Below are 248297 nucleotides of genomic sequence, written 5' to 3'. Positions count from 1 at the left end.
TGAATAAAGAAGGCTCTTCAGTGATCATCTAGCTGGACCCGCATTACCTACATTAGTACAAGAGGCTGATTAGGCCACACCCACCATGGCCACGCCCACCTAGCAACCGGGCAGAGAACCCCTTGCTAAAATTTATGAAGCCCACCCCTGGACTGGACAGCCATCTGTCTGAAATGGTATAGGGCAAGTGTGTCATGGGCTGGATCCAGCCCGCGGGGTGCTTAGAACTGGCCCGCGGAGCCGCCCTGGAAATAGCAAAGGACCGGCTTGTGGTGCCTCTGCCAGTGAAAACGGAGCTCGGGAGGGCCACGTGTGGACCTTTGTGTTTGCTGGCAGAGGGCTGCAGGAGGCTGTCATAGCTGAAAACAGCCCAGGAGGGCCACGCGCGGGCTGCAGGAGGTCGAGCTGGCTACGCCCATGCCCACCCCAGCTACGGACCCCAAAGAACGCAGCACACACAAAGTCCATTCAAACCTTAACTTACTGAATAAACCAGTCTTTTTTCAAACAAAGGCGGTTAATTAATTGCATTAACAGCCGCCAACAATTCAAAGAATAATAATAATTTTACTATGGTTGGCAGAAAGCCCAGAAGCAATTTGCAGAGAATCCAGACGTGAAGGAGAATGAACTAAAGTTGTTCCCTACAAATTGCTTCAGTCGGTGTTCCTCCTTAAATAGGCTAAGGGAGTGGCCAATTAGCCCCAAGCCTTACTCTCGAGGAGAACTCCTCCTGAGGAACCACTCCTGCCTTTTGGCAGCTCTGCGTGCCCGTGCATCGAGAAGAGGCTCCTCCTCTTCGTCCTCTTCACTTAAAGGAGCTTTTGGAGGTTCTGAAGGCCCTGGCTGAATCCCCGCCTCTGGCACCACATCTTCTCCAGCCTCCTCACTGTCCGACTCGAGTGCCAGCTTCACAGGCTGCTGGCACAGCACCACACCATCCTCCTTGCTGTCGGAATCAGCTATTAGCTGCACAGGCCGCGTACGGGCCACAGCACCTGGCCATGCCCACACTGAGGTAAAACCCAACCCTAATGCGGCCCCCAATGAAATCGAGTTTGACACCCCTGGTATACGGTGTCCTGCTGGAGCAGGGGGATGGACTAGAAGGCCTCCAAGGTCCCTTCCAGTTCTATTCTAGTCTGATTCTGAAAATGGATGAGTTTTCAATTTCTTTTTCCTCCAAAAAATGATTAATGGATGGGTTCCTTGAATAGCTGCATAAGGTACGCCTCGAGTTTTGAATGCAGCCAGAAACAGAAAGGCACAGCAGAGGAGACGAGATGGTTAGATGGTTAGTGTCATTGACCCAACGAACATGGATTTTGGCAAGTTTCGGGAAAAAATGAAGGACAAAGGGATCTGGCATTCTGAGGCCCACGAGATCGCAGAGACTCAGACATGACTTAGTGACTGAACAACAAAGGGTTATGTCTATTTGCGTAGGACCTCTGGTGCTAAATAAGCTTTTATAGATAGTCCTTGAGTTACAACAGTTCATTTAGTGACCGTTCAAAGTTACAACGTCACTGATAAAAGTAACTTATAACTGCTTTTCACATGCCCATTTCAGCATCCCAATTATTTATTTATTTATTTATATATTTATTTATTTATTGGTTCAATTTATATGCCGCCCTTCTCCAGAGACTCAGGGCGGCTTACAATGCGTTAAGCAATAGCCTTCATACTTTTGTAGATGCCTGTTTTAGTAGGGCTTTCGGGGGCCCCTAAGTGGTGTTCTTTTTTATACAAAGTCAGCTCATTGCCCCCACAATCCGGGTCCTCATTTTACCTACCTTGGAAGGCTGGAAGGCTGAGTCAACCTTGAGCCTGGTGAGATTTGAACTCGCAGTAATTGCAGGCAGCTGGTGCTAGTTAACAGCACTTTAATCTGCTGTGCCACCAAGGCTCTTTATGTCTAATGTCTAATTAAATCTTAGACATCCCCCCTCCCTTAGTGTCACAGGTCACATTGTCCAATTAGATGTCCTAGCGTCTCCTTGGGAACCGGATCCAGCCTCTGGTAACCACCAGTTGGGATGACCTTGGTTCTCATGAGATAGCACTCTGTTTTGACTAGGCTACATTCCATTGCTCTCCCCTCCTCCCCAAACTGTGTGGCGACTTGGGAAACGGAAAACGGATGCTGCAGGCTTGATCCGTTTCAAAGTTGACGCCCGGTTTTACTCGACCAGAGTTGTGTTCTGTAAAACCTAACTTCTGTGGGATCCTATCTCCTTGGGTGAAGGTCTTGTACATTGCGTGGAAGAGAGCAAGATTCATTTACAAAAGCGTTTGTGAGGCACTTACAGAGAGTACGATGGGGAGAGTCTGGCTCAACCCAAAACTTCCTTTATTACCTGTGTTGAAACAGGCAGAGTCCAAAGCAGCACCCTCCAGACAAATGGTTTGATGCTGACTGAGTGAAATTGCCCAGACCAGATCTACCATGTTTCCCCGAAAATAAGACTGGGTCTTACATGAAGTTCTGCTTCAAAAGACACAGTAGGGTTTATTTTCCGGTTAGGTCTTATTTTGGGGAAAACATGGTACTACAGTAAATGCATCCGTCTAGCTGACAGTCTTAACCGGGGCTTATTTTTGGGATAGGGCTTATATTACGAGCATCCTGAAAAATCATGCTAGGGCTTATTTATGGTTGGCTCTTTTCGGGGAAACACGGTATCATTCAGATTAGACTTGGTGTCCCTACGTGGTTGCCAAATCATTAGAAGAAAATTCTGGCTCATTCTGAGCAGGGTTTCAAAGAGCACAGGACAATTGCTTGAAGCGGAAATAGAGTTTATTCAACAGCAAAACAGAGAAGCACTTTGGCTCAGTAGCTTAATGACACTGGAGATGGTCTTTGCTCCAGTGGTTCGAGCCCTAGCGCTGCATGGTGGGGTGAGCTCCCATACTTGTCTCAGCTTCTGCCTACCTAGCAGCTCAAAAGCATGTTCTGTGTGAGTAGACAAATAGGTACCACTTCAATGGGGAGATGAGTTGGTGCTCTGTGCAGGCAGTCAGATTTCTGCTGGCTTTGAACCTTCCTGGTTGTGATGCCTATTTCTGAAGTGGTTCCAGTGGAGGGAGGGAAGGCCTTGGAAGGGCTGCTTGGGTTTTTTTTTTTTTTCTGTTGCAAAGCTAGCTCGCTCTCCTGTGGTGCATCTTGGGAAGTGCGTGAGCATGTACCATAACAGAGCTAGCAGATTTGCAGGCAAAGTACTATTCTTCAATAGCAGTGCAGTCACGTGGCTAATGTAACAGCGCCCGACGCTAATAATAATAGTAACAGTGAAAAAGACAGCTCTGAGAAGCACTAGGGGTGGCATGATAGTACTCTTCCAGTATTTGAGAGGCTGCAACAAAGAGGAGGGGAGGTCAAAGCACTTGAAGGCAGGACAAGAAAGAACGGATGGAAACTAAACAAGGAGAGAAGCAACCTGGAACTAAGGAGAAACTTCCTAACAGTGAGGATAATTAATTAGTGGAATAGCTTGCCTCCAGAGGTTGTAGTTGTTTCATCACTGGAGGTTTTTAAGAAGAGACTGGGCAGCTTGCAATTTTCGGGCCTTTCGGGCCCACCGGAAATCGGGAAACGGGTCGTCTTGGCCTCCAAGGAGGGTGGGGAAGGCTATTTTGGCCCTCCCCAGGCTCCTAGAAAGCCTCTGGGTCCTGGGGAGGGCAAAAAAACAGGCCTACTGGGCCCACCGTGCCATCATGGGCCAAAAGCGGTGGGAGCGCGGGTGTGTGTGTGTCGTGCATCCATGCACGGGGGCGGGGCACATTGAATTATGGGGGTGGCCACGCGCACACTCAACCCCCTGCACCCCCCCGCTTTTGGCACGCAACGGCAAAAAGGTTAGCCGTCACTGACCTATACTGTCGGGTTTTTTGAGCATCTCTTTCTGAGCAGCTTTTTCTCCCTAAAATTTATTTATTAGTTTGATTTATATGCCGCCCTTCTCCGGAGACTCAGGGCGGCTTACAATGCTTTTAAGCAATAGCCTTCATACTTTTTGTATATACCTGCTTAGTAGGGCTTTCGGGGCCCCCCTAAACGGTGTTCTTTTTTATACAAAGTCAGCTTATTGCCCCCACAAACCAGGTCCTCATTTTACCTACCTCGGGAGGATGGAAGGCTGAGTCAACCTTGAGCCTGGTGAGATTTGAACTCGCAGTAATTGCAGGCAGCTGGCAGCTAAATACTACTGTAACAGTAGTTTAGTCCACTGCACCACCAGGCTCCAGGCTCCTATTTCCCTATTCCCCCCCACCACCCCAATCATGTTCTGGCTCCTCTCCTTTAAATCCAGCTATGTGGACTTCAACTCCCAGAATTCCCCAGGCAGCATGGCCATTGCTGAGAATCCTGGGAGTTGAGGTCCATTCAACTGGAAATGGCCTCCAAACTGGGAAATCCTGCTGTTTAGGAATCGGGTGGGGAAAGGATCCAGTTTGAAGGTTTAGCAGGGACAAATTTGGGATCTATGAAGCGAGGTTGCCACTTCACCCTTGAAACTCTTGGGGAAAGCACAGACAATTTCCTGCTTGGAATATAAATGGATTTTGTGTTCCTTGACCCAGGTTAGAAGTTTGTCCATGCGGCAGTCACACGCCCAGGGGTTTCCTGTAAGATCGAGGCTGAGATTTGCAGACGGGATGGTGACCGGAGGATCCAGCATGGTGAGCTCGTTGTCGGAGAGATCTAGCAGCACCAGATGGTCCAATGGCTGAAAGACTCCAATTATGATGTCGGTCAGGCTGCAGTTCTTCAGGGAGAGGATGCTCAGCTTGGGTCTCCAATGGAAGGATCTCGGAGCAATACATCGGATTGGGTTGTTTTCCAGGCTCAGCCTCTCCAAATTGTCTAGGCCGCTGAACATGTCTGGAGAGAGGCGATGGAGGCGGTTGGAGGAGAGATCTAGAAAAGTCAACTTCTCCAGCTTATCGAAACAAGAAATTGGGACCTCCTTCAGCTGATTGTTGTCAAGGCTCAGGATCCTTAGCTCCTTCAGGGTTTCGAACCAGGATAGGCGCAGTTCAGCCAATCGGTTTTCACTGATGGATAAAAGCGTCAGGTTCGTTGCGCTGGTGAAGATCTCTGGAGGTAGATCTTCCAGGAGGTTGGTGGACAGATCCAGGGTGTGCAATTCTGGGAGGTTACGGAAGAGGCCACTCAGAAGGGTCTTCAGCCTGTTGTTGGACAGATGAAGTTCTTGGAGGTTTGGAAGACCTTGGAGGGCTTCCACGCCAAGGCTGGAGACCTGGGTGAACTCAACGGAGATTATTTTGGCTCGTACAGGGAAACCGGTGGGAAATTCATGGAGAGATGGGGAGTTGCAGACAAACTCCGTGATATTTTCTGGAGCAGGATCAGGTGGGCAGTAAAGAACCTGTTGGGTATAGCTGTTGAGGGACATCACAAGGGAGACGATCAGAAGAGATGGAACCGAAGACTTCATCCTGTGGAGAAGCCGGGAGAGGAAGATAAGTTAGACAAACATATTGATTTATCTACCTGGCTGAGGCCATCTTTGTGGTTTCAGGGTTGCCACAAGGCAGAAGAAGGGACAGAGAGCGGGAATAGTTAGCTGGGGTTTTGCAGTCAAAACAAAAAAAATTTCTTTTGGGAACCAAGGTCATTCCAACAGGTGGCTGGGAGAGGAGGAGCGAAGTAACCAAGCAACCGGCCAGCACCTCTATTGGGCAATGTGACTGATGACTTGGGGGAAGGGGAAAACTTTCATTTTTTAATCAGGTGAAAACCGCGGAAACTTTCAGAGTCGGTTTTCACCAGCCGTGCCAAAATGATGTACCCAATAAACTGTTCTTTCAGGAATCTACCTGCCTTGGAGTTGTACTTTCAATGGGGTGCATTACTTGGAATGCTGACAACTACCTCCATTACGTCATTGAAGACAGATTACACGTAGTCCTCGCTTAACGACTGGCTGCTTAGCAAACATTTGGAAGCATGACAGACCACCCCAAAAGGTACTTACGACATGAGTCCAAAGTTCTGATGGCCACATGCAATTGCATTTATAATACATAGAATGCATACGTAGAATAATGGAGTTATTATTAAGCATAATAACAAATTAAGCATAATGTGGAAAAGGGGAGAAGGGAGAAAAGAGAAGTAAAACGAAGTAGTTGTCCATAAGATTCCCTAGAAGAAAATCAAAATAATAGAGTGGGAAGGGACCTTGGAGGTCTTCTAGTCCAACCCCGTGCTTAAGCAGAAGATAAATGGCTGTCCAATCTCTTTTTCAAAGCCTCCCGTGATGGAGCACTCACAATTTCTGAAGGCAAGTAGTTGCACTGATTCATTGTCCTCACAGTTAGGAGGTTTCTCCTTAATTCCAGGTTGCTTCTCTCCTTGATTAGTTTCCATCCATTGTTTCTTGTCCTGCCCTCAGGTGCTTTGGAGAATAAATTGACCCCCCCCCTCTTCTCTGTGACAGCCCCTCAAATACTGGAATGCTGCTATCATGTCACTCCTAGTCAGTGGTGAAATGTAAAATTTGTTACTACCGGTTCTGTGGGTGTGGCGTGGCGTTGGGGGGGGGGGTTAATTTTTTTTTAATTTTTAAAACCATTTTTTCTACAACCTCTTCAGCTGAAGAGGTTGTAGAAAAAAGGCTTTTAAAAGCCTCTGACGATCCCAGCTGAGCCGCGCGATCATCAGAGGCTTTTTTTTTTTACTTTTAAAAGCATTTTTTCTACAACTTTAAGAGGTTGCAAAAAACAATGCTTTTAAAAGCCTCTGATGATCCCAGCTGAGCCGCACGATCATCAGAGGCGCTTTTTTTTTAACTTTTAAAAGCATTTTTTTGGTTGAAGAGGTTGTAGAAAAAATGCTTTTAAAAGTTTTTTTTAAAAAAAGTCTCTGATGAGGTGGGTGGGTAAGTGAGCCGTGACCGGGCCGGGGACTGATTCGGGGGCGTGGCCAGCCAATGTTATTACCGGTTCTCGGAACTACTACAAATTTTTACTACCGGTTCTTGCGAACCGGTGCAAACCAGGAGCAACCCACCACTGCTACCATCCCTCTCCTACTATCCCCATTTATCCGTATCCATTTCATGTATTTTGTCAGGGTGCTGATTAATCCCATTCTGCCTTTGGGATAATCGCACCTTGATTAAGAGGGGCGGATCGAGACCTTTCCTTGCCAGCATACTTTTAAGAAAACAAAACCCGAAGATATATCTTCTAAGAAAACTCATTTATTTGTTATAAAGAAAATAAAACATCTTACTAATCTAATAGTTACATTTTTGATAGAGTTCGTGCCGGCCACCTCTCTGTGGTCGGACTTCTTGGCAAAAGAAGAAAGAAAAGAGGGAGAAGAAGGAATGTGGGTGGAGGACATGCGCAGTTTAGCTTATTGATAAGGATTCTTGGCAAGCTACGGAAAGTCTGATAGTCCAGAAATGAGAGCTCAGCTGGTAAATAAAAAAAACGCAGTGACATATTTATAATTATGTTTACACTTGTATCTGTCATAAAACGCATGCTTGATGAAATATATATATATATTTTTAATTTGATTTATATGCCACCCTTCTCCGGAGACTCAGGGCGGCTTACAATGCGTTAAGCAATAGCCTTCATTCTTTTGTACATTTTATACAAAGTCAGCTTATTGCCCCCACAAACTGGGTCCTCATTTCACCTACCTTAGAAAGGATGGAAGGCTGAGTCAACCTTGAGCCTTGGAGAGATTCGAACCAGCAGAAATTGCAGGCAGCTGTGTTAATAACAGGGTGCACTAAACCACTGTACTATCAAGGCTCTCAATTAAAAATAAGAATAAAAATAAATGTTTAACTTGGTTAAACATTTGAGCCTGGTGGCTCAGCAGAATGATAGCATTGTGATTAACACCAGCTGTCTGCAATTACTGTAAGTTCGAATCTCACCAGGCTCAAGGTTGACTCAGCCTTCCATCCTTTCTAAGGTAGGTAAATTGAGGACCCAGATTGTGGGGGCAATAAGCTGACTTGGTATAAATATACAAAAGGATGAAGGCTATTGCTTAACGCATTGTAAGCCGCCCTGAGTCTCCGGAGAAGGGTGGCATATAAATCAAATTAAAAAACAAACAAACAAACAAACTTCTGGATGAAAAGGGCCAGTTTTTCGTTTCGTGGGTTGTGAAAATGCAGCTTTGAAAGAGAGACAGCAGGAAGTGCCTTGCCCTACCCATCAGTTTGGTGAGAGCACTCCGAGTCCAAAGGAGGAACTTGGGTGGAGAAAGCATCTCCGAAGAGACAGGCTGTACTTCTGTGGACAGTAAAGGGAGGGAGGGAGGGAGGGATGCGCTGTCAATCATGCAAGTTTTTCTTACTTTAACAAAGATTTCCCGATTGCATCACAGTGAGGGGGGAAAAAAACTGTACACAGCTCAACCTTTGTTCAAAGGCAAAGACAAATGTTGACATTCTCTTTACCTGAAGTGATTTCCCAAAAAGAACATTTCTCTGGATTTTTTGAGGGGAGGAGAAACAATTTCCTCATCTCTCTTGGGACAGTACCTAAATTACAGAGGCCTTCAAACTTGGCAGCTTGAAGACTTGGGGACTTCAACTCCCAGAAGTCCCCAAGTCTTCAAGCTGCCAAGTTTGAAGGCCTCTGGCCTAAAACAGGTGAAAAAAAAAACAACACCTGGGCTTCAGGTTGCTCCCATTTCCACATGACCCTGAAAAAAAGCATCTCATGAACAAAAGGAAAAAGTGCAGAGAAGAGCAACAAAGATGATTAAAGGCCTGGAGACTAAAACATATGAAGAACGGTTGCAGGATTCGGGTTTGGGCAGTCTAGAGAAAAGAAGGACTTGTGGGGGGGGGGGCACACATGATAGTGGCCTAAATCATCTCCTCTTTTAAATTTAAATTTTAAACATAAATTTTTAATCTGTTTAATTATGGGGTATTTTAAAATTCAGCCTAAATTATTTAATTTGTTTTAATTTATTTTAGATTTTGTATTTCCTGTGTTTTATCTTCTGGCTGTTCACCGCCGTGAGTCCTTCAGGAGAAGGGCGGTATAGAAATTTAATAATAATAATAAAATAAATAGTAATATTCCAGTATTTGAGGGGCTGCCCCAAAGAAGAGGGGGGGGGGGTCAAGCTATTCTCCAAAGCACCTGAAGGCAGGACAAGAAACAATGGATGGAATCTCATCAAGGAGAGAAGCAACCTGGAATTGAGGAGAAACTTCCTGACAGTGAGAATGATTAACCGGTGGAACAGCTTGCCACCAGAAGTTGTAGGAGCTTCATCACTGGAGGTTTTAAAGAAGAGACTAGACCAGGGGTGGGATGTTGAGGGTTCACAGGAGTTCGGGAGAACCGCTAGCTAAGATGACTTTAAGGTTATCTACAAACTTGATGAGGGGTACATAATGGAAGAAGGTCAGATTAGGTTGCGGCTGGGGAAGTGTTATCTAACTCCTTCCCTTCTCCCTCCCTCCCTCTCTCTCTCTCTCTCTCTTTCTCCCTCCCTCCCTTCCTCTTTCTTTCCCTTCTTTCTCTTCTTTCTTTCTTTCCTTTCCTCCTCCCTCCCACTCCTTCCTCCCTTCCTCCCTCCCTCCCTCCCTTTATTTATTTATTCTTTCTCTATTTCTTTCATTCCTTCCTTCTTTCCTTCCTTCCTCTCTCTTTCTTTTTCCTTCCTTCCTTCCTTATTCCCAAATTTATTTCTTTTCTTCCTCCTTCCTTCCTTCCTTCCTTCCTTCCTTCCTTCCTTCCTTCCTTCCTTCCTTCCTTCCCTTCCTTCCTTCCTTCTATCCTTCCTTCCACCTTTCCTTTCCTTTCCTTTCCTTTTTTCCTTCCCTTTCCTCCCTTCCCTTCCCTTTCTTTCTTTTCTCTTTTCTGTGTCTTTCTCTCTCCCTTTCTCTCTCTCTCTCTCTCTCTCTCTCAAAGATCCTTTTCCAAAAGGCAACTGGACTTTCTTGGTTTTTATTTTTGAAAACATTTATTTATTTTATTTATTTAAATGTATATACCGCCCTTCTCCCAAAGGACTCAGGGCGGTGAACAGCCAAAGGGAAACACATAGAGTTCACTTCTCATCCAAGAAATTTCTTCAGAACTGAACCGGAGAAGCTTCTTGAAGAAGAAATGAAAAGGTTTTAAAGAAAAAAAATATATAAGAAAGTCCAACTGCCTCCTGAAAAAAATCACCTTTGGGACAATCATGATCTCTCTCTCTCCCTCTCCCTCTCCCTCCCTCTCTCCCTCCCTAGGTTTCTTCATTAGGGAATCTTAAGGACTAGACATTTTGCAGAATCAGAATCAAACCTGCCTTTGGGAGACAGGATTCAACCCCCCTGGCTACGATTCCCACCCTCCCCTTTGCCATTTTCCCTTTCTTTCCAAAGGCACCCAAACTCAGGTTGTGCAATTTTCTTTTTTTTAAAAAATAAATCCCGAAGTGTACCATGGCTTCCAGGACTTACCTGGAACTCTCTCCAACTCTCTCTCCTCTCTGCCAGACTCTGGAACGCTGCGTCCAGCAGGAAGTCTCTTGCAATATATACCAAAAGGAGGAAGGTTCTGTTCTCAAAAACCTTCCCGGAAAGAATATAGAAAAAAAGAGTTCCCCTTGATTACATAATATTGAGAAACAAATTTGGTTAAACTTCTGCGTGGAGCTCAGCCTCGGTTCAAAGGCCACCCAGATGTTGAAAATCAAATGCCTCCCCCCTCCCCAAAATGAACATTTGCCTGAATTCTGAGTGGAGAAATTTCCCTTATGTCTATTTGGAAAAGGGGAAAAAAAACAAGGCTGGAGTTTTTGCCAGGTTTCCACATCTCCCTGAAACAAACAAACAAACAAAAACAGTATTTAGAATAGAATATGGCTCCAACTGGTCCAGAATGCGGCCGCGCGGGTGGTTATGGGTGCAACTCGTTGTGCCCAAGTGACACCCCTCCTGCGCGAGCTGCACTGGCTCCCAGTGGTCTTCTGGGTGCGATTCAAGGTGTTGGTTACCACCTTTAAAGCGCTCCATGGCATAGGACCCGGGTACCTCCGAGACCGTCTTCTGCCACCAGTAGCCTCCCAGCGGCCAGTCCGCTCCCACAGAGAGGGTCTCCTCAGGGTGCCATCGGCCAAGTTATGTCGGCTGGCGACACCCAGGGGGAGGGCCTTCTCTGTGGGAGCCCCAGCCCTGTGGAATGAACTGCCCCCGGACATACGCAAGATCTCCGACCTCCGTGTATTTCGCTGTGCCCGCAAAACCTTGTTGTTCCGCCAGGCTGGGCTATCAATGTAAAGATTTTAATTGGTTTTTAAATATGGGATTTTAAATTTGGGGGTTTTATAATTGAGCCTATCATTTAATAATTTTAATTATTTTTAAATTTTGTCTGTCTTTGTGCTTTTAATCAGGCTGTACACCGTCCTGAGTCCTTCAGGAGAAGGGCGGTATAGAAATAAAATTAATAAATAAATAAAATAAATAAATAAATAGAAGAACTGAGTTGGAAGGGACCTTGGAAGTCTTCTAGTCCAACCCCTGGCTTAGGCAGGGGAATTTAATGAGATGCATAATTTTTCATTCCCCCCCCCAAAAAAAGATTCATGAGTGGATTCTTTGTATAACTGTGTACAGGTAGTCCTCAACGTACGACCACAATTGGGAACAGAGTTTCCGTTGTTGCTAAGCAAGGTGGTTGCTACATGAGTCATGAGGCCTGATTTGATCACCTTGTTAAACAAATCCCTGCAAGTTGCTAAGGGAATCAATACAGTTGATAAGTGAATTCCTGCAGTTGTTAAGTGAATTCATGCAGTTGTTAAGTGAAACATGCAGTTGTTAAGTGAATTCATGCAGTTGTTAAGTGAATTGTGCAGTTGTTAAGTGAATTCATGCAGTTGTTAAGTGAATTCATGCAGTTAAGTGAATCATGCAGTTGTTAAGTGAATTGTGCAGTTAAGTGAATCGTGCAGTTGTTAAGTGAATTCATGCAGTGTTAAGTGAATCATGCAGTTGTTAAGTGAATCATGCAGTTGTTAAGTGAATTCATTCAATTCATTTATTTATCTTATCTTATCTTATCTTATCTTATCTTATCTTATTTTATTTTATTTTATTTTATTTTATTTTATTTTATTTTATTTATATACAGCCCTTCTCCCGAAGGACTGGTGAACAGCCATAATAAAACAGTGTACAAAATAGAATTTAAAAGCAGATTAAAATAATTAAATCAGAGGCCGAATTTAAAATTCTCATTTAAAACCAATTTTAAAACCCCATTAAAACCAAATTAAAACCTTTTATCCCATCAGAGCGGCTTGCTGGAATAACAGGGTCTTCACTGCACGATGGAAGGTGCGGAGGTCGGGGATCCTTCGTATGTCTGGGGGCAATTCATTCCAGAGGGCAGGGGCCCCCACAGAGAAGGCTCTCCCCCCTGGGGGTCGCCGTTTGGCTGACGGCACCCTGAGGAGGCCCTCTCTGTGTGAGAGTACCGGTCGGTGGGAGGTTATCGGTGGCAGAATGCGGTCTTGTAGATAGCCAGGTCCTAAGCCATGGAGCGCTTTAAAGGTGGTAACCAACACCTTGAAGCGCACCCGGAAGACCACCGGGAGCCAGTGTATCTCGCGCAAGAGAGGTGTTACATGGGAGCGACGGGTCGCCCCCATTTTTACTTGCGCGGCCACATTCTGGACCACTTGGAGCCTCCGGGTGCTCCTCAAGGGGAGCCCCATGTAGAGAGTGTTACAATAGTCCAGACGGGAAGTGACGAGAGTGTGAGTGACTGTGCGCAAGGCACAGTCTTGTGCGTAATTTATGTTATTATTCATATTTCTATGCCACCCACTCTCCGAGGACTCTGGGCGGCTTACACCAAAGACAGTATACTAAAGAGCATATTGCCCCCCAACAATCTGGGTCCTCATTTTACCCACCTCGGAAGGATGGAAGGCTGAGTCAACCTTGAGCCGGTGAGATTTGATCTGCTGATCTGCTGAACTAGCAGTCAGCTGAAGTAGCTGCAGTACTGCACTCTAACCACTGCGCCACCTTGCCTCCCTAGGTGGCACCTCGGCTCCCTAGGTGGCACAATTGTTAAGTGAATCCAGATTCCCCCCCCCCATTGACTTTGCTCATCAGGTCACAAAAGGGGATCACGTGACCCTGGGACGCTGCAACTGTCATAAATGTCATTCGGTTGCCAAGCGTCCGAAGTTTGGGGACGCTGCCATGGTCGTAAGTGTGAAAAAGGGCCACTTTTTCCAGTGCCTTTGTAACTTTGGTCACTGAACGAAAGGCTAAAGTCGAGGACTACCTGTATTTGAAATGAAATCAAATAAAGAACTTTGAAATCTGTCCCCTGCTTCGTTCTTAGAGAAGGATCTGATTTTATCCAGAGTTGGCCACCAGGGGGTGCTGTTGCCAAGTCCTCAAAAGAAGTTGCATCCACTAGGGGGCTCATCAGTCTAAGCTTTGCATAAAACAGGAAAGAAACTACATTACATCTCGGAGCAATAGATTCCGACCTTTTGCAGAGTAAAATTGCCAAATACAGACATTTTGAGTTTTAAGGTGCATTTTTCTTCACTTTCCCCCCATGGTTCAGTGGTCTTGATTGACAACTGGGGGTGATGGGTTTTGTCGGGGATGTGCACGGGTGAAAAATGCCAGGGTAGTCTGACACACCTTGGTACCTTATGAAAGAGTGTTTCTCAACCTTGGGTGCTTGAAGATTGGTGGACTTCAAGTCCCAGAAGGCCCCAGGCAGCTGTGGGAATTTGACAGCTGTCCATGCTGACTGAGGTATTGTGGGAATTGAAGTCTGCTCATGATGGCTGGGGAATTCTGGGAGTTGAAGTCCACGCATGCTGGCTGGGGAATTCTGGGACTTGAAGTCCACGCATGCTGGCTGGGGAATTCTGGGACTTGAAGTCCACGCATGCTGGCTGTGGAATTCTGGGACTTGAAGTCCATGCGTTCTGGCTCAGGAATTCTGGAAACTGAAGTCCAGTTATGCTGGCTGGGGAATTCTGGGAGTTGAAGTCCACGCATACTGGCTAGGGAATTCTGGGAGTTGAAGTCCACACATGCTGGCTGGGGAATTCTGGGAGTTGTCCACACATGCTGGCTGGGGAATTCTGGGAGTTGAAGTCCACTCATGCTGGCTGGGGAATTCTGGGACTTGAAGTCCACGCATGCTGGCTGGGGAATTCTGATTGAAAAATTTCAGCAACTGGTTCGCTGCCCAGTTGCTGGGTATAGGCATGGCCATGGGGGCGTGACCTACTCGGCCTCTTGCAAAATGGTGTGGGGAGAGTGTTTTTGCCCTCCCCAGGCTCCGGAGGCTTTCCTGGAGCCTCTGGGAAAGTGAAAACGGCCTCCCCCGACTTCCGGAGGCCGGAAACAGGCCTGTTTTTGGACTTCCGGTAGGCCCGTTTTTAACCCTCCCAGAGCCTCTGCGTGCACTCTGCACTTATCTGGCATCCAAAATGGGCCGCGTGGAGACTCCTGGGAGCAACAGGGCAGGTCAGGGTGGGCGGGGGTGAGCCAGTCCTTGGAACAACCGGTTCGGCGAACCAGATTAAAATTAACATTGTTCGAACCGGCTGAATCCCACCTCTGGCCTGGGGACTTTCTTGACGTGGTTGTGGCAGCCAGTGTTATTTTATTTGACCCCTTTCCCACCTAAATTGACCCTCACTGACTGTCCTGGCCTTTGAAAAATGGGGTGGTGGTGGTGGAAACCCAGTGATTTGCTGAGTGTTTGAGGTGGAATTGTGCAGACGGCCGAAGCGAGTTGTGCTGTGAGTCTGAATTTGCATTCTCCGTCTCCTTCTCAGCTGTCTCAACTACCGCCCAGGAAGTGGCAGGACATAAAACTTGTCAATGAGAAAATAATAAAAATGGAGAGCAGCTGGAAGCTTGTGGCTTGCTGCCTCCTGTCCCCCATTTTGCGGGAGGCGGTGGAAGGAGCTGGCAAACGGCCCTGCTTGTTGCCCTCTGCCCAGCAACCTCGGCTCTGGTGAAGCCGGCTGCTTGCGCCCCTGAGGCTTTGGTGGGTGTGCGAGTGTGCACGGCAGAGAGGGGTGCCAAAAGGAGATGCTGGAGGGGGCTTTGGCGGGGAGGGAGGGGAAGGGAAGGGAAAAGAAGAAGAAAAGATGGTTGTATTTCAGGGAGGGAGGAGAGGGAGGGAGGGAGGAAAGAAGGAAAAAGTGGGAGAAGGAAGGGAGGGAAAGGAAGGAAGGAAGGAAGGGGAAGAATGATGAATAGGAAAGGAAGGGAATGGAAGACAGAGAGAGAGAAGGGGAGAAAGGAAAGGATGAAGGGAGGAAAGAGGGAAGGAGAGATGGATAAGAGAAATAGGAAGGAAGGAAAAGGAAGGAAGGAGAAAAATGATGGATCAAAAAGGGAGAGGAAAAGAGAGATAGAGAAAGGAAGGAAGGAAGGAGAAGAGTGATGGATAGAAAAGGAAGTGATAGGGGAAGAGAGAGAAAGGAAGGAATGGATGGATAGATAAAGGAAGGAAAAAGAGATGGATGAAGGAAGAAGAAATAAGGGATAAGAGAGAGGTACAGAGGGAGGGAGGGAGGAGAAGAATGATAGATAGAAAAGTAAGGGAGAGGGAGATAGAGAAAGGGAGAAAGGAATGGATGAAGGAAGGAAATAGGGAAGGAGAGATGGATAAGAGAGATAGGAAGGAAGGGAAGGAAGGAAGGAGAAAAATGATGGATAGAAAAGGGAGAGGAAGAGAGATAGACAAAGGAAGGAAGGAATGGATAAAGGAAGGAAGGAAGGAAGAAGAGATGCGGGATAAGAGAGCTGGAAGGAAGGAAGGAAGGAAGGAAGGAAGGAAGGAAGGGCAAAAAGATGATCAGTGGCTAGAAAAAGAAGGGGTGATAAAAGGAAAAAGACTTGCCAGCTGATCTGAAGGGAGACCAGGCCCAACCTCCCTCTGACGCCACCCTCAAAGACCCCCAGACCAGATCTCCTTTCTACCTGCTGAGCTGTCCCCCCCTCCCACATTCTCCAAGAGGGACTCAGGCTCCTCTTCACCTGTCACCCCCCCCACCTTCTCCTCTCTACCCCCCCCATTTCCCCTCCCTCCCTCCCTTCCCCGCCCAGCCAGGCGCCGCTACCCAGCATCTTGCCGGGCAGACAATATTGCTTCTCTCTTTGCAGGCTCCGAGGGAGCCATCGGGCCGAAGATTTATTGCAGGCCGACAACTCTCCTTCCTTTCTCCAGAGAGCTCTCTGGAAACCCGGGATTGGAAGCTGAGCCCCCTCCCCTTTTGCCTCCCACCCACCCAGAAAGGAAAATTCAGTCTCGGCCAGCGAGGAGAAAATCCATTTCACGCCTGCGAAGGAGGCGGAGGGGCGTTTCGGTCCCCGATTCCTTGACTTTGATGGGGCACATGGGAAGATGCCCAAGGACCTGGCTTGCCCAGAAAGGCCGTGCCAGCCTCTCCTGACCTTAGCCAGCACGGGGCATCCACACAGGGCGTAGAACAAAAATAACAGAGCGGGAAGGGACCTTAGAGGTCCTCTAGACAAGAGGTCACCAACCTTTCGGACCTGAAGGACCACTAAATTCATAATTTTAAATCCCGTGGACCACTAATATGTTTTTTTAAAAAGATAAATAGTATTTAGTGCAATATAATTTTTCCGCAGACCACCAACATTTTCTCTCTCTCTCTTTTTTTTATTTGATTTTTGTACTGTACAAAACCTGTACTGTACAGACCACTGACCTTGGTAGTACAGTGGTCTAAGGCACCCTGTTATTAAGCTGGTTATTAAGACCAGCTGCCTGCAATTACTGCAGGTTCGAATCTCGCCAAGGCTCAAGGTTGACTCAGCCTTCCATCCTTTCTAAGGTAGGTAAATTGAGGCCCCAGATTGTGGGGGCAATAAGCTGACTTTGTATAAATATACAAAAGGATGAAGGCTATTGCTGAGCACATTGTAAGCCGCCCTGAGTCTCCGGAGAAGGGCGGCATATAAATCAAATAAAAAAAAAAAATTATAACACATAGTAATACACTCAAAACATTTTCGGTTCCGTGGTGCAAATACATACATACCTATATATATATACATACTTTTTTACTTGTCTTTTATTTGATTTTGTTTCTTAAAGTTAAGTTTAATTTTAAGACAATTAAGGATAATAGTGCTCTAATCTCTAAAAATACATGTCATACTGTTCATTTCTCTATAGTCTTTGTTGATTAATTCATACTTAACCTCTATGCTCTATTTCCTTCTTTATTTCTTTTCTCCATCCATTCGTACCACATGTCCCACACGCTATAAAATCCCGAATCTTCTCTGTCATTAATTTCTAAGGTCAATTTGTTCATTTCGGCGCACTCCAGCATTTTCCGGATAACATGTTCTTGAGGTGGTATTTGTTTTTCTTTCCAATACTGGGCAAAGGAAATTCTAGCGGCTGTCATTATATTATTTATTTATTTATTTATTTATTTATTTATTTATTTATTTATTTATTTATTTATTTATTTATTATTCAAACTTCTATACCGCCCTTCTCCTTTCGGACTCAGGGCGGTGAACAGCCAAAATAAAAACATATACATAAAGTTACAGTTAAAAATAGATTTAAAATAATTAAATAGATTTGGCCCGTAATTTAAAACTTATCAATTTAAAATCTGTATCAAATTTTAAAACCAACCATAAAATCAAGACAGACCGGCTAACTGAAAAAAATAAGTTTTTAGGGCCCGACGAAAAGTCCGGAGGTCGGAGATCACTCGTATCTCTGGGGGTAGATTGTTCCAAAGGGTAGGTGCCACCACAGAGAAGGCTCTCCTCCTGGGGGTCGCCGGCCGACATCGTCTGGCCGACGGCACCCTGAGGAGGCCCTCTCTGTGGGAGCGAACTGGCCGGTGGGAGACAATTGGTGGCAGAAGGCGGTCCCGTAAGTAACCCGGCCCTAAGCCATGGAGCGCTTTAAAGTGGTAACCAACACCTTGAAGCGCACCCGGAAGTCCACCGGAAGCCAATGTAGCTCGCGCAGGAGAGGAGTCACATGGGAGCGCCCCGTCGCTCCCATAATCCCCCGCGCGGCCCCATTCTGTACCAGTTGGAGCCTCTGGGTGCACCCCAAGGGGAGCCCCATGTAGAGAGCGTTACAATATACAATATGTATAATTAAGTACTTTTTCTTTTTTGCATATTCAATTTTCAGGATTCCCAGGACCACCAACATTTTCTCATAGACCACTAGTGGTCCACCAGTGCTCTAGACCAGGTTTATCAAACTTGGTTTCATTGAAGGTCACATCAGGGTTGTGTTTGACCTCGGGGCACCGGGCGGGCGTGGCCGGGATGGGAACGGCCAGCTTTGTCAGGGTGGCAATTAATCCCATTCTGCTTTTGGGTAATTGCACCTTGATTTAGAGAAGTGGATCGTGACCGTCCCTTGAAGTATGATGTCAGCGTTCCAAATACTGATCTCCTTCAGCGCTGACATGAATGAATGAAAGAGGGAGAAGCTTTGCTTTAATGCTGAGATGAACTTTTACCTAGTTCCCTGCTCTTCAGTAGATAGTGTTACCTGGGTGACAGAGGGAGGGGGGAAATTCCTGTGAAAAGAAAGTGCTTGGGACGAAGAGATGGATCTGCACGATGGCCAATGAGACATTGGGGTTGAAGAACGGAAAGGGAGGGGTTTGGAAGGAAGTGCCAGTCTTGGCTGCACCCAGAGTTCAGGGATGTCGTTCTCCTATTCTTAAATAAAAAAAAAGATTCATTAGAGACCTTGCGTTTGAGAATGAAGTTTATTTAAGATAGCAACGAAACTTGACATATACATTAAGAAAATAAACCCAAAGATATGTTTTCTAAGAAAAACTCATTTATTTGTTATAAAGAAAATAAAACATCTCACTGATCTAATTAGTTACATCTTGGCAAAGCTTTCCCGGCCACCTGTTCTTGGCCGGAGAACTAAAGAAAATTAGAAGAAAGTGAAGGAATGTGGACATGCGCAGTTAGCTTAAAGATAAGAACTTGGCAAGCTACGGTAAGTCTGAAAGTCCAAAAATAAGAGCTCAGCTGGTAAATACAAAAACGCAGAGACAAGCTTGACGCCACTCGTGTCGGGGGCACTCGTGGGGGCCTGGGTGAGGCTGAGAGGATCCATTGCTGTCCCTCTCAGGCCACGCAAAGGACCCCTGGATGGTGGCGCAGGCTGTCCAGAGCCCTAGGCAGCGGAGGGCAAGCACCCATCCCGGCCCTCAAGCTGCCAGGGCACATCCGGGACCCCACAGCCCAGCCCCACTTCCCCCGAGAGGGGGTCCAGCTGCGCTTATTTCCTCCTTGAGGCTGCTGCTGCTGTGCTCCTTTTCCTTGGCCAGGTTGCTGTGCGGCAGGGCGAAGGATGTGGGCCACTCCCTCTCCACGCGAGGAGACCCGGCTTTGTAAGCAAACCACCTTCAGTGGTAGGATGGGAGGCCACCAGGAGAGGTCAGGAGAAGACAAGGGGATGACCAAAGGGCAGCAAGGCTGCTGGTGGCCAAGTCTAAGGCAGGACTTCCCTCAGGCCCTCCCTCCTTCTCATTATAACCTTCCTTTCTTCCTTCCTTAACTCCCTCCCTCCTTCCTTCCTTCCATCTTTATTTCATTCTTTCTTTCATTCTTTCCTTCCTTCCATCTTTCTTTCCTTTCTTCTTTCCTTCCTTCCTTCCATCTTTATTTCCTTCCCCTCTTCCTTCCTTCCTTCCTTCCCCCTCCCTCCCTTCCCTTCCTTCCTTCCATCTTTATTTCATTCTTTCCTTCCTTCCTTCCTTCCCTCCATCTTTATTTCCTTCCTTCCTTCCTCCCTTCCTTCCATTTTTATTTCCTTCCTTCCTTCCTTCCTTCCTTCCTTCCTTCCTTCCTTCCTCCCTCCCTCCCTCCCTCCCTCCCTCCTCCCTCCCTCCCTTCCATCTTTATTTCATTCTTTCCTTCCTTCCTTCCATCTTTATTTCCTTCCTTCCTTCCTCCCTTCCTTTCTCCCTTCCTCCCTTCCTTTTCGGCTGCAACAGCCTTCTCCAGCACTCTGCCAACGTAAATGGTTGCCACCAGGTTGTAGATTAGTGCGCGCTTGCCCTGGGCCAAGACAAGACACCTGTCAACTTGCAAAGCTTTCAAGTTGCCATGAGCAGGAGGGAGGGAGAACTGAAGTGAATTCCATACATTCTTTCTGACCGCAGTCAGAAGGAGGGTTTTAGGTTTCACAGCCAGCCAAAGTGGTTAATTGGAGAATGTGATTTATGACATGGCCAGAGAGGAGGGCAGAGACAGGGTCATAGGGGAACGTAAATCTACGTAGGGTCAGTCCTAACTACATCCGAGTATTGCCGGAATGTTGCTCCTAATAAATGACTATATTTCCTTTGAAGTTTGGATCATGGCTCATGAATTAATTAGGGCATCTTTCGGAAACTTGACAACACCAAGGGCCGGTCCTTCGCCATTTCCAGGGTGGCCCCTCAGGCGAGATTTAACGGGGGCCAGATCCAGCCCGTGAGGCTTGAGTTTGATACCACTGCTCTAGAACAGCTCCCTGGCTCAAGCAGGAAAACCCTATCTCGGCAGCCCTCGACATACGACCACGGTGGAGCCCGACCTTTTTGTTCTTAAGTGAGACATTTGCCAAGTGAGTTTTGCCCTGTTTTACGACCTTTCTCGCCAACATTGTTAAGCGGATCACTGCAGTTGGTGAGTTGGTCCTGCGGTCGTTCAGTGAATCTGGCTTCCCCGTTGATTTTGCTCATCAGAAGTTTGGGAAAAGGGGGTGATGTGATCTCAGAACACAACAACGGTCATAAGGATGAACCCGTTGCCGAACGTGCTGTTTTTCCAGTGTTGTTATAACTTCGAACGGTTGATAAACAAATCATTGTAAGTCAAGGACTACCTTTATCAGAATAATAACAGAGTTGGAAGGAACCTTGGAGATCTTCTAGTCCAATCCCCTACTCAGGCTGAAGACCCTATACCTGTGATGGCGAACCTATGGCACGCGTGCCACAGGTGGCACATGGAACCATATCAGTGGGCTCGCGAGCTCAGCTCCGGTGGGACCGGAAGTTGGCAAACGGGTCATTTCCGGCCTCCAGAGGGCCTCTTGGGGGTGGGGAAGGCCGTTTTCGCCCTCCCCAGGCTCCTAAAGAGGCTCTGGAGCCTGGGGAGAGCAAAAAATGGGCCTACTGTGCCCACCGTGTGCCAAAAGTGGGGGGAGCACGGGGGTTCACAGGCACATGCGTGGGAGGCATAGAATTATGGGTGTGGGCACACGCATACACACACAGCCCATGCTTCCCCCGCTTTTGGCACGCAATGGCAAAAAGGTTAGCCATCACTGCCCTATACATTCCAGACTGTCCAACCTCTTCTTAAAAACTTCCAGTGTTGGAGCACCCACAACTTCTGGTGGCAAGCTGTTCCACTGGTTAATGGTCTTCACTGTTAGGACATTTCTTCTTAATTCCAGGTTGCTTCTCTCCTTGATTAGTTACTACCTGTTGCTTCTTATCTTGCCCTCAGGTGCTTTGGAGAATAAGTTGACCTCCCCTCTCCTTTGGGGCAGCCCTTCAAATATTACCGTAAAACTCTACTATCATGTTACTCCTGCTCCTTCTTTTCATTAAATTAGACATACCCAATTCCTGCAATCGTTCTTTGTATGTTTTAGCCTCCATTCCCCCGAATGGTGGCTATGTTTGCTTTGCAATCGTGGTCAGTGGGAACCAGGCCCAGGCACATCGAAGGAGAAAAGGGGGGGGGCGTCACCCCAAATAGGCACATTTGCTTCCGACACAGTCAATTTCCCTTCTATTAAATCCTATCAGCTTTATTGGCACACGATGACCAGCGAACGCTGCCAAGCTACGGCTGAAGCCAAAACGATGATTTCTTCCAAACAGCAGGACATCTGCGGAACGCAAGGGCTTTGTCAGCTGTTGTGAGGGCTCCCGTCGCATTGTGTGTGTGTGAGTCTCTGTGTGTTTGTGTCTTCACATCTTCATGGGTTCCAACACGAGTCGCGTCATCGTTAAAGACAACCGGGTTTTTTCACAGACGGATTTGCGAGAGCTCTTTGTTTTTTCCTTCCATCCAATTACAGGTAATCCTCAATTTACGATCAGGAGTGAGGGCAAACCTTCCGTGGCTAAGCGAGACCGTCGCTAAGTGAAATTTTGCCCCGTTTTACGAATTTCCTAGGCCTCAGCGGTTATGGCAGTGATGGTTAATTTTTTTGGTGCCGAGTGCCCAAAGCGTGTGGGCACGCAAATGCACGGGTGCGTGCCCGAAGCCCCCAAATGCAATGCAAGCACCCCACCATCCATGCACCCCACCCTGTTCTGCCCCAGCTACGGACCCCAAAGAACGCAGCACACACAAAGTCTGTACAAACCTTAGTTTACTAAATTAAATAAGGTTTTTTTCCAAACAATTAACTTTCTTAACAGCCTACAAGAATCCAAAGAATAAATAATCGTAATCTTACTATGGTTCACAGAAAGCCCAGAAGCAATTTGCAGAGAACTAAGATCAAGGCACGAAGGAGAGTGAACGAAGTTGTTCCCTGCAAATTGCTTCAGTCAGCGTTCCTCCTTAAATAGGCTAAGGGAGTGGCCAATTAGCCCCAAGCCTTACTCTCGATGAGACCTTCTCCTGAGGAGCCACTCCTGTCTTTTGGCAGCTCTACGCGCCCGTGCATCGAGAAGAGGCTCCTCCTCTTCATCCTCTTCACTTATGGGAGCTTCTGGAGGTTCTGAAGGCCCTGGCTGAATCCCCGCCTCTGGCACCACATCTTCTCCAGCCTCCTCATTGTCTGACTCAAGTGCCAGCTGCACAGGCTGCTGGCGTAGCACCACAACAGCCTCCTCGCTGTCGGAATCAGCCACCAGTCGCACAGGCCGTGTACAGGCCACAACAACCCCCCCACACATGTGCGTGCATCCCCTGTGCATGCGGCCCCTGCTGCGCATGTGTCCCAGTCCCCCGTGCCCCGTTTTGGGCTTCCAGGTTGTTGCGGGCGGTAGAAATGGAGTAGAAAGGTAGGGGGCACGGGGGGGGGAATGTGCGGAGATCGGGGAAGGCCCCACTGCCTGTGCATGCGCGGTGGAGCTGGGCTGGGGCGATGGCTGGCGTGCTCGCAGAGAAGGCTCTGCATGCCACCTGTGGCACGTGTGCCATAAGTTCGCCATCACAGGGATTAAGGGAATCTGTGCGGTCGTTAAGTTAGGAACTTGGTCGTTAAGTGAATCTGGCTTCCCCATGGACTTTGCTTGTCGGAAGGTCGCAAAAGAGGATCGCGTGACCCCCGGGTCACTGCGACTGTCGTAAACATGAGTCAGTTGCCAAGCATTTGAATTTTGATCATGTTACCGTGGGGATGCTGCGATGGTCGTAAGTGTGAAAAATGGCTATATGTCCCCTTTTTCGGTGCCTTTGTAACGTCAAATGGTCACTAAATGAACGGTTGTAAGTCGAGGACTACCTGAGGTCTTGTCCGTTGTAACTTCAAACGGTCATTAAGCATCCAGTCTTAAGTCCTGTACAGGTAGTCCTCAGACTTACGACCGCAATTGAGCCCAAGCTTTCTGTTTCTAAGTGGAACATTTCATAAGTGAATTTTGTTCCATTGTACCTCCTTTCTTGCCGCAGTTGTTAAGTGAGTCACATGGTTGTTAAGCGAATCTGGCTTCCCCATGGACTTTGCTTGTCAGAAGGTCCCAAAAAGAGATCACGTGACCCCCTCCCCCCGGGGACATTGCAAGCGTCGTAAATATGAGTCAATTGCCGAGCATCCAAATTTTTGATCACGAGACCCCGGGAGCGCTGCAGCGGTCGTAAGGGCGAAAACCACCCTGAGTCACTTTTTAAAGTGCTGTTGTCCCTTTGAACGGTCACTAAACGAACGGTTGTAAGTCGAGGACTACCCTGTTTCCCCGAAAATAAGACATCCCCTGATAATAAGCCCAATCGGGCTTTTGAGCGCATGCGCTAAAATAAACTTCCTCCCCAAAAATATTTAAACACAGAACTGGAAATCAGGTAAGACGGCAAGAGGAGCCCCATCTTGCTTCACACGCCCCAAAATAATAAGACCTCCCCGAAAATAAGGCCAAGCGCTTATTTCGGGATTCAAAAAAAAAATAAGACAGAGTCTTATTTTCGGGGAAACACGGTACCTGTATCTTGAGGGGGGGGGGCGTTGTAAGTTCAAACGGTCGCTTAGCATCTGGTTGTAAGTCGAGGACTACCTGTATTAAACCCGCCCCCTCAAAAAAACTGAGCATTACCTTTAGCTGTGAGCTTTGGTGCAAGGCCCTCGTCACTTCCCACCTGGACTACTGCAATGCTCTCTACGTGGGGCTCCCCTTGAGGAGCACCCGGAGGCTCCAACTGGTGCAGAATGCGGCCGCGCGGGTAGTTATGGGGGCGACATGGCGCTCCCATGTAACACCTCTCCTGCGCGAGCTGCATTGGCTTCCAGTGGTCTTCCGGGTGCGCTTCAAGGTATTGGTTCTCATCTTCAAAGCGCTCCATGGCTTAGGGCCCGGTTATTTACGAGACCACCTTCTGCCACCCATAACCTCCCACCGGCCAATCCGCTACCACAGAGAGGGCTTCCTCAGGGTGCCGTCGGTCAGGCAATGTCGACTGGTGACCCCCCGGGGAAGAGCCTTCTTTGGGGGGGCACCCGCCCTCTGGAATGAGCTACCCCCAGGGATACGACTGATTCCCGGACCTCCGAACCTTTCGCCGGGCTCTGAAAACGTTTCTATTTCGGCAAGCCGGGCTGGCTTAAAATTTTTATTGGTGAATTTTATGGGTAAGGGGTTTTAAATTGGGAAAGCCATTAGGGATTTAATTTTGTTTTAAATGTATTTTAATGTTTATATTGTTTGTTTTTTAATCTTGGCTGTTCACCGCCCCGAGTCCTTCGGGAGAAGGGGCGGTATAAAAATTTAAAAAATAAAATAAATAAAAAAAAGGCCGAATCTTCTCGCAGTACATCAGAGAGGCTTCCAATGTCAGATTCATTCATCGGAAAGGCTTCGGGCGGGACGACGCAATGAGAATCCACAACCGTGTGCTGTTGGACAGCTGGTTAAACAAGTGTGTGCACGCGAACCCCTTATTAATAGCTCTGCGTCCGACTGCAGACGCTGCTCGCGGGAAACGCAATGCAATCTGTCCCGGGTGCTGCATCCTTCCGCATTTTTTCCATGAGATGGATGAGGTCAGGGAGGCAGTGGGTGGGCTGGCTCGTACCCACGGGTGGGCTTCAAAAATTTTAGCAAGGGGTTTTCTGCCTGGTTGCTGGGTGGATGTGGCCATGGTGGGTGTGGCCTAGTCAGCCTCCTGCACCATGGTAGGGTGGGAGGGCGTTTATGCCCTCTCCAGGCTCTGGAGGCTTTCTTTGAGCCTCCGGGAGGGCAAAAATGGCCTCTGCGGGCTTTGGAGGCCCTCTGGAAGCCATAAATTGGCCTGTTTCCAGGCTTCCTGAAATTCCGGTAGGCCCAGTGGTGGGTTCCTCCCGGTTCGGTCCGGTTTGGCTGAGCCGGTAGCGGTGACAATATGACGTCACCGAACCGGTTCTCCCCCCCCACCCTACCCCCCCCCACCCACGTTATTCTTACCTTTTATTTGCACTTACCTGCATCCAAAACAGGCCACGTGGGGACTCTTGGGAGGGGCAGGGCAGGGTGGGCGGGGCCAGCCAGGAGTGGGATTAGCTAGAGGTTCTCCCGAACCCCTACGAACCCCCAGCAACCCACCCCTGGCCGTACCTCAAAAATGCTGTGTTTCTGCATTTGGAGGGATTTCACGCGGCTCCGATCGCCGGATTGCGACCAAAACGCCAGATTTTGCCTATTACCTTTTGGTCTATGGAGATTCTCAGTTATCCCGATCGTGGTTGTCCCAGCGTTGGTTTTTTTTTTCCCAAGAGGCAACTGGACTTTCTGGTTTTTTTTCTTTGAAGATGTTTCACTTCTCATCCAAGAAGCTTCTTCAGCTCTGACTGGATAGTGGGAAACGGAAGGATTGATACTCCTTGCAGACAGCTGGTCATTTGCATCCTTTCAGAGAGTCGTTGAGGCCACTTGGAGGTTTGTCTGTGTCCTCAGGGTCACCTGAGTGGTGCAAATGGGGGTGGAGCCTTCTTGGAACTGCTGAAAGGACTGTGGTGTAGACTGGAGATAGATGATCCCTCCCCCTCTGTTGAACCCCCCTCTTCTTCTGACCCCCCTTCTTCTTAGTGACTGACTTAATGGCCACTAAATCAATCGGAATAGAGCTGGAAGGGACCTTGGAGGTCTTCTAGTCCAACTCCCCGCCCCCACTGCTCAGGCAGAAAATCCGATACCTGGGGTGTCAAACTTTCGACGGCACATTGTCGTCACGTGACGCATCACAACTTTCCCCTCCTTCGCTAAGATGGGGGTGGGCGTGGACAGGGTGTGACACATCTGGCCCACGGGCCGCAAGTTTGACACCCCTGCCCTGTACCATTTTGGACAAATGGATGTCCAATCTCTTCTTGAAAACCTCCAGTAATGGAACATCCTGTTGTGGTCCGCCAGCAGCCTGTGGAGGTGGTAGCGGAGTCAAACAGTGAGGAGGCTGAGGAAGAACATGGGCCAGTCCTGGAGGCTGGGGAAGGCCCGGACGAGGGCTCTGCGTCGGAGGCAGAGATGGGGCCAGGGCCATTGGGGAGTGAGGTGCAGACTCCAGAGCCTCCAGAGGCTGACAGCAGAGAGGCAGAGGAACAGGAGGAGCCTGTTCCTAATGCACGCATGAGAAGAGCTGCCAGAAGGCAAGAGCAGCTCAAGCAAAGAGGACAACTCGGGAGTAGGGCCAAGAGATGATAGGCCCCTCCCCTAAGGCTTAAAACAGACCAGCAATGGCGTTTGGGCTTTGCTGGAAAACAACGTTGGTAGCTTCGTCTTCTTCTTCGTCTACGTCTTGTATTTATTTTTGTATCTGTGACTTCTGAACGTTTGCCAAGAAAGGCCTTTGGCAGTTTGCCTAATTGGACCAAGGTTTGAGATAGGACTGAGGAATTTGTGTTGGGAGGAATTTGCTTTAATTTAGTTGAACGACGCTGGGAATGAAATAATTCTCAGCTGTTCTAATAAAGTTTGTTTGTTTTTTCACTGACTGATTTTCCTACTACTTACTTGGGCCTGGGTCACAACACACCCCAACTTCTGGAGGCGAGCTGTCCCACTGGTTAATTATCCTGTTAGGAAGTTTCTCCTTAATTCCAGGTTGCTTCTCTCCGTGATTAGTTTCCACCAATTGCTTCTGATGTTTTGGAAAATATGTTGACCCTCTCTTCTTTGGGGCAGCCCCTCAAATACTGGAAGACTGCTATCATGTCCCTCCTAGTTCTTTTCATTAAACTAGACATACCCAGTTCCTGCAGCCATTCTTCATATGTTTTAGCCTCCAGTCCCCTAATCATCTTTGTTGCTCTTCTCTGCACTCTTCCCAGAGTCTCAACATTTCTTTGCATTGTGGGGAGTCCCAGTGGTGGGATTCAAATTTTTTTACTACTAGTCCTGTGGGCGTGGCTTGGTGGTGGTGGTGGTCATGTGATTGAGTGGGTGTGGCCAACTCAACGTCACTCACGGAAAGGTGGGGTTCCACCGTGTAACCAGGGGCTGGGGCCAGCTAGAGGTGTATTTGGCAGTTCTCTGAACTGGTTAAAATTTCCTGCTACCAGTTCGCTCGAACCGGTCTGAACCGGCTGAATACCACCTCTGGTGGGGACCGAAAGCGGACGCAGAAATGACACTGCCAGACCGACTGTTGTAAACAAGGTTTTTATTGGAAGGGAAATTTCGTTCTCTTGAGTGATACAGAGAATCCGTTACTGCTATTGCATGCAGGAACACAAAGATGAAAAAATGACCAGGTTGGTTGGGGGGGAATGGGGGTGGGTGGGTAGGAGAACTTGCATTCTACGAGACCCCCTTCCCCCAAGGCCACATGCGCCCCACACTTTATATATACAGTGTGCTTTCTCGTCTCCATGGGGAAGGGGTGTTGCCCGGGGAGGGGGGAAGAAATCTGGGGTCGACAACAACCTCTGAGCCCACGATAGAGCTGCCATCACCCCCTCCCATCAAACATGAAATCCTGGGGAGGGGGTGTTCATCCCTGCCCAAATTCCACCAGGTTAATCTGCTCCCCGCACCCCCAAAAAACAACTTCCTTCTGTTTTACCCAAAACTCAAGGTATTAAAATAGATCGGATCAATCTCGTTCCTACAGTGGCCCATCGGATGTCCTTGGTGGGAAGCTCACCAAGGATGGGCGGGAAGGTAAAAGGTTAAAAACCCACCCACCCACACACCTGCTGTCCCCAGCGGAGATACACTGCCCTGAGACATGGAGGTTTCACGCAGCCCCAATGCGCACGGTGGTGGAAGCACAGTCCTGCCAAATTGGTTCGAATCCCTTCCGTCTGTTTTTATTGCAGGGGTCTCCAAAACCTTGGCAACTTTAAGACTTGTGGACCTCAACTCCCAGAATTCCTCAGCCAGTTTGACAAAACAAAGAATTCTGGGAGTTGAAGTCCACAAGTCTTAAAGTTGCCAAGGTTTTGGAGACCCCTGGTTTAGAGCAATGTTGCTTCACCTTTAGCGACTTTAAAGGTGTCGAAGTCCACACGTCTTTAAAGTTGGTGAGGTAGGAGAAACTTCGGTTGACAGCCGAGCGTGGAGAGGGCCTGCTTTCCGCTGTGCCAGTTCCCAGGACGATTGTCAGAAATGACAAGCAGATAAAGTTGTGGGGAAACAACTTTGCATCCACCAAAACTGTGAAGTTGTGTTAGCGAAGGTGGGGGGGTGGGGTGGGGGGCAGTTGAGGAGGGAACGGCCAAATTCGCACAATCTCCCAAATCCTAACGGGGTTAAACCAGCCTCAATGGAGATTCCGGTAGTCCTCAACGTACGACCAAAATTTAGGTTCGCTCGGTGAGAAATCTGCCCCATTTTGACAACTTTCCTTGCCACTTGGTTAAGCGAATCACGGCAGCGGTTAAGCTAGTAAGACGGTCGTTAAGCGGAACCGGGTTTCCCACCTTGACCTTGCTCATCAGAAGGGGATTGCGTGACTCCCGCCAAGCACACTGCAACCGTCGTAAATGTGGGTCCGTGCTCAAGCATGTCAATCAGGGGACTGCAATGGTCGTACGCGTGAAAAATGGCTGTAAGTCACTTTTTTTTAGTGCCGTTGTAACTTCGAACGGTCACTAAGTGAACTGTTGTAAGTCGAGGACTTACCTGTATAAGGGCCGCTCCTTTAATTCTCTATGGTTGTTTCAAGGCATGCTGGCTGGGGAATTCTGGGAGTTGAAGTCCACCCGTTTTAAAGTCACTAAAATTGAGAAATTCTGACTTTAAGGCTCTATCAACTGTGACTGAAAGCAGATACAACCTGCGATTTGGGTACAGTGATGTTTGAACGACTCTTGTACAGGTGGTCCTCGACTTACAACAGTTCGTTTAGTGACCGTTCCAAGTTACAATATCACTGAAAAAAGTGACTTATGACCACTTTTCACGGTTTCAGCGGTGGCTACATCCCCGTGGTCACGTGATCAAAATTTCTGACTCATAGACATGACGTTCGCGAAGTCGTGGGGTGTGTGTGTGTGTGTCACGCGATCCCCCTTTTGCGACCTTCTGACAGCCAAAGTCAATGGGGGAAACCAGATTCATTGAACAACCACGATATAATAACTTATCAGCGGCAGCGTTTCGCTCCACAACGGTGGCAAGGAAGATCGTAAAATGGAGCAAAACCTCACGGAACGAATGTCTCGCGTTTACCTCAGACATTTTGGGCTCAATGGCGGTCATACACCGAGTTTCTTTCTTGTACCAGATGTATACAGGGGTGGGCTGTTGGGGATTCGGGAGAACCTCTAGCTAAGATTCTGGGCAGTTCGGAGAACCCCCAAATCTGACTCCTGGCTGGCCCCGCCCACCCTACCCCTCCCAAGAATCCCCACATGGCCCATTTTGGATGCAGGTAAGTGCAAGGCACATGCGGAAGCTTAGGGAGGGTGAAAAACGGGCCTACCAGAGGTTCGTGAAGAACAGAGGGCCTCTGGAGCCTGGGGAGGCCATTTTCACCTTCCCGGAGGCTCGAGGAAAGCCTCCAGAGCCCGGGAGGACAAAAATGACCCCCCTCTGGTGCAGGAGGCCGACTAGGCCACGCCCACCCAGCAACCGGGCAGAGAAAACCTTGCTAAAATGTTTGAAGTCCACCCTTGGATGTATACAACTGCAAATGAGAAAGAAACGGGGCGTGCACGTCAAGAATTATGGCGGGGGCTTAGCTATCGGAGGTTTGGGAATGTACTGAGGCGGGTGGGGGTTCCCGCCCTTGTCCAACCACATCATGTGAAGTCCACGCCTCCGTGTTTCCTTTTGGAGATTCAGATGTGTTAAGCCCCGTGAATGATTAAAGAAGTTGTGTGAATGACCAAAGTGGCCTTCCAGGAAGGAAGGAAGGAAGGAAGGAAGGAAGGAAGGAAGGAAGGAAGGAAGGAAGGAAGGAAGGACACAGTCTGCACTCCTGTACAGGACGCAAGACCTCGTGACTGTCAAAGAGAAGATGGTGGATCTTCTTCTGCCTTGGTTCTGCGCATCGCTTCTTCCGCGTGTATGCAGCTGCCAAGGTCTCCTTTAAAAATAAATAAATCTCAGAATGAAGATGGAAGAACTGGAAAGAAGACAATGCTGTCTGCCCAAGGAACTCCATGGAAGCCAGTTCTGGCATGGTTCCATGGGACTTCCATGGAGTGCATGCAACTTCCACAGAGCTCATGGAGCTTCCACGGAGTGTATGGAATTGCCATGGACTCTATGGAACATCCACGGAGTGTATGGAATTGCCATGGACTGTATGGAACGTCCACGGAGTGTATGGAATTGCCATGGACTGTATGGAACGTCCACGGAGTATATGGAATTTCCATGGACTGTATGGAACGTCCACGGAGTATATGGAATTTCCATGGAGTGCAGGCATCTTCCACAGAGCTCATGGAGCTTCCACGGAGTGTATGGAATTGCCATGGAGTATATGGAACATCCACGGAGTGTATGGAATTGCCATGGACTGTATGGAACGTCCACGGAGTGTATGGAATTGCCATGGACTGTATGGAACGTCCACGGAGTATATGGAATTTCCATGGAGTGCAGGCATCTTCCACAGAGCTCATGGAGCTTCCACGGAGTGTATGGAATTGCCATGGAGTATATGGAACGTCCACGGAGTGTATGGAATTGCCATGGAGTGTATGGAACATCCATGGAGTGTATGGGACGTCCATGGAGTGTATGGAATTGCCATGGAGTGTATGGGACATACATGGAGTGTATGGGATGTCCATGGAGTGTATGGAACTGCCATGGAGTGTATGGAACTGCCATGGAGTGTATGGAACTGCCCTGGAGTGTATGGAACATCCACAGATTGTATGGAATTGCCATGGAGTGTATGGAATTGCCATGGAGTGTATGGGACATCCATGGAGTGTACGGGATGTCCATGGAGTGTATGGAATTGCCATGGAGTGTATGGAATTGCCATGGAGTGTATGGGACGTCCATGGAGTGTATGGAACATCCACGGAGTGTATGGAATTGCCATGGAGTGTATGGAACATCCATGGAGTGTATGGAATTGCCATGGAGTGTATGGGACGTCCACAGAGTGTATGGAACTGCCATGGGGTATATGGAACGTCCACGGAGTGTATGGAATTGCCATGGAGAGCATGGAACTTCCATGGAGTGTATGGAATTGCCATGGAGTGTATGGAACTTTCACGGAGTGTATGAAACTTCCACGGAATGCATGGAATTGCCATGGGGTGCATGGAACTTCCACGGAGTGTGTGTGACTTCCACAGAATGCACAGAACTCTCACACAGTTTATAAAACATCCCCAAATAACTCCATCCATGTCACAGTTCTGGAGCTTTCACAAAGGGCACAGAACTTCCACGGAGTGCGTGGAACTTCCATGAAGCACACAGAACTTTCGGGGAGTGCATAGAACGTTCTTTCGCAGAGTGCGCAGAACTTCCACAGGTTGCATGGAACTTTTATGAAGTGCACGGCACGTCCATGCATGCACTTCCATGGAGTCCGTGCAGAACTTCCAAGGAACGCATGGAACTTTCATGGAGTGCAGAGACAGGACAAGGAGCTGCAGGCTCCGACACCCCAAGGCTCAGGAAAGGGCTTGCCAAAGTGTCACGGTCCTTTGGAAACCCAGAATGAAACCAGCGTACCTCCGCCGCCTCACTTTGTCGTTTGATAAAACCCGTCCAACAAACAGCTTGTTCGAATCAGAGCAAGTGGTCAGCGCACCCTCCGGCTTCCAAAAGGTTTACATAACACAGTTATGCTGTGCTAGTTTATTTTCTGTCTGTGGGGCAAACCCAGAATTTCGTTCTCTAAAGCACAGTTCAGGAATTGGCAGCTTTAGCATGTTGTGCGAACTCAACCCAAGTGACTCGGTAAGAAACGGCATTTTAAAAAACCTGGAAACCCACTCAAGGTGGGCTTCCAGCCGGGACTGCTGAAAGCTAGGGTGAATTTTCCAGCCTGACCCACTTCTCTCCCATCACAATCAGCCTTTTCGCCGACCGTAGAATGCCCAGGACTTCTGTGCTCAGAGCTGGTGTGACTGGAGTCGAACTTTTGCAGTGGTGGGACCCACATGTAGCACCAAGGAAAAGGGGAGTCGGGGGGGTCTCTTCTCCCCATAAAGTTCTTGTTCCTAGAGAGGAACAGCAGCCCTGCAGGAGCTCAGGAAGTGGGGTTCACTTCTGTGCGTGTTGGCATGTGTGGGACCCGCTGGGACCACGTCAAAAAGAGGAAGAGGAAAAAACAAAACGGACAATGGTAATTTTCGGAGAACTCTTTCACAGTCTGAAACAGAACCCCCCCCACCCTTCCAGAGCCAAAAATAAAAATAAAAGGCGGGTGGGGAAGAGAGAATGAGTAAAGAAACCAGGAGGGCCACCCCCAATGCGTTGTGCAGCCGTCCTGTTCCTTTTTTCCTTAGCAGCAGATAATCGTTGCAACTCGTTTCACGATCGCTGTTCCTTCCTGACTTACCGACAGTACCTTTGCCCACACGCGGGTGGGTGGGGGCAGTGCCCGGGCCTGCCCCTGCCTGCCCACCCCCTCAGGGAGGAGGAGGAGTTTTGCAAAGGCAAGGAAGAATCCAATGAGGAAGCGCCAGGATGAAGAGAACCCCAAAAACACACATACACACACGAAGAAAAGAACCTCCTTTTTTTTTGTATCTCGCGCAGATCTGGAACGCTTGGGAAGTGGGGCATTCCGGTCCCTCCAGACCACTTACGGGGGAATCAAGCATCTCTCACTGTCGTTTTCCTGCTTTGCTCTTCCTCCTCCTCCTCCTCCTCTTCCTCTTCCTCTCTGCAGCAAAACCCCACCCCTCGTGTGAGGAAGAAGGTTACCAAGCCAAGCCACACAACCCTGACCAGCCCTATTTGACCGAAGACGGAGTCCTCTCTGCGCCACTGTATTTCAAGAGATGACTGTAGTCTGTGAGGGTGTGATGAGGTCCCGGCGTCGATGTCCGCTGGGCTCGGGCGTGGGTGGTCTGACCTTCCCCGCTGTTGAACGTGTGGGTGCGCCTGAGGTGAGCGCTTCCTTTGCTGCCCGTGCTGTTACTATTGAAGTTCAGCTTCTCGGGATTCCACTGATTGCCTGTGTCCCCGGTTGGAGCGGATACAACCCGCCGCCGATCCGGGCTGTCGTGCGGCGTGATCGGCAGCTCGCTGCCGTACGAGCTCCGAGTCCCGCAAGGTCGATGGGTCAGCGGGCCTGGATGTGATTGGATACTTCTCGGTCCCTCGCCACCGCTAACCGGGAGATAACGCATGTCTAGCGAGAGGTCTGCTCCTTCGCTGTCCAGTTCTTGGTCCATCAACACGGACTGGCAGGAAATGGGGATGACTCGTCCGGAACTCAGGTGCGACGGCACCGGGGTATGTCCCGCGTGGAGAAGGATAACCGAGGATGGCGGTTCTCCTCCGCGCAGGGAAGCGTTGATGAGATTGTGACTGTATTCCCAGCTGCACGGCTTGGGGTACCGCTTTTGTTGCAAGGGGGTCTGCTCCGGAGTGGGGAGTACCCCTGAATCGAGGTCATGCTGGCCCATCTTAATCAGTCCTTTGGGCCACCCGTTCTGCATGAGTGGAGCCAACAAGTTCTCCGGTTGGCCACCAGGTCCCCGGGAGCGCCGATCTCCCAGCCGGCTGACGCTGACCACGGATTCGCCATGCGCGAGGATGTTTTCCTTGTCTCTGCGGCGGGCCAGTTCCTTACGGTCTCGATGTCCGATGAACCAGCACACGCTAAAGCCCGAGATCACCGCTCCGATGACAAAGGCCGCCACAGAAGAGATGACCAGCAAGTTGACAGACACCAGCCCGTTAGGTTCATCCACAAAGCTTTCCGTCACCAGGCCTGTAGGAATAACATAGAATAACAGGGTTGGAAGGGGCCTTGGAGGTCTTCTAGTCCAACCCTCTGCTCGAGCAGGAGACCCTGCATCATTCTGGACAAATGGTTGTCCAATCTCTTCTTAAAAACCTCCAGTGTTTTTAACCAACTTCTGGTGGCAAGCTGTTCCACTGATTAATTGTTCTCACTGTCAGGAAATTTTTTCTAAGTTCTAGGTTTGACCTCTCTTCTTGTCCTGCCCTCAGGTGCTTTGGAGAATAGGTCAACCCTCTCTTCTTTGTGACAGCCCCTCCAATATTGGAAGACGGTTATCGCATCACCCCTAGTCCTCCTCTTCAGTAAAATAAATTGAATCAACATATAACAAATAGAAATAAAATAAAATAAAATTGACCGAGGTATGACTGACAAACATAGCCTAAGAATTTTGCGGAATAAATACTACTTTGCTAGTATTTTATTTACATACAGATGGTCCTCAGTGTATGACCAGAATCGAGCCCAAAATTTAGGTTGCTAATTGAGACATTTAAGTGAATTTTGCCTCATTTTACGACCTTTTTTTTTTTGCAACATTTGTTAAGTGAATCACTTCAGTTGTTAATTTAGTCACAGGGTCGTTAAGCGAAGCTGGCTTCCCTGTTGACTTTGCTCGTCCTCAGTGTATGACCAGAATCGAGCCCAAAATTTAGGTTGCTAAGTGAGACATTTAAGTGAATTTTGCCTCATTTTACGACCTTTTTTTTTTTTGCAACATTTGTTAAGTGAATTACTTCAGTTGTTAATTTAGTCACAGGGTCTTTAAGCGAAGCTGGCTTCCCCATTGACTTTGCTCGTCAGAAGGTCACAAAAGGGGATCACGTGACATCCCCCCCTCCCCCGGGACACTGCGACCGTCATAAATACGAGTCCATTGCCAAGCCTCTGAATTTTGAGCCTGCGACCATGCTCCAGCGGTCGTAAGTGTGAAAAATGGGTGTAAGTCAATTCTTAGTGCCGTTCTAACTTTGAATGGTCACTAAACAAACGGTTGGAACTCAAGGACTATCTGCAGTTCTATTTTTTTTTAATATTGTACGCCGCCCAGCGTTATCCTGAGGTAAGATGGTCGGGCCAATAAATTGGATAAACAAACAAAATTAAAATGAAATGGATGATTTATAGTCTCTAGCTGAAGATGGCTTGTTTGTCAGTCAGTCTGGCTTTCTATCAGGGTTAGGCAGTTAATCTCAGATCTCCAGGAACTGAACTAAAAAAAAAAAAAAAAATCCGAAACAGGCTGACTCAGCAAAAACTGGTAGACTTGACTTGTAGAGTGGTGCTCACCTTCACAGTCACCGAGGTAAGAGGTCTTGATGCCACCGATATCTTGTTCAAACGCCAGCCTGTAAATTCACGGAGAGGGAATTGGAAATGTTTAATGACATTTATTTATTTTTTAATTTTACTTATTTATCGTATTTCTATGCCACCCCTCTGGTTATGGAATGATGGGACCAAACAACATTCCTGGGTCAGCCAGAGACAGTTTATTGCGCAGTTTCAGAACCAGATTTGTATCTGCAATTCTGAACCCAGAAGAGCTCTGATGCAACTGCTTTTATACATCTCCAAGGCAAAGGATTTTGTGAGCACAGCAGTTTTCCATATATGGTTAACGTACATTTGTTACATTATAATTGACACTTTCTAATTACTAAATTCCTTCGTTATTTTCTAGTTCATAAGATTATCTTAGCTAAACAACCTTCCTCAGTTCTGTGATTGCTGATGCGTAGATTCATGGCTGCTTTGGATAATAAGTAACTTTTTTGTTTCAGATGGATGTCCTTGCATCCTTGACAGCTAGGCCCCTCAGAAGATATATATTACCAAGAATGGAATTTAGCTGACTTAGTGTAATCTCTAAACAAGCACATTTCTTTCTTATAATAATGTGAATAAAGAGGGTCCTCCAGTGTTCATATAGCTGACCCTGTACTATTCCTACATCATTCACATTACTCTCAGCTGCATTGCCTCTGAACAGTTTACAACGGAAACCGTAGAATTGTATAAAAGCTCTTAATATATCAATAAAGGAGAATATTTGTAGCTCGGGGTTGACATGAGGGGGTCCTTGGTGCTCTCTGAGCTTGGTTGTTTTCGGGGAGACGTTTCATGACCCAACTAGGGAACATCATCAGTCTAGGAGGGAGTGGGGTTTGTTGGGAGGAGGAGGAGGAGGAGGAGGAGGAGGAGGAGGAGGAGGAGGACCGTGGGGTCCTTGGTGCTCTCTGAACTTGGTTGTTTTCTGACAGACGTTTCACGGCTCAGCTAGGAAACATCTTCAGTGCTAGAAGGGGGTGGGGTTTGTTGGGAGGAGGAGGAGGAGGAGGAGGAGGAGGAGGAGGAGGACTGCCCCATAGCAAGGCCCTCCAAATCCTCAGATTACCTGGTGTTGCGTTCCACAAAAATACAAGACCCTTCAGGCGTCCAGCCACAGTACGGATCGTTGCTGGCCAAACAATTCCTGAACGACAGAAGACAAACGAGACGTAATGAGGAGGTGACTGGAACCCAGATGGAGGAAGAGATCAAACTCGAACGTCTGTCAAAGCCCCTCTTCCCCACAACCCCTCTCCCCGACCTCCCCCCACCCCCCACCCCGCTTGGGCAAGGATCCTCTCAAACAGACTTTGAGGCTTTGCAACTTTGCAAGATGGCCTTCGGTTCCGGTCTGTGAGGGCAGAATGCCAGGCTTCTCCATCAAATATCACCCTGGCAGCGTTGATGGAAGACCTTGTAATGAGCTGCGGATGGCTCAACTGTTTTATTTCATTATTTCACTTCATTTTTATGTTATGCTATTTATCATTATTCGTTTGATTTTGTTGGTTTGTTTTATTTCATATTTTATTTTATTTATTTGTTGTTTTGTTTATTTTATTTATCTATCATCTAGCTGTCTATCATCTAGCTGTCTATCTTATTATCCATTATCTCTCTCTATCATCTGTCATCTCTCTCTCTCTCTCTCTCTATATATATATATATATATATATATCATCTATCTACCATTCTCTTTATTATCTATCTATTATCTATCTATCTATCTGTCTATCTATCTATCTCTACATTATCTATCATCGATCTATATATCCTAGCTATTTATCTCTCTATCATCTATCTATCTATCTATCTATCTATCTATCTATCTATCTATCTATCTATCATTTTTCTATTATCTCTATCATCTCTCTCTACATTATCTATCATCAATCTATATCCATCCTAGCTATCTCTACCTCTCTAGCATCTATCTATCTATCTATCTATCTATCTATCTATCTATCTATCTATCTATCTATCTATCTATTATCTCTCTCTCTATTATCTCTCTCATCTCTCATCTATCTATCATCTATCAAACATGTCTATCTATTTCTCTTTATCTCTCTCTATATATCCTATCTATCTATCTATCTATCTATCTATCTATCTATCTATCTATCTATCTATCTACCTACCTACCTACCTACCTACCTACCTACCTACCTACCTATCATCTATTATTTATTATTTCTCTCTCTCTTCTCTCTCTCTCTCTCTCATCTATCTATTATCTATCTATCATCTATCAAACATGTCTATCTCTTATCTCTTTGTTATCTCTCCTGTACAGATAGTCCTTGGACTTATGACCACAATTGAGTCCAAATTTCTGTTTCTAAGTGAAACATTTCACAAGTGAATTTTGTTCCATTTTACATCCTTTTTTGCCGCAGTTGTTGAGTGAATCACCGCAGTGATCACCATCACTAAATGAACTGTTGTAAGCTAAGGACTATTTTTACTCTCAAAACTCCGATTCTGCAAACATCCTATGCTCAAGAGATGCAAATCGGAATCCGTGACTTTCTGGGTGGAGTGACATTTTCTGGTTATTTTCCTCAAATCTGCAGGGAAAGAAAAATCCCTTTTGGGTTTAAATGGAGTTTATGGCTTTGAGAGAATTCAATACAGGAATGGCGTGCATGTCCCAAAAAGCATTCCCCTTTTTTTCCCTCCCAATTTCCAAACGCAACGTCCAACATTCATGGCAAGAATCCGAGGAACTCCGTCCGGATTCTGCTCCATCTGCTAATCCAAAAAAAGCCGCAACCCTGGGATCTTTGACCTTCTGCTCTGCAGCATTTGCATTTTATGTTTATTTCGGATTTTGAAGAGCCTGCCTTTTGGCTGTATCCTTGATTTTATTGCCAGTCCTTGTCCAGGGATCAGGCATTTCAGCCGAGAGAACCGGTGAATAACAGGATTTTCATAGCTGGTAATTAAGTGCAGAAACGTTGCCAGGACAGCCGAGGGAGGGAAAAGGCTGCCGTGGTGAGTGATGAACGAAGCAAAGGTGCCTTCGCGGTCGCCAGAGCCGGCAGCGTTCCCCGATAATTGGTCCAAGAACGTCAGAGACGGATGTGCGAGGCCGCTGACCGCCTCCCTGAAATGTGGCATTGAGGGAACGTGGCCAAGGAGCATCAGTTGGCGAGAAGGGCTGTGAAACTGAGCCAAAAATGTTCTTTGTGGGAGGACAGCGGTAGTACAGGGGATCCTCGACTTTACGACGTCGAATCTTGTGAGGGTCAAAAAGCGGGTCGTCCTGTGAGCGATTTTATGAGGTTTAGGAGGGGTGGTTGTTAGATGAAGCCATTGGGGTGGTTTTGCCAAGAAGCGGAAGTAAAGGCCAGGTGTTGGCAAAGATGCCGTCAATCAGGGTCATGTGACCAAAGGACCAAAGGCTGGAAATGCAACGGTGGGGTAGGATAGTGGTTAGGGAGGGGGTGAGGGACAGAGGTAGGAAGGAAGGGAGGATGGGAGGGAGGAAGGAAAGAAGGAAGGGAGGAGGTGAGGGACAGAAGGAGAAAGGAAGGTAGGAAGGAAAGAAAGAAGGAGGGGAAGGGGAAGAAGGGAGGGAGGGAGGAAAGGAAGGAAAGAAGGAAGGGAGGGTGAGGCATGAAGGAAGGAAGGAAAGAAGGAAGGGAGGAGGTGAGGGACAGAAGGAGAAAGGAAGGTAGGAAGGAAAGAAAGAAGGAGGGGAAGGGGAAGAAGGGAGGGAGGGAGGAAAGGAAGGAAAGAAGGAAGGGAGGGTGAGGCATGAAGGAAGGAAGGAAAGAAGGAAGGAAAGGAGGAGGGTGAGGGAGGGAGGAAGGAAAGAAGGAAGGAAGGAAGGAAAGAAAGAAAGGAGGAGGAGGGTGAGGGAGGAAGGAAGGAAGGAACGATAAGGAGGGACAGAAGTGAGAAAGGAAAGAAAGGAGAGAGGAAAGGAAGAGAAAGGAAAGAAAGGGAGGGAGGAGAAAGAAAAGGAAGGGAAGGAAGTAAGGAAAAAAGGAAGGAATGAAGAAGAAAGGGAGGCAAGAAGGATAGGGAAGGAAGGAAAAGGAAACAAGGGATAGGATGGAAGGGAGGAGGAAAGGAAGGGAGGGATGATGGAGGGAGGAAGAAGAAGAGAAATTGAGGAAGGGAGAAAGAAGGAAGGAGGGAAGGAACGATAAGGAGGGAGGGAAGCGAGAAAGGAAAGAAGGGAGGGAGGAAAGGAAGAGAAAGGAAAGAAAGGGAGGGAGGGAGGAGAAAGAAAAGGAAGGGAAGGAAAGAAGGGAGGAATGAAGAAAGGAAGGGAGGGGAGAAGGATAGGGAAGGAAGGAAAAAGAAACAAGGGATAGGAAGAAGGGAGGAGGAAAGGAAGGGAAGGGAAGGGAAGGGAAGGGAAGGGAAGGAAAGGGAGGAAGGAAGGAAGGAAGGAAGGAAGGAAGGAAGGAAGGAAGGAGAGAGGAAGGAACTAAAATACCAAATATACAGAACTGGTGTTGTTTATATTAATGGCTGCAAGGATTTTACGTGCCTTTTATTGGAAAAGTCTTTTGACCTTTCTCTGGCTAACTAAATGTGGATGTTCAGAATAGAATAACCTTCTATTTAAAAAATGAGATTTGACCTGGCATTTTAATTGGAAACCCTTCTAGGGCTACAATTTTATACCCGCAATTTGTGCCGCATCGAAAATTGGAGCTTCAAAGTCCTTTTATTTATTTATTTATTTATTTTTTTAAAATTTGATGTATAATTTATGGTACAGTATTGACTTCATGCATTATTTATTACCTACAGTTTCCTTTTAATGATTCGAAGAGTGCTAACCAAGCATTTCTTTCTTTCCTTTTCTTTTTTTTTTTTGCTCGAAACCAAACAGGTTTATGGATGTTGCTTAGGAAAAGGAGATAAAATATCTCATCATATGGAGAACTTCTAATGACGTAACAGAATATCTTAATTTTAGGATCGTTCAGATTTGTGGTTTATGTGCCTGTGTTACTTTCCCAGTACATCAGTGTTTCTCCACGTGGACGACTTGAAGATGGGTGGGCTTAAGGCAGAACTAGAACTCACTGTCTCCCGGTGATTGGCCCAAAGTCACCGTGCTGGCTTTCATACCTAAGATGGAACTAGAACTCACCATCTCCTAATGATTGGCCCAAACTCACCAGCCGACTTTCATACCTAAGAACGAACTAGAACTCACCGTCTCCTAGTTACTGGCTGAAAGTCACCATGCTGGCTTTCATACGTAAGATGGAACTAGAACTCACCGTCTCCTAGTGATTGGCCCAAAGTCACTGTGCTGGCTTTTATACCTAAGATGGAACTAGAACTCACCATCTCCTAGTGACTGGCTGAAAGTCACCATGCTGGCTTTCATACCTAAGAATGAACTAGAGCTCACCGTCTCCTAGTGATTGGCCCAAAGTCACCGTGCTGGCTTTTATATCAAAAATGGAACTAGAACTCACCATCTCCTAATGATTGGCCCAAACTCACCAGCCCGCTTTCATACCTAAGAATGAACTAGAACTCACCATCTTCTAGCAACTGGCTGAAAGTCACCATGCTGGCTTTCATAAGTAAGATGGAACTAGAACTCACCGTCTCCTAGTGATTGGCCCAAAGTCATACCAGCCCGCTTTCATACATAAGAATGAACTAAAACTCACAATCTCCTAGTGACTGGCTGAAAATTACCCAGCCGGCTTTCATATCTAAGGTGGAACTAGAACTCACAGTCTCCTAGTGACTGGTCAAAAGTCACCCAGCCAACTATCATACCTATGATGGAACTAGAACTCACAATCTCCTAGCAATTGGCTGGAAGTCACTGTGCCAGCTTTCATGCCTAGAACTCACCGTCTCCCAGTGATGAGCCTAAAGTCAACCAGCTGATTTTCATGCCTAAAGCAGGACACGGATTGAGTGATACCCCCAGTTCAGCAGAAGCAAAAGTGCGGACTCACTTCATACACGTGGAATGCTGGTGGCACCTGGCCACGGGGGCCCGCACGACGCAGGGGGGGAAGGCCAGCAGCAGTGATCCCGTAGCCTTATCCAGCTCCATGCTCAGCAGTTTCCGTTCACCTGTTGCGTCCTTCCCGCACCTGGGAAAAGAGGAAGGGGAGGATGAGTACGGCGGGTTGCAGAATCAGCCGGATGTTTAGTCGGCACTCGGCATGTGTATCCATCCTTCCATTGAGTCCTTCCCAAAGACCTAGGGGATTATTATTGTTGTTGTTATTTGTATAATGTATATGCCACCCAATGCCTAACAACTCCGGGAATGGGGAGGGGGAGGAACAATGGCGGCGGATTTACAAATAAAAATGTGAAAAACAAGGGGGGAAAAAATGGTAGACAAACATGAAAAATGTTTTTGGGAAACTCCCTGACTTCTGTTTTAAGATGGACAGCTCTAAAAATCAAAATCAAAATCAAAAATAAAATAATAAAATAATAAATAAAATAATAAACAAAACAAAACAAAACAAAATAAAATAAAACAATAAAATATAAACCAAAGCAAAACAAAATAATAAATAAAATAAAATATAAAACAAAACAAAATTTAAAAATTTCCAGAATTCCTCAGTCATCATAGGTGGATTTCAACTCCCAGAATTCTCCAGCTGGGATGAGTGGACTTCAACTCCCAGAATTCCCCAGCTGGAATGAAGCCTTCTTGCTTTTCAACTTTGAAAAACGAAGGGGTGTGTATCAGAGGTGGGTTTCAGCAGGTTCTGACCAGTTCTGGCGAACCAGTAGCGGAAATTTTGAGTCGTTCGGAGAACCGGTAGTAAAAATTCTGACTGGCCCCGCCCCCATCTTATTCTCTGCCTCCCGAGTCCCAGCTGATCGGGAGGAAATGGGGATTTTGCAGTGTTCTTCCCCTGGAGTGGGGTAGGAATGGAGATTTTGCAGTATCTTTCTGCTGCCACGCCCACCAAGCCATGCCACGCCCATCAAGCCACACCCACAGAACCGGTAGTTAAAAAAATTTGAAACCCACCACTGGTGTGTATGTCTCTGTGGTTTGTTTGCACAAGTGTGTTTGTCGGTTTCGACTCACTTGTCACTGGGGTAGGTCTCAAATTCCTCCAGCAGCAAGCTGTGGCTACTGGCTCGGGCGGGAGACGAGCTGGCGCTGAGGTTGGCGCGGATGAGGAATTTCAGGACGGTTCCCGAATCGGAGCCCAGAAAGACGACGGTGTAATTCCGACCCGGTCCGGCTGCGTTGTCCACCACAATCTTCCGGAGTTGGTACCTTTTCCGGGAAAGGATGGAAGGTTAATCGGCCGGATTCAGAACTGACGCACTTATGATTTAAAATAATAATAATTTTAAATAATGTCCATTTATTTTTAGCATGCCAGATTATTTTAAAACATTTTTGATCCCACCTTAATTCTTGTTTAGAAATAAAAGTAGTCCTCGACTTACAACCATTCGTTTAGTGACCAAAGTCACCACGGCATGGAAAAAAGTGACTTAGGACCATTTTTCGCACTTACGACCGCGGCTGCATCCCAGGGGCACAGGATCAAAATTCAGACGCTTGGCAACTGGCTCGTATTTGTGACCTTAATAGCGTCCTGGGGGTCACTTGGTTCCCTTTTGCAACCTTTGGGACAAGGAAAGTCCACGGAGTAGCTGGATTCACTTAATAACCGTGTTAGGAGCAGTGATTCATTCAGCAACGCTGGTGAGAAAGGTCGTAAAACAGGGCAAAACTCACTTAAGAAATTTGCATGTGAAGACAGTGGAGACAATTGTGGGCGGGGCCCAGATGTTGGAGGGAGGAGCCACATCGACACCCCTGTAAGGTACAGGTAGTCCTCGACATACAACCACAACGGAGCCCCCAAATCTCTGTGGTTAAGCGAGAAGTTGGTTAAGTGGGTTTTGCCGCCCATGTTACGACTTTCCTCGCCACGCCGGTTAAGTGAACATGGTTGTTAAACGAATCTGGTCTCCCTTTTGACTTTACCGATTAGAAGGTCGCAAAAGGGGATCGCGTGACACCCCTCCCCCAGGACACCGCAACCGTCGTAAATGTGAGTCGGTGGTCAAGCATCTGAATGTCCACCACGTGACCACGGGGATGTTGCCACGGTTGAAACCATGAAAAGTGGTCGTAAGTCACTTTTTTCAGCGATGTAACTTGGAACGGTCACTAAACGAACTGTCGCAAGTTGAGGACCACCTGTACTAGAGTTGTTCAAGCATCACTATACCCGAATCGCAGCCCACCCCTGTATACATCTGGTACAAGAAAGAAACTCGGTGTATGACCGCCAGTGAGCCCAAAATGTCTGAGGTAAACGCGAGACATTCGTTCCGTGAGATTTTGCTCCATTTTACGATCTTCCTTGCCACCGTTGTGGAGCGAAACGCTGCCGCTGATAAGTTAGTAATCGTGGCCATTCAATGAATCTGGTTTCCCCCATTGACTTTGGCTGTCAGAAGGTCGCAAAAGGGGGATCGCGTGACACACACACACACACACACACACACACACACACACACACCCAGGACTTCGCGAACGTCATGCCTATGAGTCAGAAATTTTGATCACGTGACCACGGGGATGTAGCCTCCGTTGAAACCGTGAAAAGTGGTCATAAGTCACTTTTTTCAGTGATATTGTAACTTGGAACGGTCACTAAACGAACTGTCGTAAGTCGAGGACCACCTGTACTAGAGTCGTTCAAACATCACTGTACCCAAATCGCAGGTTGTATCTGCTTTCAGTCACGGTTGGTAGAGCCCTAAAGTCAGAATTTCTCAATTTTAGTGACTTTAAAACGGATGGACTTCAACTCCCAGAATTCCCCAGCCAGCATGCCTTGAAACAACCAGAATTAAAGGAGCGGCCCTTAAACAGGTAAGTCCTCGACTTACAACAGTTCACTTTTGTGACCATTCAAAGCTACAACGGCACTGAAAAAAAAAGTGACTTACGTCCATTTTTCACGCGTACGACCGTTGCAGTCACCTGATTTACATTCGGATGCTTGAGCACGGACTCACATTTACGACGGTTGCAGTGTCTCGTGAGGGGGGTGTCACGCAATCCCGTTTTGCGACCTTCTGACGAGCAAAATCAAGGGGGGGGAACCACGATTCACTTAACGACCGTCTTACTAACTTAACCGCTGCCGTGATTCGCTTGACCAAGGGGGCAAGAAAAGTCGGCAAACGGGGCAAAGCTTCATAAATTTCTCACTGAGCTACCTAAATTTTGGGCTCCGTGGCGGTCGTAAGCCGAGGACTACCTGTTCCTCCGTTGAGGCCGGTTTAATCCCATTAGGACTTGGGAGTTTGTGTGAATTCCACCATTGGCTTCTCAACTGTCCCTGGCCTTTGCTCCCATTTACGACGGTTGCAGTGTCCCGGGTGTGTGTGTGTGTGTGTCTCACAAAATCCCCTTTTGCGACCTTCTGACAAGTCAAGGCAAGGGGGAGAAGCCCGATTCGCTTAACGACTGTCGAGAACTAACTGTGTACAGCTGCAAAATGAGGTAAGTTTTTTTTTTTTTTGGCAAGGGCCACAGGTTGTTGTTACACACGCACAGGGACAACACACACAAATTGTCCTACGCGCCGTTGTAAAACAGCCAACTCGCGTGCATGGAACAATTCAACCCCCCCGTCTCTCCCCTCCCCCCCCAATCATGCCATCTCCTGGTGTGCAATTTTTGCAAGACGACAGAAATAATGCTTGATTAATTTCACATAAAACAGCAATTAAGACAGATTTAATTAGATCCAGACGGTCTTGGCTGAGACGGGGAGGAAATTAACAGAAGCGAGCATTTCCCCGGTCTCCTCCACCTGCCTGGGAAGAGAATTGTGCCGAGATCTGCGTACAGGTAAATCCTCGACTTACAACCGTTCGTTTAGTGACGGAACCAGGGGTGGGCTTCAAAAATTTTAGCAAGGGGGTTCTCTGCCCGGTTGCTGGGTAGGCGTGGCCATGGTGGGCGTGAGCTAGTCAGCCTCCTGCACCACGGCGGGGGTGGGTGGGGTGTTTTAGCCCTCCCCAGGCTCCGGAGGCTTTTCCTGAGCCTCCGAGAGGGCGAAAACAACCTCCCCAGGGTCTGGATGACCTCTGAACTTCCAGTACGCCCATTTTTTGCCCTCCCCGAGCTTCCGTGCGTGCCCTGCAATTACTTGCATCTAAAACAGGCCGCGTGGGGACTCCTGGGAGGAGTGGGGGCAGGGTGGGCGGGGTGGGGCCAGCCACAAGTGGGATTAGGTCGTTCTCCGAACTGCACAGAATCTTAGCTAGAGGTTCTCCCGAACCCCTACGAACCTCCAGCAGCCTGCTCCTGGATGGAATTGAAAAAAAGGAACCGAGGACTGTTTTTCACACTTAACAACCGTCGCAGCATTCCCCAGGGTCCCCTGATCAAAAATTCAAACGCTTGGCAACTGGCTCACGCTTATGAGAGTTTTGCAACAGACTCGTTGTAAAAGGGGGGTCACGCGATCCCCTTCTGCGACCTTCCGACAAGCCAAGTCGACGGAAAAACCTGATTCGCTTAACAACCGTGTTCCTAACTGAACGACGGCAGTGGATTCGGTTACCAACTGTGGCGAGAGACGGACGTGAACGCGGCGTGAAACGGGGCACAATTCGCTTCGCCGCCGTCTCGCTTACAATGAAAATTTGGGGCTCCGTCACGGTCTTAAATTGAGGACGACGTGAGGCCTTGCCGAGGGGACGGCCTCTGGATTTCCAGATGTTGCTACATGTCCTACAGAAAGGAGCCGAAGCCTTTGTAGGCAGACATCTGGGAAGCCCCCTAATGAAACCCCTGCCGGGTGTGAGGAAAGGTCGTTGCGGTAAACCGAGATTAACCTGGTTAATCAGGAAGGCTCATTTTGGAAACGTCAGAGGCGCCTTTCGGAAGAGGCCTCCTTCGGTTTCCGTGCAAACTTAATCCTGCTTCAAACGGTTTCGATGCCCTCCGGCCGCCTCGTCTCCCTCGCTTGCAAATCGGAGCAGATGCCACGGCTTAATTGGCTGAAACTTACACCGCGAAGCCCCCTGAAGGGAGAGAGCTCGCTCCCATGAAAAGCAGGGGAGGAGGGGGTTTATTCATTTGCATTTCGTGCTTTATTTACAGGGAGTCCTCGATTTACGACCGTGATTTGTCCTTCCTTCCTTCCTTTCTTACTTTCCTTCCCTTCTTCCTCCCTCTCTCCTTTCCTCCTTTCCTTCCTTTTTTCCTTCCTCCCTCCCTCCTTCCCACTCCCTCCTTCCTTCCTCCCTTCTTCCCTCCCTCCTTCCATCCTTTGTTTCTTCCTTCCTTTCCTCCCTCTCTCCCCGTCCCATCTCTTTCTCCTTCCCTTCCTTCTTTCCTTCCTACCTTCCTTCTGCCTCCCTTCCTCCCTCCCTGCCTCCCTCCCCTTTCTTTCTTTCTTTCTTTCTTTCTTTCTTTCTTTCTTTCTTTCTTTCTTTCTTTCTTTCTTTCTTTCCTTCCTTCCTTCCTTCCTTCCTTCCTTCCTTCTACCCTTCTTCCCTCCCTCCTTCCTTTGTTCCTTCCTTTCCTCCCTCCCCCTCCCCCTCTCCCCTGTCCCATCTCTTTCTCCTTCCCTTCCTTCTTTCCTTCCTACTGTCCTTCTGTCTCCCTTCCTCCCGCCCTTCCTCCCCTCCTTCTTTCTTTCTTTCTTTCTTTCTTTCTTTCTTTCTTTCTTTCTTTCTTTCTTTCTCTCTCTCTCTCTCTCTCTCTCTCTCTCTCTCTCTTTTTTTCTTTCCTTCTACCCTTCTTCCCTCCCTCCTTCCTTTGTTCCTTCCTTTCCTCCCTCCCCCCTCCTCCTCTCCTCTCCCCTATCCCATCTCTTTCTCCTTCCCTTCCTTCTTCCCTTCCTACCTTCTGCCTCCCTCCCTCCCTCCCTTCCTCCCCTCCCTCTTTCTTTCTTTCCCTTCTTATACTCTGGTTTCTCTTCAGATCATATAAATCTTTCCCTTCTTTCCTTCCTTCCTTCTTTCCTTCCTTCCATCCTCCTTCCATCCTTCCTTCCTTTGTTTCTTCCTTCCTTCCTTCCCCGATGGTCGCCTCCCCTGTGGTCATGTGACCGAATTTCAGGTGCATGGCAACTGTGTCGCATTTATGGCCGTTTGAAAAATCTCCCTGTTAGGTGACTGTGTTTTACGATGGTTTTTAGGTTTTCGGCAAATAGCATGGCCATAGCTAACTACTGGTTTGCTTAAGGAGGAAGCAGGAGGGAGGAGAAGAAAAAGAAGAGAAAGGGGGAAAAGAAGGAGGAGGAGGTGGGAGAGATGAAGAGGAAGAAGAGGACAGGAAGGAGAGGAAGAAGAGAAAAAACAAGAAGAAGGAATAGAAGGCAAAGGAGAAGGGGAAGATAAACAAGACAAGAAGAAGAAGAGAAAGGAGAAGATAAAAGAGGAGGAGGAATAGAAGGAGAAGGAGAAAAAGATGAAGAAGAAAAGAAGAAAAAGAACAGGAAGAGGAAGAAGATGAAGAAGAAGAGGAGGAGGAGGAAGAGAAAGGAGAAGAGAAAGGAGGAGGAATAGAAGGAAAAGGAGAAAAAGAGGAAGAAGAAAAGAAGGAGCAGGAGGAGGAAGAAATGGAAGAAGAAGAAGATAAAGGAGAAGATAAAGGAGGAGGAGGAATAGAAGGAGGAGAAAAAGAAGAGGAAGAAAAGAAGGAGAAGAACAGGAGGAGGAGGAGGAGAAGGAGAGGAAGAGGAAGAGGAAGAAGAAGGAGGAGAAGAAGAAGAAGGAAAAGGAAAAGGAGAAGGAGGAGGAAGAAATGGAAGAAGAAGAAGAAGAAGAAGAGGAAGAAGAAGAAGGAGAAGGAGAAGAAGAAGAGGAAGAAGAAGAAGGAGGAGAAGAAGAAGGAAAAGGAGAAGGAGAAGGAGGAGGAAGAAATGGAAGAAGAAGAAGAAGAAGAAGAAGAAGAGGAAGAAGAAGGAGAAGGAGAAGGAGAAGAGGAGAAGGAGAAGGAGAAGAAGGAGAAGAGGAAGGAGAAGGAAAAGGAGAAGAAGGAGAAGAAGAAGAAGAGGAGGAGGAGGAGGAGGAGGAGGAGGAGGAGGAGGAGGAGGAGGAGGAGGAGGAGGAGGAGGATTATTCTTCATTTCTCACCGAGCCACACTCCGGATGATCCAAGGGGCGTTGCCCAATGATGGGACCGACTCGTCCATCAGGGGATGCGTCTTGACAAAGTTCAGGATCTCGTCGGGAAAAAGACTGGAGGAATTGTGCTGCATTCCAGGCGCCGCACAACAACCTGGTCTGGGGAACCAAAGAGGAGAGCGTGAATCGAACCGAAGACGGGCGACGGACGTTTTGGGAGACTCTTTGCCCGACCCCTATCTTCCTTCTGTCGTCACCCATCCCTGCAACCTCCTTCACTGTTGTCCCATCTTCGTGCAGGTAGTCCTCGACTTACAACCGTCCGTCGACTGACTGTTCAAAGTTACGACGGCACTGTGACTTAGGACTGTTTTTCACACTTACGGCCGTCGCAATTCGGGGACGTTATTTTGTGACCTTCCAACAAGCGAAGTCAATGGGGAAAACCGGAAGGTCGCAAAAGGGGAGCCTGTGACCTTGGGATGCTGCAACCGTCATAAATACGAGTTGCCAAGCCTTCTGAATTTTGATCACGTGACCGTGGGGATGCCAAAACGGTCGTAAGTGTGAAAAACGATCGTAAGTCACTTTTTTCCAGGGCCGTCGTAAATTAAAGGTCACTAAATCAATCAGAATAGACCTGGAAAGGGACCTCGGAGGTCTTCTACTCCAACCCCCTGCTCAAGCAGGAGATCCTATACCAGTGATGGCAAACCTAGGGCACATGTGCCACAGATGGCACACGGAGCCATATCTATGGGCACGCGAGCGTTGCCCTAGCTCAGCTCCAGCGTGCATGCATGCGCTGGCCAGCTGATTTTCGGGCCTTCTGGGCCCACCGGAAGTCGGGATACAGGTTGTTTCTGGCCTCTGGAGGGTCTCTGGGGATGGGGTGGGGAAGGCTGTTTTTTCCCTCCCCAGGCGCCTAGAAAGCCACTGGAGCCTGGGGAGGGCGAAAAACGGGCCTACTAGGCCCACCGTGCCATCGCGTGTCAAAAACTGGGGGAGTACCGGGGGTGCGTGCGGGCGCGGGCATTGAATTATGGGTGTGGGCATACGTGCGCACGACCCCCTGAGCTCTCCTCGCTTTTGGCACGTGACGGCAAAAAGGTTAAGTATCACTGCCCTATCCCATTCCAGACAATTAGCTGTCCAATCTCTTCTTAAAAACCAATTTATTCTCCAAAGTACCTGAGGGCAGGACAAGAAGCAATGGGTGGAAACTAATCAAGGAGAGAAGCAACCTGGAATTAAGGAGAATTAAGGAGACACTTCCTAACAGTGAGGACAATTAACCAGTGGAACAGCTTGCCACCAGTTGTGAAGGCGCCAATACTGCAGGTTTTTAAGAAGAGATTGGACAGCCAGTTGTCCTTAATTCCAGGTTGCTTCTCTCCTTGATTAGTTTCCACCCATTGCTTCTTGTCCTGCTCTCAGGTACTTTGGAGAATAAATTGACCCCCCCCTCTTCTTTGGGGCAGCCCCTCAAATCCTGGAATACTGCTATCATGTCCCCCCCTAGTCCTTCTTTTCTCTAAACTAGCCAAACCCAAATCCTACAACCATTCTTCAGATGTTTTAGTCTCCAAGCCAGTGGTGAAATCTAAAATTTGTTACTACCGGTTCTGTGGGCATGGCTTGGTGAGGGTGGGGGTAAAGTGACTGGGTGGGCATGGCCAATTTTTAAAATCCTTTTAAAACCATTTTTTCTACAACCTGTTCGGCAAAGAGGTTGTAAAAAAATGCTTTCAAAAGGCTCTGACGATCCCAGCTGAGTTGCCTGATCGTCAGAGGCTTTTTTTTCTTTTAAATGCCTCTGACGATCAGGCAACTCAGCTTGGATGGGTTTTTTTCTTTTAAATGCCTCTGACGATCCAAGCTGAGTTGCCTGATCGTCAGAGGCATTTAAAAGAAAAAAAGTCTCTGCCGATCAGGCAACTCAACTTGGATCGTCAGAGGCATTTAAAAGAAAAAAAAGGTTTTTTTTCTTTTAAAAGCCTTTGATGATCCCAGCTGAGCCGTGCGATCATCAGAGGCTTTTTTTTTTTTTTACTTTTAAAAGCATTTTTTCGGCCGAAGAAGTTGTAGAAAAAATGCTTTTAAAAGTTAAAAAAAAAAAGCCTCTGATGATCGTGCGGCTCAGCTGTGATCCTAAAATGCTTTTAAAAGCCTTTAGAGGATCCCAGCTGAGTTGCCTGATCGGCAGAGGCTTTTTTTCTTTTAAATGCCTCTGACGATCCAAGCTGAGTTGCCTGATCATTAGAGGCATTTAAAAGAAAAAAAGTCTCTGCTGATCAGGCAACTCAGCTTGGACCGTCAGAGGCATTTAAAAGAAAAAAAGGGTTATTTCTTTTAAAAGCCTTTGATGATCCCAGCTGAGCCGTGCGATCATCAGAGGCTTTTTTTTTTTTTTTACTTTTAAAAGCATTTTTTCGGCCGAAGAAGTTGTAGAAAAAATGCTTTTAAAAGTTAAAAAAAAAAAGCCTCTGATGATTGTGCGGCTCAGCTGGGGGGGGGGGCAGGGATTTTTGCTACCGGTTCTCCGAACCACCTGCCTCCATCGCTACCGGATCGGGCGATCCGGTCCGAACCGGGAGCATTTCACCCCTGCTCCAAGCCTTTGATCATCTTAGTTGCTCTTCTTTGCGCTTTTCCCAAAGTCTCAACGAATGAATGGTTGTAAATTGAGCACCATTCTGTATGATTCAAAACAGGTGGGCAGTCGCAGAAGTCATTGGCCCCTGAGCTCATGGAAATCAGAACGGGATTGCTTGAGGTAGTGGGGGGGGGAGCATCAGGAGGAATTCCTTGAGGACTAGAAACATTTCCATAGTGGCTTTTGTCTAGCTGGTTTCCAGGCGGCTTGTGGTTTATTCTCTTACCGTGGTTTGGGAACCAGCTCTTCCGGGACCGGAGTCCAAATGGATTCGGGAGATTTTTGTTCTCGGAAGCGACCTTCGAAAACGGATGCAATTTGGGCCATGTCGTACGCGCAGACGGCTGAGCCAGGAATGCTGCAAAGAGAGAGAGAGAGACACACGCACAAAAAATGGATTGAAGGAAAACTATATAGCTACAGTTCACTAGATTCCAGTTGCGTTCCGGAACTTTCTAAGTTACTTAGATTGAACCCGAGATAGGACATGCAGCATTGAATGTGAGGGTTGGAAGGGACCTTGGAAGGTCTTCTAGTCCAACCCCAAGCTTGAGCAGGAAACCCTAAAAAACCATTTCAGACAGATGGCAATAGCATTTATATACCGCTTCACAGTGCTTTACAGCCCTCTCTAAGCGGTTTACAGAGTCACCATATGGTCCACAACAATCTTGGGTTCGTACAAATGGTTGTACCACCTCTTCTTAAGAACGTTGAGTGTTGGAGCACTCACAACTTCTGGAGGCAAGCAGTTCCACTGATTAATTGTCCTCACTGTCAGGAAATTTCTCCTTAGTTCTAGGTTGCTTCTCTATGTGATTAGTTTCCACCCGTTGCTTCATCTCAATATTCTATTCTATTCTATTTATTTAATTTTATTAGTCATATTTCTATGCCGCCCACTCTCCGAGGACTCTGGGTGGCTTACACCAAAGACAGTATACTAAATATCATATTGCCCCCAACAATCTGGGTCCTCATTTTACCCACCTCGGAAGGATGGAAGGCTGAGTCAACCTTGAGCCGGTGAGATTTGATCCGCTGATCTCCTGAACTAGCAGTCAGCTGAAGTAGCTGCAGTACTGCACCCTAACCACTGCGCCACCTCGGCTCTACTCTCTTCTCTTCTCTTCTCTTCTCTTCTCTTCTCTTCTCTTCTCTTCTCTCTTCTATTCTTCATTCCAGTATTGTATGCTATGCTATGCTATGCTATGCTATGCTATGCTATGCTATGCTATGCTATGCTATGCTATGCTATGCGATTCTATTCTATTCTATTCTATTCTATTCTATTCTATTCTATTCTATTCTATTCTATTCTATTCTATTCTATTCTTCATTCCAGTATTGTATACTATGCTATGCTATGCTATTCTATCCTTATTCTCTATTCTATTCTATTCTATTCTATTCTATTCTATTCTATTCTATTCTATTCTATTCTATTCTATTCTATTCTATTCTATTCTATTCTATTCTATTCTATTCTTCATTCCAGTATTGTATACTATGCTATGCTATGCTATTCTATCCTTATTCTCTATTCTATTCTATTCTATTCTATTCTATTCTATTCTATTCTATTCTATTCTATTCTATTCTATTCTATTCTATTCTCTATTCTATTCTTTTATTCTCTATTCTATTCTTCATTCCAGTATCGTATGCTATGCTATGCTATGCTATGCTATGTTATGCTATGCTATGCTATGCTATGCTATGCTATCCTATCCTATCCTATCCTATCCTATCCTTTCTATTTATCCTTATTCTCTATTCGATTCTTCATTCCAATATTGTATTCTATTTTCTGTCCAATCTCTTGTAAAAAGCCTCCAGTGATGAAGCACCCACAGCTTCTGGAGGCCAGCCGTTCCACTGATTAACTGTCCTCACTGTCAGGAAGTTTCTCCTTAATTCCAGGTTGCTTCTCTCCTTGATGAGTTTCCATCCATTGCTTCTTGTCCTGCCCTCGGGGGCTTTGGAGAATAGCCCCTGAGATATTGGAAGACTGCTTTCATGTCACCCTTAGTCCTTCTTTTCACTAGATTAGTTTACATATAAATAGCGGGACTCTCTGGGGAATTCTGGGAGTTAAAGTCCACAAGTCTTAAAGTTGCCAATTTGGAGACCCCTCGTTTTATGCATGCCCACCTTTAATCATCCCAGCTCACCTGTTGGTGGGTGTGGAGAAGACGGCCAGCACCATTGGCCTCCCCTCGATCTCCAAAATGTCCGTGACCGACTGGATGACGTTGAAGTAGAAGTGAGAGTCTCCTGGGACGGAGCAATTCAGACGAGCCTTGAGGAAGGACGTCCACTGTTTCTCCAAGACCCGCTGAGATCCCCCCATGTCGTTCTTGCAAACTCGAGCCACTCTGGAAACCACCATCTACGTGGAGGAGAAGGAGGAGGAGAGAAGCTGAATTTCTCTGGGATTCTGTCTCATTTGGGCAAAGAACAGGAGGGAATAATATCTTCTTCGCATCTGCCCTGGGCTTTGCTTGGTCGGATGGATAGAGAGATAGATAGATAGATAGATAGATAGACAGACAGACAGATAGATAGATAGATAGATAGATAGATAGATAGATAGATAGATAGACAGATAGACAGTCATGATAGATAGATATTATAGATAGACAGAAAGGCATATAGATACAGATAGACAGATGATAAATAGATGAATAGATATAGATAGATAGATAGATAGATGATAGATAGACAGAAAGACAGAGAGAGATAGGCAGATGATAAACAGATGATGGATATACTGTAGATGATAGAGAGTGAGAGACAGACAGACAGATGATAGATGGATGGATAGATAGATAGACAGGTACAGGTAGAAAGACAGATGAGAAATAGAGAGATGATGGATATATATTAACTATACACACACACACACACACACACACACACACACACATATATATATGATAGATAGATAGACAGACAGAGACGGCAGATAGATGATAAATAGATGAATAGATATAGATAGATAGATGATAGATAGATGATAGACAGACAGACAGACATGATAGATAGATATTTTAATTTAATTTAATTTAATTTAATTTAATTTAATTTAATTTAATTTAATTTAATTTAATTTAATTTAATTTAATTTCCAATTTATATACCGCCCTTCTCCCTGAGGACTCAGGGCGGTATACAGCCAAGATAAAAAACATAGAATACAAATATTAAAGCATTTAAAAATATATATAAATTTTGGCCCAAAAGTTAAGAATCACAAACTAATTAAAAGAATTTAAAAATTTCTTCTAAGCCAACCCGGCTTGCTGAAAAAGATAGGTTTTCAGGGAACGACGGAAGGCATTGAGGTCATGGATTCTTCTCATCTGATTCCAGAGGGCAGCTGATTCCAGAGGGTGGGAGCCCCCACAGAGAAGGCCCTCCCCCTGGGGGCCACCAGCCTACATTGTCTGGCTGATGGCACCCCGAGGAGGCCCTCTCTGTGGGAGCGCACGGGTCGATGGGAGGTCGTCAGTAGCAGCAGGCGGTCTCGGAGATAGCTAGGCCCTATGCCATGGAGCGCTTTAAAGGTGATAACCAACACCTTGAAGCGCACCCGGAAGACCACCAGGAGCCAGTGCAGCTCGCGCAGGAGCGGTGTTACATGGGAGCGCCATGTTGCTCCCATCACTACCCGCGCTGCTGCATTCTGGACCAGCTGGAGCCTCCGGGTGCTCTTCAAGGGGAGCCCCATGTAGAGAGCGTTGCAGTAGTCAAGGCGAGAGGTGACGAGGGCGTGAGTGACTGTGCACAAGTGAGTGACTGTGCATATTATAGATAGACAGAAAGGCATATAGATACAGATAGACAGATGATAAATAGATGAATAGATATAGAGAGACAGACAGACAGACAGATAGATGATAGATAGACAGAAAGACAGAGAGAGATAGGCAGATGATAAACAGAGAGATGATGGATATACTGTAGATGATAGAGAGAGAGTGAGAGACAGACAGATGATAGATGGATGGATAGATAGACAGGTACAGATAGAAAGACAGATGAGAAATAGAGAGATTATATATATATATATATATATATATATATATATATATATATATATATATATATATATATATATATAAATGATAGTTAGATAGATAGACAGACAGATAGACGCACACTTACAGACAGACAGACACGATGGATAGATAAACATAGATAGATAGACAGAAAGACATACAGATAGACAGATGAGAAATAGATGATGAATAGATATAGATAGATAGATATAGATAGACAGACAGACAGACACAGATAAGCAGATGATAAACAGATTGTAGACAGACAGACAGACAGACAGACAGACAGACAGACAGACAGACAGACAGAGATGGACAGACAGACAATACAAATACAGAATAACAGAGTTGGAAGGGGCCTTGGATGTCTTACAGTCTAACCCTCTACTCAAACAGCAAACCCTATAGCTGTGATGGCGAACCTATGGCACGTGTGCCACAGTTGGCACATGGAGCCATATCTGTGGGCACGCGAGCATTGCCCTAGCTCAGCATGTGCATGCCAGCCAGCTGATTTTTGGGCGTTCTGGGCCCACCAGAAGTTGGGAAATGGGACATTTCCGGCCTCCGGAGGGCCTCCGGGGGGCTGGGGAAGGCTGTTTTCGTCCTCCCCAGGCTCCTAGAAAGGCTCTGGAGCCTGGGGAAGAGTGAAAAACAGGCCTACTGGGCCTACTTTGCCATTGCATGCAAAAAACAGCGTGGGGGGTAGCACACGCATGTGCAGGGGTGGGGTACATAGAATTATGGGTGTGGGCACACACGCATGTGACCCCGTCACACTCCCCCCACTTTTGGCACACGATGGCAAAAAGGTTAGCCATCACTGCCCTATAGCATTCCGGACAAATGGTTGTCCCATCTCTCCTTAAAAACCTCCAGGGATGGGGCACCCACAACTTCTGGAGGTAAGCCGGTCCACAGGTTAATTATTTTCACTCGCAGGAAATTTCTCCTTAAATTCTAAGGTTCCTCCTTAGAATTAATGAAGGTTTCCCCTTATATTCTATAGGTACTCTTCCTTAAGTTCCAGGTTGCTTGTCTCCTTGATTAATTTACATCCATTGTTTCTTGTCCTGCCTTCAGGTGCTTTGGAGAACAGGTTGACCCCCTCTTCTTTGGGGCAGCCCCTCAAATATTGGAAGATTGCTATCATGTCCCCCCTAGTCCTTCTCTTTGTTAAACCAGGTATACATAATTGCCTTAACTGTTCATCCTATGTTTCAGCCTCCAGTCCCCTAATCCACTTGGTTGCTCTTCTCTGCATGTTTTCTAGAGTCTCCACATCTTTTTGTATTGTGGTGACTAAAACTGGATGCAGGATTCCAGATGTGATCCAGGGGTGAAATCTAATTTTTTTGCTACTGGTTCTGTGGGCGTGGCTTAATTAGTGGGCGTGGCTTGTTGGTCAGGTGACTGGGAGGGCGTGGCTTGTTGGTCAGGTGGGCGTGGCCAAGTCAATGTCACTTCTTTGCCGTTTTTTAACCTACACAACACAACACAACACAACACAACTGGCTCACCCACAATATAAAAGCAGCTGTGCTAGACCCAAAATGGCCCCTGCAACAAGCAGGAACCTCACACAGCCACAAAAAGCCCCCCCCAAAAACAACTTTCACATTTTACACACACACAACACAACACAACACAACACAACTGGCTCACCCACAATGTAAAAGCAGCTGTGCTAGACCCAAAATGGCCCCTGCAACAAGCAGGGACCTCACACAGCCACAAAAAGCCCAAAAAAACAACTTTCACACTTTACACACACAAAATTCCACATACAGCTTTGTGAGATTTTAGATTTTGTGTGTTTGTGTAGTTAGAGTGAAACACTACAGAAACACACAAAATCTCAGAAAGCTGCACAAATATTATTTTATTTTAATTTATTTTAATTTTTATATAAAAGCAGCTAAATTTAAAACTTCCTAAACTTTAAATGGCTAGGTCTAAAAAAAGAACAACTAAAAAAAACCCCAATTAACTATTTTTTTAAAGCTCCCAAAGGAGGAAAAAAAAACTTACCCAATAGAACAGGGGTCTCCAACCTTGGCAACTTTAAGACTTGTAGACTTCAACTCCCAGAATTCCTCAACCAGCTTTTGCTGGCTGAGGAATTCTGGGAGTTGAAGTCCACAACTCCCTGCCTGCTTGATTGCAGGCAGGGAGATTCAGTTGCTTGCTGATGCAATGGATTGCAGGATTAAAGCAAGGCGTTGCGATCAGCAGCTAAGGTAAGCAAGCTGAGGGGGGGCGGGGGCAAGGATTTTTGCTACCGGTTCTCTGAACTGCCCGCTGCCATCGCTACCTACTCGCCCGAGCCGGTCCGAACCGGGAGCATTTCACCCCTGGTGTGGTCCCAGGTGTGCTGTATATGGCGATGCTAACGCTTCTGGTGATGTTGATACTATCTCTCTGCTGCTGCAACCTAGGACTGCATTGGCTTTTTTTTTTTTTTTTTTGGCAGCTGCATTAACTTTGAGCAGATGAAGGCATGAAGTGGCATAAAAGCGGCTGTCACTCAAAATGTTTATTTGATGTTATTATTAGAATAAAAATGCAGCACGGCTGAACCCCTGGCACCTTCTCAGAAACGATTTTTCATCATTCGCGAGTGGCTTAAGTTTGGAAAACTGCGGGTTCTTTGGCCCAACGGTTAAAGGAATCGGGTTAGAACCAAGGAGGGTCTGAGTTCTAATTCTACCTTGGGCACCAAATCGAGGGAACCTGGGCCGATCACTCTCTCTCTCAGCCCTAGGAAGGGAGCAATGGCAAATTATTTTTGAAAATTTGCCAAGAAAATTGCAGGGACATATTCAGGCAATCACCAGGCGACCAGGATGAGTGTGACACTTTTATAAACCACTGGTTAGTGTATAGCAGGGGTATTAAACTCAAGGCCTGTGGGCCAAAGCTGGCCCATGCGACCATCCTGGAAATGATAAGGGGCCAGCCCACGTCCCTTCGGCCAGTCTCGGTGTCGGCAACCTGTGGCTCTGGTGCAGCTCCCTGTCCCATCAATCTTCACCTAGCCTGAGAAGGTAAGGGCGACAGCAGGGGATGGAGAAGTGGCCGGGGATGATTTTCTGGCGTCTCACTCTTTGGAGCTTCTTCTGGCCCTTGCTGGTGCTGGGCGTGCCTCGGTTGCTTGAGGAGACGCGCAACCAGTGGTGAAATCCAATTTTTTTTACTACTGGTTCTGTGGGCGTGGTTTGGTGGGCATGGTGTGGCTTGGTGGGCATGGCAGGGGAAGGATAGTGCAAAATCTCCATTTCCTCCCCACTCTGGGGCCAGCCGGAGGTGGTATTTGCCGGTTCTCCGAACTACTCAAAATTTCTGCTACCAGTTTGCCAGAACCTGTCAGAACCTGCTGGATTTCACCCCTGTGTGCAACCTGCTCTCCGCCCTGAGACACAGGCCTGACCCGGCTGCGACCGCAGCCGCATCAGGCCAATGTCATCCCTGAAGGCACAGGAGGAAGGCGCACTCGCACACACCAGGATAGCCTGGGCTGGGCCTGTGTGGGCGTGCGCTGACCACCTCCAGTGCGCATGTGTGCCTGTTGCCTCATCTGCGCATGCGGGCACACCAAATTGGATGGGCCTGGCCGAAGTGGTAGTGGAAATTTTGAGTAGTTCGGAGAACCGGTAAATACCACCTCTGCCTGGCCCCGCCCCCAATCTATTTGCTGCCTCCCGAGTCCCAGCTGATTGGCTAGAAGGAAAAAATCAGGGCTCACTTGAGAAAGAAGAGAAAAAAAAAAAGACACCGTCGCTTTAAATTGAGAAGCCAAGAAGCCTCCCAACTGATTGGCTAGAACCAATCCGCTCCTTGTAAACCGCTCGGTGATGGTAGATTGGCAATTGAGGCCAAGCTGCCTGAAAGCGGTTTCCGATGCTCTCGGTGGTGGCAGAGTGGCAAAAAACTGTTTAAACTCTTGCCGTGGTGCTTCAAAGGGCTGCCCTACAGCTGATCAATGGTAAAAGGCAGTGTGGTGGTAGACCAGCGTGCTCCAAAAACAAATGGGTAGACCAGTATGGCTCTGCAAGCAGTTAAAAGCCTGGTAGACCAGTACCTCTGCTAAATCCTAAAGAATTGTTTGGTCAAAAAACTCACAGTGACTCTGAGATAATCGAACAGACAATGGCTGAAAGCCAGATCTGCTAGAGTTGTTTCTCTCAGGCCGACTGAGTCAAAACTGGGCCTGAGAGGAAGGAACAAGGGGCGTGGTCAAAACACTATGACTCCCCTTGACGTGAGTAAAATTGAGTTGACCACGCCTACTCAGTCACATGACCATCAAGCCACACCCACTGTCACATGACCATCAAACCCACGCCCACAAAATAAGCCACACCCACAGAACCGGTAGTAAAAAATGTTAGAACCCACCCTTGAAAGAGACGCTCGGTTTTTAGATACATGTAATATTTGTGTTAGATTCCCTGCTGATTTACGAGTTTGGATAAGATTTGCAATGCATGAAATCAAACATTTCGTTTTTAGTTTCATTACCCCATTGCTATAATAGGGAACATGATAGAATGACATAATATAGAACACGATGCAATGAAATCTTTGATACGACAGAATAACATATTGCTTTATATTATAATATACTCTGTTGCAATCTAAAGTGATGCCTCCCCAGCGAATAAGCTACCTTCTTCTGAAATGGTTTATTTATTAAAACGTTTGAAGAAACGGAATAAATACAGCTACAATAAAAAGACAAAGAGGTATAGTCGACAAAGAACCAAAGATCGGTAAATAAAAGATTTGACAATGATCGTAAAGATGGAAATTCAGTTTTTTTCGGTACAGAGCAAATTCCCTCATATGCTGTCGAGAAATAATTTGAAAGCTGTACAAAATTGTAATCAGTACGCTGATGACACCCAGCTGTACATCTCCACCCCAGATCACCCCAACGATGCCCTTGAAGTGATGTCCCGGTGCCTGGAGGCCGTTCGGATCTGGATGGGGAGGAACAGGCTCAGGCTCAACCCATCCAAGACCGAGTGGCTGTGGTTTCCGACGTCCCGATATAGCCAGTTGACGCCATCACTGACTATTGGGGGCGAATCATTGGCCCCCACGGAGAGGGCTCGCAACTTGGGCGTCCTCCTGGATTCACGGCTGTCTTTAGAAGAGCACTTGACGGCCGTGACCGGGAGGATTTTTTATCAGGTCCGCCTGATTCGCCAGTTGGCGAATTGGCGATTGGCCAGTCGCCACAATTGGCGATTCGCCTTTCTGGATCGGGACTCGTTACGCACGGTCACTCATGCCCTCGTCACCTCCCGCCTGGACTATTGTAATGCTCTCTACATGGGGCTCCCCTTGAGGAGCACCCGGAGGCTCCAACTGGCGCAGAGTGCGGCCGCGCGGGTGGTAATGGGAGCGACATGGCGCTCCCATGTAACACCTCTCCTGCGCGAGCTGCACTGGCTCCCGGTGGTCTTCCGGGTGCGCTTCAAGGTTCTGGTTACCACCTTTAGAGCGCTCCATGGCTTAGGACCTGGTTATCTACGGGACCGCCTACTACCACCAATAGCCTCCCACCGGCCAGTACGCTCTCATAGAGAGGGACTCCTCCGGGTGCCGTCAGCCAAACAGTATCGACTGGCGGTCCCTAGGGGGAGAGCCTTCTCTGTGGGGGCACCTACCATCTGGAATGAGCTCCCCCCGGAGATACGGAGGATCCCGGATCTGCGCTCCTTCCGCCGTGCTGTGAAGACCTTTTTATTCCATCAAGCGGGCTTGGCCTGATCTCTTCCCTTTTTAAAATATGTAAATTTTAATCTGTTTTTAAATTATTGGGGTATTTTAATTTGTCTGGGCCAAAAAGTTTAATTTGATTTTATCGGGTTTTTAAATTTTGTGTATTTATGTATTTTATTGTTGGCTGTTCACCGCCCTGAGTCCTTCGGGAGTAGGGCGGTATACAAATCAAATAAAATCAAAATCAAATCAAATAAACGTGGCATTACTATCTCCAATTGCTTCTTTTTATGTCCTCACAAAGTCCAGGAGCATCACAGTAATCAATCAATCAATCAATCAATCAATCAATCAATCAATCAATCAGAATAGAGCAGGAAGGGACCTTGGAGGTCTTCTAGTCCAACCCCCTGCTCAAGTAGGAGACCCTATATCAGGAATGTCAAACTAGATTTCATTGAGGGTCGCATCAGGGTAGTATTTGACCTCGGGGGTGGTGCCAGGGTGGTTGTGGTCAGTTCGATGTCACGCCAGTGGTGGGTTTCAAATTTTTTTACTACTGGTGCTGTGGGTGTGGCTTGGTGGGCATGGTGTGGCTTGGTGGGCGTGGCTTGGCTTGGTGGGTATGGCTTGGTGGGCGTGGCAGGGGGAGGATACTGTAAAATCTCCATTCCCACCACACTCCAGGGAAAGGTTACTGCAAAATCCCCATTTCCTCCCGATCAGCTGGGACTGGGGAGGCAGAGAATAGATGGAGCGGGGCCAGTCAGAGGTGGTATTTACCGGTTCTCCGAACTACTCAAAATTTCCACTATCGGTTCTCCAGAACTGGTCAGAACCTGCTGAAACCCACCTCTGCGTCACACCTGTTGGGGGCACCTGTGGTGACCAAGTGCTAAGGCAGGACTTCCCTCAGGCCCACCCTCCCTCTCATTATAACCTTCCTTCCTTCCTTCCTTCCTTCCTTCCTTCCTTCCTTCCTTCCTTCCTTCCTTCCTTCCTTCCTTCCTTCCTTCCTTCCTTCCTTCCTTCCTCTTCTTTTTTCCTTCCCTCTTCATTCTCCTTTCTTCTTCCTTCCCCTTTTTCCTTATTTTTTCCTTCCTTGCTCTCTTTCCATCTTTCCTTCTTTTTCTTGGTCTTTCCTCTTTCCCTTTCTCCTTTCCTGTCCCTTCTTGCATGCTCAAATGTAAAAGGGGAAACGTTTCTCCTTTTCTTTTGTTTTTAGTTTGTTTTACTAGCCCCTCTGCCAGGGAAAACGGAGCCCCGGGCCCCGTTTTCAGCTGTGACGGCCTCCTGCAGTCCTCTGCTCTGTTTTTGCTGGCAGAGGGCTGCAGGAGGCTGTCGCGCCCAAAAATGGTTTCCCAACTTTGCTCATTTTAAGTCATGTGGACTTCAACTCCCAGAATTCCCCAGCCAGACAATTGAAGTCCATGTGTCTTAAAGTTGTCAAGATGGGAAACCCTGAGTCTATGGTGACTCAGAGGCTCAGCCACCCATTAGTTCTTGAGGACAACACGAAGTTAGGTCTGGTCTGATGGACCATGCGGCTGGACTCACCTTCTCCAAGTAGTTGAATTCCATCGCGATCTCTCTGAAGAAGAAGTAGACGTGGTTCTTCCACTCCACAGTGTGGACAAAGTAGGGTTCTAGACAGGGTGAGGGAAGAAAGAGAGAAGACGTCAAGGAGCAGGATCTTGAGTCTCTTCCAAAATCTGTTATTCCATGTCCTACTTAGAACAGGAGTGTCAAACTCAATTTCATTGAGGGCCGCATCAGGGTTGCGTTTGACCTTGGGGCGGTGGACAGGGCCAGGGTGGGAGTGGCCAACTCGTCGTCACTCATCTCAGGGGTGCCTGTGGCAGCCCGAGCGCTCTGCCAGAGAAAACGGGCTCCCCAGTTTCGTTTTTTTGGCTGCGACGGCCTCCTGCAACCCTCTGCCAACAAAAACGAAGCTCGGGAGAGCCGCAGGTGGCCCTCGCAAGCTCCGTTTTTGGCTGCAATGGCCTCCTGCAACCCTCTGCCAGTGAAAATGGAGCTCGCAGGCAGAGGGACCGTGGGCGGGTCCTCCGCGGTTTCCAGGGTGGCTCTGCAGGCCAGATTTAAGCACCCCATGGGTCTGATCCGGCCTCCGGGCCTTGACTTCGATAGCCCTAATTTAGAATAACTTGATTGTCACTTTGAATCTACACTAATTGGCATCGGGGTGGTATGTGCTTACCTTCCCTACCGGTTCGCAAATGCTCGCATGGTTGCATCGCTCACACGCACCTCGTCCATTCAGTAACAGAGTGGTCAATGCCTGGAATGCACTACCTGACTCTGTAGTTTCTTCCCCAAACCCCCAAAACTTTAACCTTAAACTGTCTACTGTTGACCTCACCCAGGGGTGAAATGTAAAATTTGTTACTACCGGTTCTGTGGGCGTGGCTTGGTGGGGGAGGGGGGTAATGTGACTGGGTGGGTGTGGCCATTTTTTTTTTTACTTTTAAAAGCATTTTTTCTACAACCTTAAGAGGTTGCAGAAAACAATGTGTCAGCGTCTCAGCGCTGACATAGAAAAGGGAGGATGAAGCCTGAACTTTTGCCTGCTAAATCCCTTTGAAGTTTCGGTCTCCTTGGAGATGAAGAGAGGGGAAACATTCCTGTGAACTGACGGGAAAAGAAATCAGGAGAGTGACTTGGAAGATAGCCAATGAGAAGCAGAGAATTGGGGATCGGAAAGGGAGGGATTGGGGGGCAAAGGTCAGTGCTGACCGCGAAAGAGCCAGGATCCGGTTGCTGTACTCGAATAAAGAGAAAATTTCCTTAAAGATTGGCAGTTTGGAAGTTCATTTATTTTGAGATAGCATCGAAGCCTGACACAATGCTTTTAAAAGCCTCTGACGATCCCAGCTGAGCCGCACGATCATCAGAGGCTTTTTTTTTTTAACTTTTAAAAGCATTTTTTTCAGCTGATGAGGTTGTAGAAAAAATGCTTTTAAAAGTTAAAAAAAAAAGTCTTTTGATGATCGCGCGGTTCAGCTGGGCATGGGGTGGGGACAGGGATTTTTGCTACCGGTTCTCTGAACCACCCGCTGTCATCGCTACCGGATCGGGCGATCCGGTCCAAACCGGGAGCATTTCACCCCTGACCTCACCCCATTCCTAAGAAGTCTGTAAGGGGCGTGCATTATGTACCAGCTGCCTACCGTCCCTGTCCTAATATTCCTTTTTACTCTTACTCTTTTCATTTATTCAAATTATGTTTATACTTTTATCTGTTATATATGCTCGACAAATAAACTTATGATTATGATTAATACCACCTCTGATCCGCGTACATTAAAATGCAATTTTGTTGTATACAGCTCTCAAGGGCTCCCCCTGGAATAAGATTCTGGAATAATAATGGGGAATAACAGACTTGGGTTTTTTTTTTTTTTGAAGGGTCTCCTCCCTTGTCTTTTCTCAAGGCTAAAAGTCCGCAAATCCTTCCTGGGACCTGCTGTTTGCTCTTTTGATTCTCCCTCTGGTCCTTGACTATAATTCTCACGAACGAGACCCGATCTGCGGGGTCTCATCAACATGAAAACACGACTACCCTCCGGTTAAAAAACATCTTCCGATGTCAAATCAAACATTGCTTCCTCTCTTGTTTCCCTTTTATTCCCCCGCTTGCAACCACGTCGCCCAGCTGACTCATCCGCCGCCTGAGCTTGACAATATTTCCAAGGTCTTTTTTCTCTCTCGCATATGATCATGAAGGCATTAAAAAAAAAAAAAAACTTAATTGATAGGACGGGAGTCGGTGACCGAGGGCATCAATTAGCACATGAATGTACCCAATTGTGCAGAAACGAATGGGCATGCACGAGTCGCCTGCTTTGTGAAGGCGGCGTGCCCATTTACGGACAATCTTGCAAAAAAAAAAAACCCCAACCAGCTAGCGATTCCTGCGGCTGTGATTAAGTTCAGATGCTGTTTATCTCCTAAATAAATGAGAGCGAATAGCCGCCAGTCTTAGGGCCCGCTACGAAGGAAGGGAGGAAGCTGGGAGAATTTGATAGATAGATGGACTTCGGGAAAAGTGCAGATGATTAAAGGCCTGAAGACTAAAACATACGAAGGACGGTTGCAGGGATTGGGTTTGGCGAGGCTAGAGAAAAGGAGGACTAGGGGGGACATGAGAGCAGTCTTCCAATATTTGAGGGGCTGCCCCAAAGAAGAGGGGGGGGGGTCAATTTATTCTCCAAAGCGCCTGAAGGCAGGACAAGAAGCAATGGATGGAAAACTAATCAAGGAGAGAAACAACCTGGAATTAAGGAGGAACTTCCTGACAGTGAGGACAATTCACCAGTGGGACAGCTTGCCACCAGAAATTGTGGGTGCGCAAATCCCAGCAAAGAATGGGTTAATTACTCCCCACCTAAGTGGAATTTCAGAATGAGGAAGAATGTTCCAGGTTGTAATCCAGGCTGAATTAATTTTATTTCGATCAAGAGTGAATTATTTTTTATTTAGACTCTTTAGTTACAGAGCTTTGCAGAAGGAATATTAAAATTATATATCATTGAATTATTGCAGCTCAGTGTTTATTATCAGTTTGATTTTTTTTTTTTGTGATAGAGTGGCTCGATTGGCCTTAAAATAATAACCAGAAATTGTGGGTGCGCCATCACTGGAGGTTTTTAAGAAGAGACTAGACAGCTGCTTGTCTGAAAAGGTATAGGGCCATGATACCTATGGCAGCTATGATACTCATTTCCGGCCTCCGGAGGGCCAGGGGAGGCCGTTTTCATCCTCCTGGAGGTTCCAGGAAAGCCTCCGGAGCATCGGGTGGGGGAAAAATGGGCCTACCGGAAGTCTGGAAACAGACCATTTCCACCTCTGGAGGCTTCAGGGAGGCCTGCTAGGCCCAAAATGGGGTGCGGGGGGATTGCGCGTGCATGCGTAGGGCGGTGTGGGAATGAGGGGTGTGTGTGTTTGTGCAGGGGGTCAGTGCAGTGTGTGTGTGTGGGGGGGGTTGCGTGCGCAGGGGGGAGGTGGGGCATGCATGGGGGGCATTGCATTATGGGTGTGGGCACGTGCACGCATGCGATAGCACCCGAGGAAAAAAAGGGTCTCCTCCTTTGCAGAGGGTTAGACTAGAAGATCTCCAAGATCCCTTCCAGCTCTACTCTACTCCACTGCACTGCACTCCATTCTATATTCTATTCTATTCTATTCTATTCTATTCTATTCTATTCTATTCTATTCTATTCTATTCTATTCTATTCCATTCCATTCCATTCCATGTTTTCTATTCTATTCTATTCTATTCTATTCTATTCTATTCTATTCTATTCTATTCTATTCCATTCCATTCCATTCCATTCCATTCTATTCCATTTTTTTCGCTCATGACTCCCGGCCTCCACAATTTGTCCCTGATATTTATTTTGTCAGTTTTATAATTTTAAACACGCATAGGCACGCAAATGTGCACAAACACACACACATACACATACACACTCCAAGGCAACCTTTAAAATTATTCCAGAATCTTTTAATTGACTGACTGGAAGGAATAGTAGCTAAGGCTCCAATTAGCTTCGTACATGTATATTTACTGAATGGTGCAAGACTGGGAATAAATTAATAAAATATTAATCTCTGTACTTCTTGCCTCTAGTTTTATGACATTTTCCAGGGTTTCCTAATAAAAAAAAATATCTTGCCTTCTCAAGGATGCTCACATTCTGTTCTGGGATCATAAATATCGCAATAGAGAGCAAAAACTCCAAAGATTATTTATTTATTTTTTTAAACTTCGACAGTTAAAAAACTCATCTTTTTATTCATTCAGGCACTTGAAATCCGGCTCGTAAAGTTTTAGATTATCTTTTCCCGCTTTTAGTTTATATGCCATTTTATTTTGCAGCCCTGGCATGGCGTATTTCATTCTTTTAACCGGTTTGCGAACTCTCCACGAAGCTGTGGTGCAGAAATATACGAGATGAAATAATTCCCTGCTCAAATTTAAGTGCCTTGAAGTCTCCTCTATCGATTAAGTCACTTTATTAGGGAAGTGATTTTTTATTTTTGGAGGTGGGGAGTTAATTTGCCAGCTCCCTCATTGCAGTTTTTATCAACCTGATGCCTTCCAGAGGCAGAACAATAGAGAATAACAGTAGAAGGGACCTTTGAGGTCTTCTAGTCCAACCCCCTGCTCAGGCAGGAGACCTTATGCCTGTGATGGCGAACCTATGGCATGCGTGCCACAGGTGGCACGCGGAACCATATCAGTGGGCACGCGAGCTCAGCTCCTGTGGGACCGGAAGTCGGCAAACAGGCCGTTTCCGGCCTCCAGAGGGCCTCTGGGGGGGTGGGGAAGGCTGTTTTTGCCCTCCCCAGGCTCCTAGAGAGGCTCTGTGGGGGTGGAGAAGGCCGTTTTTGCCCTCCCCAGGCTCCTAGAGAGGCTCTGGAGCTTGGGGAGAGCAAAAAACGAGCCTTCCGGTCCCACCAGAAGTTGGCAAATGGGCCATTTCTGGCCTCCAGAGGGCCTCTGGCAGGGTGGGGAAGGGTGTTTTTGCCCTCCCCAGGCTCCTAGAGAGGCTCTGGAGCCTGGGGAGAGCAAAAAATGGGCCTACCGTGTGCCAAAAGTGGGGGGAACACAGGGGGTCACGGGCACATGGGTGGGAAGCATAGAATTATGGGTTTGGGGACACACATACACACACACCCCATGCTTCTCCCGCTTTTCGCACCCAATAGCAAAAAGGTTAGCCATCACTGCCCTATGCCATTCTGGATAATGGTTGTGTATATAGAATAGAACAGAACAGAACAGAATACTGGAATGAAGAATAGAATAGAATAGAATAGAATAGAATAGAATAGAATAGAATAGAATGGAATGGAATGGAATGGAATGGAATGGAATAGAATAGAATAGAATAGAATAGAATAGAATAGAATTGGAATATTGGAATATAGAATAGAATAGAACAGAATAGAATAGAATACTGGAATGAAGAATAGAATAGAATAGAATAGAATAGAATAGAATAGAATAGAATAGAATAGAATAGAATAGAATAGAATAGCATAGCATAGCATAGCATAGCATAGCACAGCATAGCATAGCATACAATACTGGAATGAAGAATAGAATAGAATAGAATAGAATAGAATAGAATAGAATAGAATAGAATAGAATAGAATAGAATAGAATAGAATTGGAATATTGGAATATAGAATAGAATAGAATAGAATAGAATAGAACAGAATAGAATAGAATACTGGAATAAAGAATAGAATAGAATAGAATAGAATAGAATAGAATAGAATAGAATAGAATAGAATAGAATAGAATAGAATAGAATAGCATAGCATAGCATAGCATAGCATAGCATAGCATACAATACTGGAATGAAGAATAGAATAGAATAGAATAGAATAGGAATATTGGAATATTGGAATATAGAATAGAATAGAATAGAATAGAATAGAATAGAATAGAATAGAATAGAATAGAATAGAATAGAATATTATCCAAAGGTTTCCAGCACTATCTTTTTCTCTTTTTCTTTTTTCAAGGGATGCCAATTACGGAAGGAAATTCTTGGGAAAGAGTTTGTGCCTCTCCATTTTCATACTCCACAACCGCAAAACCATTTGGGTCCCACGTTCCTTACCTTTAAACCACTTGGAGTCATGCTTCACCGTGCGCAGGGTCGGGCTGTCTCCCAGGCTGCGGTAAATCACAGCGTCAATGGCCAGGAAGTCTGTCACCGTGGCTGTGAACAGCATCCCTCCTACCCAGACGAAAAGAAAAGTGGTGAAGAGGTTACAACAGTCAAAAATGGAAAAGAGTTGGAAGACAATGCTTGTGGCTCAGGGTTGAACGGTGGGGTCCTTGGTGCTCTCTGAGCTTGCTGGTTTTCTTGCAGACGTTTCATGACCCAGCTAGGTAACATCATCAGTGCTAGAAGGAAGTGGAGTTTGTGGAAAGGAGGAGGAGGAGGAGGAGGAAGAAGAGGAGGAGGTGGAAGAGGACAGGAGGAGGAGGAAGAGAGAAGGAGGAAGAGGAAGAAGAAAAAGAAGAGGAAGGAGAAGGAGAAGGAGAGGAAGAGGAAGAGGAAGAGGAAGAGGAAGAGGAAGAAGAAGAAGAAGAAGAAGAAGAAGAAGAAGAAGAAGAAGAAGAAGAAGAAGAAGAAGAAGAAGAAGAAGAAGAAGAAGAAGAAGAAGAAGAAGAAAACTGTGGGGTCCTTGGTGCTCTCTGAGCTTGCTGGTTTTCTTGCAGACGTTTCATGACCCAGCTAAGTAACATCATCAGTGCTAGAAGGAAGTGGAGTTTGTGGAAAGGAGGAGGAGGAGGAAGAAGAAGAGGAGGAAGAGGAAGAAGAAGAAGAAGAAGAAGAAGAAGAAGAAGAAGAAGAAGAAGAGGAAGGAGAAGGAGAAGGAGAAGGAGAAGGAGAAGGAGAGGAAGAGGAAGAGGAAGAGGAAGAAGAAGAAGAAGAAGAAGAAGAAGAAGAAGAAGAAGAAGAAGAAGAAGAAGAAGAAGAAGAAGAAGAAGAAGAAGAAGAAGAAGAAGAAGAAGAAGAAGAAAACTGTGGGATTCTTGGTGCTCTCTGAGCTTGCTGGTTTTCTTGCAGACGTTTCGTGACCCAACTAGGTAACATCATCAGTGCTAAAAGGAAGTGGAGTTTGTGGAAAGGAGGAGGAGGAGGAAGAAGAGGAGGAGGAGGACAGGAGGAGGAGGAGGAGGAAGAAGAAGGAGAAGGAGAAGGAGAAGAAGAAAACTGTGGGGTCCTTGGTGCTCTCTGAGCTTGCTGGTTTTCTTGCAGATGTTTCATGACCCAACTAGGGAACATCATCAATGCTCGAAGAGAGTGGGGTTTGTGGAGAGGAGGAGGAGGAGGGCAGGAGCAGGAGGAAAAGGACTGTGCAGTGCTTGATGCTCTCTGAGCTTGGTTGTTTTCTTGCAAACATTTTATGATGCAACTAGGGAACATCCTCAGTGCTAGAAGGGGGTGGGGTTTGTGGAGAGGAAGAGGAGGAGGAGGAAGACTGAGGGGTCTTTGGTGCACTCTGAGCTTGCTTGTTTTCTTGCAGACGTCTCATTACCAAACTAGGTAACACATCTTGAGGGAGTGGGGTTTTTCTAGAGGAGGAGGAGGAGGAGGAGGAGGGGTTTTGGGACCATCAAGGAGTAGAATCAGGAATTTGGTGGCATCATTCCCAACTTAACCAGCGTTATTAAAGGCAAACAAAAGAAATATCCACCAGGCTTCCTAAGCCATTTCAGAAAGATTTCCTGGGGGAAAGTGCACCACTTGGAGATCTTAGGAATAGAGGTGAGGGTAGGAAGAATTTTCATTTTCAACGCAATGAAAACGAAACAAAACCCAGCAGCCCCTCCCTCCCACCGCACTGACCTGTAAAGAGGCCAACGTTGGCGTGCTTGGGATCGTAAGGGCACCTGGCCATGCCGCTGATATTGTCCCCCATTGGTTCCAGATAGTCCATCTGTTGGGAAGAGAATGGGTTAGAACCGACACAGAACCCCAACCCAGGAGAAACCAGGACTGGCTTAGCTCCGGGGTACAAGACCCTAGGCTTAAAAACCTCTAAAGAGCGGGCTCAGGAGGCACGGATAGGTCAAAAAAGTCAAGATGGCGGCCACAGTAAACAGCTGAAGTCAAGATGGCGGCCACAGTAAACGGCTGAAGTCAAGATGGCAGCCACAGTAAACGGCTGAAGTCAAGATGGCTGCCACAGTGAAGTCAAGATGGCGGCCACAGTGAAGTCAAGATGGCGGCCACTAGCCTGAAGTTCTCCCTGCTGATTATTTGCCCCCATGCTTTGCAAACACCCCTGGCTAGAGTTCCCCCATTCAGGGAAGAATTTAAGACCCCGCCCAACCTCTACAGGCAGTCCTCGACTTACAACTATCTGTTTAGTGACCGTTCGAAGTCACAACGGTGCTTGAAAAGGCGACTTGCAACCGGTTTTCACCCTTGCGACCGTCGTAGCTTCAAACAGTCCCTAAATGGATGGTGGTTGTAAATCCAGGACGTGCCGGTGCCACACCTGGAATACAGCATCCAGTTTTGGTTACCACGTTTACAAAAAAGATGCTGAGACTTTGGAAAAAGGGCAAAGAAGAGCAAACTAAGATGATTTAAAGGTCTGGAGACAAAAAAACATGCGAAGGACGGTTGAAGGGTTTGGGTTAGGCGAGTCTAGAGAAAAGGAGGACTAGTGGGGGACATGATAGCAGTATTCCAATATTTGGGGGGCTGCCACAAAGAAGAGGGGGTCAAATTATTCTCCAAAGCACCCGAAGGCAGGACAAGAAGCAACGGGTGGAAACTAACCAAGGAGAGAAGCAATTTGGAATTAAGGAGCAATTTCCTGACAGTGAGAACAATTAACCAGTGGAACAGCTTGCCACTAGAAGTTGTGGGTGCTCCATCACTGGGAGTTTTTAAGAAGAGGTTGAACAACCATTTCTGTGGAATGGGATAGGGTCTCCTGCCTGAGCAGGGGGATGGACTAGAAGACCTCCAAGGTCTCTTCCAGCAATATTCTGATTGATTAAGTCTCTTTCTCCAGCTTGGGGCTATGTCCTCTTTTATCGGACTGTTCCCAAGCAGTTTCTCTCTATCCCTCTTTTACCCTCTGAGAAACTAGGGAGGGTCTCTTCTCTTTCTCCATCTGTTAAGCAGCTTCGGGCTATGCCTTCTCTTATCTGATTGTTCCCAAGGTAGCATCTCTCCACCCCACCCCACCCCACTTGAGAAACTAGGGAAGGTTTCATCTGAGTCTCTTGCCGTGTCCACTGTTGTGGCTCCGTTACCTGAGCCTGTGTCATCGGCAGGAGAGGACTCCGAGAGTGAAGGAGAGGAGTTGGCAAGGCCTCCCTCTCCAGGACCCTCCTCTTTGGCAAGGCCTTCGGTGTCCGCCAAAGGGCAAGAGATAGGGCCGGGGCCAAGCACGTCCACGCAGCCACAGATGGACAGTGATGAGGGTAATGAGTCTTGGCTGGATCCACGCCAGCGTCGCAGAGATAAGCGCACGCAACAGAAGAAAAGGCGTGCCCGAGATTAGGCTGAGTCACTGGACCACACCCCACAGGATATAAAAGGGAGCATGGTGGCCAGTCCAACCTTGTGACGAACAAAGCTGAAAGCTTCCACGCCATTCTGCATTGCCGGACTTTTGCTTTAAGATTTTGCTGGAGTATCTCTGGACTTGATTTAATTCCGTAATTATTGAGCTGCTTTCCTTTGATGTACCAGAAGTGGGGAGAAGTTATCTCTCCTCTTTGTAAATAATAAACTTTTGGCAGGCAGCCACTAGGTTGTTGCCAAGTTCCGTTATCATAAGGAAAAGGATTTTGTCGGCTGGTTTGGTCTTTAACTCCTGAACGTCTGTTGGTGTGTGTGCGTGTGGTGGGGGACAGAACAGTCCACTATTACCATTCCAGACAAATGGCTTCTCCAGACTTGTCTTAAAAAAACTCCAGTGATGGAGCCATCCACAACTTCTGGAGGCAAGCAGCTCCACTGGTTAATTGTTTGTCACTGTTAGGATGTTGCAGAGAACAATTAACCAGTGGAATGACTTGCCACCGGAAGTTTGGGGTGCTCCATCACTGGAGGTTTTCAAGAAAAGTCTGGACATGGGGGAGGGTCTCCTGCTTGAGTAGAAGGTTGGATTAGAAGACCTCCAAGGCTGTTATTCAAACAGACAGACAGACAGAGATAGGGATGGACAGAAGGAAAGAGGGAGGGAAGAAAGAAAAATCGAAGGAAGGAAGGAAGGAAGGAAAAAGTGGGAGGAGGGAGGGAGGGAGGGAGGAAGGAAGATGGTTTGGATTGGGAGTTGGACCAGAAGATCTACAGCAGTGATGGCTAACCTTTTTGCCGTCACGTGCCAAAAACGGGGGGAGGGAGGAGGGGGGGTCACGCATGTGTGTGCCCACACCCATACTTCAATACGTCCCCACGTGCATGCCTGTGTGACCCCTCCTGCGGTCCCCCCACTTTTGGCCCGCGATGGCTTGTTGGGCCTGGTAGGCCCATTTTTCACCCTCCCCAGGCTCCAGGGATTTTCTAGGAGCCTGGAGGAGGCAAAAATGGCCTTCCCCAACCCCCGGAGGCCCTTTGGAGGCCGGAAACAGCCCGTTTGCCGACTTCCGGTGGGCCCGGAAGACCCGAAAATCAGCTGGCCGGCGCACGTATATGAACTGGAGGTGAGCTAGGGCAATGCTTGCGTGCCCACATATATGGCTCAGGTGGCACGCGTGCCATAAGTTCGCCATCACGGATCTACAGGATCTCTTCCAACTCTATTCTGATTGCTTGCTTGTACTTATCAGTTGGGAAGTCCTGCAGAGGAAGCTCAGAGAAGGGGATCAGGTACTCACACTGTAATCGGAGCAAACGGGGTTGAAGGCATTCGTCCCGCACACAAAGAGCACGTTGTCGTTGCGTAGAAGCAGCACTTTGATAAAATTCCGGCATTCTGCCTGAGGAGGGAAATATATATATAGATATAGATATATAATTCAGTGAAATTTCCCACAAGCATCTTTGCCTGCTCAGCACCTCCAGCATGAATGGAAGCTGGTTCCTTTTGGGGGCGTACGTTTTTATCAGTTTATCAAAAGTACAAAGAAAAAGGAAAAGAAGGGGGAAATGAGGGAGGAAAAGGGGAAGGGGAAAAAGCAAATAAAAAAAAAGCATTGACTTCTGACTCCTTTTGGGCACAGGTAATACCACACCACCTCAACTTTTTACTTTTACGTAATAATATATGACTAGTCCTCGGCTTACGACCGCGACGGAGGCCCCAAATTTCTGTTGCTTAAGTGAGACATCTGTTAAGTGAATTCTGCCCCGTTTTATTACCTTTCTTGCGACCGTTGTTAAGCGAATCGCTGCGACTGTTCAGTTAATAACACGGTTGTTAAGTGAATCTGGCTTCCCCGTGGACTTTGCTAGTCAGGGGGGTCACAAAAGGGGAATCGTGTGACCCTGGGTCACTGCAAACTGTCATAAATGAGGGGCCAGCTGCCGAGGGTCTGAATTTCGATCACGTGACCACAGGGATGCTGCAATGGTCATAAGTCTGAAACACGGTCATAAGCCACTTTTTTCAGGGCAGTTGTAACTCGGAACGGTCACTAAATGAACCGTAAGTTGGGGACTCCCTGTATGCTAGTGTTTCTGTAACAACAAACCTATCAAATCGGTAAACCCAAAATCAAAGTTTCACTTTTTTTCTCCCCACCTCAAGCAAAAAGTCCAGAAATGGTTTCCGAGCGAAAACAAAATTAATTCCATTCTTTTCTTTAAGAAAAGAGTCAATTTTGCCATCTCTGCTAACTCCGTCAATGTTTCAAGCCATTCGTCCATTGTGGGAATCAAAGTCTCCTTCCATTTTGGTGCATATAATACAGCAAGTCCTCGACGTACGACCACAATGGAGCCCAACATTTCTGTTGCTGTAAGCCAGACAGCTGTTAAGTGCATTTCTCCCCATTTTACCACCTGTCTTGCCAAAGCTGTTAAGTGAATCGCTGCAGCCGTTAAGGGAAGGAATAAGGTTGCTAAGCTGAATCTGGCTTCCCTGTTGACTTGGCTAGTCAGAAGGTCGCAGAAGGGGATCGCGTGATTCCAAGACACTGCGACCGTCATAAATACGAGCCAGTTTGCCAAGTGCCTGAATTTTAATCACGTGATCATGGGGATGCTGCCAACGGTCGTAGGTGTGAAAAACGGTCCTAAATCCCTTTTTTCCCGGTGCCTTTGTAATTTTGGTCGCTAAATGAACCGTTGTAAGTCGGTTGTGCTTGAGTGTTTTTTAAGCCTAGAATAATTATTCAGCCTGGTGCCAAGGCTGTTGTTACATGATGTCCTTCAAAAATCACATTTTTTTTCCTCCTCCTGTTAGAAACATGCCCGTTGTTTTCCAAGTCAGTTTGTTCTTCTGTCGTTGCCGAGGGCGGAAACGATCTTATTTTGGATTTGCAGCTTCTCATCTTCACCCAAGGAAGCTTTTCTGCTTTTTCTGGAGATAATATTCATTGTTCTTTAGCTTTTGTAACCCAGCACCTTTTCCCCCTTTCTCCCCGGTTTCTATGGTTGCAGAACAGGCCGGAGAAAAAGAGAGAGAGAGAGAAAAAAAGACATTCTTTGGAGAAAAAAATAATAATAGACACACACACACACACAGAGAGACACAACCGGGTGTGTGACTTCCACTATTCCATCCTTCTCAATGTTGGTTTTTTCGCCGTTGTTTTTTTATAGAAAGCTTCGTGTTTCGGCCAATGGAGGAGATTGAAAAGGGACCATTTAACTCACCGACGTCTCCTGAAACCAGAAAAAGGAGCTGGAAATGGATTCAAATCAGTGGTAGGTTGCTCCCGGTTCGCACCGGTTCGTAAGAACCGGTAGTAAAAATTTGTAGTAGTTCGGAGAACCTGTAATAACATTGGCTGGCCACGCCCCCGAACCGGTCCCCGGCCCGGTCGCCGCTCGCTTACCCCGCCCACCTCATCAGAGGCTTTTTTTTTTTTTACTTTTGAAAGCATTTTTTCTACAAACTCTTTGGCCAAAAAAATGCTTTTAAAAGTTAAAAAAAAAAAAAAAAGTCTCTGGCGATCCCAGCTGAGTTGCCTGATCATCAGAGGCTTTTAAAAGCATTTTTTTCTGCAAAAAAAAAAAAAAGCTTTTAAAAGCCTCTGACGATCCCAGCTGACTTGCCTGATCATCAGAGGCTTTTAAAAGCATTTTTTTCTGCAAAAAAAAAAAAAAAGCTTTTAAAAGCCTCTGACGATCCCAGCTGACTTGCCTGATCGTCAGAGGCTCCTAAAAGCATTTTTTTTTTTGCAACCTCTTAAGGTTGTAGGAAAAATGCTTTTAAAAGTTTTTTTTAAAAAAAGTTTCCCCCCCACCAAGCCACGCCCACAAAATAAGCCACGCCCACAGAATCGGTAGTAAAAAGTTTTAGAACCCACCCCTGATTCAAATTTATCCAAAATGAATATCCGGAGGTTGGAGGCTGTCTGCCAAAGGAGAATCCATTTCGGACATAGAATATAGAATGATAGAGCTGAAAGAGCCTGTAGTACAGTGGACTAAAGCACTGTTATTAACATCAGTTGCCTGCAATTACTGCAAGTTCAAATCTCACCAGGCTCAAGGTTGACTCAGCCTTCCATTCTTTCTAAGGTAGGTAAAATGAGGACCCGGATTGTGGGGGCAATAAGCTGACTTTGTAGAAATATACAAAAGTATGAAGGCTCTTGCTTAACGCATTGTAAGCCGCCCTGAGTCTCCGGAGAAGGGCGGCATATAAATTAAAGCAAAAAAAAAAAAAAAAAGGGACCTTGGAGGTCTTCTAGTCCAACCCCCCACTGCTTAAGCAGAAGATCCTATCCCATTTCAGAGAAGTGGCTGTCCAATCTCTTCTTAAAAACCTCCAGTATTGGACCACCCACAACTTCTGGTGGCAAGCAGTTCCACTGGTTCATTGTCCTCCTTATTTCCCCTTAATTCCAGGTTGCTTCTCTCCTTGGTTAGTTTCCATCCATTGCTTCTTGTCCTGCCTTCAGGTGCTTTGGAGAATAAGTTGATTCCCTCCTCTTCATGGCAGCCCCTCAAATATTAAAACACTGCTATCATGTCACCCCTAGTCTTTCTAGGGTCATTGAAGTAGACATGCCCAGTTCCTGCAACCGTTCTTCATATGTTTTAGCCTCCAGTCCCCTAATCGCCTTTGTTGCTTTTCCCTGCACTCTTTCTACAGTCTCCACATCTTTTTTGTATTCTAGTGACTGGAATTCAGAATTGGCTCAGAAAAATAGAATTGGAAGGAACCTTGGAGGTCTTCTAGTCCAACTCCCTGCTCAAACAGGAGACCCTGTTCCATTTCAGAAAGATGGCTGTCCAGTCTCTTAAAAACCTCCAGTGATGGAGCACCCACAACTTCTGGTGGCAAGCAGTTCTACTGGCTAATTGTTCTCCCTGTAAGGAAATTTCTCCTTTATTCCAGGTTGCTTCTTTCCTTGATTAGTTTCCATCGTGTCTTCTCCTGCCTTCAGGTGCTTTGGAGAAATGATTGACCCCCTCTTCCTTGTGGCAGCCCCTCAAATATTGGAAGACTGCTCTCATGTCCTCTCTTGTCCATCTTTCCACTGGACTAGACATACTCAATTCCTGCAACCGTTCTTCATATGTTTTAGCCACCAGCCCTCTAAATTCACCTGTCTGATTTTGATGAATATAAATCACCGGGATTTGACGGTTTACATCCCAGTCTCCTGCTTGAGCAAGGGGTTGGACTAGATGACCTAAAAGGTCCCTTCCAACTCTGTTATTCTATTCTAAATTGGACACGGTATCCCAAGTATGATCTCACTAGTGCAACGTTAAGTGCCATTTTTTTTGGTAATCTTGATTCAGTGGTGGGTTCCTCCCAGTTCAGTCCGGTTCGCGAGAGCCGGTAGCGGTGACGATATGACGTCACCGAACCGGTTCTCTGTCTTCGGGAACTGGGCCCTCCCGCCCGCCCCGGCATTATGCCGACCTTATATGTCGGTCTTTTCGCCCAGGTGAGAGGTGCGGCAGAGCGGATTGCCGCACCTCAGCTGGGCAGATTCCCAACGCACTTGCGCAAAGCGCAAGTTTGGTGTCCTGCGAGCGAACCGAGCATGCGCGTGGCGATTGCGCGCAGAGCGCACGACCGAAGAGGCGATCGCGCACGAAGAGAACCGGTAATAAAGGTAAGTAGAACCCACCCCTGTCTTGATTGCTATCCTTCCATTGACTGCATTAGCCAGAGTGGATCTCTTGTGCTACACAAGGTCCCCGTGAAGAGATCTGCCCCGGCTGAATCCCCAATCCAGGATGCTCACGATCTTTGTTCGAAGGCATGTCTGCTTTTGTCTCTAAGATGGAGTCCCAACTCCCTGTCCCAACCCATCACCTCTCCAGGGATGCGGAGACAGTGGTGGGTTTCAATTTTTTTTACTACCGGTTCTGTGGGTGTGGCTTGGTGGGCATGGCATGGCTTGGTGGGCGTGGCTTGGTGGGTGTGGCAGGGGAAGGATAAAATCTCCATTCCCTCCCCAATCCAGGGGAAGGTTACTGCAAAATCCCCATTTCCTCCCGATCAGCTGGGACTCAGGAGGCAGAGAATAGATGGGGGCGGGGACAGTGAGAATTTTTACTATTGGTTCTCCGAACTACTCAAAATTTCCGCTACCGGTTCTCCAGAACTGGTCAGAACCTGCTGAAACCCACCTCTGCGCGGAAATTCTAATTCTTTTTAACTTTTAATTTTTAATTCTTGAGGTTTAAAAATGGGTTTTTAATTAGTTACGGGCCATATTGTTTAATATATATTTTAAATTGTTATTGAATTTTCTATTTGTGTGTTCTTATTCTGGCTGTACACTGCCCTGAGTCCTTCGGGAGAAGGGCGGTATATAAATTCAAATAAATAAATAAATAAATAAATATTAGTCATCCTGCCGGTCACCTCCCTGCGTGAATGTCATTTCTGGCTTCCGTTCCTTCCGAACACAACTTTCATGCTCTACAAATCACCTTTACTCCAGGTACGGGAAGCAACCGCACACGAGCTGTGATAACAGCTCTGGTTTTTCCCAATGCAAATTGAATTATGAACCACCAATGCCCATTTCTGCAACAAAACCTCTAATCCCCAGCCTTTTCTCCTCTTGGGGGGAGGGGACGACCCTTCTCTGTTGGTGCCAAGCGTGGTGGTCTCCGAGAGTCACCCCTGGGCCCTCCGCATAGTCTCCTCCAGGGCAAACATTTTACATCCAATGTGATTTATTAACAGCCTGGCTTAATTGCTTTTGTAATTAATTATTTCTGGTCTGTTGATCGGAACAGACACATCGCGTAATCAGTGCGAAATCCAATTTCCAGATTCTATTAACACCTCGCCGGGTTGCAGAGATGACAGAAGCGTCTGGTCCCAGAGGAGGGTGGGATGGCAGATCTCAAGGGGTCTCGAGGAGGGGTGGGGTGCTGTTTGCGGGGAGATGGCGCGTGTGTCTCCTGGCTCCAATGCGGCAAAGTGAAGGGAGCCCTGTGGGCTCGCTTGCCAAAATCCCTTTCTCTCTTGATTTAAGTGGCAGACGGGAGAGAAATTCAGCCGAGGGACGCGATCTTCTGTGAATTGGGAAAGAAATTTAAGGGTGTGGGTGTAGGGAGAATTGGGATGCCATCATAGTTCCAAATTTGGCACAGAGAGCATTTTTAGACAGGTTGCGTGTTTCCTGATTGGCTGGATAATTGATTGGGTCCAATGCATCTGGAATAAAATCTGGGGAGAGGGGGTGATTATGGGAGGGTAGCTGGGGAAACTTATTTTAGGGGAAGATTTAATGCTGTGTTTTTTCCAAGATTGGCAATTTTAAGATGGATGGACTTTGACTCCCATAATTCTCCAGTCAACAAGCTTTAAAATGGGTAGACTTCAACTCCTAGAATTCCCAAAAGCTAGCATCCTTTAAGATGGATGGACTTCAAGTCCCAGAATTCCCTAGCCAGCATGCTTTAAGATGGGTGGACTTTGATTCCCATAATTCTCCAGTCAACAAGCTTTAAAATGGATAGACTTCAACTCATAGAATTCCCCAGCTAGCATCCTTTAAAACGGATGGACTTCAAGTCCCAGAATTCCCCAGCCAGCATGTTTTAAGATGGATGAATTTTAACTCCCATAATTCTCCAGTCAGCATGCTTTAAGATGGGTGGACTTCGACTCCCAGAATTCTCCAGTCAGCATGCTTTAAGATGGGTGGACTTCAACTCCCAGAATTCCCCAGGCCGCCATGCTTTAAGATGGATGCATTTCAACTCCAGCATGCTGCCCAAGGAATCCTGGGAGTTGAAGTCCACACCTCACAAAATTGCCCATTTTGAAAAAACACAGCACTAAATTCTTACGGACTTTCCTTTCCTACTCTAGTTTTACATTAAAGGATTTCATTTTCTTGGACAAAAGCCACCCTTTGAGTGCATTGAATTGAAAAAAAAAAACACACCATATTGGCCATCGGCCATCCCTGTTCTCCGGTGTTTCGGCTTCCTCTTTTTTTTTCTCATCTACAAAATGGTCGTAATAAGATGGAAAAAAAGGGGGAAAAAGAGAGACGAGGGATGATTTGAAGTGATGGAGCTGGTTCCTTGCAGATTTGCCAGGAAAAACAATTAATATAGTTAGTCTTGGATCACAAAGGCAATTAGCTCTTTGAAGGTGCAAAATATAGAAGTTTAACCAAATTAAAATAACGACAATTTCCATATTTTCTACATATTACCCAAGCAAGGTATTTAAATATTTAGCATATGGTTTTTAAAAGACAAAAAGAAGTAACGAAAGACCTCAGATCCATTCAAGTGCAACAGAGACGTGAGAAATTAAATACAGATAGTCCTCGACTTATGACCCCAATGGAGGCCAACAGGTCTGGTTGCTAAGCGAGACAGTTATTAAGTGAGTTTTGCCCCATTTGATGACCTTTCTTGCCGCGTTACTAAGGGAAAATCGCCGCAGTTGTTAAGTCAGTCACACGGTTGTTAAGCGAATCGGGCTTCCCCATGGACGTTGCTCGTCGGAAGGTCGTAAAAGGGGGTCACGTGACCCTTTTTATGACGTGGCAACCATGTCATAAATACGAACCAGCTGCCTAGAGTCTGAATTTTGATCACGTGACCAAGGGGAAGCTGCAACGGTCATAAATGTGAAAAGCTATCATAAATCATTGTTTTCAGTGCCACTGTTACTTGGAACGGTCACTAAACAAACTGTTGTAAGTCAAGGTCTTATTTATAGTGTCTCTAAACCCTTCCTTCCTTCCTTCCTTCCTTCCTTCCTTCCTTCCTTCCTTCCTTCCTTCCTTCCTTCCTTTCCTTCCTTCCTTCCTTCCTTCCTTCCTTCCTTCCTTCCTTCCCTCCTTCTTCCTTCCTCCCTCCCTCTCTCTTTCTATCTTAAAAATATAACTGTAGTGACCTAGGCCCAAGTAGTTATTACCAGACACAATCAGTCCTAAACAAACGTATTTTATTAGAATTACTTCATTCTCAGTTTAGTCCAAATTAAGTCCAAAACAAATCCTTCATAAACAGTCCTTCGGCCTTATCACCAACCTTTGTCTTCTTTGGCACCCTGCCAAAGGCTTTTCTTGGCAAAACCCCACTAAACAGACAAGAAACAAATGTAGCAACGTTGTTTTGAAGATCCCAAGAGCCCTTGCTGCTCTTTGAAGCCTTCTGGGAGGGGCCAATCATCTCCTGGCCTTACTCCCGAGTCGTCCTTTTTGCTTTAACTGATCTTGCCTTCTGGCAGCTCTTCGCATGCGTGCACTAGGAACAGGCTCCTCCTCTTCCTCTGCCCCTCTGTTGTCCGACTCTAAGGGCTCCGGAGTCCGTGCATCGCTCCCAGTTGGCCCTTGCCCCATCTCTGCCTCGGACCCAGAGCCCTCGTCCAGGCCTTCCCCAGACTCCAGGACTGGCCCATGGTCGTCCCCAGCCTCCTCACTGTCCGATTCCACTGCCAGCTCCGCAGGCTGCTGGCGGACCACAACAATAACTGAGATAACTTTTCGCTTCCTTTCAGACATTCAAGCTGTAAACTCAGGTTTTTCCCCAAGCGACAAGCGCAAAGGAACCTTGCTGCAGGCTTCAGAGACTGTCCGAGATGCAAAATTTTGGAATTATGGCCAGACAGGTTTTGCAATTTCCTTCAGATTTGCCGGTAATTTTTCCAAGACAAAGCAAGCAGGTCGCTTTAAAAGAGCTTAGCACAACTTCCATTCTCTGTGGCTGGTGTGAAACACACCTTATTTCCTTCCCTGGAGCAGTTTGCACATATTATGTTGCTCCAACTGGTTGGATTTTTTTTTTTGGTACTTCCATGAGCAGCAAACAAATTTTCTTGTTTATCAGCTTTGCCGAGCCAGCGTGGGAACTGAGCTTTCCCCAAAATGACAATTGCTAGCAAATTTGCCAGAAACGCATCATTTATTCCAGCTGCAGAGGTGGACTTTCCTTGAAAACAGGATCTCCAGTTTCATGACTCCGAAATCCAGATTAAAAAATGTAACATAACAAATACAAGTAGTCCTTGATTTGTGACCCATAACGTAACTTGGAATTTCCATTTGGATTGTTGCGACGGTCATAATTTGAGACACCTACATGACCCACCTGATTTTTACCAACATTTTTGCGGGGCTCGTAAAGCGAACACCGCCGTTGCAAAGTGAACAGCACGGTCGTAAAAAGAAAAAAAATGCCGCGGTCGTTAAATGAACCCATTGTGCTCAATGAGCATTTACCCCCCCCCCGAAACCAAAAGTAAATATCAGTTTCTAGCAAAAATATATATATATAAATCATGGTCATTTGACCACGGGATACTACAAATGGCCATAAATGTAGGCTGGTTGCCAAGCAACCGAAATATGATCACGTGACTGTGATGGAGGGCAGGGCCAGCTGTCAGAACTTTAAATCTCAATTGCATCTGTTTTGGGTGTCCGTCGTAACTTTGGATGTTCTCTAAGCAATCGGTCATAAATTGAGGAACACATGGACATGTAGCCAAGGAAGACGGCATCCCCAAGCTGCAGTTTCAGGGTTTTACCCCTTTCCTGACCCGCTTCAAAAAGGCTGTGTTAGCATAAACCAGGTTTGTCAAAAACCCAGCACTGCTCATCTCCACCGGCTAATCGTGGTTAGTTGTTGTGGCCTGTTGGCTGCTGGCCCCTCCAGCAGCCGAATAAGAGGAGGAGGAGGAGGTGTGGGAGTCAGGGTCAGCATCAGGGCAACCTGGAAGCTCCGAGGGGGAAGAGGGAATGGAGAGAGAGAGACAGAGGCAGAGCCTGGGCCGTCTGTCAGCCCTCAAAAAAGAGGGACTTCCGGTTGATGATTCGTGGCGACATGGCGTGGTAAGAGCGATCGCTCCTTCCTAACGCCACTTATCGCCGCGTTTTGGGGACCCTTCGAGGCGTTGAAGCTTGGAGAGCTTCGCGGACAATAGTGGGGTTTCGGCAGGCAGAGGGAATGGAGAGAGAGAGACAGAGGCAGAGCCTGGGCCGTCTGTCAGCCCTCAGATGGAGAGTCAAGAGCCCCCAGGTCTGGAGGTGGCTGATGAGGAAGAGGAGGAACAGCTGGGTCCAGTGCCTGATGCACAGATATACAAAAGGCAGAGGAGAGGAAAGCAGTGGAAATCTATGGGCTGGTCCTTGGGACGGAAGAGCCACTGCTGCTAGCGAGGCCCCACCCTAGCTCTGGGGATAAAAGGCAGGGGGTGGAGATGAACAGGTGTGGCAGACAACTATTCAACATCCGGTCAAACAGACTTGTTAGCCTGCAAGAGAAACTTTTTGCCGGGGTTGCCGGCATTCCTAATAAAGGAATCATTTGAGTTCACGCCAGAGGGTTTGTTGTGTTTGGGGAGCTGGGTCAGAACATTAGTTCAATCCCGATTAGGTGTTGCATCCTGTTAGGATATGGTTTGAGCCTAACAAGTTGTCCAGGCAATGTATGTGTTCTGTGATTTTAATATGAATATGTATTGTGTGACTTTAAAGTTTTACTGCTGATTCATTGTAATGCTGAGTCATGCTGTAATTAGTTGTGAACGTATTTAAGAAAGGTACTGTAACGTATTCAGTTGATGATAAGCTACCATTGTGTGTGGAGTTGCTACCATTGTGCTATCATCGTTGGATGGATCTGCTACCATCGTGGTTGGTGAACCAGAGTGAGTTTGTTATTCTAACCAACTACTGTTTGTGTGGTAAGAAGAGATTTTTGTATCACTGGACTGATTTAACTGGCAAAGACTTGGATTGATTTAAAAGACTATGAGATTGTTTTTTCACTATAAAGTAAACTTTTGATAAACCAGTTTGCACATCTCTTATTCATTGCTCTCAGCAACGTTTCTCTGTGCTCTACACTCTGCTGGTTGGTAACACAACAACAATATCCTTAACACATCCAATGTCGGCTTATGGTTCCCAAGAGGAAAAGCAGGATGTAACAGAATAACAGAAGAGTGGGAAGGGACATTGGAGGTCTTCTAGACCAACCCCCCTCCCCCCCGGCTCAAACAGGAAATGCCACACCATGTCAATTGAAATGGAAATTATTTACTTACTTCGTGTTTTCCCTTCATGTGACAGATGTTGATGTCGTGTTTATTCGATCGCCAGGTCATTTTCTGTGTCAAGAGCAGAAAGGACAAAAAAACCCCCATCAATTAAAAAAAAAAAGGCACCGTGGATAGCTTAGAAAAATACATGCCCCTCCCTCGATATACACCCTTGTCCCCAAACCCCCTTCCCCCCCCCCCCGACAAAACCACTGATACTGCAAACCCCAATTGTGGCTGGCTGGGATATCTTTAAAGGTGAATCTGCCACTTTAAAATGCAATTTTTTAAAAAACAGTTTATTTATATATTTTTCCTTAACATACACCACCCATAGAAGAAGACGTAATTTTAAAAAAATACTAGATTGTGCAGAAATGGATAGGTTGACATTAAGATAAAAGATAAAAGAAGAATACAGAATATTTTCAAACATGCGGGCGGGGGCTGCTGGGGGTTCGCAGCGGTTCGGAAGAACTCCTAGCTAAGATTCTGTGCAGTTCGGAGAACCCCCAAATCCTACTCTTGGCTGGCCCCACCCATCCTGCCCGCCCCTCACAGGAGTCCCCATGCAGCCCATTTTGGATGCAGGTAAGAGCAGGGCGCATGCAGAGGCTGAGGGAGGGCATAAAACCGGGCCTACCGGAAGTTCAGGAAGGCCGGAAACGGGCCCATTTCCAGCTCCAGAGGGCCTCCGGAGCCTGTGGAGGCTGTTTTCGCCCTCATGGAGGCTCGAGAAAAGCCTCCGGAGCCCAGGGAGGCCAAAAATGCCCCCTCCAGCTGTGGTGCAAGAGGCTGACTAGGCCACGCCCACCATGGCCACGCCCACCCAACAACCGGGCAGAGAACCCCTTGCTAAAATTTTTGAAGCCCACCCCTGCAAACATGAGACTTATTTTAGCAATGATTGGCCAATAGGAGTAAAAAGTAGAAATTGGAAAAATACTATTATGTTTAATATATTATATATTTACTATTCTGTAAGCAAACTGACCCAGATGATACGCTGTTCATAAAACACGTATGTATGTTAACGAAAAATATATAAATAAACTGTTTAAAATGCAAATTTTAAACCCCCTCGAATGCATCTCAAGGCTGCAAAAAAAAAAAAAAAGGAACAATTCCATCGCACCGCCGAGAATTAGGGCACCTTTTTTTGGGGAATTGTTCTCGGTTTCTGTTGTTTGCAATCTTCCAACCTGTCTTAGCTGGTTCTGTTTTAGCTTGCACTGCTCATGTCTGCAATTTGGTGATTAACAGTTTTACAAACACAGGCATTTCAATTTGGAAACCTGTTGCCGGAGACATGCATACTGTGTCTGCAATTTTCCATCAAGAATATTTACCATGTTTTTCAGACTATAAGACGCTCTGAAGTATAAGACGCCCCTAGTTTTTGGGGAGGAAAACAAAGGGGGAAAAAATCTGCCTCTGCCTCCCAGCAATTTACCTCCTTGCAGCAAACAGCCTGGTCAGCTTCAGCACAACCTGATTTATCACAAGCAGCTGATTGGCGGTTGGATCGGCCTCCGGAATACTGTCTATCAGCTGTTCCAGGCTGCGGGGATTGCCACCACCTGTCGCTGCTGCTGCCTATTGCCACCTATGCGTGCCCCATTTTTGGCCTCTGCGCATCCCATTTTTGGCCTCAGCGCACCCCATTTTCGGCCTCCGCATGTCCCGTTTTTGGCCCGTTCCAGGCGGCAGGGATCGCTGCCCCTGGAACGGGCCAAAAATGGGACACGCGGAGGCCGAAAATGGGGCGCACTGAGGTGGCAATAGGTGGCAGCAGCAATGAGCGGCAATGGGGGTGATGGGTGGCGGCGATCCCCGCATCCTGGAACAGCTGATAGGCGGGATTCTGGGAGGCCGATCCAACCGCCAATCAGCTGAGGTAAATTGCTGGGAGACAGAGGCCGAAGGATGGGGACTGTGGGTTGGTGGGGCTTCGGAAACATTTGCTGTGTAAGACACAGACATTTCCACCCACTTTTTTTGTGGGGGGGGAAGTATGTTTTATACACCGAAAAATACAGTATTTTTGTAGACACACCAAGATGCCTGGGTGGATAGCTATAATCTACGCAGGTGTCTGTATGCGTATAATAGTGTTCAACTTACAACCATTCGTTTAGTGACTGTTGAAAGTTACAACGGGCACTGAAATGACCATTTTCACCCTTGGGACCGTTGCAGCGTCCCCATGGTCACGTGATCAAAATTCGGATGCTTGGTAACTGACTCGTATTTATGACGGTCGCAGTGACCCAGGTGATTCCCCTTTGGACCAGCAAACTCAATGGGGGAGCCAGATTCAATTAAGAACCGTGTTAATAACTGTAACAACTGCACTGATTCCCTTAACAAGCATGGCAAGGAAGGTCGTAAAATGGGGCAAGACTCACTTAATGAATGTCTCACTTAGCAACAGAAATTTGGGGCTCAATTGGGGCTGTAAGTCAAGGACTCCCTGTACATACATACATAGATAGATATACATATACACATGTGTATTTGTATGTTTGTGTGTGTGTGTGTATTATATTGTATTACTATAACAATATAATTACTATAATGCATTATATATATATATATATATACATATATATATATATATATTCATTCTTACTTTTTTGTAGGATTTATGTGTGTTTTTCCTCTAGCCAGGTTTTTCCTACGTAACCAAGGTTTTTCTGCAGCCCTAGCTCAGTAGAATCACATCCACTCGATTCTGGGCTTTTTTTCTTTCTGGCAGCCGAGTGGATGTGATTCTACTGAGCTAGGGCTGCAGAAAAACCTTGGTTACGTAGGAAAAACCTGGCTAGAGGAAAACACACACACACACACACACACACACACACACACACACATTATACATACATGCATCCACATGCATGCATTCACATATACATATGAGTATGTATGTATGTGCATGCATGTATTGTATATAGTACAATATATATTAATTATATTGTATTGTATTGTATTATATTAATTATATTATCATATATTATATATAAATATTTTTGAATATGTACGTATTTGTTTCTAATGTTTGCCAATCCAGTCTTGCAAAACATTTATTGAATTGTTCTAAAAATGCAAAACAAGGTAAGTTAATATTCAAATGCAGGTAGCAAATATATGTCTCCAAATTCCCTTTGAGAGCGTGCAAAAATGCTTTTTCTTTTCATGAGATTTTCCTGTTAGCTCCCTCTCTTTGATAAATAAGAAAAAAAGAAGGAACGGACAATTTCTTTTTAAAACAGACGCACGTGAATGTTTCAACATGACGAAGTGACTGGAAAATTAAATTACTGGCGGTAAGCGACAGGAGAATTAAAACAGCCCAAACAATCTTGAAAAATAGCAATAAAAAGGCAGTTATTCCTCTCTAATGCCACCTGGACATGCGCTTTAGAGAATATACAGGAAAAAAAGAATTTCTTTGAGTGGTGGTAGGCTGCAATTGATTCACAACAATAATAATAATAATAATTTATAGCAAGTGGAGCACCACTTGAACAGAATCGGCACTGAGAAGATCTCCAACTGTCAATTGCAAAAGGTAGTTTTACTCGGAATAGCTTACGTATTGCAACCCTCTCTTTAATATTATTAAACACCCACACTTACGTATCCCAGGTTCTTCGGAAGGACTCGAGAGATAGAGAATAATGCTAGGTAAAGGTAAAGGTAAAGGTTCCCCTCGCAAATATGTGCTAGTCGTTCCCGACTCTAGGGGGCGGTGCTCATCTCCGTTTCAAAGCCCAAGAGCCAGCGCTGTCCGAAGACGTCTCCGTGGTCCTGTGGCCGGCATGACTCAATGCCGAAGGCGCACGGAACGCTGTTACCTTCCCACCAAAGGTGGTCCCTATTTTTCTACTTGCATTTTTTACCTGCTTTCGAACTGCTAGGTTGGCAGAAGCTGGGACAAGTCATGGGAGCTCACCCCGTTACGCGGCACTAGGGATTCGAACCGCCAAACTGCTGACCTTTCGATCGACAAGCTTAGCGTCTCAGCCACTGGGCCACCGCCTCCCTTGAATAATGCTAAATTCAGGTTAAACATCTGGCGGCGAAATGCTGATTTATTGACCGTTCAGAGTTAAAACGGCCCTGAAAGAAAATAATAACTAAGGAATGTTTTGCTAAGGAAGTCATTTGTTAAGTGAATTTTGCTGCTTTTTACCACCTTCCTTGCCACCGTTGTTAAGTGAATCGCTTCAGCTCTTAAGTTAATCACACGGTTGTTAAGTGAATATGGCCTCCCCGTTGATTTTGCTCGTCCGAAGGTTGCAAAAAGGGATCAGGTAACCCCGGGATGCTGCAACTGTCATAAATGCAAGACAGCTGCCCAGCGTCTGAATTTTGATCATGTGACTGTGTTGGATGCTGCAAGTGTGAAAAATGGTCATAGGTCGCTTTTTTTCCAGGGGCTTTGCAACTTCGAATGGTCACTAAATGTACTGTTGTAAGCTGAGGACTGCCTGTAAGAAAATAATATTAATAAATAACCATATCAAGGTAATGCCTCACTGGGGGTTAATTACAGCCGTATATGGAGGGCAGCCTGTATTTATTGAGAATTTGTCTGTTAAACTTACTGTAATTGTAACACAACACAATTCTTCATTTTATCTGCCTAAAGCGGGACTAGAACTCACCGTCTCTTGGTGATTGGTCCAAAGTCACTCAGACAGCTTTCATGCCTAAGGCGGGACTAGAACTCACCGTCTCCTGGTGATTGGCCCCAAGTCACTCAGACAGCTTTCATGCCTAAGGCGGGACTAGAACTCACCGTCTCCTGGTGATTGGTCCAAAGTCACTCAGACAGCTTTCATGCCTAAGGCGGGACTAGAACTCACCATCTCCTGGTGATTGGCCAAAGTCAGTCAGACAGCTTTCATGCCTAAGGCGGGACTAGAACTCACTGTCTCCTGGTGATTGGCCCAAAGTCACTCAGACAGCTTTCATGCCTAAGGCGGGACTAGAACTCACCGTCTCCTGGTGATTGGTCCAAAGTCACTCAGACAGCTTTCATGCCTAAAGCGGGACTAGAACTCACAGTCTCCTGGTGATTGGTCCAAAGTCACTCAGCCAGCTTTCATGCCTAAGGCGGGACTAGAACTCACCGTCTCCTGGTGATTGGTCCAAAGTCACTCAGACAGCTTTCATGCCTAAGGCGGGACTAGAACTCACCGTCTCCTGGTGATTGGCCCAAAGTCACTCAGACAGCTTTCATGCCTAAAGTGGGACTAGAACTCACAGTCTCCTGGTGATTGGTCCAAAGTCACTCAGCCAGCTTTCATGCCTAAGGCGGGACTAGAACTCACCGTCTCCTGGTGATTGGTCCAAAGTCACTCAGACAGCTTTCATGCCTAAGGCGGGACTAGAACTCACTGTCTCCTGGTGATTGGCCCAAAGTCACTCAGACAGCTTTCATGCCTAAGGCGGGACTAGAACTCACCGTCTCCTGGTGATTGGTCCAAAGTCACTCAGACAGCTTTCATGCCTAAAGCGGGACTAGAACTCACAGTCTCCTGGTGATTGGTCCAAAGTCACTCAGACAGCTTTCATGCCTAAGGCGGGACTAAAACTCACCGTCTCCTGGTGATTGGCCCAAAGTCACTCAGACAGCTTTCATGCCTAAAGCGGGACTAGAACTCACCGTCTCCTGGTGATTGGCCCAAAGTCACTCAGACAGCTTTCATGCCTAAAGCGGGACTAGAACTCACCGTCTCCTGGTGATTGGCCCAAAGTCACTTAGCCAGCTTTCATGCCTAAGGCGGGACTAAAACTCACCATCTCCTGGTGATTGGTCCAAAGTCACTCAGACAGCTTTCATGCCTAAGGCGGGGCTAAAACTCACCGTCTCCTGATGATTGGCCCAAAGTCACTCAGACAGCTTTCATGCCTACGGCGGGACTAGAACTCACCGTCTCCTGGCGATTAACTCAGTCAGCAAAGCCAGCGGTAGCCAATAGACCAAAATGCAATCATAATATTCTTTACAATTGTTGTCTTTCTAATCTCCAATTTACCAGCAGGAAGGAAAGCTCCAGAACTCACCCGATGGTACCGCATCTCTCCGGCCGTAGCAGATTCCAAGCTGATCCGGTATAAATTATCCCTGCGGAGAAAGACAAGAGGGAGAAGGGGGGGAGAAAATGAAACTCATTGAGAGAAATAGCTTTGCATTTCCCCTCAATGTTTGGAGATCTCCCCAAATACAGCCAGGCCACATTTAATAGAATAACAAGAGTTGGACGGGTCTTTGGAGGTCTTCTAGTCCAACCCCCTGCTCAGGCAGGAGACCTTATACCATTTCAGACAAATGGTTGTCCTAAAAACCTCCAGTATTGGAGCACCCACAATTGATGAAATCCAGCAGGTTCTGACAGGTTCTGGCGAACTGGTAGCGGAAATTTTGAGCAGTTCAGAGAACCGGTAGCGGAAATTTTGAGTAGTTTAGAGAACCGGCAAATACCACCTCTGGCTGGCTCCAGAGTGGGGTGGGATTGGAGATTTTGCAATATCCTTCCCTTGCCACGCCCACCAAGCCATACCACGCCCACCAAGCCACACCCACAGAACCGGTAGTAAAAAAAATTTGGATTTCACCACTGTTCTGAAGGCAAGTTGTTCCACTATTAATTGTTCTCACTGTTAGGAAGTTCCTCCTTAGTTCTAAGTTGCTTCTCTCCTTGATGAGTTTCCACCCGTTGCTTCTTGCCCTGCCCTCAGGTGCTTTGGAGAATAGCTTGACTCCCTCTTCTTTGTGGCCGCCCCTGAGATATTGGAAGACTGCTATCATGTCACCCCGAGTCCTTCTTTTCATTAAAACAATAGTAAAGAAACAAAGACCGAAGCAGTCTGCAATTTTTAAAGAATGTTTGCAAAGCGAGAACATCCCACTCTTTTAAAACCTGAAGTCGGAACTTAAAGGGTGCGTGGATATCCTTGTCTCCTTGCCCTGTTTTGAGATTTTAAATTCACGCAAAAGGTTTGTTCCCTCTCCCGGCTTGCCAGGTGCTTGATGGATGCATAGAAAATCTGAGTTCTTGGATTGCACGCCCTTAGGGGATAGCGGGCCTCTCCAGGTTAATCCTTTGAATGTGGCACCAGCTGGCAGGCCTCTCTTTCGGCAAAGAGACCAGTGGTGGGTTTCACATATTCGTACCACTAGTTCGCGGTGCGCATGCGCCACCCACGCATGTGCCCAGCCTTCCGCGCACATGCTCGACCTCAAAAATATGGCTAAATAGGATGTCTTTACGCCAGGTTGGGTGGCTGGGTGGCTGGGTGGCTGGGTGGCCGGTTGGGCGGGCCCACCCACGATCTCCACTACTAGTTTGCCCAAACTAGTACAAATCGGCTGCATACCGCCCCTGAAACAGACCCATTGAAACCTCAATTAATTGAGTTAATCCCCCCCCAAAAGGCAACACAATCCTAGGCTGTATGAATAATAATAATAATAATTTTATTTATATACCGTCCATTCTCCCGAAGGACTAAGGGCAGTATACAGCCAAAATTAAAATACAAATATACAAATATACAATATCTAGTTAAAATTAATTAAAATCGTTTTGGCCGAATTTTAAAACCCCAAATTAAAACCCAATTTAAAATCAATCAATTTGATAGCCCCGCCTGTCAGAACAGTAGGGTCTTGAGGGCGCAGCGAAAAACCCGGAGGTCAGAAATGTTACGAATATCCGGGGGCAATTCATTCCAGAGGGCAGGAGCTCCCACAGAGAAGGCTCTCCTCCTGGGTGTCGCCAGCCGACATAACTTGGCTGACGGCACCCTGAGGAGTCTCTCTCTGTGGGAGCGAACTGGTCGGTGGGAGGCTGTTGGTGGCAGAAGGTCCCAATCCAGGAAAAAGAAATAAAATGGAGACTCATTGGAAAGAAGGATTCTTTTTATGGATGAGCAGAACCAACAACAGCATGTCGTTCTGGGACAGCTGAGCAATTGGTTTGACGAGTACAAGGATTTTGAGAAGCTCCAGGGGTGTTGCGCAATGTAGTGGGCCTTGTGCCTTTTCCTATTCTAATGGTGGCGGGTTAATCCTATTACAGTGATGGCTAACCTTTTCCGGACTGAGTGTCCAAAGTGCGTGTGCATGCGAATGCGCATGTGTGCGCATGTCCAAACCCCCAAGACGCAATGCGCACGGGCCCCCCACGCAGGCACCCCCTGCGTATGTGTGAGTGGGCCCCCGCATGCACTCTGCCCCACTGCAGAGAGACCTGAAGACTAGCTGCCTGGCGGGAGGCGTGTGCGCATGTGCAACGGAGTTGAACTGGGGCGATGGCTCGCATGCCATCAGAGAGGGCGCTGCGTGCCACCTCTGGCACACGGGCCATAGGTTCGCCATCGCAGTCCTATTATGTCCTAAAGTTCATGTCCTGTTCTTAGAATTTGGGTGGTGTGGCGGGGGTGGGGAGGTAAACTCTTAATCCCATCAACTGGAGCCGACGGTGTTTTGTTTGTGAATAGGCTGGCCTGGATTTCTTAACAGGCGCCAAATATGCCATCTCTAAAGACTTCAAGCATCTGCTGGAGGTTGTTGGGACTGCTTTCTGCCTTTGTTAAGATTTTTTCTCCATTTCTCCTTTTTCGGGAAATATAATATTCTGCCTCTTTTAATATCCCCCAAAATATTTCATTCTCTGGGAGGGGGGCGTCCTACAATATCAAGATCACAAGAAGTGATAAGGAATACTTGGAATATTTTTTTTTTAATATTTTTTTTTTAATTTTGATTTATACGTCGCCCTTCCCTGGAGACTCAGGGCGGCTTACAATGCGCTAAGCAATAGTCTTCATCCTTTCGTATATTTATACAAAGTCAGTTTATTGCCCCCACAAACTGGGTCCTCATTTCACCTACCTTAGAAAGGATGGAAGGCTGAGTCAACCTTGAGCCTGGTAAGATTCGAACCTGCAGTAATTGCAGGCAGCTGGTCTTAATAACAGGGTGCTTTAGACCACTGTACTACCCAGGCTCTTTTGCACCCAGTTTTTGGTCACCGCGATACAAAAAAGATGTTGAGACTCTAGAACGGGTGCAACAAAGAGGATGAGGGAGCCGGAGGCTAAAACATACGACGAATGATTGAAAGAACAGCGCTGGTGTACCATTTAATGCCCATCATTTTTATCTGGCCAGACAATTATAGCACCAGGCTGGTGTCTTTCGGCTTCACCTCCAAAGCGGCTGTTGCCGTTGCAATTTGCGGGCCACGCACGCTCCAGGGAATCGGCTCCATCTTGCGCACATCTGTCCTTCTTTAAACTTTTATCCGTCCCCATTAAAACGAGACCGAGCGGCTTGAAGGAGAAGTTGGCCGAGCTGCATTTGCCAGGCCTCCCCTTTGGAGTCAGCGGAATGAGACACCGGAGAGCATCCAGATACTAATCAAGGAGAGAAGCGACCCAGAACTACGGAGGAATTTCCTGACTGTGGGACCAATTAGTCCGTGGAATGGCTTGCCTCCAGAGGTTGTGAATGCTCCGTCATGGGAAGTTTTTAAGATGATATTAGATAACCGTTTGTCTGAAGTGGTGCAGGGTTTCCTGCCTAAGCAGGGGGTTGGACTAGAAGACCTCCAAGGTCCCTTCCGACTCTGCTATTCTGTTCTATTCTATTCTATTCTATTCTATTCTATTCTATTCTATTCTATTCTATTCTATTCTATTCCATATTTTCTATGCTATGCTATGCTATGCTACGCTATGCTATTCCATTCCATTCCATATTTTCTATTCTATTCTATTCTATTCTATTCTATTCTATTCTATACTATTCTATTCTATTCTATTCTATTCTCTCTTCTCTTCTCTTCTCTTCTCTTCTCTTCTCTTCTCTTCTCTTCTCTCTTCTCCTCTCCTCTCCCCTTCCCTTCCCTTCCCTTCCCTTCCCTTCCCTTCCCTTCCCTTCCGTATTTTCTATTCTATGCTATTCTATTCTATTCTATTCTATTCTATTCTATTCTATTCTATTCTATTCTATTCCATATTTTCTATGCTATGCTATGCTATGCTACGCTATGCTATTCCATTCCATTCCATTCCATATTTTCTATTCTATTCTATTCTATTCTATTCTATTCTATTCTATTCTATTCTATTCTATTCTATTCTATTCTATTCTATTCTATTCTCTCTTCTCTTCTCTTCTCTTCTCTTCTCTTCTCTTCTCTCTTCTCCTCTCCTCTCCCCTTCCCTTCCCTTCCCTTCCGTATTTTCTATTCTATGCTATTCTATTCCATTCCATATTTTCTATTCTATTCTATTCTATTCTATTCTATTCTATTCTATTCTATTCCATTCCATTCCATTCCATTCCATTCCATTCCATATTTTCTCTTCTCTTCTCTTCTCTTCTCTTCTCTTCTCTTCTCTTCTCTTCTCTTCTCCTCTCCTCTCCTCTCCTCTCCTCTCCTCTCCCCTCCCCTCCCCTCCCCTCCCCTTCCCTTCCATATATTCTATTCTATTCTATTCTATTCTATTCTATTCTATTCTATTCTATTCTATTCTATTCCATTCCATTCCATTCCATATTTTCTCTTCTCTTCTCTTCTCTTCTCTTCTCTTCTCTTCTCTTCTCTTCTCTTCTCTTCTCTTCTCTTCTCTTCTCTTCTCTTCTCTTCTCTTCTCCTCTCCTCTCCTCTCCTCTCCTCTCCCCTCCCCTCCCCTCCCCTTCCATATATTCTATTCTATTCTATTCTATTCTATTCTATTCTATTCTATTCTATTCTATTCTATTCTATTCTATTCTGTAGTGGGTTTCAATTTTGGCCACTACTGGTTTGGTCATGGGTGCGCTCACGCTATGCTTCTGCGCAGAAGCTTTTGCGCGTGTGCAGAGACGTCCAGGCGGGTGGGTGGAGCCTCTCACCACCGCCGCCGCTACCTGTTCGGCTGATCTGGGGCGAACAGGTAGCCACCCACCATTGATTCCATCCCATCCCATCCCATCCCATCCCATCCCATCCCATCCCAGCCCAGCCCAGCCCAGCCCACCCTATCCTATCCTACAAATTTACATACCATCCATCTAATGAATACGACCCTTGGCTAAGCGAAGAGTATTTTTTAATGATTCTTCACCAGCTGTGTATTTTCATGCTCTTATTTTTTTTGTACTGTATGTGTGTCGGGGTGTGTGTGGGTGTATATATATATATTTGTTTTTAATGATGTGAGTTGCTCAGAGTCATGTATTTCCTCCCGCGATCTTGTTTAGATTTGGGTTTAATGGCTTTTAATGGTTATTTAAGATGGTTTGAATTGTTGGTTTTATTGTACACTGCCCAGAGTCACATTTGTGAGATGGGTGGCTGTATAAATTTGACAAAGAGATAAATTAAGTGTATTTGAGATGCGTGGCCATAGAAATCAACTAGAATAAGGGGTGGAAGAAAGAGAGGAGGCAAGAAAGAAGAGAAGAAAGAGAGAAGGGAGGAAAGAAGGAAGGGAGAGAGGGAGGGAGGGACGACGGAGGGAGGGAAAGAAGGAAGGAAGGAAAAACAGAGGAGAGAGAACGGGAGGGATGAAGGAAGGCAAGAATGTAGGAAGATAGGAAGGCAGGCAGGCAGGCAGGCAGGAAGGAAGGAAGGAAGGAAAAAGAGAAGGGAGGGAAGAAGGGATGAAAGCAGGCAGGCAGGAAGAAAAAGAGATAAGGTAGAAGGTGGAAGGTAGAGAGGGAGGAAGGAAGGAAAAAGAGAAGGGAGGGAAGAAGGGATGAAAGCAGACAGGCAGGAAGGAAGAGAGATAAGGTGGAAGGAGGGAGAGAGGAAGGAAGGAAGGAAAAAGAGAAGGGAGGGAAGAAGGGATGAAAGCAGACAGGCAGGAAGAAAAAAGATAAGGTGGAAGGAGGGAGAGGGGAAGGAAGGAAGGAAGGAAGGAAAAAGAGAAGGGAGGGAAGGGGGAATGAAGGCAGGCAGGCAGGCAGGAAGGAAAAGAGATAAGGTGGAAGGATGGAGGAAGGAAGGAAGGAAAGAAGGAAAAAGAGAAGGGAGGGAAGGGGGAATGAAGGCAGGCAGGCAGGAAGGAAAAAAGATAAGGTGGAAGGAGGGAGAGAGGAAGGAAGGGAGGAAGGAAAAAGAGAAGGGAGGAAAGGGAGGATAAAGGCAGGCAGGCAGGAAGGGTGGAAGGAGGGAGAGAGGAAGGAAGGAAGGAAGAAGGTAAATGGAAGGAGGGAGGAAGGGGGGAAAGAAAGAGAAAAAGGAAGGGGAGGTAGGAAGTCGATGGAAGAAGAAAAAGGAAGGGCGGGAGGAAGGAGGGAAGGAAGGATAAACGAAGCAGCAAGTATACTTCTCTCTAAAGAAAAACTCCAAGGAATTGTTCCCGAGAAGGACTATTTTTAAAAACAAAATTTTTACGGCTGAACTAAAATCTTCTCTTCTGACATGTTCACTTTTGGGACCTAATTTCCAAACTACAGAATCTTTGGGGGGAGAAAAAAAAATCCCCTCTCAGCCAATTTCTAGGATTCTGCGTGATTTGATTTCTCGCATCGCCGACGGCAATACGTTAACCTAATTGAACTGGAGAAAGACAAGAATTTGCCCCCGAGCAGACCTCCCCCCCGCCGGTCCTTATTTCCTACGTTGCGAGACGGCAAAATCTCTCGCATGCGCACCGATCGATCGGCACCTGGGACTCGAACAATGGCGACTGAAGAAAACCTCCAGGTCTCTGAGGCGCTTGGGGCGCCATTAACTCGACTTGCAAAAAGATACCCTCTAAACCTAAATTAATTAATTCCCAGATTTTGGCAAGGGGGTTGTTTCAAAGATTGTGGGGCCAGGACAGCCCCGTTGTAAGATAAAATGATTTTGCACCACAAAAAAATAAAAATAAAAATAAAAAATTACCTACAATCCTTTCTCCTTTTCTTTTCTCCACCACAACAACCTTGTGAGGTGGGCTGGGCTTAGAGAGATTCATTCATTGGCTTAGCTGGCTTTCTGGCCTAAAGTAGGACTAGAGATCACAGTCTCCTGGCAATTAGCCCTGAAGTCACCTAGCTAGTTTTTATGCCTAAAATAGAACTAGAACTCACAGTCTCCCAGTGTTTGGGCCAAAATCAACCAGCTAGCTTTCAGGTCTATGGCAAGACCAGAACTCACCGTCTCCTAGTGGTTGGATGAAAGTCAACCAGCTAGTTCTCATGCCTAAAACAGAACTAGAATTCACACTCTCCTGGTGATTGGCTAAAGTCTTGCAGTTAGCTTTCATGCCTAAATTGGGACTAGAACTCACTGTCTCCTGGTGATTGGCCCAAAGTCATCCAGCCAGCTTTCATGCCTAAGGCAGGACTAGAACTCACCGTCTCCTAGTGATTGGTGCAAAGTCAACCAGCTAGTTCTCATGCCTAAAACAGAACTAGAACTCACACTCTCCTGGTGATTGGCCTAAAGTCTCGCAGCCAGCTTTCCTTCCTAAATCGGGACTAGAACTCACTGTCTCCTGGTGATTGGCCCAAAGTCATCCAGCCAGCTTTCATGTCTAAGGCAGTACTAGAACTCACCGTCTCCTAGTGATTGGCGCAAAGTCAACCAGCCGGCTTCATGCGCAATATGGAACTAGAACTCGCTGCCTCCTGTTTTCTTCCCCGATGCCTTAACCACTAGGCTTAACCCTTCCTACTGCCTCCCTGTGATGTCATAGCGGGTGCATTAATTAATTAAATTCATACTCCCCCCCCAGCTCTTGCCTTCGTCCGCCTTTTTAAACCCCCGCCCCCCCAAGACCATGATCCCATGCTTTGCTGGGCACGATGGGTAGTAGAAAAAGCATGCCTGATGGCAACCCCAGCGAGATCGTGCCATCGTTGCTCAACGTCTCTTTGGCTCAGCCAAGGTGCTAGTCCTCATGCAGTTGCCTGAGAGACCTGCAATTCTGTTGAGTTGTCAGAGCAATGAAAGGGGCGGGAGGCGGGACCCGGTAACCTTGTCAGGAGACGCCGCAAGTCGCTAGACCTCACTCCAGGAGGGGTGGTGTGGCAATCCGAGAGGGGCATTATGGGGGAAAGCGCCAACTTTTCCCATAATGCCCATCTCCTTTGGGCAGCCTCTTTTCTGCAACCTGTTCCGAAAACCTCTCGCTTCTTCCTCCTGCTGCAACCTGACCACCATTGCTCATTTGTCTCGCTTTCCTGGTTCTCCATTTCAGGCGCTTCCCGTGGTCTGTAGGTTGCCATGGCAACGCAGCAGGCCGCTGGCTCCATCCTCCGGCCTGCTTACTCCGGTATCAGGCCGCTATGCCATCGCCTCGGATTACAGAAACCTTTCTTTTTCTCTCCACCCCATGGGGAGCCAGCTGAAGACAGGGCCTCCTTTAACCAGGATTTAAAGCTATCATAATAAAAACAAAGCCTCCTCGGAAGCTAACGAGAGGGAACCGGTGCATGGACAGAGTGCTTTTTTTCCTGCCTTTTAAACATCCTGCATTTGCAGACTGGAAGAATCCAGACTTGCAAATCTGGGGTGTGAACCCCATTCCAGGGGTTCATTTGAACCTGGGGCAGGGTCCCCGGAAGCTGCCTGCCTCAGCCTGCTCCCGAAACCCACTAGCCTCTGAGCATGTGAAGAGAACCTTTCTGAGCAATACGCATCTAGCTCTGTAGAGAAAGGTTGAATGGTAGAACCTCTGAATTAACACAATAATGTTAATTTCTTTTTCTACCAATAATGGCTTAATTCCAGTTTGTAGAAGGAGAGGATCGTAGTTTCTAAAAACTGTGGCTCTTATAATCTGGGGTCTATTAAACCAGGGGTCTCCAACCTTGGCAACTGTAAGACTTGTGGATTCCAGCTCCCAGAAACTCTGGTTGCCAAGGTTGGAGACCCCTGTTTCCTATTTATATCAGGGGTCTCCAACCTTGGCAATTTTAAGACTTGTGGACTTCAACTCCCAGCAAAGCTGCTTGAGGAATTCTGGGAGTTGAAGACCACAAGTCTTAAAGTTGCTAAATTTGGAGACCCCTGGTTTATATTCTGTCAGGTTACATATTTGTTTCTCTGTGTCATGTAATATATGTGGGCCGATGCATAATGTTGTATTTCTTTATTTTGCCATGTTTATGTTGTGTATACTGGAGGGGGTGACCCTTTGAGAGCTGTATGCAATAAAATTTCATTTTAATGCATGCCGATGAGTTGTACATTCGAAGTGACAATAAAGTTATTCTAATTCTAAGGCTGGTGCTGATCCTTAACAACTCCATAAAACAAACAATAACGTAATGAAACAAAATGTAACACAACATAACACAACATAACACAACAAACATAACATAGCATACATAACAACACAAGAGCCTTGGTAGTACAGTGGTCTAAGGCACCCTGTTATTAAGCTGTTTATTAAGACCAGCTGCCTGCAATTACTGCAGATTTGAATCTCGCCAAGGCTCAAGGTTGACTCAGCCTTCCATCCTTTCTAAGGTAGGTAAATTGAGGACCCAATTTGTGGGGGCAATAAGCTGACTTTGTAGAAATATACAAAAGTATGAAGGCTATTGCTTAACGCATTGTAAGCCGCCCTGAGTCTCCGGAGAAGGGCGGCATATAAATCAAATTAAAAAAAACAACAAAAAAAAAACACAACACAACATAACACCACAACACACCACCACACAACAAACATAGCATAGCATACATAACAACCTAACGTAACAACACTACACCACTCCAGACACAACACAACACAAAAAGCCTTCCGCCGTGCCCTTAAAACCTTCTTTTTCCAGCAAGCCGGGCTGGCCTAACACTTTTTAAAATGTTTTTAATTGTTTGTTATTGTTTTTAATCATGGGGCCAAATTTATATATATCTTTTTAATTGTATTTTAATGTTTGTAGTTTATGCTTTTACTTGGCTGTTCACCGCCCTGAGTCCTCAGGGAGAAGGGCGGTATACAAATTTTAAAATAAATAAATAAATAAATAAATAAATAAATAAATAAATAAATAAATAAATAAATAAATAAATAAATAAATAAATAAATAAATAAATAAATAAATAAATAAATAAATACACAACAGAACACAATACATAACCAATATATTAATATTCTAGAACAGTATTTCTCAATCTGTGTCACTTTAAGAGGAGTGGACTTCAACTCCCAGAATTCCCCAGTCAGCATGGCTGGCTAGGGAATTCTGGGAGTTGAAGTCCAGGCCTCAGACTGAGAAACATTGCTCTGGACTGCTCTGTAAAACGACATTGGATTCAAGGGGGCTATTGTAGTCATATTGACAACTTTGCAATCAATTCTAGCCAATCTCGTGTTGCAAGCTTCCCGACCTCTCCCAGACCCGCTGAAATATTCACCAGCGCCCCGGCCCCCATATCATGTAGCTACCACCCCCACCCCCTGTTATAACTAACAGCGTAGAATGGATAGAACCTCCACTGCCAGAGGCAGTCTGTCTTAGATCGTACCAGCCGATCGCTAGGAAATGTCAGATGCCACAGAAAAGTCACTAAAATGGGCAGCATCAAATTACCTCTCTCCAATAAACAGAGTCCGGTTGATGGTCAGCATCCGTTGAATATGGAGGCGCTCGGCCCCGCCATCTTGGCCGGCGAACCGGCCGAGTCCGTTGCCCACGAACACCGCATATTGCTTCACATCTGCAGGAAATCAAAGGAACGACGGGTGAGAAGTCACAGGTAGTTCTTAACTTACGACCACAACAGAGCCCAGCATTTCTGAGACCGTTGTTAAGTGAGCTTTTTGCCCCATTTTACGGCCTTTCCCACAGCAGTTGCTAAGTGAATCACTGTAGTTGTTAAATTAGTAATCCAGTTGTTAAGCGAACCTGGCTTTCCCCTGGACTTTGTCAGAAGGCCGCAAAAGGGGTTCATGTGAGCCCCGAGACACGGCAACCATCGTAAGTATGAGTCACTTGCCGAGCATCTGAATTTTGATTATGTGATCATGGGGATGCTGCAACGGTCGTAAATCTGAAAACCAGTCGCTGTTTTTAGTGCGGTTGTAACTCCAAAGAGTCACTAAACGAACTGTTGTAAGTCAAGGACTACTGGTATTGGGCACTTCCCAAAGGAATCCTGGTCTAGTTATCCAACCTCAGGATGAGGAAAATCCAAGGTGCTTTTTGATGAGTGTAGGATCAAGGTCTGGATTGAAATCACTGCTTCCCCTCCATGCAAAGTTGTAATAGTCTGTGCGAATGGCCTTGGGAGACAGGAGGAAGAGCTGGAGATAAGGCAACAATTGGATAAGAGGCTGCTGGGACTGAATGGAGGGGTGGATAATGTCTTGGGGGCAGGGGTGGGCTTCAACAATTTTAGCAAGGGGTTCTCTGCCAGGTTGCTGGGTGGGCATGGCCATGGTGGGCATGGCCTAGACGGCCTCCTGTACCATGGTGCGGGGGGGGGGTGTCTTTCTGCCCTCCCCGGGCTCCAGAGCCTTTTCTCGAGGCTCCGGGAGGGCAAAAATGGCGTCCCCAGGCTCCGGAGGCCCTCTAGAGGCCAGAAACGGGCCATTTCCAGTCTTCCCGAACTTCCAGTATGCCTGTTTTTCGCTCTCCCCGAGCCTCCGCACATGCCCTGCACTTACCTGCATCCAAAACGGGCCGCATGGGGACTCCTGGGAGGGGTGGGATGGGAGGGACCAGCCAGGAGTCGGATTTGGGGGTTTTCCGAACTGCCCAGAATCTTAGCTAGAGGTTCTCCTGCAAAGTCCCAACAGCCACCCCTGCTTGGGGGGGACGGGACTCTCCCTAGTTTCTTGGGGTGCATAAGTGATGGGGGGGGTACTTTCAGATTTGCAAGATTCCCAGTTGGAAAACCTCCCAGATGGCAAAACCTCTCCCGCGGGGCACTTACAGTCGTCCAGAGCAATGCTGATGGGCCCAGATTCTTCGGGGAAGTGGGCACGAGACGTCCTCTCTAGCAGCAGTAGGAAGACGAGAGGCAGGCAGGCGGGGCTCATGGCGTCCGTGCGGCGTGCCCTTCGCACCCCTGAAAAATTTCATAGATATTAAGAATATTAAGCCGTTAGGCCAAAGAAACTCAACATTACACCACCGTATCGCTTGGGGAAGAAAACCCAAACCCAAATAAAGACAGCTAGCATCCGAATAGCTTGAACCCCGGGCCGCACCGCGCACCTACGCTTGTCTTGCCTCCCCCTTCCTCTTTCCCTTAGCGCTTGGTTGCGAGAATGAAGATGCCAGTTGCCAAGATAGATCTCCCCTCGGATGACCCCCTGTGTCCGACCAATTTATCATCCGATTTCTACTTGCCTTCCGGTTTTCCGTTGAATTCCACTGGGAAAGTTTTTAAGCTCACTTGGTTTGATGGAAGTGAAGAATAGGGGTCAATCCTTTTTATATCTATCTATCCATCCATCCATCCATCCATCCATCCATCCATCCATCCATCCATCCACCCACCCACCCACCCACCCACCCACCCACCTACCTACCTACCTACCTACCTACCTACCTACCTTACCTACCAGGGGTGGGTTCTAATTTTTTTTACTACCGGTTCTGTGGGCGTGGCTTATTTTGCGGGCGTGGCTTAATGGTCATGTGACAATTCTTTAGGATTTAGCAGAGGTACTGGTCTACCAGGCTTTTAATTGCTTGTAAAGCTGTACCAATCTACCTATTTGTTCTTGGAGCGTCCTGGTCTACCCATTTGTACACTGCCTTTTAACACTGATCAGCTGTAGGGCGGCCCTTTGAAGCCCTAGCGGCAAGAGTTTAAACAGTTTTTTTCCTTCCAGCCGATCAGCTGGGACTCAGGAGGCAGCGAAAAATTGGGGGCGGGGCCAAGTAAAAGGTAAGAATAATGCGGGTGGGGGGGGAGGCGGGAGGGCCCAGCTCCCAAACAAAGAGAACCGATTCGGTGATGGCCTATCGTCACCACTACCGGCTCAGCGGAACCGGGAGGAACCCACCACTGCTACTTACCTACCTACCAGTGGTGGGTTCCTCCCGGTTCGGTCCGGTTCAGCCGAGCCGGTAGCGGTGACGATATGACGTCACCGAACCGGTTCTCCCCCCCCCGCCCTCCCACCCCCCACCCACCCCCTTATTCTTACCTTTTATTTGGTCCCACCCCCAATCTATTGCTGCCTCCTGAGTCCCAGCTGATGACTAGAGGGAAAAAAACTGTTTAAACTCTTGCCTGGGGGCTTCAAAGGGCCGCCCTACAGCTGATCAGTGTTAAAAGAAAACAAATGAGTCGGGTCGTAAGTGCGAGGACTGGTCGTTAAGTGCGAGGACCTTCCAGAAATGACTCTGACCAGCTAGCCACGCCCACCTAGTCACATGACCTCCAAGCCACACCCACAAAATAAGCCACGCCCACAGAATCGGTAGTAAAAAAAATTTAGAACCCACCCCTGCTACCTACCTACCTAATTAATTTTCTATTGTTTACATTTGTTAGTGCTTTATAGACATCGTGTTGTCTGGATATTTAATTTGCTTAACAATAGAGATTACATTCTTAATCTCCACCCCTTTTTCCCAACCACTAGTAAAATAAGTTCCACGTCTGAGAATATTCTTTCTGTTTAATTTTCAGTATAAGTCTATCCATTTCCGCACAATCTAGTATCTTCCCAATTATCTCTTCGTCTTGTGGCGTTTCTTTATTTTTCCAATATTGGGCGCATTTATATGGAATATAGAATAACAGAGTTGGAAGTCTTCTAGTCCAACCGCCAGCTCAGGCAGGAAACCATACACCACTCCAGATAAATGGTTATCTAATATTTTAATAACTTCCAGTGTTGGAGCATTCACAACTTCTGGAGGCAAGTTGTTCCACTGGTTAATTTTTCTAACTGTCAGGAAATTTCTCCTTAGTTCTAAGCTGCTTCTCTCCATGATTAGTTTCCATCCATTGCTTCTTGTCCTGCGTTCAGGTGCTTTGGAGGATATAATCCTCGCTTCTGTTAAGACATGCAATATTAAATATCTACTTCGTTTATCAAGTTTTTCTGGTATTACGCATTATAAAAACAGTTCAGGTTTAAAATCTATATGTTTCCCTATCATCATTTCTATCCACCTATGTACTTTTGCCCATTTTTATTTATTTTTTTTGCTTTTACACAAGTCCCACCACATATGATAAAATGTGCCAGTTTTTCGGGTTACATTTCCAATTCCGATATTGCTGTTTTCTAGGAGTTAGCCTTGTTGGCCGTAAATCATGATTTTCAGCTTGGTGTACCCCGGGGCCAAACTAGCATCTATCCGGAAAGGTGTATAAATACCCTTTTCATTTATGCATAAGTAAGAAGTAAGTTTCCCACAGGTACAAGGTGGAGAAATCCTTAGAAATGGGAGAAATAACTTTATTCTACTCTGTTGTGGCTCCGTTGCCTGAGCCTGGGCTATCAACAGATGCAGACTCTGAGAATGAGGCAAGGCCTCCCTCTCCAGGACCCTCCTCTCTGGCAATGCCTCTGGAGGACACCGAAGGCCAAAAGATAGGCTCAGAGCCAAGCACGTCCCCGCAGCCACAGGTGGACAGCGACAAAGGAGATAAGTGCTGGCTGGACCCTCGGCAGAGGTGCAGGGAAAAGCATGCACAGCAGAGGGGAAGGCGTGCCAGAGATTAGCTGAGTCACTGGACCACACCCCACAGGGTATAAATGTGGGTGTGGTGGCTGGTTCAGTTTGTGACGAGCAAAAACTAGAAATAATTCATGATCTCTGCGTTACTGGACTTTGCCTGCTTTATCGAACTGCATTTGGATTAATCCTTATACTGTTGACACACTGCCTGTTTTATTGGAATGCTGGCAGTCTAATCTTTGTTTTGTGTGAGTAAAGTCTGAATTGGCAGCTAGCCACTGGGTTGCTGCCAGCTTTATTTTCAAAGAACTTTGTTCATGTGGCTTATTAACTCCGGGCCGTCTGTGGGGGTGCGTGAGTGGAACGGGGACAGAACATACTCCTGCTGGCCGAGGAATTCTGGAAGTTGAAGTCCACGCACTTTAAAATTGCTAAGGTCAAGAAACACTACCCTATAGGTAGCCCTTGACTTACAACAGTCCGTTTAGGGACCGTTCAAAGTTACGACGGTCCTGAAAAAAGTGATTTATGACCATTTTTCACACTTACGACTGTCGCAGCATAGAGTGGTGCGGTGGCCTAGACGTGGCGCTCTCGCCTCACAATCAGGAGGCTGTGAGTTCGATCCTAGGTGGAGGCAGATATTTCTCTCTCTGGGCACAATGAGAATATATCTGCTGGATATAACTCCGCACTGGCAACAGGAAGGGCATCTGGCCAGTAAACGCTCTGCTCCATTCAGTTGCCCTGGCTCCACCCCGCAAGGGATTATGGGGTCATTAAAAGGAGATGATAATGATGATGATGATGATGATGATGACCGTCGCAGCATCTCCGTGGTCACATGATCAAAATTCAGGTGCTTGGCCACTGACTCATATTTATGACGGTCGCAGCATCCCGGGGTCATGCAATCCCCTTTTGCGTCCTTCTGACAAGCAAAGCCCATGGAGAAGCCAGATTCACTTAACATCCATGTAACTTAAAAACGGTAATGATTCACTTAACAACAGGTCGTAAAATGGGGCAAAAGTTGCTTAACTGTCTCATTTAACAATGAAAATTTTGGGCTCAAATGTGGTCGTAAGTCGAGGACCAGCTAATGCCACTTATGCGGGGATGCCAACACACATGTGCCTCGTGTCCCCGCATGTAACTCGGTTTGGATGAAAAAAAGGGTCTATTTTTAAGAACACCAGCAGAAGCCCTGCCTGGAAATATATTTTAAGATATCAATTTAGAAGTTAGCCCCATTAAATTCGTTGGGACCTATTTTCCTCCAAATGAATAATTAGCGGTTTGCAAATTCCTCCTTTGCAAAATCACTGGCAAGTCATCTGTCAGTCAAAAGCAGGAGTGGGAGACACGGAGGGCCATCTGTTATTGCAGTGATGGATGGATGGATTGCATGCCGTCACGTTTTTTTAAAAAGATTTTTTGTTATCCCGCCTTTATTCTTGTCAGGAAATAATTATAGGTGGTGAACATCTCTAATGCGCCTTCTGCCTCCCAGCTTCCCCACAACAGTCCTGTGAGGTGGGTTGGGCTGAAAGAGAGCGACTGGCCCAAAGTCACCCAGCTGGCTTTCATGCCTAAGGCAGGACTAGAACTCACCGTCTCCTGGTGATTGGACCAAAGCCACCCAACCAGTTTTCATGCCTAAAGTGGGATTAGAACTCAGTCTCCTTAAAGTCACCCAGCTGGCTTTCATGCCTAGGGCAGGACTAGAACTCACCGTCTCCTGGTGATTGGCCCAAAGTCACCCAGCTGGCTTTGATGCCTATACTGGGACTAGAACTCACACACTCCTGGTGACTGGTCCAGAGTCACCCAGTTGGCTTCCATGCCTAAGCTGAGACTAGAATTCATCATCTCCTGGCAACTGGCTCAAAGTCACCCGACTGGCTTTCATGCCTAAGGCAGAACTAGAACTCACACTCTCCTGGTGATTGGCCCAAAGTCATCCAGCCAGCTTTCATGCCTAAGGCAGGACTAGAATTCACAGTCTCCTAGTGATCGGAGCAAAGTCACCCAGTTGGCTTCCATGCCTAAACTGAGACTAGAACTCACTGTCTCCTGGCAACTGGCCCAAAGTCACCCAGCTGGCTTTCATGCCTAAGGCAGGACTAGGACTCCCTGTCTCCTAGTGATTGTCCCAAGGTCACCCAGCTGGCTTTCATGCCTAAGGCAGGACTAGAACTCATCATCTCCTGGTGATTGGTCCAGAGTCACCCAGTTGGCTTCCATGCCTAAATTGAGATTAGAACTCACCATCTCCTGGCAACTGGTCCAAAGTCACCCAGCTGGCTTTCATGCCTAAGGTAGGACTAGAACTCCACGTCTCCTGGTGATTGTCCTGGTGTCCAACCACTGAACCAAACAAGCCTTCGATTGCATTGAGTAGGGGGAGATGGAAATGAGAAGGATGTGAATAACACTGATTTTCTTCCCCCAGATACCAAAATGTGTGCCGAGAAGAGCGAAGGAAGAGAGAAACCGTCGTTTCCCCCCCCTCTCTCCCCCCCATGGTGCAACCACCTGACGGCGGATTGCCGCGAGAACTAATGAAATCAGCAAATTGAGGACAAACAAAAGGAAAATATTTCATCAAGCATCACATAATCTACTTAGGGAGTTCCATCGCCTTGAGAGGTGTGCAAAAGATACTTTCCAAACGAGCTTCGTAAGTGATCGGATTACGTTTGATGGGCACCACCTGGCTAGTTGAGATTTGGTCCTTGCTGCTTGCTCTCCATCGCAAAGCAGAATAACAGAGCTGAAAAAGGACCTTAGAGATCTTCTAGTCCAACCCCCTATTCGAGCAGGAGACACTATATCATTCCAGACGAATGGCTGTCCAATCTCTTCTTAAAAACCTCCAGTGATGAGAGGACCCACAACTTCTGGTGGCAAGCTGTTCCACTGGTTAATTTTTTTAAAAGAATTTGATTTATATGCCACCCTTCTCCGGAGACTCAGGGCGGCTTACAATGCGTTAAGCAATAGCCTTCATCCTTTTGTATATTTTATACAAAGTCAGCTTATTGCCCCCACAAACTGGGTCCTCATTTCACCTACCTTAGAAAGGATGGAAGGCTGAGTCAACCATGAGCCTTGGAGAGATTCGAACCAGCAGAAATTGCAGGCAGCTGTGTTAATAACAGGGTGCACTAAACCACTGTACTATCAAGGCTCTATTGCTTCTCTCCTTGATTCGTTTCCATCCGTTGCTTCTTATCCTGCCTTTTAGGTGCTTTGGAGAATACGTTGATCCCCCCCCCTTTTTGTGGCAACCCCTCGAATATTGGAAGAGTGCTATTGGGTCACCCCTAATCAAAACAAAAAAGACTTTGAGACTTTGGAAAAAGCGCAGAGAAGAGCAAGTGAGATGAATAAAGGCCTGGAAATTAAAACATACGAAGGACGGTTGCAGGATTTGGGTTTGGCCAGTCTAGAGAAAAGGAGGACTAGGAGGTGACATGAGAGCAGAATTCCAGTATTTGAGGAGCTGCCACAAAAAGGGTCAACTTATTTTCCAAAGCACCAGAGGGCAGGACAGGAAACATTGGATGCGACCAATTGCAGGAACTGGGCATGGCTAGTCTAGTGAAGAGAAGGACCAGGATAGCAGTCTTCCGATATATTTTTTTTTAATTTGATTTATATGCCGCCCTTCTCCGGAGACTCAAGGCGGCTTACAGTGCATTAAGCAATAGCCTTCATACTTTTGTATATTTTATACAAAGTCAGCTTATTGCCCCCACAAACTGGGTCCTCAATTTACCTACCTTAGAAAGGATGGAAGGCTGAGTCAACCTTGAGCCTGGCAAGATTCGAACTTACTTTAATTGCAGACAGCTGGTGTTAAATTACAATGCTTAGTCTGCAGAGCTATCCAGGTTCCCTATTTGAGAGGCTGCCACAGGGAGGAAGGGATCAAGCTATTTTCCAAAGCACCCGAAGACCAGACAAGGAATAATGGATGGAAACTGACCAAGGAGAGATTCAACCTAGAAATCAGGAGGAACTTTCTGACAATGAGAACAATCAACCCATGGAACAGAAGTTGCCTTCGGAAGTTGTGGGAGCTTCATCATTGAAAGCTTTCAAGAAGAGACTGGACTGCCTCTGTCAGAATGAAGGGTCTCATGCTTGAGCAGGGGGTTGGACTAGAAGACCTCCAAAGCCCCCTTCCAGCTCTGCTCTATTCTATTGTGTTTCTAGTCCTTCTCTTTGTTAGACCAGCCATCAAGTAAGACATCCTTTGTCTGTGATTTGGGACCTTTCCGACCAACTCAAGTCTCAAATGGCAAAAATTCATAGAGTTATATGCTTTTTGTATTCCGTGTTCTCCGTCTCTTATGGAAGCTTGGGGACACCGGTCCTGTTTCCAAGCCGTGTTTTGATGTTCTTTTGACTGCAGGTCACAATGTCCTGATCAATAAAACTTGTCTAAACTCCTTTGAGGGACCTGACCAGATGTGGGCTTCTGCATACTGTAGCGACTGGTTCGTCCAGGACCGGAAATGTGAACGAGTACATGCACGCGGCGTCACAAAACACGGCAATTCACTCTCGCACGCCGTCCACACGTGCGTGCGACATCAAACAACAGGGCAATTCGCTCGCGTGCCTCGTCCGTGCAGGCGTGCGTCGTCAAAAAAGCAGCGATATAGGACGGGATTGCGCCCGGGCAGGTAAATCGCCACTACCAATTCGCCCGAACCGGCTGAATACCACCTCTGGACCTGACAAAAGATACCAGAAATCAAAGCCGAAAATGCCTGGTTTTGCACCGCACGTCCATGCACCGAAACACGGCGAGGCTGGGTCACTCGCACGCCGCTTCCCGAATAAATTGATATTTCAATAATTTATTCCCCACACCCCTGCAAATCCTTCTCTCCTCTCCTTTAAGGCAGGAAGGTGCCATTAAATCCTAATTTTCACTTTCCCTTCACAGGTATAAGCGATGGGAGGTGACAGCTAAAGAGAGAAAGAGGGAGAGAGAAAATAAAGGTCCAGGAGGACTTTTAACTAGATAAAGAACTAGAAAAGGAGATATAATTTATTTTTAATTTGCTCATTGAATTTACATGCAGCCCATCTCACCCTTAGGCGATTCCGTAGGTCTAAAGAATATTGGATGTGGGGAAATTCTGTGTAAGTCTGGAGGTGGGGAAAGTATAGTTTGGTCAAGTGGTGAAGGCACCAGGCAAGAAACTGGGCGATGAGGAGTTCTAGTTCTGCCTTAGGAATGAAAGCAGGCTGGGGGGCTTTGGACTAATCACTAGGAGACAGTAAGTTCTAGTTCCACTTTAGGCATGAAAGATGGCTTGGTGGCTTTGGGACAATCACTAGGAGACAGTGAGTTCTAGTTTCACCTTAAGCATGAAAAACAGCTTGGTTGCTTTGGGCCAATCACCAGGAGATAGTGAGTTCTAGTTCCACCTTAGGCAGGAAAGCGGGCTGGGTGTCTTTGGGACAATCACTAGGAGACAGTGAGTTCTAGTTCCACCTTAAGCATGAAAAACAGCTTGGTTGCTTTGGGCCAATCACCAGGAGACAGTGAGTTCTAGTTCCACCTTAAGCATGAAAAACGGCTTGGTGGCTTTGGGCCAATCACCAGGAGATGGTGAGTTCTAGTTCCACCTTAGGCAGGAAAGCGGGCTGGGTGTCTTTGGGACAATCACTAGGAGACAGTGAGTTCTAGTTCCACCTTAGGCAGGAAAGATGGCTTGGTGGCTTTGGGCCAATCACCAGGAGATGGTGAGTTTTAGTTCCACCTTAGGCAGGAAAGCGGGCTGGGTGTCTTTGGGACAATCACTAGGAGACAGTGAGTTCTAGTTCCAATTTAGGCATGAAAAACGGCTTGGTGGCTTTGGGCCAATCACCAGGAGATAGTGAGTTCTAGTTCCACCTTAGACAGGAAAGCCGGCTGGGTGTCTTTGGGACAATCACTAGGAGACAGTGAGTTCTAGTCCCGCCTAAGGCATGAAAATCAAATGGGAGACTTTGGGCTAATCACCAGGGGACGATGAATTCTAGTCCTGCCTTAGGCACGAAAGCCGGTTGGGTGACTTTGGGCTAGTCCATCTCTCTCAGCCCAACCCACCTCACAGGGTCGTTTTGGAGAGAATAGGAAGAAGGAGCATTAGATAAGTTCAGCACCTTGAGCTGTTTGCAAAAAAAATATAATAAAGGTGGGATATAAATAATAAAATCAAATCTCAAAAATCGAATCAAATTTCCATTAACCGCATTTCACAAGACGGAGCAGGGGGGAGATCAGCCTTTCCAAATGGGAAGTTAAGAAGCACGATGCTTACAAAAGGTGACATCCACTTTCAGCCCAAAATTATACCCCTGATGATTTCCTGAAATTCCACGGAAACGGTTTTCGTATCCTTCTAAGGCCGTGATGGCGAACCTATGGCATGCGTGCCACAGATGGCACACGGAGCCATGTCGCTTGGCACGCCAACTTAGCTCCGGGAGTCTCTGGAGGCTGGGGACAGCAAAAAACATCACTTCCTGTCCAACTGGAAGTAGGGAAATGGGCCGTTTCGAGCCTACGGAGGGCCTCCGAGGGGGTGGGGAAGGCTGTTTTCGCCCTCCCCAGATGCATAGAGAGGATCTGGAGCCAGGTGAGAAAGAAAAACAGGCCATCACGTGCCAAGAGCGGGGGGGGGGGGGGTGTCACGCGCATATGCGTGGGGCGGGGCACATAGAATTATGGGTGTGGGCACGCGTGCGTGTGAACCTCCCCGGCCTCCCCTTCCTGGCACGTGATGGCAAAAAAGTTAGCCATCACTGTTCTAAGGGATGCTGTCCCCCTCCACCTAACCTAGAGATTTTCTATTGGCCTCCCATCAGAAGTGGTATTCACTTACTTTCCCTAGAAAGGTAAAGGTAAAGGTTCCCCTTGCACATATGTGCTAGTCGTTCCCGACTTTAGGGGGCGGTGCTCATCTCCGTTTCAAAGCCCAAGAGCCAGCGCTGTCCGAGAACGTTTCCGTGGTCACGTGGCCGGCATGACTAAACGCCAAAGGTGCACGGAATGCTGTTACCTTCCCACCAAAGGTGGTCCCTATTTTTTCTACTTGCATTTTTTACCTGCTTTCGAACGGCTAGGTTGGCAGAAGGTGGGACAAGTCACGGGAGCTCACCCCATTACGCGGCACTAGGGATTCGAACCGCCGAACTGCCGACCTTTCGATCGACAAGCTCAGCGTCTTAGCTACTGAGCCACCGCGTCCCTATACTTTCCCTTCCGTGTATGTGCTTTGCTGGCGCACCTGCCTTCTGTGCATGCGCCCGGCCTCAAAAATGTGCCTAAATAGGATTGCATAAAGCCGATTTCTGCTACCGGTTCGGGAAAACCGATCCGAACCGGCTGAATACCACCTCTGCCTCCCATCCCTGATCAAGAAAGATCATGGATTGTCAAATATGTATGGACTCTTAACAACCACATAGGTGGATTTTCTCCAGGAAGATCTCTTCCCCCAACCTGGTCCTTCAGACCTTCGATGGTCCATTTACCACCTGTGTAACTAAGTCCACTCCTCCTTCTTGTTGGTTGTCCTCTTCTTCCCTTCCCTTCCCTCTCTCTCAGCATTGGGGACTTCTCTTGAAAGACAAGACCTTCACATAATGCGTCCAACAAGTGAAAGTTAGCGCTTGGTCAATGTTGTCTCCAGGGAGGCCTTGGGGTTGACGCGTTCGATGATCTATTGACTTGCTTCTTCAGCTCTTCAGGAAATTCCCAGGCGCCTTCTCCAAACCCAACACTGATTTAACAAGCTTCTTCTGCCAACAACGAAGTCCACCGGGGACCTTCGTCTGCCAGGAAGACCTGGGACCTCTCCGTGGCTCCCTTTTCAAGAGGTTGTCTACTTTGCACACCCAACCACAAACACACATCGGGTTTTGTTCGTGGTGGTTGGTCAAGAACCAGAAGGACAGAGGAGCGAGTGGAACCATCTTCTCTTCCTGATGGGTTGGCCCAGTTGAAGACATTGGGACTTCAACTCCCAGAATTCCCCAGCCAGCCATGCTGGCAGGGGAATTCTGGGAGTTGAAGTCCACATATCTTAAAGTTGAAAAACACTGCATTGGACTATCTGCCCAAATAATTTAATGTGACCCTTGTGGCTTTCGTTTAGTGACCGTCTGAAGAAAAGTGACCGTTTTTCACACTTACGACCGTTTCAGCATCCCCAGGGTCACGTCATCCAAATTCACACGCTTGGCAACTGACTCGGATTTGTGACGGTTTCAGTGTCCCGGGGGTCACGGGATTCCCCTTTCAACAAACAAAGCCAGTGTGGGGGGGGGAAGGTGGATTCGTTTAACGGCTGTGTAATTCGCTTAACAACGGCAGCGATTCGCTGAACCACCGTGGGGTAAAAAAGGGTCATAAAACAGGAGAAAACTTCTCAACTGTCTTGGAAATGTAGGGCTCAATCTTGGTCGTAAGGCGAGGACCACCTGAACCAGAGGTGGGTTTCAGCAGGTTCTGACCAGTTCTGGAGAACCGGTAGCAAAAATGTTGAGTAGTTCGAAGAACCGGTAGTAAAAATTCTGACTGGCCTCGCCCCCATCTATTCTCTGCCTCCTGAGTCCCAACTGATTGGGAGGAAATGGGGATTTTGCAGTAACCTTCCCCTGGAGTGGGGAGGGAATGGAGATTTTACAGTATCCTTCCCCTGCCACGCCCATCAAGTCACGCCCACCAAGCCACACCCACAGAACCAGTAATATAAATTCTGACTGGCCCCTCCCCCATCTATTCTCTGCCTCCCGAGTCCCAACTGATTGGGAGGAAATGGGGATTTTGCAGTATCCTTCCCCTGGAGTGGGGAGGGAATGGAGATTTTACAGTATCCTTCCCCTGCCACGCCCATCAAGTCATGCCCACCAAGCCACACCCACAGAACCAGTAATATAAATTCTGACTGGCCCCTCCCCCATCTATTCTCTGCCTCCCGAGTCCCAGCTGATCAGGAGGGAATGGGGATTTTGCAGTAACCTTCCCCTGGAGTGGAGAGGGAATGGAGATTTTACAGTATCCTTCCCCTGCCACGCCCATCAAGTCACGCCCACCAAGCCACACCCACAGAACCAGTAATAAAAATTCTGACTGGCCCTGCCCCCATCTATTCTCTGCCTCCCGAGTCCCAGCCGATCGGGAGGGAATGGGGATTTTGTAGTATCCTTCCCCTGGAGTGAGGAGGGAATGGAGATTTTACAGTATCCTTCCCCTGCCACGCCCATCAAGTCACGCCCACCAAGCCACACCCACAGAACCAGTAATAAAAATTCTGACTGGCCCTGCCCCCATCTATTCTCTGCCTCCCGAGTCCCAGCCGATCGGGAGGGAATGGGGATTTTGTAGTATCCTTCCCCTGGAGTGGGGAGGGAATGGAGATTTTACATTATCCTTCCCCTGCCACGCCCATCAAGTCACGCCCACCAAGCCACACCCACAGAACCAGTAATAAAAATTCTGACTGGCCCCACCCCCATCTATTCTCTGCCTCCCGAGTCCCAGCTGATTGGGAGGGAATGGGGACTTTGCAGTATCCTTCCCCTGGAGTGGGGAGGGAATGGAGATTTTACATTATCCTTCCCCTGTCACGCCCACCAAGCCATGCCACGCCCACCAAGCCACACCCATAGAACCTGTAATAAAAATTCTGATTGGCCCCACCCCCATCTATTCTCTGCCTCCCGAGTCCCAGCTGATCGGGAGGGAATGGGGATTTTGCAGTAACCTTCCCCTGCCACGCCCACCAAGCCATGCCATGCCCACCAAGCCACGCCCACAGAACCGGTAACAAAAAAATTTGAAACCCACCACTGACCTGAACACGCTTTTGATTGGTTAAAAAAAAAAATAGCTGTTTGCTTCGGTTATTAATATTGGTAGATTTTTGGCCTTAGAGGCCTCCATCACTGCCGAAAGAAATCTCCCTAATTCTTTTCCTTCTCGCTCAACCAAAACAGCTTTGAAGCCAATGATGCCTGAGACATCCCACATCCAAACAATACCAGATAATTAAATTTGGATTCTGTATCTTGTCCAAAACCGACATCTGTGCCGTCAAAGGACAAACGGAGAGTGAGAATTTTTTTTTCTCTCTTTTTCTAGCTATTTCTGCAGGCTTCTCTCATTTTTTTTATTTTTTATTTTAATATAAGAACGGGTACATTTCAAATTCTTGGTTACCCTCTGGAAGATTGTTCTTCAAAGTGTGCCCGCCTCCAGAATAGACAAGCTGGCTGGGGAATTCTGGGAGCTGAAGTCCACAAATCTTAAAGTTGCTAAGAATCGGGTGGAAACAGAAAAACAGAATTGGAAGGGTCCTTGGAGGTCTTCTAGTCCAACCCCCTGCTCAAGCAGGAAACTCTATACAATTTCAGACAAATGGTTGTCCAGTCTCTTCTTAAAAACATCCCGTGTTGGAGCATGTACAATTTCTGGTGGCAAGTTGTTCCACCAGAACGTTCCACCGTGTATTTTTGCAGGCACTGGTCTACCCATTTATTTTTGCAGGCACTGATCTACTCATGTATTTTTGCAGGCACTGATCTACTCATGTATTTTTGCAGGCACTGGTCTACCCATTTATTTTTGCAGGCACTGATCTACTCATGTATTTTTGCAGGCACTGATCTACTCATGTATTTTTGCAGGCACTGGTCTACCCATTTATTTTTGCAGGCACTGATCTACTCATGTATTTTTGCAGGCACTGGTCTACCCATTTATTTTTGCAGGCACTGATCTACTCATGTATTTTTGCAGGCACTGGTCTACTCATGTATTTTTGCAGGCACTGATCTACTCATGTATTTTTGCAGGCACTGTTCTACCCATTTATTTTTGCAGGCACTGATCTACTCATGTATTTTTGCAGGCACTGGTCTACTCATGTATTTTTGCAGGCACTGATCTACTCATGTATTTTTGCAGGCACTGGTCTACCCATTTATTTTTGCAGGCACTGATCTACTCATGTATTTTTGCAGGCACTGGTCTACCCATTTATTTTTGCAGGCACTGATCTACTCATGTATTTTTGCAGGCACTGATCTACTCATGTATTTTTGCAGGCACTGGTCTACCCATTTATTTTTGCAGGCACTGATCTACTCATGTATTTTTGCAGGTATTGATCTACTCATGTATTTTTGCAGGCACTGGTCTACTCATTTGTTTTCTTTTAACACTGATCAGCTGTAGGGTGGCCCTTTGAAGCCCCTTGGCAAGAGTTTAAGCAGTTTTTTTCCCTCTAGCCATCAGCTGGGACTCAGGAGGCAGCAATAGATTGGGGGTGGGGCCAAATAAAAAGTAAGAATAATGCGGGGGGGGGTGCAGGGGCTGGGGGGAGTGGGGGGCGGGCAGAACCAGTTTGGTGACGTCATATCGTCACCACTACCGGCTCGGGAGAACCGGGCCAAACCGGGAGGAACCCACCACTGGTTCCCCCCCACCCCTTCTTCGTGTTTCAATATTGGAACACTACTATCACATCAGCCCTAGTCCTTCTCTTCATCAAATTAGGCATACCCAGTACCAACAACCGTTCTTCATATGTTTTAGCCTCCAGTCCCCTAATCATCTTTGTGGCTCTTCTCTGCACTCTTCCCAGAGTCTCCACATCTTTTTTACATCGTGGTGACCAAAACTGGATGCAGCATTCCAAGTGTGGCCTTACCAAGGCCTTATAAAGTGGTATTAACACTTGCCGTGATCTTGATTCTATCTCTCTATTAATGCATTTTAGGATTGTGTTGGCTTTTTTTGGCAGCTGCAGCACACGGCTGGCTCATATTCAAGAGATCATCCAGTAGGACTAGGCAGTGGTGGGATTCAAATAATTTAACAACCGGTTCTCTGCCCTAATGATTTCTTCCGACAACCAGTTCACCAAACTGCTCAGAAAGTTAACAACCGGTTCTCCCGAAGTGGTGCGAACCGGCTGAATCCCACTTCTGGTGAAGGTCCAATTAAAAGTGATGTATTGCACCTGATACCTCCACAGGGGAAACTTCTTAACGAATGACTAGAACCTGCTAGGAGTTAGATGAGGGTCAAGGGAATTCAAGGGCGATTGGACATATTTTGCTTGTGGCTACGTAGGGATTCTAGATTGATACCTCTCTTGACTCCGACCGCTGTTTCTGCCATTCTTTCTCCTCCTTTAAGGTTAAAAAACAGTGATCTAACTGGAAGCCTTCCATCAGCATTACTAGCTGGTAAGCCGGCACCAAAAAAAGTGACTTATGACTGTGTTTCACACTTAACAACCATTGCCACATCCCCGTGGTCACGTGATCAAAATTTAGACGCTTGGCAACTGACTTATATTTATGACGGTTGCAGCCTCGCAGGGTCAGGTGATCTCACCTTGTGTGATCTTCTGACATGGGGAAGCCCGATTTGTTTAATAACCGTGTTATTAATTTAACAACTGCAGGGATTCACTTAACAACGGTGGCGAGCAAAGTCGTAAAAATGGGACAAAGCTCACTTCGCAACTGTCTGGCTTCGCAATAGACGTGGGGCTTCATTGTCGTAAGTCAAGTGGTACAGTGGGCTTGAGGTGGAGCGCTCGCCTCACAATCAGGAGGCTATGAGTTCGATCCTAGGTAGAGGTAGATATTTCTCTCTCTGGGCACAATGAGAATGTGTCTGCTGAACAAAACTCCACATTGGCGACTGGAAGGGCATCTGGCCAGTAAACACTCAGCTGCATTCAATTGCCCTGACTCCACCCCACAAGGGATTACGGGGTCATTAAACAACAACAACAAAAATTGTGGTTCTAAATTGAGGATTACTTGTAGCTTGTTGGGACATTAACAAAACCGGCTCACAGACAGTTTTGGTTGCAATGGTGCTGTCGGCGACAAAATTTCTCCCCATTGTCAGGAAGCATCCAAATGAGACATCCCCGTTTTCTGGAATGGCAGGCTAGGGGCGTTCAGAAACATCTGGTGGGGATGGCAGCCGCCGTGGTGCCTTCCCCCTGGGGGAGAGGGCGGAGGAGGTGGGAGAAACAACTTGGGACTGTCTCCCAAAATGGTTCCAATGCAAACAATGGAGAAGCAGGTGGTGATGAGTCAGAGATGCTGGTGGGGAGGACGAAGGAGGGAGGAAAAATTTGGAGCGACGTAGTATGTTCTCTTTGGACCTTCTGGTGGATTTGTGTGTCTTATTTGTTGCTGCCGGAGCCCTCTGAGCATCTTCTGCCCCCCCCCGCAACATGAGGGAGGTTGGGCAGAGAGGGAGGGGCAAGTCCAAATTCAGCCAATGAGCTTCAACAGAGGAGGCAAGATTAGAACCCGGATCTCATCATCTCTAGTCCGACATCTTCTCCACCGCCAGACAGCCTTCCATAGTGCTTATCCAGAAGATGCTGAGGAGACAGCAAAGTGGGGCTGACCCGTCCGATCCGGAGTATCCATCGGAGGTCAAAAAAAATCAACATGGCAGATATGAGAGCATGTGTCAGCTCTGAAGTCTCAAAATGGCCTCAGTCAGGCCAGGGTATGTTACTTGGGGTCCTGACAGCATGGCTGGCACCCCTGCCCTGTTTTTACCTGCTCTGCGTGTGGGACACAAATAACAACAGAGGTACAGATTTTGTCGTGCAGGAATGATCCCGATCTCGACTTTTTGGACTGCTTTTGGGAATCGTATTCTTGCAGTAAGGTAGACTGCCTTTGAATGTGGAAGAAATTGGGCTTTGAGCCACCCTGCCTTTTTTGCTTTGTGGAAAGGCACCTGGCTGCAGTGAATGCCATACTTTAGGTACACTTTTACCTCTTCTATGCTCCACCTAAGGTCCCGCTGAATCAATTCCACCTGAAATCTCACATTTAGGGACGGGAATACTGGAATATTGCTATCATGTCATCTCTAGCCCAGTGGTGGGTTGCCCCCCGGTTCGCACCGGTTCTATAGAACCAGTAGTAAAACTGACGGGAGGCTCCGCCCACTGACCCCGATGTCATCAAAAGACTTCTGCACATGCGCAGAAGCTTCTGCACTTGTGCAGAAGAGCGCCCCCCCGCTGCAAACTGATAGTAAAGGTAAGTAGAACCCACCCCTGCTCTAGTCCTTCTTTTCTCTAGACTAGATATACCCAATTCCGGCAACCGTTCTTTATATGTTTTACTCTCCACGCCTTTAAACATCTTAGTTGCTCTTATCTGCACTTTTTCCAAAGTCTCAACATCTTTTTTGTCATGTGGTGGATGAAAAACTGGATGCAGTATTCCAGGTGTGGCCTTACTAAGGCTTTATAAAGCGGTACTAAGATTTTGGTGATTTTGATTCTATGCCTCGGTTTATACAAGGCAGTGGTGGGATTCAGCCGGTTCGGGCCAGTTCGGGCGAACTGGTAGTTAAATTGCTGGGTGGCCACTTCCTACCCCTTCCCGCCCCTTCCAGGAGTCCCCATGTGCCCCATTTTTTTTTAAAAAAAATTGATTTATATGCCGTCCTTCTCCGGAGACTCAGGGCGGCTTACAATGCGCTAAGCAATAGCCTTCATACTTTTGTATATTTTATACAAAGTCAGCTTATTGCCCCCACAAACTGGGTCCTCATTTCACCTACCTTAGAAAGGATGGAAGGCTGAGTCAACCTTGAGCCTGGCAGGATTCGATCTTACTTTAATTGCAGACAGCTGGTGTTAAATTACAGAGCTCTATCTGTTGAGCTATCCAGGCTCCTAAGGTAAGTGCAGGGAGGACTCCTAGGCCCAAAATCGGGTGCAAGGGGGTGATGCGGTGCCCCCCAGCCCATTTTCACTCCCAGAAGGCTTCAGGGAGGCCTACTAGGCCCAAAATGGGGCACGATAGGCAGCACGTCCCCCCCCACCCCATGGGCCATTTTTGCTCCCGGGTGTGTGTGCTGCCTGTCAGTGGTGGGATCCTGCCGGTTTAACAACCAGTTCGGTGATCGTATGTTTCACACGCTGCGCGCGTGTACATAGTTTTAACAAAACTAAACTTTCATGTTACTTCTGGGGACTAACACAGCTGAGGCGCGGCAATTCTGCTGCGCGAATCAGTTGAGAGGATAAAGGTAAGTAAAGCACGCAGGGCGGGCGGGCCCACCTGATCGTCGGAGCGAACCGGTTCGCTCCCAGCTGATCGTCGGAGCTAGCGATATGCCCGAAACAGTCCAAACTGCCTGAATCACACACCCCTGGCCACGCCCACGCCCACGGTTGTTAAATTATTTGAATCCCACCACTGACACCAAGGACTGTTCGAAGAAGGGACTCTACAGTACCTAGTTTCTTGCGATGTAAAGGAGACAGGGAAAGAAATCCCGCCTAGGGAACGGTCAGATAAGAGACAGCCCAGCCCTCTGCTGCATAACGAGCGGAGAAAGAGACTCAGACGGGACCTTCCCTAATTTCTTGCGACGTAAAGGAGACGGCAGGGAGATTTGGACTTGCAAAACTCTGCCAACGAAGGTTTTACAACAAAGTGGATTTAGCTCATCCGGTCGTGATCCCTGTCTGGTTTACCTGGAGAAGCTGCCGCCCCCGTTGAAGGTGCCGTCCCCGAAATCCGAATTGCAGCTTGCTAAACCCGCTCCTCCGTTCTTTCCCCTCGTTTTATATTTAAACTGGGGGAGAAAAAAAACACAGAACCCTTAAAATTTGCCAGCCTATCCTCCAAGGGAAAGCGCTGCAACCCTGCTCATTTATTTCTGTCTGAAATCTTTTCCTCGATACCACCTCCCCCCTCCCCCTCCCCCCCTTTTTTTTCTCCCCCTTGAAATGCGGTGGCTGGAATGCTGCATTGCATTGGAAATTGTGCTGTGTGGAGGATTTATATAATGCCATTATGATCCTTGCTCCAGATTTATGTAATAGCCTTATAACCAACCTGACATGGCAGCTCATTGTATTAGTCCCCTTTGAACATACCTAATTTATCTGAGACGGGAACTTACTTAACGGTTGGGGGAAAAAAAGAAGAAGAAGAACTTCGGAGGACGAATAATCCAGACAGAATTCAAATCCTGCTTAACGGGAAGAAGAAACTGGGTCAGAGAAAATCAGTTTGGAGGTATCAAGAGATGCTGGGGGGCCTTCTGTGTCCAAAGGAGAGGTCAGGGCAGGGCGGCTCAACATTCTAGTCCTCATCGGTTTAAACGCAGAGATAATTGAAACGGAATCAATAGTGATGATAATCCAGTTCATTCAGTCCAACCGTCTTTTAAAGCATGTTAACTGGAGAATTCTGGGAAAACACATATCTTAAAGCATGCTGGCTGGGGAATTCTGGGAGTTGAAGTCCAATTGGTTTAAAGCTTGTTGGCTGGGGAATTCTGGGAGTTAAAGCATGCTGGCTGGGGAATTCTGGGAGTTGAAGTCCAATTATCTTAAAGCTTGTTGGTTGGGAATTCTGGGAGTTGAAGTCCAATTGTCTTAAAGGATGCCGACTAGGGAATTCTGGGAGTTGAAGTCCAATTATCTTAAAGCATGCTGGCTGGGGAATTCTGGGAGTCGAAGTCCAATTGGTTTAAAGCTTGTTGGCTGGGGAATTCTGGGAGTTGAAGTCCAATTATCTTAAAGCTTGTTGGTTGGGAATTCTGGGAGTTGAAGTCCAATTGTCTTAAAGGATGCCGACTAGGGAATTCTGGGAGTTGAAGTCCAATTATCTTAAAGCATGCTGGCTGGGGAATTCTGGGAGTTGAAGTCCAATTGGTTTAAAGCTTGTTGGCTGGGGAATTCTGGGAGTTAAAGCATGCTGGCTGGGGAATTCTGGGAGTTGAAGTCCAATTATCTTAAAGCTTGTTGGTTGGGAATTCTGGGAGTTGAAGTCCAATTGTCTTAAAGGATGCCGACTAGGGAATTCTGGGAGTTGAAGTCCAATTATCTTAAAGCATGCTGGCTGGGGAATTCTGGGAGTCGAAGTCCAATTATCTTAAAGCTTGTTGGCTGGGGAATTCTGGGAGTTAAAGGATGCCGGCTGGGGAATTCTGGGAGTTGAAGTCCAATTGTCTTAAAGCATGCTGGCTGGGGAATTCTGGGAGTTGAAGTCCAATTATCTTAAAGCTTGTTGGCTAGGGAATTCTGGGAGTTGAAGTCCAATTGTCTTAAAGGATGCCGACTAGGGAATTCTGGGAGTTGAAGTCCAATTATCTTAAAGCATGCTGGCTGGGGAATTCTGGGAGTCGAAGTCCAATTATCTTAAAGCTTGTTGGCTGGGGAATTCTGGGAGTTGAAGTCCAATTGTCTTAAAGGATGCCAGCTAGGGAATTCTGGGAGTTGAAGTCCAATTATCTTAAAGCATGCTGGCTGGGGAATTCTGGGAGTCGAAGTCCAATTATCTTAAAGCTTGTTGGCTGGGGAATTCTGGGAGTTGAAGTCCAATTGTCTTAAAGGATGCCGGCTAGGGAATTCTGGGAGTTGAAGTCCAATTATCTTAAAGCATGCTGGCTGGGGAATTCTGGGAGTCGAAGTCCAATTATCTTAAAGCTTGTTGGCTAGGGAATTCTGGGAGTTGAAGTACAACTATCTTAAAGGATGCCGACTGGGGAATTCTGGGAGTTGAAGTCCACCCATCTTAAAGGAACTCCATTGCACTAAAGATTTTCTATGTAAGAATCAGTTATCAATCAACAGGACTCATAACGGCCTAGTAACATGAGAATCACTCCCAGGTTTCCCACTGCTGCTGAGAACGATGGGAATTGTAGTCCCACTGCATCCATGTGTTGTCAGCTTAAAGAAGGTTGTTCTAGGCACCGACAGACAAGATGCCATACCAACTCTTGCAAACGAAGGGGAAAATGTCAGATAGCTTTCCATAATGGATGCTCCATTCCTTGCTCCTCTCTTTTCCACTACTGCAAACTCCCACAAACCCCCTTCACCGAGTTGTTGGATGTGGTCTACCCTGCAGGGAGTTTTTTCCCACCCGGAAACTTCTATAGACGGAGAAGGCTTTCGGATGTCCAACCACAACTCATACCAGAAATTCTGTTGGTAAGGAAGTGAGTCACGCCCGACATTTTTTGCCGCAGCTGTTAAGCAAACCCCCTGTGGTCGTTAAGCGAATCATGTGGTTGTTAAATGAATCCGGCTTCCCCCATGGACTTTGCTTGGCGGAAGACAGCCAGGAAAGTTGCAAATGTGAATCATGTGACTCCGGGATGCCGCAAACTTTGAAACTACAGCTGCCAAGCACCCAAATTTGGATCACGTGACCATAAGGAGGTTGCAACCGTTGTTAAGTGTGAGAACTGGTCGTAAATCAGCATTTTCAGTGCCGTTCGAATGGTCACTAAATGAACGGTTGTAAATTGAGGACTACTTGAGTTTTTCCCGGATTAGAGAAGGCCTCAGGGTTTCAGTTTGCGGAAAGTCTTAGGACGGTACAGGCAGTCCTCGACTTATGTCCACAATTGAGCCCAACATTTCTGTTGCTAAGTGAGACATTTGTTAAGCGAATTTTGCCTCATTTTACGACCCTTCTTCCCACAGTTGTTAAGTGAGTCACTGCAGCTGTTAAGTTGGCAACGCCGTCGTAAAGTGAATCTATCTCCCCCATTGACGTTTCTCATCAGAAGGTTGCCAAAGGAGTTACGTGACTCCAGGTCACTACGACCGTCATAAATACGAGTCAGTTGCCAAGCATCCGAATGTCGATCACGTGACCGCAGGGATGCCGCGAAGGTCGTTAAGCGTGAAAAAGGCTCATAAGTCCCTTTTTTTCCCAGTGCTGTTGTCCCTTTGATTCGTTTAGTGACATTTCGGTCACTAAACGAACGGTTGTAAGTCGAGGACTAAGTGTAAATGGACTCCGGTTATCTTTCCTAAACTTTTATGAGGCGTTTTTTTTGGGTCCATATTGGCAGATTCTTCAAGTCAAACTGTTTTTCACCTCAAGTTAACTCTTAAGTTTGACGATCTTGACAGAAAAAGATTTTTTTTTTCCCCTCAAGAAATAACCCAGATTCTGTCAGGCTGTTAGAGGTTTTCTCCGTTCAACCCTGGCCCCACTTCGCCTCAGATTTTCGATCCGTTTTTTTTCCCCCACTTCCCCTTTGGGGGTTTTGAAGGGGGACGCACTGCAGATACGAAGCTTTTCAACCGACATGGAACAGAAGGCGGGAAGACGGACAGAGATAACTCATATTTGTGGGGGAAAGGGGGATTTTTAACACCCCCCCCTTGTTCCAGTCGAAATGTTTTTTTTCTTCCCCAAAAAAGGTGCCAATGAACATCGATCGCACGCCGATGAGACGGCTGCTATTTCGAGGCGCTAAATTAAAAATAAGAGCCCAATGAATCAGCCATCGCCACACCATCCTCATTGTTTCTCCGTTGGCAACACCCCGTTTTTCGCGCCTTTGCCCCCCCAAACCCAACCCCCCCGATAATCTCACTCAAGAAACAGGCCTCGAGAGGAATAGAAGCATCTTTTGGGGGGGCTGAACTTCAGAAGGACTATGGGGATTGTCTTAACGGGAGATATAGAGGGATGGATGGATGGATGGTAGATAGATAGTTAAACAGATGTAGATGTAGATAGAAGGAAAGGAAAGGAAAGGAAAGGAAAGGAAAGGAAAGGAAAGGAAAGGAAGGGAAGGGAAGGGAAGGGAAGGGAAGGGAAGGGAAGGGAAGGGAAGGGAAGGGAAGGGAAGGAAGGAAAATTGATGAAGAAGGTAAGGGAAGGAAGGGAAAGGAAAGGAAAGGAAAGGAAAGGAAAGAAGGGAAGGGAAGGGAGGGAGGGAAGGGAAGGGAAGAAGGAAAGGGAAGGGAAGGGCAGGGCAGGAAAGGAAAGAAGGAAGGAAGGGAAGGGAGTAAATGGATATAGAAGGGAATGAAAGGAAAGGAAAGGAAAGGAAAGGAGGAAGGAAGGGAAGGGAATAAATGGATGCAGAAGGGAAGGGAGGGAGGGAGGAAGAAAGGAAGGAATGAGGGTGGGGAGAAGGGAGGAAGGAAAGAGAAGGAAGGGAAAGGGAGTGAATGGATGAAGAAAGGAAGGGAAGGGAAGGGAGGGAGGGAAGGGAAGGGAAGGAAAGGGAAGGGAAGGGAAGAAGGAAAGGGAAGGGAAGGAAAGAAAAGAAGGAAGGAAGGAAGGAAGGGAAGGGAGTAAATGGATGCAGAAGGGAAGGGAAGGGGGGAAGGGAAGGAAAGGGAAGAATGAAAGGGAAGGGAAGGAAAGAAGGAAGGAAGGGAAGGGAGTAAATGGATGTAGAAGGGAAGGGAGGGAAAGGAAAGGAAAGGAGGAAGGAAGGGAAGGGAAGGGAATAAATGGATGCAGAAGGGAAGGGAGGGGGAGGAAGAAAGGAAGGAATGAGGGTGGGGAGAAGGGAGGAAGGAAAGAGAAAGAAGGGAAAGGGAGTGAATGGATGAAGAAAGGAAGGGAAGGGAAGGGAGGGAGGGAAGGGAAGGGAAGGGAAGGAAAGGGAAGGGAAGAAGGAAAGGGAAGGGAAGGAAAGAAAAGAAGGAAGGAAGGAAGGAAGGGAAGGGAGTAAATGGATGCAGAAGGGAAGGGAAGGGGGGAAGGGAAGGAAAGGGAAGAATGAAAGGGAAGGGAAGGAAAGAAGGAAGGAAGGGAAGGGAGTAAATGGATGTAGAAGGGAAGGGAGGGAAAGGAAAGGAAAGGAGGAAGGAAGGGAAGGGAATAAATGGATGCAGAAGGGAAGGGAGGGGGAGGAAGAAAGGAAGGAATGAGGGTGGGGAGAAGGGAGGAAGGAAAGAGAAAGAAGGGAAAGGGAGTGAATGGATGAAGAAAGGAAGGGAAGGGAAGGGAGGGAGGGAGGGAAGGGAAGGGAAGGAAAGGGAAGAAGGAAAGGGAAGGGAAGGAAAGGAAAGAAGGAAGGAAGGAAAGGGAGTAAATGGATGCAGAAGGGAAGGGAAGGGGGGAAGGGAAGGGAAGGGAAGAAGGAAAGGGAAGGGAAGGAAAGGAAAGAAGGAAGGAAGGGAAGGGAGTAAATGGATGTAGAAAGGAAGGGAAGGGAGGGAAAGGAAAAGAAAGGAAAGGAAAGGAGGAAGGAAGGGAAGGGAAGGGAGTAAATGGATGCAGAAGGGAAGGGAAGGGAGGGAGGGAGGAAGAAAGGAAGGAATGAGGGTGGGGAGAAGGAAGGAAGTTACTTCAATGCCACGTTGCTCCCTAAGAGGCACTGCAAAGGCTTAATATAACTATTCCATTTGCCATCACCCCCCCACCCCAACCCATTCTAGAACTGATGATGTTATCTAGTTGGGTCATGAAACATCTGCAAGCAAACAACCAAACTTAGAGACCACCAAGGACTCCAGTCCTCCTCCTCCTCCTCATAAACCCCACTCCCTTCTAGGCCCCGATGATGTTCCCTAGCTGGATCACAAAACGTCCTCAAAAAAAAAAAAAAAACCAACCACCACCAAGCTCAGAGACCACCAAAACCCCCATTTTAACCCCACTTTTAACCCACTAGGGCCGTGATGGCGAACCTGTGGCACGCCTAGCCATATCGGTGGTCACGCGAGCTCAGCTCCAATTTTTGGGCCTTCTGGAAGTTGGCAAACAGGCTGTTTCCGGCCTCCGGAGGGCCTCTGGGGATGGGGGTGGGGAAGGCCGTTTTCGCCCTCCCCAGGCTCCTAGAAAGGCTCTGGAGCCTGGGGAGAGAGAAAAACGGGTCTACTCGGCCCACTGTGCTATCGTGTGCCAGGAGCGGGGGGAGGGGAGCGGAGGAATCACGCGTGCATGCGCGGGGGCGGGGCGCATACAATTATGTGTGTGGGCACGTGTGCACACGACACCCCCCTCCCCCCTCCCGCTACTGGCACGCGATGGCAAAAAGGTTAGACATCACTAAACTAGGGGCTCCTGGCTCCAATGGTTTTTTTTTTTTTATTAAAGTTCCATTTTTCCCTTCGTCTCCCAAGGTCCTCCGCCCATTCCATTACGCCGAATATCCCAGATTTGAAATTCTGAACATCCCACAATCAGGCATCCATCCATCCAGGGGTGAAATGCTCCCGGTTCAGACCGGATCGCCCCCCCACCATGCCCAGCTGAGTCGCACGATCATCAGAGGCTTTTTTTTTTTTTTTTTACTTTTAAAAGCATTTTTTCTACAACCTCTTCCGACGAAAAAACGCTTTTAAAAGTAAAAAAATAATTAAAAAAAGCCTCTGATGATCGCGCGGCTCAGCTGGGATCCTCAGAGGCTTTTCCAAGCATTTTTTTCTGCAACCTCGTGGCCGAAGAGGCGGTAAAAAAAATGCTTTGAAAAGTCTCTGACGATCCCAGCTGAGTTGCCTGATCGGCCGAGAGGCTTTTCAAAGCATTAGAAAAAATGCTTTGAAAAGTAAAAAAAAAAAGCCTCTGATGATCGCGCGGCTCAGCTGGGATCGTCAGAGGCTTTTCAAAGCATTTTTTTCTGCAACCTCTTGGCCGAAGAGGTGGTTAAAAAAATGCTTTGAAAAATGCTCTGACGATCCCAGCTGAGTTGCCTGATCGCCAGAGGCTTTTCAAAGCATTAGAAAAAATGCTTTGAAAAGTTTAAAAAAAAAAAAAAAAGTTGGCCACGCCCACCCAGTCACATTGCCCCCCCACACCAAGCCACGCCCACAGAACCGGTAGTAACACATTTTACATTTCACCCCTGCATCCATCCATCGCTTTGCTCGCTTGGGCTTCTGGGAACTGTAGTCCAAGCATTAAAGAATGGAGTTTGGGGAGGGGGGGGGAAGGAAAGCAGATTAGAGAAATTCCTTCCAGCCAGACTTCCTTCCTTGGCCTGCTGAGTCATTGGGAGGCTTTCTGGCAGAGAGAAAGCAGAGGGGAAGGAGGGAGGGGGAGGGAGAGAGAGAGAAAGAGAGGGAGGGAGGGAGGGAGAGAGAGAAAGAGAGAGAGAGGGAAGATGGGGGCGGGGAGAGATGCTTCTTTTGAACCCTGCATCATGCAGAATCCGTGCTCGGATTTCCGCCTCCCTTCAGCTGTCACCAGAACAGTAAAGATTTGTTCTGTTTTCTGCATCGGAGGCCGCTCTGAATAACCCCTTCCCGGGGAGCTACGGCGGTGGCGAAGAAATGAGCAATTTAAAAAAACTGCACGCCTTCGACACAAATATTGATTTTTTTTTTAAAAGCAATTAATCCCCCTCCCAAGAGGAACCTGCCCAAGCCGAAAGCGATTGTACGCTCTACGCAAACGGCAGCCCGTTTGCGATGGGATGCCAAGGGTTTCCCCTTTCCTGCAACCGAAAACAACTCCCGGCCTGAGCTCGGCTCAACAACAGCTCGGCGGATGTTCGGTGTTTTGTTAAGACGATTCCTACTGACACACGGATAGGCGGGAACGTTTTGTAGCTCAGGTGGGGTCCCAGGCGCTCCCTTGAGCCTGGTTTGTTGGCAGACATTTCATGACCCAGTTAGGTAACCTCATCAGTGTTAGAAGGGAATGGGGTTTGTGGAGAGGAGGAGGAAGTGTTGTGACCCCGATTCCCGAGCCAGTCCTGACAGAGGAGGAGGACTCAGAAGGTGATGGGGAGGAACTGACAAGGCCTCCCTCTCCAGGACCCTCCTCTCTGGCAATGCCTCAGGTTCCATCCGAAGGCCAGGAGGAACAGCCTGAGATGTGCCGGGGGGGAAGGCATATCGGAGCACCAATTGATAGGGAGCGAGGAGGATGAATCCTGGCTGGATCCCAGGCAGCATCGGAGGGAGAAGCGTGCGCAGCAACGGGAGAGGCGTGGGAGGGCCAGAGATTGAGCTGAGTCACGGAGCCACGCCCCACCAGGAATAAAAGTGGGTGGGATGGCTCTTCAGGCTTCGTGACGGACAAAGTTAAACCCTGAAAGTCACATCGTGATCTCTGAAATTCGGCTTGGATATATTTTGGACTGAACATTGACTAAACTCTTGTCTCGTGGATAATTTGTTGCTCCTGGAACGGACTGAAGATAAGTCCTCTTCCGCTTTATGGGAGTGAAAACGGTCTTGGCAGGCATTCGGCAGTTTGCTGCCAAAACCTTGGCCTGCCAGGAATTCTAATCTGTTTACCTAATAAAATATTGGCAGGCGTGCTTGGTATTACGTTTGCCTGTGTGGGGAAGGGGAACCGAACAGGAGGAGGAAAAGGAAGAGGAAGAAAAGACTGTGGGGGCACTCTCTGAGCTTGGTTGTTTCCTTGCAGACGTTTCATGACCCAACTAGGTAACCTCATCAGTGTTAGAAGGGAATGGGGTTTGTGGAGAGGAGAAGGAGAAGGAAGAGGATGATTGTGGGGTCCTTAGTACTCTCCGAGCTTAATGATTTTCTTGCAGGCATTTCGTGACCCAAACTAGGTAAACTCATCTGTGTTACAAAGGAATGAGATCTGTGGAGAGGAGGAGGAGGAAGAGCAAGAGGAGGAAGAAGAAGAGGAAGAAGAAGAGGAGGAGGAGGAAGAGGAAGAAAAGGGCTGTGGGGTCCTTGGTGCTCTCTGAGCTTGGTTGTTTCCTTACAGATGTTTCCTTACCCAACTGGGTAACATCATCAGTGTTAGAAAGGAATGGGATTTGTGGAGAGGAGGAGGAGGAGGAGCAAGAGGAGGAAGAAGAAGAGGAGGAAGAAGAGGAAGAAAAGGGCTGTGGGGTCCTTGGTGCTCTCTGAGCTTGGTTGTTTCCTTACAGACGTTTCATGACCCAGCTAGATAACATCATCAGGGCTAGAAGGGAGTTGAATTTGCTCCCTGTTTATATACAATTGTTTCCCACGACCATCTCAGATAAACAATCAAGCATTGAGCAGCCTAATCAAGGAGCTACTTACAAGAAAACAACACTCCCACCAACATGGACAGGGCAAGCCACTTCCTGACTGTGGAACTCTGGGAGTTGAAGTCCTTCACTTTCCCATTGTCCGGTTTGAGAAACACTAGCTTTAGTCCATCGGGCAGTTTTCTGAATGCTTCCTAAAATCCTTATCCTCTCCATCCTGTCGATGCCTTTTTTTGCACGTGTCTCCAAATTCTACTTCGGGGTCTCGGCAGCAATTCCCCCTCCGCCATCTCCTAATTTTTGCTTGCTAGGAGCAAAGCTGCTGGCTGGTTTAGAGGGAGAGGGGGGAACTGGTGGGCTTTTTTTTCAGGAGGGAGGGTCTTTTCATCTCCTATGGGGGTCGATCCCTTCAGTACCACCGCAACCTTTGCACTCCTTCCAACTCCTGGTTTGCTGCCCGGGAACTGAGCTGGATTCCCTACTGGGCTTCCTACCTGAGAGGGGGTTGGACTAGAAGACCTCCAAGGCCCCTTCCAACTCTGTTATTCTGTATTTGTATCTATCTATCTATCTATCTATCTATCTATCTCTCTGTCTGTCTATCTTCTATCTAAATATCCATCCCTCATCCATCCATCCATCTAAATATCCAAATATCCATCCATCCATCCATCTAAATATCCATCCATTAAATATCCATCCATCCATCCATCCATTTAAATTTTCATCCATCCATCCATCTAAATATCCATCTATTTATCCATCCATCTAGCCATCCAATATCTATCTATCCATCCATCCATCCATCCATCCATCCAAATATCCATCCATCCATACATCTATTTAAATTTCCATCCATCCATCCATCCATCCATCTAAATATCCATCTATCCAGCCAGCCAGCCATCCAAATATCCATCCATCCATTCATCTATTTAAATTTCCATCCATCCATTCATCCATCCATCCATCCATCTAAATATCCATCTATTTATCCATCCATCTAGCCATCCAATATCTATCCATCCATCCATCCATCTAAATATCCATCCATCCATCCATCCATCCATACATACATTTAAATTTCCATCCATCCGTCCATCCATCCATCCACCCATCCATCCATCTAAATATCCATCTATCCATCCATCCATCCATCCATCCATCCATCCATCCATCTAAATATCCATCCATCCATCCATCCATCCATCCATCCATCCACCCATCCATCCATCTAAATATCCATCTATCCATCCATCCATCCATCCATCCATCCATCCATCCATCCATCCATCCATCCATCCATCCATCCATCCATCTAAATATCCACCCATCCATCTATCCATCCATCCATCCATCTAAATATCCATCCATCCATCCATCCATCTAAATATCCATCCATACATACATACATCTATTTAAATTTCCATCCATCCATACATACATCTATTTAAATTTCCATCCATCCATCCATCCATCCATCCATCCATCCATCCATCCATCCATCCAAATATCCATCCATCCATACATACATACATCTATTTAAATTTCCATCCATCCATCCATCCATCCATCCATCCATCCATCTAAATATCCATCCATCCATCCATCCATCCATCCATCCATCCATCCATCCATCTAAATATCCATCCATCCATCCATCCATCCATCCATTTAAATTTTCATCCATCCATCCATCCAAATATCCATCCATCCATCCATCCATCCATCCATCCATCCATCCATCCATCCATCCATCCATCCATCTATCTATCTATCTATCTATCTATCTATCTATCTATCTATCTATCTATCATCTATCTATCTATTTATCAATCATTCTGTCATTCTGTTCTCCCCCTCCTCATCCAGAGGAATGGAATGGAGTTTGTCCCTTGAGGGGAGAGGGGGGAGACCCCCTGAATCCCATTCTCTCTGCCTGGGCCAGCCATTCAGAAAGTTATTAAGAATTTTAATTGCATCCATGAAAGGCTGGGCTTTCCCCCCCTGAGTGGCGTTCGGTGGTCTCGCCACCTGCACACAAGCTGGGCTTTTTGTCTCCGGATGGCTCCCTGGGGTCTCTGCCGCAGCTGCCTTCGCCCTTCTCGCAAAGCCTTTTCACGAGCTCGGTGGGACGCAGAGAAAGCCACGGAACGCAAGGCTGCCCCCCTCCCTCCTTCCTTTGCACACGTGCGTGAATGTACACTTGTGTGCACGCTTCCTGTTCTCGCCCTTTTCTAATGCTGAGTAGGAAATCCCTTAGGCTCGTGATAGAATTTAGGGTTTGGAAGGACCTTAGAGAACATCTAGTACACCCCCTGTCCAGGGCAGAATTTTATTCCTCCGGCATCCCTGCCAGATGGCGGTCCAATCTCTGTTGAAACATCTCCAGCACAGAGGAGTCCATCACCTACTGACTGAATTGACCAGGGGGGTTCTTAGAGATCCTGTAGTCCAGCCTGACCCAATCTAGCAGATAGATGCCCCTCCTGGCTCCATTTCTTACACCGCTTCATCTGTTCCATTGAGGATTTGCCTTCCTCCGTAAGAAAATCGGCTTCCTGGTAATCTCTCGTGGCTTATCCTCTGGAACCAAAGGATCATTGTGCCAGATCCCCTCAAGACTACTGGGAGAGTAGACCCAGATTACTCTGAGAGGCCGCCAGATCAACTGCTCCCCCTGAGCCGCCACCTCAGCAACTTGAGAGTTGCCGAGATTGGGGGTCCATGGGAGGATGGCTTTGGCCAAAGTGGACAGAACAAAATTTATTTCACAGAACAGGAGGGACCTTGGAGGTCATCTAGTCCAGGGGAGGGAGGGAGGGAGGGAGGGAGAGAGGGTGGAAGGAAGGAAGGAAGGAAGGAAGGGAAGGAGAGAAGGAAAGGAAAGGAAGGGAGGGAGAGGAAAGATAAATGATGAATGAAAAGGGAAGGGAAGGGAGAGGGGAAAGAATAAAGGAGGGAGGGAGGAAGGGATAAGGATAGGGATAAGGAAGGAAGGAGAGGAAAGAGGAATGATGGATAGAATGGAAAGGGAGAGGGGAGAGAATAAAGAAGGGAGGGAGGGATAGGGGTAGGGGTAGGGATAGGGAAGGAAGGAAAGAAGGAAGGAAGGAAGGAGAGGAATGATGGATAGAAAGGGAAGGGAAGGGGAGAGGGGAGAGAATAAAGAAGGGAGGGAGGGATAGGGAAGGAAGGAGAGGAAAGAGGAATGAAGGATAGAAAGGGAGATGGAGACAAAGATGGAGGGAGAGAAGGAGGGAGGGAGGAAAGGAGAGGAAAGAAAGAAAGAGGAATGATGGATAGAAAGGGAAGGGAGAGGGGAGAGAATAAAGAAGGGAGGGAGGGAGGAATAAGGATAGGGATAGGGATAGGGATAGGGAAGGAAGGAAGGAGAGGAAAGAGGAATGATGGATAGAAAGGGAGAGGGAGACAGAAGAGAGGAGGGAGGGTGGAAGGAGAGGAGAGGAAAGGGAGAGGAGAGAGGGATAAAGAATGGGGGAGGGAGGGAGAGGGAAGAAAGGAATGAAGGACAGAAGAAGGGAAGGAAAGAGGAAGGATGAGCTAAGGAGCAAGTTTACTTCAATCAATAAAGAAACTCTAAGGAATTGTTCCTGAGAAGGATTTTTTTTTTAAAAAAATTTACAGCTGATCTAAATCTTCTCTTCTGATATATTGCCTTTCAGGACCTTAGCACGGCTGTCTGGGGAATTCTGGGAGTTGAAGTCCACACCTCTTAAAGTAGCCAAGGTTAAAAAAAAACCCTCCAGTCTAGCCATCAGCTGGGACTCAGGAGGCAGAATGAAAAATCGGGACTTTTTTAAAACGCCGCACGAGGCGGGACAAATTGCTAAAAATCAGGACTGTCCCGCCAAAAGCGGGATGTCTGGTCACCTTAATTTAAGGGGAGGGCGGGAGGGAATCGGACCGGCCCGGATCCCTCCTGGATCCTGCCTTCTGATCTGTGTAGTTCAGTTATAGACATTGGCACAAAAACGTCTGAATTCCATCAGCAAAAAAATAGGGGGGAAAAAAAAGTGGCGGGGGGGGAGGGATTCAGATACTGGATTTGCAACCCGATATGAATGCTAAACCATGATTAAGCCAGAGATAGGAGCAAGGTCTGGCTTAGGGGAAAAAAAAAAAGATTTAAAGGGCTGGGGGGAAAAAAAGGGTGCCGCAGCTTCGAAGATTTATACCGTGTCATTTGCATCCTTTGCAAATTGGTTTTTTTTTTGTGAAGGGCTTGTGGCCCAGGCCCATAAATTCTGGCCTCTCTCCATCCCGCTTTGTCACACAGACACACAGAACACCCTGCTTGCCGTGTGCCTGTGGGAAAGGCGTGTACCGCTGGTCTGCTTGAGATGCCTTTTTAAAGGGCCTTTAAATCAAGAGGGGAGGCAAAACCCACAGACACGGGGGTTTTGGCTGCAGCCCAAAAAGGCTTCCGTTTTTCCGCTTCATTTGCCACCCCCTCCTCTACCCCGCTGACCCACAGGCCACCGGCTGGGAATGGAGGGGCCTTATTATTCTTATTTATTTGGTTTTGATGCTGCCTTTGTGGCTTTATAAGCAACTCAAGAGGGGGAACAGAGCTAACACTCCTTCCTCCTCTTCCCTTTCCTCCCCATAACAACAATCCTGTGAGGTGGGTTGGGCTGAGAGGGAGGGATGGGATCAAAGGCACCCAGTTGTATTTCATGCCTAAGGTGAGACTAGAACTCACAGTCTCCTGGTGACTGGCCCAAAGTCACTGAGTAGGCTTTCATTCTTAAGGTGGAACTAGAACTCACAGTCTCCTGGTGATTGGCCCAAAATCTCCCACCCAGGTTTCTTGCCCAAGACAGGACTAGAACTCACAGTCTCCTGGTGACTGGCCCAAAGTCACTGAGTAGGCTTTCATTCTTAAGGTGGAACTAGAACTCACAGTCTCCTAATGATTGGCTCAAAATCACCTAGTTAACTTTCAGACCGAAGGCAGGACTAGAACTCACAGTCTCCTAGTGACTGGCTCAAAATCACCTAGTTAACTTTCAGACTGAAGACAGGACTAGAACTCAGTCTCCTAGTGATTGGCTCAAAATCACCTAGTTAACTTTCCGACCGAAGGCAGGACTAGAACTCACAGTCTCCTAGTGACTGGCTCAAAATCACCTAGTTAACTTTCAGACCGAAGGCAGGACTAGAACTCACAGTTTCCTAGTGATTGGCTCAAAATCACCTAGTTAACTTTCAGACCGAAGGCAGGACTAGAACTCACAGTCTCCTGGTGGTCGGCTCAAAATCACCTAGTTAACTTTCAGACCGAAGGCAGGACTAGAACTCACAGTCTCCTAGTGATTGGCTCAAAATCACCTAGTTAACTTTCAGAACTAAGGCAGGACTAGAACTCACAGTCTCCTGGTTTATAGGCTGGCACCTTCACCCCTTCAACCAACCAAACAGAGTCCTTGTACACTTGCCATTCCCCACCCATGTCAAACATGAGACAGGATTTGCTCCAAAATATGGAATTTCACCCCTCTTTTTGAGCAGAATTTCGAGAGGCTTCCATTACAGATCCCCTCCTCCCGTGTTCTCCAAAATGCCCTCCTGAATCGAACATCGTAACGTAACACGCGCAGGACGTTTTTTTAAAATCTCCGACTAGAGACTAATTGTATTAATCATACGTTAATTTTAACTACATCTAAATGTTCCAGCCCTTATAGATTTTGGCTCTCCGGATGAGGCTTAAGCTTTTCATATTTACAGCCGGCTGGGGAGCCCAATTATACGAAGTAAATCATTTTCCAACCATCATTAACGTTGAAAAGTTTGGATGGGCTTAGAAAAGCAGATAAGTTAGACGGTGACAGGCAAAATGCATCTCCCAGTGTGTGTGCTTGAAAACTGCAGTGTCCATTTTAGTGGCGCATAAGAAACTATCACTCCATCCATCTATCCATCACCTTCCCTCACTCTTTCTTCTGTCTGTCTGTCTGTCTGTCTGTCTCTCTTTTCCTGTCTATCTTTGTCTCTATGTACAGTATCTATCTATCTATCTATCTATCTATCTATCTATCTATCAATCAATCAATCAATCAATCAATCAATCTATCTATCACCTATGTCCCTATCTACCTCATCTATCCATCCATCCATCCATCCATCCATCCATCTATCTATCTATCTATCTATCTATCTATCTATCATCTATGTCCCTATCTACCTCATCTATCCATCCATCCATCCATCACTATCTACATCTATCTATCTATCTATCTATCACCTATGTCCCTATCTACCTCATCTATCCATCCATCCATCCATCACTATCTACATCTATCTATCTATCTATCTATCTATCTATCTATCTATCTATCTATCTATCTATCTATCTATCTATCTATCTATCTATCTATCACCTATATCCCTATCTACCTCATCCATCCATCCATCCATCCATCCATCCATCCATCCATCCATCCATTATCTATCTATCTATCTATCTATCTATCTATCTATCTATCTATCTATCTACCTACCTACCTACCTACCTACCTACCTACCTACCTACCTACCTACCATCTATGTCCCTATCTACATCATCTATCCATCCATCCATCCATCCATCCATCCATCCATCCATCTATCTATCATCTATCTATCCATCCATTATCTATCTATCTATCTATCTATCTATCCATCCATCCATCCATCCATCCATCCATCCATTTTCTATCTATCTATCTATCTATCTATCTATCTATCTATCTATCTATCTATCTATCTATCTATCTATCTATCCATCCATCCATCCATCCATCCATCTATGTCCCTATCTACATCATCTATCCATCCATCCATCCATCCATCCATCCATCCATCCATCCATCCATCTACCTCCCTACCTCCGTATTGCTGTCTAGAGGATCCAGATTCCCTTTAAGATCTTCCTTCTTTTTAAACAAAATCGAGGTAGCTACAATTTCTACAGATTCCCTTAACAACCGTGTTCCTAACTTAAGAACTGCATGGATTCACTGAACAACTGCGGCAAGAAAGTTCATAAAATGGGGCCCAATTCTCTTAACAGCAGTCTTGCTTAGCAACAGAAATTTGGGGCTCGATTGTGGTCATATGTCGAGCGCTACCTTATATAATGTGGATCACAACAGCCTTCCCAATCTCCCTGCCAATGACAATCCTGCCAGTTATCTCCTAGGCCTGTATTTTGGGGCTACTACCAAAAAGCCAGAACAACAGAACAGAGCTGGAAGGGACCTTGGAGGTCTTCTAGCCCAACCCCCTGCTCAAGCAGGAAACCCTCTGCAGTTTCAGATAAGTGGCTGTCCAGTCTCCTCTTAAAAAACCTCCAGTGATGGAGCACTCCACAACATCTGGTGGCAAGCTGTTCCACTGGCTGATGGTCCTCACTGTCAGGAAGTTTCTCCTTAATTCTAGGTAGGTTCTCTCCTTGATTGGTTTCCATCCGTTGCTTCTTATCCTGCCTTTAGGTGCTTTGGAGAATAGCCCGACTCCCTCTTCTTTGGGGCAGCCGTTCAGATATTGGAAGACTGACCCGGTCCCCTCCCTCAGCTCGATTTTACCTGTAATCGGAAAGATCTTTCTGAGCTCACCTGGAACGGCAGATCCAGCTTGGACACCGGAGAGAAGATTTCTCTTACGGTCAACCGGCCATCATCAACCGATCTGTCTCATATCCAAACCATGGAGCAATTGGGACTGGCCAAGGCTCAGGTGCTATTAGCCAGGCGCTGACCCACCCCACGGCCAGAGCAAACTCCGTCCTGCCTTCTTCCTCTTCCCTCCACTGCCAAATTCCTCCAGGAATCTCGTCTTTGTCCTACGGCCTGTTCCAGATCGTCCTTCCCCCCCAGCCCCCCCCTGGCACAAAGCGAGCCCACCCCGTGCCCCCTCTCTGCCACCTGATCTCCCCGGGGCCTCTTAAGCCATCCTTTGCTCTCCATTCACTGAATTCTCTTCCCTTTTCTCTAGCTTCGCTTTCTTCCTGCAGCCTCTTCTCAACCTCCCGGCTCGGGTTACCGCCGTCTCTCGTTCTCGGGGGCCCCGTTTTCAGCAGCCGTTGCCCGATGCATTTTTCCACCCGGGAGTCCCAGGGCTTCACAGGACACCCCCTTGGAGGTTGGGGGTGGGGAGGTCAAGCTCTCGGTTGGCAGGATGAAGTTACCGTTTCCAACCGTGGCCCAACCCACGTCCTCGCCGGCTTGGGCGAGAGGCAGAGAAAGGGTCCCTTGTTTAGGCAGCCAGCAAGGTGTCTCGACCTGTCCTTTGTCTCAGGGACTCACGCACCTTGCGACTCTAGATTTACTTGGGGAAGTCAACACAGCAGCTGTAGTATGTAGAACGTAGAATAACGGAGTTGGAAGGGATCTGGGAGGTTTTCTAGTCCAGCCGGTCAAAATTGAACTGCTGGCAGTTGGCAGAATTAGCCTGCAATATTGTATTCTAACCACTGCACCGGAGCTCTTGAGATAGATAGATAGATAGATAGATAGATAGATAGATAGATAGATAGATAGATAGATAGGTAGACAGACAGCTAGAAAGATAGATAGATAGACAGATGTTAGATTAGATAGATAGATAGATAGATAGATAGATAGATAGATAGATAGATAGATAGGTAGAGACAGACAGACAGACAGACAGACAGACAGACAGATAGACAGACAGATGTTGGATTAGATAGATAGATAGATAGATGTTAGATTAGATAGATAGATGATAGATAGATAGATAGATAGATAGATAGATAGATAGATAGAGATAGACAGACAGACAGACAGACAGACAGATGTTGGATTAGATAGATAGACAGATGTTAGATTAGATAGACAGACAGACAGACAGATAGAGCTAGATTATAGATGATAGATGATAGATAGAGATAGATAGAGATGATAGATAGATAGATAGATAGATAGATAGATAGATAGATAGATAGATAGATAGATAGATAGATAGATAATGGATGGAGATGATAGATAGATAGATAGATAGATAGATAGATAGATAGATAGATAGATAGATAGATAGATAGATAGATAGATGAGATGGAGGGAGGGAGGGAAGGAGATAGATAGATGATAGATAGAGATAGATAGATAGAGATGATAGATAGATAGGTAGATAGATAGATAGATAGATAGATAGATAGATAGATAGATAGAGATGATAGAGAGAGAGAGAGAGAGAGAGATAATGGATGGAGATAGATAGATAGATAGATAGATAGATATAGACAGATGAGATGGAGGGAGGGAGGGAAGGAGATAGATAGGTGATAGATAGAGAGAGAGACAGAGAGACAGAGAGACAGAGACAGACAGACATAGAGAAAATATAAGACAGACAATGATTGATAGCTACTGTAGATTGACAGAAGATAGATAGATATATGATTGATTATGATTAGCAATAGCGTTTAGATTTATATACAACTTCATAGTGCTTTTACAGCCCTCTCTAAGCCATTTACAGAATCAGCATATCACCCCGCAACAATCTGGGTCCTCATTTTTCCAGCCTCGGAAGGCTGATCCAACCTTGTGCTGGTCAGGATTGAACTGCTGGCAGTGGGCGGAATTAGCCTGCAATACTGCATTTTAACCACTGCACCATTACCCCTGCGCCAAATGGCTGTCCAGTCTCTAGGACTAGAACTCCCGATTACCTGGCGATTGGCCTAAAGCCACCCAATTGGATTTCATATCTAAGAGGGAACTAGAACTCACTCTCTCCTAGTCATTGGTCCAATGTCACCCAGCTGGCTTTCATTTCTAAGTTGGAACTAGAACTCACTCTCTCCTGGTGATTGGCCCAAAGTCACCCAGCTGGCTTTCATGCCTAAAACAGGACTAGAACTCACCATATCCTGCTTTTTAGTCTGGTGCCTTAACCACTAGATCAAACTGGCTTTTTGTGGCAGTTGCGGCTTCCTGGGGCCACATGCTTGCCATCGGCCGCCATTCCAGGCAGCATCGAAGAAAAGTCAACGGGGACCGGGGGGGACGGACCAGATTCACTTAACAACCATGGTGATTCACTTAACAACCGCCACAAAAAGGCCGTAAAATTAGAGACACGGCTCATCTCCCCACTGAATTGCTTAGCAAGGGATGTTCCAGCTGGCTGGGGAATTCTGGGAGTTGAAATCCACGCGTACTAAAATTGCCAAGGATGGGAACCTGGTAACCCAGGTTCAATTCTTGTGAAAAGTCCTGTTTTTCTTCCTCAGTAGATTTTCAAGGGGAGAGAAACACGTCCCACTGGGCGGGGGATCAAGCTATCTAGTTTAATTAATATCCAGCCTAAGAATCAAAACCCGGTCAATGAAAACGTGAGGTAACAGCTGATTATCCATGACTGTGTTAGGCAGCTCACCGCTGGACCACAATTGTGTTTTTACCTCCTTGGAATCTTTCGACGGAATGAGAGAGCGATTTTTTCCCCCCTTATTGAGCCTAGATTTTACTCAGGAAATCTGAGGTTTCTTCAGGGACGGTTAAAAAGAGCCTTGGTAGTACAGTGGTCTAAGGCACCCTGTTATTAAGACCAGCTGCCTGCAATTACTGCAGGTTCGAATCTCGCCAGGCTCAAGGTTGACTCAGCCTTCCATCCTTTCTAAGGTAGGTAAATTGAGGACCCAGTTTGTGGGGGCAATAAGCTGACTTTGTATAAATATATAAAAGTAGGAAGGCTATTGCTTAGCGCATTGTAAGCCGCCCTGAGTCTCCGGAGTAGGGCGGCATATAAATCAAATTAAAAAAAAAAAGTTCATTTTTAATGTTTTTTTAAAACTTTTCTTTGGGATATTGTTTGCATTGTTTTATTCTTTGTTGTTAGCTGCCCAGAGTCCCTCGGGAGTTGGGAGGCATAAAAATGCGACTAATAGTAAAACTAATAAATTTTCAAGAAGAGATTGGACTGCCAATTGTCAGAAATGGTGTAGAGCCGCAATGGTGAACCTACGGCACACGTGACGGAAGTGGCACACAGAGCCACCTCTCCGGGCATGGTAACCATCACCCGTTGCTCTTCCGGGTTACAGCCAGAGGTGGGTTTCAGCAGGTTCTGATCAGTTCTGGAGAACCGGTAGCGGAAATTTTGAGTAGTTCGGAGAACCGGTAAATACCACCTCTGACTGGCCCTGCCCCCATCTATTCTCTGCCTCCTGAGTCCCAGCTGATTGGGAGGAAATGGGGATTTTGTAGTAACCTTCCCCTGGAGTGGGGAGGGAATGGAGATTTTACAGTATCCTTCCCCTGCCACACCCACCAAGCCACGCCCACAGAACCGGTAGTAAAAAAATTTGAAACCCACCACTAGTTCCGGCACGCCAGCCAGCTGGTTTTTATGCACGTGGGAGTTCTGGAAACTGGAAGAACAGCCACCCGGCGCACATACGCACGCTGGGTGGCTGCTCTTCCGATTTTGCCATCTGGTCTTTCAGTTTCTGGTGCACATGAATGTGCGAAGACCAGCTGGCATGTGCACCGGGCGGCTGCTTTTCCGGTTTCCGGCGTATGAATGCACACCAGCCAGCTGTTCTTCGAAACTGGAAGACCAGATAGCTGGTAAGCATGCATGCACTGGAAACCAGAAGAGCAGCTGCCCCGCACACGCGTGCGCTCTGGGCCGCTGCTCTTCCGGTTTCCAGCACGCGCACACACCTGTGCACAGATGCCCATTTCAGCACTCGGTGCCGAAAAGGCTCGCCCACATTAGTGTACGGTCTCCTGCTTGGGCAGGGAGTTGGACTAAATTGTTGTGACCTAGGCTCACTTAGTCATTACAAGACACAATTAGTCCCAAACAAAACTGTTTTATTATAACAGCTGAGAATTACTTCATTCCCATCTTAGTCCAAATTAATTCCAAAACAAGTCCTTCAGAAAAAGTCCTTCGGGCTTATCACAAACCTTTATCTTCTTTGGCACCCTGCCAAAGGCATTTCTTGGCAAAGCCCCATGAAGTTCAGAAATAAGAGACGCTGACTGGAAACTGCTTTAGCAATGTTGCTTTCCTACAAAGAGCCCAAGAGCCTTTGCTGCTCTTTTAAGCCTTATGGGAGGGGTCAATCATCTCCTGGCCTTACTCCTGAGTCGTCCTTTTTGCTTTAGCTGCTCTTGCCTTCTGGCAGCTCTGTGCATGCGTGCACTAGGAACAGGCTCCTCCTGTTCCTCTGCCTCTCTGCTGTCCGACTCTGGAGGCTCCCAAGTCCACGCATCGCTCCCAGATGGCCCTGGCCCCATCTTTGCCTCCAATGCAGAGCCCTTGTCCGGGCCTTCCCCAGACTCCAGGACTGGCCCATTGTCCTCCCCAGCCTCCTCACTGTCCGACTCCGCTGCCAGCTCTGCAGGCTGCTGGAGGACCACAACATGGATGACCTACAAGGTCCCTTCCAACTCTGTTAATTTTGCAGAACATCGACAACTCTCGTAACTATTCGTTGAGCGACCGTTTGAAGTTACGACGGCGCTCGAAAAAGGGGTCCTCACACATACGACCATTGAAGCGTTCCCCCACCAGCACGTGATCAAAATTCAGATGCTTGGCAACTGGTTCCTATGTAGGACTTTTGCTGTGTCACGTGACCCCCTTTTGCAACCTTCTGACGAGCAAAGTCAGTGAAGGAAACCGGATTCACTTAACGACCGGCTTACTAATTTATCAACTGCAGTGATTCACTGAACAGCTGGGGCCAGAAAAGTCATAAAATGGGGGCGGGGGGGAAAGAAACTTTTCGCTTAACCAATGTCTCACTTAACAACCAAAATGTTGGGCTCTCTTGTGGTGGTAAATTGAGGACTATCTGTACTGGGTTTCCTGCTTGAGCAGGGGGTTGGACTAGAAGACCTCCAAGGTCCCTTCTTCTGCTATTCTGTTAAAGCATGCGCTTTGGTACTGTTGGCCTGAGAACGCAAGCGATTTGCAGCGAATGCGGGAGAGATTGTACGATGCCACGAAGACTATTGATCTGAAAATTTTAACGTCTCAAAAGGAGGAAAAGAGAGGGAAGAACTGCAAATGTTACATCGATGGCGATGTAGAAAGTTAGCACCCACCCCTCTCCTTGAAGAAGGAAATATTTTGAGAAATATTAAAGAGTCAGAATATTATATTTCCCTGGATAAGAAATGGAGAAACATGCTCTTGGAAAGCAGCCCCCAGCTTCCTTAATAGCCCCCAGCAGATATTTTGAGAAAGATTGGGCCAGCCTATCTACAAAACAAAAGACCTTCAGTGAAGGGATTAAGATATGACCCTTCAGGACATAATAGGATTAACCCACTAAGACACAGAGCTCACTACATTGCACAATCTCCAAAGGACATTGCATCACCCCCGGCAAACTTCAACCAAACTTAGCTCAGACAAACATGACCCTTACATGACCCCACGGGAGTCTTGACAACAGCCGATAGAATCCATGTGTATATTCAGAAAAATATGACAAAGGGGTTGTATACGTAATATTATAGGTGCTGACAGCAGCAAGAATTGTATTTATTTATTTATTTATTTATTTATTTATTTATTTATTTATTTATTTATTTATTTATTTATTAATTAGTTTGATTTATATGCCGCCCTTCTCCGGAGACTCAGGGCGGCTTACAATGCTTTTAAGCAATAGCCTTCATACTTTTGTATATACCTATTTGCGCAATATTGGGAAAAACCAGGGAACCCCTGCAGATGAAAGCATATTAATTTAAGAAAATATTAGAATGTGCAGAAATGGATAGGTTAACATTAAAGATAAAGGATACAGAGGGTACAGTTTTGGTCACCATACTATAAAAAAAGAGGTTGAGACTCTAGAAAGAGTGCAGAGAAGAGCAACCAAGATGATGAGGGGACTGGAGGCTAAAACATACAAAGAACGGTTGCAGGAACTGGGCATGGCTAGTCTAGTGAAGAGAAGGACCAGGGGAGACAGGATAGCAGTTATTCCAATATTTGAGGTGCTGCCACAGAGAGGAAGGGGGTCAAGCTATTTTCCAAAGCACCCGAAGGCCAGACATTAAAAAAAACATAAAAGGGTGGTTGGAAGACTGTAGAAATTGAGAATTTATGAAGTGCGTCTGGAGGTTGAAACCGGGAGGATTATGGGATCAGAAACGAATCAAAGAGGATTGAGTAGCGAAACATCTGTATAAAAGGAAACAAAAGTCCTTTCTTCCTCTACAGCAATGTTTCTCAACCTTGGAAGGTTGAAGATGGGTGGACTTCAACTCCCAGAATCCCCCAGCCAGCGCTGCTGGCTGGGGGATTCTGGGAGTTGAAGTCCACCCATCTTCAAGCTACCAAGGTTGAGAAACACTGCTATGCAGGGAGACCTCAACTTACAACTGCAACTGGGAGCAGAATATCTGTGGCGAAATATGGTTGTTATGTGAGGCGTGGCCAATTTTACAACCTTCCTCCCCCCTCCCCCTGCGGTTGTTAAGTGAGTCACCGCAGTTGTTAAGTTGGTAACCCATTTGTGAAGTGAATCCGGCTTCCCTCATGGACTTGGCTTGTCGGAAGGTGGCAACTGCCGACCGTCGTAAATGGTGAGTCGGGTGTCAAGTCGTCCGAATTTTGATCACCTGATTATGGAATGCTGTGAGAGTTTTTTTTTTTTTTTTTAATTTGATTTATATGCCGCCCTTCTCCGGAGACTCAGGGCGGCTTACAATGCGTTAAGCAATAGCCTTCATACTTTTTGTATATTTTATACAAAGTCAGCTTATTGCCCCCACAAACTGGGTCCTCAATTTACCTACCTTAGAAAGGATGGAAGGCTGAGTCAACCTTGAGCCTGGTGAGATTCGAACTTACAGTAATTGCAGACAGCTGGTGTTAATCACAATGCTATCAGTCTGCTGAGCCAACAGGCCCTGAGTTCTGAAGCGTGAGGACCTCCTCCTCCTAAGTCCCTTTTTTCACGGGTGCTGTGAGTTTGAACAATCATTAAACGAATGGTTGTTAAGTCGAGGCCTCCCTGCAGGTAGCTCAGAGTAGCATTTACAACCACTCATTTAGTGCCTGTCCAAAGTTACGACATTGAAAAAAGGGGACTTATGACCGTTTCTCACCCTTCTCACACATTTGCTGAGCATTGTATACGGATTATATAGGAGGAAGAGGAGAGGAAGAGGAAGGAGGAGGAGAGGAAGAAGGAGGAAAGAGGAGATGGACAAGGGTGAGGAGAAGGAGAAAGAGTAAAAGAGAAGGAGGACAAGGAGGAGGAAATAGAGGAAGGAGGAGAGGGGAGAAGGACAAGGAGGAGGAGGAAGAGGAAGAGGAAGGAGGAGGAGGAGGAAGGAGGAGAGGAAGGAGGAGAAGGGAGAAGGAGGAGCAGGAAGAGGAAGGAGGAGGAGAGAAGGAGGAGAAGAAAGATGAGAAGCAGAAGGAGGAGGAGAAAGGAGGAGAAAGAGGAAGAGGAGAAGGAGGAAGAAGAGGAGAAGAAGGAGAAAGAGGAGGATGAGAAGAGGAAGGAGGAGGAAAGTGGACTTGGACAAGGAGGAAGAGGAGGAGGAGAAGAAGGAGGAGGAAAGAGGAGATGGACAAGGAGGAAGAGGAAGGAGGAGAAGAGGAAGAAGGAGGAAAGAGGAGATGGACAAAGAAGAAGAGGAGGAGGAGGAGAGGAAGAGGAAGGAGGAGAAGAGGAAGAAGGAGGAAAGAGGAGATGGAAAAGGAGGAAGAGGAAGGAGGAGAAGAGGAAGAAGGAGGAAAGTGGAGTTGGAAAAGGAGGAAGAGGAGGAGGAGAAGAGGAAGAGGGAGGAGAAGAGGAAGAAGGAGGAAAGAGGAGATGGACAAAGAAGAAGTGGAGGAGGAGGAGAGGAAGAGGAAGGAGGAGAAGAGGAAGGAGGAAAGTGGAGTTGAACAAGGAGGAAGAGGAGGAGGAGAAGAGGAAGAAGAAGGAGAAGAGGAAGAAGGAGGAAAGAGGAGATGGACAAAGAAGAAGAGGAGGAGGAGAGGAAGAGGAAGGAGGAGAAGAGGAAGAAGGAGGAAAGTGGAGTTGGACAAGGAGGAAGAGGAGGAGGAGAAGAAGAGGAAGAGGAAGGAGAAGCGGAAGAAGGAGGAAAGAGGAGATGGACAAGGAGGAGGAGAAGGAGAAAGAGAAAGAGGAGAAGGTTAAGGAGGAGGAAGAGGAAGAAAGAGGAGAGAAGACAACAAGAAGGAGAAAGATGAGAAGCAGAAGGAGGAAGGAGGAGGAAGAGGAGAAGGAGAAGGAGAAGGAGGAGGGAAAGAGGGGGAGAAGGAGGATAAAGAGGAGGCTAAAAAGGAGGAAGAAGAGGAGAAGGACAAAGAAGAGGAGGAGGAGGAGAAAGGGGAAGCATCCTCTTTCCATTTCCTGCTTTTTTTTTTTTTTTTGCAAAAGCCAGAAAATCAAGAAAAAAGCCGGTTGGCGGGAGGGAAGAATTCACACGGAGGAGGATCTGGCTTTCTCGTTGCATTAAAAAGGGTGTGTGTGTGTGTGGGGGGGGAACATCCAGTGGATTTCGCCCTGGCGAAGAGCAAATATTTTCCCCTTGATGGGGAAAGACGGATTGATTGCATTCTAATTAAACGGGTTTAAGCTGCCTGCTCAATAAGCCATTTGTAACCACATCCGAAAATAGATAGGAATTGCATTTTTTCTCCCATTTCCTCTTTATCATTCAATAAATGAGTAAAAGCTTTGGTTTTTCAGCAGGCTTTGGGGACCGTCGAGAATTAATTGCTTGCGGTTTGTCTGGATTCTTCTTCTTCTTCTTTTTTAATGTCTACGGAGGAAAAAAACCCGTAGATCCTGCAGGCTCCCTTACCTGGGAGTAAATTCCCCTTCTATTCTACGGAAGAATGATATTTTAGAGTAATTCTACGGGGAGTCCTCGACTTAGGACCACAATGGACTCAGCTTTTCTGTTGCAAAGGGAGACCGTCGTTAAGTGGATCTTGCCCCATTTTATGACCTTTCTTGCCACCGTTGCTAAGTGAATCGCTGCGGTTGTTGAGCGAGTAACCCGGTGGTTAGGCGGAACCTGGCTTCCTCATGGACTTTGCGGGTGAGAAGGGGAGCACATGCCAGTTGCCAAGTGTGTGAATTTTGATCACACATAGTGATTGTGAAAAACGGAGAGAGAGAGAGAGAGAGAGAAATGATAGACAAATGTTCGATCGATCAATCGATAGATGATGGGGAAGAGAGAGAGAATAGGTGGGTTGGTGGATGGCTGGATGATAGGTTTTTTTCAAAGAAGGGGAAGGAGAGAGGAAAAGGAAGGAAGGAGAGGGAAAGAGGAAGGAAGGAAGGGGAAAAGGAAGGAAGGAAGGGAAAGGAGAGAGGAATTGGAAGGAAGGAGAGGGAAAGAGGAAGGAAGGAAAGAAGGAAGGGGGGAAAGGAAGGAAGGAAGGGAAAGGAGAGAGGAATTGGAAGGAAGGAGAGGGAAAGAGGAAGGAAGGAAGGAAGGGGGAAAAGGAAGGAAGGAAGGAAGGGAAAGGAGAGAGGAATTGGAAGGAAGGAGATAGAAAGAGGAAGGAAGGAAGGAAGGGGAAAAGGAAGGAAGGAAGGGAAAGGAGAGAGGAATTGGAAGGAAGGAGAGGGAAAGAGGAAGGAAGGAAAGAAGGAAGGGGAAAAGGAAGGAAGGAACGGAAAGGAGAGAGAGAGAAGAAGGAAGGAAGGGGAGAAAAGGAAGGAAGAAAGGGAAAGGAGAGAGGGAGGGAGGAAGGAAGGAGGAGGAAAAGAGTAAGGAAGGAAGGGGGAAAAGGAAGGAAGGGAAAGGAGAAAGGGAGGGAGGGAGGAAGGAAGGAAGGGGGAGGAAAAGAGCAAGGAAGGAAGGGGGAAAAGGAAGGAAGGAAGGGAAAGGAGAGAGGGAGGAAGGAAGGAAGGAAGGGAAAGGAGAGAGGGAAGGAGGGAGGAAGGAAGGGGAGGAAAAGAGCAAGGAAGGAAGGGAAAGGAGAGAGAGAGAGGAAGGAAGGAAGGAGAGCAAAAGAGGAAGGAAAGAAGAAAGGAGTATGGAGATAAAGAAGGAAGGGGAGAAAAGGAAGGAAGGAAGGGAAAGGAGAGAGGGAAGGAGGGAGGAAGGAAGGAAGGGGAGGAAAAGAGCAAGGAAGGAAGGGAAAGGAGAGAGAGAGAGGAAGGAAGGAAGGAGAGCAAAAGAGGAAGGAAAGAAGGAAGGAAAGAAGAAAGGAGTATGGAGATAAACGCACTCTGTGTTGGTGCAGGCTGCACTGAATTACATTTATTTTTCTCATTTCCTACTTCTAATTTTGGTGGTCTACCATGCCTTCCCCCCTTCTCTGCATCCTGACCCCAAAGGGAACCCCTTGATAGACATGTGTGCGATTACCTTAGCTGGGGAGGGAGCCCCCCCACAGGCAGCTCAGCTGTTTCTTTCACCCATTGTAAGGGTCTTTCCCCCCCCCAACACACACACACACACACCTCCACAACAGGTGGACCTGGCAAAACTGATGTCACTTTGTAACCCAAAGCCCATCCTCCCGACAGCTGCGGCCGTGGCCCAAGTGGCTCCAGAAATCTGGTGGAAGTTCGGTGACGTCAGAAGAATCTGTTCCGCTCGGAGGCATCGGGTTACCCAGGTCTCTGTCCTAAAGACGGAAGGGACGGGATCAAGTGACGGCATCTGGGATCGCTCGCCGAAAGACACACCGATCCGAGAGTCATCGGGGAGATAAAGGAACGCAGTGGAAGCAGAGGTGGGATTCATTTACCTTCCCTACCGGTTCGCAAATGCGAGCACGCGGGCGCTCGCGCTCGCTTCGCTTGCTTGCGCCTCCCGCGCACGCTCTTTGCTCGCACATTATGTCCAGGCGGTTGGGCAGAGCCTCCCGCAGTCGCCACTACCGGTTTTCCCGAACCGGATAGAACCGGCTGAATCCCACCACTCAGTGGAACCCTACAGCTGGCAGTCAAAACGCCACGGTCCCAAATCCTTCCTTTCTACCCACACCGACACCGGCCAGCACCAGTTTCGATTTGTGCAACCCAAAAATCATCGGCCACGCTACCCACCGGACACGCGCCTGAGTTCATCGAAGCCGGGCACTCCACAAGCAAGTCCATCAACGGACACAATGACCGACAAACAGCCTATGAACCAGTGGTGAAATGTAAAACTTGTTACTACCGGTTCTGTGGGCGTGGCTTGGTGGTGGTGGGGTAATATGGCTGAGTGGGCATGGCCAACTTTTTTTTTTTAAACTTTTAAAACCATTTTTTTCTACAATCTCTTCAACCTGAAGAGGTTGTAAAAAAAATGCTTTTAAAAGCCTCTGAGGATCCCAGCTGACTTGCCTGATCAGCAGAGGATTTTTTCCTTTTAAAAACATTTTTTTCTATAACCTCTTCGGCCGAAGAGGTTGTAGAAAAAATGCTTTTAAAAGCCTCTGATGATCCCAGCTGAGCCGCGCGATCATCAGAGGCTTTTTTCTTTTTACTTTTAAAAGCATTTTTTCGGCCAAAGAGGTTGTAGAAAAAATGCTTTTAAAAATAAAAAAAAAGCCTCTGATGATCGTGCGGCTCAGCTGGGCAATAGGGGGGGGGGGCAGGGATTTTTGCTAGCGGTTCTCCGAACCACCCGCCTCCATCGCTACTGGATCGGGCGATCCGGTCTGAACCGGGAGCATTTCACCCCCCGTTATGAATCACCGCCCCAGAATTGAAATCAACCGCACAGCCAACCAGAGATGGCAACCGACCCACAAGAGACCCACACAAGTCTTCCCCAACCTGTACTTCACCTCCAAAAGACCCTCACCTGATGTGACCTCCCCATCACAAGACTCCGACTGAGGACTCACTCCTGACCTATCACAAGACCCTCACTGACCCACTCACACCTGAGCCATCACAAAACCTACTGTCCACACAAAGCCCTTATAAACAAAACACACACCCTACACACAGTCACTCATGCCCTCGTCACCTCTCGTCTGGACTATTGTAACGCTCTCTACATGGGGCTCCCCTTGAGGAGCACTCGGAGGCTCCAACTGGCACAGAGTGCGGCCGCACGGGTAGTTATGGGAGCGACGTGGAGTTCCCATGTAACACCTCTCCTGCACGAGCTGCACTGGCTCCCGGTGGTCTTCCGGGTGCGCCTCAAGGTTCTGGTTATCACCTTTAGAGCGCTCCATGGCTTAGGACCTGGTTACCTACAGGACCGCCTGCTACCACCAATAGCCTCCCACCGGCCAGTACGCTCCCATAGAGAGGGGCTCCTCCGGGTGCCGTCGGCCAAACAATGTCGACTGGCGGCCCCCAGGGGGAGGGCCTCCCCCTAGGGGCCACCAGTCGACATTGTTTGGCCGACGACACCCGGAGGAGCCCCTTTTCTGTGGGGGCACCTACGATCTGGAACGAGCTCCCCCCGGAGATACGGAGGATCCCGGATCTGCGCACCTTCCGTCGCGCGCTTAAGACTTTTTTATTTCATCAAGCTGGCCTGGCCTAAATCTTCTCCCCTTTTTAAATGTAAATTTTAATTTGTTTTTAAATTATGGGGTATTTTAAATTTGTCTCAGCCAAATTATTTAATTCGTTTTTATTCTATTTTAAATTTTTGTATTTATGTGTTTTATCCTGTGGCTGTTCACCGCCCTGAGTCCTTCGGGAGTAGGGCGGTATAGAAATTTAATAAAATAAAATAAAAGAAATAAAAGAACATCAACGCTGACATCCTTTAAACTCCACTGATGATGTTACCTGACCCAACAGGTTGACGTTATCTTCGTAGGTTGGGTGAGTACCAAAAGCCATCGATGTTTGTAACTTCTTGTGGCATAGCAACATGACAATAATCTTGCAAAAGGAAGAGCTCAGGAGGATCTTCAGCCAACACAACATATGTACACCCTTCAAACCAGGGGTGAAATCTAAAAATGTTTGCTACCGGTTCTGTGGGCGGGGCTTAATTAGTGGGCGGGGCTTAATTAGTGGGCGGGGCTTAGTGGTAAGGTGACTGGGTGGGCACGGCCAAGTCAATGTCACTTCTTTGCCCTTTTTTAACCTACAAAACACAACACAACACAACTGTCTCACCCACAATATAAAAGCAGCTGTGCTAGACCCAAAATGGCCCCTGCAACAAGCAGGAACCTCACACAGCCACAAAAAGCCCCAAAAACCAACTTTCACACTTTACACACACAAAATTCCACATACAGCTTTGTGAGATTTTGTGTGTTTGTGTAGTTAGAGTGAAACACTACAGAAACACACTAAATCTCAGAAAGCTGCACAAATATTATTTTATTTTAATTTATTTTTATTTTTATATAAAAGCAGCTAAATTTAAAACTTCTTAAACTTTAAATGGCTAGGTCTAAAAAAAGAACAACTAAAAAAACCCCCAATTAACTATTTTTTTTAAAGCTCCCAAAGGGGAAAAAAACTTACCCAATAGAACAGGGGTCTCCGACCTTGGCAACTTTAAGGCTTGTGGACTTCAACTCCCAGAATTCCTCAGCCAGCTTTGCTGGGAGTTGAAATCCACAAGTCTTAAAGTTGCAGATAGAGCTGCTCACCGATGAGCTTGATTGCAGGCAAGGAGATTCAGTTGCTTGCTGATGCAATGGATTGCAGGTATTACAGCGTTGCGACCAGCAGCTAAGGTAAGCAAGCTGGAGGCTGGGGGTTGGGGGGGGGGAGAAAAAAAGAAACTTTTTTTCTTTTACATGGCTCTGGTGATCCAAGCTGAGTTGCCTGATTAGCAGACAACTCAGCTGGGATCGTCAGAGCTTGGCTCGTGAGAGCCATTTAAAAGGAAAAAAAGGCTCTGATGATCGCGCGGCTCAGCTGGGCATGGGGGGCGGGGGCAGGGATTTTTGCTACAGGTTCTCCGAACTGCCGGCCCCATCACTACTGAGCCGGTCCGAACTGGGAGCATTTCACCCCTGCTTCAAACCCAAGAATACACTACGGCAGAAGCTTGTCCACCCCAAGAATAAAACACCCAGACATAAATTGAGCAACGGGGTATATGCACAACAATGCAGTGAGCCATGTGCAGATCTGTATGTTGGGGAAACAAAACAGCCACTTCAAAAGCGTGTGGCACGACATAGGAGAACAAACCCACCAGAACAAGATTCAGCAGTCCATCTGCATTTAAACGACAAAGGCCACTCTTTGGAAGACAACAAAATCCACATTTTGGACAGAGAGGACAGCTGGTTTGAAAGAGGGGTCAAAGAGGCCATCTGTGTCAAGATTGAACAGCCCTCTCTCAACAGAGGGGGAGGGACAGGGGTGAAATGCTCCCGGTTCGGACCGGATCACCTGATCCGGTAGCGATGGTGGCGGGTGGTTCGGAGAATCGGTAGCAAAAATCCCTGCCTCCCCTCCCCATGCCCAACTGAGCCGCGCGATCATCAGAGGTTCCTTTTTTTTACTTTTAAAAGCATTTTTTCTACAGCCTCTTTGGCGGAAAAAATGCTTTTAAAAGTAAAAAAAAAAGCCTCTGATGATCGCGCGGCTCAGCTGGGATCGTCAGAGGCTTTTAAAAGCATTTTTTCTACAACCTTAAGAGGTTGTAGAAAAAATGCTTTTAAAAGCCTCTGACGATCCCAGCTGAGTTGCCTGATCGTCAGAGGCTTTTAAAAAAAGCATTTTTTTTCTGCAACCTCTTAAGGTTGTAGAAAAAAAAGTGCTTTTAAAAGTAAAAAAAATAAAAAGTTGGCCACGTCCACCCAGTCACATTACCCCACCACCACCACCAAGCCACGTCCACAGAACCGGTAGTAACAAATTTTACATTTCACCACTGGAGAGGAATATGATATCTATCTATCTCCAGTCTACAACATAGTCCTTTCAGGAGTTCCAGGATGGCTCCATACCTATTTGCACCACTCAGGTGACCCCGAGGACACAGAGAAATCTCCAAGTGGCCTCAACAACCCTCTAAAAGGATGCAAATGACCAGCTTTGTCTGCAAGGAGTATAAATCCTTCCCCTCCATCCAGTCAGAGCTGAAGAAGCTTCTCGGATGAGAAACAAAACGTCTTCAAGGAAAAATTTTAAAAGTCCAGTTTTCAAGTCCCTTTAAAAAAACACCTTTGAGGAGAACCATGGCCTGGATGACTGAGTATCTCCGTAGACGACTACCTGTAGTTGTCTGTATTGTACCTGTCCTTTCTCAAGAAAGTATAAATGGCATCTTTTCTAAAGGGACCCTCTTGCGTGTCATGATTTAGAGGCAGGAGTGTCCAACCTTGGCAACTTTAAGACCTCTGGACTTCAACTCCCAGAATTCCCCAGCCAGCCACCAGCATCAGCCCCAGTTCCAGCTCCTGTATACCAAATCTGAATTATCTCGATTTTTTTCCCCTTTCTCTCAAAAAAAGAACAATGAAGCTTCGATCTTTGCTGCCTCTGGTGTCGCTTTCTATTTTAAGGACCGGCAGAGATTTTTATCCTGTTTCTTGCTGCAACTCACAGAGAGATTATCTCTCTCTCTGTCCCCTTTTCCTTCCCTTCCTCCTCTCCTCTTCTTTTCTGTCATCTCCTCTTCTCTCTTCCCTTCCTCCCCTCTTCTTCCTCTCTCCTTACTTCCTTCATCTCTCCCTCCCTTCTTCCTTCCTTCCTTTTTCCCTCTCTTCCTCCCTTTCTCCTTTCCTTTTTCTTCCTTCCTTCCTTCCTTTCTTCTTTCTTTCTCTCCCTTCCTCCCTTCTTTTTTCTTTCTTTCTCTCCTCCCTCCCTCTTCTTTCTTTCTTTCTTCTTTCTTTCTTTGTCTTTCTTTATCTCTCTTTCTTTTTCTTTCTCTCCCTCCCTTCTTCCTTCCTTTCTCCTTTCTTCCTTTGTCTTTCTTTATCTTTCTTTTTCTTTTTCTTTCTTTCTCTCCTCCCTCCCTCTTCTTTTTTCTTTCTTTCTCTTTTCCTCCCTTCCTCCCCCTCCCTCCTTCCTTCCTTTCTTTCTCCCTTCCTTTTTCTTTCTTTCCTTCCTTCCCTCCCTCCCTATCTCATTTTTACACGAGTCTTGGATGCTTACAAGCAAACCTCAGCCTCTGGCCCCACCAAGCCTCAGCTCCGCTCGGCTGGAGCAGGGAGACCTGGCGATTCGCTTGGCCGGCCATCTAGAAAAGAGCCCCCCCCCACCCCTGTCCCCGTTGGAAAGGCAGTTGAACGAAGACTATATTTGGGAGACATCCAAACGAGGACCCCGAGAGGCACATGTGTGCCATGCCCACCCGCCCCCGGCCCCCACCACAGCCGCCCCACTGTCCTTCGTCCTAATCTCTGCCGGTCGCTCGCCCTCCACACCTGTGCCCAGAGCCCGGGAAGCCCGCAAGGGAGGTGATTAAGAGAAGAACGAGGGTCCTCTCAAAAGAACAGCTGTAAAAGGAGCCAGAAACCAGATATGGAGGCCCCAAACCCTGTGGAGGGGGGGGGGGAAGTCAACCCAGCCCAACGGAGCCAGGCTTCAGGAGACATCGATCCCCAACCAAGCGGCCAAAGGAGACACCTCCTGTAGAAACGCCAGGCGCTGGTCTTCTCCCCGGGGAGATCATTTTCAACAGCCGGCCCTTTCACTACCGGACCAAGTCCAGCTGAGGGAAGGGGAACCAGAGGGGGACCAGACCAACCCCTGAGGGGGGGGGGGTTAGCACCACTTTATAAGGCCTTGAAGGTAAGGCCACACCTAGAGTACTCAGTGTTGCCAGGTGTCCACTATTTGAGCGGACAGTCCACTTTTTTCACATTATGTTCACTATTTTTTTTTTCCACAAAATAGTGGACATTTTTTTTTATTCAAAAGCTTTCTGATGAAATTAAAATGTAATTTAATATTTTACATATTATTATTTATTTATTTATTTATTTATCTGTCATACTTCTATGCTGCCCACTCTCCGAGGACTCTGGGCGGCTTACAACAATCGACAGTATACTAAATAGCCTATTGCCCCCCCCAACAATCTGGGTCCTCATTTTACCCACCTCGGAAGGCTGGAAGGCTGAGTCAACCTTGAGCCGGTGAGATTTGATCTGCTGAAGTAGCAGTCAGCTGAAGTAGCTGCAGTACTGCACTCTAACCACTGCGCCATCTTGGCTCTTTTTAAATGTATTATATATTATACAATATTATATATTATATTATATATATATAATATGTCTTTTTCTTTTTCGTAGGCTTTTATGTGCATATTCTTTCTAGCCAGGTTTTACCTACGTAAACTAAGTTGTTCTACAGCCCTGGTTCTGTGAAATCTCATTCACAAGTTTCTGGGAAAGAAGGCAGAAATAGCTATCTGAGTCTCCCAGAGAGCAACACAGAGTTGCAGTTTGTCAGCAGAAAAAAGGCCCAGAAACTTGTGAATGAGATTTCACAGAACCAGGGCTGTAGAACAACTTAGTTTATGTAGGTAAAACCTGGCTAGAAAGAATATGCATAATATAATATATATATATAATATAATATATAATATATAATATATTATAATATATTTGATGTTTTGAATTTTAAGTAAAGTTTTGAAGTGATTATTTTAATACGTGTTAAAATGTTTGTAAGAAAATATATAATTTAATTGTAAAAATGTTTTTTATTTTTTTACTACTTAACGCCCCCCCCTCCCCGCTTGTCTGCTATTTTTTGGAAGCAGACCTGGCAACCCTAAGAGTACTGCATCCAGTCGCCAGACTATCAAAAAAGATGTCGAGACTCTAGAAAAAGTGCAGAGAAGAGCAACCAGGATGATGAGGGGACTGGAGGCTGAAACCTACGAAGAAAGTGGCAGGGAAAATTGGATAGGTGCAGTCTAGAGAAAAGAAGGACTTAGGGGTGAGAGGATAGCACTCTTTTGATATTTGAAGGGCTGCCCCAAAAAGAGGGGCTCAACCTATTTCCCACCTACTATCTGGAACGAGCTCCCCCCGGAGATACGGAGGATCCCGGATCTGCGTACCTTCCGTCGCGTGCTCAGGACGTTCTTATTTCATCAAGCTGTCCTGACCTAAGTCTTTTCCCCCTTTTTAAACGTAAATTTTAAATTTTGGCTTTCAATTCTTGGGGTTTTAAATTTGTTCAGCCAAATTATTTAATTCGTTTTACTTTATTTTAAATTTTGTATTTATCTGCTTTATTCTATGGCTGTTCACCGCCCTGAGTCCTTCGGGAGTAGGGCGGTATACAAATTCAATAAAAAATAAAATAAATAAATGAAATAAAGCCCCCGAGGGCAGGACAAGAAGCAATGGGTGGAAACTAATCAAGGAGAGAAGCAACCTGGAACTTCCTAACAGTTTAGAACAGGGTTTCTCAACCTTGGAAGCTTGAAGATGGGTGGACTTCAATTCCCAGAATCCCCCAGCCAGCGCTGCTGGCTGGGGGATTCTGGGAGTTGAAGTCCACCCATCTTCAAGCTACCAAGGTTGAGAAACACTGGTTTAGAACAATTAATCAGTGGAACAACTTACCTCCAGAAGTTGTGGGGGTTTCATCAGGGGAGGTTTTTAAGAAGAGACTGGACAGCCATTGTCTGGAATGGTGTAGCTTTTCCTGCTTGAGGAGGTGGCGGGGCTGGACTAGAAGACCTCTAAGGTCCCTTCCAACTCTGTTATTCCGAGAGCCCTCCCCACCCCCAAAGGCAGGACTTGCCTGCAGATGAGGCCATCAATGGCGGGGGGAAATTCAAATGTCCTCCAGATGGGGCAGAAGGTCCAGAAAGGGATACCAAAGAAGGGTTCAAAGATTCAAAGGATGGTGGAGTGAGGACACTGCTGACAAGGGGTCACAGCTTGGATGTGTGCTGAAAAAGGTGAAGATGGCCACTTGAACGGTGGAACTAGGCTCACCATCGTGGTGTCCGTTAGCGGGACCTAGGAAATGCAGTGTCAGCGCCTCAGCGCTGGCATAGAAAAGGGAGATAAGCCCTGAACTTTTGCCTGCTAAATCCCTTTGAAGCCTGGTCTCTGTGGAAATGAAGGGAGGGGGGAACATTCCTGTGAAATGTCGAGACAAGAAGTCAGGAGAGTGACTTGGAAGATAGCCAATGAGAAGCAGAGAATTGGGGATCGGAAAGGGAGGGATTGGGGGGCAAAAGGTCAGTCTTGTCCGCATCGAGTCATGATCCGGTTGCTGTGCTCGAATAAAGGGAAGATTTCCTTAAAGATTGGCAGTTTGGAAATTCATTTATTTTGAGATAGCATCGAAGTCTGACATGCAGCTTCTCAGGAGTGGCCTTGCCCTATGGAACTTCCTCCCAGCCCCAAGATCCAGAGGAGAGGAAGGGAGGGGAGGGGAGAGGAAGAAAAAAAGTAGGACAGGGAGGGAGGGAAAGAGGAAAGGGGAAGGAAGGAATGGAGGGAGGGAGGGAGAGAAGAAGGAAGGAAAGAAAGCAGGAGGAAGAAAGGAAGGAGAAGAAAAGGGGATGGGTGTGGAAGCAAGAGGAGAGGAAAGGAGGAAAGGGAGAAAAAAGGCAGGACAGGGAGGGGGGAAAGAGGAAAGGTGGAAGGAAGGAAGGAGAGAGGGGAGGGAGAAAGGAAGGAAGGAGGGAAAAAGGAAGGAATGGAGGGAGGGAAGGAGAGAGGGGAAGGAAGGAGGGAGAGAAGAAGGAAGGAAAGAAGGAAGGAGGGAGGGAGGAAGAAAGAAAGGAGAGGAAAAAAGGGATGGGTATGGAAGCAAGAGGAGAAGAAAGGGGAGGAGGGGAGGGGAGGAAAGGGAGAAAAAAGGTAGGACAGGGAAGGAGGGAAAGAGGAAAGGTGGACAGAAGGAAGGAAGGAAAGAGAGAGGGGAGGGAGAGAAGAAGGAAGGAGGGAGAGAAGAAGGAAGGAAAGAAGGCAGGAGGGAAGGAGGGAGGAAGGAAGGAGAGGAAAAAGGGATGGGTGTGGAAGCAAGAGGAGAGGAAAGGGAGAAAAAAGGCAAGTCAGGGAAGGAGGGAAAGAGGAAAGGTGGACGGAAGGAAGGAAGGAAGGAAGGAAAGAGAGAGGGGAGGGAGAGAAGAAGGAAGGAGGGAGAGAAGAAGGAAGGAAAGAAGGCAGGAGGGAAGGAGGGAGGAAGGAAGGAGAGGAAAAAGGGATGGGTGTGGAAGCAAGAGGAGAGGAAAGGGAGAAAAAAGGCAAGTCAGGGAAGGAGGGAAAGAGGAAAGGTGGACGGAAGGAAGGAAGGAAGGAAGGAAAGAGAGAGGGGAGGGAGAGAAGAAGGAAGGAGGGAGAGAAGAAGGAAGGAAAGAAGGCAGGAGGGAAGGAGGGAGGAAGGAGAGGAAAAAAGGATGGGTGTGGAAGCAAGAGGAGAGGAAAGGAGAGGAGGGGAGGAAATGGAGAAAAAAGGTAGGACAGGGAGGGGGAAAAGAGGAAAGGTGGAAGGAAGGAAGGAAGGAAGGAAGGAAGGAAGGACAGAATGGGGGGAGGGAGGGAGGGAGGAAGGAAGGAGAGAGGGGAGGGAGACAGGAATGGAGAGGGAGGGATAAGAAAGGAGAGAGGAGGGAAGGGAAGGGAAGAGAGAGAAGAGAGGTGGGAAAGAAAGTAAGACATGGAGAGAGGGAGGAAGAGAAGAGAAGAGAAGGGACAAGAGAAGGCAAGAGAAGAACTGGATATAATCACAAAATAAAAATACCTGCTCCTAGAAGTAGAACGACTGTGGCAAAAAGAAAGCGAAGCTAATCCCAATAGTCATAGGATCCTTGTGTGCAACCCCAAAACATCTGAAGCACCATTTGAGCATCATCGGCATTGACAAAAACCCCCATCAGTCAATTGCAAAAAAAGGCAGTTTTGCTTGGAACAGCTGACATCCTTCCACGAAACCTTCCACACCCTCAAACATCCACATCTGGGACCTTCCCAAGGTCCTCGAGAAGGACTTGCTAGGGGGACAAAAACGCCAAATCCAGTCTGAACATCTGGCTGCCTCTGCCACCAACCGCAATAATAATTTGAGAAGGCCAAACCAGCTCCCGGAAGACACCGAGCAGCTTCCGAAACACGCCGCACGGTTCGGGATCTCGGCTTTCAACGGTCACTTCCTCAACCAACCAGGCCGGGCCTAGCAAGACGGGTGCGCGCGCAAGATAGTTCTGTGCGGTGTGAGAGATTTGGCCAACCTCGCAGGGCTGTTGAGAGGAAAAAGAGCTGGCGAAAGAGTGACGAATGTTCGTTTTTTGAAACCCGAAAGGAATCATTTCCCGGATTGAGTTTCCGAAGCACACCTGGGCGCGTTTAAAAAAAAAAAAAACAACCACATACAACCACCGCCCTCTGAGAACGTACAGAGTGTTTTTTTTTCCCCCCAGCCAACTAAGCTCTCCGGTTCCAGCTCCTCTCCAACGGTCAAACGAAGGACTGACTTTCCCCTTGTGGGGCTCAGACCTTGGAAACCTGCCCAAAAACACCCGCAGAGACGCTGGCGGCCCTCCAAATCCGCAAGGCAATTTGCATATTAACGACCCACCAATCTGCATATTAAGGGCCCATTTGCATAGAGGAAGTTGCTTTCCAGCGGCACCAAAAATAATCACAGGACGGGCGGTTTTAGAATGCAAAATTTGTCACTTCAGGGAGACAGTCTGGGGCGTGGAAGAGGGGGGTTTCGCAGCGTGCCCTTGGCACGGCCCAGCCACAGGGGTGGCGGAGTACTCAAGGGGAAACCGGCAGCAACAACAACAACAAAAGCGAATACAATCCTTGGTTGTATAAACAGAGGCATAGAATCAAAATCACGTGAAGTTATTAATGCCGCTTTGTAAAGCCTTAGTAAGGCCACACCTGGAATTCTGCATCCAGTTTTGCTCATCACATCACAAAAAAAAAAAAGATGTCGAGACTTTTAGGAAAAAGTGCAGAGAAGAGCAACTAAGACGATTGAAGGCCTGGTTAGTTTTGGCTAAACTATACAACTACTTACTAGATGAGGGCAGAGCTGAAGAGACAGCTAAAAACCAATTGAGAGCATGGGGAAAAAAAACATTCATTTTAATGAATGGGAAGAGGCTTGGAATAAAAACTACAAATTGACCAGAGTTGCGACGTATAAGGAGAATCAGTATAAAATGCTCCACAGGTGGTATCTAGAACCTACCAGACTAGCCAAGATGTTCCCCAATATGCACCCAAATTGCTGGAAATGTGGCGATGGTCAGGGCACCTTCTATCACATGTGGTGGACATGCCCCGAAGCGAAAAGATACTGGAACAGAATTCGGAGATGGCTACAAGAAATAATTGGAGAAGACATAGAATTGACACCGGAAATATTTCTCCTGGGACTAGTAAAGAAGGGGTATGGAAAGAAAAAGATTCACCTGATAATACATATAAACTACAGCTGCTAGACTGGCCTATGCACAATTCTGGAAAGAGAAAACTCTGCCACCAGAAGAATTTATAATTAAGAAAATACTGGAGTGCGCAGAGATGAGTAAATTAACGTATGAAATAAACAATGATGAGAACTCAAGAGTATTATACTGTGTGGGAAAGGTGGTATGAATGGATGAATGATAGAATTAAAGCAGGAGTATAAGGTGCGTTAAATAAATAGCAACAAATAGCTTAAGTGACACCAGATATATTCTATGTATATATATTAATAATAATAATAATAATAATTATTATTATTATTGTTATTATTGTTATTATTGTTATTATTGTTATTGTTATTATTGTTGTTGTTGTTGTTGTTGTTATTGTTATTGTTGTTGTTGTTGTTGTTATTATTATTATTATTATTATTATTATTATTATTATTATTATTTTATTTCTATACCGCCCTTCTCCCGAAGGACTCAGGGCGGTGTACAGCCAATTTAAAAACACAGGACACAACAGTAATTAAAAATTAAAATAATTAAATAGATTTGGCCGATTTAAAACCCCAAAAATTTAAAATACCCCAATTTAAAATTATTATGTTGATAGCCCGGCCTGGCGGAACAACAGGGTCTTCAGTGCGCAGCGAAACACCCGGAGGTCGGAGATCTTACGTATTTCCGGGGGCAGTTCATTCCAAAGGGCAGGGGCTCCCACAGAGAAGGCCCCCCCCCGGGTGTCGCCAGCCGACATAACTTGGCCGATGGCACCCTGAGGAGACCCTCTCTGTGGGAGCGAACTGGCCGGTGGGAGGCTACTGGTGGCAGAAGACGGTCTCGAAGGTACCCGGGTCCTATGCCATGGAGCGCTTTGAAGGTGGTAACCAACACCTTGAATCGCACCCGGAAGATCACTGGGAGCCAGTGCAGCTCGCGCAGGAGGGGTGTCACACGGGCACAACGAGTTGCACCCATAACCACCCGCGTGGCTGCATTCTGGACCAGTTGGAGCCTCCGAGTGCTCTTCAAGGGGAGCCCCATGTAGACAGCGTTACAATAGTCCAGCCGGGAGGTGACAAGGGCATGAGTGACCGTGCGCAAGGCGTCCCGGTCCAGAAAGGGCTGCAACTGGCGGATCAGGCGAACACATATATGTGTTTATATATGTATAAACACTGCATGTCCGATGTTAATAGAAATGAGATTTTTTTTGTATGTATATAAATCTCAATAAAGTATATTTAAAATAAATAAATAAATAAAGGCCTGGAGACCAAAACATATGAAAAACAGTTGCTGGATTTGTGTTTGGCCAATCTAGAGAAAAGAAGGAGTAGTAGGGGGGTGACATGATAGCAGTCTTCCAGTATTTGAGGGGCTGCCCCAAAGAAGAGGAAGTCAAGCTATTCTCTAAAGCACCTGAAGGCAGGAGAAGAAGCAACGGGTGGAAACTAATCAAGGAGAGAAGCAACCTGGAGTGAAAGAGAAACTTCCTAACAGTGAGAACAATTAACCAGTGGAACAGCTTGCCACCAGAAATTGTTATTGCTCTATCACTGGAGGTATTTAAGAAGAGATTGGACAGCCATTTCTCTGAAATGGGATAGGGTTTAGCAGGGGGCTGGACTAGAAGACCTCCAAGGTCCCTTCCAAATCAGGAAGGAAGGAAGGAAGGAAGGAAGGAAGGAAGGAAGGAAGGAAGGAAGGAAGGTAGGTATATTCCAGTGGTGAAATCCAAATTTTTTTACTACCGGTTCTGTGGCCGTGGCTTGGTGGGCGTGGTGTGGTGTGGCTTGGTGGGCGTGGCAGGGGAAGGATACTGCAAAATCCCCATTCCCTCCCCACTCCTGGGGGAAGGATATTGCAAAATCCCCATTCCCACCCCACTCCTGGGGGAAGGATATTGCAAAATCCCCATTCCCACCCCACTCCTGGGGGAAGGATATTGCAAAATCTCCATTCCCACCCCACTCCTGGGGGAAGGATATTGCAAAATCTCCATTCCCACCCCACTCCTGGGGGAAGGATATTGCAAAATCCCCATTCCCACCCTACTCCTGGGGAGAAGGATATTGCAAAATCTCCATTCCCACCCCACTCCTGAGGGAAGAATATTGCAAAATCCCCATTCCCTCCCCACTCCTGGGGGAAGGATATTGCAAAATCCCCATTCCCTCCCCAATCCTGGAGGAAGGATATTGCAAAATCTCCATTCCCTCCCCACTCCTGGGGGAAGGATATTGCAAAATCTCCATTCCCACCCCACTCCTGGGAGAAGCATTCCCACCCCACTCCTGGGGGAAGGATATTGCAAAATCTCCATTCCCTCCCCACTCCTGGGAGAAGCATTCCCACCACACTCCTGGGGGAAGGATATTGCAAAATCTCCATTCCCACCCCACTCCTGGGAGAAGCATTCCCACCACACTCCTGGGGGAAGGATATTGCAAAATCTCCATTCCCACCCCACTCCTGGGAGAAGCATTCCCACCCCACTCCTGAGGGAAGAATATTGCAAAATCTCCATTCCCACCCCACTCCTGGGAGAAGCATTCCCACCACACTCCTGGGGGAAGGATATTGCAAAATCTCCATTCCCTCCCCACTCCTGGGAGAAGCATTCCCACCACACTCCTGGGGGAAGGATATTGCAAAATCTCCATTCCCTCCCCACTCCTGGGAGAAGCATTCCCACCACACTCCTGGGGGAAGGATATTGCAAAATCTCCATTCCCACCCCACTCCTGGGAGAAGCATTCCCACCACACTCCTGGGGGAAGGATATTGCAAAATCTCCATTCCCACCCCACTCCTGGGAGAAGCATTCCCACCCCACTCCTGAGGGAAGAATATTGCAAAATCTCCATTCCCACCCCACTCCTGGGAGAAGCATTCCCACCACACTCCTGGGGGAAGGATATTGCAAGATCTCCATTCCCACCCCACTCCTGGGAGAAGCATTCCCACCCCACTCCTGAGGGAAGAATATTGCAAAATCTCCATTCCCACCCCACTCCTGGGAGAAGCATTCTCACCACACTCCTGGGGGAAGCATATTGCAAAATCTCCATTCCCTCCCCACTCCTGGGAGAAGCATTCCCACCACACTCCTGGGGGAAGGATATTGCAAAATCTCCATTCCCTCCCCACTCCTGGGAGAAGCATTCCCACCCCACTCCTGAGGGAAGAATATTGCAAAATCTCCATTCCCTCCCCACTCCTGGGGGAAGGATATTGCAAAATCTCCATTCCCACCCCACTCCTGGGAGAAGCATTCCCACCACACTCCTGAGGGAAGAATATTGCCAAAATCTCCATTCCCTCCCCACTCCTGGGGGAAGGATATTGCAAAATCTCCATTCCCACCCCACTCCTGGGAGAAGCATTCCCACCACACTCCTGGGGGAAGGATATTGCAAAATCTCCATTCCCACCCCACTCCTGGGAGAAGCATTCCCACCCCACTCCTGGGGGAAGAATATTGCAAAATCTCCATTCCCACCCCACTCCTGGGAGAAGCATTCCCACCACACTCCTGGGGGAAGGATATTGCAAAATCTCCATTCCCACCCCACTCCTGGGAGAAGCATTCCCACCACACTCCTGGGGGAAGGATATTGCAAAATCTCCATTCCCTCCCCACTCCTGGGGAGAAGGATATTGCAAAATCCCCATTCCCTCCCCACTCCTGGGGAGAAGGATATTGCAAAATCCCCATTCCCTCCCCACTCTGGGACCAGCCAGAGGTAGTATTTGCCAGTTTTCCGAACTACTCAAAATTTCCGGTACCGGTTCTCCAGAACCTGTCAGAACCTGCTGGATTTCACCCCGGTATATTCTGATTGGATTGTACTGGTTCTGTGTTCCATTTCAGATTTGCGATCCCTCTGTAATCTAAACTTGCTGGAGTTCGGATCAGGAAACTGCCTCCCACGTTGTGCTAGATTTGCTGGCCTCCTGCAGTCTTGAATTCTGGTCTTTGTGCTATTTTTTGTTTTGTTTTGTTTTAATTAGGGCCTTAAAGGCGATTGGACAGAGAGTTAAGGTCCGCTTTGGGAGATGTGAGCCTGGCAAACTGGAAGCTTGTTTGGAAGAGGCTGGCGAAACCTGGTCTGTTTGGGGATCCTAAACTCCCTTTGCTTCCTTTCACCAGTCAAAGGAGAAGCCAGGAGGGTGTGGAAAGCTAACATTTGCAGCCTGTCCATTAAACCAGTTTTTTCCTTCAACTTTGCAATTTAAGGGGGTGTGGACTTCAACTCCCAGAATTCCCCAGCTAGCCATGCCGGCTGGGGAATTCTGGGAGTTGAAATCCATCCATCTTAAAACATATTGGCTAGGGAATTCTGGGAGTTGAAGTCCATTATCCTAAAGCATGTTGGCTGGGGAATTCTGGGAGTTGAAGTCCATTATCCTAAAGCATGTTGGTTGGGGAATTCTGGGGGTTGAAGTCCATTATCCTAAAGCATGTTGGTTGGGGAATTCTGGGGGTTGAAGTCCATCATCCTAAAGCCTTCTGGCTGGGGAATTCTGGGGGTTGAAGTCCATTATCCTAAAGCATGTTGGCTGGGGAATTCTGGGAGTTGAAGTCCACCAATCCTAAAACATGTTGACTGGGGAATTCTGGGAGTTGAAGTCCATTATCCTAAAGCATATTGGCTGGGGAATTCTGGGAGTTGAAGTCCATTATCCTAAAGCATGTTGGCTGGAGAATTCTGGGAGTTGAAGTCCATTATCCTAAAGCATGTTGGCTGGGGAATTCTGGGAGTTGAAGTCCATTATTCTAAAGCCTGCTGGCTGGGGAATTCTGGGAGTTGAAGTCCATTATCCTAAAGCATGTTGGTTGGGGAATTCTGGGGGTTGAAGTCCATTATCCTAAAGCATGTTGGTTGGGGAATTCTGGGGGTTGAAGTCCATTATCCTAAAGCATGTTGGTTGGGGAATTCTGGGAGTTGAAGTCCATTATCCTAAAGCATGTTGGCTGGGGAATTCTGGGAGTTGAAGTCCATTATTCTAAAGCCTGCTGGCTGGGGAATTCTGGGAGTTGAAGTCCATTATCCTAAAGCATGTTGGCTGGGGAATTCTGGGAGTCAAAGTCCACAGGTCTTAAAAATTGCTGAGTCGGAGAAACAATGGACTGGATGATCAACTTCCAACTTCTAGGATAAGTTCTAGTCACTTCTCAACCCTTAGATGATATGGTTCTGTGTGACACACAACTGTTGCAGTGGCTCTTTGGCTTAACTGTACATCAAAGGCAGCCCCCAACCCTCAAAGTTTTGTCCCCCCCCCATCTGATTTCAACCAGCAGCAGCTCTCAGTCGTCATCTTGACCTCCAACCCAACTGATGTTGGCTATTGAGGAAGAACATCAGAATTTGTGTCTAGGAAAGGGGGTGTCAAACTCAAGGTTTAAATCTGGTCCATAAAAATATGAAGGGAGAGGCCCATGGTGCGTCTGGAGGCTAAAACAGGCCATTTGCATCCACCCTTCGTTTTCACCCTCCTGCACACTCTGCTGGCCGAAACGGGCCCAAAATGGGCCCCAAACAGACCGAAAACAGGCTGAAAAATGGCCCGAAAAAGAGCCACGCAGAGCGCTGCAGGAGGCATCCGTCCTGCTCCGACCACCACCGGCCCGCAGAGGGGAACTACAATGCTGATCGGGCCCTCGGCAAAAAATCCACTTTGACCTCCCTGGTCTAAGCTCTCCAACCATGAAGGCCAGGAGTAGCTGTCCAGGGTCCTGAACCTGACCTGGTATTGCCATCCTGAAACGGCAAATGATTTGTCTCCTTTTCTTCAAGTCTTCTCTTCAAGGAGCCTTGGTAGTACAGTGGTCTAAAGCACCCTGTTATTAAGACCAGCTGCCTGCAATTACTGCAGGTTCGAATCTCACCAGGCTCAAGGTTGACTCAGCCTTCCGTCCTTTCTAAGGTAGGTAAATTGAGGACCCAGAAAACGTGCGGTAACAGCTGATTATCCATGACTGTGTTAGGCAGCTCACCGCTGGACCGCAATTGTGTTTCTACCTCCTTGGAATCTTTCGACGGAATGAGAGAGGGATTTTTTTCCCCTTATCGAGCCTAGATTTTACTCAGGAAATCTGAGGTTTGTTCAGGGACGGTTAAAAAGAGCCTGGGTAGTTCAGTGGTCTAAAGCACCCTGTTATTAAGACCAGCTGCCTGCAATTACTGCAGGTTCAAATCTGGCCAGGCTCAAGGTTGACTCAGCCTTCCATCCTTTCTCAGGTAGGTAAAATGAGGACCCAGTTGTGGGGGCAATAAGCTGACTTTGTATAAAAATATACAAAAGGATGAAGGCTATTGCTTAGCGCATTGTAAGCTGCCCTGAGTCTCCGGAGAAGGGCGGCATATAAATCAAATTAAATAAAAAAAAGTCTGAAGTCTCCACTCTATGCTCCTTCCAACCTAACCAATTCCAGGTAGTCCTCAACTTACAACAGTTCATTTAGTGACTGTTCGAAGTTACAGCGCCACCGAAAAGAGTGACCTAGGACTGTTTTTCACACCTACGACCATTGCAGCATTCCCCATGGTCACGTGATCAAAATCCAGATATGCTTGGCAACTAGCTCCTATTTATGACGGTTGCAGTGTCCCGGGCTCCCGTGATTCCCTTTTTGTGACCTTCTGAGCAGCAAAGTCAATGGGGAAGTTTTTGGAAGGCATGACATCCATATTTCCAACTGAATAAAGAACGTCCTGGTGAGATCGTGGTAGGGAAACCCTACTAGGGTTTGACATTTCATACTGCTCATCCTTTTTAAGCAATCTGTTGCCTTGATTTTTGTCCAAATTCTACCCTTCTTAGATGTTGCAAAGGTGCTTTTTTTCAAGAGGCAACTGGACTTTCTGTTTTTTCCTTTTGAAGACATTTCGCTTCTCATCCAAGAAGCTTCTTCAGCTCTGACTGGATGGTGGGGAACGGAAGGATTTATACTCCTTGCAGACAGCTGGTCATTTGCATCCTTTTAGAGACTCCTTGAGGCCACTTGGAGATCCCTCAACAGAGGGGAAGGGATATGACATCATCTATCTCCTGTCTACAACACAGTCCTTTCAACAGTTCCAAGAAGGCTCCACACCTATTTGCACCACTCAGGTGACCCTGAGGACACAGAGAAACCTCCAAGTGGCCTCAAGGACTCTCTAAAAAGGATGCAAAGGATCAACGTGTTTATATGCAGTACAATGCAGGGAGCCATGGGCAGATCTGTACATTGGGGAAACAAAACAACCATTTCACAAACACATGGCACAACATAGGAGAACAAACCCATCATGAATAGATTCAGCAGTCCATCTGCATTTAAAAGACAAAGGCCACTCTTTGGAAGAAAGCAAAGTCCACATTTTAGACAGAGAGGACAGCTGGTTTGAAAGAGAGGTCAAAGAGGCCATCTATGTCAAAATTGGGCACTCCTCTCTCAACAGAGGGGGAAGGGATACGACATCATCTATCTCCAGTCTACAACACAGTCCTTTCAGCAGTTCCAAGAAGGCTCTACACCCATTTGCACCACTCAGGTGACCCTGAGGACACAGAGAAACCTCCAAGTGGCCTCAACGGCTCTCTAAAAAGGATGCAAATGACCAGCTGTCTGCAAGGAGTATAAATCCTTCCGTTCCCCACCAACCAGTCAGAGCTGAAGAAGCTTCTCGGATGAGAAGCGAAACGTCTTCAAAAGGAAAAACCAGAAAGTCCAGTTGCTTCTTGGAAAAAAAGCACCTTTGGCACACAACCATGACCCGAATGACTGAGAATTCTCCATCGATACCTTCTTAGCGGAGGATATGCAAGAGAAAATTGGGTAGTAAGTCGCGCACAATTTTATTCGCTTTTTTTTTTTTTGCCCTGGCTGTTAATCCAATCTCTGCAGTGGTTAAACGAACCCTGGGGTTGTTAAATGAATCTGACTTCTCTCATTGATTTCGCTTGTCAGAAATCCGGGACGTATGTTATTATCTTCTCTAGTTTCCCAAGACGTTCTCTATAGTCATCGTATGTCTTTGCCTCTTTTCTGTCTGGGGGGGCTGGGAAGGAGGGAGGGAAATGCACTTCCAGACAAGCCTCAAATCCTCAACTACATTTATTTTCTTCCTGAATGTCTTGAGGCTAGGCAGCCCTCCGCCCACACACCAAATTATGATTCTGGCTGGTGCTATTTTTAAGGCATGCTGGTTTCCTGTGGAATTTATTATTTCAAGAGGAGAGAACAGGTAGCTTGTATCAAAGAAGCCGAGAGAAGCAACGGAAAGGGGGGTACAGGAGTGCCCACAGGTCCTGAAGACCAGGGGTGGGTTCTAAAATTTTTTTACTACCGGTTCTGTGGGCGTGGCTTGTTTTGTGGGCGTGGCTTGATGGTCATGTGACAATTCTTTAGGATTTAGCAGAGGTACCGGTCTACCAGGCTTTTAACTGCTTGCAGAGCTGTACCAATCTACCCATTTGTTCTTGGAGCGTTCCGATCTACCCATTTGTTCTTGGAGGCACCGGATTACTCATTTGTTTTTCGAGCACACTGGTCTACCACCATACTGCTTTTTTAACACTGATCAGCTGTTGGGCGGCCCTTTGAAGCTCCGCAGCAAGAGTTGAAACAGTTTTTTTCCTTCTAGCCCATCAGCTGGGACTCGGGAGGCAGTGAATAGATTGGGGGCAGGGCCAAATAAAAGGTAAGAATAACAGGGGGGTGGGAGGGCCCAGCTCCCGAACAAAGAGAACCGGTTCGGTGACGTCATATTGTCACCGCTACCGGCTCGGCCGAACCGGGCTGAACCAGGAGGAACCCACCACTGCTGAAGACCCAAGAAACCCTGCCTGCAGCCCATTCTCGATGCGGCTCATTCCAACACTGGGAACCCACCTGAGGAGTCAAATGACCAGCCGGCTGGGATCCAGCTGGTTCTAAGAGAGGGTGGATTCACATTCAGATCCTTGTCCTCCCACTCCTTTCGGCCTTTCCAGGGAAACCAGAAAGGAAGAAGATTCTACTTTACCGTAAGGTTGCCATAAAGGGATCTCGCAGGTCTGAAAATACAGAACTTCCACTGTCTTCTTAACAGCCTGAGCAGTTAGGAAGGGAGGGTGCCTTCTGAGTCTTTTCTTCTACCCAGTGATGGGATTCAGCCGGTTCAGATCAGTTTGGGCGAACCGCTAGTTAAATTACTGGCTGGCTCCGCCCCACCCCTTCCAGAAGTCCCCACATGCCCCATTTTGGCTTCCAGATAAGTGCAGGGAGGCCCACTAGGCCCAAAATGGGGTGTGGGGGCTGCGTTGCACCCCTCTTGTGGCCCGTTTTCACTCCCAGGGGGCTGCAGGGAGGCCTACTAGGCCCAAAACGGGGCACGGGGTGGAGGGCGCGTCCTCCCCTGTGACCTGTTTTCGCTCCCAGGGGGGGTGCAGAAGGCCGAGTGCTGTCTTTCACACCCCCTGGCCACACCCACCATGGCCACGCCCACCCACCCGGCCATTAGGGCAGAGAGCCGGTGGTTAAATAATTTGAATCCCACCGCTGCTTCTACCCCTCTTGCAGGTGTGGGCTGAGTCTTCTCTTCTCTGACTATTTTCCCTCGGCAGTAACTCTTCCCTCTGTTTCCCTGTTTCTGTTCAAATCCAGATGATAAGTAGCTCTGGATAGATTGGTTGTAACTTCAAACCATCATTAAACAGTCATAAGTTGAGGGCTGCTTGTGTCTCGTTGTCAGCCTTTCTAGGTAGACCAGACAGGAAGCTGTCCTTTATAGTAACGCTGCCATAACAGAATCTTGCAGGTCTGAAAATACAAGTCTCCCGCTGTCCTTTTTACAGCTGAAGAAACTAGGAAAGGTCCATTCTCTTCCTTCACCTGTTATACAGCTGTGGGCTGAGCCCACTCTTATCAGATACTTCCCTTGGCAGCATCTCCTCACCCTGTTTCTCAGGGTTTTTCTCACATAGCAATAGCACTTAGACTTATACTATATGTCAGCACTTCAACCTGCATTTACTCTAGTGCTGACATAAGAAGGAGAAGCGAAGGCGTCTGGAAAGGGACGGCTGACTTTTCACCTACTTATTTTCCCTGGAGATAATATCCCCTAGGAGATGAGATGGGAGGGGGGAAATTCCTTTGAGCTGGAGCAGTAGATTAGGGGTAGAGTGACTTGGAAGATGGCCAATGAGTGCAGGGGAGTGGGGAACGGAAAGGGAGGGTTTTGGGGGCTGGAAGTCAGTGTTGGCTTCGTTTGGAGTCAGGTTAGGATGTCGTGCTCAATAAATTGGAATTTTTTCCTTCAAAGATTTTGTTTGAAATGAATTTTATTCGAGACGACCTCGAAACCTGACACTATACTTAGTATAGTTAGAGTATAGTTATATACTATACTTAGACTTCATAGAGCTTTAACAGCTCTGGTTCTTTAGCTGGGGGCAAGGGATCCCAGGGGTATAATCTGGACACATTCAGGGGGACCACGGAGCACCAGATGATGGCTTGTTCCGGGTCAAAGGTCTCCTTTGGAAGTGGAGAATGGAGTCTGGTTTTCTTGGTGGGAGTCAGGATGTTATTTGAGAGGGGAAAACAGGATAGCAGGTTAAACAGCTTAATATTAATGCAAATTGATGAATTAAATGAAGAGAAAACTCTGACCTAGAAGTGGAAGGGAAGAGAGAAGAGCCTATGTCTGCAGTCCTCGACTTACGACCACAATTGACGGCCCAATATAGGCCGTCCTCGACTTACAACAGCTCCCTCGGTGACCGTTCAAAGTTACCACGGCGCTGGGGAAAAAAGGGACTTACGACCATGTTTCACACTTATGACCGTTGCTGCATCATCCCCCTGTTCACTTGATTTACAAGTGATTCATATTTATGACGGCCTGACAAGCAAAGCCCAGATTTGCTGAACGACCGAGTGACCAATGAAAAAACCCGCAGTGATTTCACTTAATACCCATGGGCCGTTGTAAAATGAGACGAAAGTCACATTTCTCACTTAGCAACATCAATGTTGGGCTCAGCTGAGGTTGTAAGTCGAGGACTACCTATATTTCCCTGGCTAAGCAAGACAGTTGTTAAGTGAGGTTTGCCCCGTTTTACGACCTTTCTTGACACAGTTGTTAAGCGAATCCAGTTTCTCCATATTGGCTTTGCTTGTCAGAAGGTCGCAAGAGGGGATCACAGGAACCCCCCTCCCCCCCGGGGCGCTATACAACCGTCATAACTATGAGTCAGTAGCCAAACATCTGAATTTTGATCACGTGAGCATGGCGATGCCGCAACGGGCGTAAGAGTGAGGACCAGTCATAAGTCTCTTTTTTTCAGTGCTGTCGTAACTTCAAACGGTCCTGAAACGAATGGTTATAAATCAAGGAGTTACAATTTCAACGGAAACCCACCCATCTCGATCATAAAGCAGGCCAGTCACATGACTGACCCCATTTTGCAACATTTTCACAGTGGTCATTAAGCGAACGCCACGGTCGTTAAGCAAGCCAATGGTTCCTCCGCAGGCGTGATTTTTGCCCAAAATGCCAAGGAACTGGAGTTCACAGGAAAGGGCCGTAAATGTAAACCGGTTGCAAAACGGGGACAACGACCGCCAAGAACTTTGAATCCAAGACATACAGGGCCCCCTGTACAGGTTAAGGTCCTCGACTTACGACCCCAATGGAGCCCGAGAGTTATGTTGCTAAGTGAAACATTTTGTTCATCGGATTTTGCTCCGTTTTACTACTTTTTTCGCCGCTGTTATTAAGCGAATCGTTGCCTTTGTTGTTACGTCATGCCGTTGTTAAGCGAATCCGGATTCCCCGTGGACTTGGCTCGTCAGGTCGTAAAAGCGGGGATCGTGTGACACCCCTCCGCCCCCCCCACCAGGAGGCTGCTACCGTCATAAAGACGAATCAATTGCCAAGCGTCTGAATTTTGATTGCGTGACTGCCGGGAGGCAGCAGCGGTCGTAAGTATGAAAAACGAAGTCCCTTTTTTCCCCGGTGCCGTTGTAACTTTGAATGGTCACTAAATGAACTGTTGTAAGTCAAGGACTATTTGTATTGGAAGTCTTTTGAGAACTTCAAACGGTTGCTAAGCAACTGGTCGTTACTCGAGGACTGCCTGTATTGGAGTCCCGTGCCAGGGAAGTAGCTCTCCCTTGCTCCCGTTTCCATTTTGGATGAAGCTGCGTTTCTCCTCCTTTCCCTTAAATTCGTTCCCTCTCTCCGGGGGCGGCTGTTTATCATGCGCCGCGGGGGCTCCACCTTTGGCTGCTGCCAGCTGCTGCCACGCTGCACAGATGTGTTGGCTGGCAGCAGATAAATAAGGGAAGGAGGCCTCGCACCGCTGCGACCCCTTCGCCTCGCCCGCCAACCCAGGCAGATGAAAAAAAAGAGAGGGGGAAATGCCGCAGTTAAGACCCCCCAGGGAAACGCCTTCCCCACCTCCAGTTCTTTTGAAAGGAAGGCTTGACAGCAGCCAGAAGAAAGAAAGAAAGAAAGAAAGAGAGAGAGAGAGAGAGAGAGAGAAAGAAAGAAAGAAAGAAAGAAAGAAAGAAAGAAAGAAAGAAAGAAAAAGAGGGAGGGAGAGGGGAGACAGGGAGACAGAGAAAGAAGGAGAGAGAGAGAGAAAGGAAGGAAGAAAGAAAGAAAGAAAGAAAGAGGGAGGGAGGGAAAGAGACAGAGAGAAAAAGAGAAAGAAGAAGGAGAGAGAAAGAAAGAAAGAAAGAGGGAGAGAGGGAGGAGGGGGGGAGAGAGAGAGACAGAGAAAGAAGGAGAGAAAGAAGGAGAGAAAGAAAGGAAGAAAGAAAGAAAGAAAGAGAGAAAGAAAGAAAGAAAGAAAGACAGAGACAGAGAAAGAAAGAAAGAAAGAGGGAGGGAGGGAAAGAAAGAGACAGAGAAAAAGAAAGAGAAAGAAGAAGGAGAGAGAGAAAGAGAGAAAGAAAGAGGGAGGAAGGGAAAGAAAGAGACAGAGAGAAAAAGAAAGAGAAAGAAGGAGAGGGAGAGAAAAGAAGGAAGAAAGAAAGAGGGAGGGGGGAGGGAGGGAAAGAAAGAGACAGAGAGAAAAAGAAAGAGAAAGAAGAAGGAGAGAGAGAAAGAAAGAGGGAGGGAGGAGAGACAGAGAAAAAGGAAGAGAAAGAAGGAGAGAGAGAGAAAGAAAGAGAAAGAGGGAGGGAAAGAAAGAGACAGAGAGAAAGAGAAAGAGACAGGGGGAGAGAAAGAAAGAGAGAGGGGGAGAAAGGAAGGAAGGAAGAAGGGAGGAAAAGAAAGAAAAAGAAAGAAAGAAAAAAGGAAAGAAAGAAATTGAGGGAGGAAAGGAAAGAAAGAAAAGGAAGGAAGGAAGGGAGGGAGGGAGGGAGGGAGGGACTCTCCCTTTTACATTTTTTAAAATCGTTTGATTTGTTTTATAAATTGGGTGTTTTAATCTGTGTTTCAGCCAAAATATTTAATAATTTTAAGGGATGTTTAATGTTTGTATTATCTGTATTTTATCTTGGCTGTTCACCGCCCTGAGTCCTCCGGGAGTAGGGCGGTATAGAAATTTGATAAAAAGAAAAGAAAAGAAAGAAAGAGGGAGGGAGGGAAGGAGGGAGGGAAGACAAGCAGTAGCCATTCAAAACCTCCAAACAAATGACAATATTAGCCCTTAGACTTATATACCGCTTCACAGCCCTCTCTAAGCGGTTTACAGAGTCAGCCTCTTGCCCCCCAAAAATCTGGGTCCTCCGTTTACCGACCTCGGAAGGACGGAAGGCTGAGTCAACCTACCAAAGAAAACCCCCCATCATCACATAACAACATCTGTCTTGGGAAGGACTGGATGGGTCCACCAAAATGCCAAATCCAGCCTGAACATCTGGCTGACTGTGTGAGAAACATCTGGCTGGCTGTGTAACATCATCAACTTCATTTAACGACCCCCTTAATCCCTTGCGGGGTGGAGTCTGGGCAACTGAATGGAGCTAACAGAGTGTTTCCTGGCCGGATGCCCTTCCTGTCGCCAATGAGGAGTTTTGTTCAGCAGATATATATTCTCATCGTGCCCAGAGAGAGAAATATCGGCCTCTACCTAGGATCGAACTCGCAGCCTCCGGATTGTGAGGTGAGAGCTCCACCTCTAAGCCACCGCACCACTCCACCTGTGAGCCACCTTAACGACACTAATAAAATAATTTTCGCACCTTTTGAGCGAGTGCATAAGCAGAGTGCGTATATAGGGAGTCCTTAACTCGCAACCATTCTTTGAGTGACGGTTCAAAGTTACGACGGCACTGAAAAAAAAAAGGGACTTACGATCGTTTTTCACACTTGCAGCATCCCCACGCTCACGGGATCGAAATTCGGATCCTTGGCCACTGACTCGTATTTATGACGGTTGCAATGTCCCGGGATCCCGCGATTCCCTTTTACGACCTTCTGATCATAGGGAAGTCGGATTCGTTTAACAACCGTCTTCCCAACATAACACTGGCAGCGATTCACTTAACAACTGTGCCAAGAAAGGGCATAACGGGGGGCGAAGCTCACTTAACAGGTGTCTCGGTTAGCAACGGAAATTTTGGGTGCCACTGTAGTCGTAAGTCGAGGACTACCTGTATTTTCAGATGCCGCCCCTCCGAAATCATTCCGTGGTGCTTTTCCCTTCCAGCTAAATTAGGGCCCGTTTGCCAAATGATCCAATGATTATAATTGAGCCATAACATTTGCATTATTACTCCGAGGCGTGTTTGGTGACGGTTCCTTTGCATGTTCTAGGAACTGCAAATTAGCAACTCAGGCCTTCCTCCACCAGCCTCTCTTTACAACGGCCTCATCACGCTGGTCTCTGGCCTCAGATGAGTCACTTCCTCTCTTTCTGGCTTGGCAGGTTTCTACCCAAGGAGCAAACCTGGTTTGTTGAGGTTAGGACTTTGCCCGGCCAAATTACTCCACCTTAGGACTTACTTCCTTAGGTGGACTTCTCCCTGACCAGGTGTTGTTCAGAGTTGGATGAGATTGAGGGACTTCAACTCCCAGAATGCCTCAGCTTGCTTGGCTGAGGTATTATGGGAGTTGAAGTCCACTCATTTTAAAGGATGGTGGCTGGGGAATTCTGGGAGTTGAAGTCCATCCATCTTAAAGGATGCTGACTGGAGAATTCTGGGAGTGGAAGTTCACCCATCTTAAAGGATGCTGACTAGGGAATTCTGGGAGTTGGAGTCCACCCATCTTAAAGCATGCTGGCTGGAGAATTCTGGGAGTTGAAGTTTACCCATCTTAAAGGATGCTGACCAGGGAATTCTGGGAGTTGAAGTCCACCCATCCCAAAGCTTGCTGACTGGGGAATTCTGGGAGTTGAAGTCCACCCATCTTAAAACATGCTGGCTGGAGAATTCTGGGAGTTGAAGTTTACCCATCTTAAAGGATGCTGACTGGGGAATTCTGGGAGTTGAAGTCCACCCATCTTAAAACATGCTGGCTGGAGAATTCTGGGAGTTGAAGTTTACCCATCTTAAAACATGCTGGCTAGGGAATTCTGGGAGTTGAGGTCCACCCATCTTAAAGCTTGCTGACTGGGGAATTCTGGGAATTGAAGTCCACCCATCTTAAAACATGCTGGCTGGGGAATTCTGGGAGTTGAAGTCCACTCATTTTAAAGGATGGTGGCCAGGGAATTCTGGGAGTTGAAGTCCACCCATCTTAAAACATGCTGGCTAGGGAATTCTGGGAGTTGAACTCCACCCATCCCAAAGCTTGCTGACTGGGGAATTCTGGGAGTTAAAGTCCATTCATTTTAAAGGATGGTGGCCAGGGAATTCTGGGAATTGAAGTCCACCCATCTTAAAGCATGCTGGCTGAGGAGTTCTGGGCGTGGAAGTCCACATTTCTTAAAGTTATTGAATTTGAAAAACAGTGTCATGAACTGGCTTTTTTTTGCCATCGAAGCTGGACAGATGTTTTCCAGGTGTAAACAGGCCTCCACCTGTGCCAGAGAAGGAGCTCACGGAAGGGGAACTTATTATCAGCGAAAGCCTTGCTCACTGTGGTTAAAAGCTGGAACGGAAAACATTTAACCTGCTGCTTCCTGCTACTCTTCCACTCTTCCACCTTCAAAATCTACCCGACCGAACACAATTGTCATATTTTTGCTCCAGCAGCTGCTCCTGAACCCCCCTTAAATCCTGGAAGACATGCGTCCCCCGCAATCCTCCTTTTCATTAAACTAGACATACCCAGTTCCAGCAACCGTTCTTCGTATGTTTTAGCCTCCAGCCCCCTAATCGTCTTCGTTGCTCTTCTCTGCACTCTTTCTAGCATCTCCACATCCTTTTTTTTATATCGTGGCGACCAAAACGGGATGCAATTTTCCAGTTTTAATTGAATTTGGTTTTAATTGGGTTGTTTTAAAATCTTGGGCCGAAATTATTTAATTGTTTTTTAAACTGTTTTTAAATTTTATATGCAATGTTTTATCTCGGCTGTAGATCGCCCTGAGTCCCGCAGGAGAAGGGCGGTATAGAAATATAAATAAATAAATAAATAAATAAATAAATAAATAAATAAATAAATAAATAAATAAATAAATATGTTCTTACCAAGGCCTTATAAAGCGGTACTAACCCTTCACATAATCTTGATTTTACATACACGCAGCCCAAGTTGGAAGAAGTTCGTAGGACGTTGGTCAGTTTGGGTGGTTCCAGATGGGTGCGGACTTCCACACCCAGGATTCCCTGCCAAGGCCACCCTGGCTGAGGAATTCTGGGAGCGGAAGTCCCCCTTTCCCCCCCATCTGGAAGTTGGAAGCCTTTGGCCTGCATTTTTCCACGTGGGTGTTTTCCAATGAGAAATCGGATGCCCAGCTTTGAAAAACATCTGATTATTTCAAATACAAAAGCTGGTTTTTTTTATCTAGAGAAAATGAGACCATCTCTGTCTTCCCCAGATCAGAAAAAAAAGGGGGGGGGAAATAAGGGACGGGGGAACCCCACGGAAGCATTAAGACCTCTGACCCCCTTCCCATCCAGCAGGGAACGATGGAAGGGGGAGTCCAGCCACAGCTGCAAAGTCTCTCATTTCCTCTTGGCAGCTTGGAAGCAAGCAAGATCTTTCCTTCACCCCCGTCCTTGGCACCCCACTTTTGCAATCGGGTGGGGACCCCGAAGTTTGTTTTTGCTGGGTGTGGCAGTCTGCAGAAAGATTTCTTCTTCTTCTTTTTTCTTTTTTTTTTTTGGAAAGGGAAAGGGGGCTGGTCAGGAGCCAGGCACCGTAAAAGGTTGAGAGAATCTCGTGCGGATTTCCAAATAGCTTGTCAAATCTTTGGCCTCCGGGAAGAAATTTATTGCTGCGGTTAATAAGAGAAAAGATTTCCAGCCGGGGCGCCTGGAGAATCAGCCGGTGCCAAAGTTAAACAGAAGGCAGGTGTTAAGTGCACAAGAGCCTCGAATTGCGTCAAAAGTTTGCAGGGCGAGGTTTGTGGTTCTTAAAGGCGACCCTTCGGGGGAGTGGGGACCCACACAGAGCCCCGAGTCGGAAAATGGGGTTTAGGAAATTCCTGGATCGATTTTGCAAGATAATCTCGGGTGTGCACGCACTCACCACACAGACATTCTGGAAAAAACTGGCACGGGTTTTGAAATCCGGACAAAGTACAGGCGGTCCTCAACTTACGACCACAATTGAGCCCAACGTTTTGGTTGTTAAGTGAGACATTGGTTAAGTGAATTTTGCCCTGTGTTATGACCTTTCTTGCCACACTTCTTAAGGGAATCACTGCCGGTTTTAAATTGATAACGCTTTCACCACTTTTAGTTCTTTTGAAAGGAAGGCCCAACAGCAAGGAGGAGGGAGGGAGGGAGGGATGAAGGAAGGAAGGGAAAGAAAGAGAATGAATGAATGAATGAATGAATGAAGGAAGGAAGGAAGGAAGGAAGGAAGGAGGGAGGGAGGAAAGAAGGCAGGAGAGAGGAAGGGAGGGAGTGAGGAAGGAAGGAAGAAAGGAAGGAAAGAAGGAAGGAGGGAGGGAGGGAGGAAAGAAGGCAGGATGGAGGGAGGGAGGGAGGAAGGAAGGAAGGAAGGAGGGCAGGCAGACAGGAAGGAAGGAAAAAATGAAAAAAAGGGAGGGAGGGAGAGAGAATGGAAGGAAGGAAGGAAGGGAAAGAAAAAGAAAGAAAGAAAAAAGGAAGAGAGGAAGGAGGGAGGGAGGGAGGAAAGAAGGCAGGAGAGAGAGGAAGAAAAGAAGGAAAAAATGAAAAAGAAAGAAAAAGGGAGGGAGGGCAAGAGAATGGAAGGAAGGAAGGGAAAGAAAAAGAAAGAAAGAAAAAAGGAAGAGAGGAAGGAAGGAGGGAGGGAGGAAGGAAAGAAGGCAGGAGAGAGAGGAAGAAAAGAAGGAAAAAATGAAAAAGAAAGAAAAAGGGAGGGAGGGCAAGAGAATGGAAGGAAGGAAGGGAAAGAAAAAGAAAGAAAGAAAAAAGGAAGAGAGGAAGGAAGGAGGGAGGGAGGAAGGAAAGAAGGCAGGAGAGAGAGGAAGAAAAGAAGGAAAAAATGAAAAAGAAAGAAAAAGGGAGGGAGGGCAAGAGAATGGAAGGAAGGAAGGAAGAAAGGAAGAAAGGAAGGAAGAAGGAAAGGAAGGAAGGAAGGAAGGAAGGAAGGAAGGAAGGAAGGAAGGAAGGAAGGACAGGGGAGAAGCAGCAGCCATTCAAAACCTCCAAACAAATGAAAATATACAAGTAGTCCTCAAGTTACAACCCGACTGAGCCCAAAATTTCTGTCGCTAAGTGAGACCTTTGTTAAGTGAATTTTGCCCCATTTTACGATCTTTCTTGCCGTAGTTGTTAAGCGAATCACTGCCGTTGTTCCGTTAGTAACAGGGTTGTTAAGGAATCCGGCTTCTCCATTGCCTGTCCGAAGGTCGCAAAAAGGGATCACGTGACCCCACTCCCCCCCCCCCCCCGGGGCACTACAACCGTCATAAATATGAGTCAGTGGCCAAGCCTCTGAATTCTGAATCACATGACCCCGGGGATGCTGCAACGGTCGTAAGTGTGAAAAACGGTCGTAAGTGTGAAAAACAGTAATCGGTTCCTTCTTTCAGTGGCGATGTAATTTGGAACGGTCACGAAAGGAACCATTGTAGGATGACGCCTACCTGGAAATAAACAAACAGCCAAGTCGCTAGTCCTCATGGCCAAAAGCTCCCCTGCAAAACCGAAGCCCGAAGCGAGCGGGCGAGATGCAGTTTTGCAGCAGGAAAAAAATCCATTTTTATGTGAAAAAAAATCTCTACGCACATCGGCGATTTTGCTTTTCCTGAGAGCGGCTGCCAAAAAAACATCAGAATTTTATTTTTATTGCTTTTAAAGCACAGTGGGCAGTTGGGAAACGCTGCCCCAAATCTCCTCGGCCTTCCTCTCGTCACTCTACAGGTAGTCCTTGACTTATGGCCACAGTCGAGCCCCAAATTTCCATCTGCTAAGCCAGTTGGTTGTTAATTAAGCATTGCTCCGTTTTGTGACCTTTCTTTGCCGCAGGCCTTCAGGGAATCGCCATGGTTTGTTAAATGAGTCACATGGTTGTTAAGTGAATCCAGCTTCCCCATTGGCTTTGCTCATCAGAAGGTCGCAAAAGGGGATCACATGACGCCAGATTCTTGCAACCGTCGTTAAGTATGAGTCAGTGGCCAAGCAACGACATGTGAATCACATGTCCATGGGGATGCCGTAACGACCGTTAAGTGTGAAAAACCGTCGTCGGTCCCTTTTTTCAGTGCCGTTGCAACTTCGGTCACTAAACGAACGGTCGTAAGTCGAGGACGACCTGAAATCCTTTCCCTCTGCCGAGAATTAGAGTCTATTTTGAATCTTTGGCTCTCGGCGGGGTTTTTCCTCCAACTGAATCCTTTCCCCATGCGGGGAAGGGATTAAATTTGTCTTTTTCTGCCAGCAAAACAGATGTTTTACCTCAGATTTTGAGAGTTTACTTGGAAGATTTCACTCCCAACCTTGCCAGGGCTGCCAGTTTGCCCCGAAACGTAATTCGGCCAAACTTTGAAACGACTATACAGGTAGTTACTTCTAACAAAATGAAATTCAATGTAGAGAAAAGTAAAGTCTTACACTTAGGCAGGAAAAACCAAAATACAGATATAAACTGGGGGAAACCAGGCTTAATAGCAGGAACTCTGAGAGGAATTTTGGAGTCTTAGTGGACAACCAGTTAAATATGAGCCAGTTGTGTGCGGCGGCAGCCAAAAAAAGCCAAAATGCAATCCTAAATTGCGTTAACAGAGGGAGACCATCAAGATCAAGGGAGGTACTAATCGGTGGTGGGTTTCAAATTTTTTTACTACTGGTTCTGTGGGTGTGACTTGGTGGGCGTGGCAAGGGACGGATACTGTAAAATCTCCATTCCCACCCCACTCCAGGGGAAGGTTACTGCAAAATCCCCATTTCCTCCCAATCAGTTGGGACTCGGGAGGCGGAGAATAGATGGGGGCGGGGCCAGTCAGAATTTTTACTACCGGTTCTCCGAACGACTCAAAATTTCCGCTACCGGTTCTCCAGAACTGGTCAGAACCTGCTGAAACCCACCTCTGATACTAATACCGCTCTATGAAGCCTTAGTAAGGCCACACCTAGAACACTGTACCCAGTTTTGGTCACCCCACTATAAAAAAAGAGGTTGAGACTCTAGAAAGAGTGCAGAGAAGAGCAACCAGGATGATGAGGGGACTGGAGGCTAAAACATACGATGAACGGTTGCAGGAACTGGGTCTGGCTAGTCTAGTGAAGAGAAGGACCAGGGGAGACATGACAGAACAGAACAGAACAGAGCTGGAAGGGACCTTGGAGGTCTTCTAGTCCAGCCCCCTGCCCTGCTCAAGGAGACATGCGTGCAGCGTCAAAAACACAGCAATATAGGATGGGATTGCGCCCAGGCGGGCCCACCCAGAGGTCGCCACTACTGCTTCGCCCAAACCTGTCTGAACTGGCTGAATACCACCTCTGCATCTCAGACAAGTGGCTGTCCAGTCTCTTCTTAAAAACCTCCAGTGATGGAGCACCCACTATTTCTAGTGGCAAGCCGTTCCACTGGTGAATTGTCCTCGCTGTTAGGAAGTTTCTCCTTAATTCCTGGTTGCTTCTCTCCTTTGATTTAGTTTCCATCCGTTGCTTCTTCTCCTGCCTTCTATCTAACATCCCCATGGTCATGGGGTGACCATGGGGATGTCGCAACGGTCGTTAAGTGTGAAAAACGGTCAGAAGTCACTTTTTTTTTCCAGTGCCGTCGTAACCCGGAATGGTCACTAAGTGAACTGTTGTAAGTCAAGGACTGCCAAGATGCAAAACAAGCTAGCTTTTTCTTTTGCTGACGGGGCCTCCTCCCCCTTCCCGACTTTCTGGGAATTGCTCGGAAGGCGAAGGAGGAATTTCCCGGGATTGGATCCATCCGTGGGAGAGAGGGCCGGGCCAGAGAGCTGTTTGAAGAGGCAGCTGCGTGAACCGGCCGTAAATTTACGGGCCACCCGAGGAGGAAGAAATTCCAGCTCTGCAAGAAAAGCGGACACGGTCTGCCAGGAAAATACTGGCTGGGAGAAGAGATGGAGACAGATTTATTCCAAGCCCCACGTGGGAATCTTAGGTTTGGGATGGAAGCCAGCATTTCGAGGATTTGCCAGGTATATCAGCGGCTGTCAGATTTCGTCCTTGCCCTCTTGGCTTCAGGTTTGTTCCAGATGGGGACAAAGAAGAACAAAATCAGAGAAAAACCTACCTACGGGACTTAGGTCAGATGGATGGTTGTGCCCATCTGGAGGCTGAGAAACTCTGATTTTTTTTTTTTTTAGGAATACAGTTGTGTTTCTTAACCTTAGAAACTTTAAGCTGTGTGGACTTCAGCTGCCAGAATTCCTCAGCCAGCATGGATGGACTTCAACTCCCAGAATTCCTCAGCCAGCATGGATGGACCAATTCCCAGAATTTTTCAGTCAGCATGGATGGACTTCAACTCCCAGAATTCCTCAGCCAGCATGCCTGGACTTCAGCTCCCAGAATTCCTCAGCCAGCATGGATGGACTTCAACTCCCAGAATTCCTCAGCCAGCATGGATGGACCAATTCCCAGAATTCCTCAGCCAGCATGGATGGACTTCAGCTCCCAGAATTCCTCAGCCAGCATGGATGGAGTTCAACTCCCAGAATTCCCCAGCCAGCATGGATGGACTTCAGCTCCCAGAATTCCCCAACCAGCATGACTGGACTTCAGCTCCCAGAATTCCTCAGCCAGCATGGATGGACTTCAACTCCCAGAATTCCTCACCCAGCATGACTGGACTTCAGCTCCCAGAATTCTTCAGCCAGCATGGATGGACTTCAACTCCCAGAATTCCTCACCCAGCATGACTGGACTTCAGCTCCCAGAATTCTTCAGCCAGCATGGATGGACTTCAACTCCCAGAATTCCTCAGCCAGCATGGATGGACTTCAACTCCCAGAATTCCCCAACCAGCATGGATGGATTTCAATTCCCAGAATTCCTCAGCCAGCATGGATGGACTTCAACTCCCAGAATTCCTCAGCCAGCATGGATGGACTTCAGCTCCCAGAATTCCTCAGCCAGCATGGATGGAGTTCAACTCCCAGAATTCCCCAGCCAGCATGGATGGACTTCAACTCCCAGAATTCCCCAGCCAGCATGGATGGAGTTCAACTCCCAGAATTCCCCAGCCAGCATGGATGGACTTCAACTCCCAGAATTCCTAAGCCAGCATGGATGGAGTTCAACTCCCAGAATTCCACAGCCAGCATGGATGGAGTTCAACTCCCAGAATTCCCCAGCCAGCATGGATGGACTTCAACTCCCAGAATTCCACAGCCAGCATGGATGGAGTTCAACTCCCAGAATTCCACAGCCAGCATGGATGGACTTCAACTCCCAGAATTCCTAAGCCAGCATGACTGGACCAATTCCCAGAATTCCTCAGTCAGCATGGATGGACTTCAACTCCCAGAATTCCTCAGCCAGCATGACAGGACTTCAACTCCCAGAATTCCTCAGCCAGCATGGATGGACTTCAACTCCCAGAATTCCTCAGCCAGCATGGATGGACTTCAACTCCCAGAATTCCTCAGCCAGCATGGATGGACTTCAGCTCCCAGAATTCCTCAGCCAGCATGGATAGACTTCAACTCCCAGAATTTGTCAGTCAGCATGGATGGACTTCAACTCCCAGAATTCCTCAGCCAGCATGACTGGACTTCAACTCCCAGAATTCCTCAGCCAGCATGGATGGACTTCAACTCCCAGAATTCCTCAGCCAGCATGCCTGGACTTCAGCTCCCAGAATTCCTCAGCCAGCATGACTGGACTTCAGCTCCCAGAATTCCCCAGCCAGCATGGATGGAGTTCAACTCCCAGAATTCCCCAGCCAGCATGGATGGACTTCAACTCCCAGAATTCCTAAGCCAGCATGGATGGAGTTCAACTCCCAGAATTCCACAGCCAGCATGGATGGAGTTCAACTCCCAGAATTCCCCAGCCAGCATGGATGGACTTCAACTCCCAGAATTCCACAGCCAGCATGGATGGAGTTCAACTCCCAGAATTCCACAGCCAGCATGGATGGACTTCAACTCCCAGAATTCCTAAGCCAGCATGACTGGACCAATTCCCAGAATTCCTCAGTCAGCATGGATGGACTTCAACTCCCAGAATTCCTCAGCCAGCATGACAGGACTTCAACTCCCAGAATTCCTCAGCCAGCATGGATGGACTTCAACTCCCAGAATTCCTCAGCCAGCATGGATGGACTTCAACTCCCAGAATTCCTCAGCCAGCATGGATGGACTTCAGCTCCCAGAATTCCTCAGCCAGCATGGATAGACTTCAACTCCCAGAATTTGTCAGTCAGCATGGATGGACTTCAACTCCCAGAATTCCTCAGCCAGCATGACTGGACTTCAACTCCCAGAATTCCTCAGCCAGCATGGATGGACTTCAACTCCCAGAATTCCTCAGCCAGCATGCCTGGACTTCAGCTCCCAGAATTCCTCAGCCAGCATGACTGGACTTCAGCTCCCAGAATTCCTCAGTCAGCATGGATGGACCTCAAAACACTCAAAAGTCAGCATGATTCACTTAACAACAGCAGTGATTCACATAACAACTGTGGCAAGAAAGGCCATAAAATTGGGGAAAATTTACTGCTTTGCATAGCAATGGAAATTTGGGGCTTGGCTATGGTCGTAAGTTCGAGGACTACCTGTAGGTGGCATCTGCCTCATCAGTAGTGCCTCTGAGAGGGTTCTAGGTAACCTCATGGAGCCCTGCTTAAGAACAGATCATCCTCAATTTATATCCATTCATTAGATGACCATCTGAAGTTACAACGGCACTGGAAAAAGGGACTTATGACCAGTCCTCGCAGTTACAACCGTCACAGTATTCCCCACAGTCACATGATCAACATTTGAGCACTTGTCAGCCACAAGTTTACCACAGTTGCAGTGTTCTGGGATCACGTGATCGCCATTTGTGATCTTCCCAGCCGGCTTCCGATCACAAAAGTCAACGGGGAAAACCGGATCTGCTTAACGACCATATGATTCACTTAACAACCATGCCAAAAACATCAGAAAACTGAACATCTCACTGAACAACCATCTTCCTTAATCAAGGAAATGCAGGTCCCAGTTGATCTCCTTGATCCAATGGCCATATAAGGAGGCCCAATCCCTTGATCAAAGGGGATCCACTGGCCATATAAGGAAGCCTGATCCCTTGATCGAGGGGGATCTACTGGCCATATAAGGAGGCCAGATCCCTCGAGTTGGGGGATCCAATGGCCATGAGGTTTGATTCCCTTGCTCTAGGGGAATCCAATAGCCATATAAGGAGGCCGGATCCCTTGATCTAGACAAAGATTCTAGAGCAGAGGTCTTCAAACTTGGCAACTTTAAGCATAGCTGGCCGGAGAATTCTGGGAGTTGAAATCCACAAGTCTTAAAGCTGCCAAATTTGAAGACCTCTGTTCTAGAGGGATCCAAATGGCCGTATAAGGAGACCCGATCCCTGATCTAGGGCAGTGATGGCTAACTTTTTTGCCATCGCGTGCCAAAAGCAGGGGGAGAGCGGGAGGATCGTGCGCGTGCCCGCCCACAGCCATCATTCAATGCCCACCTGTGCCCCGCCCTCCCACGCATGTGCGCGTGCTCCCCCCGCTTTTGGTACGCGATGGCACAGTGGGCCCATTTTTCACTCTCCCCAGGCTCCAGAGCCTTCCTAGGAGCCTGGGGAGGGCAAAAACGGCCTTCCTCAACACTCCCCGGAGGCCCTCCGGAGGCCAGAAACAGCCCATTTCCCAACTTCCGGTGGGCCCGGAAGGCCTGAAAATCAGCTGGCCAGCGGGCACACGTGTGCTGGAGCTGAGCTAAGCCAACGCTCGCGTGCCCTCAGATATGGCTCCGTGTGGCACCCGTGCCATAGGTTTGCCATCACAGATCTAGGGGGATCCAACGGCCATATAAGGAGACCCGATCCCATCGACCTACCAGAAATCCAACACCACTCAGTAGAGACACACACAACGACCCCCAGCAACCCCCAGCATTTCCCCCCCAGCCCCCCAATGAACAAACCTTCATTCACCACAGAAGGAATCACCGAAGGGAGGAACCATTCCCGCTCTTCCCCGCATTATACCTCTCCTGGGATGGGCTGAGAGATCTTCAAAGCAGGGGATCCCCTCCGCTCCGTTACAACGGCGGCCTCTGAACCCGAGCGAAGGGCGATCCGCTCCAATGCAAACAGCCCACCTCCTCTTTTATCGGCGGGCTCTTCTCCTGCCTTAAAATAATATTTTGCTGGCCACCGGCTCCCTCCGAGTTGGTTGAGATGCTCAGGGTGCCATTTCACAGAGGAGGGGGGGGGCTTTCAAGCAACCCCCACCCCCCACAAGGGCCCCCAGCAATGACCTCGTAGGTGGTCCAGGAGCTTAGCCCGTCTCCCCATCCAATTCCTTACCAGGAACCCAAGCTCCATGCAATTCCGCCCCGTGACTTTAATTACATGGGAAACAGGTTCAACTGGCAGCTAGGGAAAACATTGGCCCAGATGCTGATTAATGCCTTCACACAAGGCAGGCTTGACTTGCCCCGCCCTCTTAAAGCATGCTGCCCAGGGAATTCTGGGAATTGAAGTCCACCCTTCTTAAAGCATGCTGCCCAGGGAATTCTGGGAATTGAAGTCCACCCTTCTTAAAGCATGCTGGCTGGGGAATTCTGGGAATTGAAGTCCACTGATCTTAAAGCATGCTGGCTGGGGAATTCTGGGAGTTGAAGTCCACTGATCTTAAAGCATGCTGGATGGGGAATTCTGGGAATTGAAGTCCACCCATTTTTAAGCACGCTGGCTGGGGAATTCTGGGAGTTGAAGTCCACACATCTTAAAGCATGCTGGCTGGGGAATTCTGGGAGTTGAAATCCACCCATCTTAAAGCATGCTGGCTGGGGAATACTGGGAGTTAAAGTCCACCCATCTTAAAGCTTGCTGCCCAGGGAATTCTGGGAGTTAAAGTCCACCCATCTTAAAGCATGTTGGCTGGGGAATTCTGGGAATTGAAATCCACTCGTCTTAAAGCGTGCTGGCCAGGGAATTCTGGGAATTGAAGTCTATCCCTCTTAAAGAATGCTGGCTGGGGAATTCTGGGAATTGAAGTCCACTGATCTTAAAGCATGCTGGCTGGGGAATTCTGGGAATTGAAGTCCACCCATCTTAAAGCATGCTGGCTGGGGAATTCTGGGAGTTGAAGTCCACCCTTCTTAAAGCATGCTGGCTTGGGAATTCTGGGAGTTCAAATCCACCCGTCTTAAAGCTTGCTGCCCAGGGAATTCTGGGAATTGAAATCCACTCGTCTTAAAGAGTGCTGGATGGGGAATTCTGGGAATTGAAGTCCACCCATCTTAAAGCTTGCTGGATGGGGAATTCTGGGAGTTGAAGTCCACCCATCTTAAAGCATGCTGGCTGGGGAATTCTGGGAATTGAAATCCACTCGTCTTAAAGCGTGCTGGCTGGGGAATTTTGGGAATTGAAGTCCATCCCTCTTAAAGCGTGCTGGCTTGGGAATTCTGGGAGTTCAAATCCACCCGTCTTAAAGCATGCTGGATGGGGAATTCTGGGAGTTGAAGTCCACCCATCTTAAAGCATACTGGATGGGGAATTCTGGGAGTTGAAGTCGATCCCTCTTAAAGCATGCTGGCTGGGGAATTCTGGGAGTTGAAGTCCATCCCTCTTAAAGCGTGCTGGCTGGGGAATTTTGGGAATTGAAGTCCATCCCTCTTAAAGCATGCTGGCTTGGGAATTCTGGGAGTTCAAATCCACCCGTCTTAAAGCTTGCTGCCCAGGGAATTCTGGGAATTGAAATCCACTCGTCTTAAAGAGTGCTGGCTGGGGAATTCTGGGAGTTGAAGTCCACTGATCTTAAAGCATGCTGGATGGGGAATTCTGGGAATTGAAGTCCACCCATCTTAAAGCATGCTGGCTGGGGAATTCTGGGAGTTGAAGTCCACCCTTCTTAAAGCATGCTGGCTGGGGAATTCTGGGAATTGAAATCCACTCGTCTTAAAGAGTGCTGGCTGGGGAATTCTGGGAGTTGAAGTCCACTGATCTTAAAGCATGCTGGCTGGGGAATTCTGGGAATTGAAGTCCACCCATCTTAAAGCATGCTGGCTGGGGAATTCTGGGAGTTGAAGTCCACCCTTCTTAAAGCTTGCTGCCCAGGGAATTCTGGGAATTGAAATCCACTCGTCTTAAAGAGTGCTGGCTGGGGAATTCTGGGAGTTGAAGTCCACTGATCTTAAAGCATGCTGGCTGGGGAATTCTGGGAATTGAAGTCCACCCATCTTAAAGCATGCTGGCTGGGGAATTCTGGGAGTTGAAGTCCACTGATCTTAAAGCACGCTGGCTGGGGAATTCTGGGAGTTCAAATCCACTCGTCTTAAAGCACGCTGGCCAGGGAATTCTGGGAATTGAAGTCCACCCATCTTAAAGTTTCCAAAGTTGAGAAACACTAGTTTAGAGGGCCACAGTATCCTTGAAACCGACCCTCCTTCCAGGTCCATCTCCCACCCCACCCCATCTGAAAAAAAAAATCTCATGTTGATTCCCGAGACACTCAGCTCTGGATCTGAATGCCAAATTTTCCGAAGAAATTCTCGGAAATTCCAAATTGTTCTGGATTTCCTTCCCAGCCTCCGCCTCCTCCTCCCTTTGGCAACTTCTGGGATGTCCCAGCAGCCAAATCCGTCTCCATATCTACAAAAGACCAGTAATCCCTTGTGTGTGTGTGTGTGTGTGTGCGGGGGGGGGGGGAGGGAGGGGATGCAACGTTCCCGAAAGTCCTCGGCTGACCCTGTTTTCCCACTCCAAGCCCACCCCCCTCTTCCCAGCCCTGGGAGCAAGGAGCAGAAGCCAATCCTGCTTGCTGGACTGCCTTCCTACCAATAAACAAGAGGGTGTTTTCCAGGATTTCCATACAACACAACACACACACACACACACACACATAAACACATACACACCAATCTAACACAATGGACAATATGGTCAGGAACTCGTGAGTCAGCACCGCACTTCCCGTGACAGCTTGGCAAAATCACCCCTAGGAAAATCCTTGGATTAAAAGCAGAAGGAAATCCAACTGGTTAATCTGAATTTATGGAGTCCCAGGGAACGCAGGAAAGATATAAACCGGGCTCTCCTTTTAACCACGGGATACGGGGAGTCCTCGATTTAGGACCACAACTGAGCCCAGCATTTCCGTCGCTAAGCGAGACTGGTGTTCGGTGAGCTTTGCCCGATTTTACGAAGTTTCCTGTCACCATTGGGAAGCCAATCGCTGCCGTTGTTAAGTGAGGAACATGGTTGTTAAGCGAATCTGGCTCTCCCCCCCCCCATTGACTTTGCTTGTCAGAAGGCTGCAAAAGGAGATCACATGACCCTGGGATGCTGCAACCGTCATAAATAGGAATCAGTGGCCTGAACTGAATTTTGATCAAGTCAACATCAGGATGCTGCAACAGTCATAAATGTGAAAAACGGTCGTAAGTCTATTTTTTCAATGCCGTTGTAACTTTGAATGGTCACTAAATGAACGGTTGTAAGTCCAGGACTACCTGTCCTTCTGCCTGACTGCTGGGAGAGATGCCAAGTAGATGCCAAGTCCCAGAGAACACAGGAGGACGTAAGGTGGGCTCTCATTCAACCATGGGACTCTTGGAATTAAGGAGAAACTTCCTAACAGTGAGGACAATTAATCAGTGGAACTATCTGCCACCAGACGTTGTAGATGCCCCATCACTGGAGGTTTTTAAGAAGAGACTGGACATCCATTTGCCCCGAACACGAGTGTCTCCTGCTTGAACAGGGGGCTGGACTAGAAGACCTCCAAGGTCTCTTCCAGCTCTATTCAGATAGATAGATAGATAGATAGATAGATAGATAGATGATAGATGGATGGATAGATGGATGGATGGATGGATAGATGGATAGCTATAGATAGATGATAGATAGATGGATGGATGGGTGGGTGGGTGGATGGATGGATGGATGGATGGATGAATGGATGGATAGATAGATAGATGATAGATGAATGGATAGATGGATGGATGGATAGATGGATAGCTATAGATAGATGATAGATGGATGGATGGATGGATGGATAGATGGATAGCTATAGATAGATGATAGATAGATGAATGGATAGATGGATGGATGGATAGATGGATAGCTATAGATAGATGATAGATGGATGGATGGATGGATGGATAGATGGATAGCTATAGATAGATGATAGATAGATGGATGGGTGGGTGGGTGGGTGGATGGATGGATAGATGATATAGATAGATAGATAGATAGATAGATAGATAGATAGATAGATGATAGATGAATGGATAGATGGATGGATGGATAGATGGATAGCTATAGATAGATGATAGATGAATGGATAGATGGATAGCTATAGATAGATGATAGATGAATGGATAGATGGATAGCTATAGATAGATGATAGATGAATGGATAGATGGATGGATGGATGGATGGATAGCTATAGATAGATGATGGATGGATGGATAGATGGATAGCTATAGATAGATGATAGATGAATGGATAGATGGATGGATGGATAGATGGATAGCTATAGATAGATGATAGATGGATGGATGGATGGATGGATAGATGGATAGCTATAGATAGATGATAGATAGATGGATGGGTGGGTGGGTGGGTGGATGGATGGATAGATGATATAGATAGATAGATAGATAGATAGATAGATAGATAGATGATAGATGAATGGATAGATGGATGGATGGATAGATGGATAGCTATAGATAGATGATAGATGAATGGATAGATGGATAGCTATAGATAGATGATAGATGAATAGATAGATGGATGGATGGATAGATGGATAGCTATAGATAGATGATAGATGGATGGATGGATGGATGGATAGATGGATAGCTATAGATAGATGATAGATAGATGGATGGGTGGGTGGGTGGGTGGGTGGATGGATGGATGATATAGATAGATAGATAGATAGATAGATAGATAGATAGATAGATAGATAGATGATAGATGAATGGATAGATGGATGGATGGATAGATGGATAGCTATAGATAGATGATAGATGGATGGATGGATGGATGGATAGATGGATAGCTATAGATAGATGATAGATGAATGGATAGATGGATAGCTATAGATAGATGATAGATGAATGGATAGATGGATGGATGGATGGATGGATAGCTATAGATAGATGATGGATGGATGGATAGATGGATAGCTATAGATAGATGATAGATAGATGAATGGATAGATGGATGGATGGATAGATGGATAGCTATAGATAGATGATAGATAGATAGATAGATGATAGATGAATGGATAGATGGATGGATGGATAGATGGATAGCTATAGATAGATGATAGATGGATGGATGGATGGATGGATAGATGGATAGCTATAGATAGATGATAGATGAATGGATAGATGGATAGCTATAGATAGATGATAGATGAATGGATAGATGGATGGATGGATGGATGGATAGCTATAGATAGATGATGGATGGATGGATAGATGGATAGCTATAGATAGATGATAGATAGATGAATGGATAGATGGATGGATGGATAGATGGATAGCTATAGATAGATGATAGATAGATAGATAGATGATAGATGAATGGATAGATGGATGGATGGATAGATGGATAGCTATAGATAGATGATAGATGGATGGATGGATGGATGGATAGATGGATAGCTATAGATAGATGATGGATGGATGGATAGATGGATAGCTATAGATAGATGATAGATAGATGAATGGATAGATGGATGGATGGATAGATGGATAGCTATAGATAGATGATAGATAGATAGATAGATAGATGATAGATGAATGGATAGATGGATGGATGGATAGATGGATAGCTATAGATAGATGATAGATGGATGGATGGATAGATGGATATCTATAGATAGATGATGGATAGATGGATGGATGGATGGATGGGTGGGTGGGTGGGTGGATAGATAGATAGATAGATAGATAGATAGATAGATAGATAGATAGATAGATAGAGATAGAGATAGAGATAGATAGATAGATAGAGATAGATGATGGATGGATGGATAGATAAGTAGATAGGTAGGTAGATATAGATAGATAGATAAATAGATAGGTAGATAGATATAGATAGACAGACAGACAGACAGACAAGCCGTGCCAACCTGGTTGCCCTGCAGGGTTTGGGCAGGACCATTGGAGCCAATTATTTCTGCCCAGAAACGCCTCGGGAGCTCCCCTTCCCGCTTTCTCCCCGAGAAAAGAGCCGTGGAGAACGGCCGCAAAAACAAGCAATTATTTCACACCGGAGCTCGCAAACTGTCATCCCTGCTGTCGCCTGGGGCAAGTTACAGTGATTTTTTCGGGAGACCGAGTTGTCGAGATTTAGAGGAGAAGAGAACCAAGTCGGACACAGCAACACACCGACGCACACAAAGAGACACAAACGCAGGTTTTGAAACCCACAGGGCCATTCCGAAGGCAGGGAGGCTACCCATGCAGGAAGTCCTCGACTTACGGATGCAATCGGGACTGGAATTTTGGTTGCGGAGGAAGGCAGTTGTTAAATGAATCAGACCAAAAGTATTATTTCAGTTGTGGGGCTGGCACCCTGCAGGATTTGACTTAAGAAGGAGAAGATGCACTTCGCAATGCTCGAGAGACAAGTTTCTAGTCCTCTTGACTCATAATTCTTTGCCTTCTTCCTGACAGATTTCTCAAAAAAGCTTCAGGCAAATAGCCATACCCCCTCTCCCCCCCCCACCCCCGGTTGGGATTTTTTTTTAACACAGTGCCTCTGGGGACTTTATCTTCCAGGCTGGTCCTTTGCTTTACGGTTTTTTTCCTCTTTTTAAAATGCAATGAATCTTTGATTTAAAATATTACGTCGTGTGGGGCCCCAGAAGGATGGATGGAAGGATGGATGGATTGATGGCTGGGCAGGCAGATAAGAGATAGGCAGATAATTATTATTTTGCATAGCTTGCATGAGGTCCAAAGTAGAGTCAAACAGAAAGGCAGGCAGATAATTGATGGTTAGGCAGATAGACAGGGGATGGAAGATAGATGATAGAATGGAACAGAATGGACTGGAATGGAATAGACTAGACTAGGAGAGAGAGAGAGAGAGAGACAGAGACAGAGACAGAGACAGAGACAGAGAGAGACAGAGACAGAGAGAGACAGAGAGAGATGATAGATGGATGGGTGGGTGGATAAATGTATAAATGTAGAGATATCAATGGATAGGATAGAATAGGATAGGATAGGAAGATAGATAGGTAGATAGGTAGATAGATAGATAGATACATAGATACATAGATAGATACATACATGAGATATAGCTATAGATAGAGAGATAGAGAGATAGATTATATATATATATACACACAGAGAGAGAGAGAGAGAGAGATGAGAGAGATGAGATAGATACAGTAGAGAGATAGATAGAGAGATAGATGAGATAGATATAGATAGATGGATAGACCCTATAGATAGATAAATACATGAGATAGATAAGATAGAGAGATAGAGATAGATAATGAGATAGATAGATAGATGAGATAGATGAGATAGAGATAGAGAGATACAGTAGATAAATAGATAGATGAGATATAGATAGATAGATAGATGAGATATAGCTAGAGATAGAGAGATAGAGAGATAGATTATATATATACACACACACACACACACAGAGAGAGAGAGAGATGAGAGAGATGAGATAGATACAGTAGAGAGATAGATAGAGAGATAGATGAGATAGATATAGATAGATAGATGGATAGACCCTATAGATAGATAAATACATGAGATAGATAAGATAGAGAGATAGATAGATAATGAGATAGATAGATAGATGAGATAGATGAGATAGAGATAGAGAGATACAGTAGATAAATAGATAGATGAGATATAGATATAGATAGATAGATAGGTGAGATATAGATAGATAGATAGATAGAGATGAGATGACAGATAGATAGATAGATAGATAGATAGATGAGATAGATAGATAGATATAGATAGATAGACCCTATAGATAGATAAATAGATGAGATAGATAAGATATAGAGAGATAATGAGATAGAGAGATAGATAGATAGATAGATGAGATAGAGATAGAGAGATACAGTAGATAGATATAGATAGATAGATAGATGAAATAGATAGATATAGATAGACCCTATAGATAGATAAATGAGATAGATAAGATATAGAGAGATAGATAATGAGATAGATAGAGATAGAGAGATAGATAGAGAGATAGATGATAAAAAAATAGATGATAAATATATAGAAGATAGAGACAGACAGACAGAGGATACTAGAAGAGAAATTGATAAATGATAGGGGATTTTTGGTGTTAAAGTCCACAGATCCCAGCTGTGGAATTCTGGGAGATGACATCCACAGATCCGGCCTAGGGGATTCTGGGAGTTTTAAAGTTCTCCAAATCCCAGCTGGAGAAATCTGGAAGTCCACCCATCTTAAAAAGTCGCTTCGGTGGCGAAACACCCCAAATAGCGAGGCAAATTCTACAGAAGAACATTTGCAGCCGCCGTTTCTCCTTCCAGCCAACCTCTTTGTTCGACCCAATCTCCAGCTGATTAAAAATCAGTCACAGATGAAATGCTCATAACAAGGGCAGGAGAAACTTCATGAACTCCCAAACTAAGTGATTTTTTTTTTTTTTGAACCAAGCGTCAGGAGGAGCTGGAGAAGAGCAGAGAAGGACCAGGGGAGACACGATAGCAGAATAACAGAGTTGGAAGGGACCTTGGAGGTCATCTAGTCCAACCCCCTGCTTAGGTAGGAAACCCTACACCGCTTCAGACAAATGGTTATCCAACATCTTCTTAAAAACTTCCAGTGTTGGAGCATTCACAACTTCTGGTGGCAAGTTGTTCCACTGGTTAATTGTTCTCACTGTCAGGAAATTTCTCCTTAGTTCTAAATTGCTTCTCTCCTTGATTAGTTTCCACCCGTTGCTTCCATCACTGGAGGTTTTCAAGAAGAGAGCGGACAGCCATCTATTGGAAATTGTGTAGGGTCTCCTGCTTGGGTGGGGGGTTGGACTAGATGACCTACAAGGTCCCTTCCCACTCTGTTCATCTGTTATAAGGAACAGGAGGTGATCCAGTTTGTTGGGTGGTGGTGGTGGTAGAAGACACACTTCTGCTCCTTTTTCAAGGGCCTCTCCTTGGAGATTGTGACCATGACTGTTGGGATGCTGTGATGGTCATAAGTGTGAGGACTGGTTGTAACTTATATGTCATGCTCAACTTAAGCTTCATTTAGGGGCTGTTCAAAGTGACAAGGGCACTGAAAAAAGTAACTTACCACCATTTTTCACATTTACCACCATTGCAGCATTCCCATGCAGTCACGTGATCAAAATTCAGACACTTGGCCGCTGACTCACACTTATGACGGTTGCAGTGTCCCGGCCTCACGTGATTCCCCTTTTATGTCCCTTCTGGACAAGCAAAGTCAATAGGAAAACCAGATTCACTTAACACAACTGTGTGACTGATTTAAAAACAAAAACAAAAACGCAGCGATTCGCTTAACAACGGTGCCAAGAAAGGTCGTAAAATGGAACAAAATTCGCTTAAGCAATGTCTCACATCGCGGCAAATAATTTGGGGCTCAATCGCGCTCGTCGGTGGTACTTTTTCAGCGTTGCTGTGACTTTAAACGGTCCCGAAACAAATGGCCGTAAGTCGAGGACGACTTGTACTGGTAGTCCTCAACTTATGACCATTTGCTTAGGGACCATTGGATGCTAAACTCAATTGTCACGCGAACCAAATTCGGGCACTTGGCAAACTGACACTGTGTTTACGACGGTTCAATGCCCCGCCGTCACGTGATCGCCACCATGGCGTGACTTTCCCAGCCATCTTCCAACAAGCAAAATCAACCAGAGTGGCTGGATTCGCTTAACGACATCATGACTCGCTTAACGACATCATGACTCGCTTAACGACATCATGACTCGCTTAACGACATCATGACTCGCTTAACGGCAGTGATTTGCTGAACAACCGTAGCCAAAAGAGGTGGTAAAATCGGTCACGGCTCTCTTAACAACCGCTTTTTTTCTGGTTCCCAATGTTAGTCGTAAGTCGAGGACTACATGTAGTGAATTCCTTCCCCCAGGACAAAGGGGGTCAGACTAGAAGACCTCCAAGGTCCCTCCCCCACTTCTTTCTTTGCTTGAGCAAGTCGATAACCTGATGGAAGGGATGAAAACACAAAGCCTGGCTCTTTTTTTCTTATTAATATCCTTATTAATATTAATAGTTGCCCTTGCTATGCTCGGGGAAGAGAACATGGATGTGTTCTGAAGCAACAAAAGCCATTTTCACAATTGTGGAAAAATCTAAGGGGGGGAAAAAAACAAAACTGCCACGAACCCAGGAGGAAAATAATATCTTTTAAAGTCCTGCCAATTTTTAACGGCGCCTCTCCTTCCAAATTCTCCCATGCATCCTAACAATCTTGAAAAAAGAAGGCAATCTCTAAACCTTTTATAGCGCTATTTTTATATAACCGTCTCATCGTTTCAAAAAAAAAAAAAATTCAACGTTTTTGCCCTGTTGGGCGACTGGTTCACAAATCTCCAAATTTTAAGCTTTTTCAGGAAGCAACTGGACTTTCTGGTGTTTTTTTTTCCTTTTGAAGACGTTTCGCTTCTCATTCCGAGAAGCTTTTTCAGCTCTGACAGGATAGTGGGGAAATGGAAGGATTTCTTTATATTCTATTTTATGTTTATATTTGGCCCAGCGGTAACAACTGCCATCGTGTTATTTTTTTAAATGGACCTGTCAGAGGTTGGATATTCTGTTCTATAACCAGTTCCTGGCACAACAAAGCCCAATGAATGGAATAGAATAGAATAGAATAGAATAGAATAGAATAGAATAGAATAGAATAGAATAGAATAGAATAGAATAGAATAGGGAATGGAATAGAATAGAATAGGGAATGGAATAGAATAGAATAGAATAGAATAGAATAGAATAGAATAGAATAGAATAGAATAGAATAGAATACGGAAGGGAAGGGAAGGGAAGGGAAGGGAAGAGAAGAGAAGAGAAGAGAAGAGAAGAGAAGGGAAGAGAAGAGAAGAGAAGAGAAGAGAAGAGAAGAGAAGAGAAGAGAAGAGAAGAGAAGAGAAGAGAATATGGAATGGAATGGAATGGAATGGAATGGAATGGAATGGAATGGAATAGAATAGAATAGAATAGAATAGAATAGAATAGAATAGAATAGAATAGAATAGAATAGAATAGAATATGGAATGGAATGGAATGGAATGGAATGGAATGGAATGGAATAGAATAGAATAGAATAGAATAGAATAGAATAGAATAGAATAGAATAGAATACGGAATGGAAGGGAAGGGAAGGGAAGGGAAGGGAAGGGAAGAGAAGAGAAGAGAAGAGAAGAGAAGAGAAGAGAAGAGAAGAGAAGAGAAGAGAAGAGAAGAGAAGAGAAGAGAAGAGAATATGGAATGGAATGGAATGGAATGGAATGAAATGGAATGGAATGGAATGGAATGGAATAGAATAGAATACGGAATGGAAGGGAAGGGAAGGGAAGGGAAGGGAAGGGAAGGGAAGAGAAGAGAAGAGAAGAGAAGAGAAGAGAAGAGAAGAGAAGAGAAGAGAAGAGAAGAGAAGAGAATATGGAATGGAATGGAATGGAATGGAATGGAATGGAATAGAATAGAATAGAATAGAATATGGAATGGAATAGAATAACAGAGTTGGAAGGGACCTTGGAGGTCTTCTAGTCCAACCCCCTGCTTAGGCAGGAAACCCTACACCATTTCAGACAAATGATTGTCCATCCTCTTCTTAAAAACCTCCAGTGTTGGAGCATTCACAACTTCTGGAGGCAAGTTGTTCCACTGATTAATTGTTCTGTCAGGACATTTCTCCTTAGTTCTAAGTTGCTTCTCTCCTTGCTTAGTTTCCATCCATTGCTTCTTGTCCTGCCTTCAGGTGCTTTGGAGAATAGCTTGACTCCCTCTTCTTTGGGGCAACCCCTGAGATACTGGAAGACTGCTATCATGTCTCCCCTAGTCCTTCTTTTCATCAGACTAGACATACCCACTTCCAGCAACCGTCCTTCGTATGTTTTAGCCTCCAGTCCCTGAATCCTCTTTGTTGCTCTTCTCTGCACTCTTCCCAGAGTCTCCACATCTTTTTTACACCGTGGCGACCAAAATTGGTGGGGAAATCCAGGATTTTGGATAGAGAGGACGGCTGGTTTGAAAGAGGGGTCAAAGAGGCCATCTATGTCAAAATTGAACAGTCTTCAGTCTCTCAACAGAGGGAGAGGGATACGACACCATCTATCTCCAGTCTACAACATGGATCTTTTCAACAGTTCCAAGAAGTCTCCACACCCACTTGTACCACTCAGGTGATCCTGAGGACACAGACAAACCTTCAAGTGGCCTCAACGACCCTCTAAAAGGATGCAAATAACCAGCTTTGTCTGCAAGGGGTATCAATCCTTCCATTCCCCACTATCCTCTCAGAACTGAAGAAGCTTCTTGGATGAGAAGCGAAACGTCTTCAAAGAAAAAACCAGAAAGTCCAGTTGCCTCATGAAAAAAATAGCACCTTTGGGACAACCATGATCTGGATGACCGAGACGGCCATTTTAAGAGGTGGGGACTTCAACTCCCAGAATTCCCTTGCTGGTCCCCCACCTCTTAAAATGGCCAAGAAACACTGCTCAAAAAAACAGATTTTTCTTTGGTTTTGGGGAATTCTGTAACCTGTTCAACAGGAAGGAAAGTCTCAATAACTACCAGAAACCAAATAATGTGATTAATTGAACATAATTTAATTTAATTTAATTTAATTTCCAATTTATATATCGCCCTTCTCCCTGAGGACTCAGGGCGGTGTACAGCCAAGATAAAAAACATAGGATACAAATATTAAAACATTTAAAAATATATATAAATTTTGGCCCGAAAGTTAAGAATCACAGACTAATTAAAAGAATTTAAAAATTTTAAAAATTTCTTCTTAAATAAATAACGACCCAGCTGGTTCTTCAGGTTGACCTGAAATTCTAAAAAAAAACCAATGTAAAAGGACAGCCAGATGAGGATAAGTTTTTCCGGAGGGTGAAAACAACAATAATTTTTTTTGCAAATCTATTTCTTTCTTGTATAAGACGAGGTAACTGCCTGGAGACCCTTCTAAACACGCTAATTGGGGATTTTTCTCCATCTGCTACCCTCCTGAAGCCGGTGGCGTCATAAGAGGAATATGTTTTCCAGGACTGCTGAATAAAAAAAAAAATTGCTATTTTTTCCCAAATAAAAAGGAACCACAACGTGAGATGTCATTTCTGGCTTTTATTTTGTGTGGTGCTTAAAGATTGAAAACCCTGGTAAATTATATAGTTTCCCCAAGCATATTCAATTTTGGGCCATGCCGTTAAACCCAACAAATCTATGAGCCGTGCGTGGAAGACCTGAAAGGACATTTTAACTATATGATCAAGCGATGACATCAACAATATGAGACGTGATCATAACAGAATAACAGAGTCGGAAGGGATCTTGGAGGTCATCTAGTCCAACCCCCTGCTCAAGCGGAGTTTCCACACCATTCCAGACAAAACGAAATGTCCAGTCTCGTCTTGAAAGCCTCCAGTGATGAAGCATCTATATAGCTTCTGAAGGCAAGCTGTTTCCATTCATTTCCAAAAGTTCAAAAGACACAAATCACAGAAGAGTAGAGCTGGAAGGGTCCCCGGAAGGTCTTCTAGTCCAACCCAAGCAGGAGACCTTCTAACATTCCAGACAAACAGGTGTCCAGTCTCTTCCTGAAACCCTCCAGTGATGGAGCACCCACTTCTGAAGGAAAGCCATTCCACCAGAGTTGGGCTGCTGAGGGTTCGCAGGGGTTCGGCAGAACCTCTAGCTAAGATTCTGTGCAATTCGGAGAACCCCCAAATCCCACTCCTGGCTGGCCCTGTCCATCCCTCCTTTCCCAGGAATCCCCACGTGGCTCATTTTGGATGCAGGACATGTGGGGAGGCTTGGGGAGGGCAAAAAATGGGCCTACCGGAAGTTCGGACAGGCCTCCAGAGCCTGGGGAGGCCGTTTTCACCCTCCCAGAGGCTCGAAGAAAGCCTCCAGAGTCTGGGGAGAGCAAAAATGCTACCACCACCCCTGCCATGGTGCAGGAGGCCAACTAGGCCACACCCACCATGGCCACGCCCACCCAGCACCTGGGAGAGAACCCCTTGCTAAAATTTTTGAAGCCCACACCTGCATTCCACTGATTCTCACCATCAGGAAATTTCTCCTTAGTTCTAGGTTGCTTTTCTCCTTGATTAATTTCCATCTATTGCTTCTTGTCCTGCCTTCAGATACTTTGGAAAATAGGTTGACCCCTTCTTCTTTGGATCAGCCCCTCAAATACTGGAAGACTCCTATCACATCACCTTCTCTTCAACAGACTAGACAAACTGAATTCCTGCAATCGTTCTTCAGATATTTTAGCCTTCAGTCTACTAATCATCTTTGTTGCTCTTCTTTGCACCCTTTGTAGAGTCTCAACAATTTTTTTAATATCGTGATAACCAAAACTGGATGAAAAATTAAGGTGACCAGACGTCCCGCTTTTGGCGGGACAGTCCTGATTTTTAGCAATTTGTCCCGCGTCCCGTGGCGTTTTAAAAAAGTCCCGATTTTTCATTCTGCCTCCTGAGTCCCGGCTGCCTCCTGAGTCCCAGCTGATGGCTAGAGGGAAAAAAACTGTTTAAACTCTTGCCGCGGGGCTTCAAAGGGCCGCCCTACAGGTGATCAGTGTTAAAAGAAAACAAATGAGTAGACCAATGCCTGCAAAAATAGAAAAAACAGCCCCTTATAGCTTCAGCATAGGTTAATTAGCACAAGTTGATTAAATCGGCCTCGACTCTCAGCTGATTTGCTCTCAGCAGTTTTGGGCAGGGCTCTGTTCTGTTGCTAGCTGCAAAGAGTTCCTGGAGCAGATTTTTTTCCCCCTAGCTATGCTGAAAAGCGAAAGCGAAAGTAAAGCAGGGTCTTTGCTGCAACGTGACAAAATGAGGCAGAGAGATTTCTTTTTCTTTTTCTTTTTCCTCACCAAAAAAGGTAGGTGCAAAACTGAAAACAATGGGAAATTTAGGGGCAAAAGAGGAGAGTTCAAGATTTTAAAACACAAAAGAAAAAAAGCTCTATTTAACTAGGGAATTGTAATAATTGAGATACTATTAATTGTATATTGTGTTGAAAGCAGAAATGGTTAAGTTGTGGTTTGGAGGAATATATGGGGGAAATTATTTGGTTTATTATTATTGGTAAATATAATTAATTGATTTGTAAGAAATTGGATTGCATGGAAATAATTGGAATATTCATGTTCATATTAATATACAAAAAAGATAGTTATATAACTAATTGATTTATATTAAAATGTTGAATTTGTATTAAACAACTGTATTAAATAATTACATAATTAACCAATGTGAGGATGGATATAAAAATAGATGACAATGGGAAGGGGTATAATATAGAATAGAAGGGGAAAATTGAATGTGATTAAGATTAGAGATGAGGGTGAAAGGTAATATTGGTTTTTTTAAAAAAAATAGATGAGGAATAAATATGGCAAAAAGGAAATATAGAAATCGTAAATTTAATTGAAATGACTAAACACTGTTTAAATTTGTGAACCAGCCAAATATTCTGTTCAAAGAAAATACATTGTATGTTTGTATGTGTGTTTCTAATTATTGTTATTTATTCATATTTGTTCTCTTTTATTCTTTAAAGTTTAACAATTCATTCTTTATCTTAATATCTTTATATTTGTTTGGGGTTGGCTTTCTTCCCTTTCATCTTTTTTATTGTACAGCAATCTTTCTCCTCAAACCTACCACCACTCTCTTTTCTTTCCTTCTTACTTTCTCTTTCCCCCACCCTCTTTTTCTCCTCCCTACTTCCTCTTCCTTTCTCCTCCTCTCTTCCTCCCCCTCTTCTTCTCCTCCCTACTTCCTCTTCCTTTCTCCTTCTCCTCCTCTCTTCCTCCCTCTCTTACCCTCACTCCTACTCTAATTTCCCTTCCCTTCCTTCATCCCTCTCTATTGCTGTATCCTTTTATGCATATGGACTACTCAGAGGGCTGAAAAAGTTATTTTTGACTGGTCCTCGCACTTTTGACCAGTCCTCGAATTTACGACTGTCCTCACATTTTACATTTTTGCCCTATCTTGTCATCATGGTGAAGAGAAACAGTTGTGAAATGAGTGACATGGTTGTTAAGAATGCTGTACGGGCATAAATGTGAGGATGGTCATAAGTGTGAGGACCAGTCAAAAGTGCGAGGACCTGTCAGAAATGACTTTTTTCAGCCCTCTGGGTAGTCCTTTTGTGCATATGGACTACTCAGAGGGCTGAAAAAGTTATTTTTGACTGGTCCTCGCACTTTTGACCAGTCCTCGAACTTACGACTGTCCTCACATTTTACATTTTTGCCCTATCTTGTCATCATGGTGAAGAGAAGCAGTTGTGAAATGAGTGACACGGTTGTTAAGAATGCTGCACGGGCATAAATGTGAGGATGGTCATAAGTGTGAGGACCAGTCAAAAGTGCGAGGACCTGTCAGAAATGACTTTTTTTCAGCCCTCTGAGTAGTCCCTATACACATAGCCATGGCCACCCGGTCATATGACCAGCTAGCCATGCCCACCCAGTCAAATGACCTCCAAGCCACGCCCACAACGTAAGCCACGCCCACAACGGTGTCCCTCTTTACCAATGTTAAAATCTGGTCACCTTATGAAAAATACCAATTGCGGTCTTACCAAGGCCTTATAAAATGATACTAACATTTCATGTGATCTTGATTCTATCCCTCTGTTGATGCAACCTAGGATTGTGTTTTTTTACTCAAGAGGTTGTCCATTAAAACACCTGGATCCCTGTCCCAACTGAAACTATCTCAGACTCACAGAACGTAAAGGAAGGTTAAAACCTCATTTAGTCCAGTTTCAGTCTGACAATTTCTTCCAAATCCTCCACTCAAAAGAATTCACGAGTTGCAACGGTCCAGAAAAAGTTGTTTCTATTTGTCCATTTGGACAAATTAACGCTGAGTTTAAAAGATAAAGAGACATCGATATTTTACAATGTGTGGGAACAGTGGTATAACTGGATAGAACGGAGATAGTTATTAAGTACAAGTAATAGATAAAATAAGAATGTAAATACGCACAATTTAATTTTGGTAAATAATGCACAAATTATTGTCACATGAAAAACACCACAATTAGCTGTTGTTCAGTGAAATAATTTTTTCTGCTTTTAATGTAATAAAAGTTTAATAACGTGTTTATATATAAAAAAGTTGTTTCTAGTGTTTTTGGAAAATTAAACTTCCTTGTCTGTACGCTGATGATACTCAGCTGTACATCTCCACCCCAGACCACCCCAACGATGCCCTTGAAGTGATGTCCCGGTGCCTGGAGGCCGTGCGGGTCTGGATGGGGAGGAACAGGCTCCGACTCAACCCCTCCAAGACCGAGTGGCTGTGGCTGCCGGCGTCCCGATATAGCCATCTCTGGCTATTGGGGGCGAGTCATTGACCCCCACGGAGAGGGCTCGCAACTTGGGCGTCCTCCTGGATACACGGCTGTCTTTAGAAGAGCATATGACGGCCGTGGCCAGGGGGGCTTTCTATCAGGTTCGCCTGATATGCCAATTGCGTCCCTTTCTGGATCGGGACTCCTTATGCACGGTCACTCACGCTCTCGTCACCTCTCGCCTAGACTACTGCAATGCTCTCTACATGGGGCTCCCCTTGAGGAGCACCCGGAGGCTCCAACTGGTGCAGAATGCGGCCGCGTGGGTAGTTATGGGGGCGACATGGCGCTCCCATGTAACACCTCTCCTGCACGAGCTGCACTGGCTCCCGGTGATCTTCCGGGTGCGCTTCAAGGTATTGGTTCTCATCTTTAAAGCACTCCATGGCTTAGGGCCCGGGTATTTACGAGACCACCTTCTGCCACCAATAACCTCCCACCGGCCAATCCGCTCCCACAGAGAGGGTCTCCTCAGGGTGCCTTCGGTCAGGCAATGTCGACTGACGACCCCCAGGGGGAGAGCCTTCTCTGTGGGGGCACCCGCCCTCTGGAACGAGCTACCCCCAGGAATACGACTGATCCCGGACCTCCGGACTTTCCGTCGAGCTTTGAAGACCTTCCTATTCCAGCAAGCCGGGCTGGCTTAAAATTTTTATGGGTTATTTTATGGGCAAAGGATTTTAAATTTTGGGGAAGCCAATTTGATTTAATTCTGTTTTAATTCATCTTAATTTTTATATTGTATGTATTTTAATCTTGGCTGTTCACCGCCCTGTGTCCTTCGGGAGAAGGGCGGTATACAAATTTAATAAACCTAAACCTAAGCTAAACCTTGTCATTTCAAACATCCCTCCTGAATTTCTCCATCACAGGGTCCTGAAACAGCCTTCCTTTCGCACTCCTTGGTTCTGTTCATACCACATCTGTGACCCAGTTAGTGAATAAACTCATTTTAGGTATTCACACAGCATCCTGTATCCTTAATTAGTGACACAGCTTGAGCAGCTTAAAAATAATTCCAAATTAACCCAGGTTTAGCGAAACTCAAACGAGCTGGGCCGACTGGCTTGGAATAGGCTTCCCACTTAGCGAAATACATCCGAATATTTCAATCTTTCCTGTCGCCCCTGTTAAGTTTTGGAGACCAAATTTGTCATCTTGAGGGATTGATTTACAATATTGGATAACGGTCACCATCTCACATTCCACCGGCACCGTGTGACGCAGTAAGAAAGATAGCTTGCAAAGATTGTAAATTTAAGCTTTGCAAGTAAAATCTGTGGTAAAAGGTCAAGATCCTGGAAAAAAAATCCGTTGAGGAAATAATGATCCAGATTAAAATAGTTGGTCTCTGAAGTGTATTTTTTTTTAGCTTATATTTAAACTAGGAAGAGTAAGAAAAGCCCAAGGGAGGAGTCTTTGAGATGAAGACCAAGGAGTTCCATAAAAGATCTCGTGATGTAAAGGTTTAGCTATTAGAACAGTGTTTCTGGACCTTGGGAACTATAAGATGGGTGGGCTTTAGCGCCCAGAATTCTCCAACTACTATCCTTTAATCAAACTGGACTTCAAGTCCCAGAATTTCCCAGCTAGCATGCTTTAATCATAGTGGACCTCAAGTCCCAGAATTCCCAGTTAGCATGATTTAATCAAAATGAACTTCAAGTCCCAGAATTCCCAGTTAGTATGCTTTAATCAAAATGAACAAGTCCCAGAATTCCCAGTTAGTATGCTTTAATCAAAGTGGACTTCAAGTGCCAGAATTTCCCAGCTAGCATGCTTTAATTAAAGTGGACCTCAAGTTCTACAATTCTCCAGTTACTATCCTTTAATCAAAGTGGACTTCAAGTGCCAGAATTCCCAGTTAGTATGCTTTAATCAAACTGGACCAAGTCCCAGAATTCCCAGTTAGCATGATTTAATCAAAGTGGACTTCAAGTACCAGAATTTCCCACCTAGCATGCTTTAATCATAGTGGACCTCAAATCCCAGAATTCCCAGTTAGTATGCTTTAATCAAACTGGACCAAGTCCCAGAATTCCCAGTTAGCATGATTTAATCAAAATGAACTTCAAGTCCCAGAATTCCCAGTTAGTATGCTTTAATCAAAATGAACAAGTCCCAGAATTCCCAGTTAGTATGCTTTAATCAAAGTGGACTTCAAGTGCCAGAATTTCCCAGCTAGCATGCTTTAATTAAAGTGGACCTCAAGTTCTACAATTCTCCAGTTACTATCCTTTAATCAAAGTGGACTTCAAGTCCCAGAATTCCCAGTTAGTATGCTTTAATCAAACTGGACCAAGTCCCAGAATTCCCAGTTAGCATGATTTAATCAAAGTGGACTTCAAGTACCAGAATTCCCCACCTAGCATGCTTTAATCAAAGTGGACCTCAAGTTCCAGAATTTTCCAGTTACTATCCTTTAATCAAACTGGACTTCAAGTCCCAGAATTCCCAGTTAGCATGATTTAATCAAAATGAACAAGTCCCAGAATTCCCAGTTAGTATGCTTTAATCAAAGTGGACTTCAAGTGCCAGAATTTCCCAGCTAGCATGCTTTAATTAAAGTGGACCTCAAGTTCTACAATTCTCCAGTTACTATCCTTTAATCAAAGTGGACCTCAAGTTCCAGAATTCTCCAACTGTCCTTTAATCAAAGTGGACATGGGGCTCCCCTTGAGGAGCACCCGGAGGCTCCAACTAGCGCAGAGTGCGGCTGCGCGGGTGGTTATGGGAGCGACGTGGCGTTCCCATGTAACACCTCTCCTGCGTGAGCTGCACTGGCTCCCGGTGGTCTTCCGGGTGCGCTTCAAGGTTTTGGTTACCACCTTCAGAGCGCTCCATGGCTTAGGACCTGGTTATCTACGGGACCGCCTGCTACCACCAATAGCCTCCCACCGGCCAGTATGCTCCCATAGAGAGGGGCTCCTCCGGGTGCCGTCGGCCAAACAATGTCAACTGGCGGCCCCCAGGGGGAGAGCTTTCTCTGTGGGGGCACCTACCGTCTGGAACGAGCTCCCCCTGGAGATACGGAGGTTCCCGGATCTGCGCACCTTCCGCCGTGCGCTCAAGATGTTCTTATTTCATCAAGCTAGCCTGGCCTAAATCTTTTCCCCCTTTAAATGTAAATTTTAATTTGTTTTTAAATTATGGGGTATTTTAAATTTGTCTCAGCCAAATTATTTAATTCGTTTTTATTCTATTTTAAATTTTTGTATTTATGTGTTTTATTCTGTGGCTGTTCACCGCCCTGAGTCCTTCGGGAGTAGGGCGGTATATAAATCCAATAAAAACAAAAGCAAAAAAAACAAGTATCAAGTCCCAGAATTCTCCAGTTAGCATGATTTAATCAAAATGAACTTCAAGTCCCAGAATTCCCAGTTAGCATGCTTTAATCAAAGTGGACTTCAAGTCTCAGAATTCTCCAACTACTATCCTTTAATCAAAATGGGACTTCAAGTCCCAGAATTCCCCAGCCACCATGCTTTAAGAGGTATGGACTTCAACTCCCAAAGTACAAGCAGTCCTCGACTTACAACAGTTCATTTAGCGACCGTTCAAAGTTACAATTTTTCACACTTATGACCGTAGTAGCATCCCCGTGGCCCTGTGATCAGAATTCAGATGCTGGCTCATATTTACGACGGCTGCAGCGTCCTATAATCACGGGATCCCCTCTTACGACCATCTTATAAATCAGCAAAGTCAAGGGGGAAAGCCAGATTCCCTTAACGACACTGTTACTAAGTTAACACCTGAGGCGACTCACTTAACAACGGTCGCAAGAAAGGTCGTCGAATGGGGGCAGAATTCAGTTAACAAGGGTTTCACTTTGCAAGAGAAATGTCGGGCTGAATTGGAGTCGTAAGTCGAGGACTACCTGTAGATGGGGAATTCTGGGACTTGAAGTCCACTCATCTTTTGAAAGATTAAGATTAAGAAACTGTTCTGGGGATCATTAACAGAAGCTCAAAAGCCAGACAGCTTAGCTTCCCATTTCCAAGGCTTGCAAATTGGTGGCTTTCTAGATTTTTTTGGGGGGGAGGTGAGGTTGGACCCCCATTCTCATCAGCCACAGAGCTCCGCATTGGGGTGTCCCTTTCCCCCCAACCCCACGGCTAGCCTTCCTGAGCATTCATGGCCAAGGGGCAGGGACACCCGCAGCAATATCCCTGCTGGGTGTCCGAGGAGCAAGGTTGCACATTCGCCAGCCTGGATCTGCGGAAGAGACAATCCTTTTGATCCCCGCCTGCCAATAGCTGGGACTGAAAGGGAGACAGGAAGGAAAGGACGGAGACATCGCCATGGCAACGGGATGCAGCGGAGATGGAAAGGATGCAGAGATGGGGAACAATGCCCTGCCTGGCCAGCTAGGCTTGGAGAAGTAGGGCTGGGAGGTGGGGTGGAAGGGAGAAAGAGAAATAGAGACAAGAGCAGAGAGAGAGAGAGAGAGAGAGAAACACAGTCAGAGAAAGAGAAATAGAGACAAGAGCAGAGAGAGAGAGAGAAACACAGACAGAGAAAGAGAGAGAGAGAGACAGAAATAGACAGAGAAAGAGACAGAAAGAGAAGGAGGCAGAGAAAGAAAGAGAGAGACAGAGTGAGAGAGGAAGAGAGAGAGAAAGAAAGAGATAGCAAAGCAGAGAGAGAGACAGATAGATGGAGGGAGGGAGACAGAGAAAGAGAAAGAGGGAGAGAAACAGACAGAGGGAGAAAAGGAGACAGAGACAGAGAGAGAGAGGAAGAGAGAGAGTAAGAAAGAAAGAGAGCAAGGCAGAGAGAGAGACAGATAGATGGAGGGAGGGAGACAGAGAAAGAGAAAGAGGAAGAGAGACAGAGAGAAAGAGAGACAGAGACAAGAGCAGAGAGAGAGAGAAAAACACACAGAGAGAGAGACAGATGGAGAGAGAAAGACCGAGAAAGAGAGAGAGAGAGAGAAAGAGAGACAGAGAGAGAGAAGGAGACAGAGACAAAGAGAGAGAGGAAGAGAGGAAGAGTGAGAGAAAGAAAGAGCAAGGCAGAGAGAGAGATAGAAAGAGAGAGAGACAGAGAGAGACAGAGTGAGAGAGAAAGAGAGAGAGACAAAGAGAAAGAGAGAGACAGAAAGAGAGAGAGGGAGAGGCAGAGAGGCAGAGAGAGAAAGAGAAAGAGGGAGACAGAAAGAGAGACAGAGAAAAAAGAAAGAGGAAGAGAGAGAAAGAGAGAGAGGGGGGAGAGGGGGAAGAGAGAGGGGGAGGGAGAAATGCCTTCCTTCCCCTTCTTTTCCTTCTTATGCTTTTTTTTTAAAAAATAAAAATAACCTCCAGTTTACAGGCTCCCCAATCACCTCTTTCACACTTTCTAATTTACTGCCACTTTATCTCGACGGCTCCAACACAGAAATGATGAATAGAGCTGGTGATTAAAAAAAAAAGAAGAAGGAGGAAAGACAGAAAAGAAAGAAAGAGTTATGTTCTGACTGCCGGAGAAGAGGGAGCAGAGCAAACCGGGCGTCGGTGAGTGGTGACAGTCGGGATGTTCTACCATTGAATAGGTTGCTCCTTCTGCATCCTCCCTCCCTCTCCGGGTCCTTTTCTCTGCCCCCACTCCTTCCCCTCCCCAATTCTTCAGTTGCTTTGGGAGATGAGGAATCTCACGTTCTCCTTCTTTGGAAAGAAGATGTGCTGGTTTCTTTCTGCATGATCGGCACGGAAGGAGCGAAAGAGGCCGGCAGAGACCAACTCTGAACGAAAAGACCATCGTCATCATCAACGTTGACATCATCCTGTAAAGGGTCGGCCAGCTTAATTTGGTCTCATTTTGCAAAGCTGCCCCACTTCCATCACGACTCCTTTCACAACAGAAGAGCAGAATGACAGAATAGCAGGATGATAGAATGACAGAATAACAGAAGAGCAGAATGGCAGAATAACAATAGCAGAATAGAAGAATGACAGAATAACAGAATGATAGAATAACAATAGCAGAATAGAATAACAGAATAACAGAATAGCAGAATGATAGAATGACAGAATAGCAAAATGATAGAACTGTAGAATAACAGAATAGCAGAATGATAGAATAACAATAGCAGAATAGAATAACAGAATAGCAGAATGATAGAATAACAATAGCAGAATAGAATAACAGAATAACAGAATAGCAGAATGATAGAATGACAGAATAGCAAAATGACAGAACTGCAGAATAACAGAATAGCAGAATGATAGAATAACAATAGCAGAATAGAAAAACAGAATAGCAGAATGACAGAATGATAGAATAGCAAAATGACAGAACTGTAGAATAACAGAATAGCAGAATGATAGAATAACAATAGCAGAATAGAATAACAGAATAACAGAATAGCAGAATGATAGAATGACAGAATAGCAAAATGACAGAACTGCAGAATAACAGAATAGCAGAATGATAGAATAACAATAGCAGAATAGAAAAACAGAATAGTAGAATGATAGAATGACAGAATAGCAAAATGACAGAACTGTAGAATAACAGAATAGCAGAATGATAGAATAACAATAGCAGAATAGAATAACAGAATAACAGAATAGCAGAATGATAGAATGACAGAATAGCAAAATGACAGAACTGCAGAATAACAGAATAGCAGAATGATAGAATAACAATAGCAGAATAGAAAAACAGAATAGTAGAATGATAGAATGACAGAATAGCAAAATGACAGAACTGCAGAATAACAGAATAGCAGAATGATAGAATAACAATAGCAGAATAGAATAACAGCAGAATGATAGAATAGCAGAATAACAGAATGATAGAATTGCAGAATAACAGAATAGCAGAATAACAGTATGATAGAATTGCAGAATAACCGAATGATAGAATAACAATAGCAGAATAGTAAAATAACAGAAGAGTTGGAAAAGACCTTCGAGTCCAACCACCTGCTCAGACAGGACACCCTATAATTTCCAGAAAATGACAGTCCAGTCTCTTCTTAGATTGAGGCACTGATGATGTTACCTCGTTTGGGTGATCAAGGATGCCTCGTTTCAACCCTGAGCTACAAATATTCTCCTTTATTGGTAATCTCTTTTTAAAAATCTCCAGTGATGGAGCACCCACAACTTCTGGAGGCAAGTCGTTCCACTGGTTAAATTGTCCTCACTGTTAGGAAATTTCTCCTTCATTCCAGGTTGCTTCTCTCCTTGATTAGTTTCCATCCATTGTTTCTTGCCGAATCCCACCAGTGCTTCTTGGATGTCCACCAGCACTTCCTCAAAGCCCACCAACACTTTTTGGAAACCATCAGCACTTCCTGGAAGCATAGTCACTAAGAAACTGGTCATTAAGCTAGAACTACTTTAGGCCATCTTCCTCCACCCTTCATCCTCCATATGTTCCCAGAGTGCCCAGCAACAGCTATGGAGCAGAGGTGGGTTTCAGCAGGTTCTGACCAGTTCTGGAGAACCGGTAGCGGAAATTTTGAGTAGTTTGGAGAACCGGTAAACAACACCTCTGACTGGCCCCGCCCCATCTATTCTCTGCCTCCCGAGTCCCAGCTGATCGGGAGGAAATGGGGATTTTGCAGTAACCTTCCCCTGGAGTGGGGAGGGAATGGAGATTTTACAGCATCCTTCCCCTGCCACACCCACCAAGCCATGCCACGCCCACCAAGCCACGCCCACCAATTTTTGAAACCCGTCATTGCTATGGAGGTTGGGGGATTCTGGGAAGGGCTCCTGCCCCTCTGCAGAGCATCTGGTGGCTTGAGAAGATGCAACATTTTCCACGGTCCAATTTTCATCCTTTTCACATGACCGTCGGTCTTTGGATCGAGAGGCTCAACCCAACTCTGCTTCTCATCAAAACAGTCCTCTTGACAGCAGAGGCTTTCACCCCCAAATTAGCCTCCCAGCCCCAGCAAATTCTTTCCCCAGGTGGAAATCTCCTGGGAAAGACCCAGCATCTGTTCCTTTGACCTCTAGGGCTAGGCTCAGGGCCAATGACATCACCACGACTTCTTGGCCCAACCCGGTGAAAAATAATACACTTAAATATGAGTCAGCTCTGTGCAGCGGTAGCCAACACAATCCTAGGCTGCATCAACAGAGGGATAGAATCCAGATCACATGAAGTGTTAATACCACTTTATAATGCCTTGGTAAGGCCACACTTGGAATATGGCATCCAGTTTTGGTCGCCATATTATAAAAAATGATGTTGAGACTCTAGAACAGTGTTTCTCAACCTTGGTAGCTTGAAGATGGGTGGACTTCAACTCTCAGAATCCCCCAGCCAGCAGCGCTGGCTGGGGGATTCTGGGAGTTGTAGTCCACCCATCTTCAAGCTTCCAAGGTTGAGAAACACTGCTCTAGAAAGAGTGCAGAGAAGAGCAACCAAGAGGATTAGAGAGGGCTGGAGGCTAAAACATACGAAGAACGAATTGGGAATGTCCAGTTTAAACAGTGATATAAGGTCTCCTGCTAGAGGAGAAGGTTGGACTAGAACAGGGGTCACCAACCTTTCGGACCTCAGGGACCACTAAATTCCTCATTTTAAATCCTGCGGACCACTAATATAATCTGCCTAATGACCGGCTGGGTGGGGAGGGTGGCTAGGTGGTCATGTGACTGGGTGGGCGTGGCCAACTTAATGTCACTCACATCGAGGGGCGCCTCGCCAGCCTCTACTCGACCCTCCCTTCCCAGCCACTCTTCGCCTGCCCGCCTGGGCTCCTTAGGGCTCCAACAGGAAGCAGTTGTTGGAGCTAAGCAGCCACCACGAGAAAGAGTTGGCAAAACAGCTGGCTCAGTTCAAAAGAGCCTTGGTAGTACAGTGGTCTAAGGCACCCTGTTATTAAGCTGGTTATTAAGACCAGCTGCCTGCAATTACTGCAGGGTTCGAATCTCGCCAAGGCTCAAGGTTGACTCAGCCTTCCATCCTTTCTAAGGTAGGTGAAATGAGGACCCAGATTGTGGGGGGCAATAAACTGACTTTGTATAAATATACAAAAGTATGAAGGCTATTGCTTAGCGCATTGTAAGCCGCCCTGAGTCTCCGGAGAAGGGCGGCATATAAATCGAAATTAAAAAAAAAATTAAAAAAAAAAAGGGATCTGACCGAGGAGGCTCAGCAGAAGCACCTCACTGAGGACTAGGAGCATAGGCTTTCCAAGCAGAGGGAAGACCTGCGGGAGTGCGGAAAGGCCAGGTACCGGTGTCTGGAGGCTCAGCAGGCTGAGATGGTCAGCCAGTTCCAGGCCATGAGGCAGTCCCACTGGAACGAGGCCCTCCGGCTCTTTGCCACCAGCGGCTCTTCCCTCCAGCCTTTGCCCAAAGCCCCACACCAGGAGGCTGAAGCAGACCCCAAGTTGGAATTTCTGTCCCCCTCGAACAATAAGACCCCATAGGGGAGACTCTCTGCAGCAACACAAGCGTTCATTGCACGTATCCGGCCCAGGGGCCGTAGTTTGAGGACCCCTGATTTAGTGCAATATTAAAAATGCAAATAATTTTTCTGCGGCCCACCAAAATTTTCTCGTGGACCACACCAGTTGGTGACCGCTGGACTAGAAGACCTTCAAAGTCCCTTCCAACTCTTCTGTTATTCTGAGAAAGTTTGTTTTGTTTTTTTAAATGTATCCCAAAGCGGCCTTAGCACAGTTTTGTGCAGAAGGATTTTAATTTGGCAATTTTCCTTGGTTTATTTGATTGGCAGCTCCCAAGCAAGCCTGTTTACCAGCCAGATCCCAACTGAAATGAGTTTTTCTCAGCATTGGGGACCCAGGATAAGACAGAGAAAATGTTTTTGTTTAGAATGCAGACGACAATGAAGGAGCCGGGGAGGCAGGGGGGGTTCTCGTCTCTCCCCCTCAGGTCAGAAAACCTACCGGCTGTGAAAAAATGTGGAAAGGAGTACAATGTAAAGGTTGCCAAGTTTAACAGCTGGACTGTGAAAAATGGTCCAGAGAGTTTTACGAGGCTGAACTCTCCTGCAGCCCTCGATAAACGTGAAAAGCATCATCGACTTCTGAGGGCAGAAATGGACCACAGTGTCTCAAACTTGGAATTTTAAGGCACAAGGACTTTAACTCCCAGAATTCCCCGGTCAGTGTGCTTTAAGATGGGTGGACTTCAACTCCCAGAATTCCCTGGTCAGCGTGCTTTAAGATGGGTGGACTTCAACTCCCAGAATTCCCTGGTCAGCGTGCTTTAAGATGGGTGGACTTCAACTCCCAGAATTCCCTGGTCAGCGTGCTTTAAGATGGGTGGACTTCAACTCCCAGAATTCCCTGGTCAGCGTGCTTTAAGATGGGTGGACTTCAACTCCCAGAATTCCCTGGTCAGCGTGCTTTAAGATGGGTGGACTTCAACTCCCAGAATTCCCTGGTCAGCGTGCTTTAAGATGGGTGGACTTCAACTCCCAGAATTCCCTGGTCAGCGTGCTTTAAGATGGGTGGACTTCAACTCCCAGAATTCCCTGGTCAGCGTGCTTTAAGATGGGTGGACTTCAACTCCCAGAATTCCCTGGTCAGCGTGCTTTAAGATGGGTGGACTTCAACTCCCAGAATTCCCTGGTCAGCGTGCTTTAAGATGGGTGGACTTCAACTCCCAGAATTCCCTAGCCAGCATGTTTTAAGATAGTTGGACTTCAACTCCCAGAATTCCTCAGCCAAGCAGGCTGTCTTGTGGGATTGGAAGTTGTCAAACGGGGTGTTTTTGGCCTCAGGAGGACCTCTGGGGTGGGGGGGGAGGGCATTTTCGTCCTCCCCAGACTCCTAGAGAAGCCCTGGAGGCTGGGGACAGCAAAAAACGGGCCTTCCTGTCCCACCGGAAGTTGTTAAACGGGCCGTTTTCGGCCTCTGGAGGACTTCCGGGGAAGTGGGGAAGGCAGTTTTCACCCTCCCCAGACTCCTAGAGAGGCCCTGGAGCCAGGTGAGAAAGGAAAACAGGCCTACCGGGACATCACGTGCCAGGAGCGGGGGGTCACGCGTGCATGCATGGGGACAGGTTGCATAGAATTATGGGTGTGGGCACGCGCGCACGCAACCCCCCTCCGCCGCCCCCTCCTGGCACGTGATGGCAAAAAGGTTAGCCATCACTGCCGTACCCCATTTCTGACAGATGGCCATCCAATCTCTTCTTGAAAGCTTCCAGGGATGAAGCTCCAACGACCACGACATAGAGGATTGAGAATCTCCACCGAGACTCGGGGAGGAGGGGGGGTTCGTTTGGATAGCCTCCAGGGACTCTTCCCATGTTCAATTTGTTTCAGAGTTCGGTTGCAAAGGGAGAGAGAAGGTCAGTGAATTCTGACGGCCTCTTGGCCCCCATAGAGCGGGGGTCTCCAACCTTGGCAACTTGAAGCCTGGAGGACTTCAATTCCCAGAATTCCCCAGCTGGCTGGGGAATTCTGGGAGTTGAAGTCCTCCAGGCTTCAAGTTGCCAAGGTTGGAGACCCCTGCCATAGAGCAATGCGGTGGCTGAGAGGCATGTAAGTTAGTGAGCAGCTTCCGCGGCTCACTCATCCCTCCGGCTCTCCCGTGTTTCCATTCCGTCGCCGGAGACAAACCCCCGGGAAGAATTTCTCCCGTGGGACCTTCCCATTTGGAGAGCTGTTCTCACTGCGAAAGAATGCGTTTCCACCCAGGAGAAATGGGGGGGGGAGATGATTTCTATTTTCTCCTCGGTGGAACGGAGAGAGAGAGCTCGCAACCCAACCCTTGCGATCTTCCACAACATAAAAACCTCTGCACTCAGCTAACCTTTTTGCGTGTTGGCGGTGGAAGGATAAAACCTTCAAAAAAAAACATTCACCTGTTACTCTGGGCAACTAAACGCTGTTCGCGCTGAACCTTCCTCGCACTGCGTGGGTAGGCGAGCAACAGTCCCACACATGGCTTTTGACTGTGGGGGGGGGGGAAGAAAACCAGAGATTTCTTTGCATCTGACAGCCGACTGACGATAACCGGTAAGCCCTCGAGTTACGAGCACAATTTGAGCCCCAAATTTCATCCCTGGCTAGCTAAGATAGACCAGTTGCTAAATAAGTTTGGCTTCATCTGAACGGCCTGTCATGCCACGGATGTTAACTGAGTTTATTTTCCAAAGCATCGGAAGGCAGGACGAGAAACAAGGGATGGAAACTCATCAAGAAGAGAAGCAACCTGGAATTAAGGAGAAATTTCCTGACAAGGGAGGACGATTGACCAGTGGAACTACCTGCCACCAGAAGTGTGTGTGCATTTCCTTCCATTCAATCCATTCATCCATTCATCCATTCATCCATCCATCCATCCATCCATCCATCCATCCATCATCTCTCTCTCTCTCATCTCTCTCTCTCTCTCATCTCTCTCTCTCTCGCATCTCTCATCTCTCTCTCTCATCTCTCTCTCCCTCATCTCTCTCTCTCATCTCTTTCTCTCATCTCTCTCTCTCATCTCTTTCTCTCATTTATCTATCCTCTCTCTTTCTCTCTCTTCCTCTTGTATGAAATAAATGCACATTAAGAAGAATAAAAGAAAAATTGTCTTACATCGCCAGACGGATTGCCATCCATCCATCCATCCATCCATCCATCCATCCATCCATCCATCATCTCTCTCTCTCATCTCTCATCTCTCTCATCTCTCTCTCTCATCTCTCTCTCATCTCTCTCTCTCATTTATCTATCCTCTCTCTTTCTCTCTCTTCCTCTTGTATGAAATAAATTAAGAAGAATAAATGAAAAATTGTCTTACATCGCCAGACGGATTGCCATCCGTTAGTGCTCCAATCAAAAGCCGCTTTTTAATATCTTGGGGAATTCATGGGAATAATAGACGGATTAATGAGGGAGCCCTGAAGAATTCCAAGAGTTGGGAATTCTGCCAAGTCGAAACCCCGTGGGAACTCTTGAACTCAGTGCCAAGGTCAGGAATTTAACATTCACTAGATTACTCGATGCCATTGCTGGCTGGTCTCAGTAGGAGGGTTAAACAAAGTGCAAAAATGTTAAAAATGCAGCTCGTGGTGGAGGAAATCCCACATGTGTGCGTGCGTGCATTTCAAGTGCAAATTTGCACAACTGGTGGGAGACGTGCTGAAGGAAGCGTTGAGGCCAGCGATCCTGGAGGCATCACACGTCTGATGCAATTTGGGTTCCTTGTTATCCTGAGACTATCTATTTTGCAGGTTCTCAAATTTAGTAACTTTAAAACATGTGTACTTCAACTCCCAGAATTCCCCAGACAGCATATTAAAGCATCCTGACTGGTGAATTCTGGGACTTGAAGTCCACCCATCTTAAAGCATGCTAGCATGGGAATTCTGGGAGTTGAAGTCCACCTATCTTAAGGCATGCTAGCTCGGGAATTCTGGGAGTTGAACTCCACTCTCTTAAAGTATGCTTGCTGGGGAATTCTGGGATTTGACGTCCAACTGTCTTTAGAGCATGCTAGATGGAGAATTCTGGGATTTGAAGCCTAGTCATCTTTAAAGCATCCTGGCTGGGGAATTCTGGGACATGAAGTCCAACCATCTTTAGAATATGATGGCTGGGGAATTCTGGGAGTTGAAGTCCACCTATCTTAAGGCATGCTAGCTCGGGAATTCTGGGAGTTGAACTCCACTCTCTTAAAGTATGCTGGCTGGGGAATTCTGGGATTTGACGTCCAACTGTCTTTAGAGCATGCTAGATGGAGAATTCTGGGATTTGAAGCCTAGTCATCTTTAAAGCATCCTGGCTGGGGAATTCTGGGACATGAAGTCCAACCATCTTTAGAATATGATGGCTGGGGAATCCTGGGTCTTGAAGTCCACACATCTTCAAGTACCCAAGCTTGAAAAGTACTGAATTAAACATTTAGGAAAAATATCAGCACCACGGAGAGCTCCATTAGCATCCACCACTCTGGAAGATCTCAAACTCCACCCTCTTTTGGAAAAAAAATGGAAGTCCTTAAAGGGACAGTACCCAGTTTCTGTTAGACCAATGTTTCACAACCTTGGCCACTTTAAAATACCTGGACTTCAACTCCCAGAATTCCAGGAGTTGGAATCCAAGTATCTTAAAATTGCCGAGGTTAAGAAACATTGTGCCAGACAGTTTGCCAGCCCTTTGCTGACGTGAAGTCAAGGAAAAACGTTGAGCCGAGCCTCTCTTGTGAAGGGTGGGTGTCTCCATTGGAGATCCGCAGAGGGAGATATGGGTAATGGAGTCCTCCAAGGCCTCTCTCCACCTGCTTAACGAATCTAGCTCAGAGATGGGCCCAGCTTTGTAAGGGAGAAGACCCTCAGTACAACTTCAGCAGAAAAGAAAAGATATACCATAGGACCACGGAAAGGACAAGTTGGAAGGGATATGGCAACTGACTTCTATTTACAACGGTTATGGCGTGTCCTGAGGTCATGTGATCCCCTTTTGCGACCTTCGGACAAACAAAGTCAACGGGGAAGCCAGATTCCCTTAACAACCATCTTGCTAATTTAACAATTGCAGTGATTCACTGAACAAACTGTGGCAAGAAAGATCATAAAACTCACTTAAGTTTCGCTTAGCAAAGATAAATGTTGGGCTCACTTGCGGTCATAAGTCAAGGACCCCCTGTAGTTGAGCTAATTCGACTTTGTTCCAAAGCGTGCATCAACAGAGAATCTTGCAGGTCTGAAAGTAGAAATCTCCCACCGTCTCCTTTACAGCGCAAGAGACTAGGGAGGGTTCCTTCCGTGTCTTTCACCTACCCTTGTAAGAGCCTTGGTGGCGCAGCAGACTAAAGTGCTGTTAACTAGCACCAGCTGCCTGCAATTACTGCACGTTTGAATCTCACCAGGCTCAAGGTTGACTCAGCCTTCCATCCTTTCGAGGTAGGTAAAATGAGGACCCGGATTGTGGGGGCAATAAACTGACTTTGTATAAAAAAAAAAAAAAAAGAACACCGCTGGGGGGGCCCCCCCGAAAGCCCTACTAAGCAGGTATATACAAAAGTATGACGGCTATTGCTTAAGGCATTGTAAGCCGCCCTGAGTCTCTGGAGAAGGGCGGCATATAAAAATAAAATAAAATAAAATAAAATAAAATAAAATAAAATAAAATAAAATAAAATAAAATAAAATAAAATAAAATAAAATAAAATAAAATAAAACACCGCTGCCCCCCCCCCGAAAGCCCTACTAAGCAGGTATATACAAAAGTATGACAGCTATTGCTTAAGGCATTGTAAGCCGCCCTGAGTCTCTGGAGAAGGGCGGCATATTAAAATAAAATAAAATAAAATAAAATAAAATAAAATAAAATAAAATAAAATAAAATAAAATAAAATAAAATAAAATAAAATAAAATAAAATAAAATAAAATAAAATAAAATAAAATAAAATAAAATAAAATAGAACACCGCTGGGGGGCCCCCCCCCGAAAGCCCTACTAAGCAGGTATATGCAAAAGTATGAAGGCTATTGCTTAAAGCATTGTAAGCCGCCCTGAGTCTCCGGAGAAGGGCGGCATATAAAAATAAATAAAATAAAATAAAATAAAATAAAATAAAATAAAATAATAAAGTAAAGTAAAGTAAAGTAAAGTAAAGTAAAGTAAAGTAAAGTAAAGTAAAGTAAAGTAAAGTAAAGTAAAGTAAAATAAAATAAAGTAAAGTAAAGTAAAGTAAAGTAAAGTAAAGTAAAGTAAAGTAAAGTAAAGTAAAGTAAAGTAAAGTAAAGTAAAGTAAAATAAAATAAAATAAAATAAAATAAAATAAAATAAAATAGAACACCGCATAGGGTCCCCCCGAAAGCCCTACTAAGCAGGTATATACAAAAGTATGAAAGCTATTGCTTAAAGCATTGTAAGCCGCCCTGAGTCTCCGGAGAAGGGCGGCATATAAATTGAACTAATAAATAAATAAATAAATAAATAAATAAATAAATAAATAAATAAATAAATGCCCATTAAGCAGTTGCAGGCTAGGCTGCCTCTTACCAGATTATCAGATTTTGACCCAGTTCAAAAACAGTAACTGTGAGAGGGACCTCGGAGTCCAAGCGGACGATCCCTTAAACAGGAGCCAGCCGTGTGCGGCAGCAACCACAAAAAGCTAACCCGGTCCTTGGTTGTATAAAAACAGAGGCATAGACTCAAAATCACATGAAATATTCGTCCCGCTTTATAAAGCCTTAGTAAGGATACACCTGGAATAACTGCATCCAGTTTTTGGTCCCCACATTACAAACAAGACGTTCAGACTTTGGAAAAAGCGCAAAGGAGAGCAACTAAGATGATGAAAGGTTTGGAGACCAAAACATACAAAGAACGGTTGCAGGATTTGGGTTTGGCCAAAGAAGGACTGGGGGTGGGACGACATGATAGCAGTATTCCAGGATTTGAGGTGCCACCACAAAGAAGAGGGGGAGGTCAATTTATTCTCCAAAGCACCTGAAGGCAGGACAAGAAACAACGGATGGAAACTAATGAAGGAGAGAAGCAACCTGGAATTAAGGAGAAACTTCCTAACAATGAGGACAATTAACCAGTGGAACAGCTTGCCACCAGAAGTTGTCGATGCCCCATCACTGGAGGCCTTTAAGAAGAGATTGGGATAGGGTGCCCTGCATGAGTAGGGGGTTGGACTAGAAGACCTCCAAGGTCCTTTTCCGGTTCTAATCTGAATTTTTTTTTTTTTAAATTTGATTTATATGCCGCCCTTCTCCGGAGACTCAGGGCGGCTTACAGTGCGTTAAGCAATAGCCTTCATACTTTTGTATATTTTATACAAAGTCAGCTTATTGCCCCCACAAACTGGGTCCTCATTTTACCTACCTTAGAAAGGATGGAAGGCTGAGTCAACCTTGAGCCTGGTGAGATTCAAACTTACTTTAATTGCAGACAGCTGGTGTTAAACTACAGTGCTTCTGTCTGTTGAGCTAAACCAGGCTCCTGGTTTGAAGATAAATTTGAATTTATCTTGACCGTTCCCTAGGCAGCATCTCTCGGCTGCCTCTCTCAAGGTCTTCCCCACATGCCATCACACACATACACAATCCCTTCCCTGCCTTGCAAGGAATTGCTCACTTCCAATTAAACGCCGGAGACAGATCCCAAATGGCTTTGAGTGTTGATTATTTCAGCAAAGAGAGAGAGAGAGAGACAGAGACAGAGAGGCAAAGAGAGAGAGAGAGAGAGACGGAGGGAGGGAGAGAGGGAGAGAGAACGGGTGAAATGAAACCGTTATCCAGCAAAGCCAGCTATTTGACCAAGCTCACCTGTGTAAATTTACTCAAAAATAGGCCTCTCCATGTTCCAGGTAGCACACAGCTTAACCTAATTCCGGAGTCATGCGCTAAATCCCACAGCCAATCATTCAACACGCTGCCCGGGGGGATAACGGAATCCACCCAAGTCTACCAAATGCCAAAAAAGGTCTCACAAATTAGCAAATGGGTGATTGGCAGGTCGCTGCGTTACACACTCTCCGTGCGGTACTCGAACCAATATCCTGAATTACCGTTTAATGCGAAAGGCCGATGGAGGCCATACCGGCAGTCCTCGACGTATGAGTCCCCAACAGAGGCCCAAATTTACGTTTGCTAAGGGGAACGTGGGTTAAGGGGCTTTTGCCCCGTTTTATGACTTTTCTTGCCACCGTGGTTAAGCGAATCTCTGCAGCGGTTAAGTAAGCAACCCGGTTGTTAAGCGAATCTGGGTTCCCCATCGACTTTGCTTGTCAGAAGGTGGCAAAAGCAGATAAGATAATGGATATTGTCTTTCTGGTTTTTTTACTGCGAGCACACTGGCCCGCATTAAAAATGAAATTCTGTTGCCTGCTCTCAAGAGAAAGTATATATCTACCCAAATATAGAATAGAATAGAATAGAATAGAATAGAATAGAATAGAATAGAATAGAATAGAATAGAATAGAGAATACGGAATATGGAATACACTCCTTCTTGTTTTCCTCCCCCTCTTCCTTCTCCCCCTCTTCTCCTTCTTCTCCCACTCCTCCTCCTCCTCTTCCTTTTCCCCATTCTCCTCCTCCTCCTCCCTTTCTTTCTCCTCCTCCTCTTCCTCCTCCTCCTCCTCCTTCTCCTCCCCCTCTTCCTTCTCTTCCTTCTCCCATTCCTCCTCCTCCTCCTCTTCCTTCTCCCCATTCTCCTCCTCCTCCTCCCCATCTTCCTTCTTCTCCTTCTCCTGCTCCTCCTCCCTCTCCTCCTTCTCCTCTTCCTCCCCCTCTTCCTTCTCCTCCTTCTCCCACTCCTCCTCCTCCTCCTCCCCCTCTTCCTTCTCTTCCTTCTCCTCCCCCTCTTCCTTCTCCTCCTTCTCCCACTCCTCCTCCTCCCTCCTCCTCCTCCCCCTCTTCCTTCTCCTCCCCCTCTTCCTTCTCCTCCTTCTCCCATTCTTCCTCCTCCTTCTCTTCCTCCTCCTTCTTCTCTTCCTCCTCTTCCTTCCCCTCTTCCTCCCCCTCCTGCTCCTCCCCCTCTTCCTTCTCCTCCTTCTCCTGCTCCTCCTCCCTTTCCTCCTCCTCCTTCTCCTCCTTCCTTCTCCTCCTTCTCCCATTCCTCCTCCTCCTTCTCCTCCTCCCCCTCTTCCTCCTCCCCCTCTTCCTTCTCCTCCCCCTCTTCCTTCTCCTCCTTCTCCCATTCTTCCTCCTCCTTCTCTTCCTCCTCCTTCTTCTCTTCCTCCTCTTCCTTCCCCTCTTCCTCCCCCTCCTGCTCCTCCCCCTCTTCCTTCTCCTCCTTCTCCTGCTCCTCCTCCCTTTCCTCCTCCTCCTTCTCCTCCTTCCTTCTCCTCCTTCTCCCATTCCTCCTCCTCCTTCTCCTCCTCCCCCTCTTCCTTCTCCCCATTCTCCTCCTCCTCCCCCTCTTCCTTTTCCTCCTTCTCCCACTCCTCCTCCTCCCTCCTCCTCCTCCCCCTCTTCCTTCTCCTCCTTCTCCCATTCTTCCTCCTCCTTCTCTTCCTCCTCTTCCTTGTCCTGCTCTTCCTTCCCCTCTTCCTCCCCTTCCTTCTCCTCCTCCTCTTCCCTCTCCTCTTCCTCCTCCTCCTCCTCCCCTCCCCCCTCTTCCTTCTCCTCCTCCTCCTCCCCATGGCTGTCTGGCTGCACCCCGTAGAAATCCCAGCACAAAGTGGGGGTGAGAGACAGGGCTTTGAAGAAAGCCCCCCCCTTGCATTCCTGCACAGGTTAAACCGGCTCTTTTCACTCCCCCAAATTAACACCTCTGTGCACCTCCAAAAACTGCTGTTAAAGTTTGCATTTTTTTTTTTTTTGAGTTGTTACTGTTGTGGATGAGGTGAGTTGGCTTCTGGAGTCTTAATCCCCAAATGGAGGAGGGGAAGGGAGTTGAGAGAGAAACGGGGTTGGTTGCCATCCCAGCTTGCTGGAAAACCGTCAGTCTTTCTTTGCTGCGCAATGGGCGTATGCTGCCCACTGATGAGTCAGAACTCGAACGCGAAGCCTCCGTCAAAGAAGGCCTACAGGTTGTCTTCCGCTTACGACCACCACCGAGCCCCCCCTACATTTCTGTGGCTAAGCGGGATGGCGGTTAACTGAATTCCGCCCCGTTTTACCACCTTCCTTGCCGCCGTTGTTAAGTGAATCACTGCAGTTGTTCATTGAGTCACACAGTTGTTAAGTGAATCTGGCTGCCCCGTGGTCTTCACTTGTCAGAAGGTCACAAAAGGAGATCACGTGACCCCAGGCCATTGCAACCGTCATAAATACGAGTCAGTTGCCAAGCATCCAAATTTTGATCAGCTGACCCCGGGGAGGCTGCAACAGTTGTGTGAAAACCAGCCATAAGTCACGTTTTTCCAGTGCCATTGTAACGGTCACTAAATGAACTGTTGTAAGTCAAGGACTATCTGTACTGATGAGTCCAAAACTTTGATAGAGAATGACCACTTAACACAAAATTTCTCAACCTTGGCAATTTTATGAGGGGCGGACTTCAACTCCCAGAATTCTCCAGCCAGCTGGGGAATTCTGGGAGTTGAAGTCCATACCTCATAAAGTTGCCAAGGTTGGGAAACCCTGATCTAACCCTGATCTAACCCTCATACACTGATCTAACCAGTGTGAAAACTGGTCATAAGTCACTTTTTTCAGGGCCGTCGCTAACAAATGGTCACTAAACAAACAGATGTAAATTGAGAATCGTCCATATCCAATTTTTGAGGACTGAGTCCAAAGCTTTGATAGAGAATGACAATATTTCTCAACCGTGGTATCTTTATGAGGGGTGGACTTCAACATCCAGAATTCCCCAGCCATAGCTGGCTAGGGAATTGTGGGAGTTGAAGTCTATCCCTCATAAAGTTGCCACGGTTGACAAACCCTGATCTAATCCTGATCTAACCCTCAAACACTGATCTAACCACTAGGCTATCTTCCTTGTCTTGTCTATGCTGGCTGGGGAATTCTAGAAGTTGAAGTCCACCCAAATAGTCCAAAATAAAATAAAATAAAATAAAATGAAATGAAATAAAATAAAATAAAATAATAAAATAAAATAAAATAAAATAAAATAAAATGAAATGAAATGAAATGAAATGAAATGAAAGAAATAAAATAAAATAAAATAAAATAAAATAAAATAAAATAAAATAATAAAATAAAATAAAATAAAATAAAATAAAATATGAAATAATGAAATGAAATGAAATAAAAAATAAAATAAAGTTAAATTAAATTAAATTTGTGAGCGCTCCATCTCTGGAGATTTTTAAGAAAAGACTGGACAGCCATTTGTCCAGAATCGTATAGGGAGTCCCACTTAAACAGGGTTGGACTAGATGACCTTTCAGCTCCCTTCCAACTTTGTTCTGCTGTAATTCTGTCTGACAAAATGAAATGAAAAAATAAAATGAAGGAACAACAACATAAAATAACTAAAACGAAATAATAAAAAAAATAAAATAAAATAATTCGTGTTGCCCAAATAATCGAGCAATAGCTGCTTCTGAATTTTGAAAAATACTTTTTCAGCCCTTTCCTCTTGCTATCCCAATCGGTCACCTTTCTTTTTTTCTGTACTCCCTCAAGGCCCAAGGGACGCAAGTGGTAGAGTCCTCACAAGAGAAGCAAAGGCTGTACCACTTTTCTCTGTCAGCCTCTCTGTCAGCAGAGAGGGCAGGGCAATCACACACGCAAAAACACACAAACACAGCTTGTACTGTATCTGATGCAGATGTACACCGCCGCCCCTCTACATCCTTCCCTGCCTCTCGAAATTTCGTAGGGATGCAACCTCTCGGTCCCGTTTTGCAAATTTCGACTCGCAAGGCCCGGAAGCGGCATGCTAGTGGATTGTGATTTTACTGAACTACGGCTGCATAAAAATCTTGGTTTACGTAGGAAGAACCTGGCTAAAGAGAAATACACATAAAGCCTACGAAAAGAAAACAAAACAAATACTGTACCTTTACAGGGAGGATACATGGGGTGTGGCTAACTGATGAGGACTTACAAGTCCGAAATAGATCTATCTTAGTCTCCTTAGTCTCCCAATGGGCAGCGGAGTGTTTGCTGGCTGCCAGAAAAAAAAGCCTAGAAACTAGTGGATTGGGATTTCACTGAACTAGAGCTGCATAAAAATCTTGGTTTACGTAGGAAGAACCTGGCTAAAGAGAAATACACATAAAGCCTACGAAAAGGAAAGAAAACAAATATATTGTTAGCATTTAAGAAGCCCTCCGCTGCCTCTCTCTGGCCTTTGCCGCGTCATCCTGCAGCCTCGGTGACATAAATCTCCATCAGCCACGCAAATCGCTTTCCCAGGCCGGCCCCGTATCTCAAGAATGTGCTTATCTTGCCCGGCTTGAGAATTTGCCCCCCACCCCCCAAAAAAATATTCCAAGAAGCCGGAGTGAGCAAATGAAGGAACGACAGGGAGAGTTTGGCAGGCGAAAGAGAAGTCGCTTAAGTGGGAGGCAGACAAGGGTCTCTTTGATGAGAACAAATGTGATTTTTTCTTCTTGTTTTAAAATTTTCTTGCCTGGCTCAGAAGGGGACCCTTCCCCAGGACCAGGCTGGAGAAATCTGCAAATCTTCTCCCAATTTTTGACGTCTTTTGGGTCCTGGGGCCGAGCCAGCTCCCAGGCCACCGGCCCTCCAAGTTCAAAAAGTGATGGGTGAGCCAAATTCCCAGGGTGGCTCCCCAAAACATCTCCGGGATTGAGTTTCCGAGCTTCCAGTCCAGTTACATTGGGCTGTTCGGGTAATCCTCAACGTATGACCGCCATTGAGCCCAAAATTCCCGTTGCTAGGCCAGACAGTTGTTAAGTAAGTTTTGCCCCATTTTATGCCACAGTTAAGCTAACCACCACAGCTGTTGAGTTACATGGTTGTTAAGTGAATCTGGCTTCTTCCATTGACTTTGGGCTGCCAATTTGTCAGAAATGGTCTCCTGCTTGGGCGGGTGCTGAGGGTTGGACTAGATGACCTACAAGGTCCCTTCCCACTCTCTTAATCTGTTATCGGTCATCAGTGGGGAAAAACGGCCATAAGTCACTTTTTTCGATGCCGTTGTAACTTTGAGTGGTCACTAAACAAACTGTTGTAAGTCGAGGACTACCAGAATCCAAAGCTTTGATGGAGAATGACAATATTTCTCAACCTTGGCAACTTTATGAGGGGCGGACTTCAACTCCCAGAATTCCCCAGCCAGCATAGCTGGCTGGGGAATTCTGGGAGTTGAAGTCCGCCCCTCATAAAGTTGCCAAGGTTGGGAAACCCTGATCTAACCCTGATCTAACCCTCAAACCCTGATCTAACCAGTGTGAAAACTGGTCACAAGTCACTTTTTCCAGGACCGTCACTAACGAACAGACACTAAACAAACAGATGTCATTTAATTAATTAAATTTAATTCATTAAATTTATATGCCGTAAGTTGAGAATCGCCCGTATCCGACTTTCCTGTGGTTCTCAGAAGGAAAGCATTGCGATGATGAAACCCAGACGTTGTAAGAGTCTGATGGAAGAATTTTTGGATGCTGGGCAGATGCCAACCTCCCCAGGTCCCAGGAGAACAGTTCACACAAGTTCTTGGCCTCTGAGAAACTCCAGAAGTCTGGAGGTTGGCCTCCGAGCTAGACGAGAAATTAAGAGACTATACGCCCCAACCCAGGCTGAATAACGGAGTCACAGAGTTGGAAGGGACCTTGTAGGTCATCTAGTCCAGCCCCCTCCTCAAGTCGGAGACCCTAGTCCATTTCAGACAAATGGTTGTCCAGTCTCTTCTTAAAAGCCTCCAGTGATGGAGCAACCACAACTTCTGGAGGCGAGTCGTTCAGAATAATGGAATAACGGAGTTGAACTACAGATTAACAGAGTGGGAAGGGACCTTGTAGGTCATCTAGTCCAACCCCCCCCCAAAAAAAGCAGGAGATCCTACACCATTTCTGACAAAAGGGCAGTCCAGTCTCTTCTTGAAAGCCTCCAGTGATGGAGCTACCCACGACTTCCGAAGGCAACTTCTGTTCCAAGGGTTGATTGTTTTGTCAGAAAATTCCCTCCTTATTCCGGGCTGGCTTGACCCCATCTTTGCGGTTTTAAATTTGTAATTGGGTTTTAACTGGGTTATTTTAAATCGATGGCCGAAATTATTAATTAATTAATTAATTATTAAATTATTGATGTTTTTTTAAAACTGCTTTTAAATTTTATATGGTGCGTTTTACCGCGGCTGTTCACCGCCCTGAGTCCTGTTGGAGAAGGGTGGTATACAAATTAAATAAATAAATAAATAAATAAATAATAATAATAATAATAATAATAATAATAATAATAATAATAATAATAATAATAATAATTTTCAGGTTGAATCTCTCTCCTTGGTCAGTTTCCATCCATTATTCCTTCTTCTGGCCTTCGGATGCTTTGGAAAATAGCTTGACCCCCTTCCTCCTCTCTGTGGCAGCCCCTCAAATATTGGAAGATGCTATCCTGTCTCCCCTGGTCCTTCTCTTCACTAGACTAGCTATGCCCAGTTCAGATTTAGAAGGGAATTCCTCTAGTTCAGTGTTTCTCAACCTTGGAAGCTTGAAGATGGGTGGACTTCAACTCCCAGAATCCCCCAGCCAGCGCTGCTGGCTGGGGGATTCTGGGAGTTGAAGTCCACCCATCTTCAAGCTACCAAGGTTGAGAAACACTGCTCTAGTTCAGCACACTCACTGCTCCCGGAGGAGACCCTATATCAGTGATGGCGAACCTTTTTGGCACCGAGCGCCCAAACCAGGATGCACATGCAATTATGTGCATGTGTGCGCACGCCAGAGCACCAGAAACCTGAAGACTTTTGGCTGTTTTTGGCTGTTTTTCGGGCCATTTTCAAGTCGTTTTTCAGGCTGTTTTTCAAGCTGTTTTTCGGGCTGTTTTCAAGCCATTTTTCAGGCTGTTTTGGGGGCCATTTTTGGGCAGTTTTCAGGCTGTTTTTCAGGCCATTTTCAAGCTGTTTTTCAGGCTGGTTTTGGGCTGTTTTCAGGCCATTTTCTTGGGCCGTTTTAGGCTGTTTTCAGGCTCTTTTGGGGCTCTTTTTTTGGGCCATTTTCAAGCCATTTTTCAGGCCATTTTCAGGCTGCTTTTTTGGGCCGTTTTTGGGCAGTTTTCAGGCTGTTTTTCAGGCCATTTTTCAAGCCGTTTTTCAGGCTGGTTTTGGGCTGTTTTCAGGCCATTTTCTTGGGCCGTTTTAGGCTGTTTTCAGGCTCTTTTGGGCTTTTTTTGGGGGGCCATTTTCAGGCTGTTTTTTTGGGGCCATTTTTGGGCAGCTTTCAGGCTGTTTTTCAGGCCATTTTTCAAGCCGTTTTTCAGGCTGGTTTTGGGCTGTTTTCAGGCCATTTTCTTGGGCCGTTTTAGGCTGTTTTCAGGCTCTTTTGGGGCTCTTTTTTGGGGGGCCATTTTCAAGCCATTTTTCAGGCCATTTTCAGGCTGTTTTTTGGGGGCCATTTTTGGGCAGTTTTCAAGCTGTTTTTCAGGCCATTTTTCAAGCCGTTTTTCAGGCTGGTTTTGGGCTGTTTTCAGGCCATTTTCTTGGGCCGTTTTAGGCTGTTTTCAGGCTCTTTTGGGCTTTTTTTGGGGGGCCATTTTCAGGCTGTTTTTTTGGGGCCATTTTTGGGCAGCTTTCAGGCTGTTTTTCAGGCCATTTTTCAAGCCGTTTTTCAGGCTGGTTTTGGGCTGTTTTCAGGCCATTTTCTTGGGCCGTTTTAGGCTGTTTTCAGGCTCTTTTTGGGCTCTTTTTTTGGGCCATTTTCAAGCCATTTTTCAGGCCATTTTCAGGCTGTTTTTTGGGGGCCATTTTTGGGCAGTTTTCAAGCTGTTTTTCAGGCCATTTTTCAAGCCATTTTTCAGGCTGGTTTTGGGCTGTTTTCAGGCCATTTTCTTGGGCCGTTTTAGGCTGTTTTCAGGCTCTTTTTGGGCTCTTTTTTGGGCCATTTTCAAGCCATTTTTCAGGCCATTTTCAGGCTGTTTTTTTGGGCCGTTTTTGGGCAGTTTTCAGGCTGTTTTTCGGGCCATTTTCAAGCCATTTTTCAGGCCATTTCAGGGTGTTTTGGGTTGTTTTTTGGGGGGGGCTGTTTTTGGGCCGGTTTTTTGGGGTTGTTTTTGGGCCAATTTTGGGCCGAAAAATGGGCTAGAAACCACCCAGAAATGGCCCGGAAAACAGCTTAAAAACGGCTGAGAAAATGGCCTGGATTTTGGCCATTTTCAGGCTGTTTTCCAGTGTTCCGACACCCGTGAAGACCAACTGGCCAGCATGCCATAGGTTTGCCATCAGGGCCCTATATCATTCCAGACCAACTTCTTCTTGAAAGCCTCCAGTGATGGAGCTACCCACAACTTCTGGTGGCAAGCAATTCCACTGGTAAATTGTCCTCACCGTCAGGAAATTCCTCCTTAGTTCTAATTTGGTTCTCTCCTTGATTAATTTCCATTCATTCTTCTTGCCTTGAAGCACTTTGGAAAATAGCTTGACCCCCCCTTCTTCTTTGGGGAAGCCCCTCAAAAATACCCGAAGACTGCTATCATGTCTCTCCTAGTCCGTCTTTTCATTAAACTAGACATGTCCAGTTCCTGCAACTGTTCATTGTATGTTTTTTAGCCTCCAATCCCCTGATCTGCTGGGAGTTTTTTTTTAGTTTTCCGTTTTTCGAAGGGTTTTAATTGGAGTATTTTAATTAACTAAAATTAATTTATTTATTTTATTGCGCGATGCTTTTTATTTTTTTGTGAGCCGCCCCGAGTCCTTCGGGAGAAGGGCGGCATATAAATTTGATTAAATAAATAAATAAATAAATAAATAAATAAATAAATAGCTCTGGTGGCTCAGCAGACTAATTAACATCCACTTACATCTGCTGCCTGCAATTACTGTAAGTTCCAATCTCACCAGGCTCAAGGTTGACTCAGCCTTCCATCCTTTCTAAGGTAGGTAAAATGAGGACCCGGATTGTGGGGGCAATAAGCTGACTTTGTATAAATATACAAAAGGATGAAGGCTATTGCTTAACACACTGTAAGCCGCCCTGAGTCTCCGGAGAAGGGCGGCATATAAATCAAATTTTTTTAAAAAATATAAATAAATAAATAAATAAATAATCATCTCCGTTGCTCTTCTCCACACTCTTTCCAGAGTCTCAACATCTTTTTTTTATATCGTGGCGACCAAAACTGGATGCAATAGCCACAGCACTTAAGACTTATATACCGCTTTACAGCTCCCTCTAAGGCGGTTTACGGAGTCAGCCTATTGTCCCCCCCCCCAATCTGTCTCCTCATATTCGAAGTGCGTTTTTTTACGGAGGCATTATAAAGCGGTGGGAACGCTTCGAGTAAGCCAGAGGAGACTGGCTTTGCTTTTCTCCAGCAAAAGAGGACGGAGATTATTTCTCCAGCCGACTCGGAGAAGCCCTCCAGCCATGCTCAGGAGCTGTGGGTTCTCCCACCACCGAGCCTAAAACGGTGAGCTCATCCGCGGCTCTCGGGCTTCTGTTCTTGTCGTTTCCCCTTCCTCTCCTTTCTCCTCTACCCACCCAACCTGCTTTCCCGGGCAGAGGTCCAAAATATTCACGTTGGGGCAGGCAGCTGTTAAAGGGCCAGTCTTAAGCCGACAATGAAGGTTAAGGAGGATGGGAGGTTTGGGGGGGGGGGTGAAAATCACGAGATGAGCCCCGGGTTCAAGAGAGCAGTGATTCACCAAAAATTCTGATTAAGCAGCCTCCTGGCTCTTTAAGCCAAAGAGTCATTCATTTCAGCCGGGCTCCTTCCCTCGTCCCCCTTCTCAATCCTGCAGCCCCCACCCGCTAAAATTTGCTCTGTGTTAACCCAGAGATTGGACCACCGTTTGTCTGAAACGGTATAGGAGGGGGGTCAGGCTCGAAGACCTCTAAGGTCCTTGCCGACTCTTGTTATATCCGTATTTTAGATTCCGTCTTCTGTCAACCCCCCAAAGGCATCGCTGTCGCAAAAGCAGAAAGCCTTCCTCGACTTACACAGGTAGTTCTCGACTTACGGCCGTTCATTGAGTGATCGCTCGAGGTTACGACGGCCCTAAAAAAAAAGGTGACGGATGACCGTTTTTCACGCTGATTGACCGTTGCAAACATGCCTGTGGTCACGTGATCAAAATTCAGACATGTGACAGCTGACTCATGTTTATGACGGTTGCAGTGTCCCAGGGTCATTTCCTCCTTCCTTCCTTCCCTCCTGCTCGCCCTTCATTTTTTTCCCTTCCTTCCTTCCTTCCTTCCTTCCTCTTTCTTTCCTTCCTTCCTTACTCTTCCTTCCTTCCATACTCTTTCTTTCCTTCCTTCCTCTTTCTTCCTTCCTCTTCCTTCTTTCCTTCCTCTTCCTTCCTTCCTTCTGTCCTTCCTTCCTTCCTTCCTCTTTCTTTCCTTCCTTCCTTCCTTCCTCTTTCTTCCTTCCTTCCTTCCTCTTTCTTTCCTTCCTTCCTTCCTTCCTTCCTCTTCCTTCCTTCCTTCTGTCCTTCCTTCCTCTTCCTTCCTTCCTTCCTTCCTCTTTCTTTCCTTCCTTCCTCTTTCTTCCTTCCTTCCTCTTCCTTTCTTACTTTTTCTTTCCTTCCTTCCTTCCTTCCTTTTTCTTCCTTCCTTCCTTACTCTTCCTTCCTTCCATACTCTTTCTTTCCTTTCTTCCTTCCTTCCTCTTTCTTCCTTCCTTCCTTTCTTCCTTCCTTCTTCTTCCTTCCTTCCTCTTTTTTTCCTTCCTTCCTTCCTGACAAAGTCCACAGGACAGCCATATTCATTTAAAAACCGTGTGACTCCCCTGAGAACTGCAGTGATTCCCTTAACAACGGTGGCAAGAAAAGTCATAAAATGGGGCAAAACTCATTCAACCAGCGTCTTCCTTAGCCACAGAAATGTTGGGCTCCATGTTGGTCGTAAATCGAGGACTCCCCGTAAACGTTCAGCGTTCCTGGCTGTAGCCTCAGATCAGACAAACTGGCCAAGAGAATTCCTGAGCATATACAGAGTACGCCTCTCGCTCCGCGCATGCAATGTTTGCCGAGATCTCAGAGGGCGCGGGGAAAGGAAAGGTTTCCCAGGTACAAAAAGACCCTCCCTCAATTTTTCTCCCTTCCCCCGCAAAGCACAAACGAGAGACGTGTTCCTTGAAACAAACCCAAGTTTAACCTAGTTTCCCCAATTAACTCCTTTCCAGCACCTTGAACTCAGTGTTCTCAAAAGGGTGGACTTAATTAATTAATTAATTAATTAGTTTTGTTCATTTATTCATTCATGCATTCCCTCCCTCCTTCCTTTTCTCACTTCCATCTCCTTCCTTCCTTCCTTCCCTCCCTCCCTCCTTCCCTCTTCCTTCCCTTCCCCTTTTCTTCCTTCCTTCTCTCTCTCCCTCCTTCCTTCCTTTTCTCACTTCTATCACCTTCCTTCCCTCCTTCCCTCTGCCTTCCTTTCTTCCCCCCTCTCTCTCCCTCTTTCCTTCCTTTTTTCACTTCCATCTCCTTTCTTCCTTTACTCCCTCCCTCTTTCCCTCTTCCTTCCTTTCCCTTCCCTTCCTTCCTTCTCTCTCCCTCCTTCCTTCCTTTTCTCACTTTCATCTCCTTCCTTCCCTCTCTCACTCCCTCCTTCCCTCTGCCTTCCCTTCTTCCCCCCTTTCTCTCCCTCTTTCCTTCCTTTTTTCACTTCCATCTCCTTTCTTCCTTTACTCCCTCCCTCCTTCCCTCTTCCTTCCTTTCCCTTCCCTTCCTTCCTTCTCTCTCCCTCCTTCCTTCCTTTTCTCACTTTCATCTCCTTCCTTCCCTCTCTCACTCCCTTCTTCCCTCTGCCTTCCCTTCTTCCTCCCTTTCTCTCCCTTTCCTTCCTTTTTTCACTTCCATCTCCTTTCTTCCTTTACTCCCTCCCTCCTTCCCTCTTCCTTCCTTTCCCTTCTCTTCCTTCCTTCTCTCTCTCCCGCCTTCCTTTTTTCACTTCCATCTCCTTCCTTCCCTCCTCCCTCCCTCCCCCCCCTTTCTTCCTAAATGGCCATGCCATGCCAAATCTTGCCGAAGGATTGCCTTACTTGGGCTTAACAGACTGTGTGAACGCAAGGGTATACAAGGTTGCTACACAGGGTTGTATGAAGCCAGCCTAAGCAACTTGGAAATGGAGTCCCGCCTGGGGGGGCAGAGAAACATGAGGAGGGGGGGGCTGGAGCAGGCCCCAGTCGACCCCCAAAGCCATAAAGAGTCTGAAAACAGAAGGAGTCGCAAGAACATGGTTCCCTTGAGCATACAAAGACTATTTGTCTATTCTTGGGCGGGGGGTTGGACTAGATGACCTACAAGGTCCCTTCCAACTCTGTTCTGTTCTGTTCTTGAGGAAGAAGAGTTGCAGCCCCAGATCAGGGCCAGAAGTGGGGTTCCTGGGCCTCTTTTGGTAAGGCCAAGCCTCCCCCCCTTCCTGGGTGTTCGCTTTTGAACCCGGGTCCTCCGAAAACGCCAAATGAGCCGCAAGTAGGGAACCAAGATCGAAGCACGGGCATTTCCCAGGAGAGGGAGGGTGACACCCCTGGGTGGAGAGGCCCGCAAAAGAAGGACCAGGAAACAGGAAAGGCTCTTCTCTACCGGTGTCTGCCTCCACCCCATCCCCCGTTTCCCCACTTTGTGACGGAGCTGGCATCAAGCCCCATCCGCCCCTCCCTTACCGCTGCATGGAGGGGACCGCCTGTGGCTGGTTCTCTCAGCCCCACATTCCTCCAGATATGAAGTATACAACTGGATGGGACAAACTGGGCCCCTTCCTTCCTTCCTTCCTTCCTTCCTTCCTTCCTTCCTTCCTTCCTTCCTTCTTCCCCTTCCCTTCATCCTTCCTTCCCTCCTGCCCTCCCTTCCTCCTTTCTCCTTCTTTCCTATCCTCCCTACTTCCCTTCCCTCCTTTCTTTCTTCGCTCCCTCCCTTTTCTCACTTCTCTGTCTTCCCTCCCTCCCTTTTCTCACTTCTATGTCCTTCCTTCCTCCCTCCTTCCCGCTTCCTTTCCTTCCTTCCTTCCTTTCTTCCCTCTCTCCAGCCTTCCTTCCTTCCTTTTCTCAGTTCCATCTCCTTCCTTCCTTCACTCCCTCCCTCATTCCTGCTTCCTTTCCTTCCCTTCTTCCTTCCCTCTCTCCCGCCTTCCTTCCTCCTTCCTCCCTTTTCTCACTTCCATCTCCTTTCTTCCTTCCTTCCCTCCCTCATTCCCGCTTCCTTCCCTTCCCTTCTTCCCTTCTTCCTTCCTTCCCTCTCTCCCGCCTTCCTTCCTCCTTCCTCCCTTTTCTCACTTCCATCTCCTTCCTTCCCTCCCTCCCTCCTTCCTCCCTTCCTCCTTTCTTCTTCCTTCCTTTTCTGACTTCCATTTCCTTCCTTCCTTCCTTCCCTCACTTCCATGTCCTTCCTCCCTCCCTTCCTCCTTTCTTCTTCCTTCCTTTTCTGACTTCCATTTCCTTCCTTCCTTCCCTCACTTCCATCTCCTTCCTTCCCTCCCTCCTTCCTCCCTTCCTCCTTTCTTCTTCCTCCCTTTTCTGACTTCCATTTCCTTCCTTCCTTCCTTCCTTCCTTCCTTCCTTCCTTCCTTCCTTCCTTCCTTCCTTCCTTCCTTCCTTCCTTTTCCCATGTCCTTCCTCCCTCCCTTCTTCCACCCAGCTACCTAGATTCTTCAAGAAAGGGGCGGCTCACAGGATTTGGGAGCCCTGGGTGGGTGGGTGGGTTAGTGACTTGGCCTGTGCCACCAGAGATGCTTTCCAGCCTCGTCCCTCCCTCCGATTCTCCTTCTCGGCTGCATCATCCTCATCACCTTCTTCTTTCGGTCGCCTCCTTTTCTACAAAGCCACCCCATTTCTAGCACGATCTGGGGGTGGGGGGGTTCCTGGCTTTCGGGGGAGGGAGGGAGAGAGGGGGGGAGACCAGAGAGGCTCGGCCTTCCCCCCCCCAGCTGACAATGGAAACAATGGCCAAGATCAGAAGGGATTAACCCTGTTTAAATATTCTCTCCTATAATTCGGGGTCGGGTGGGTGGGGGGGAGACAAAATAACACACAAAAAAAAAAATCCGGATCCACCAAAGAGGCTGCCAAGCATCATCCTTGCTGCAAAGCCCCTTCTCCCCCTCACCCCACTCCCACCCCCCAAAAAACCCTCCCCACGGTGGGGGAGGGGGGTGCCCAAAAGAGCAGGGATGGTCACCCACCCACGCGCAAGGATCCATCCATCCAGCCCTTCCAAAATAAAATAAAATAAAATAAAATAAAGCCCCCCACCACGGTCCGCGAAATAGCCGGATCCAGAGCCCGGGAGCTCCAGGAATTGACCGCCGGGTCCAAAGCATCATTTCAAAAGTCATCGCAAGGGCTGAAGGTGGGTGGGGGGGGTGGGGGGGTGAGTGGGTGGGGGGGCTCTTTGGGAGGAGAGGAAGTGGGGCCACCTTGGCTTAATCTGGCGGATTTGCGACACATATCCAACCTCGTTGCAGCCCCCTTGACAGCAAGCGAGGCCGGGCTCCACGCAAAACCCCCAGACCCAATTTCTCTCTCTCTCTCTCTCTCTCTCTTTCTCTCTCTCTCTTTCTTTCTCTCTCTCGTTACCTTTGAAGCCCGAGCAAATTTGGGTGGGTGGGTGGGGGGGATATGTTCCTTTGCGCAATTCCGATCCTATCTCCCCCCCCTCTTTTTTTTTTAAATTAGCCGTATCCTATAAAGTTTGCAAGCGTTTAAAACAGGGGTGGAGGGGAGGAAGGAAAGAAGGAAGGAAAGAGACGGATGAAAGGAAACACCGCTCCCCCCTTTTTTTGGGGAGGGGGGAAGAGAGAGAGAGGAGGGGGGGAAAGCGAAAAGAGACCCCCTCCCCACGCGAATACGATCCTTTCCCCCCCCACCCCCACCCAAGAAAGAAGGAATCTAGTCTTACCTTTGACTCGCTTTCCGGAGATCTTCCCCGAGAGGGTTTGAAATCTGGTGGCGTTGCAGTCGGATGGCTCGTTTCCCCAAACTCTCCGAAGCCTTTTGAGGGGAGGGGAGAGGAGGGGAAGGGGAAGGAAGGGAAAGGAGAGGGGGGGGGATCCGCGGAGGACTCCTCCTCCTCCTCCTCCCTCTCCCCCCCTCTCTCTCTTTCGCCCCCCCTCCCCTCCTCCCTTTCCACCTGTCCTCAAGCCTTCACATGGCTTGTCTGCGATCGTCCCAGAGACAACAGCGGGGCTCAACCCGGGTTAGAGAACAAGGGGAGGGGGGGGGAAGAAATGTAAAGCAAACGCCCCCTCCTCTATTTCCCCCCCTCTCCTCCTCCTCCTCTGCTCCTCCTTCCCAGCAACTCGCTGCCAACTCGGTGATCATGCCATTGCAAAAAAAAATGAAATCAAATTAAAATAAAAGCAGAGCCCCCCCTGGGGGAGGGAAAGGGGGGGCTGGGGGGGTTAGTGTTTGTGCATGAGGAGGGGTCTTAAGATGATTCTGGAGGGCTCCCTCCCCTTCCCCACCCCTTCTTGGGTTTCTTTCAGCTGCTAGGTAGGGAAGATCAAGGGGGGAGCAGCAGAGGCTGGATAGAAAGAAGGGGGCCGGGGGTGGGTGGGCTAATGCTGGGGAGAATCCCCCCCCCACACCCCACCCCAAATCCACCCCACCCGCTTCTGCTCCAGCGGCGGCGGCGGCAGCGGCGGCGGCAGCAACGCAGATCGCGAACCGGCAGCAGCGCTGCTTGCAAAAAGTGACAAGAGTCGGCGGCAAAACCCGGACTGGAATTCTTCTCGCCTTGTTTTGTTTTGGGTTTTTTTTTTTTGGATCCGGACTGCTTTTTCGCGAGGCCGGAGTTGGGCCGGCGGTCCTCGACTTGCGACCGCGAGAGAAAAATCACACCCCCTCGAACCAGATTTCCGCAAGGCGACGGTGGAGGGAGTCCCGTTTTAACGACCATCCTTGCCGCCGTCGTTGCGGTGGTTCAGTTAGTCGCGGGTCGGGTTAAGTGAAACTGATCAGAAGGTCGCAAAACGGGGATCGCGTCTCACACATACACGCACTAAAGGCGTGCCGGTTGCTAAGCGGCCGGATTTTTGATCACGTGACCGTGGGGAAAAGCTGCGACGGTCGTAAGTGTGAAAAACGGACTTTGTGCCGTGCTGTTGTAACTTCGAACGGTCACTAAACGAACAGCTATAAGTTGCGTTCCCTAACCGCCCTTCCTTTGCGAAGATCAGGTTGGCTCGGGAAGGATTCGGGCCGGGGAAGGCAACATTTGGTGCTCCTTCCTTATTCGGTCGCTAAACAAATCGTTGTAAGTTGAGGACTACCTGTAGAAAGGAGCAGGGTGGGCGTTGGACCATTCGACCTGGACTCCTTTCCTTTCTCTTTCTCTTATTTTCTACGATCTCATAGAACAAGCTTTCCCTTGGGTTTCATTAATAGAGAATAGAGCTGGAAGGGACCTTGGAGGTCATTTAGTCCAACCCGCTGCTCAAGCAGGAAGCCCTATACCGTTCCAATCAAGTGGCTGTCCAGTCTCTTCTTAAAAACGTCCAGTGATGGAGCACTCACAACTTCTAGTGGCAAGCTGTTCCACTGGATAATTGTCCTCACTGTTAGGAAGTTTCTCCTTAATTCCAGGTTGCTTCTCTCCTTGATTAGTTTCCATCCTTTGCTTCTTGTCCTGCCTTCAGGTGCTTTGGAGAATAGGTTGACCCCCCTCCTCTTTGGGGCAGCCCCTCAAATACTGGAAGACTCCGATCATGTCTCCCCTAGTCCTTCTTTTCTCCAGACTGGCCATACTCAATTCTGGAAACCCTTTTTCATATGTTTTAGTCTCCAGGCCCTTAATCTTCTTTGTTGCTCTTCTCTGCACTTTTGAAGAGGGGCGAACCCCATTCTTGGGAGGGGATTCTAAACCGTGGTTTAAAGTGTGGGAAGTCAATGGATCAGGGTTAAGCCATTCGTGGCACAGCCAAGGCATTGGGAGGTGAGTGAGTTTGCAGGCTGGCGGATGAAGTGATGGATTTCAGGTCTGACTTGCTTAGCTGGCTGGCAGAGATAACGGGTTCTGCCACTTCTGAAGAGCTTCAGGGTTTGTGCAGGGAAAAAAAAAATATAGAACATTGTTTAGTCTGGAGCAGAGATTTGCAACCATGGCAACTTTCAGAAAGGTGAACTTCAAGTCCCAGAATTCCCCAGCCGGCATTTCTGGACTTCAACTCCCAGAATTCTCCAGCCAGCATTTCTGGACTTCAATTCCCAGAATTCTCCAGCCGGCATTGCTGGACTTCAACTCCCAGAATTCTCCAGCCTTCATTTCTGGTCTTCAACTCCCAGAATTCCCCAGCCGGCATTTCTGGACTTCAACTCCCAGAATTCCCCAGCCGGCATTTGTGGACTTCAACTCCCAGAATTCTCCAGCCTTCATTTCTGGTCTTCAACTCCCAGAATTCCCCAGCTGGCATTTCTGGACTTCAACTCCCAGAATTCTCCAGCCGGCATTTCTGGACTTCAACTCCCAGAATTCCCCAGCCGGCATTTCTGGACTTCAACTCCCAGAATTCTCCAGCCGGCATTTCTGGATTTCAACTCCCAGAATCCCCCAGCCGGCATTTGTGGACTTCAACTCCCAGAATCCCCCAGCCGGCATTTGTGGACTTTAACTCCCAGAATTCTCCAGCCGGCATTTGTGGACTTCAACTCCCAGAATTCCCCAGCCGGCATTTGTGGACTTCAACTCCCAGAATTCCCCAGCTGGCATTTGTGGACTTCAACTCCCAGAATTCCCCAGCAGGCATTTCTGGACTTCAACTCCCAGAATTCCCCAGCCGGCATTTGTGGACTTCAACTCCCAGAATTCCCCAGCCGGCATTTGTGGACTTCAACTCCCAGAATTCCCCAGCCGGCATTTGTGGACTTTAACTCCCAGAATTCCCCAGCCAGCATTTGTGGACTTCAACTCCCAGAATTCCCCAGCCGGCATTTGTGGACTTCAACTCCCAGAATTCCCCAGCCAGCATGCTCTTGGGAATTGAAGTTCATACATCCTGTTGTGGGCTTCTGGGAGTTGAAGTCCCTAGAACATAAGCCATGGCTGGCTGGGGAATTGTGGGTCTACTCATCTTGAAGCATGCTTGACTAGGGAATTCTGGGAGTTGAAGTCCACCCATCTAAAAGTTTTAAAAACCCTGTTTTGGAGACACAAACCTCCATTCCAGATGTTGTCCAGGGTTCAAGGGGATTTTATGCCAAATGAAACCCAGCCACTGGCCAGCCAAGCCAAGCCAAATGCTTATGCATTCTGCAGGATGTTTGTCTCTAGCTCCTGTGGCACGAATTCAGTCCTGGTTGATAAATAAATCATGGTTTATGCACTCCGTGCAATAGTCCTATCCCGGTTCATCATGGCTACATCCACAAGACAAGAAGGAGACAACCTTATTCTCCAGCACCGGAAGGCAGGAGGAGAAACAATGGATGGAAACCAGTGATGAAATCTAAAATTTGTTACTACAGGTTCTGTGGGCGTGGCTTGGTGGGGGAGGGGGTAATGTGACTGGGTGGGCGTGGCAATTTTTATTTTTTTTAACTTTTTTAAAAGCATTTTTTCTACAACCTCGAAGAGGTTGTAAAAAATTGCTTTCAAAAGGCTCTGACAATCCCAGCTGAGTTGCCTGATCGGCAGAGGCTTTTTTTCTTTTAAATGCCTCTGGCGATCAGGCAACTCAGCTGGGATCGTCAGAGCCGTTTAAAAGAAAAAAAGGCTCTGATGATCGCGCTCAGGGGTGAAATCTAAAAATTTTTGCTACCGGTTCTGTGGGCGTGGCTTAATTAGTGGGTGGGGCTTGGTGATCAGGTGACTGGGTGGGCATGGCTTGTTGGTCAGGTGGGCGTGGCCAAGTCGACGTCACTTTGTTGCCCTTTTTTACCCTACAACAAAACACAACTGGCTCACCCACAATGGAAAAGCAGCTGTGCTAGACCCAAAATGGCCCCTGCTACAAGCAGGAACCTCACACAGCCACAAAAAGCCCAAAAAACCGACTTTCACACAAAATTCCACATACAGCTTTGTGAGATTTTGTGTGATTGTGTAGTTAGAGTGAAACACTACAGAAACACACAAAATCTCAGAAAGCTGCACAAATATTATTTTATTTTATTTTATTTTATTTTATTTCATTTCATTTCATTATTTTATTTTATTTTATTTTATTTTATTTTTATTTTTATTTTTATTTTTATTTTTATTTTTATTTTTATTTTTATATAAAAGCAGCTAAATTTAAAACTTCCTAAACTTTAAATGGCTAGGTCTAAAAAAAGAACAACTAGAAAAAAACCCCAATTAACTATTTTGTTTAAAGCTCCCAAAGGGGGAAAAAACTTACCCAATTGAAGGGACAAGGCAGGCAGGCAGATAGAGCTGCTCACCGATGAGCTTGATTGCAGGCAGGGAGATTCAGTTGCTTGCTGATGCAATGGATTGCAGGGATTACAGCAAGCGAAGCAAGGCAGGCATTGCGACCAGCAGCTAAGGTAAGCAAGCTGGAGGCTGAGGAGGGAAGGGATTTTTGCTACCGGTTCTCCGAACTGCCCGCCGCCATCGCTACCTACTCGCCCGAGCCAGTCCGAACCAGGAGGATTTCACCCCTGATCGCGCTGCTCAGCTGGGCATGGGGGGGGGCAGGGATTTTTGCTACCAGTTCTCCGAATCACCCGCCTCCATCACTACTGGATTGGGCGATCCGGTCCAAACCGGGAGCATCTCACCCCTGATGGAAACTACTAATCAAGGAAAGAAGCAACCTGGAATTAAGGAGAAATTTCCTGACAGTGAGAACAATTAACCAGTGGAACTACCTGACTCCAGAAATTGTGGGTGCTCCAACACCGGAGGTTTTTTAAGAAGAGATTGGACAACCATTTGCCTGAAATGATATAGGGTCTCCCTGCAAATAGGGTTGGACTAGAAGACCTCCAAAGTCCTTTTCAATCCTGTTGTTCTGTTAAGACTGCTTGCTGCCAATGCTTCTCTCTTTTTTTTTCAACTTTAGTTGTTGCATTCCATTCTTCCCACAAAAATTCGTGCACATTTTTTTTTTTTTTTTGCCGAGCGTTCTCAATCCTCCGTTCATTTTCCCAACAATTTAGCCTTCATGTGATACCCTCATTATGTGATGTGTTTCCGCCCCAGTCTGGGCACGCATACCTTTTTCCTCTGAAAAGGCTGAATCGCTCCTTTTCTTTTTTCCCCCCCAATTTCGCCTGCTTTTTCACATCGTTACGGCCGTCCAAATTTCCCCCGTTATTTTGCGATTTTTAAAAATAAAACCCACCCGGCCGCGTGCCAAATGAGTCACCCCGCATGCCGTTTCGCTCTAAAATAAAATAACGTTTTAAAAAAAATAAATTAGATTTTTTTCGACAGCTTTCTTTCGAACGCGCGATGATGAGGGGAGCCAAAAACGGCAGTGCGAAATTTCACAACATCGCAGGAATTCTCGGCGAAGGAAAGATCGTCGATGTGATTAGATCCCAGGAAAGGTTTACAGACAGGGAGTCCTCAACTTATGATGACGAACTTGACCAGAATTTTCGTTCTTAAACAAGGCGGTTGCTGAGTCATGCCCGATGTTACAACCTCTCCTTTTTTGCCACCGCTGTTAAGTGAATCACTGCAAATTAAGAGAATCACATGGTCGTTAAGTGGCTTCCTCTATGGACTATGCTTGTCGAAGCCGGCTGGGAATACTGTTCACGTGATGCTTGAGCCGTCATAAATACAGGAAGTCCTCGACTTGCAACAGTTCATTTAGTGACCGTTCGAAGTTACAACCGCACTGCAAAATGGGACGGGCGATCATTTTTCACAGTTATGACCGTTGCGGCATCATGTGATCAAAATTCAGACACTTGGCAACTGACTCATAGTTACGACCGTCGCAGTGTCCCAGGGTCACGTGATCCCCTTTTGCGACCCCCCCCCCAAGTCCACGGGGAAGCCAGATTCATTTAACAACCAAGTTCTTAACTCAACAACTGCATTGATTCACTTAACAACTGTTGGCAAGCAAGGACGTAAAATGGGACAAAACTCACTTCACAAAATGTCTCGCTTAGCAGCATACATTTGGGGCTCCATTTCGGTCGTAAATCGAGGACTAACAATATATGCTAGTGGTGAAGTGCCCAAAATTTTGATCATGTGACCATGGGGATGCCTTATCCGTTGTAAGTGGAGGACCGGTCAGAAGTCAGGAAACTTTGAATTCAATGAATTATTGTAAGTTGAGGACTAAATGAATAGACTGCTGAAATCCACTCTTTCCTTGATGATCCCAAATGTAACGGATCACCACCACTTAGGAAAAGTCAGGTGGGAGCTGGCTGAAAAATATAAAATATAAAATTGGACTGGAAAAAGAATAAATCAGACTGAAAAAAAAGAATTAAAAAATCAGATCAAGAGTTAATCTTAATTGGCTTTGTATATAGGTAGTCCTTGACTTACAACAGTCTGTTTAGTGACCGTTCAAAGTTACAACGGCACTGAAAAAAGTGATTTATGACCAGCTTTCCCCAGGGTCACGTGAGCAAAATTCAGACGCTTGGCAATGGACTCATACTTATGACGGTTGCAGTATCCTGGGATCACGTGATCTCCTTTTTGCAACTCTCTGACGAGCAGAATCAATTGGGGAAGCCGGATTTGCTTAACGACTCTGTGACTAACTTCACTACTGCTGTGATTCACTTAACAACTGGGACAATAAATGTTGTAAAATGAGGCAAAACTCACTTAACGTACGTCTCGGTGAAGAACAGAAATTTTTACGACTTTCCTTGCTCCAGTCACTGCAATGGTTACGTTAGTGACCCGGTTGTTAAGTGAATCACTGCCATTGCTAAGTGAGTGACATGGTTGTTAAGTGAATCACTGCCATTGCTAAGTGAGTGACATGGTTGTTAAGTGAATCACTGCCATTGCTAAGTGAGTGACCCAGTTGTTAAGTGAATCACTGCCATTGCTAAGTGAGTGACATGGTTGTTAAGTGAATCACTGCCATTGCTAAGTGAGTGACCCAGTTGTTAAGTGAATCACTGCCATTGCTAAGTGAGTGACATGGTTGTTAAGTGAATCACTGCCATTGCTAAGTGAGTGACCCGGTTGTTAAGTGAATCACTGCCATTGCTAAGTGAGTGACATGGTTGTTAAGTGAATCACTGCCATTGCTAAGTGAGTGACACGGTTGTTAAGTGAATCTGGTTTTCCCATGGACTTTGCTCGTCAGACGGTCGCAAAAGGGGATCACATGACCCCGGGACACTGCAACTGTCGTAAATATGAACCAGTTGCCAAGTGTCTGAATTTTGATCATGTGACCTCAGGAACGCTACAATGGTTGCCATCATCATTGTTTAACCACTCCTTTAATCCCTTGCGGGGTGGAGTCTGGGCAACTGAATGGAGCTAGCTGAGTGTTTACTGGCCGAATGCCCTTCCTGTTGCCAATACAGAGTTATATTCAGCAGATATATTCTCATCGTGCCCAGAGAGAGAAATATCTGCCTCTACCTGGGATCGAACTCACAGCCTCCTGCTTGTGAGGCGAGAACTCCACCTCTAGGCCACCACATCAGAGGTGGGATTCAGCTGGTTCAGACCAGTTTGGGCAAACTGGATGTTAATTTTATGTCTGGTTTGGCAAACTGGTAGTGCCGAAGATCAGCTAGCCCCGCCCCGTCCCGCCCCTCCCAGAAGTCACCACATGGCCCGTTTTGGATCCAGGTAAGGGCAGGGGGCGCGTGGAGTCCGGGAAGGTGGAAAACGGGCCTCCTAGAGGCTCATGGAGGGCGAAAATGGGCCTATTTCCAGCCTCCAGAGAGTCGCCAGAAAACGGGCCCTTCACAGCCTGTTTTCGCTCCCAGCGGGATGCAGGAGGCCAAGTGCTGTCTGTCAGCCCCATGGCCACGCCCATCATGGCCACGCCCACCCAGCCAGTCATTAGAGCCGAGAACCAGTTGTTAATTCATTTGAATCCCACCACGGCACCGCACCACGCCGCTACAATAATTGTAAGCGTGAAAAACGGTCATAAGTCCCTTTTTTCAACGCCGTTGTTTTTTTTTAAACGGTCACTAAACAAAATTGTCATATGTCGAGGACTGCCTGTAACTGTGTCCTCGCCTCTTTTGAATTAAGGAAAGCCCGGTTGTCTTAGCAAACCTCTGAGGAAGGAGGCAAAGGATTGTAAAGATTAAAATCTGGGCCTGTTTGGTTTGAGATTAAGATGGTGGAGAAATTTTCAAGATTAAAAGGGCAAAGGTCCCAGAAATCTTTTTATTGGGATTTATGGACAAATGAATGAAAAATAATAATAATAAACGCCCTCACGGCAGGCTGAATTTGTACATGGGAACCGCCGCAAAATTATTGTATTCTCGACAACGGAAGGATAATCAAATCGACACAATGGAAGAAGGGGTAATGAAAATGTCAGAAATTGCAGAAATTGCAAAACCGAGGTATATCTGCCACGGGAAATAAACAAGAAAAAAAAAACTTTCCTGCACGACTAAAAAACGTATACTGTACGGAAAGAAAAACAAAAACAAATGACATGGTAATTTATGGATTTGAAGATGAAGAGGAATGTAGATTTGCCGAAGGAGCTGATATCGTATCTAAAAGGGAAGAAAGGCGATAAAATTCTAATTATTTGCTGAAAAGGAGATTGGAAGACGTTCAGATTTCTTTAGTTTTAGTTTAGTTTACAGGTTTGTTTTCCTTCCTAGCGCTCCTCCCTTCTTTCTTTTCCTCCTTTTTAATCTTTCGATTTTTTATATTTTTTTTACTCTCTGAAAAAATCACTTGATAAAGATGATTTTTTTTAAAAAAGGGGGAAAGAAAGGAAAACTGCAGGAGAACATAATCAGAGATGCTTTTTATTCAAGGTGGAATATTTTATATTGGCTTCAGCCCATCGGGATGTCTGGTTACAGGAAGTCCTCGACTTAGTTCGTTTAATGACCGTTCAAAGTTGCAACGGCACCGGAAAAAGTGATTTACGACCGTTTTTCAGACTTACGACCATCGCAGCATCCCCATGGCCACATAACCAAAATTCAGGTGCTTGGCCACTGACTCATATTTATGACGGTCGCCGTGTCCCGCGGGGGTCATGTGATCCCCTTTTGCGACCTTCTGATGAGCCAGGTTCACTTAACAACCGTGTGACTGACTGAACCGCTGCAGTGATTCACTTAACAACGGTGGCAAGAAAAGTCGTAAAAGGGGGAAAACTCACTTAACAACTGTCTCACTTAACAACAGACATTTTGGGCTCGATTGTGGTCGTAAGTCGAGGACTACCTGAACAACTGATATGGGCTGAGAACTGAGATTGTCAGTGACTCAATCACGGATGCATAAATGGAATCAATCAAAGGAGAAATGATTCAATCTGTTAGGAAATGGTTATTTGTCTAACTAGTTGGTCAGGCAATATATAAACCAACAATGTATGTTTGCAGTCAGAAAGGTATTATATTGCTTTAAGACTGTATTGCATCATCCTGTATCCTGATTGGTGAAGCTCTGTAGCCAATGTACTTAAGGGAAGTCAGGATCATTGCTTGTGTGGATACACCATTTTACCTGCTTATTTGCTGTAACTCTCTACCTGATCTCTCTGCATGATCACTGTTTGATCATAGCTACATGTTGCTTTCTACTATTTATTGAATGTTTTGATATGGAACTTGTTCCTGTTTTGAAACTCAAGAAGAACTGTTTTATTGTGTATGACTACAACTGGTAAGAAGACATTGTACTTGAAATATCCCTGGATTGATCTTTTAACTCTCGTCTTATCTGTGTATGACTTGGATTGTTTTTGGACTTCGCTTTACTTCTTTCTAAAAGTAAAAAACTACAACAACTCAGTGTGTTTGTATGTTGACTGTGATTGTTCACAACCACTCCCAGTCGCTTTCCATGCGTTTACTCAAAGGGTGCTCTGCTCAATAACCCACATCGGTTATGAGCCAAGAATATCCTTAACACAATCAATCACCGGAGTATTATCATTCCAGTGGTGGGTTTCAATTTTTTTTACTACTGGTTCTGTGGGTGTGGCTTGGTGGGAGTGGCATGGCTTGGTGGGCGTGGCAGGGAAAGGATACTGTAAAATCTCCATTCCTTCCTCACTCCAGGGGAAGGATACTGCAAAATCCCCATTTCCTCCCGATCAGCTGGGACTCGGGAGGCAGAGAATAGATGGGGGCGGGGCCAGGCAGAATTTTTCACTACCGGTTCTCCAAACTAATCAAAATTTCCGCTACCGGTTCCCCAGAACTGGTCAGAACCTGCTGAAACCCACCTCTGTATCATTCAGTAGTCCTCGACTTAGAACCAATCATTTAGTGACCGTTCGAAGTTACGACAGCACTGAAAAAAAGGGACTGAGGGCCGTTTTTCACACTTACGACCGTTGCAGCATCCCCATGGTCGCACGATCAAAATTCAGACGCTTGCTCACTGACTCGTATTTATGACAACAACAGAACAACAGCGTTGGAAGGGCCCTTAGAGGTCCTCTAGTCCAACCACCTTGCTCAGAGCAGGAAATCCTACACCATTTCAGACAAATGGCTTTCCAATGTCTTCTTATAAACTTCCGGTGTTGGACCAGCCACAATTTTTGGAGGCAAGTTATAAAATCCCGGGGTCATGTGACTCTCTTCTGCGACCTTCTGACAAACAAAACTCCACGGAGAAGCCAGAACAACTGCATGGTTTACGTAACAACTGCAGTGACTCACTTAACGACGGTGGCAAAAAAAAAAAGATCGTAAAAATGCAGCACAACTCGCATTTATTTATTTATTTATTTATTTATTTATTTATTTATTTATTTATTTATTTATTTATTTAATTAGATTTTTATACCGCCCTCCTCCCACAGGACTCAGGGCGGTGAACAGCCAAGAATAAAAACATCACATTAAAAAAAAAATTTTTTAAAAAAAAGAATTAAACAAATTTTGGCCCAATAAATTTAAAACACCGTAAGTACCCAGGCCCTAAGCCAGTGATGGCTAACCTTTTTGCCATCGCGTGCCAAAAGCGGAGGGAGCGCGGTGGGGTCACACGCATGCGTGCCCACATCCATAATTCTATGTGCCCTGCCCCCCCGTGCTCCCCCCGCTTTTGGCATGCGATGGCACAGTGGGCCCGGTAGGCCCATTTTTTGCTCTCCCCAGGCTCCAGAGCCTTTCTAGGAGCCTGGCGAGGGCAAAAATGGCCTTCCCCAGCCCCCCAGAGGCCCTCCGGAGGCCAGAAACAGTGTGTTTCCTGACTTCTGGTGGGCCCAGAAGGCCCAAAAATCAGCTGGCTGGCGCACGCGTGCGTGCGTTCGCCATCATGGCCCTAAGCCATGGAGCGCTTTAAAGGTGGTAACCAACACCTTGAAGCACACCCGGAAGACCACCGGGAGCCAGTGCAGCTCGCGCAGGAGGGGTGTCACATGGGAGCGCCCCATCGCTCCCATAATCCCCCGCGCGGCCGCATTCTGCACCAGTTGGAGCCTCCGGGTGCTCCTTAAGGGGAGCCCCATGTAGAGACCATTACAGTAGTCCAGGCGGGAGGTGACGAGGGCATGAGTGACCGTGCGTAACGAGTCCCGATCCAGAAAGGGACGCAACTGGCGAATCTGGCGGACCTGATAAAAAGCCCCCCTGGCCACGGCCGTCATATGCTCTTCTAAAGACAGACGTGCGTCCAGGAGGACGCCCAAGTTGCGAGCCCTCTCCCTGTTTTGCTTACCAGCAGAAATGTTGGGCTCCTTTGGGGTCATAAATCGAGGACGAACTCCATTCCAGCAAAATTAAAATTGTCCCATGCAAAGATTCACGTCCCACCTATGTCATACCTCGCAAAGCCCAGCTGCCTAAAATTAATGATTCCTATTACCTTTTTTTGCAAGAATGACCTTTAATTTTTGCCATTTTTTTTTCCTTGCGGTACCTGGAGGCCTCCCTATCTGCAGAAAAGAAAATGGCCTTTAAAAACTAAGGAGGGAGAGAGAGAGAGAGAGAGAGAAAGAGAGAGGGAGAGAGGGAGAGATCTTCCCCCCTTCTTCTATTCTGTCCCAACAGACAAAATTAAGAGATTTTTTCTGCCACGACCCCATGTTTTCCTTGTTTGCCATTCGATTTTCCAGTTCTGCTGCTTTGGGGATAATTTGTTCAAACATTCTTCTAGGTTTTCAGAAAGGACTCAGAAAGGGGTTGAATATAATCGATAATTGCAAGAGAGTTCCTGTTTTTGCAATGGGGTGAATATCTGTAGCTCGGGGGAGAGGATGAAGGTATAGAATAGAGCAGTGGTGAAATCCAATTTTTT

General features: G+C 46.7%; 2 protein-coding genes across 5 annotated transcripts; both read right to left on the bottom strand.

Annotated features, from left to right (window-relative positions):
- Positions 1-2788: 2788 nt before the first annotated feature.
- On the bottom strand, positions 2789-10585 carry LRG1 (leucine rich alpha-2-glycoprotein 1). 2 transcript variants are annotated; one of them, XM_087893620.1, is made up of 2 exons: positions 10476-10585; positions 2789-5469 (listed from the first exon to the last, which is right to left on the bottom strand). In XM_087893620.1, the coding sequence occupies exon 2, from the start codon at positions 5466-5468 to the stop codon at positions 4470-4472; it is 999 nt and encodes a 332-aa protein (XP_087749746.1). In that variant the 5' UTR covers position 5469; positions 10476-10585; the 3' UTR covers positions 2789-4469. The 2 variants fall into 2 exon arrangements, with proteins under 2 accessions (XP_087749746.1, XP_087749747.1); XM_087893621.1 differs by lacking the exon at positions 10476-10585 and adding an exon at positions 8218-8295.
- Positions 10586-32970: 22385 nt separating this feature from the next.
- On the bottom strand, positions 32971-240410 carry SEMA6B (semaphorin 6B). Of its 3 annotated transcripts, none has more exons than XM_060681688.2 (17): positions 240280-240410; positions 102536-102670; positions 101191-101317; positions 90726-90786; positions 84657-84719; positions 73870-73971; positions 70874-70964; positions 69131-69250; positions 63033-63121; positions 53856-54073; positions 51908-52039; positions 49035-49184; positions 42991-43185; positions 41885-42025; positions 37000-37077; positions 35892-35950; positions 32971-34568 (listed from the first exon to the last, which is right to left on the bottom strand). In XM_060681688.2, the coding sequence occupies exons 2-17, from the start codon at positions 102639-102641 to the stop codon at positions 33583-33585; spliced, it is 2718 nt and encodes a 905-aa protein (XP_060537671.1). In that variant the 5' UTR covers positions 102642-102670; positions 240280-240410; the 3' UTR covers positions 32971-33582. The 3 variants fall into 3 exon arrangements, with proteins under 3 accessions (XP_060537671.1, XP_060537668.1, XP_060537670.1); XM_060681685.2 differs by lacking the exon at positions 240280-240410 and adding an exon at positions 235842-236635; XM_060681687.2 differs by lacking the exon at positions 240280-240410 and adding an exon at positions 235842-235926 and having other exon boundaries at positions 102536-102677.
- Between the last annotated feature and the right edge of the window lie 7887 nt (positions 240411-248297).

This window comes from Pantherophis guttatus, chromosome 1, assembly GCF_059756535.1.
Source record: "Pantherophis guttatus breed Tessera chromosome 1, ASM5975653v1, whole genome shotgun sequence".
Lineage (NCBI taxonomy): Eukaryota > Metazoa > Chordata > Lepidosauria > Squamata > Colubridae > Pantherophis > Pantherophis guttatus.
Note: the sequence above shows the minus strand (reverse complement) of the source record. Positions and strands in the feature narration are given on the sequence as shown.

What these genes read in the sequence shown, in the direction of transcription:
- LRG1 (XM_087893620.1), bottom strand. Translation starts at nt 5,468, where the DNA reads ATGAAGTCTTCGGTTCCATCTCTTCTGATCGTCTCCCTTGTGATGTCC.
- SEMA6B (XM_060681688.2), bottom strand. Translation starts at nt 102,641, where the DNA reads ATGAGCCCCGCCTGCCTGCCTCTCGTCTTCCTACTGCTGCTAGAGAGG. An exon ending in GAGACCTACCCCAGTGACAA is followed by an intron (nt 42,026 to 42,990) that starts GTGAGTCGAAAC and finishes CTCTTTTCCCAG; the next exon opens with GTGCGGGAAGGACGCAACAG. An exon ending in TTTGTGGAACGCAACACCAG is followed by an intron (nt 35,951 to 36,999) that starts GTAATCTGAGGA and finishes GTGAATTTACAG; the next exon opens with GCTGGCGTTTGAACAAGATA.